Below are 288358 nucleotides of genomic sequence, written 5' to 3'. Positions count from 1 at the left end.
GCTGGAGCAAACATCTCGACGCCGGAGAATGGAACAGCATAGGCAGACAGAGGATCTCCCGAAAGAGTCTAGATGTTTAGAGAATATGACTCGGCAAGTATACAACACGACCCCACGCCGAAACGAGGGGAAGCGCCCTGGTATTTAAAGCCCACAGGGGAACTAATTAGCCTGCCACCACAGGTGCGAGAGGTAATTGATAATCGAACAGGTGTGGCCACTGAGAGTAAAGAACGAGAGGGTGGGGGCTAGAGAGAGTGAGTAGGGAATTCCTAACAGTAGGCTTAAAGAAGACAGAGAAAGTTGGTGAGCAGCGGACAAAACCTCACAGAGAGAGGGAAGGAGGGAAGGAGAGAGAGAGGGGAATACAGATAGAAGAGAGAGAGGGGGGGAGAGAGAGAGAGGGGGAGAGAGTGGTGTGTGAGGGAGAAAGAAAGAGAGTGAGAGAGAGAGAGGAAGAGAGAGAGAGAGAGAGAAAGAGAGAAAGAGAGAGAGAGAGAGAATGGTGCGTGAGGGAGAAAGAGAGAGAGTGAGAGAGAGAAAGGAAGAGAGAGAGAGAGAGAGAAAGAGAGAGAGAGAGAGAGAGAGAGAATGGTGCGTGAGGGAGAAAGAGAGAGAGTGAGAGAGAGAGAGGAAGAGAGAGAGAGAGAGAGGGGCATTACACACATCCAACCACACTACAGCCACACATGACACGCTGCTCAGGACGGGAGTCTAATGCCTCTACCGCCACCCAGCGCAGCACCAACCACATCACACCGTACACTCCACTTTAAAACGGCCGCGTCTCCCAGGTTGACTCTGACGCCACCTAGTGCACTTTTAACCACATCATAATTAATTTCAGTCTCACACGTCTCACACACAATGTACTTTCTCACAAGTGCGCATGCGCGCCCTCTCATACGGCCTACTCACTCATCACTCGTCCTGCATCCGTTCAAACTTTCAGCCAATACCATTGTAAACATTAGCCCACACCGCAACTCACACAGCTCATCCACCATAAACGACCATTCAGTTACACTGCAATATCGCCCCATTCACAACATACAGTATTAAACCCCCCAAGCGAGCCACGACGAGCTATCGTTTGTAGCATGTAGCTAAGCGAGCCACGACGAGCTATTGCTTGTAGCATGTAGCTAAGCGAGCCACGACACGCACGAGTTCTGACGAGAACGCGCTCTGTCCAGCACGAGCATGCACGCGCCCCTCCCTTTTACTAGCAGTTGAGTGACTCAATGGACGAGGCGCTCGCCTCCACGTACCATATCTAATATTAAAAAACCGTCCTCAGTCATATTCTAAGTGCCAATTTACAGATTTAATCCATATATATCACACAACGTTCAATCATAACCATAAGTCCTTTCACTCATACACAAACATCATACACCAACAAATGTTTAACCATAGCTTGCAACATTATTATTATGGTCCCTGACGATTATTATGGTCCCTGACACGCGCGGTATTACTCCACATCCCGTCAACAACCACTGGGCATATTTTACCCTCCGTACTTTAGACAGTGTTTAAGTTTACCCTATCGTTTCCTATAGCTTTTTAATCGACTCATCATTAAGTACTATTTTTTGTTACAGCCTAACGCAGTCTAATTAACACGCCCGCTGTGCACAAGGTTAAACTAGACCCTTCGGTCTGCCGCGCACGTACCATGGTTTAACCCTGAGCACGAATCCAGACCCCGCTTTTATCAAATAGCCACGTATAGACTTGTAACTCCGACTCGCCACCCCCTGGTTCCGAAGGTCCCACTATACTCACCCGCTCAAATTGTATGTTCTGAATGGTAACAGCGCTCCGTTTTCTCTTCCCATATTCCCCGTGCTTTAAGCTCTACTTTAGAACATACAACGCACCCCATTTACAGAGCTGCGCTTACCAGCCAGAACATACAAATCATTCCTTAATAACCGCGCCCCCTAACCCAAGCATCACCTACTAGGGATCCGGTAATCTCTTGGGCAGCGCACCTATCGCCCGCACACAGGGCTATTGTGGTCCCCTGGCCTGGAGAACCTTAGCCTGTCGCGATACGACGCCCATAACCTATCTCGCGAACCAGTCCGGCGGTGTCGACCTCCTTTTCTACTTCATGCTTACATGAGGTTAAATTCTTAGCAACCCCCTCCATGGTTCGAATAGAGCACCCAAATACATCATCACACTCACCTCTTAGTAACTTCTCCAGTCACTTGAAGACGATCGATCGATCAGTTGTTTTCCTCGTTGACCGGCGTGAAGAAAGAGAAGAAAAAAAAATCTTTTGTTGTGGTGACAAAACGAGCGCTCTGATTCTAAAGTCCGGCACCAAATGTAGTAACTTCCTAGCTTTAACTCCTACTCTGCGTTGTGATTTAAACCTTACAAAGCTTCTTAGAAGAACTACTCTTTCCAAATGCAGATAACCAATGTTTAATCTGGTTTCTGCTTACCCTGAGAGAGCACACGGCGCGGCCGTTGAAATGAAGCGAAGTCGGAGCAGTTTGAAAAAGGATCCGTTTTTAATGAAAAAAGGATTTCAATCAGATTACAAATCAAATATTTGAAAGAATGGTGCAATGAATTCTACCGGAAGCAGTCGCTATGCCGAAGGTCAGTAGAATTCAGTCTAAACGTTCAATATCTAAAAAGCTTGTAGCTGCTCGTTGTTCGTTCTTCAAAGATGTTTTTGCTGCGTCCGTCTCTCTGCTGCAGGGTCCTCAAGATCTAGTGGAGAAAAAGGGTGTGTTTGTTGCTTCCTGGGTCTGTGGGTTGTTTTTTTGTCTCTCCTGGCGAGGAGTTTTGGTTATATCCAATTTAGGCTCCGCCTCTAATTTTACGGCAAGCGGGCGTTTCCAAAACTCGCCTCGAGCGTTTCTATTGGAGAACACTTATTCTCAGCTCTCATTGGCTAACTCACTACCGTGACGTTTTGAACTAATTTAGGTCACGGAGTGGCTTCAAATGGTCTTTTCTTTGATCAACTGCTGCTTTGTTTTAGCAGAGACAATCTGGCGTCTCTCAAGGCAGTTTCTTTGTATTCAATCTGTTTGGACCATTTGCCTAGGGCCCTGGGTTGTAAAATCACCCATGTTATTGACTTTCCCAGGAAGATCAAACGAGACACTATCTCTCACTCAATAAGCGTCTGCCTGTTTCAACCCCCCTCCACAGAGATAGAGGAAGTCTGAACCAGCAGCTGCATTACTAAATCAGCGATGTGTCTCGTTTCTTGTATTTTTAGGAGCGGGGGAGAAAAGTGTATGTATTTTACCTCTGTGTTTTCGCCATTCTGGTTTGTTGTACACATATACACATATACAGTTTGGTATTTGACAGAAATCTACCACAACATCTCTTCGAATGATTCAGTTTATTACACTTACTTATGAAAACAATAATTAAATAATTAAACACAAGGCTTAATGATGAAAAATTAATAAATAAATAAATTTCACCACAGTCAGGTGTTCTCAGGTTAGAACCTCACTGTTTTGTTTAGGTCCTAGTCTGGAGTTGTTCTCAAATGTTCAAAATAACATGGCTCACTTTTGCATTATCTTCATCAGATGGGGTCTAGAAAACGAGGACACTGCCAGAGAGTCGTACCTGATGACGATGCAAGATCGCCATGCAGACCTCACCGTTGCAGCATCTGGGCTTATCATCAATCCAGAGCTGCCATGGATGGGTGCATCACCAGATGGCGTGGTGACCTGTGCTTGCCATGAGCCTGGCATGTTAGAGATTAAGTGTCCTTTCAGTGCAAAAGGCCGCACTCTAAATGAATGTGCCAAAGACTCACGGTTCTGCTTGACTGTCACTGAGGAAGGTTTGATGAGCCTAAAGCTAGATCACAGTTACATGTATCAAGTGCAGGCCCAAATGCGTGTAGCAGAGGTAACATACTGTGATTTTGTGGTGTGGACACCTCAAGAACTTTTTATACAGCGTATCCCGTTTGATGGCACATTTTTTGATAATGGGTATTTGAAGGTGGTTGACTTCATTAGAACAGGGATACTACCAGAGCTGTTGGGTAAATGGTTTACTGTGCCACGCCTCTCAGCCACTGCAACCTCTGAGGAGACAGTAATGGGATGTTACTGTGGTAAACCTACTGGTGACACAGACAACCTCCTCTCTTGCACATCTGAGCAATGTAAGCGAAAACACTTCCACAAGTCTTGTCTGAAGCTGAGCAGGGTACCAAAGACTTGGAAATGTTTAGAGTGCAAGAAGCAAACAAACAAGAAATAAGCTACACAGATAATAACATAGGCCCTTCGGGTATCTGCAGGTTTCAACAAGTTAATTGAGTCGATACCACAGAGTCGGGTTCACCCTAGAATGGCTGATATTCCATACATTATTCCATATACAGCCATAGAAGAATCGATGTAACGTGTTATTTAATTCTAATTCATCTAGTTTATTGATTGATTGATTGATTGAACATGTACATTGGTCGATGTACATTGGTCGTGTAGTGTATCTTGTAGACCAGGCCCATTGCAAGTTGCTGTACTTTGTCGTCTACTCTAAGCCATCCTAGGTTGTCAAAATGGGCAGGGGTGAGGTGGGTTCTAGGAGTAAGGTCAAATAAATTCTGAAAGAAACTATTCTGTCTTTTGGTCATGTATTTGTGTAATGTGTACACATTCATCTGACATCACTGAATCATATATATTCAAATACCGTAGATCAGTGGTCACCAACCTTTTTAAGCCCAAGATCACTTTTTTTTTGGTGAAGGCAAGATCTACCTATTAAAGCGTTGAGAGAAAAAGACAGCCAAGATTGTACTTTAAACTAAATTACTTTTATTTGCCTGTATTCTAATTACATGTAATGCTTTGGTCCAACATTAAAACGTCAAAGTAGAAATGTAATGTGTACTTTCTCAGTGCTAAGTGCAGTCAGTGCTAAGTGCAGCATCACTTCACATCAAAACAAAAGTAGAACTGTAATGTGGACTCTCATATTATTAACATTGACAAACATATTTACAATTAGCATTTTATAAAGTAGAACTCTAATGTGTACTTTCTCAGTCAGTGCTAAGTGCAGTCAGTAATATATCCATTTCACATGGTAAGCAACTACTGCCTGTCTATTCTGTGGGCACCACAGATGGGCAAATATTACAAAGAGCACAGCAAACTGTTACCATCTTGTCAATGGAGGTAGGTTGTCCTTGAGCGGCTGTTTGGCAGAGCGACAGTGGGATGGTGGTCTGAAGGATGGTGTATTTGTTCCTGACCAGGCCAATGACTCTTTCCACATGGATCCTAACGGCAGCAAGTCCCCTTGTTGCTTCTAGTTCCAGGGGGTGCAGTTGCTGCTTGCCTCTGGTGAATGCTGGGATTTTCAACTGTGCACAATACAGGCCTACCGTATCTTTGACATTGAAGCCTCTATCTGCAAGAATGACATCTCCTGGTGATATTTTCTCAAGATAACCACAGTTTTCTGTGATGTGCTTGTCGCTTGTGCGTCCACCCCAGCCATTTGACACAAAGGATATAACACCTTGCGGTGTTATTGAAATCAAGAATTTTACAGTGTTGTGATGCTTGTACTGAGAGTATGTTTGTGCACGAGCTCTCAAGTTTTTTGGCTTCTCTATGAATATTTCAAAACAGTCAATGATAGAGGTGCAGTTTTTAAAGTTATCCCTGAAACACATGGGCAGACTGACCTGAATTTGTTCTTTTGATGGCCAAAAGATAAGTGGTGACATTCTAACATACATTACATCTAATGTACTATTAAATATTCTGCCAACACTTGTCTTAGACATACGAAATAAATAGACAAAAAAATATAGAGGTAAATTAAGCCTCATTCTCATCAGTGTTAACAGAAAGCTATGAAAGGGAGTCAGTCTTGGACTAGGTTTCAGAAATCCTGACAGGAAAGTAAAGACAACCATTAATTTAGCATAGCTTGGAAGGCCTGTGAGTTCCAGTACCATGTCATCATTTCCTTTAAAGGCCTCTTCATTCAAAGACAGCTCATCAACGTTGTCTTTTAGACGATGAACCTCTGCCCTAAGTCGTGCACACTCATTTGTCAATGCCTTGACTGTAGCTTGGCAGGCTGCATTCGAGCATGGTCCCACGATGCCTGGGCTATGAATGGCTTGGGAGTAATTGTGCTCATCCTTCATGCATTCTGCCCGTACTTGCATGGTGTTGTCATGCTCAGTGTCATCGCTGGTGCTGGAGGGGGCCACAGTCTCATGGTCATCACTGCTAGGGGCCATTGTCTCAGTCCTTTTCCGTTTCATCTGCTGGGTATGCTCAAACCTACTGTTGGCATAGATGGTTTTCTGCCTTTGTCCAGCTGAAGTGTGTGCAAACAGGCTTGGTACATAATCAGGACTCATGGGGTTCTCACTTTTTCTGCCTAAGCAGACAGAGAGACAAGAATGGTAGACTATTAAATGTGTGCATAGTGCATACCATCAAAATATTGACCATCTTTTTCTCAGAATTTGTTCTCTCTTATTCACATATATACTGCAGTATATTGTACTGTATATTTAATTAAATGCAGAGGTAAGTAAGAGTAGCTTTACAACTGGGTTTAATAACAGTTTCCTTTTTGACAAGTAGCTAGGTATGTGATTAGTGTACATCTAATACATCTAACCACTACACAGTCTGAATCTATCTCAAATTAGCATTATGTGTTTGGATGACACTGCTAACGTTAATTATGTTTAAGTGTTTCAAGTGTTTCCCTGAGCTAAAAGATTAAAATAATAATTAACGTTAGATACGTTGAGGGCAAAGCAAACGTAAATTTACCAGAGACGAAGTGTTGACTGCACAATTTAGAATTAGATGTTGGCTGCCAGTGGTCCCTTCTGATTGAAGCCAACCATTTATTGCGCCGATCTAACTCCTTTGGGATGGAATACAATTGTAGTTCGGGGTTTCTCTGACGACTGTTGTTACAGCCAACTGCACAACATATCCCGGGCATATTGTATGAAGTTGTATGAACTTTAGTTGTGTTTCGCGCAACTTCTCTTCTCTAGTTGTGGCGCGCAGGAGTACCTCTCTCCTCATTCACCTGTCGGACACAATACAGGACACAAAGATGGCCGCGCTAAATCACTGTGACGTCATATGGCCCAGATGAATATCGGCAACCATTATTTTTACATAAAAAAAATTCTAACATAAGGGAAAATGAGCCAAAAATCTAAAACGGTCGATCGGTCTGAGCCTCAGCTTTAGGTGTTCACAGTCAGAACATGCTAGAGCGCTGTGCATTGATGGGTATCGGTCAAGTGTTTATAGAATTGAGCGTTGAGGAAAGAAAGACTAACGTTAGAGAACTATGAAGAGGCAAAAGCCATAAATAAAAAAAGAAAATTTACAAAAAAAAAAAAAAAAAATGGTGCAGTGGTGAATCTCGCCTAGAGCGCCAAATGTGCTAGGTCCGCCCCTGGTTGCATCGCCAAAGAAGCACTTCCTTTCAATACATTTAAGCCGCTAATTTTGCTCTGCAAGAACAACGGAGTGGATAATGAATATCAGTCCATCTTATGACAACCACGTCCGATGTGGAGAGATGATAAGATGATGATTGATGTGGTGATTGATTGACGGGGACACGGACACTTCTAACTAGGGCTGGGTGATATGACGATATTATATAAATATCGGGTACAGTTCATTAACGATAAACTTTTTTAATGTATCGTGGATATCGTGATGTTTTGCCCACGAGGATTGTGTCGCGTCAATCTGGTCCACACCCGTTCAAACTTTTGAACAACGCCGCCCCCACACACACACTACTGCATCAAAGTTACACTGTAAACCCGCATGTTCAAAATAATCAATTAGTTTGAGTAGGGTATACTCAATATTCTATGAAAGTTCTACTAACTTGAATGTCTTGAGTTCGTGTGACGTGTTCTTATGTTTTGAGTAAATAAAACGTGTGATAGGTGTGAGAGGTGTGAGAGATGTGATAGGTGTGATAGGTGTGAGAGGTGTGAGAGGTGTGATAGGTGTGATAGGTGTGATAGGTGTGATAGGTGGGATCGGTGTGAGAAGTGTGAGAGGTGTGATAGGTGTGAGAGGTGTGATAGGTGTGAGAGGTGTGATAGGTGTGAGAGGTGTGATAGGTGTGAGAGGTGTGATAGGTGTGATAGGTGTGATAGGTGGGATCGGTGTGAGAGGTGTGAGAGGTGTGATAGGTGTGATAGGTGTGATAGGTGTGAGAGGTGTGATAGGTGTGAGAGGTGTGATAGGTGTGAGAGGTGTGATCGGTGTGAGAGGTGTGAGAGGTGTGATAGGTGTGAGAGGTGTGAGAGGTGTGATAGGTGTGATAGGTGTGAGAGGTGTGAGAGGTGTGATAGGTGTGAGAGGTGTGAGAGGTGTGATAGGTGTGAGAGGTGTGAGAGGTGTGAGAGGTGTGATAGGTGTGATAGGTGTGATAGGTGTGATAGGTGGGATCGGTGTGAGAAGTGTGAGAGGTGTGATAGGTGTGAGAGGTGTGATAGGTGTGAGAGGTGTGATAGGTGTGAGAGGTGTGATAGGTGGGATCGGTGTGAGAGGTGTGAGAGGTGTGATAGGTGTGATAGGTGTGAGAGGTGTGATAGGTGTGAGAGGTGTGAGAGGTGTGATAGGTGTGATAGGTGTGAGAGGTGTGATAGGTGTGAGAGGTGTGAGAGGTGTGATAGGTGTGAGAGGTGTGATAGGTGTGATAGGTGTGAGAGGTGTGATAGGTGTGAGAGGTGTGAGAGGTGTGATAGGTGTGAGAGGTGTGATAGGTGTGAGAGGTGTGATAGGTGTGAGAGGTGTGAGAGGTGTGATAGGTGTGAGAGGTGTGATAGGTGTGAGAGGTGTGAGAGGTGTGAGAGGTGTGATAGGTGTGATAGGTGTGATAGGTGGGATCGGTGTGAGAGGTGTGATAGGTGTGAGAGGTGTGATAGGTGTGAGAGGTGTGATAGGTGTGAGAGGTGTGATAGGTGTGAAAGGTGTGATAGGTGTGAGAGGTGTGAGAGGTGTGATAGGTGTGAGAGGTGTGAGAGGTGTGAGAGGTGTGATAGGTGTGAGAGATGTGATAGGTGTGAGAGGTGTGAGAGGTGTGATAGGTGTGATAGGTGTGATAGGTGTGAGAGGTGTCATAGGTGTGATAGGTGTGATAGGTGTGAGAGGTGTGATAGGTGGGATCGGTGTGATAGGTGTGAGAGGTGTGAGAGGTGTGATAGGTGTGATAGGTGTGAGAGGTGTGATAGGTGTGAGAGGTGTGAGAGGTGTGATAGGTGTGATAGGTTGGTATCTATGACCTGTGCCTGTATGCTAGCATGACATGGTTGGTATCTATGACCTGTGCCTGTATAGCATGACACTGTTGGTATCTATGACCTGTGCCTGTATAGCATGACACTGTTGGTATCTATGACCTGTGCCTGTATAGCATGACACTGTTGGTATCTATGACCTGTGCCTGTATAGCATGACACTATTGGTATCTATGACCTGTGCCTGTATAGCATGACACTGTTGGTATCTATGACCTGTGCCTGTATAGAATGACACTGTTGGTATCTATGACCTGTGCCTGTATGCTAGCATGACACTGTTGGTATCTATGACCTGTGCCTGTATGCTAGCATGACACTGTTGGCATCTATGACCTGTGCCTGTATGCTAGCATGACACTGTTGGTATCTATGACCTGTGCCTGTATGCTAGCATGACACTGTTGGATCTATGACCTGTGCCTGTATGCTAGCATGACACTGTTGGTATCTATGACCTGTGCCTGTATGCTAGCATGACACTGTTGGTATCTATGACCTGTGCCTGTATGCTAGCATGACACTGTTGGTATCTATGACCTGTGCCTGTATAGCATGACACTGTTGGTATCTATGACCTGTGCCTGTATAGCATGACACGGTTGGTATCTATGACCTGTGCCTGTATGCTAGCATGACACTGTTGGTATCTATGACCTGTGCCTGTATGCTAGCATGACACTGTTGGCATCTATGACCTGTGCCTGTATGCTAGCATGACACTGTTGGTATCTATGACCTGTGCCTGTATGCTAGCATGACACTGTTGGATCTATGACCTGTGCCTGTATGCTAGCATGACACTGTTGGTATCTATGACCTGTGCCTGTATGCTAGCATGACACTGTTGGTATCTATGACCTGTGCCTGTATGCTAGCATGACACTGTTGGTATCTATGACCTGTGCCTGTATAGCATGACACTGTTGGTATCTATGACCTGTGCCTGTATAGCATGACACTGTTGGTATCTATGACCTGTGCCTGTATAGCATGACACTGTTGGTATCTATGACCTGTGCCTGTATGCTAGCATGACACTGTTGGTATCTATGACCTGTGCCTGTATGCTAGCATGACACTGTTGGTATCTATGACCTGTGCCTGTATGCTAGCATGACACTGTTGGTATCTATGACCTGTGCCTGTATGCTAGCATGACACTGTTGGTATCTATGACCTGTGCCTGTATGCTAGCATGACACTGTTGGTATCTATGACCTGTGCCTGTATAGCATGACACTGTTGGTATCTATGACCTGTGCCTGTATAGCATGACACTGTTGGTATCTATGACCTGTGCCTGTATAGCATGACACTGTTGGTATCTATGATCTGTGCCTGTATGCTAGCATGACACTGTTGGTATCTATGACCTGTGCCTGTATGCTAGCATGACACTGTTGGTATCTATGACCTGTGCCTGTATGCTAGCATGACACTGTTGGTATCTATGACCTGTGCCTGTATGCTAGCATGCCACTGTTGGTATCTATGACCTGTGCCTGTATGCTAGCATGACACTGTTGGTATCTATGACCTGTGCCTGAATGCTAGCATGACACTGTTGGTATCTATGACCTGTGCCTGTATAGCATGACACTGTTGGTATCTATGACCTGTGCCTGTATGCTAGCATGACACTGTTGGTATCTATGACCTGTGCCTGTATGCTAGCATGACACTGTTGGTATCTATGACCTGTGCCTGTATGCTAGCATGACACTGTTGGTATCTATGACCTGTGCCTGTATAGCATGACACTGTTGATCTATGACCTGTGCCTGTATAGCATGACACTGTTGGTATCTATGACCTGTGCCTGTATGCTAGCATGACACGGTTGACCAGTATCTATGACCTGTGCCTGTATGCTAGCATGACACGGTTGACCAGTATCTATGACCTGTGCCTGTATGCTAGCATGACACGGTTGACCAGTATCTATGACCTCTGCCTGTATGCTAGCATGACACAGAGAGAGAGAGAGAGAGAGAGAGAGAGAGAGAGAGAGAGAGAGAGAGAGAGAGAGACAGACAGATGTTAATAAAGTTTTCAATCAATCAATCAATCCGGGCCTGTGACGTCACTGTACCCATTCTGCAATCTGTTAATAAAGTTTTCAATCAATCAATCAATCCGGGCCTGTCATGGTCACTGTACCCATGATTTCAATAAAGGAATATCTTATCTTATCTTATAAAAAATATATTTTCCACTAATTTCTATGTTTCAACATTACTGTCTGATGCAGTAACATTAGTGTGATGATGTCTGCATGAAAACATGCAACCTGCATGTTTCCCAGATAGCAAAAGACATTAATTAAATGTTGGATTTTGGTCAGATTTTTGGTTGAGGTTGAAAAAGCTATGTTGATTCAATATTTAATTACAGATACCATTTCAACATTTGAAAAACTGTCGTTGAATCAATTTAGTATAGATTCCCCCTCCCCTCCTCCCCTCCTCCCCCTCCCCTCCCCTTCGAGAGGGTAGTCCTAAGCAACTCGCGAGACCTAGAAGATCTCACAGGACTTGAGGTATTCAAACGTAACTTGGCGTTGGCGCGATGGTGTCTTCACTACTGGCTTGACAAATAGTCTGAGCCAAACTCCTTGGTAAGTGTGACGACCCTCCCCCACACTGTGTAGCCTTCCTCTGCTCTGGCTGGCAGAGCAGAGCTGGGGAAGGCTCGTCAGCTAATTGGTGCACACCTGGGCCGGTGTGTCCCAGCAGGATATCAGAGAGAGGCTGCCTCTGATCTCTGGCGAACTCCCCAGTTGTTTTTGGTTCTTTGTTTGTCTGGTTGCTGTCTGTTGTTTATTTGGTTCTTTGGTCATTTGGCTGTTACTTTTGGTTCATTCGTTTTGGTTGCTTTTCTTTGCTTTTACACCTACACATTCATGCTGCTCATACACTCATCCACACACTGCTGACACACTGATACTCATATATATTGGCTGACTGATAATAAATTCTTTGTTATTTCTTAAATTGTGCCTGTGTCTCCCTATTCTTGTTGCGAGCTTGAGCCAGTTCGTAACAAGTGGGGGCTCGTCAAAAAAGAATACATCCGGTATTATAAAAGAAAAACAATTTGGACCCTAGAATTGTTTGTAAGAATTTTTTTTTCGGCATGTTCATATTTTTCACTCCCTACATTGGGCCCTAGTGGGAGTGATCTAGGGTGGACTGGTTGCCAGTGTGGTGAGTAACCTGGAAACTATTTGTTTGCTGAAATTAATTGAATATGTCTTGGATTGGGGGAGATTCAGGTGCAAATTGGAAATGTTGAATGTTAATTTGGTTATTTTCTTCAAATTGACCTTTAGTTTTGCAGTTTTGTGATGGCTGGCAGTGTGGTGAATCCTCTCCTCTGTGGACATGCAGCGTGTGGTGAGTATGACTTTTTGAGTGCTATTTAATCTGTTTAAAAGTGGTAGTGAGTAGCCCTGGTTAGGTAGGCGCCGAATGCACTAAATTTATTATTTTTCCTTTTTTGTTTTGAACTGGAGTCTGTAAGGTGGAGACTTCGGTCTCTGTCGAGGGTAAAGAAAGAAGACGGTTAGGTTTAGATTAGTGATATTGGTAGGGAACCAGGGTTGCTCAAAAATACAAATATCATTGTATATGGTTAGGGATTGGCACTCGGAAAGTCTTGCTCACCATGTTTTCTGTTTGTTTTCTATATAAGTAGTGATTAGTGCTTTAGATATGGCGTCCATTGTAAAAGACTTTATACACACTCCTTCAATCGAGTTATTGAACCAGTGTACAAGGGAACACCTGCAAAAAATTGCTGAGCACTTTGAGATTGAGGTGACTGATAAACGTTTGAAGGAAGATGTGAGAGTATTGTTGAGAGACACATTGGTGGGGAGGGAGATTTTGATTGATATAGATAAACCTGTCATTTCACCTACAGTGACCCCTGTAGCTTTGACCTTTGAACAGCAAAAGGAGTTGTTAACTCTTAAATTGGAACATGAGGGAAGGAGTATGGAACATGAGGAAAGAATGGAAAGAATTAAAGCGGATTCTTTCCAATCACAATTAGAGATGGAAACCATTAAATTGAAGCAGATAATTGAGGGGAAAATGTCCTCCGGGGTCACTGGTCAGGAGGAAAGTACATTTAATGTGGGATCTAACCGGCAACTGCTTCCCCAGTTCACAGAAAAGGATCCGGACCTGTTTTTTTCTTTGTTTGAGCGGGTGGCAAGTAGGGGTGCACCGATATGAAAATTGGCCACCGATACCGATACCGATTGTTCAACTAACACAATCGGCCGATACCGATACCGATACCGATAATTGTGGCAAAAAATAAGTTTTTTTTTTTTTTTTTTTTTTTTTTTACTTTTTTTTTTTTTTTTTTTTAATTTTTTTAATGAAACTACTGTATATTTGTATGTGTGTTTGTATTTGTAGGCCTCTTTACTTACTTAAAAAAGGAAACATCAAGAAATATGTTTATGGTATCACTGATCCCTCTCCCAGTATCGTCTGGCGGCCTGCAGAGGGATACTATTTTCTCAACCAGAGCTTTCAACCAATGCAATGGAACCATTCTGGCGGCCTGCAGCGGGATACTATTCTCTCAACCAGAGCTTTCAACCAATGCAATGGAACCATTTTGATTGACAGTCGATTCGGCCAATTACGCCACACCGCTAGCACCCACCTCCTGCTTACCACCAAGCGTTTATTCATTTTTCTACTTCGGGGCATGCCGCCATTGATCTGCTTGCGAGAATGCGAGTCAAACTTAGAACCACAACAAGCTAATACGTTAGCTGCCCGGCAGTGCCCGCCGACCAGCGCGCTCCACAGGATGGCCAAACGAGACACAATGATTTTACTGCAACAAATTTTATAATAAAACAAAGCCTTTCTATACATTTGTCTGGTTGAAAACTTTATTAACAGATTGCAGAATGTGTAGTTGGGTACGGAATGAGCAACGGAATGTAACCGAGCTATGCACGGCTTGCTTGCTATCTTCGGGTAAATACTATGCTGATGTAATTGAACGTGTAACTAACTATAATAACGTTAATGCCACAAAACGAATGTTTGTGTCATTTTAACAGCAGATACTTTCTTAAATGCCATCCTCCCGACAGAGCGGTGTTGATGGGGAGCTCTGATGGATTCGCTTGGTTGTGTTATTAACATTGAACAGCTAACCGAAAGCTAGGGTTAACTAATGTTAAAGGTTTAGCCATAACGTTACGTTGGCTAAAGTTGGGGCTATTCTTAATCCAGTAATAATGGCTGCAGACCTGCAAGCAAAGTACAGCAAGTTGGCAAAGGAGTATTCCAACGTAAATCACATTTTCACCAGTAACGTTAGTCTTCTGCCTCCCGGCTATGAACGGACTCGGAGTAATGCCTTGCTGCTATGGGTAATAATAATATGCTGATGTTATTGTCCGTGTAACACTAACTATATAACGTTAATGCCACAAAACGAATGCCTTGTTAATCATAAATAGTAACTTTGATGCAGTAGCTTGTGTGTGTGTGGGGGGGACGGCGGGCGTTGTGCAGGTAGGTCGCGAGTGAATTTTTTTTTTTTGCCTTTTGACGCTACACAAATGGATGGTTAGTTATCGGCGACTGCTATCGGCACATTTGAGCTTATCGGCCGATAGGCCGATAGCAGTCAACAAGGCACTTATCGGCCGATACCGATACCCGACCGATATATCGGTGCACCCCTAGTGGCAAGTGCACGAAAGTGGTCTGATGAGGAGTGCACTTTGTTGTTGCAGTGTGTCCTCACAGGAAAAGCACAAGCGGCCTATGCTTCTTTGACTGTAGCAGACAGTAAGATCTATGCGACAGTTAAAGCTATAGTGTTGCGTGCATATGAGTTGGTCCCCGAAGCATATCGGCAACGTTTTAGAAATTTGGAAAAAAGGGAGCACCAGACTCATGTTGATTTTGTCCGTGATCTGGTAGTACAGTTTACTCGATGGTGTTCTGCGTCAGATGTTGGAACTTTTCAGGAACTGTCAGATTTAGTAGTACTAGAGCAAATAAAAAACCGTGTGCCATATAGTATTGCTACTTACTTAAACGAACGAAAAGTTAAAACTCCGCAAGAAGCAGCAATGTTGGCTGATGAATTTAGTCTAATTCATAAACGTACATTTGCCGAAGCAGGTAGTAGTGTGCAGCAGAATAGATTTTCTCCACGCACAGACAGACGTTTTGGGTCAAACGTGGAATCGGCTTATTCTAGGCCTAAATGGTTCTGGGAAGGAGAGTGACGATAGTACCAATTGTCATTACTGTCGGCGTGAAGGGCATTGGAAGAATGAGTGCCCTAGTCGCAGAGCAGAGGCGGAATTCTCAAATGAAAATGGCCAGGTGAGACCTGTCGCGTTGGCTGCACCTGCTCGTATTGGTAGCAAGGCTGATGCCATTGATGCAGTTAGGTGGCATACAAGACCTGCGACAGTAACAGCTACAATATCAGACATTGAAAGCGGTTATTCTCCTTATATTACGGAGGGTCATGTTTCATTGGTGGGAAGTGATTCCTTTGTACCGGTTAAAATCCTGCGAGATACCGGTGCGTTGGATTCATTTATTGTGGGATCGGCATTGCCTTTTTCACCCAGATCATATACAGGTCGTGATGTACGGGTTTGTGGGATGGGGTTACAAGTGGTGTCTGCTCCCCTTCATAACCTCATGTTCTCCTCAGATCTGGTACAGGGGGTGGTGTCCATGGGAGTTCGGCCCTCGTTGCCTGTTGAAGGAGTGGCAGTGATTTTAGGTAATGACTTGGTTGGTAAGCGTGACGTGCCACCTTCATTAGTAGGTACTTCGGCACAGCTGGTGGGAGAGCCACATATGAATGAGTGTAACCCAGACGTGTTGCCAGCCTGTGCAGTACCACGAGAGAATGTTACTTTTCCTGTGCCCGCTGTCCCGTTGTCTGTTTCCCTCAGCCACAACCAGGAAGTATCCGCCCTCAAGACCTCCCTCAGCCAATCAGAGGGCAAGCTGACTGAGCTGCAAGGACAGCTGGTTAACCTGCAGAAGGATGTGAAAACGGAGATTGATCGTCTCCAGCAGCAGCAAGCTGTTGTTGACCAGGCTCAGGCAGGAGGTGGCAGAGAGGAGCAGCTCAGACAACAGATGACTGAGGGAAAAGGGGAGAATGGAGTGAATATGGGGGGAGATGAAGAGGAAAACATATATAAAAATCCTAATTTTCACCCATGTGTTTAAATATGTCTGTCTGCCCATTCCGGTTACTAACCCTTTTCTCTTAAAAGGCTTCTCTGGCGCACCGGAGTTGCTGAGGCTGGGGCTCCCTCTACTCTTAAAAGGCTTCTCTGGCGCACCGGAGTTGCTGAGGCTGGGGTGGTGTGGCTGGATGGGGAGTTGGCGGGCATGTCTATGCGACCCATGTTCAGCTGTCACTTTTTTGGAGGACATGTAATTTTTATTAGAGTGTAATACGGTGTCTGGGTTGAAAACAGTGACCCTAGGGTCCCTGTCTTATGGGGGGAGGTGTGACGACCCTCCCCCACACTGTGTAGCCTTCCTCTGCTCTGGCTGGCAGAGCAGAGCTGGGGAAGGCTCGTCAGCTAATTGGTGCACACCTGGGCCGGTGTGTCCCAGCAGGATATCAGAGAGAGGCTGCCTCTGATCTCTGGCGAACTCCCCAGTTGTTTTTGGTTCTTTGTTTGTCTGGTTGCTGTCTGTTGTTTATTTGGTTCTTTGGTCATTTGGCTGTTACTTTTGGTTCATTCGTTTTGGTTGCTTTTCTTTGCTTTTACACCTACACATTCATGCTGCACATACACTCATCCACACACTGCTGACACACTGATACTCATATATATTGGCTGACTGATAATAAATTCTTTGTTATTTCTTAAATTGTGCCTGTGTCTCCCTATTCTTGTTGCGAGCTTGAGCCAGTTCGTAACAGTAAGTCATTGACAATATAATGTATTATGCCATTCACATACCATAATCTTGCTGTCATCGTTTGACTACATGCTACTTTGTGAATTATTACCGTGGTGGCAACTAGTAGCCTACAGTGCAGAACGAAGCTTGTTAGCATTGTTAGCATTATTAGCTAGCATGCTAGATAGTATACTAGTTAACTGGTAAGTGAGTTCTTATGGGAATAGTATGATCCCGTTCAGATACCATCACCGGGCTGTTATCGTTTGACTAAATGTTATCTCTGTGCCGTGGCAAATAGTTTGGAGCTTGTTTTAGCAAATAGTATTGCATATTATTACAGTAGCTAGCATGCTACTAACGTTAGCTAGCTAGCATGCTACTAACGTTAGCTAGCTAGCATGCTAGCTAACGTTAGTCCGCCATTTTGTTTCGTGATTAAAATGTACGTTTTTAATAGTTACATAAGCATTGTTGTAACTAGTGACCTGTTCCACCCCAGGTGAAAATCTGCATAAAATGTATACCTAGGTAAATGGAATATTGCTCCTCTTCTACAAGGGCTATTTGCATATTCTTGGTATCTAGGAACATCTATGGACCTCAATGAATGTATTCTCAGTGTCAGAAATATTGTGTCTATTACTAGGCTTGCTTAAATTGTGATGAAACAAAGGAAAATATGAATTATGATTTTTCTTTTCATCTTTGACAGTGAATAAAACCATGATAATAATGACCAAACTTAAAAGACTGCCACTGAGCTCATTCAGTACCCTCTTGAGATCATGTGTACAAAAGATCTAAGGAAATTGATAAAGGGAAGATGATCAAACTGAAGGTTCTGTATATACAGTACTGAATTCTCCCATCCGGACCAATGCAATTTGAAATATTATTATAGAATATAGAATATATGCTTATACATTACCTTATTATAGCCAATTCGCACATTTATATATATATACATATAGTATATTTCAAATGGCCGAGTTCAATTTGGATATAGTATCACCAGGCGTGCATAATAACAGATACTGATATTTACTGTAATCGACTGTACTATTTTATTTCCCCCACAGTGTAACCATTTTGAAACTAATTTCAGATCTAATTCTTCCTACATGGTAACAATAGTGTGGAGAAACTGACTGCGTTTCAATATTTGTCAAAAACGTTACCTTTTGTAGCTTATTATCGCGAATCATAACAATTATTGATATGATTCATTCAGAACGCTGAACTTTGAACCACCATAGTATGTGACAGGAAGTGTAGATCGGAGAAATTTCAACGCAGGCCGATAGCTAGCGATCTCCTCTACAAAATGGCCGCAAGTAAACTACAATTCCGATGGTTCAACATTTCCATTTCCGGTTCCGGGTCAGAATAGACGATCGCAAATAGAAAACTTAAAATTATATAAGTACACTTTTAACCTATTGCTAAACTATTGCCAACCTAACGTTTTACATTCTACATGTATTTGTGACATAGTAGTGATGTTTATACTTGAAAACGGTTGATTTTAAAATAACAAATTATTTTCATCTTCATAAAAATATGCCTATATGATAATAAGGTCAAAAGGGGTCGGTACCGACCCCGTCGAGTGGAACAGGTCAAATACTTTATTATAGTTCAATTGTGTTAAACTTGGGACACAGCCATGGCTCTATATTTTATTTCGTTTTGTATGTGAGGCATTTTAGCTTGAAGTTGTTGTGTTGCATTGTGGGTCTTCAGCACAAAGGAATCCCTTGCTGAGGGTAAGATGGTTTTCTGTCTGCTCAGACTCAGAATACTTAATTAACATGATCTGTGCTTCATAAAAAACAGATATTGTTTATCTGGTTTTGGTTATTTTGCACAGTAAATACTTATTCAGGCCTACCTGCAATTCAGAATTTAATCCAGCAGGGCGGCAGTGAATAGTTATTTTATTAATCGATTATTGTGTCTTTATTCACTCGTTGTGTAATTGACCAGTTTATATTCTGTATAAATTCATATTCTGTATATGTTAATAATGACGCTTTCTGTGTTGTGTTTATGACTACTCCTTAGGTCCTTGAGCTGCTGTCTGTCGACCGGACCACATCTGTCCACTGTCCATCTACCTGCAGTCTGGTCACAACGATACAGTCCCACTATCAGCATACAAGATCGATGGTCTGCTGCTGCTGCTGCTGCTGACTCCCAAGCGATTCATTCAAGTTTCCATAGCACAATGGCAGCTGCCTCCCCACAACCCATGATCCTTCGTGTTGTTGAGACAGACCGGGCTAGAAAATTTAAACTCAGTTCACGACCCGCCTCTGTTGATGCACTGATCAAGATTATAAAAGAACAGTTGGAAATAGACCTTGACTTCAGTTTGCTGTATGAAGATCCAGACTTTGATGGGAAACTTACTTCCCTTGATGACATTACGGAATTGCCACAAAAAGCTGTTGTGCACATTTCACTTTCGCTCGACTCCAGCTCTCTCGCATCTACTGATATACTTTCAGATATGTCATCTCCAGAACGTTGATATACTTTCAGATAGGTCATCTCCAGAACGTCTAAGCAGATGGCCTCCAGGTCCTTTTCCAGTTCCTACATTTGCATTCGATGTTGAGCTGAAACTTAGAGACGGAAACAACGAATTTTAGAAGAATAAGAGACACCTTAAGTTGACAAGAGACCTAAAGCACGACATCTTAGAAAATCTTGCATCTACAATGTATGCTTTCAAGGCTTATCCAAGTGATAAAGAGATAGCAGTGGCTTCTGCGGCTCTTGTCGCCAAACATCCCTGCTTGAAGGAAGCAGGATCTGAGACCGGCTGCAATGGATGGAAGAACAGCATCAAATTCAAGATGGGCAATTTCAGGAACAAGCTGAGACGGGCAGGATGTGAGGAGGTCACTGTAAATGCTGGAAAAAGAGGTAGAAGCAATCCTGATGGCGAACCTTCACATTCCAACATTAAAAGACCCAAGCGAGCAGAAGTAAACTTCCTACCCATCTATCCCCAAGGAGAGGATTCCTTGAGGCTTGAGCAGTTGAGGCAGACAATTGCTGAAGAAGTCAAGAAGACTGAGAAGAACCTGCCCCTCATTAAAAGCTGATGCAGACCACATTTGCCCTGCGCCGACAGACCATAGTGAAGTCCAGCCCACCAGTGAAAGAGCTCATGGACCTCTGGCCTGCTCTCAAAATGGAGTCTGAGGTAATATAGATCAGCTCTCTTTCCTGTGTTAACATTTGGCACATTCTGTGTGTTTTAAAGTGAAACTTGTGATTCTTAAGCCTGGTTTATATACTCTAGCGGCGCATCTGCGTGTGTGTTCTGTGCGCCCCCGCAAGCTAGTCATCAGCGACCGATTCCGCAAAGCATGTAATGACATGGTTGACCAGAAATCCCGCCGTCATGCTCTGAAGCCCAAACCAAACAAAGTAAGAGATCCACCAAGTTGAAGTGACTAATTGATGTTGATATACTATATTGTCCTGCTGTTTTTAAATATAGGTGTATGCAGAGTTCCAGCTGATTGCCAACCAGAACCTGCCCAACACATTCTACGCTGAGCTTGACCGCCATCTTCCTCGACTGATGACGTTATTCAGACAGAAGGCGTCCAAAACTGGGAACACGGCAGATGCTTTGGCTCACATTTAAAAAAAATCCACGATGAACAGGTGAATAGATTATTATACATGTCATAGGTCGAACCTCTGTAACATTGAACAGGTTCAATGATTCAAATGAGCTTTTGAATTTTACAATTAGTCCACCATTGTGTTTGCCATTTTTCTGATTGCATTAAAGATGTGAACATGTTATTTGTGGACATATCTGATTGGACTGTTTAAAATCCGCTTTGTTCAGTAAACATTTCCATATAATACAATTCTTTTTTTCTTCTTAATCTTACATCTTAATAGGAAATCCATGATGTTCACACCAGGCGTACCACTGTTCTCCATGCCCTGCCTGTGTATCTGCATGAGGAAGTCTCTGGATTTTTCAAAACCTGCACAGTGAGTCCGAGTGAAAATAATTTACAGTACAACTGTATATTAAGTGAACAGTTAATCAAAATGCTAAGTATCAGTCTTCCTTCCTTCCAGGTCTCCCTTGTGAAAGAGATATTTGATCTCGACGGGACTAGCCTGGTTAAATAAAAATAACCTTCTCACCAAAAAAAATTTTCTAACAAAAATATAAACAACTTACAAACACAACTCCATATACTTAGCTTTGTGCTGCACTTTGTAGAAACCATGGATTTATTTGTGATTATTATGTCTCTTTCATTCCTTCAGGACACGCCTGATGAGCCAGAGCTTCAGGGTGTTGCAGTGGCCCTCCTTACTGTCATCAGTGACCATGACACAAGTCCAGTTCACTACCAGCCTGTGACAATCTCTGTTGTCATTGAAAGTCACATCATGATCAGCCTCCCCAGATTTGGTGATTCCTTCCTGGTAATGTTTGGACTAATCTATGCACTACACCTCAGCTACCCCAAGGGACTTACCAACACTTTTGAATTAATTCAGAAGATTTTACTAGGTCTAGAAGCTGGTAAACTATTGCCCAGGTTGCAGACTCTCAAGAATGACTTGATGATGCAATCATTTTTTTTTTCTGATTTTTCAATGGATTTTCTCCCCGTCCCAATTAGTCGTTGTGCCAATTCCCCACCCCCCCCCCCTCCCCTACCTGGTGCTGTATGCATGTTCTCCTACGAGTCGGTATAAGGGCGTCCCGAGTCGATCGCACGCTTCCCCCGAGACGTGCGCCGACAGCCAGTGACGTCTTTTCACTTGGCAGCGAGGGCTCTCATTGGTGAAGTGTAACGCGTGGGAGGGCACGCTATCTCCACCAAGTCCTGCCCCGCTTAGCAAGCGCCGAGACCTGACCTGTAGGCGTCGCTGTCCACAACGCCAGATTCCCACCCGCCAGCTTCCCCACCCCCTAATACTGCCAAATTGTATTAGTGTGAACGGCCAGCCAAGCTGGTGACAACGCAGGGAGTTGGATTCGAACACGCGAATCCAGTGTCTCCAGCGTTGGTGACGAACGCAATCTCCGCTACGTCACCTGACCGCTCTTGCATTAAACTTTTGAAGGTATTATTTTGACATGACAAGGAAATTAATACCTCACCCCACATCCTTCTTTCAGATGAGTTATGACACAAGTCCAGTTCACTACCAGCCTGTGACAATCTCTATTGTCATTGAAAGTCATATCATGATCAGCCTCCCCAGATTTGGTGATTCCTTCCTGTAATGTTTGGACTAATCTATGCACTACCCCAAAGCACTTACCAACACCTCAAAAGTGTGTCTATAGAAACTCATCTGAAATGTCTTGTCATGTCAAAATAATACCTTCAAAAGTTGCTGTACTACTTTGCAGATGTTCAGCCAATAGGTCCAAACTACTCAATGTACCTTGTTCTTTATTTTTTATGTAATATGTTTACATTTGAGAGTTTTACAGTTCGAATTTTCTTAACCGTCTATAGCTGGCATTATTGTAATTTCATCCAAGTAAGTTTTAGAGTTGAAAGAGTTTATCAGAATCTCAAAGGCAACATCCAAGTCCCAAACGTTTGTTTCTCGAGGAACAATAGGAGGCAATGGGCATAAATGCCACTCTGCTCTGACTGCTTCCATTGCTTGTAGGCAGTGGTAGAGTTAGTGTTCTCAGTACAGAGTACAAGGCGATATACCAGGAGCCATAAACGCAACACAGAAGCGTTATTATTAACATATACAGAATATGAACTTATACAGAATATGAACTGGTCAATTACACAACTAGAGTGAATAAAGACACAATAATTGATTAATAAAATAACTATTCACCATTAGCTGGACTCAGTTCCGTTTCACTTGAATGAATCGCTTGGGAGTCAGCAGCAGCAGACCATCGATCTTGTATGCTGAGAGTGGGACTGTATCCTTGAGACCTTGTAGGCAGTAGTATACTGCCCTGTCAAGGCCAGTGATGGGAATAACGGCACTATAAGTAACTTCGTTACTAACGGCGTTCGTTTTTTCAGTAACGAGTAATCTAACGGATTACTCTTCCAATCTTAATAACGTCGTTACCGTTACTACAAAAAAATGCGGCGCGTTACTATGAATGAACCTGTTTCTTTCATCAGACATATATCTCTGCGCTGAGAGGCAATAATATGTTCTTCCTTGTTTAGTGGACAGTGCGCGAGCCAAGCATACATGCTGACGATTGGCTGAGGTTGAATACAATGTCATGGTAAGCCAATCAGAGGTGGAGGTGGGCGGGTGTCTAAAGCATCCAGAGTCTGACACACAGCGCGACAAGACAAGCGATTCAGTCAGCGTGAGACCGCGGTCCGTGTAGTGTACGTTTTGAGCTCAAAAACGAATCCAACGAACAACACAAGCGACTCAGTCAACATGAGACCGCGGATCCATGAGCGTTTTGTGTTCACTCTTTGCAGCGCAGGGCACTGAGTGGCTCTACTGCAGTACTGACAGCCTTATCAACAGTGCTGCACTTCCTGGTTTAATAGCACAGGCTTCAGGTGCTCAGAGATATATATCTCTGTATGTCATGCACAGTGGTGCAGTCGCGGTCACACCCGGTTATACGCCGTGTTACCAGATCACTGAGGCAGAAGTACGCGCGATCGCGCACGGATGTGTACTCGCCAGTGATGCCAGTAACGCGTTACTAAGTAACGCGTTATTGTAATCTGATTACTTTCCCCCGAAAATAGTAATCTAACGCGTTAATCTTTAAAAGCCAGTAATCTGATTGCAGTTACTTGTCCAAGTGGCTGTGCATTACTATTTCGTTACTATCTCATCATAAATTCATAATGCAGGCGGAATGCAGTATTTTATTTCGTTTTCGACAGTCAAAAATACATTTTGAGCTGTTTTTCTTTTGGGAGTGACGTGGTGTGGCAGTGAAAGGGTTAAATACAAGAATGTGTCCCGCGGCGTGACTGGTCCCTCTGTCTGAGTGACTCTGCTTTGGTCCAATCACATTCCCCATCCACAGTCTGCGAATCAGAGGCAGAGTAGGGCGGGTCTTCACAGCACGTCATGTGACATATGCGCCAATCGTGTGACAGCAGGGCTCCGTAGTCGGAGAATTCCACCCCAAAACGCTTGGCAAAATTTTAAGTGAAACCGCAAGATGACTTTTGCGGTTTCTGTTCAGAATTCCACCCCAAAACGCTCGTCTAAACGTAGCCTCAGTCACTACTTCACGGCGGAGGAAACAAAATACTGTCTACCGCTAAAAACAGCACATCCAATTGCATTGAAAGCATCTGGAATCACAACACTAGCCGACGCTTCGACTAGGTACAGGAGGGTTGATGGTGGCAGAGCAAAAGCTCTTATTTGCCAGATTTACAGTTAATCAAATCAAATCAAATCAAATTTATTTATAGGGCCCGACAACACACGTTAATGTCCCCATGGGCCGTACAGGACTTCTTTAAACAAGTCAAGAAGACAACATAACAATAAGTCAAGAACAGAACAAGAACACCATAGGGTCCAAACATTTTTTAGATGAATGCAAATAAATGAAAGAATGCAAGCACTCCCAGACATACCCCACGCGAAGGTAAGGAAAAACTCACTAAAACCTAACAATAGGGAAAAAAAAGCTCCACAGGCAATGTGGAGGAGAGAAACCTTAGAAGGGCCGTTCAAGGGGGGATCTCCCTTCTTAGATGTCGGTGATAGTAGTGTTGCAGACGGACAGTTGGTAAGCATGCACTCATGTGTGTGGTGAAACACAGATGAGTGCATGCAATAGCAACTGTACATTTTGAAAAATTAAAGATAGAGCTAATAGCGATAGCAATTGAACATTTTGAAAGATTAAAGATAGAGTTGATAGCGGATCTATTTGAAGCACAGGGGCAGCGCAAGAGGGTCACGTCCTCCCCGTCTTAGTCACGGGACATTCAACACTCCGGTCGTTGCTCAGGGACAGCCGGAGACAGGGGGAAGGGGGGTGGCGCAGAGAGGGTCGCGAACTCCCCGACATCATCGCGGGACATCCGGCACTCCGGTCACCACTACGAGACCTCCGAAGACAGGGGGGCACGCAGAGGGGGTCGCAATCTCCCGGCCTTCGTCACGGGACGTCCAACACTCCGGTCAACACTCCAGGACAGCAGGTCATAGGAAGACAGGGAGACGGGACAGGCGTTAGACAGCTCATGAGATTGTAGTAGGCGGACATAGCAATAGATACAAGTGGTAGGCATATATGTGAATGGAGTAGATATATGAAGTAAGCGTATTATGTGAATAGAATAGAAGTACTTAACCCAGCAATGAAACCGCGTTGACTGTTAATCTGTTAACAGTCTGTTAATCAGTTGACAGGACCACGGACAGACGGCGGTGAATAACTGATCCAATGCCTCGGAGGTGCATGTAGAGCAGTCACTACAAGCTTGGCCAAGACCCCGAGGCATCCATCACCTTGGTCAGCGCCAGGAGACGGGTACTCAGAGAGAAGGGGGAGGGAGGGGGGGGGGAAGAGTTAGAGAGTTCCCATGTTTGTGGTGCTGCAAAGGAGCAGACATGTAGTACCCTGTAGTGTCATGTAGTACCCCGTAGTGCCATGTAGTACCCTATAGTACCCCATAGTGCCATGTAGTACCCCGTAGTATCCTGTAGTACCCTGTAGTGCCATGTAGTACCCTGTGGTGCCTTGTAGTTCCATGTAGTGCCATGTAGAGCTGTGTAAGCCATGTAGTACCCTGTAATGCCATGCAGTACCAAGTAGTACTCTGTGGTACCATGTAGTACCCTGTACCCTAACTAAACTACCCTATAGTAAACTACCCAGTGGTACCATGTAGTACCCTGTACCATAACTAAACTACACAGATTAATCTAAAGGTCAGTCCCCGACCAGGTGAGATCAAGGTAGGTTGAAGGAGAGAGAGAAAAGATGAGTCTTAAGCAGGGGTTTAAAAGCTTCGACATGTTAAAGAGAGACTGATTGTATGTTTATAGAGAGACATTTATAAAAACAATTTAATAGTTACAGTTGATATAATTGAAATAATAGTTCAGCCTGCATTTGTTAGATGTGATACACTGGTTTTGTAAAACCACTGGCTGGCTGCTCTAATGCTGTGAGCATCATAGACTGTTGCTTTACCATACTTGATGGTACAGAAGCTGAAGCACTAGTTTAACAATTTACGTTATGTGCAGAGAAACAAGTTAAAAACAATTTATGCACTTTCAATAAAGCGTTTAAAAAAAACTGTTGGGGGAACGACGACGACTTCGTAACCTAGTTACTTTCAAAGTAACTAAGTTACTCTGATAATCAAGTAATCAGTAAAGTAACTTAGATTACTTTTTAAAGGAGTAATCAGTAATCAGTAATCAGATTACTTTTACAAGTAATCTGTGGCATCACTGGTACTCGCGTGTACGCGCACACAAAAATGCGCTGTATCCATTCGTTGTGACTAGTACCCGGCCACCGTTTTACATAACAAAAAGCGCAGGTAGACTAAGTGTCTGGGTGTTGGCTATCTGAATGCATCTCCCCCTTCATTCTGTGTGACACAGGCAGTGGAGGTGAATACTAATGTGGCTCGGAATTCGTGATGGGGGTCTACCTGCTTATGATATTGAATCAAGCGTCTGTGCTGCGCGCCAGCTTTCCACGCGCACATTCACACAAATAGAGAGCAAGAAGAGCTTGTATGATAGAAAGATTGCACTTGCGTATATGCGCTTGTGTGTGTGTGCGTGCGCGTGTGTGTGTATAAATCAGTTATGTGTGCATGCACGTACCCGCGCGTGCGCGTGCACGTGGCGTGGCGTGTTACCAGTTCCCATATTAGGACTGCACCACTGGTCATGCATGTCTTAAATGTAATGAGATTAGATTAGTTTAGATGATTCGATTAGATTCTTATATCTGTATGTTGTGTATATCATTGATTGATTGATTGAAAAGTTTATTAACAGATTGCAGAATGGGTACAGTACAGTACAGCTCAATACATACAATTGTTAAGGGGATGCAGACCAGAGAAAGACTTTCGTCATAAATGTCATGAATTGAAAATGGGGGACCCTGATGTAAACAAGACGAAACTCTTTCTCTCGTCTGCATCCCCTTAACAATTGTGTGTATTGAGCCGTACTGTATTGTACCCATTCTGAAACCTGTTAATTAAAATGTTCAATCAATCAGTATATATTTGTTATTTATTTTTGGTATAGTGCTTAACAAGCATAATTTAATGTTGCCCAGTTGTGGCCTGTTGAGGGGCAATACATATCAAAAGTTCCAAAACATCTATTCTGTTTGTATTTGTATGATCCACTATATAAACATAGTAATTATAATATCTACATAGCCTACATGGCATTTGATTGGAGGCTAGTCTCACTTTGTCCCACAGCAACATTAAAATAGTTTAGATTTGTGTATGTTGTTTATGTAAAAAAAATCTTGAAAGTAACGCAATAGTGACTTTCTGAAGTAACTAGTTACTTTTATAATTTGTAACTGAGTAAGTAATTTTGTTACTTTTTGGAAGAAGTAACGAGTAACTGTAACTAGTTACTTTTTTAAAGTAACTTGCCCAACACTGGTCAAGGCTAACCGCAGTAACTTGAAAAAAGTTAAAATTTTGTTATGAGTGAAATTGACCTTGTCAATAAATGTTTTATCTTGTGACCAAGTTTCAGATGTTAATGTCGCTCAGTTTTGGAGATATGGGGTTTTAAAAACTGCAGTAACTACAAAATCACACTCAAAACCCAGGCAGACCGCAGTAACTTCCAAACAGTGAAAAATGGCTTTAAAGTGTTTTGACTTGCCATCCAAAATGTGTTATAGGTAAATAGATGATAGTACCCAGATTTAACATGTATTAATGAAGTAATCTTTAGGCATACAAAAATATGACATAATTATTTTAATTAACCCCAAAAAAGCAGATATTGCACTCTGCTGCACGATTTCCTTAAATAATTATACAGGTAATGTACAGGCAAAGTGCAGTAACTTCAAATACAATGTTGTTTTCCCTCCAGCTTTCATAACTTAACCTAGCCATTTTGAAAATGAATTTAATACCTGAATATATTGGAATGATGATGATCCAAATAAAATGGCTAGGTGAAGTTATGAAAGCTGGAGGGAAAACAACATTGCATTTGAAGTTACTGCACTTTGCCTGTACATTACCTGTATAATTATTTAAGGAAATCGTGCAGCAGAGTGCAGTATCTGCTTTTTTGGGGTTAATTAAAATAACTACGTCATATTTTTGTATGCCTAAAGATTACTTCATTAATACATGTTAAATCTGGGTACTATCATCTATCTACCTATAACACATTTTGGATGGCAAGTCAAACAGTTTCACTGTTTGGAAGTTACTGCGGTCTGCCTTGACAGGGCAGTATAGTTAGTGTACTGTATAGTGTTCTTAGTACAGAGTACTGTATTGTTCTAGTTATCATTCTGCAAACATAGCCTGCTCTAAATGACGGATGGTGCCTCTGACATTCTGACTAACTCTTTCAATGAAAACACCATCTTGTTCCATGATACATCATGGAGCAAATACAGCTGCATTTCCATATGTAGGTATGTGCACTATTAACAGTATTGCCAGCTGTATAGCATGTAATGTGGATTGGTATTTTGGTTCCACATTGGCAGGACCCAATATACAGCACAACGTTTGTGAATTTTACATGTGCCAAGCGGATTGACAATTTTCAGATAATCTATACATTTTATTCTGTACTGTACATAGATACACTGTGTTATCCCAACCGTCACAATAGTTGCCGTCAACATGTTTGCTCCTTCTATGACCACACTATACAAATTTGAGTAATTCAGCCAGGATGTAAACGGCTCTGGTCATGTGCACTGCACATATTGAGACCCTTTATTATTTCAATATTTGCTGGAAATACATTGATACATCATTCAGTAACATTTTCAGAGCCTTATAACAAACATGATTACACTATTGTGACCAGTGGGATTAAATGTGTAATATACATTACATTGTATGTACATGTTATAACATGCATGTATTTATTTTCTATATATATTTTCTATATATATATTTTCAATTTTAACATTGCCATAATGTTGGAGAGGGCAACACAATGTTTTTGTAAGATAAATAGATGTATACTCTTTGAATAGAAATAAATATAAAGAGTTTGAAGTTGTAACACAATGTTTTTGTAAGATAAATAGTTTCGATGAAGAACAAAACCTCCTAAATGCATACAAAAAAAGGGGAAAACTTCATATCTGCACTTTGCGAGGCACTAATACCTGGTCGGTATTGTTAACATACGTGTAATATAGTCCAGAAACAGTGTATATGGTGTTTACAGTGTTATTGTACATTGCTAACATACAGATTATATATGTATACTCTTTTTTTTTTTTTTTTTTTTTTTTTTATTATTGCAAAACAGAAATGATTAAAAGTCAGTACTCAACACATAATGCATAATGAAACTAACAGTCAAGGTGGTTAAAATTACATGCAAGTACAGAAACAAGACAAAAAAAAAGTCTATAATAATATTTTACCGTATACAGTGTATATCCAGCGAAATTAACAATTATACAAATGCTTATATAGGACATACCCCTAATACCTATTTTCTAAAACCCTACACACATATGCTCCAGCTCGAACCCCCCCCTCCCGGACCCCTCCTTGGATAGTACCTCCATTATCCCTCACTCCTAACCAGACACTACCATTATAAGCTAGCTTTTATTCTCTCCACCACTTCTACCCACATTGACATTTTGGATTCGTTGAGACCCAGAATTCTTGCTGTAGATATTTCTTGATATATCACATCGAGATATGTAAGAGACCAAACTTTCCGGCACATTTTTTCCGGTTGAAACCAGCGTGATGCGATCAGTTTTTTAGCTACTGTGATACCCGATAAGACCAATCTCTTTAGCTGTGGATTTACTGCAAACTCAAAAACATCATTCAAAAGCAATACAGAGGGGTGTACTGGTATATTCCAAGATACGAGTTTTGATAATTGATGGGTCACATCTTTCCAGAATGCCTTAACTGGTGGGCAGTCCCAATACATGTGCATAAATGTCCCTTCGTCTCCATTTGTACATTGGGAGCATTTTGAGTCTTGTTTCAGGCCCATTCTGTTCAGTCTTATAGGAGTCAAGTATGTCCTGTGAATATAGTTAAGATTGATTTGTTGATAGTCCGGGTTCCTTGATGTAAGACGGACATTTGCCCAGGCTCCTTGTATACTCTTTGAATAGAAAAAAATAAAATAGTTGTTTGAAGTTGATATAATGTGCTTGTGTAGTTATTTTTCTGTTAACTTATTCACATGGATTTTAAAACTGAACCTTAAGTTATAGTAACTGCAAATATTTGAGTTGATTAACTTAAAAATTTGAGTTGATTAACTTAAAAGAAATGAGGCATTAGATTGCCTCAATGTCTTTGAGTTCTGTTAACTTAATCACATGGATTTAAGGTTGAACCTTAAGTCACAGTAACTGAACATATTTGAGTTGCCTCCACTTGAGAACCTTAAGTCACAGTAACTGAACATATTTGAACTGCCTTAACTGAGAACTGTAAGTCACAGTAACTGAACATATTTGAGTTGCCTCCACTTGAGAACCTTAAGTCACAGTAACTGAACATATTTGAACTGCCTTAACTGAGAACTGTAAGTCACAGTAACTGAACATATTTGAGTTGACACCACTTGAGAACCTTAAGTCACAGTAACTGAATATATTTGAATTGCCTTAACTGAGAACTGTAAGTCACAGTAACTGAACATATTTGAGGTGACTCCACTAGAGAACCTTAAGTCACAGTAACTGAACATATTTGAACTGCCTTAACTGAGAACTGTAAGTCACAGTAACTGAACATATTTGAGTTGACACCACTTGAGAACCTTAAGTCACAGTAACTGAACATATTTGAATTGCCTTAACTGAGAACTGTAAGTCACAGTAACTGAACATATTTGAATTGCCTCCACTTGAGAACCTTAAGTCACAGTAACTGAACATATTTGAACTGCCTTAACTGAGAACTGTAAGTCACAGTAACTGAACATATTTGAGTTGCCTCCACTTGAGAACCTTAAGTCACAGTAACTGAACATATTTGAACTGCCTTAACTGAGAACTGTAAGTCACAGTAACTGAACATATTTGAGTTGACTCCACTTGAGAACTGTAAGTCAGAGTAACTGACCATATTTGATTTGACTTAACTGAGAACCTTAAGTCACAGTAACAGACCATATTTGAGTTGCCTTAACTGATAATTGTAAGTCTTAGCCAACTGAAAACATTTGAGTTTATCAACTTAAAAAAATTGAGGCATGGGATTGCCTCAATTTTTTTAAGTTCTGGAAACTTATTCGGGTTTACAGTGTACTACTTATTATTAACAAAGGCATTCGTTTTGTGGCATTAACGTTATATAGTTACACGTTCAATAACATCAGCGTATTTACCCAAACATAGCAACGTCCGATGACGACATAGATAGCAAGCATTACTGTTCATATCTCAGCCCGTGCTGAGTTGTGCGTGCCCATTCTGCGGTCTGTTAATAAAGTTTTCAATCAGACAGATGTATGGAAAGGCTTTTATTATAACATTCGTTGCAGTAAAATCATTATGCCTCGTTTAGTCATGCTGCGGTGCGCTGGTAATCACTCGTCGGCCGCGGGGAGCTGTTGTTGTTGTCGTTGAGCTGAGCTCTCGTCAAAATCAATGGAGGACTTTCAGGAAAGTAAAAAAACGCATAGCGCTTGCCGATTGGTGCTAAGAACAGCAGGGCGGGTGCAAGCGGTGTGACGTAATTGGCAGACTCGACTGTCAATCAAAATTATTCTGTTGCCGGCTGCATGATTGAATGAATGAAAACGTTATTAACGATTGCAGAATGGGTACAATACAGTACAGCTCAATACAACAACAGTGGACTGGAGGATGAAGACCAGAAAAAGACTTTCGGCTTTTTTTTTTTAAACTTTGGCCATTCCGCTGGCTCTTTTTGCGTTTATCGTTTTTTTTTTTTTTTTTCTGGTCAAGTGTGACCGACAGAAACAGGTTGAATGGGGGTACAGATGGGGGGAAGACACAATGAGAAAGTTACGGCTTTGTCCGGGAATCGAACTTGCTACCCCAGATCCGTGACGAGCACGGTTGTCCCCGGCGCCGAAATAGCGCTCGAGGTACGCGGTGAGCTACTGGAGCTCCCCGACTTTCGGCTTTTTTACATAAGGGTCCTCTATTTTCAATTCATCAAAACATTTAGAGACATACAAATATACAGTAGTTTCATTAAAATGCTATTGATTGATTGATTGATTGATTTAAAACTTTATTAACATATTGCAGAATGGGTACAGTACAGCTCAATACATACATGCAGACCAGAGAGAGACTTTCGTCTTGTTTACATCAGGGTCCCCCATTTTCAATTAATCATATTTCATATCTAAATCATATAATATCTCATTGCTAAATATATGCAATATATAATCTAATAATCCAATAATCTAAATCTAATATTATTTTGTCTTTAATGTTAGCTTGCAAAATCAAATACTGTCTTGGTAAGCCTCATAATGAATTGTTTGGGGGAAAAAAGAAAAACATTGTGATGTGTATCGTGTATCGCCGAAAGGTCAGAAAATATCGTGATATCATATTTAGGCCATACTAACATAACATTTAGCCCTACTTCTAACGTTCAGGTTCAGCCATGCATTAGGTGAGTACCCCACTATTAGGACGTGAAATACTGTCTACTTAAATTGACCGGGGATCAAAATATCTATATCTAATAATGAGACAATATGCAAATAAGATAATACTAATAATTGTCTGTTCCCCGTATATGAAATGAAAGTGGCTTGCAACTTTACTGCTGGTAAAATCACTGTTTATTTCTCGTTTTGCATAGTATTACATTCCACTTCTATAAACAAAGTCCTACCGTAAGAGCCTCATACGGGTCAATTAAACCTTTTTGATTAGTCTTTCCTTCGAGCTAAGTTGGGCTGAACATTTCACTGTCAAAAGCGCAAATGTAAATAAGGTTGCGTCGCAACACTGTTTTCAAAATAAAGGTCACATATACAAATACCTCAATTCTTATAAAAAAAAAGTCCCGGATATACATAAACATTAATTGGCATAGATCTCTATAAACGGCCCAACACATTGATCACTTTAGGCACACACTGAAACCAGTAACATCACAAATATGAAGCGGGTAATTACCCATACAAATAATAAACCTTTCATGGGGTTATTTACAATAATAATAATACATTTAATTTCTAAAGCACTTTTCATTGTGAAACAAATGTATGCAGAGTTTCTTGTCCTCCTGATTAATGCAATGGTGTGTGTGTGTTGTGATGATCTCATTCAAGGAGCACTACACAAGCGCGCGCACACACACACACACACACACACAGAGTTTGTTGTTTTTGTTCTATTAGTGATTTACACACTTTCTCAGTTGGTTCATTATAAAAGATACAAACCTGAAAACAAACGCACTTAAATGTTAAATAAAAGGACCACAGTAATGAGGCAGGAGGAACATGCCCCTAGTGAAAAAGCTTAGCGTACAGCCCTGTGCTTACCACTTGTATCTATTGCTATGTCCGCCCATCACAATCACGTGAGCTGTCTTAACGCCTGTCCCGTCTCCCTGTCCAGGAGTGTTGGACGTCCCGTGATGAAGACCGGGAGGATGCGACCCTCTCCTCTCTGCGCCTCTCCGGCTGTCTCAAAGTGCTGAATACCGGGAGGATGCGACCCTCCATGCACCTCTCGCTGTCTCCAGCTGTCTCGGAGTGCTGAAGACCGGGAGGATGCGACCCTCCATGCACCTCTCGCTGTCTCGGAGTGCTGAAGACCGGGAGGATGCGACCCTCCATGCACCTCTTGCTGTCTCGGAGTGCTGAAGACCGGGATGATGCGACCCTCTTTGCGCCGCCCCTTAGCTCAAATAGATCCGCTATCAGCTCTATCTTTAATCTTTCAAAATGTTCAGTTGCTATGTATGTGTGTGTTGGGCCGGCCTTTAGTATTTTAAAATAAAAATAAATTATAAAAACGGCTAACTTTTGACTATTCCATGTTATTGATGTGTTAATGTTTAAACAATGCATTTTCAACGCTCATGCTTTAATGTAAAGTTTGGTAGACGTCTGTCATGACGTTGAAACAGCGTCTAAGCTTAGACGTTCAAAACACGTCTAAGCTTAGACGTTCAAAACACGTCTAGAATAGACGTCTACCAAACTTTCACCTTTCACCCCATTCTAGACTGATTTTAGACGTCTATGTCATGACGTTGAAACAACGTCTAAACATAGACGTTCAAAACACGTCTAAGCTTAGACGTTGAAAACACGTCTAGAATAGACGTCTACCAAACTTTCACTTTTCACCCCATTCTAGACTGATTTTAGACGTCTATGTCATGACGTTGAAACAATGTCTAAACATAGACGTTCAAAACACGTCTAAGCTTAGACGTTCAAAACACGTCTAGAATAGACGTCTACCAAACTTTCACTTTTCACCCCATTCTAGACTGATTTTAGACGTCTATGTCAAGACGTTGAAACAACGTCTAAACATAGAAGTTCAAAACACGTCTAAGCTTAGACGTTCAAAACACGTCTAGAATAGACGTCTACCAAACTTTCACTTTTCACCCCATTCTAGACTGATTTTAGACGTCTATGTCATGACGTTGAAACAACGTCTAAACAGACGTTCAAAACACGTCTAAGCTTAGACGTTCAAAACACGTCTAGAATAGACGTCTACCAAACTTTCACTTTTCACCCCATTCTAGACTGATTTTAGACGTCTATGTCATGACGTTGAAACAACGTCTAAGCTTAGACGTTCAAAACACGTCTAAGCTTAGACGTTGAAAACACGTCTAGAATAGACGTCTACCAAACTTTCACTTTTCACCCCATTCTAGACCGAATTTAGCCTAGACGTCTATGGGCCATTTAGACGTCTTTTAAACGTCTATTCAACGTAAAATTGCTCAGAGGTATAGCCAGTCTAAGATCATTTACTTTTTCTTTTTTTTTACTTTTTAACTTTTTTTACTAATGCCTTTCAGTATTATGATTCAATCTAAAACCTGATTGGAATTTGAATGCACATGCGTCGACTGAGACGGCTGCTACTGCAGATCGCTCTACCTGTTCCTGTACTTTCGCCTAATTTGTGTTATTTTATATTTTTGACTAACTGAGGCTACGTTTAGACGAGCGTTTTGTGAACAGAAACCGCAAAAGTCATCTTGCGGTTTCACTTTTAATTTTACGTTTAGACGAGCGTTTTGGGGTGGAATTCTCCGTGCAGACGACGCTGTAACGACGGCGCCCCGCTGTCACACGATTGGCGCATATGTCACATGACGTGCTGTGAAGACCCGCCCTACTCTGCCTCTGATTCGCAGACTGTGGATGGGGAATGTGATTGGACCAAAGCAGAGTCACTCGCAGACAGTGGGTCCACTCACGCCGCGGGACAGATTCTTGTGTATTTAACCCTTTCACTGCCACACGACAGCCGGTTGTGTGATAGTAAAGGGTTAACCTTCTGTCGTGTGGCAGTGAAAGGGTTAAAAGTACTGCCAATGTAGCCTTCAGGTGATCTCCGTTGATATAGTCAGTAGGGATGTCCGATATTATCGGCCGACCAATATTATCGGCCGATATCGGCAGTAAAATGTGATATCGGAAAATATCGGTATCGGTTTAAAAAAAGAAAAAAACAATAACAATATTTGTTATATATATATCCAGTGAAATTATTAGTTACCTGAAATTATTCAGTTTTTTTGGGGGGGGGAACCCTGCATATATCGGTATCGGTTGATATCGGTTGATATCGGTATCGGAAATTAAGAGTTGGACAATATCGGAATATCGGTATCGGTAAAAAAGCCAATATCGAGCATCCCTAATAGTCAGACATACTTGCTTTGTTTACGTCTCGGCTACTGGCGCATACCTGCTACCTGTGACGTAAGCAGTACGCGCGACCAGAGCCGTGACAACCCTTTCGTCATCGTTTTAACAAATTTATACGGTTTAACAGTTTAGACAAGAGCGCAAAGCTTTTGCGTTTCTAGGAATTCCACCCTGGAAGGTAGTCTCACTTTTTTGTGGTTTCACCCCGTAAAAACGCCGTTTCCGTATAAACGAAAGGCACATCCGAAAAAATATTTTTGCGGATTCACCTGCTAGCGTTTCCGTCTAAACGGGGCCTGAATGTTAATTGTGTGCAATCTATGGTGCTGAATTTCCCTCTGGATCAATAAAGTACTTCTATTCTAATCTATTGTTTTCGTTGAGGAAGGTGTTAAGCTGGTTAAAAACAACCTTTTCCAGATTTTGCTTATGAAGGGCTGTAAGAAAAAAAGCTGCAAGAAAACGGTAAATGTCTGGCATCAATGGTTTCCAAATACTTACTGTCAAATTACAGTAAAATCAAATACATTTACAGATTACAACCTTTATTTAATGGTTAATATTTTGATAAAAGGTAATTTACTGTATTTTTATGGTATTTACACTTAACACATTCCCGCCCAACCACGGATATGTCCGTGGCAAGGTTGTTTTGGCTTTTATTCCATTTTAATAACCTACTCAATGTCACCGAGCAGCACTGCAGATTTACCCCACTCTTCGAATTCTGAAAAGTGCATTACCAGCCAGATCCTCTTAGGGGCGCTGTCTCGATAATGCAGTGTTCCCTGTGGCAGAACAGTGCACTATTTTTTTTTACTTTCAATGGAGTTTACTGTTAGCTGGATTCTCTATATGTATAGCCTGTAGCTTGGAATACCTTTTGCGACGCCGAATTCACTATGCAGTTAAGGAATATATCATAAGCCAATGGACTAAGGCGGTTATTGTTAATCAATAATCAGAAACGACGTCCCCCGCCCCCCCCTTCATGCATTCATGGTGGACCATGAATACCGAAAATATGCATTTTGCGTTTTAGCTCTAGCTTCTGTAGTGCCGAAACACTGTTCGATTGAATGTTATTAGCTTAGCGCCCTGTATCTCGCCTTCCAGGAAATATACTAGACCAAACCCCATATAACGCTTATATTCACAAGGCTATAAAATGAGAAGTATTGATGAAAAAATTATTTCTTTAAGCCATTTTGAAGGGACGGTTTATGGTCTCAATGGACATATAGCAATACTATAAAGTATAGATTTAGCTCTACAAACAGCCTCACATACAATGCAAGTATGTTTTGAAATGCTGGCCCCAAATGGCCCCGAATGTGTTAAAGTAGAAAAACAAAGGTAATCTGTAAAATAAATTAAATAATACAGTGAATTTCCTGTGAAAATACTTTTTTACAGTGTAGGTTAGATATCGGCCTATAGTTATTTAGGATATTGGTCATCTAGATCAGTGGTTCTCAACTGGTCTAGCCTCGGGACCCAACATTTTCCTTAGTCATTAAGTCGCGACCCAAAATTTTGAACCACTATGATTTATGTAAAAATAAACACAAAAAAGTGCAACAAAAGTGCAACTATTGCTAAAAACCCAATGAAATCAAATAATAATAAATAATTATGCTTAGCAGATTTCTTAGCTTAACATAACAGACCTAAGTTTGGGGGAACTAATGGGATAACTGCGGGGTTGCAACAAAAGTGCAACTAGGGCTAAAAACCCAATGAAATTAAATAATAATAATAATAAATAATTATGCTTCTTAGCAGACTTCTTAGCTTAACATAACAGACCTACAGTAAGTTTGGGGAAACTAATGGGATAACTGGGGTTGCAACAAAAGTGCAACTAGGGCTAAAAACCCAATGAAATAAAATAATAATAATAATAAATAATTATGCTTCTTAGCAGACTTCTTAGCTTAACATAACAGACCTACAGTAAGTTTGGGGGAACTAATGGGATAACTGGGGTTGCAACAAAAGTGCAACTAGGGCTAAAAACCTGATGAAATAAAATAATAATAAATAATATGCTTCTTAGCAGATTTCTTAGCTTAACATAACATACCTAAGTTTGGGGGAACTAATGGGATAACTGGGGTTGCAACAAAAGTGCAACTAGGGCTAAAAACACAATGAAATATAATAATAATAATAATAATAATAATAATAATAATAATAATAATAATAATAATAATAATAATAATAATAATAATAATAATAATAATAATAATAATAATAATAATAATAATAATAATAATAATAATAATAATAATAATAATAATAATAATAATAATAATAATAATAATAATAATAATAATAATAATAATAATAATAATAATAATAATAATAATAATAATAATAATAATAATAATAATAATAATAATAATAATAATAATAATAATAATAATAATAATAATAATAATAATAAATAATTATGCTTCTTAGCAGACGTCTTAGCTTAACATAACAGACCTACAGTAAGTTTGGGGGAACTAATGGGATAACTGGGGTTGCAATAAAAGTACAACTAGGGCTAAAAACACAATGAAATAAAATAATAATAATAATAATAATAATAATAATAATAATAATAATAATAATAATAATAATAATAATAATAATAATAATAATAATAATAATAATAATAATAATAATAATAATAATAATAATAATAATAATAATAATAATAATAATAATAATAATAATAATAATAATAATAATAATAATAATAAATAATATATCCTTCTTAGCAGACTTCTTAGCTTAACATCCCAGGGAACTAATGGGATAACTGGGGATGTTGTTTGCTCCTGACAAGAGTCTTAAAGTCTGGGGTGATGGTAGACAAAGCAACTCTGAGGTCATGCTCAATGTCCAATCTGTTCCTCTGATTTGTCTTCAGCTGGACCAGAGCTGAGGAGGCCACTTTCACATAGATAGGTAGTGCAAAAAAAAAGTATTAAAAAAAAATAAGTACGTTTTTTTTTTTTTTTTTTACACACATATCCGCGACCCACTCAAGATGGCCCCGCGACCCACCAGTTGAGAAACACTGATCTAGATCGTACCTATCAACCCTCCCATTTTTCCCGGGATTCTCCCGTATTTCAACCTTCTCTTTTTTTTTATTTATACAAAATGGCTGCAATTCCCCTCGTGACGACAGGTGGCAGCAGTGTAGATTAGAACGTTAGCACAGGAAGTCAGACCGGAAGACGGTTGCGAACTGTCGGGCAAAGTGGGGTTGTTCCCGGAGAGCTGCACTCTCGGCTGTGGTTTCTCAGTGTATAATGTATGGTGCTCTCCCTCAACATGCGAGTAGGGTGAGACAACACCATTCTTTAGTCCAAATAATACCCTACTTTATACTATATTATACAACGGCATGCAAATTTCTCGATTCTGATTGGCTGAAACAGTCATTTTACACGTCTTTATTGGCAACAATCCACGCTGCTGGCCCAGGACCCGCCCACAACCGACCCACATCACATCACTCCGCCGGATCACAAGAAGGTGGCCAATAATCTTTACAAATGGATATGTTGATGCGACTAAACGACTAAATATCAAGCGATTCTGTCACAGCGAATGTCTTAGTCGTTTAAACAATGTTGGATGATGTAATTGATGGGTCTTGAATCATTCTGTAACAAAAGAAAAATCGCGGATTGATTGATGGATTAATTTGCGATTTTTTTTTCAATTTCTTTTTCCTTACGACTGTCAGCGCTCGCTCTAGTCTCCACCCACCGCCACACACCCCCCCCACACACATACACACACACACGCACACACACACACGCACGCACACGCACGCACACACACACACACTGCCTGCAACGCGGGGGATAGTCAGAGAGCTGGGTGCTGCGCTGTTCTAAGTGAGCATGGCCTATTGAGTTGATTGATTGATTGATTGCTAATTTTATTACTGTACGCTTGGTTTCCAACTGGTTAAGTTTAGGCCCTCTACAGTAGGTTTAAAAAAATAAATAAAAGAATAGGGCGAAGAAAACGTTTTTTTCCTATAGGGCAAAGAAGACTTTTTAATTTGTTTTACCTACTTTATATAGAAGCATCTAAGAATGAAGTTCTATGGAAAGTAGGTCTGCATTCCCTTAACAATTGTGTGTATTGAGCCGTACTGTATTGTACCCATTCTGCATCTGGTAATAAAATGTTCAATCAATCATTCCAATAATACACAGTTGGATGTGTTAGTTGGTTGGATGCACTTCAAGCTGCTTCCACATGAGGCAACTTCTCTCAATCATTCCAATAATACACAGTTGGATGTGTTAGTTTGGTTGGATGCACTTCAAGCTGCTTCCACATGGAGGCAACTTGTCTTTTTTGTAGTTGTGGGAACTACTTTTTCTGGCGGATGGTTTTTTCAATAAATCTTCGATTAATGTGTGTTTATTGTATAGAAATAAGGTTGGATGAATCTAGCAGTTGTATAAAAGCTTTACATCACTTGCAGTCGTGATTTGTGACCAATAAACCATGCCTAGGGGGGTCTAACGACCACCCCTAGGCATGGTTTATTGGTCACAAACCACTCCTGCGCGTGATGTAATGCTTAATTATTGTCATTCGTTTAATGTAAAGTCAGTCTTACATTGGCACTGCTTTAATGTTGCACCAAACTCTCACACTTCACTGAAGTTTCTACAGATACTGTCACCAAGACTATAATGCAATCCAAACCCACAACATGTCTCCTTGACCCTATTCCCTCCTCTCTCACAAAATCTTGCATCTCTGCCCTCAGCCCCCCCATTACACACATAATCAACACATCCCTCTCATCTGGTGTTTTCCCCCCATTACTGAAAACAGCAGCTGTCACCCTCACCCCCCTCATCAAGAAACCCAATTTGGATCCCAATACCCTCAGTAACTACAGACCAATTTCCAACCTACCATTTCTATCCAAAATACTTGAAAAGATTATCTCCAACCAGCTCCACACCCACCTAGAGAACTCCCTTTTTGAACCCTTTCAATCAGGCTTCCGAAAACATCACAGCACAGAATCTGCTCTTGTTAAAGTCACCAACGACATCCTGCTAAATTCAGATTCCGGTTTTCTCTCCATACTCATGATTGATTGATTGATTGAAAACTTTATTAACAGATTGCAGAATGGGTACAATACAGTACAGCTCAATACACACAATTGTTAAGGGGATGCAGACCAGAGAAAGACTTTCGTCTTGTTTACATCAGGGTCCCCCATTTTCAATTCATCAGGACATATATGACATACATGACATACAGATAGTCAGTACTGCTACATCTATACATTTATGACATACCAGATTTGCAAATACAGTACTGTTTGTGATACAGAAGGAGTCAAGAAAAGGGAGTATATACATTTGACGTAGAAACTGTACATTGGAGGAGGTTGGGTGGGGGGGGTTGGGTACATTGGGATATTGACAACCATACTGGGTAATTTACATTGGAGGTGGTTGGGGGGGGGGGGCACACTGTATAAACAAGTAAAACTGTACATTGAGGGGGGGGGGAGGAGACACTGTACAAACAAACAAAATTGTACATTGGACTATTGACAAAACCATACTAGGTAAATGACTGTACATTGGAGGGGGTTGGGTTAGGATATTTACAGGGGCCAGTGTTGAATTGCAGTCTCCCGTAGGTGTCCCTTGAGAGAGGTTTTGAAAGTGGGTAGTGATCCACATTCCTTTACAGCTTTGGGTAGGGCGTTCCACATTGATGTGGCATAATTGCGAAACGTGTTTAGTCCCTTATTTGAGCCGAATCTGGGTTTAACATGATTTGTGGAGCTCCCTCTGGTGTTGTGATCGTGGTATTCACTGACCTTTGGGAAGTATTTTGACATGTACATGGGTACCTTGGTCGTGTAGTGTATCTTGTAGACCAGGCCCATTGCAAGTTGCTGTACTCTGTCGTCTACTCTAAGCCATCCTAGGTTGTCAAAGTGGGCAGGGGTGAGGTGGGTTCTAGGAGTAAGGTCAAGCAGTAGTCTGACCAGTTTGTTTTGAGATGTTTGTAATTTTGTTTTTAGCGCCTTTGAGGTGCTTTGGTACCATGAGGTGCAAGCATAGTCGTAGTACCCCTGAATGAGTGCTCCTGCCAGAGTCTTCAGGGTATTCTTGTTTACCAGAGAGGAGATCCGGTACAAGAATCGAGTTCGTTGGTTGACTTTTTTTATTACATTGGATGCCATTTTGTCACAGGAGAGATTAGCCTCTAGGATGGAACCCAGGTAGGTAATTTCATCTTTCCTTGTGACAATATTGTCACCCACTGTAACTGAGAAGCCGTCGGTCTTGCTGAGTTTGTTATTTGAACCGAAGAGAATGGACTCTGTTTTGCCCATGTGTAATGATAGTTTGTTATCAGCGAGCCATATGCAGATTCTGCCTAGTTCCGAGCTGAGGGTTTTTTCAACCTCCTCGACCTCAGCGCTGCTTTTGACACCATTGATCACAACATCCTACTCTCCCGTTTAGAACACACAGTTGGCATCACAGGCTCAGCTCTCCACCTATTTCACTCCTATCTATCAGACAGACAGCAATTCACTACCATGGACAGTCATACCTCAACTTCTTTCCCTGTTACATCTGGTGTCCCCCAAGGCTCAGTCCTTGGCCCCATACTCTTCTCCCTCTATATGTTACCCCTCTGCCACATTTTCAAAACACATGGTCTTCAATACCACTGCTACGTCGATGACACACAGTTATACATTCACTCCCCTCTCGACACCACTGCTGCTACTATTGCCCTCTCCTCCTGCCTCTCTGAAATAAAAATCTGGATGAACCACAACCTTCTCCAACTCAATAGCACTAAAACTGAAATACTTGTAATGGGCACACCTCACCTTCTCCGTAAAAACCCAGACTGCTCCATATCCATCAACAACCACTCTATCCTCCCCTCCCCCACAGTGAAAAACTTGGGTGTTCTTTTTGACCCCAAACTAACATTCGAACCACACGTCAACAACATCACCAAGACATGCTACTTTCACCTCAGGAACATTTCACGCATTAGACCACTACTGTCCCCTTCCGACACTGAAAAGCTGGTTCATGCCCTCATTTTCTCCCGTCTAGATTACTGTAATGCATTACTCATTGGCTCAACATCTAAATCCCTCCATAAACTTCAACTAATTCAGAACACCTCAGCCCGCATCATCACCCGCTGCCCCAAATTCTCCCACATCACACCTGTCCTCTCTTCACTTCACTGGCTCCCTGTCAAGTATAGGATTGACTTTAAGATCTGTCTCCTCACTTACAAAGCCCTCCACTCCCTAGCACCTGATTACATCTACAACCTTCTTCAGAGTGGCGGCTGGCCACTATGGGCGCTCGGGCGCCGCCCCCCCTGGTTAACCCTGGTTAAAAGAAAGAAGAAGAAGAAATATATATATATTTTTTTATAGCCCTATAAATAATATAAACATGTTTAAAATGAATAATATTTACTCATTTTAAGTATGTTTGTGTTTCCAATGCACAATATAACGTTAATATATCAAATATAAATAATCGTTTTCCTGAACAGGAAGTGAATCTGTCTGATAGAGAATACGTTCCGTTACCGTAGCCGCATTTCTCCTAGCCGCATTTCTCTTGGGCTAGACGCAATATTGCTTACAGTGGGCGTGCACGCCGTGCACTGGTTTCATCGCTGTATCCGTTGCAGCCAATCAGTGCGTAACGCGCTGTGCGTTGAAATATGATGTATTATGATGGAAGCCGGGCGCGATTTGAAGCGATCTAAGCAAGCAGCGTCTATAATTTCCGTAGCCGCATTTCTCGGAGACGCTCTCTGGTTGGCCGACGTCAGTTTTTTCCGTAGCCGCATTTCGCGGAGACGCTCTATCTGATTGGCCGACGCCAGTACTTTCTGGTTAGTAGACTAGATAGTTACTCGATACTAGCTGTTGTGTTGTGATGTTGTCTTAGAGCGTGACGGCAAGTTCTTTCGACGGTTAAGCTTAGGCACTCTTTCAAAGTTGGTTAAGGTTAGAGTTTGTCTTAGAGCATGGCAATAGGAACGCCAGGTAGTTTACAGGCTGTTCGATGCGGAAATGGGCAAAGACAGACTCATTCAACAACAACAACAAGCTATTTGGCTAATAGAAGCTATTTGGCTAATAGAAGCTATTTGCCTAATAGCTGGATGCAGTCTGGACAGAGTGGATATACATCAACGGTCTGGGACTGTGGGACAACAGTGGACATAATTATACACTTTATCAAGCCCTCCTCGACCACGTAAACAGTGAGTTAATTCGGTCTCTCTCTCTCTCTCTCTCTCTCTCTCTCTCTCGCTCTCTCTATGCTGTGTTTTTGTTGAACTAAGTCATTAATTTCGTCGCGGGTGGATCATAATCAACCAGACAATGAATGGTAACTTGTTTAAAATGACAAGATATACAAATGTGTTCATTATTGATCAGAGAGAGAGTGGAGTTTCTTTTGGATTGAAAATAAGTGGATTATGGCTTGTTCAATATCGTCTATGTTTGAATGAATGAATGAATGAAAACTTTATTTAACAGATTGCAGAATGGGTACAATACAGTACGGCTCAATACATACAATTGTTAAGGGGATGCAGACCAGAGAAAGACGTTTGTCTTGTTTACATCAGGGTCCCCCGTTTTCGATTCATATCGATAGTTTAATAGCTAGCCTTGGCTCGTTTAACAATATGCAAAATATGTGTACAGCCCTGTACTCATACTGAAGTTATTCTTGGTATATAATACTACACATACTAGGCCTGATTGTGTAACGAATCGATTCCACGTCGCGCTGTGTGTGAGTGAGAGAGAGAGAGAAAGAGAGAGAAGGAGAGATAGAGGGGGATACTAATTAATTCCGCCCCCCCCCCCCGTGAAGAATTCACGAGCCGCCACTGCTTCTTCAACACTACACTCCCTCCCGCTCACTCCGCTCATCCAACTTAGCCCTTCTGAGCACACCACACTACCGCCTTAAATCCACAGAAAACAAATCATTCTCCTCCGCTGCTCCCCGACTCTGGAATCAACTCCCATTACACATCAAAGAAGCCCCATCTAGAAACATTTAAGAGCTACCTCAAAACCCACCTGTTCAAACTTGCATACCCACACTCCTGACCCCCCAACCCCTGCATCACTTACATTTTCACATCTGTACAGACCTATACTTTAGTATTATTATTTATTTTAAAATGTTCTCTGTCTTGTCTCTAAGTTGTCTCCCTCTCTCTGTATTATCCCCACTATGTCGTCATTGTGAAAGTCCATGTACTGTGTTTGTCCCTGTACTGTGTGTGTCTGTATGCTATAATGCCATGTATGTAAAGCGCTTTGAGATTCCTAATGTAAGGCGCTATATAAAATAAATGTATTATTATTATTATTTACCCATAATCCATTGCTGTATTAGACCCATGTGCCAGTATAACTTTTGTAAAGTAATGAAGCGCAAATGTAAAGTTAATCAATACACAATGAAACAATATCTTTATTTATACAACGGCATGCAAATTTCTCTATTCTGATTGGCTGAAACAGTCCATTTACACGTATGTATAGGGCACAATCCATGCTCCTGGTCCCAGGACCTGCCCACAACCGAATCACATCACTCTGCCGTGCGAATTCTTCGGAGAAAACAAGATGGCGGACAATAATCTCTAACAAATGGATATGTTGATTGTCATAGTATTGTTAACTGACTACAAGAGGAGTATACGTTACGACATGTTTACGACAGTTACAGTAAGTGGGAGTGGCGCGAGAGGCAGGGATTGTGGGGGATTGAGGAACCACCTGAGGTAGTAATAAAGCGTCTTGTTTACCAACCAACTGTTCCGTTGTCCGTTAATATCCAAGATATTACATGGTGTCAGAAGTGGTCGAGGATGGCAAAGTTTCAACCACCAGAGAGTTTTTGTTTCGAGAAACCCGCCGAATGGTCAGACTGGAAGAAACGGTTTACACGGTACAGGATAGCTACTAAGTTGGACAAAGAAGAAGGTCCAGTTCAAGTAAGCACGCTGGTGTATGCGCTCGGGAAGGAAGCAGAGAACATTCTCAGCTCTTTTAGCTACGGGGAAGAGGAAGATGACTCGCAGTATGATGTTGTACTGGCGAAATTTGATGCATATTTCATCCCGAGACGCAACGTTATACATGAACGGGCGCGTTTCAACCAGAGAGTGCAGCGTGCGGGAGAGCGCGCAGAGACATTCATCCGCGCACTATATGAGCTGTCGGAACATTGCAACTTCAGAACGGCTCGTGAGGAAAACATAAGAGACAGAATTGTGGTGGGGATTCTAGATAAGGGTCTGTCTCAGAGGCTACAGCTGATCCCTAACCTCACTCTGGAGATGACTGTACAAGAGACGCGTCAATCAGAGGAGGTAAAAGCTCAAGTTAACCAGCAGGGGGAGCAGGCTTACGCCGTGCAAGAAGTAGCACAACGGCATAACAGAGGTGCAACACAGAAGTGGCGGCACCCACAGAGAGAGAGGCGCCAGGAGAGAGAGTGAGAATGACCACAGGAAGTGCTGGCGGTGCGGCAAAATGCCACACAGTCAGCAGGATGACTGCCCAGCAAGGAGGTCTAACTACAATAATTGTGGGAAGAGTGGACACTGGGGAAGGGTGTGCAAAAGCAAGCAGGTGAGAGAAGTGACTGAGGGTGAGGGATCAGAAGATGGACAGTATTATTATCTGGGCTCAGTTAATAGCATGCCTCAAAATGATAATGAATGGACAGTCACATTAGAGATTGGCAGCTCACCTGTAGAATTTAAAATAGATACTGGAGCCGATTGTTGTATCATAAGTGAAACTGTGTACAAAACACTGGAGCCAAAACGGGTCCTACAGAGGCCAAAGAAGGTGCTGAGTGGTCCAGGGGGTGGATTGAACTGTTTAGGGCAGTTTATGACTCAGACCAGCTACAAGGGGAAAACATACACATGCAGGCTCTACGTCATTAGAGGGCAGAGTGTGAATAACCTACTCAGCAGGCCAGTAGCTGTAGCTATGGGGCTAGTAAAGCGAGTGGGCGAGGTCAACACCAGTGAACATGAGTTTGGCCTACTGAAAATACAGCCTGTGAAGATAGCTCTAAAGGACAATACCCAGCCCTATGCAGTATGCACAGCACGCCGGGTCCCCATACCGCTCCTGAGTGCAGTGAAAGAGGGGTTGGAGAGGATGGAAGCCAACGACATCATTGAAGCTGTGACTGACCCAACAGAGTGGTGCGCACCCATGGTGCCAGTCCAGAAAAAGTCTGGAAAAGCACGCATCTGTGTGGACTTAAAGAAGCTTAATAAGGCTGTCAAAGGGGAGAGATTCATCTTGCCGACATCAGAGGGGATGGTAGCTCAGCTCAGCGGCTCCACAGTCTTCTCATCACTTGACGCAGCGTCAGGATTCTGGCAGATCCCACTGGACAAAGACAGCCAGAGGTTGACCACCTTCATCACACCGTACGGAAGGTACTGTTTTAAACGTCTTCCCTTTGGGATAAGCAGTGCACCTGAGATATTTCAGAGGAAGATGGTGGAGACGCTGGAAGGGCTGGACGGCGTTGCCGTCTACATGGACGACATCATCATCCATGGCAGCAACACCAGCGAACATGATGAGCGGCTGCAGAAGGTTCTGGATCGGCTGGAGTCTGCAGGCCTGAAGCTGAACAATGAGAAGTGTGTGCTGAGAAAGGAGGAGCTGCACTTCCTGGGTCAGGTGATCAACAAAGATGGTGTACGACCCGACCCAGCCAAAGTGTCTGCAGTCAGCAAACTGGAACCACCAGAAAACGTGCAGGAACTAAAGAGAGCACTCGGCATGATCAATTACCTGGGGAAATATATTCCAGACCTCGCCACAGTGGGCCAGCCACTATATGCACTGTTAAAAGCAGACTCAGTGTGGATGTGGGGTCCGGCGCAACAAGCAGCCTTTGAGCGAGTTAAAGAACTCCTCACAACGTCACCTACCCTGGTGTCTCCCTCAAACTGAACAGTGACATCTCCTTAGCAAACGACCTCAATACCTTCTATGCGAGGTTTGATTCTGGTAATAACAACACCAGCTCACAAGCCTCGGCAATGGGGGGGGGGGGGTCGGCTGCTGATGGAGGCGCAGTGTTCAGGGTAACAGAGCATGAGGTGAGGCGGACCTTTAAAAAAGTGAATATCAGGAAGGCAGCAGGTCCGGACGGCATCCCCGGCCGCGTCCTAAAAGTCTGTGCCGACCAACTGGCCCCAGTATTCACTGACATATTTAACCTGTCCTTAGAACAGGCTGTCATCCCCACCTGCCTGAAGAAGTCCACTATTATCCCTGTACCCAAAAAATCCAAGCCTGCTTGCCTCAACGACTACCGCCCTGTAGCTCTCACCTCCATAGCCATGAAGTGCTTTGAGAAGCTAGTAAAGGGCTACATCTGCTCCTCCCTCCCCATCAACATGGACCCCCTGCAATTTGCATACCGCCCCAACAGGTCCACGGAGGACGCCATATCCCATGTGCTGCACACAGCAGCATCACACCTGGACAAGAGGCAGGGGAACTATGTGAGAATGCTATTCATCGACTACAGCTCGGCATTCAATACCATAGTCCCCTCCATACTCATAGCCAAGCTCAGGGACCTGGGCTTGGGCTATGACCTCTGCCAGTGGGTCTTGGACTTCCTGACTGGCAGACCCCAGGTGGTGAGAGCAGGCAACTGCACCTCCTCATCCATCACCCTCAACATAGGGGCCCCCCAGGGCTGTGTTCTGAGTCCCCTCCTCTACTCCCTGTACACACACGACTGTGTGGCTCAGCGGAGTAGCAATACAATCGTCAAATTTGCTGACGACACAGTGGTGGTGGGCCTGATCTCTGCCAACGACGAGAGGGCCTACCTGGAAGAGGTCAAGGTCCTGGCGGGATGGTGCCAGGAAAACAGCCTCTCCCTGAACGTCAGCAAAACAAAGGAGATGATTGTGGACTTCAGGAGGTCGGGGGTCAAGGACTACAGCCCCCTCAGCATCGACGGGGCACCGGTTGAGAGAGTCAACAGCTTCAAGTACCTCGGAGCCTACATATCCGAGGACTTGACATGGACCACACACATTAACAGTGTGGTGAAGAAGGCACGACAACGCCTCTACTTCCTCAGGCGCCTAAGGAAGTTCCAAGTCAGCCAGAAGATCCTTAAGAACTTCTACTCATGTACAATAGAGAGCATAGAGAGCAGGGTGGGGGGTCAGACCTCCAACACCATCACCCTGAGCATCGGGTCCCCCCAGGGCTGTGTTCTAAGCCCCCTGCTGTACTCACTCTACACACACGACTGTGTGGCCAAGTTCAGCTCCAACTCCATTGTGAAGTTCGCCGACGACACGGTGGTGGTGGGGCTGATCTCGGACAACGACGAGAAGGCCTACCGGGAGGAGGTTGAGGTACTGGAACGTTGGTGCCAGGACAACAGCCTGCTCCTGAACATTGGTAAAACCAAGGAGCTGATCGTGGATTATAGGAGAGGACAGCGGGAGACACACACACCACTGAGGATTAACGGGGCTACCGTGGACAGGGTGAGCAGCTTCAAGTACCTGGGGGTCCACATCTCAGAGGACCTGACATGGTCAACACACATAGGCACAGTAGTAAAGAAAGCGAAGCAGCGCCTCTACCACCTGAGACAGTTAAGGAAGTTCAGAGTATCGGGGAAGATACTCCAGTCCTTCTACTCAGGAGCTGTAGAGAGCATCTTGACCGGAAACATCACTGCCTGGTATGGGAACAGCACGGCACAGGACAAGAAGGCCCTACAGAGTGTGGTGCGCTCAGCCGAGCGTACCACGGGTATTGCGCTACCTCCCCTGCAGGCTCTATACAACAAGAGGTGCAAATCCAGAGCCTGCAGGATAATGAAAGACCCCCACCACCCCAATAACAGCCTGTTCCAGCTGCTGAGGTCAGGCAGACGCCTGCGAATTCTAGAGACTAAGACGGAGAGGCTTAGGCTAAGCTTCTTCCCCCAGGCCATCAGAGCCTTGAACAATGAACATTGAGAGACACAGAAACTGAACTATCCACACACAAGTACATACACGACACGCACGCTGAGCACGCTCACACACTAGCAGCCACTTTAACACTCATGCCGCACACACGCACACTTATGGCCAGAGGAAAGGCCACTTAAAGTAGTATAACATCAGGAACAGTGTATTGCACTACTAAAGCTAACTAGCATGTCCTATATGCTCTGTAAATACTAATGTACAGATACCGAGATGGCACACCATGTACCTGTTTATTGCACTGTTTTATTGGATTCTATTAATATGTTGTACCACTGTATTTTATTGGATTCTATTATATGTTGTACCACTGTATTGCACATCGTCGCGGGCAAGACCAGCCGCATTTCATTGTATACCTGTATGCCGTGACAATTAAAACTCTTGAATCTTGAATCTTGAATCTTGACCGGCAACATCACCTCCTGGTTTGGGAATAGCACTGCACAAGACCAAAGCAGACTACAAAGAGTGACACGTTCAGCCGAACGCACAATTGGAGGGGGGCTCCCCACCCTCCAGAACATTTACTACAAGCGTTGCAAGGGCAAGGCTAAGAGAATCATTAAAGACTCCAGTCACCCGAACAACTGCCTCTTTGAACTGCTGCGGTCAGGCAAGCGATACCGGAGTCTCAAGGCGAGCACAGAAAGACTCAGAAGTAGCTTCTATCCCCAGGCCATCAGGCTGCTAAACGAACAATGAATGAACACTACACAACAACAACCACCAAACGCACATAGCACACACATCCACACGCACACACTCACTTTAAACAAACACACTGTAGCACCCACTCCACACACTTTATAGCACACACCCACTTTAAACAAACACACTGTAGCACCCACTCCCCACACTTTATATTTATGGATGAAGGATTGCACTACAACTCGTACACCTTACTGTAAATTGTACCTAAAATTGTACCTCATCCCATTTCTGCTTTGCACTAGATAGTACTGTACATTAGTACACTGCATAGTATTGTGTATTGTATATTATATGGTAACTCAGAACATTGTACATATGTCTATACCGAACACTGTGACCTCATTTTCTTCTTCTAAATTCATGCTATATTATGTTATTATGTTATTTGATACTATCTTGTCTAGCACAGTCTCTGGAGCGTAACAGTAAGAAGCATTTTGTATGAAAGTATTCTGTACTTCTGTATGACAACTATTAAAGAACTTGAACTACTATGATGTTAACAGGAGCACAGTGGTCTCAGCAGACGCAAGCAGTTATGGGATAGGCGGTGTCCTGCTGCAGCTCCATGGCGAGGACTGGAGACCGGTAGCATACTGCTCAAGGCGACTGAGCGACGCTGAAACCAGGTACGCTCAGATAGAGAAAGAGTGCCTGGCGAGCGTGTGGGCGTGTGAGAGGTTTCAGATGTATCTCTACGGCCTGCCAGCATTCAAACTGATTACGGATCACAAACCCCTCATCCCACTGATGAACTCCAGGGATCTCGACAATGTGCCATTCCGCTGCCAGCGACTCCTCATGCGGTTGATGAGGTTCAACCCGGAGGCTGAGTATGCGCCGGGGAAAACTCTGGTGGTGGCAGACACACTGTCCAGGAGCCCACAGGCAGACAAGGGGCTCAGTAGGGACACAGACGTGGAGTGTTACGTAGCAGCTGTGATGAGCAACATTCCAGCATCGCTGCAAAAGATAGACAGCATCCGCGCGGAGACGGCGGCGGACGAGCAGCTCCAAGAAGTGATCAGGTACATACAAGAGGGGTGGCCTGAACACCTAGCACATATAAACACCTGTGTTAGGGAGTACTTTCCCGTTAGGAACGAACTGTCTATGCACGATGGGGTAGTGACCAGAGGGAGTAGAATAGTGATACCAGGGAGATTGAGGTCGGATATACTAGAACGCATACATGAGGGCCATCAAGGTCTTAACAAGTGCAGAGACAGGGCCAACACTTCGGTGTGGTGGCCTGGCATAGCCACACAGATCACACACAAAGTTGAGAACTGCATGTACTGTCGTGAGCAGAGGAGAGCACAGAACAGGGAGCCTCTCCTGTCAACACCTCTCCCAGACAGGCCGTGGAAGAGAATTGGCATAGATTTATGTGAACATGAGAGAGAGCGTTACCTAGTCATAGCTGACTACTACTCTAGATACCTGGAGATACTCCACATGCCTACCACGACTAGTCCACATGTGATCTTGAAGCTGAGAGCCACGTTTGCCCGGCACGGAATACCGGAGGAGGTTGTCAGTGACAACGGACCGCAGTTCAGCAGTGATGTCTTCAGAGGCTTTGCCTGTGACATGGACTTTAAGCACACAACCTCTAGTCCCCACAACCCACAAGGAAACGGTTATGCTGAACGTGCAGTCCAAACGGCCAAGGGGATTCTGAGACAAAAGGACCCCCTACTTGCTTTAATGGTTTACCGTTCTTCTCCACACAGCAGTACGGGTGTCAGTCCGGCAGAGCTCCTAATGGGCAGGAAAATCAGGACGACGCTGCCCACTCTGGCCAAGAACCTGCAACCAAGGTGGCCGAACAAACATCACGTCAGCTCGAGATGCTGCGGAGAAGAGCAAACAGGCCTTCTACTATAACAAACGCCATGGCGTGAGAGAGCTCACACCACTGCAGCGAGGAGACCATGTTCTCACCAGACTGGACAATCAAAAGACCTGGTCCACACCTGCAGTAGTGGCAGGTGAGAGCGTTACACAGAGGTCTTATCTCATCGAGACAGAGCAGGGTGCTCTGTACAGGCGTAACCGTCGACATCTCCAAGCGGTGCCCGTAGCGGGGCCTCCAGCGAATGATGACACAAATCCCGGGAATGACACACCTGACATTCAGATGAGCCCAAACCATGGCTCGCCTGGTCCAACAAGGAACACTGATGGACTGATCCAAACCAGGTCTGGTAGACCTGTTAAACCTGTCCAGAGACTTGACCTGTGAGGGGAGAGTTCAATAATAATTTTTTTGAAGGGTGTTGATATAAAATAAAAAATAAAAAAGGGAGATGTCATAGTTATTGATATGTGTTCATACTGTTAAAGAGAAGATATCAAAGTTATTGATATGTGTTGATATTGTTAAAGAAAGATATCTAAGTTATTGATATGTGTTGATATTGTTAAAAGGAAAAAGGGAGATGTCATAGTATTGTTAACTGACTACAAGAGGAGTATACGTTACGACATGTTTACGACAGTTACAGTAAGTGGGAGTGGCGCGAGAGGCAGGGATTGTGGGGGATTGAGGAACCACCTGAGGTAGTAATAAAGCGTCTTGTTTACCAACCAACTGTTCCGTTGTCCGTTAATATCCAAGATATTACATTGATAGCGTCATAACGACTAAATATAAAGCGATTCTGTCACGGCGAATGTCTTAGTCCTTTAAACAATGTTGGATGATGTGATGGGTCATGAGTCATTGTAGAACAAAAGAAAAATCGCGGATTGATTGATTGATTATTTGCAATATTTTTTTTTATTTTTTCTTCCTTCCCCCTGACTGCAGAGCTCACTCTCACACTGTCTGGCACACCCACCCACCCACACACACACACACACACACACACACACACACACACACACACACACACACACACACACACACACACACACACACACACACACACACACACACACTCACACTCCTGTCTGCAACGGCGGAGAGTCAGACTGAGAGAGAGCTGGTTGTTGTGCTGTTTTAAGTGAGCATGGCCTATTGAATTGATTGCTTGGTTGATTGCTAATTTTATTACTGTATGCCTGGTTTCCAACTGGTTAAGTTTAGGCCCTCTAAAGTAGGTTTAAAAAAATAAATAAAAAAATAGGGCGAAGAAAACTTTTTTTTTCCTATAGGGCAAAGAAAACTTTTTAATTTGTTTTACCTACTTTCTATAGAAGCATCTAAGAATGAAGTTCTATAGAAAGTAGGTCTGCATACCCTTAACAATTGTGTGTATTGAGCCGTACTGTATTGTACCCATTCTGCATCTGGTAATAAAATGTTCAATCAATCATTCCAATAACACACAGTTGGATGTGTTAGTTTGTTGGATCCGTTGGATGCACTTCCGAGCTGCTTCCACATGGAGGCAACTTCTCTCAATCATTCCAATAACACACAGTTGGATGTGTTAGTTGGTTGGATGCACTTCCGAGCTGCTTCCACATGGAGGCAACTTCTCTCAATCATTCCAATAACACACAATTGGATGTGTTAGTTGGTTGGATGCACTTCCGAGCTGCTTCCACATGGAGGCAACTTGTCTTTTTTGTTGTTGTGGGAACAACTTTTTCTGGCGGATGGTTTTTTCAATAAATCTTCGATTAATGTGTGTTTATTGTATAGCAATAAGGTTGGATGAATGTGGCAGTTGTATAAAAGCATTACACCACTTGCAGTCGTGATTTGTGAACAATAAACCATGCCTAGGGGGGTCTAACGACCACCCCTAGGCATGGTTTATTGTTCACAAACCACTCCTGCGCGTGATGTAATGCTTAACTACTTGCGATGCATTAGTACAAGGATGGTGACTAATAAGAGGCCAAAAACAATAAGAATTCATATATAAAAAATGTGGGACTGCGTACCACACAAACCGGGATGTTTGATCACACTATGCTTTACCTACTCTTCATTTTCAGCTCAAACACTTAAATTGGGTATGAATATCAAAATCAAAATTAAATGGTAAAAATGTAATTGATAAATGTAAATGTAATTGGGCCTTTAACCCTTTCACAGCCACACTACAGGTTAACCCTTTCACTACCACACTACAGACGGTTAACGGTCTGTAGTAGTGGGGTAGTGAAAGGGTTAACCTTCTGTAGTGTGGCTGTGAAAGTGTTAACCCTTTGTTGTGTGGCAGTGAAAGGGTTAAGTAACAAATAGTAGCTGAAATGACTGCCCATGTTACCTTTCCTCCTTACCATTTTGAGGCAGGTTCACCACTCCAAATGATCAACCACCACCATGCCAAAAGATCAACATGTTATTCACACTGAGTTTACTCCATTGGGTGCCTAACTTTTAATTGTCATTACAGGAAGGGAAGTTGCCCAGCAGGGGCGTTTTTAGGGTTAGAAAACATTGGGGGCTTTTTTTTTTTTTTAAACACAGTAATACGCAATTTTAGAGTAATTAGAGATGAATACTGAAGAACTAGAATCATTAGAGGTTCTCAAAGTGAGGTCCATGTCCATGAGAGGGATCTGGGCAGTCCCCATAGAAAATTCAAAGTTAACAGGACCAAATCATCAGTTTCTTATTTATTTATTTAACCTTTATTTAGCCAGATAAAACATTGATCTGGTCCAAGAGGCCCCAACAGGAGTACAAATATACATATATACACATATATATATATACATATACTGTACATACATACACACATATACACCAATAACAAAATAAAAACAGTTAAGAATCATACACATAAGCAAATAAACAAACAAACAAACATATGCACAGCCTATGTACAAAAGAAATAAACAGTTAATCTCTAGTCTTTACAGTTTTCTTCAATTGCATAAACACTCAAATCAAAAGTATTACACAATTATCAAAACATTACACTCAAGGAGCAAAACATAGGCCCAGATTTGCACCTCTATAAGCACAATGTCAGCCTCACACTTTTTGCAAAACAATACACAGAGCAAAAAAGTATCTTGCCAGATCCAGCTAGGCAAAGAGATAATGTCTAGTATTTTCTGTACTCTATTTAAATTTTTTCAAAATTGTTTTTGTTTTACTGTAATTTTAACCTGTAGGCCTACTGGATACAGTATTTTATGTTTGTCTGATATTTGCTGAGCTTACAGTATTATGCACATAGTAGCATGAAAACTGGGACATGTTTTGTTGTGATTCTCCATGTTGAAATGTTGACTGATTTGGTTATATGGCGAGAAAATTTATATTTTCATCAGTCTGCATCATTGATTTGGGTATATGGAGAGAAAATGTTTTTTTTCCAGCAGTCTGCATCATTGATTTGGGTATATGTAGATAAATAAATAATATTTTCATCAGTCTACAGCATTGGTCTTGTGTAGTGTTTGGTGAATTTATTGTATATTTGCACATTCTCTGCGTACTTCACTTACAGTACTCTAATCACTGAGAAGTAGAATAGCTAAATGTGTTTTAGGTTAAGCACAGCAGTGTGAGTAACTGGTTCAAACAGAATTAAGTCATATAAAACGTGTGTTTCATATAGTAACAAAATGTAGTTTTTTTAAATTAGTGTATGGTTTTGACAAGTGTTTAATTTAGCAAAGGATCTGAGGTGTTCTGATAATTGTGTGTGTGGTTGTGCTAATTGTGTGTTTTGAAACACCGGGCCCCGTTTTAAAAATCATGCTTAAGCAATCGAAAAAAAAAGTCTCATAAAAAAGATATTAGATTTTTGGGTATTTTCCTGCCTTTGGTCCGCTTTGCATTCACATCTCAAATGCAGGGTTCACTTGCAAGAGTGAATGAGCTTTCACACCACCCCAAACCAACCGGACTATCCGAGGAAATGAACCAGGGTTCGATTAAAGCTTATTATAGTTTATCACAGTATCATGAGCATGTCTTTGTCAGTGGACACTGGACATGGGTATGGAGGCTCCAGGTGCTGCTGCGTTAAAGTGCACATCTTCAATACCTATCTGTACTATTTAAAAGCACAGTGCAGGACACACTCAAAGGTTATCGCACCTCAGAGATGGCAGTGGACATGTATGACAGGACAAAGGCCATATGTAATGGCATCTTGTGGCACAAGCTCAGACCTCAGCTCAGGAGATCAGCTGAGACAGAGATTGTTCTATCCAGAGCTTGAGAGCAGGTTCTCATGAGTTGGATAACAACTTATGAGAGGCATACAGGCATGTTATCCAGCCTCAGACCAGTTTCTCTCAGTGGAATTGCTGCAACCCCTCGCCACACATTACAATATCCAACTATTGCCAGAGGAGATCACAGTTGCAAAGTGTTTCCTGGTCAGGACAGGCAGAGATGCAGTCCCTACTATCCAAAGTGTATTTTCCCTCCTGGATGATGATGATAATAATAATAATAATAATAATAATAATAATAATAATAATAATAATAATAATAATAATAATAATAATAATAATAATAATAATAATAATAATAATAATAATAATAATAATAATAATAATAATAATAATAATAATAATAATAATAATAATAATAATAATAATAATAATAATAATAATAATAATAATAATAATAATAATAATAATAATAATAATAATAATAATAATAATAATAATAATAATGCATTTGATTTATAAGGCGCCTTTCAGGACACTAAAAAAAAAGTCCACAAATCGGTGAATGAAAAATTATAGGATCAAATGAAAACTACTTACTAAAAATGTTTAAAAGTACTAAAAACCAACAAAAAATACCAAACACTAACAAACATTCAGCAAAGACAATGGGGATGCTGACAAAAAAAAAAAAAAAAAAAGTAAAAAAAAAAGAAAAAATGTAAACAATTTTTTTTTTTTTTTTTTTTTTTTAGATCCGGGGCTAGGAGAAAAACATCCGGGGCTAAAGCCCCGGAAGCCCAGGGCTAACGACGCCACTGTTGCCCAGTGAGTGTCTGTAGGAAGGTCACTGTAAAGGCCTGCAGACCTCATTCTTCGAGTGCAAGAGGTCGATGGTAGGTCAACTAACACTGCTTTTCACTACTAGGCCCACATGCTTAACTATATCACATGCAGGCCCTGACTGGCCATCAGGATTTATTTTTTTTTTACTTTTTTTTGATGGGGGGGTTCGACTGGCCCATTTAGTCCACTCCGATCGGCCCACTTTGGTAGGGTAGGGCTGAAAAAGTTAGATGTAAAAATGAAAATTGCCACAGAAAGATGCTTAAAAATAGCCTACTAGCTCTTGCAGTGATTTCAGTCATCTCCCAGGCTACATGGTCTGTACGGCGGGCCGGTGTGGGCCAGTGTGAGTCGGTGTGTGGGCCACTAATGTTGGCCGGTATGTGGGCCGGTGTGTGGGCCAGTGTGTGAGTCGGTGTGTGGGCCACTAATGTGGGCCGGTGTGTGGGCCGGTGTGTGGGCCGGTGTGTGGGCTGGTGTGTGGGCCAGTGTGTGGGCCAGTGTGTGGGCCAGTGTGTGGGCCAGAGTGTGGGCTGGTGTGTGGGCTGGTGTGTGGGCCGGTGTGTGGGCCAGTGTGTGGGCCAGTGTGTGGGCCGGTGTGTGGGCCGGTGTGTGGGCCGGCAGTGGCGCCGGCAGGATTAAATTCCATAGTATGCATGCTTGCTCGCACAGAAACAGTCCATCCAGATGATGTAGCCTACACAGCGCTCTACTACAGATACACTACCCAGAGCGCAACGACACACATGTGACAATAGTGTGTGTGCGTGTGTGCGTGCGGGCCGGAGTGACTCTGAACGTCTCAGGCTGAATTTGTGTCCCCTAGCCTATCCGTGACATCGAACGAGAGAAACTCAATGCCATTTGGAGCATACTGGAGCCTAATTCTTCAAATTATCTGACACCGTAGCCTATTCTCTGACAATATAAGCCTTCAGAGATGTTTTTTGTTGTCCTTTTAATGAAGGAATACTCTCCAAATCAGATAACACGGACGATTGCTTCTACTGTGCGAGCTGCCTGCCATTGCTGTTTGAATGAAGATTCGCTTGTGTCGTCAAATGTTGTGCTTAGTGAACAACGTGAGGCTGCCTGGAGATATAGCTCTAAGGTGGAAGAGCTGATCAGCAGATCACACAATAAGAGGGAAGCAGTAATCTAACAACTGGGAGAATTTCAAACAGTAGGCTATCTTTCCTTCTTTCAGATTTTTGATACACTGTTTCTCCATAAAGAAAGCTTCTTCATAATTCGGATGGCATTTTACTAACTTCAGTGTCAACCAAGAATGATATGCAATTCGAAATTGGCCCCCGTAAAAAAAGAAATGGTGGAGCTGAAAAAGCTAGAATTAAAAAACTAAAATTGCTAGTAAAAGACGCAGAACAATATTTGAAAATTACAGACCTGTTTAGTAGAGGAAGGAACAAGTGACTTGCTGCGAAACATGCTGGTGATGTAGAGTAGGACAGTTTAATTGGGGGAGAGACAGAGAGAGTGACAGACAGACAGACAGACAGACAGACAGACAGACAGACAGACAGACAGACAGACAGACAGACAGACAGACAGACAGACAGACAGACAGACAGACAGACAGACAGACAGGCTCTTGGAATGGGTGTCTGAGAGGAAGTGGGGGGTCTTTCGATGGTGATTAAACGGCAAGCAAAATTAAAGGACATTAAATCGAATCTAACTGAAATTGTATAGCACAGACGTTTATGGATCAAAACCTCAATATTATTATGGTGTAGTTAATACTTCACGTATCGTTAATCCCTAGGCTAATGAGGCACTAAGATGTTAGTAAAAAAAAAAAAAAGTATGCCAATGACAGGAAGTAACGGTATATATGTGTGTGTGTGCGTGTGTGTGCGTGTGTGTGTGTGTGTGCACTGTGCACAAGTGCACATCTAGGGGCGGGGTGTAGATTTGGTCTCCCTGATGTTGACTCCTTAGCCACAGCCATGGGTTGTTTAATACTGGGACGAGTGTTTCATAACGGTGGTTGTGTGGGCCAGTTTCGGGGCCGGTGCGTGGGCTGGTGCGTCTGAATGTCCCGGGCTGAATTTGTGTCCCAGTCCGCCCCTGATCACATGTCAAAACTACTTTAATAAAAAAGATTTCCGTTTTTCATTTCTACTCATTCATCCAAAACAAGACAGCAATTCTACTTCTGCATGCACCGGGAGAATTTAGCTCATAGCACAGATTTGGAGTTGATAGAATGGACATTGCTGTTCTTAGGAAATGTTGCACATGGTGGAAATAATGGAAATTAACATTTCTAACATTAACATTTAGTGTATGTTTAAAGTTGACATGGTAGAATTTCACTTTATATTACAGCAGTATCCGTTTTTAACATTACAATTAGTGTCTGACACTATAGACACATGTTAAAAGTCAAAGTAAATTTTTTCATTTTCCAATTTGTGCAAGACATACAGAAAAATTCAATTACGTATATAGTGTATATAGAAAGAGACAATAAACACAAAAGTAACATAGGACACAATATACAACACACAGGACTATGTACAATATAAACAGTACCTACAATTAAATTAATGAATGAATTAAATAAGAGGTAAAAGAGAACTTAGTGTAAATATTCCTTAATTTGTGTCAACGTTATAAAAATCCTATTGTATTCAACAAATTAATTATGATACACCACAATGTGCCCTCTCTATCTATTCGAAATCTATGGCCTTGCGATTCCACGGCTGCGCAGTGCCGACAAGAGCAGGCGTTCCATCTCCTCTACAGAAACACTGACACTTCCATTCATTTAATGCAGAGATGTACACAGCATTCCACTTTCAACCAGGTATCTGATTCATTTAATGTAGCAATTAGTAGTTCACCCAGTCCTTGGGTACATACAGGTTTTGACCAGCAGATGGCAGCGACGAGGCAGCTCAGCAGAGAGCAGCTGTCAACAATATAAATTATACATATATTTATATATATATATACAAAATATATACATACGAGGGGGAGGAGACTACATTGGGAGGGGGCGGGGGCGGGGCGAAATCTCCAGTTTTTTCAAATCCCAATGTTGACAGCTATGATTCTAGATTTGACTTTTTGAGTATAGGCTTCACGACAGCAATCTTAAAAGGGGTAGGAAATATACTTTTTTTTGTGATCAAATTTTTTTATTCAGTTTCTTTTTTTGACATAACATAACACAAATCACATTACATCGACAACAATAATAATAACACTTTGATCGCCAGGATTAAATTCATAATTTACCATCCCTCGCCAGCCCTATTTAACATGGAGAAGTTCCCCTTCTTTGCAGGGCTATAACTTTTTAAATTGTATTGCTAAATTGACATTACTATGGCCCATTCAACGTCCTATATCTATTGTTCAGGGTGTAGCAACGTTATACTTTTTCATTCACATATTCATACTAAAATACGGTCTAAAGTATAAGTATGTTTTCATCGTTTTCTGCAGCTTTCTCCAGAACTTGATTTATAGCCCCAAATGCATTATATTGATGATGAAATACAGTTTGATAGGAATCTGTGCGAGATAAAAAATTTCAACTGGACGTGCTTCTAGGAGTTACTAAGTATGATCTGATGTTGACCGGATGGGCAGGGGGTCGTTTATAATTCCGTGGCCAACGTTATATCATTCATCTAGTGTGGGTGATATGATCATTAGAGCAGTTAGTACCGAACACGTTGAAAAATAACGCTGGATCTTACCGTATCTTCCTCGCGCCGTTGGACGATGAGCGTGGAACTGAAATATTCCTATTATGGGATGTAGAAATATCCGATCCATTTCCAGGTTGTATAATAGTATATACGTCCAAATCATGTTGTTTATCGAGTTATTTGCAACCGATCGATGTCCAGTGTGTCAAGATGGAGTCCCGCTAACGATAGCGAGTTCCCGGACGAAATATGGGTGAGCACCACTTCATCCGCATCACTTCCTGTTTGGGCGATCCGCCGATCGGCCACCAGATGGCGCTCTTGAACCGTTGGAGAGTTGAGAGGGGCTCAACAGTACATATCATGTCTCCGGGGGAGAAATATGATTTCGATCACAGATTTTTGAAATATTGATATCAAAGACGCTGCCCAGCGTCTTCGGCAGAATAAGCATGGCGGGGAAAGACGCTGCCCAGCGTTTTTGGCGATTAAAGTGAGGGGGAGGAGACTACATTGGGAGGGGGCGGGGGTCGGGGCGGGGCGAAATCTCAATTTTTTTCAAATCCCAATGTTGACAGCTATGATTCTAGATTTGACTTTTTGAGTATAGGCTTCACGACAGCAATCTTAAAAGGGGTAGGAAATATCATTTTTTTTGTGATCAAATTTTTTTTTTCAGTTTCTTTTTTTGACATAACATAACACAAATCACATTACATCGACAACAATAATAATAATAATGACAAGACATAATATAAAAATAAAATATTCCAACAGACTTAAAATCAGAGACAAAAATAGATGCATGGACTATAATAAGCCTCCTGTGTCCCCTCCATCTTCAGACCCGGCAGCCACGAGCCACAACCCCGGAGGACCCGGAGTCCGGCGCCCCCGCGAGCCAAAGCACCACGCCTCTTTAATGCCTCGACCCGCAGAGACCCGCACGGCCCCCCCCAGTCCGAGCCCACGATCACCAGACCCAAATCAGAAGGGGATCAGAAAATATACATAGGACACCAGAGAATGAAAAATAATAAATAAAACAAAAACAAAAAACGCCAACATACATGGACACTCGCTCGTTCTGGGATAATCTGGGATTGTACTGAGCTAGAGGTTCGAGTGATAAAGCAAAGAGTCCGGGACTAAGAGGACAACCCTGTCTAGAAGAGCGCGAGACAGAGAAGAGTGGCGAGCAGAGTTTCCCTGAACTTTGATCATGTGAATGAACCCCTCACCTAACCCCATCCTTCTAAGGACTGCCCACAAATATGACCACTCCAATCTGTCAAAGGCCTTCATCGCGTCTAAGGACATGACAGCCGTAGGGGTTGCGACATCCTTGCTGGCATCAATCACGTGCAGTAACCGTCTGATATTATCCGTGACCAGTCGGCCTCTTATAAAGCCAGTCTGATCAGGGTTAACCAGAGATGTCATATGCTTTTGAAGTCGGATGGCTAGCACCTTAGCATATAGCTTGAGATCGGCTCAGAGGAGACTTAAAGAGGAACTCCACTTTTTTTGGAAATTAGCTTATTTAACATCTTCCCTGGAGTTAGACAAGAAGATGCATACCTTTTTTGTCTCTGTGCGTGCATTTTAGCTTTGGGAATAGACGCTCCGTTAGCATAGCTTAGCTTCATCACTGGAAGTGAGGCAGGACAGTAGCCTTACAGTGCCTTACAGTGTATTGCAAGGTCTGACATTGACCAAACTTGATATGCATGACCTTGGTGGGCTCTAGGTCAACTCCTGAAAAGGGGGTCAATGTCAGACCTTGCAATCAAAAGTTAGGGGGCGCACTGAAATTATGGCAAGGGTTATTAGCCCCCTAACTTTTGATTGCAAAGTCTGACATTGACCCCCTTTTCAGGAGTTGACCTAGAGCCCACCAAGGTCATGCGCAGTGGTGAATCTCGCCTAGGGCGCCAAATGTGCTAGGTCCGCCCCTGACTGTACATTAGGAGGGGGTGGGTGGGTGGGAGAGATATATACATACGGCGGGGAGGGAATATATACATGCGGTGGGGAGGAGACTGTCTATTAGGAGGTGGTGGGGGTTTTGGGCATTTACGGTGGCCAGTTTCGAATTGCAGCCTCCCATAGGTGCTCTTTAAGAGCGGTTTTGAATGTGGGCAGGGATTCACATTCCTTTACAGCTTTGGGTAGGGCATTCCACATTGTTGTGGCATAATTGTGAAACGTGTTTAGTCCCTTGTTTGAGCCGAATCTGGGTTTAACATGATTTGTTGAGCTTCCTCTGGTGTAGTGGTTGTGGTATTCACTGACCTTTGGGAAGTATTTTGACATGTACATGGGCACCCCGGTCGTATAGTGTATCTTGTAGACCAGGCCCATTGCAAGTTGCTGTACTCTGTCGTCTACTCCATCCTAGGTTGTCAAAGTGGGCAGGGGTGAGGTGGGTTCTGGGGTTCAGGTCAAGTAGTAGTCTGACCAGTTTGTTTTGTGATGTTTGTAATTTTGTTTTAAGCGCCTTTGAGGTGCTTTGGTACCATGAGGTGCATGCATAGTCATAGTACCCTTGAATGAGTGCTCCTGCCAGAGTCTTCAGGGTATTCTTGTTTACCAGAGAGGAGATCCGGTACAAGAATCTAGTTCGTTGGTTGACTTTTTTTATTACATTGGATGCCATTTTGTCACAGGAAAGATTTGCCTCTAGGATGGAACCCAGGTAGGTAATTTCGTCTTTCCTTGTGACAATATTGTCACCCACTGTAACTGAGAAGCCGTCGGTCTTGCTGAGTTTGTTATTTGAACCGAAGAGAATGGACTCTGTTTTGCCCATGTGTAATTATAGTTTGTTATCAGCGAGCCATATGCAGATTTTGCCTAGTTCCGAGCTGAGGGTTTTTTCAACCTGCAACTTGTTCTTGTCAGAGACCAGCAGGGCTGAGTCGTCCGCAAACAGGAACAAGTTGCAGTCACAGGCTGACGACATGTCATTTGCATAAATTAGGAAGAGTAGCGGTCCTAGTATGCTTCCTTGTGGAACACCACAGCTCACTGTGAGGGGGGGGATAGAGTACCGTTTACCTCTACCATCTGTTCTCTCCCCTCCAGGTAGGATTGCATCCAGCTCACTGATAAGCTATCAAAACCAATTGCTTTTAGCTTGTCCATTAGAATGGAGTGATTGACAGTGTCGAAGGCCTTTTGTAGGTCCAGCATGACCATGCCACAGTATTTGCCCGCGTCCACCTCTTGTTTGATGTGGTCGTTCAAATAGAGGAGGCATGTGTCAGTGGAGTGGGACGTTCTGAAGCCAGATTGGAATTCGTAGATTAGATTTTTTTCCGCCAGGTACTTTTCGACCTGTTCGTAGACTATTTTCTCCATGACTTTCGAGATGGAGGTAAGAATAGAAACAGGGCGGTAGTTGCCTGGGTCTAATTTGCTGCCCTTTTTGTGCAGAGGGGTCACTCTCGCAATTTTGAAGTCCTTGGGGACGTGCCCCTGTTTTATAGAGAGGTTTATTATGTGTGTGATGACTGGGGTGATGGCGGCTGCTGCGTCTCTGAGGAATTTGGAGGGGATGTTGTCATAGCCAGTGGCCTTGTTAGGTTGGAGGGCGCTCAATTTTTTGAGTACCTCATCGGTTGTTACCATTTCAAGTTTGAAGTCGTCTTTGTGGACCCCTAGGTTTTTGTAGTATGCTACTATGTGTTCTACCCCATAATGCCCTGAGTGGGAGGGTAGTTTGTTTACCAGTGTTGTGGCTATGTTTGTGAAGAAGATGTTTAAGTAATTGGCTACATCCAGTTTGTCTGTGATGAGCGTGTTGTCCGTCTTTATGTTTATGTTTGAGAATCTGGTTTTAAGTTTTTTACTGCAGCCTAGTTGATTATTGAGTAATTTCCAAAGTTCGCTGGGTTTGTTTTTGTTTTCCTAAGTTTTGTCGTTGATGAAATTTCTTTTTGCGGTTCTGATCATGGTGTTTACGTCATTTCTTAGTCTGTTTCTTTGAATTTTTAGTTCAACCACGTGGGCTTGGAGTTCACTGTTTGAGCTTTTGGAAAGCTTTGTCTGACTTTTATGACGTTCAGAGCATTTTTTGTCTCTGGTTTTCATAGCGGCCAGTATTTCAGTGTGCATCGATGGCTCAGCGCGATTTTTAACCCTGGTGGTTCTTATGGGTGCCATGTTGTTGAGTATTGCTGTGAATTTGGTTTTGAATCCAAGCCATGTTTCTTCAACCTGTGTACCACTGAGTTCATCTGACCAGTCCAAGCTCCCCAGTTCTAGGTTAAAGGCCTCTCTAGAGTAAGTTTTGAGGTCTCTAGATGTGACTGTTTTGTGACAGCCGGCCTTCTGTTTTAGCTTTTTGCGGGTACAGAAAATCATATAATGATCACTTAACCCGCATGCTATCACCCCTTTATTGGAGATCATTGACTTGTCAGAGGTCAAAATGAGGTCAATGGTGGTTTGTGTCGAATCACATACCCTTGTGGGTTGGGTGATTAGCTGGCTGAAACCGTGCAGATCAGAAAATCTACTGAAGGCCTTGAAGACGGGTGCTGCTTTACGCAGCATATCCGTGTTCCAGTCCCCAATAAGAATTTTTTCTACCCCCTCCACCACAGCTAAACACCCATCAAGTGTGTCATAAAAGCCACTCTGTTCTGGTGGTCTATAGATTGTGCCTACTAGTACTGGTTTCGCCCTGTCTAATAAGATTTCAATCCAAACAGTTTCAATTTCATCATGGTTAAGGTCAGTACGGTTGATGTATTTGGTATCCTTGTGTATATACACACAGACGCCACCTCCATACTGATTTCTATCCCTCCTGACTATTGAGTAGTTTTCAATTTCAATCTCTGGATCCTGTACAGATGAGTCTAATTTTGTTTCTGTGAAACACAATATGTTAGCCTTACCGTTTAAAAACAACTGTTTGATTTCAGCCAGTTTAGGTCTCAGGCTATTTGTATTAAGATGGAATGTGTGAAGTCCATTTTTGCTGGTAATCAGATTGATGTCATCACACTTGAGGTAACTCTGTTCATTTGTGTCCTGTCCTGTGGTGGGGGGAGGGTGGGCGTTGTTGCTGTTTGTGCCGTGAGTGGGGAGGGGGGGGGGGGGGGGGGGGGATCCTTTGTCCTTTGCTGGAGTCTGTATTCCTCTGTGTGAAAGCCCGCGATGTGGGGGGGGGGGGCTGGTTGTTTACAGATGTGTCTGTTAGTACTCCGTTGTGGGGGAGGGGGGGTGCCTTTTGTCCTGGCCCCGGCCCGGGTAGACTAGCTGGCATGGCAGGGATATCCGCAAATTGTTCACTGGCCCGTATCTTCATAGCTAGTAGGTGACTAGGTCTAGAGCCATGAAAGTAGTAGTGTTGTCTTGTTTTGTGCATTTGAAATTCAGACTGTTGTCTTAAAATGGAGTTAATCTCCTTTTTCACCACCTTAATTTGGAGCTCCAGTCGGCTAGAGTAGCTGTGCTGCATAGAAGACATTATTGTTTTATGAAGCTCTTCCAATTTTTTTTTTTTATTGATCTTTTTCCCCCTCCTTTTTCCTCCGATTTTCTCCCATCCCAATGTTAGTCGTTATGCCAATTCCCAATCCCCTTCCTGGTCGCTGCGCACTTACCCCCCACAGTCGGTCTGGGAGAGTGGAGGCTACCACTTCCTCCGACACACGTCCAGCCAGTGGCGGTTGGAATGCCACACGGGCCCTGAGGCGAGATTGACAGCTCGGGCCCCCCCCCCACACCGATATTTATTGTATTATTAAAAAATAATTTTATCAAACATTTTTTATTTATTTTTTCAACATGAAACAAAACATATCACAATACAATAATAATACGTCAAATGTATATACTCTCTTTTCTGGACTCTTTTCGTATCACAAACAGTACTGTATTTGCAAATCTGGTATGTCATGTATAGATGTAGCACTACTGTCTATCTGTATGTCATGTATGTCATTATGTTATGATGAATTGAAAATGGGGGACCCTGATGTAAACAAGACGAAAGTCTTTCTCTGGTCTGCATCCCCTTAACAATTGTATGTATTGAGCTGTACTGTATTGTACCCATTCTGCAATCTGTTAAATAAAGTTTTCATTCATTCACCATGACATTACGTTAGTTAGCATCCAAGCTAGCGTTATAACGTTAGTAGTTAGAAACGGCTAGGCTGCGGGGCGGCTACGTGGCGTAGTGGGCAAGGCGCTCGCCACGAAATCTGGAGACGCTGGGCTTGCCTGTTCGAGCCCAGCGCTCCACATTTGCTTTCAGTTTAGCTGGTCGTCCGTACTAATACACATTGGCCGTATTAGGGGGTGGGAAACTGATGGGTGGGGATCGGGCGTTGTGGACAGCGACTCCTACAGGTCGGTTGGTGCGCCTGCGCAGTAGAATCAGGAAGTGTCGGGGGCAGCGTGAGCCTCCCACGCGTTACTCCTCGCCACTGAGAGATCGAGCTGCGCAGGTGAAAAGATGCGACTGCTGTTACCTCAAGTACCGGAGGGGACTTGTGCTATGTATGACTTAGTCCACATTGCAGCCGGCTTGTGGGAGGCAAGAAACAGCGTTCGTGACAGGGGAGGGTTGAATTGGATGATACGAAATTGGGATGGGAGAAAATATAGAAAATGGGAGAAAAAGTGGATCAAAAAAAAAGAAACGGCTAGGCTGCCTGCTTACCTGCAATAATGTTGTCATCGTCCTGGACAGATAGACTTGTTAAATCATAATATCCACACTTTGTGCTGGTCCTCAGTAAATGTCCCGCCGGCAGCTGGTTTTGGATGAGCTTAGCCTTTAGCTGCTTGGCGTCGTCGGATTTTAATACACCATCGTAGCGGTGGTGATGTTTCAGGTGACTTATTATGTTGGATGTGTTATAGCTTGTTGCCCCTTTCCCTCCTCGTGGAACTTCTGCATTGCATTTATTACAAATAGCAAGCGATCTTTTTCCTCTGAAACTATTCGTAACCGACGCCATCTTTGTTGTTTACGTCCGCGCTGCTTGTGTCGCGTTCACGTTACGTGGGAAGAAGCGGAAGAACCAGAGGCCATCTCGTTGCTACAACTAGGAAGCCTTCACGCATTGACTCGATGAAACGCCCACATCCATACTTCCGCAATTCGTGACGCGAAGTGGGAGATATCGGGGTCTATAAAAAAATCCCATATGTCCTAGTAGGAATTACCACTAGGAGGCTGACGTGAATGGTTTTTCCCAGTCGGAAGCTGGTTCTTCCGCTTCTTCCCACGTAACGTGAACGCGGCACAATGCCGCGTTCACGTTACGTGGGAAGAAGCGGAAGAACCAGAGAACATCTTGTTGCTACAACTAGGAAGCCTTCACGCATTGACTTGATGAAATGCCCACATCCATACTTCCGCAATTCGTGACGCGAAGTGGGAGATATCGGGGTCTATAAAAAAATCCCATATGTCCTAGTAGGAATTACCACTAGGAGGCTGACGTGAATGGTTTTTCCCAGTTGGAAGCTGGTTCTTCCGCTTCTTCCCACGTAACGTGCACGCGGCACAAGAAACTTACGTGGCTACGTCACAGCCAAGAAAGGGAGCGCTGGATTTGTGTAAAACGCCCTGTTCCTAAACCACACGCTATCAGTCGTACCACAGTACTGGCAAAATGGGAGGAGCCTACAGTCAAAACAAACGCACAGTCAGTCTGTCGATCCAGTCCCACACGCGAACGGCAACTCCATTCAGTCCCGGGCCCGGGCCCCCCCCCCCCGCGGGCCCTAAGGCGGCTGCCTCGCCTGCCTCGCCTATATCGCCGCGTGTGCGTCCAGCCAATCAACCGCTTCTTTTCACCTGGCAGCGCGGATTCTCACTGAGAGGGCATAGCGTGTGGAAGGATCACACTATCCCACTTAGATCCTATCCGCGCTTAGCAGGCGCCCCGACCGAACTGTAGGAGTCGCTGTTTACAACGACCCGGACCCACCCCGCCAGCTTCTCCCACCCTCTAATACCGCCAATTGTATTAGTGTGAATGGCCAGCCAAGCTGGTGACAACCCCGGAGCTGTGAGCTGGATTCGAACAGGCGAATCCAGCGTCTCCAGGGTTGGTGACAGCTCTTCCAATTCTACCAACTTGGAGAGACGGCCCTTGCGGAGATTGGAAGCAAATAGAGTGGTGTTACTTCTAATAAACCCCTTAACCGAATTCCATAAAATTCTGGGATCCTGTACCAATCCAGCATTAAACTGCAAGAATTCAATGAGCTTCTCCTTAAATTGTAGGTTGAATTCCTCGTTCTTCAGCAGCGTTGAGTTAAAGCGCCATCTAGGGGCACGGGACGTTATTTTACTGAGTGATGTATTTGTGGTCTGACAGTGCAATGGGCCTCAAGTCCACGTCAAAGCTGTCGAATAGCCTAGAGGAAGAAAAAACATAATCAATTCTGGAAAAAAATTTATGTCTCGTGGAGAAAAAATAGTAGTCTCGCACGGTTGGGTTGAGTAACCACCACATATCAATAACCCCTGTGTCTTTAGACCAGGCACATAGGGCCGCGGTCGCTTGCTTCTGATCGTGGGTTTCAGCATTACTGGATTTATCAATCAATGGATCCCAAATGGCATTGAAATCAGCACCCACTATAAATGAGTACTCAGGTAGTTTCAACATCTCTGTAGTGAGTACAGTATAAAAGTTAGCGTCATACACATTAGGGCCATCAGAGCAATTTTCCTGTTAGAGTATTCCATCTTAGCAATAGTAATTCGACCTTCTGCATCAGACCACACGTCTAATAGTTTAATATTCAACTTTCGCTTAGCTACTATGGCTACTCCACGGGAACTAGTGCTAAAAGAAAAGGAGCTTATGTTTTGATCAAATTTGTTTGCAAGTCTTGCACAGTCAACCATTAAAAGATGCGTTTCACTCAGCAAAGCCACATCCACCTCCTGCCTTTTCAACCATGTTAGTACACTTGTACTAACATGTACACTTGGTACACTAGGATTAGTTAGTTAGGATTAATTAGTACACTTGGAATATTAAGACCCCCTGTATTTCAGATCAAGATGTTTAAATTAGCCATAGTCCAACCAGGTTGCAGTATGACTGAACGTGATTCCCTTGAAGTAGAGCACCACAACATATACATATCCCCACGCTAAGGTCCTGTTGGGCGAGAGCAAACACATAATAGAGCGAGCCACAAGAAATGAAAAACAAAAATCCCTGTAAACCCCCTCCCCTCCCCCCTCCCCCCTTCAAATATCTTGTCCGATGTCGATCAAACATCAGTTGGCACTGTGACCGGGTCACAGCAACCACAACCACATTACGTAACTTAACCATACTAAAAATGTTATGTTGTAACGATTTAGAAATAGGGGAACCCCCCTTCGCTCAACAGAGAGAATAGATCTATATAGAGCTCAGTGCATAGAACATTGTGCAGACGATAAAAGCACCTGAAACACAGTTTGTCCGAGTTAAACTTGAGTAAAGTGAAGTACTCATAACACATGTTGAAATAATACCACTGTGGTAATAAACCTCGAGCATTACCGTGCTGCCATCGCTGAGGTAATGCAGCGTCGGTGGCGGCCATGTGCACTGCCGCACTGCTGTGACAAGAAAGAAGGTTAAAAGCACACAGTCTCAGCAATGTTAGCTAGGAGAGTCTTGACCTGCTACCCGCAGACAGCTCATTGCCAGGGGGTCACCCCCCTTGGTTGAACGGTTCATAAGCCCATACAGTCTGTTTGAGTGAAGCTTGTGATATTCATTTCGCCCGGGCAGAGCTGGACAAAGATAATATACGTAACAATCTAAGCGCAGTTCAATGCATAGTTCGAGTGACAGACGATAAAATAAAAAAAAACGATACTCTAAGAATAAAGGACGTCTGAATTACATTTCAAATAGTCAATATTCATGCTCGTAACTGAGACAATACTGTATAGAGAAGTCAAGTGTTACCGTTCTGAGGACTGAATAATCTGCGGTCAGCTGTGTTTACAACAGTGCTAGCTTGGATAGCTAGCTGGTGTGCTAACAGCTCTCGTGCTGCTATTGTCACGATCGGGGCCTGTGCCTTCCTCTGCCGTCATAAGGACGTGCCCATACATGGGCTTCCTGCTGGAGCGTTCCCGCGCTGCCAGATGAGGATCAGCTGCAAGGGATTCCCTCATCAAGCGGGTCCTATATCACCTGGCAGATCCTGTCATCCGGCGTCGCAGTGACTGCCTATCTAGGTACGACCCTTCAGTCTGAAGACCTACTACAGTAGGCACCCTCTCCTTGTATTCCCTGTTTCTAATCTGCCTTCTCTTGTGCCCAAGGACCACAGTTCCAGCGAGCCGTCTGGAACCCCCTGGAGCTGTCAAACGGAGTTCCTGCTCTCACCCTCGACACAGCCGGTGTCCACACTCCTCTACGGAGTTCCCGCTCTCACCCTCGACACAGCCGGTGTCTACGCTCTCCTCTACGGAGTTCCTGCTCTCGCCCCCTGACACAGCCGGTGTCGACAATCACCCATATTGCACTAGGAGTGCACCTGTCCAAAACCAAGAGACATTCAGACCTGCCTGTCGTACATTTACTGTGTATATTTCTGTCTGCTTGGGAAGAATATTAAAACCCCCTAAACCGCTCCATTCTCTCTCCTCCTGTGTTTTGCTATTGGGCTCCGCAAGAACCCCATCCTCACAGCTATTGTGTGCTGGAAATGTAATAATATAATAAAAATTTAAATAAACCTTTGTACTGTCTTTTACTATCATACACTTTGCTACTAAATCATCTTCCTTGCCTATACTCCAACTATGCTAATATGTCTTTACTACTATGCACTCAAGACTGTAGCACCCAAGTTCAACACTGTTTGACATTGTTACTTAGCTGAAAGAGTGTGTGGCCCCTAAACACATACGGCTATTTTCTGATGACCCCCATAAGCAGCAATGACAGAATGTCAATAAAACTAAAGAGATAATCATGGACTACAAGAGAGAGCATGGAGGTGGACACCTCCCCATCTACATTGGTGAGGCTGAGGTTGAAAGGGTCAGCAGCTTCAAGTTCCTCTGTGTGCACATCACTGAGGACCTCTCCGCCCTCATTCATCAACGTGACGTAGAAAATGTTCTATTTCCATACTTAAGCACAGAATTTAGAATGTGTGCACGCACAAAAAAAACGGGATTCATCACACGTGCGTACACAGGTCCTACGCACACCTGTCATGATAAATATCACCTTGGTCCTACGCCGAGGCTCGTGCACACTTTCACGTATTTGCATACCAGAACCGCCCCGATTAACCATATACGGTAATGAAACACCCCCATGAAATGTGGAAAAGTGGACTAACCCAAGCGAACTCTGAGAGACTTCACTGAGCGAGAGCGAGATTGATCACCGAGGTCCAACCGAACTTGAACGTATAATCTTCGGTGCGCCGGGAGCCAAGGATGTTGACTGACCCAGTCCTGCTACAGAACCAGCACATTGACAGAAATAAATGACAAGAGATGACCCGACATTAAGCACTGTAATGACTGAAATTAAATCAATTTCAGCACGCCAACTCTGCGCTCTACAATGCCTATTGTGTGCGCTCGTCATGAGCCCGTGGTTCTGATCAGAGTCATTATGGCTTCAGTGGATAACCCTGATCTACATTGTGATGTTTTAGATACCCCAGTAATAACATTACAATTGAATTAAATACAATTAGGCCTGAATGAGACTCCGGCCACCGGCACATTATCAGCCAAAATGCGCGTTTATTGATGGAGCAAACTCTGAGAGATTGTTCACAGAGGCGCTGCCGAACAAAGATATAATATGATGTGTATAATATAATGTGTGTAGAGGCATATGATACAATCCATTTTGTTGTTGGTATTAGGTAGCCTATGAATTACATATAATAGCAGCCAGCCTACATTATGCAACAGTAATTTGCGCATATATAACACACAGCCCTGCGAAGCCTGCATACAGTAAACTAACTTGATCATTAATCTAGCTGTTGTATCTTTACGCTTATGAAAACATTAAATAATATGTATAGGCTATATGCCGCCTATATTCTCAAATGGCTTAATGGCTATCCGAGTCCTCGATATCCTCGCGAACGGACCAGTATTTATATGATCATATCATATTCATATTCATATCATAGTTTACTCTATCAGCCTACCAGCATGTAATACGTTCTTTGTTAGAACTCAACTCGTTATTATTTTGCGCATAGATTGCAGAAATACGGGAACGTTTTGATTTAGGCTTTGACATTGTAAAACTAAATAAGTGAAATTCTGTAATATCACCCACACAATATATGCTCTGTGTCCAGAGCATGTATGCTTTTCATTCATAAGACACATTTATTGCAAGGGTTTTGTATACACATATACACTCAACAAATAACCTCTGTCTGTTCTAATTGCAATGCGTTTTTATATCGTGGGTGTTCATATGACTTGTATTCTGCTTACAGCTTCGGGGTTCTACTTATTACGTTTAACAATGGCAAAGCCTTTTAAATATAATCAAAACGTTCCCGTATTTCTGCAATATATGCGCAAAATAATAACGAGTTGAGTTACGCAGAGCACAGTCAGTGCTTATTTCCGCGTTGTGAAAATATTCTACCACCGGCGCCACCTACGCATGGTCCGGCCTGTGCTTAAATATACGCACAAAGTCAAGCACAAGTTCAAATAGATAAATCCCACACTTTGCTTAGGAATGGTCGTACGCACGGCTTAAGCACATATCTGTGCGTAAGTCAAGTTGATACATGAGGGCCCAGTGGATACTAAACACGGACATGGTGATCAGGAAAGCTCACCCACGGGTCTATTTCCTGAGGAGACTAAGGAAGTTTGGCATGAATAATTATTTCAGATTTTGCTGGGAGCATTTAAATCCCCTCGAGCCTATTATATGTTAATTGATGTAGCTGCACAAGTGCTTTATACAGATTCAATAAATAAATACATGCAAATAAAAATGTATTAATTAATCAAGGCATCAGTATGCCATTTACGTTGCCAGACTATCGTGCTGACTTCGACGTGTAATTTACAAATAATAGCAGTCATAAATTACGATATTACATTAAACTACATGTAGAAATGTACCAACTCCAGCATTTTGACCTCCATTGCTTGGCGACCCAGGGGGTGGCGCTGTCTACCGTTCTAGTTTCATAAGCTACCGGTCCACGCGTATATTTTCCGCGTGATTTTTTTCTGTAGCCGCATTTCTCGGAGATGCTCTCTGATTGGCATTGACTGACGCTCTCTGATTGGCCACTGACACGTTTGCCCAATCGCGTGACGAGCTGTGTCTTTGCCCATTTCCACGTCGCGTCTCTACTTTCCGTAGCTCAATTTCTGCAGACCCCTCTCTGATTGGTTGAGCCCATTTCTGCAGACCCCTCTCTGATTGGCAGAGCGAAGCCCCTCTCTGATTGGTTGAATGAATGAATGAATGAATGAATGAATGAATGAATGAATGAATGAATGAATGAATGGATGAATGAATGAATGAAAACTTTATTTAACAGATTGCAGAATGGGTACAATACAGTACGGCTCAATACATACAATTGTTAAGGGGATGCAGACCTGAAAAAGACGTTTGTCTTGTTTCCATCAGGGTCCCCCTTTTTCAATTCATATAGACATTTATGACATACACAACATACATGACATTTATGGCATAGGGACATATAGGTATTTAGTACTGATACATTTGTGACATAAACGGTATTCAAATATACAGTACTCTTACCCCTAGATCCTGACAGAGTATATACATATGATGGGGAGGGGACTGTACATTAGGAGGGGGTGGGTGGGTGGGAGAGAAATATCCATACGGCGGGGAGGGAATATGTACATGCGGTGGGGAGGAGACTGTCTATTAGGAGGTGGTGGGGGTTTTGGGCATTTGCGGTGGCCAGTTTCAAATTGCAGCCTCCCGTAGGTGCTCTTTAAGAGCAGTTTTGAATGTGGGTAGGGATTCACATTCCTTTACAGCTTTGGGTAGGGCGTTCCACATTGATGTGGCATAATTGCGAAACGTGTTTAGTCCCTTGTTTGAGCCGAATCTGGGTTTAACATGATTTGTTGAGCTTCCTCTGGTGTTGTGGTCGTGGTATTCACTGACCTTTGGGAAGTATTTTGACATGTACATGGGTACCTTAGTCGTATAGTGTATCTTGTAGACCAGGCCCATTGCAAGTTGCTGTACTCTGTCGTCTACTCTAAGCCATCCTAGGTTGTCAAAGTGGGCAGGGGTGAGGTGGGTTCTGGGGGTAAGGTCAAGTAGTAGTCTGACCAGTTTGTTTTGTGATGTTTGTAATTTTGTTTTAAGCGCCTTTGAGGTGCTTTGGTACCATGAGGTGCACGCATAGTCGTAGTACCCTTGAATGAGTGCTCCTGCCAGAGTCTTCAGGGTATTCTTGTTTACCAGAGAGGAGATCCGGTACAAGAATCTAGTTTGTTGGTTGACTTTTTTTATTACATTGGATGCCATTTTGTCACAGGAAAGATTTGCCTCTAGGATGGAACTCAGGTAGATAATTTCGTCTTTCCTTGTGACAATATTGTCACCCACTGCAACTGAGAAGCCGTCGGTCTTGCTGAGTTTGTTATTTGAACCGAAGAGAATGGACTCTGTTGTGAAGGGCCAGATTAAACCGAATATATATATTTATTTATATATATATATTTAATTGTATTTGTATATTCTCTAATATTCCCGGATATCCCTTGTATATTCCTTGTACAATATGCATTGAATATCCATTCTAGCCTACTGAACATCCCATAATAGTCTCCATTCTACTATTGGTCGAGACCTTGGTGCCAGGCTGCCATACCCCCCAGACCCAGTTCAAACGTACCGCTCAACATGTACGAACAAGTCCTAGTTCCGCGTAGGAATCTGGCTACCGCACCACTAATGGTACTATTTGTTCATAGTGCGTATATATACTGCGCTACTAAAGTAGGACTTCCTTTTAGTCCAGTTTCTTACCCTCCAATAGAGTGACAGACGTAAAGCCTCCCCGCGACGCCACGTGTGGGAGTAAGGCCAAGTTCGGCCTACCATCGGTATTGAGACATCGTGTATATTAATATTTGAATAGTCATATTTGGCACTATATCGTCGAGTTGGACGTAGTCTATTAAGCTAATAATAGTCTATTCATATGTAGTGCTTCGTGCGGTGAGAATACTTTCGTAGTCAGTACCCCCATCGTTTCGGGTAGAACTGGCTGCTTATCCAGGGTGGCCGACCCCATGTGAGGCTGCACCCGAGGAGCCCCAGAGCCGACGAGCGAGTGGACCTGCATACCGGATTATTCTACCGACGACAGCCCGCCTTCCCAGGCACGGATTATGCTTTGTATACAGTGATTATTCTATGGATAAAGACCAACACTGCCGTGTGTTGGAAACCCCCCCCCCGGAGAGGACGACAGGTGAGGAGACGCTCTACACGACGAGGTCGCTTCACGTCTCTCCATCGTGGACCGGAGGAAGCCGGCCCACAGAGAGTCCAACTGCTTTCATCTGTGGATCGAGGATCGCTGAGGCACCGAGCCGCACAACCGTGGGTTCTCCCAGGATACCCTCGGCCAGACGGATACAGCCAGACTCTACCCCCCCCCCCTTCTCCAGTTGTCTTACAAGCGACCGGAATTCCCCCCTAGTGTATCCAGTTCTATAATCATTAAAGTATCATTGCTATTATTCCTTAAATATTCCAGGTTGTATATTTACCGCCTGCGCCACCAGAGATTGGACGTTCTCTATTGATATACCAACGAATACTCATTTGCCATAAAAGTGCATCCTATTTCAAATCATAAATGTAATTAAGTGATTGCTCTACATACCTTTTGCTATGTATTAATTATTATTAAACGCAGACTTTCGACTTGGTACATTTGTGTTGGATCGTTTCATCTACGTGGGAGTGTTTACCATAATTATTTATGCCTAGTACTGGGTGGCCAGAGTCTAAAGTACAAGAGGTAGTGGTAGTAAGTATCATATCTAACAATACAGTCAGGGAATTGTACCCCTCAGTTACAGACTCTGTTTTGCCCATGTGTAATGATAGTTTGCTATCAGCGAGCCATATGCAGATTTTGCCTAGTTCCGAGCTGAGGGTTTTTCAACCTGCAACTTGTTCTTGTCAGAGACCAGCAGGGCTGAGTCGTCCGCAAACAGGAACAAGTTGTAGTCACAGGCTGACGACATGTCATTTGCATAAATTAGGAAGAGTAGCGGTCCTAGTATGCTTCCTTGTGGAACACCACAGCTCACTGTGAGGGGGGGGGGGATAGAGTACCGTTTACCTCTACCATCTGTTCTCTCCCCTCCAGGTAGGATTGCATCCAGCTCACTGATAAGCTATCAAAACCAATTGCTTTTAGCTTGTCAATCAGAATGGAGTGATTGACAGTGTCGAAGGCCTTTTGTAGGTCCAGCATGACCATGCCACAGTATTTGCCCGCGTCCACCTCTTGTTTGATGTGGTCGTTCAAATAGAGGAGTGGAGTGGGACGTTCTGAAGCCAGATTGGAATTCGTAGATTAGATTTTTTTCCGCCAGGTACTTTTCGACCTGTTCGTAGGCTATTTTCTCCATGACTTTCGAGATGGAGGTAAGAATAGAAACAGGGCGGTAGTTGCCTGGGTCTAATTTGCTGCCCTTTTTGTGCAGAGGGGTCACTCTCGCAATTTTGAAGTCCTTGGGGACGTGTCCCTGTTTTATAGAGAGGTTTATTATGTGTGTGATGACTGGGGTGATGGCGGCTGCTGCGTCTCTGAGGAATTTGGAGGGGATGTTGTCATGGCCAGTGGCCTTGTTAGGTTGGAGGGCGCTAAATTTTTTGAGTACCTCATCTGTTGTTACCATTTCAATTTTGAAGTCGTTGAGCGAAGCCCCTCTCTGATTGGTTTAGCTCGTCACGCTGCAAAAGGCGGACGTAATGTTATCATATCAAGAAGATAAAAAGAAATGTACTACCAGATTTTGCAGTTATTTCGCGGTTTATTCACATAACGTTATTTCACGTGACAAGTTAAACACAGCCCAGCTGTCAGAAACTGTACATTGAGGGGGTTTGAATCACTGTTTAGTGTTTACACTCCCCACTTACTGTAACTGTACCATGACGCACTCCCCACTTACTGTAACTGTACCATGTTCTACATATAACCTCATCTCATGTTGTGATACATAACCTTGATGTGTATCCTGTTTCTTTTTCCTCATTATTATATTCAGAGTTAATTATATTGTTTACACTGTCTTTCTTCTATTATAACCCTGCCCATTTGATGTTCCCAAATCATATTCAGAAAGTATCACAGAGACTTCTATTGACCAAGGAATTTGTTATTATTAGTAAGACACAACATTTCCGTAGCAATCCATTATTCCGAAGTGATATTGACCACCAGACTCTTTCTCTTAAGGCATTAACTGGGTTAATTAATATAAATGTTATATTGTAACTGTCTAGTTACACATTGGTTCCAAAACATGTATGTTCCAGGCTGCAATTAAAACTTTGAATCTGAGAGAGCTCTGGTCAGCGAAGCCGGCGATGCGAGCGATTATTATTGTTTTTTAATGACAAACCAATTACATAATCCAACATAATGTGTAAAGGCACACACAACATATTCCAGTTAACGGTATATTTTTTGAATGATTCGTTATGGCGTAATCAATCCTTCCATGCGTTCGCGACCTCCATGTTTTGGGGGTATTCATCAGAAAACTCGGATCCGCGATTCGGCTCCCATCCGTCGGGCAAGAACTGTGGGTTTTCAGCCTCTCTCTCTGGAGCTTAACGGAGTTTCGATTCCTGGCTAGAGGAGCTCGGCCAATCAGAGAGGGGTCTGCAGAAATGGGCTCAACCAATCAGAGAGGGGTCTGCAGAAATGGAGATACGGAAAGTAGAGACGCTTCCAGGTCAAACAGCCTGCAAACTACCTGGCGTTCTATCGCCATGCTCTAAGACAAACTCTAACCTTAACCAACTTCGAAAGAGTGCCTAAGCTTAACCGTCGAAAGAACTTGCCGTCACGCTCTCTAAGACAAACTCTAACTTTAACCAACTTCGAAGAGTGCCTAAGCTTAATCAGTGTAGAAACAGGCGTCGGCCAATCAGAGAGCGTCTCCGAGAAATGCGGCTACGGAAAAATATCACGCATATTTTCCCTAACGGACTTTCACTTCCGCGTTCGGGTTCCGCGATCTGATTGGCCACTGACGTTTCTCTCAAAGCCAATCGCGGTACCCGCACGCGGAAGTGAAAGTCTGTTAGGGAAAATATACACGCGAGTTTGTAAACAACAGAGTGATCCCCGGAAGTGAATGGGGGGGAGGATTTTTTTGGGTACGAATTCGATATGGAGTCCCGTTATTTCTCTATGGCATTATTATTATTTGCCAGCATTCTGAGTCTTTGTCAAAGCTACACCCTCAGGAACTCTGTCTCTTGGGCTGTCTCTAGTAGTAGCGATGCTGTAGTTGAGGGAGAACTGGACTCTCTGTCGGAAGAGGAGGGCGCACCTGCCCTGTTGGTGGACAACAGTGGGTTATTATGGAAACAGGATCATCTCTCCAAGGTCTTTATTCCGGGCGGTGCGGGAACCCCTGGAGAATCAAAAAACGAAAATGTTGCTCCTCTTCCGTCAGCGTCCCGACTGTTTTCATATCGGGTGGAAGACGTAAAAAAAGCCGCTACTACTCCCCCTCCTCACCAGGAGACTGCTAGAGTCGCCAGATACATCTCTCATTACAGCGACTGGGGATTTCTTGCCACTATCTCAACTCAAGATAAGGTACTGTAAGGCGAAACATGTCCCAGTGATAGCACAGGGCAACCTTTGGCCAGCTCTGATGTAAACAAGACAAACGTCTTTCTCAGGTCTGCATCCCCTTAACAATTGTGTGTATTGAGCCGTACTGTATTGTACCCATTCTGCAATCTGTTAAATAAAGTTTTCATTCATTCATTCAGGCAACATAATGTCCATTTACTATTGAAATACATCTGGTCAAATAATTCTGACTTCATCAACTACGCACTACTAATAACACTATCACTCACTGTACTACTACTAGTACCACTGTACTAATACAGACCCTCATCTGCACCTGTGTTTACACTATTTACTTTCTCATATTTATATATTCAGAGTTAATTATATTGTTTACACTGTTTATTTTTCCCCTCATATTTTTATATTCAGATCTAATATTATTGCTTATATTTATGTCTTTCTACTATTACCCTGCCCATACCTGTACCTCCGCTCCACATGCTACTATGACACCAGCATTTCCCCAATGGGATCAATAAAGGAATATCTTATCTTACTAGTAGTGTAACCAAAGAGACTTAACACAGTGTGATGTCCTGATGAATTGAAAATGGGGGACCCTGATGTAAACAAGACGAAAGTCTTTCTCTGGTCTGCATCCCCTTAACAATTGTGTGTATTGAGATGTACTGTATTGTACCCATTCTGCAATCTGTTAACTCTTTCAATGCCATGCCTGGTTTTCCGTTTTACCGCTTGAATGCCACCATCCGCGCCAATGTTAACGTTAATATCGCCTAATCTATGTTTTAAATTATGGCTATGTGTCTAATCTGCCCATCGCATTATCAAATACTATTTTCCAGTCAGTGCTGTGAAGGCAGATTCTTTTTTTATCGCGTCGTTTCCGTTTCAGAGCAGTTAGAAAAGCCCCCGTTTTGATATAAAAAACAGCTCATTCTGGAGCATTCTATGAAAATCGTCTTTTAGTGGAATATTCCACAACGTTGATATTCGTCGGCCTTTTTATGAATCGTTTTCAAATAAACGCTAGATGATCAATATTATACGTGCACACACGCACATTACGGCCGCGCACTGATAATCGCCCCGTTGATTTCCTCTCGGACTTTTACAATGAAACCGAAAGAAGACATTTCACAAAACAGCTTATAACTTCATCAAACTTACTCCGATTATCCTACCACTGATAACACAGAGTCCTTACCTGACATCAGATGGTATCCAACTGGTATATTCCAATTCCTGATCACCATTCGAAAAAATCGATAAGTGTATGGATCCAACGCGACACAGTAGATCTCTATGATCCGCGGGGATCTGAGGCTCCAGAATGAACTGTGGTAACCCCGGCTGGATCAGTGAACTGGAAAATGTGGAGTACCGGATTTTTTTCCCCATTCATTTTCATTGAGTCCATTCCAAAATCACTTATGTCATCTGGGAGACGACAGGGGGCGCTTTTTTCCACAGTGATCGTCGGCGCCCCTCGGCTATACTCGGGTAGGCTCGGGTGATGCAATAATTTTTCAGATCGCAAAAAAAAAAAAAAAATCCGAGAAATCTCGTGAGTGGCTAGCAACCACCTATAAAAAAAACACGAGAAATCTTGTGAGTGGCACTGAAAGAGTTTTCAATCAATCATGAGTGATGGTGTGTCAGGCTAGTAGGCTGCCCTGTCAGTGATATATCCTTGGTAAAAATAATTTTCTCTACCAACAGATCAAGGGTATCCCTTTTGGGAACATATTCTCAGTCAGTGACGGGCCATTGGACAACAGCACAGGGGCAATCTATTTCTATGTTACTCCGATGGACCACACTGTGTCAGACCTGAAAGTCTTCCCCTATGCTTCTCTCACCTTCTCAGAGGCTGAGGGAGACTTCTGCAGGTTTGCTTCTCCTTCATATACTATAACAGATGACAAGTGGTAATTAATCTAGTCAGATTGCCTCTCAGACCCTCTAAAGTGTCAACTGTAATATTCTTGGTAAAGAATAGACGGACACCGGACTTAACGCAAGTAACACTTTACTGCTTGTTTACATGGTAACGGAACCCTGTCCTGGAAGCGTGTAGTCTTTTACCAACGGAGTTGCAGTTCCGCTTTCGGGTTCCGCGATCTGATTGGCCACTGACGTTTCTCTCTGCGCCAAGTTAGAGAGCAATCAATTAACCGGACACACAAGCAGAAGGCGAAGCATAATTTTTACTTCCGGTCGGGGGGAAAAGTTAGTTTAGGTTCGTGTTAACATTAGATAATGTACAAAATAAACGTATTTCCGGTGCTTTAGACGTCGCTCTTTTATTTTGAAACCCCCCGACCGGAAGTAAAAATGATGCTTCGCCTTCTGCTTGTGTGTCCGGTTAATTGATTGCTGTTTAACTTGTCCGTGTCCAGTCCTTTCGATTAGCCCCACCGTTCATTGTAAACAATGATGCATGTAATTATGTTAACACTTTGATTGCCTAAGGCTAAATTCATGATATACCATCCGTTGCCAGCTCTATTTAACATGGAGAAGTTCCCCTTCTTTGCAGGGCTATAACTTTTTAAATTCTATTGCTAGATTGCCATTATTAGGGCCCATTCAAGGTCCTATATGTATTGTTCATGGTGTAGCAACGTTAAACTTTTTCATTCACATATTCATACTAAAATATGGTCTAAGGTATAAGTATGTTTTCATCTCTTTCTGCAGCTTTCTCCAGAACGTGATTTATAGCCCCAAATGCATTATATTGATGATGAAATAGAGTTTGATAGCAATCGGCGCGATATAAAAAATTCCAACTGGACGTACTTCTGGAAGTTACTACACGTCATTTGATGTTGACCGGATGGGCGAGGGGGCGTTCTATAATTCCGTGGGCAGCGTTATACCATTCATCTAATGTGGGTCATATGTTCATCAGATCAGTTAGTATCGAACACGGTAATATTACACGCTAAAACTCACCCCAGTCTCCTCGGGCCGTTGGGCGATCAGCGTGGGGTAGACGGTTTTCCATTATGGGATGTCGAAATACCCGGTCCATTTCCAGGTTGTATAATAGTATATACGTCCAAATCATGTTGTTTATCGAGTTATTGGCAACGGATCGCTATGTATTGTGTCGAGCTCGAGTCCCGGGACCTATAGCGAGTGCCCGGAAGTAATATGGGTGATCACCACTTCATCCACATGACTTCCTGTTTGGCGCTTCTGCCGATCGGCCACCAGATGGCGCTCTTGAACCGCTAGAGGATTGAGAGGAGCTCAGAACTGTGTGTGAAGGCTGCAGAGGGGAAATATGATTCCGATCACAGATTTTTGAAATATTGATATCAAAGACGAGTTACGGCGTCCTAGGCAACTTGAGCATGGCTAGGAAAGACGCCTAAACACGTTTTCAGCACTTAAAGTGTTAACGTTACTGTGTTGTTGTAGCTATGTTAATAAATTCTGAATGGCATTAACGTTAGTTGGGTATGATAGCATTGAATAGCATCAACGCTAGCTGGATTTGAATGCGTATGCTATGGAAGTCCCCTGCGGCTCCACTTTGTTGAAATGTACATACTAGGGCTATAGGATAACCACCGGTTAATTCGCGATTTTTTATTGGTTTGTCATGACAAACCAATTACATAATCCAACATATGTGTAAGAAACTAACATATTCCAGTTAACGGTATATTTTTTAATGATTCGTTATGGCGAAATCAATACTTCCATTTGTATAAATTACATTAACTCGAGGATAGTAGAGGCAGAACTAGGCGTAACGCGATTGGCGCAGAGAGAAACGTCAGTGGCCAATCAGATCGCAGAACCCGAACGCGGAACTGCAGCAACTCTGTTGGTAAAAGACTACACGTGTCCTGGAACCCCAGTGCGCATGACACAGATTAGGCAATCTACTACACTCCTCCCCTTTTAGCAATAACCCTACCACAAATAAATGCAGCAACAAACAAATATACTCAAATTAACCAATGACATAAAACATGTCAACTCTACTGGCAACAATAAAATGCAGCATTTTCTTTACGATTAGAACAATAATAACCGTTGACATAAGAACATGTCAAATCTACTGGGTTGAGGTAGACTGCTCAACCCAGTACAAATCCAGGGAGTTATACTGGATTATAAATCCAAGCAATGTTCGGTATATTTCTGCCAGGACAGCCCAGTCTCGGTTACATCACTAAAGGTCAAGCCTTTCAGGTGGTCTTCGTTGGCGTACAGGATTGCGTCTCTCAACCTGGACCTCGGGTGGAGGGCCCGGTTGTGCTGGTACGTCAGGCTCTTCCTCTTGACCATGTCTCCAGTCTCTTTATCTGTTTCAACCAGTTACGGCCAAGCAAGGCCGTCTTCTCACTAGGGATGCCCCGATCACGTTTTTTGCCACCGATACCGATCACCGATTATGAGTCTATGAGTCATATTGGCCGATACACTGCCGATACTGATCGTTTTTGGTTTTCGTATTATACTGTAGGTCTAACACAGGCATTCTCAAACTCCGGTCTAAATGATCTAATCTAATCTTAGAAATTAAGTAAAGTGAATAGTACTGGGTGTTTTTTTTTTTATCCACTTTTTCTCCCATTTTCTATATTTTCTCCCATCCCAATTTCATATCATCCAATTCAACCCTCCCCTGTCACGAACGCTATTTCTTGCCTCCCACAAGCCGGCTGCAATGTGGACTAAGTCATACATAGCACAAGTCCCCTCCGGTACTTGAGGTAACAGCAGTCGCATCTTTTCACCTGCGCAGCTCGATCTCTCAGTGGCGAGGAGTAACGCGTGGGAGGCTCACGCTGCCCCCGACACTTCCTGATTCTACTGCGCAGGCGCACCAACCGACCTGTAGGAGTCGCTGTCCACAACGCCCGATCTCCACCCATCAGTTTCCCACCCCTAATACGGCCAATGTGTATTAGTATGAACGACCAGCTAAACTGAAAGCAATGTGGAGCGCTGGGCTCGAACAGGCGAGCCCAGCGTCTCCGCATTCGTGGTGAGCGCCTTGCCCACTACGCCACGTAGCCGCCCGAATAGTACTGGGTGTTAAGCATAACAGTATCTAAGTTAATTTACTTCTGACCATTATAGTCAAAGTATTTTCCTATTAACTGAAACTTATAAGATGTTCTCAGTGTTCAGTTACAGCTATGGAGCACGATAGCTAATTAGCCAACAGCTGCAAAAACTAATGATGTCAGCTGTTATAAGACATTGATATCAGAAGATATCTGTAGCTACTGCTAGCCGGCTAGATAACATTAGACAACGCCTCATGTATTAAACTAAAGTGAATACCGTAATTTTCGCACTATAAGCCGCACCTGAATATAAGCCGCAGCAGCTAAATTGAATGATGTGTACGACAAATAACAAGAATTAACTCATTTACAAGTTGTATTAAGTTTAGAAAATAAGGGAACAGATAAATAACATTTCAATGCAGTCAAAAAAAGCAATATTTCGATTTGTACATTATCGGGTTTGGTCACGTCGAGTCACATATAAGCCGCACCGTTATATAAGCTGCAGGGTTGAAAAATGGGGGGAAAAGGCGCAGCTTATAGTCCGAAAATTACGGTAGTTGACTGTGTCATTTTGTTTAAACAGTAACGTTAGCTAGGTAGCTAACGTTAGCTCACGGAACGATAGCTAGTTAGCCAACGCTACCCAGCACCTGCGAAAACGTATGCCAAACTGATGATATCAGACGTTGATATCAGGAGCTATCAGTAGCTAGATAACATTAGACAACGCCTCATGTATTAAACTAAAGTGAATAGTTGACTGGGTCATTTTGTTTAATGCTTATGTTGAAAGAGGAGCTCTGAGCTGCTCATGCACTCTACTCTTGCCGTAAGGGTTTGTTGACATGACGGGTCTGTGAGGGGGAGGAGGAGGGGCAAGACGTGCAGCAGCAGCAGCTGTGTGGCTGTGAGAGAAGAGCGAGTGAGAACTCCGCTGAGAATTGGATCATGTTTTTCGCGCGTGTCATCGATCGGTTTTCACGATCGGCGAAAATAAATGAATGAATGAATGACCTTTATTTATATAGCACCCTTCACAGCACGAATGCACAGGGTGCTTTACACTACAGCTTTATATAAAAACACAATAAAACAAAATCAGAAATAAATGACAACAAACAAACAGCAGTTAAAAACAGTGAAACCAGATAGAAAAATTCACTAATTAAAACAAAACTATAGAACAGTGAGGACAAGAAAAGGCGCCTATGCATGATCAAAGGCCTGTCTGAACAAATGTGTTTTTAATTGTTTTTTAAAAGAGTTTTCAGAGGGGGCAGTTCGCAGGTCCAAGGGGAGAGCGTTCCAGAGCCTTGGTGCTGTCACCTCGAAGGCTCGATCACCCCTTGTTTTTAGCCTGGACCTAAAGCATTATCAAAATTCACAGATCTCATATGTATACTGAATATCGGCCGATAGCGATCGCTGGCCGATCGATCGGGGCATCCCTACTTCTCACCAATCACTATGAGCAGGGGTAGCATCCTTTTCACTAGCAGGGGTAGCATCCACTCTTTTTTTATTATTATTTTTTTTTTACGTCTCGCTAGCAGCACATTCACCTTCTCCCCCTCACCGAAGTGTCTGACAGGCTTTGAGTGCTTGTCATAGGCCTTCTTCTGCTGCAGTTGATGCTTAACCACAGTGTTCGAGAGGTCTGGCTTCAGTAGCGTCAAAAAACGGGTGAGCCTCTGGTGAATAGGCACAGACTAAATCTCCTGTTTAGTCCAAGCTTTCTTAAAGATTTGCACCGCCCTCTCCGCAGCTTCGTTTGAGGCTGGATGATATGGCGGTGACAGTGTGTGTCTCACCCCATTGTTTCTCAGGAATGTCTCAAACTGTTTTGAAGTGAATGGAGGGCCATTATCTGAGACCAATTCCTTGGGAAGGCCATAAGCCGCAAACAGGTGTCTCAGTAGGTCGATGGTCTTTTCAGCTGTCATCAGTTGAGTAGGAAACACCTCCATCCACTTAGAGTGACAGTCTGTGATCACTAGGAAATGCTGTCTGTTGATCTCAGCATAATCCACATGAATACGCTCCCATGGTGCAGTAGCCCAGGACCACGGATGGAGGGGTGCAGCCACAGGCTTGTTGCGGACTGCTTCACAGGCAGAACACTGACTTACATACTGTTGTATACCCTGGTCGAGCCCAGGCCACCACAGGTAACTCCTAGCAAGAGCTTTCATACGAGTGATTCCTGGATGACCCTCGTGTAGATCTGAGATCAATCTCTTTCTGAACTTGGGAGGCACCACCACTCTAGATCCCCAGAGTAAACATCTTTGATCAGTAGAGACTAGAGAGTTGATCTTTCTTATCTGTGTAGGGATGAAGGTTAGTGTCACTGACATATGCTGGCCAGCCTGGCAGTGTCCGGTCCATCACTTTGGACAGGACCGGGTCCCACCTGGTTTCCTCTGCTATGTCCGAAGCAGAAAGGGGCAGCTCTTCAATGAGTGAGATTTGGAAAGCAGCTGCGTCGTCTTGACCATCTGAGTCGATTTTGCATGGTAGCCTCGATAAAGCATCTGCGTTGGCATGGTCAACAGTATCAAAGCCCACCTTTGCATGCAGAGAGCGGCCAGTGTCGGGACAGCAGATTTAGGGCCCAGAATGGCCAGGAGAGGCTTGTGATCTGTCAGCAACTGGAATTCTCTTCCATACAGATACTTGTGGAACTTCTTCACACCATAGATTATGCTCAATGCCTCTTTTTCAATTTGAGCATAGTTTTGCTCACTGGGTGTGAGAGTTTGTGAGGTGAAGGCGATCGGGTGTTCTTCGCCTGAGGGTAGGACGTGTGAGATGACAGCCCCAACTCCATATGGAGAAGCATCGCACGCCATGTCTCAACTTCTTCTCAGGGTCGTAGTGTGCAAGCCACTTGCTCTGCAGTAGGCGCTGTTTGCATGTCTGCCAATTTCATTTCAGCCTGCAGTAGCTGGTGAAGGGGATGCAGGATTGTTGACAGGTTCGCTAAAAACTTGCCATAGTAATGTAGCAATCCCAAAAATGACCTCAGCTCTGAGACATTAGTGGGCGCTGGTGCACTGACAATGGCCTCCACCTTGCTGTTTGTTGGGTGCTGACCTTTGGCATCGATCTTGTATCCAAGATACTCCACTGAGTCTTGGAGGAACTCACATTTAGACTGTTTCACTCTCACACCACAGTCTCCCAGTTTGCTCATCACCTGGTCCAAAACGGCTGTGTTCTTCCATCGTGGGGGCCGTCGCTAGGATGTCGTCCAGAAAACAAACCACGTGATCTATGCCATGTAAGATCTGGTCCATTGTTCTCTGGAAGATCGCAGGGGCTGTTGAAATTCCATAGGCTAGACGATGGTACTTGTATAGCCCCTTGTAGGTATTGATGACTAGATACTGATACTGACTCTGCGTCTAGCATCAACTGTTGATAACCAACGACAGGTCGAGCTTACTGAAAACCTTACCCCTGGCCAGGTGGCGAACAGGTTCTTTGTTTTTTTTCCAAGTTCACTTTCACGTTCACTTTCCAAAAAATGCCCGTTAATAATATCCCATCCTCGTTGCCACTGTAATATTCTTGGTAAAGAATAGACGGACACCGGACTTAACGTAAGTAACACTTTACTGCTTGTTTACATGGTAACGGAACCCCGTCCGGGAAGGGAACCCCAGTGCGCATGACACAGAATAGGCAATTTACTACATCAGCATTCCAATATTACCCTCTGCAATACCTGTACCCCCCAAAACTGGCCACATGCCTCCTGACAAGATGTCACTCTAGAAAAGACTGATCTTGAGATTTGTAAATTCAGAGATACACGTATCTCATACAGAAAAGGCATATTTTGAGCTAAGATGGAAGGTTTCCCCTCTCTTTTGTGTGTGTGTGCGTGCGTGTGTGTTTGTTTGTGCGCATGCCACGGTAACATGGTGTAATATATTTACAGGCAGATGATATATGACCCTGAGGACCCCAGGTGTGCTAGACTCACATTAACAGGCAAGATGGTGGAGGTGGGAACGGAGGAACTGGAGTTTGCAAAGGAGGCAATGTTCTCAAGGTGACTGGGTTTACACACTGACACTCTTTATCAAACCCAATTCAGATTTTTTTTATCATATAAAACGTGGGGTTCATTCTTCAAATACATTCTTGAAGAGTTTTATTTAAAATAATCTTTTTGGAACTTTATTAACAGAATATTGGTCTGTTTTATCCTAGTGATTACAAACATTTCCAAAGTAAACAAACCTTTACAGCCACAAAATACAGCAAATATGATTAAAACTCCATAGTAGAGAAACCACACACCTGGATTAACGGGGTGCTTGCCACAGATTCGGTGTTGCAGCTACCGTCTTTAAAGAGATAGTTCTGTTTTTTGGAACCCTAGCCTTATTTCCTACTTACCGATGACGACGTTGATCGGTAGAGTCCTTTTGTAGAGCAATCCTTGCTGTTTCTCATACTAGCTCTGGCTTTAGCCATAAACGGAGTCTTATCAATAGCTCAGTCAATCAACTACTAAAGAATGAAAATATCTCTCGGACTCCTTTCACATCATGGGGCTATCCATTTATTTACATTTGGATCACTGATTGGACCTTTTTAAGTGCATAATACAAGTGCATGGCTGTCACTGCTCATGACTCGTGGGGGAAATGAAGTCATTTTGTGCATGTACCATTTCGTAATCAATTAGTCGACCAATCTGTTGTTAATGTCTTCTGATATTTTTGATTTAAAATAGGTCCTTTTGTATAATTGTATTAATTGATTTGCATTTAAAAATAAAAGTCTGGGAAAAACAATATTACAATTTGTCGATTGAATAGAATATTTTATATATGCCCTTATATCTCTAGACATCCCCTGATGAAAAAATGGCCGGTTGGACACCAATGGTTCTTCATGAAGTTGGAGTTGTCCCAGGTCTGGCTACAGGATTGGGTGGGAGGAGTGTCACTCATTCCACTGGAGGACTACTTTAAAGCAACGCCCTTCTAAGAACAAACCACCCTATTCATTTCAACCTATAAATGCACATCAGTCCAACTGTCTACAGAACACTTTTCCTCTTGATTAAAGGTGAGTTACCCTTGAATTTCCTGAAATCTCTGACGTTTCAGTGGAATTGTGTTTCCAGGGAATGGCTTGAACCCCAGTTTATTTCTTGTTAGGTTTGATATTAGCAAACACTGCAACAGGAAATAAACCTGGGTCCATTTAGAATGTTTATGTTGTCAAGTTGAAACCATCTATACCGTAAGTTTAATTGTTTATTAAAACCCTTGGCAACCGACATGCTTAATTTATGTTCTACCTAGAGTTGTTCCGATACCGATACCAGTATCGGAAATGCCGCCGATACTGCCTAAAATGCTGGTATCGGTATCGGCGAGTACCCTCTAATTCTGCGCTCCGATACCATATGACGTAATTTATCAACAACACTGCGGTCTGCTGAGTGAGCATTATAAAACAAACGTGTTTTTAACCGACCGTGAATTAAAGTGTCAATGCCATTTGCCATTTTAACAGCAGATACTTTATTAAAATGCCATCGTCCCGACAGAGCGCTGTTGACGGAGAGCTCTGATGGGTTCGCTTGGTGGTGTTATTAGCATTGAACAGCTAACCGAAAGCTAGCGTTAACTAACGTTAACGTTTTAGCTTTAACGTTACCTTGGCTAAAGTTGGGGCTATTCATAATCCAGCAATAATGGCTGCAGACCTGCAAGCAAAGTACAGCAAGTTGGCAAAGGAGTATTCCAAGTTAAATCACATTTTCACCAGTAACGTTACAGTCTTTCCATCTACCGGTAGCTCATGCTAGCTAACCTAGCTCATGTTAACATCGTCACTGATCGACCACCTCGCGTACACAATTAATGACATGTTGCGGACAGCCATATCGGTGACAATGTTTAGCTTTTAGTGCCAAATGATAAGAGTCTGAGGCGGAGTCTCAAAAGAGAATGTTGAATATTTATTGTGCAAAAATCCCAACAGAGCCTCTGCTACTTAAACGGAGCCTTGTGGAAGCAAGTGCAGCAACAAATAATGTCCGTGTGGAACTAATGTGCCAACAACCTTTCCGTGGGTGAACTCATTGAGATAGTTTTCAATTACTGATACTAATACTAATCTATACAATCACCTGTTGTTGAATAAATACCATTACTTTATAGTTATTACTAAAAACAGTATATGTAAAACAGTAGCTGTATAAAAAAAAAGAAAAAAAAAGTTTTATAATTTATATATATTTTTTTTAATGTATGCACTGGTATCCGATCAGTATCGGTATCGGTATCGGTTGATACCCAAAGCTTAGGTATCGGAATCGGATCGGGAAGGAAAAAATGGTATCGGAACATCTCTAGTTCTACCCTCACTATTTGCCTTGCAAAAATACCAATCGGAGAGATGCCTATTTTACACTCTTCTGTGTCTGGCATGTAAAGTGTTCAATGAAACGTGTTGAGTTTCCATGGTCAGTGTTAATCAGTAGCTCAAAGATATGATGTACTGTATATTTCTGTTGCACGCATGATGAACATGCATTGATGATATCTCCTGCCCTAAAACATGTAACGTTACTGTTTTGACAGAACAAATGTTGCAACACATTGTTGTGTCATACCTGTGGTGGGCCTTCTGTGTCGGCACTGGCAAAAGCTATTGTAAAATCGTATCTAGCTTCAGTTCAGTGTTGACACTACAGGAAGGATGTTATGTTTAGCAAATGCTGATAAAAGATCAAGTCTTGATTAATATGAAACCCTCTCCAATCCACAAGTCGTTCAAATTGCTTTGACATTGGTTGCCAATTTTCACAATTGCTTGTTGATCCACAAAATGCATTGTACAAACACATACGATTAAAGTGTCAGGGCTTCCAGGTTGTGACATGTCTTTGAGAGATGAACGATGTGTCTTGTGGGGATCAAGTGTATAATGGTAGCCTGTACAAGTATCCACACCCCCATGTTAACAGCTAGAAATCTGTTCCAGTTGATGGGGAAAGAGTATATAAAGAGTATATATATTTTTAAAGAGGCAATTCACCCCCCATAAAAACATATTTTCCTCTTACCTAGAGTGTTTTGGAGATAGGTGACTGCCATCACTCCCAATACAATGGAACTGAATGGCGTTGGATAGACCACTGCAACACTTCCGGGATTCTGAAATCAGGGAGGAGATTGCGGGGGGGGGTCAAATGAATGAATGTGGACGAGAGCCGTGATGTAAGTGGTTGCCGATACGGCTGTGGGGGTGCTAGAGACATGATCGAATAGACGTTTATGCGCCTCACTCTCCTGAACACGGCGTGACCCATAACTAATCGATCAGAACTAAATCGGCAGAGAAAAAGCCCATTTTAAAGCACCTATTCGGCATGGACATGCGCAGAGTGCCCATGGAGTCTGGACGACGCGAGATGACGCTCGAATGAATGTGGACTGTTCCATCAGAGGGGGGAGCTTCGATGGTCATGTAAGTGGCTACAGACCGCTGCACTTAAATATAAACATTAGTCTACCTGGAGATTCAATGAGGTAATTGTAGATGTCGCCATAAGACGCGTCTGGCCATTTAGTGGGATAATTTTTTCATTATCCTGTTCGGCTGAAAGGACACTGGCCACCGAAGCTCCCCCCTCTGATAGAACAGTCCACATTCATTCGAGCGTCATCTCGCGTCGTCCAGACTCCATGGGCACTCTGCGCATGTCCATGCCGAATAGGTGCTTTAAAATGGGCTTTTTCTCTGCCGATTTAGTTCTGATCGATTAGTTATGGGTCACGCCGTGTTCAGGAGAGTGAGGCGCATAAACGTCTATTCTCAAGTTCAAGTTCAAGTTCAAGTTCTTTAATAGTTGTCATACAGAAGTACAGAATACTTTCATACAAAATGCTTCTTACTGTTACGCTCCAGAGACTGTGCTAGACAAGATAGTATCAAATAACATAATAACATAATATAGCATGAATTTAGAAGAAGAAAATGAGGTCACAGTGTTCGGTATAGACATATGTACAATGTTCTGAGTTACCATATAATATACAATACACAATACTATGCAGTGTACTAATGTACAGTACTATCTAGTGCAAAGCAGAAATGGGATGAGGTACAATTTTAGGTACAATTTACAGTAAGGTGTACGAGTTGTAGTGCAATCCTTCATCCATAAATATAAAGTGTGGGGAGTGGGTGCTACAGTGTGTTTGTTTAAAGTGGGTGTGTGCTATAAGTGTGTGGAGTGGGTGCTACAGTGTGTTTGTTTAAAGTGAGTGTGTGCGTGTGGATGTGTGTGCTATGTGCGTTTGGTGGTTGTTGTTGTGTAGTGTTCATTCATTGTTCGTTTAGCAGCCTGATGGCCTGGGGATAGAAGCTTCTTCTGAGTCTTTCTGTGCTCGCCTTGAGACTCCTGTATCGCTTGCCTGACCGCAGCAGTTCAAAGAGGCAGTTGTTCGGGTGACTGGAGTCTTTAATGATTCTCTTAGCCTTGCCCTTGCAACGCTTGTAGTAAATGTTCTGGAGGGTGGGGAGCCCCCCTCCAATTGTGCGTTCGGCTGAACGTGTCACTCTTTGTAGTCTGCTTTGGTCTTGTGCAGTGCTATTCCCAACCCAGGAGGTGATGTTGCCGGTCAAGATGCTCTCTATTGTACATGAGTAGAAGTTCTTAAGGATCTTCTGGCTGACTTGGAACTTCCTTAGGCGCCTGAGGAAGTAGAGGCGTTGTCGTGCCTTCTTCACAACACTGTTAATGTGTGTGGTCCATGTCAAGTCCTCGGATATGTAGGCTCCGAGGTACTTAAAGCTGTTGACTCTCTCAACCGGTGCCCCGTCGATGCTGAGGGGGCTGTAGTCCTTGACCCCCGACCTCCTGAAGTCCACAATCATCTCCTTTGTTTTGCTGACGTTCAGGGAGAGGCTGTTTTCCTGGCACCATCCCGCCAGGACCTTGACCTCTTCCAGGTAGGCCCTCTCGTCGTTGGCAGAGATCAGGCCCACCACCACTGTGTCGTCAGCAAATTTGACGATTGTATTGCTACTCCGCTGAGCCACACAGTTGTGTGTGTCCAGGGAGTAGAGGAGGGGACTCAGAACACAGCCCTGGGGGGCCCCTATGTTGAGGGTGATGGATGAGGAGGTGCAGTTGCCTGCTCTCACCACCTGGGGTCTGCCAGTCAGGAAGTCCAAGACCCACTGGCAGAGGTCATAGCCCAAGCCCAGGTCCCTGAGCTTGGCTATGAGTATGGAGGGGACTATGGTATTGAATGCCGAGCTGTAGTCGATGAATAGCATTCTCACATAGTTCCCCTGCCTCTTGTCCAGGTGTGATGCTGCTGTGTGCAGCACATGGGATATGGCGTCCTCCGTGGACCTGTTGGGGCGGTATGCAAATTGCAGGGGGTCCATGTTGATGGGGAGGGAGGAGCAGATGTAGCCCTTTACTAGCTTCTCGAAGCACTTCATGGCTATGGAGGTGAGAGCTACAGGGCGGTAGTCGTTGAGGCAAGCAGGCTTGGATTTTTTGGGTACAGGGATAATAGTGGACTTCTTCAGGCAGGTGGGGATGACAGCCTGTTCTAAGGACAGGTTAAATATGTCAGTGAATACTGGGGCCAGTTGGTCGGCACAGACTTTTAGGACGCGGCCGGGGATGCCGTCTGGACCTGCTGCCTTCCTGATATTCACTTTTTTAAAGGTCCGCCTCACCTCATGCTCTGTTACCCTGAACACTGCGCCTCCATCAGCAGCCGACCCCCCCCCCCCCCATTGCCGAGGCTTGTGAGCTGGTGTTGTTATTACCAGCATCAAACCTCGCATAGAAGGTATTGAGGTCATTTGCTAAGGAGATGTCACTGTTCAGTTTGAGGGAGGCGCCTTTGTAGTCTGTCATCGTTTTGAGCCCCTGCCACATAGCTCTAGAGTCAGCTTGTTCAAACTGGAGTTCAATTTTATCCCTGTAGCGTCGTTTGGCCTCTGACACTGTCCTCCTTACGTTGTATCACGCCACCTTGTGGTCATTCATGTTGCCTGCCTCTAGGCCGTCGTTGTATGCTTTGGTGCGCTCTCTCAGAGCTTCACGGACGGATTTGTCTACCCAGGGTTTTTGATTTGGGTAAACTTTCATTTTGGTAGTGGGGATTGTTTCTTTCACCCTAGTACAAACATAGTCCAGCACTGTCTCCGTGTAGGCATTAATGTTATCTGTGTCGCGGAACACATTCCAGTCTGTGTTGTGAAACACTGACCGGATCGTATCCTCTGACGTCACATCCCATTTCTGCACCTCTCGCGAGACTACGGGAGTACTTTTAATTCTCTGTCTGTACTTTGGTGAAAGAAAAATGGATGCGTGATCTGACTTACCGAAGCCACTATCAGAATGAGCCTTGTAGCCACCTTTAAATTGCGTGTAACAGTGATCTAGGATGTTACCGCCTCTGGTGTTGCAAGTCACATGCTGATAGAAGTCAGGCAATACCTTTCTCAGATTGGCGCTATTGAAATCTCCCAGAACTAAAATGGCGGCGTTAACATTCGCCTCTTGGATTCTATTTACCTCGTCGTGTAGTCTGGAGAGCGCAACCTTGTTGCTGGCTTGCGGTGGAATATACACTCCGACCAGGACGATCGCCGTTAACTCCCTCGGGAGGAAGAAAGGACGACACTTGATGGTTATATATTCCAGTTCTGGGGAGCAGTGGTTGGATAATTCCTTCACGTTAGTTGGGTCACTCCAATTTTTGTTAAACATGAAGGCAATACCTCCTCCACGTTGTTTACCGGACTCTGCTGATCTGTCCTTGTGGTGGATAAAGAAGTGATCAGCCGGTTGAATTGCGTGGTCTGGGACGTCCGGCGTCAACCACGTCTCGGTGAAGCAGAGGACGTTGCAGTCCCTAACGTCTCTTTGATATTGAATCCTTGCTCGGATGTCATCCAGTTTATTGTCAATTGATTGTACATTGGCTAGTAATATACTGGGCAGTGGTGTACGGTGGCGTCTGGATCTCAGCCTGTTACGGATCCCAGCCCTCTTCCCTCGCCGTCTGGTTCCTCTGTTCCTGGGGTCTAGGAACAAAGGATCTTGTCCTGATCTCCGGAGAATTTCTTCAGGCCATTGATGCGGTTCGGAAAGCTGATCCAGTGAGTAATCCAGTTGGTAAGTTTCCCGTAATCCAATGTCTATGAGTGACTGACGGTCATATACATTAAATGCACCAACAGTTGGTACGAACAAAACTCTAAAAACTATAAATATTAACAAAAGTAAACACAGTCTCGACGGAGCGAACAGAGAGGCAGCCGGTCGGAGCAGCGCCATCATCATCATTTACAGCCATTTACATCATTTATTCGATCATGTCTCTAGCACCCCCACAGCCGTATCGGCAACCACTTACATCACAGCTCTTGTCCACATTCATTCATATGCTCCCCCCGCAATCTCCTCCCCGATTTCAATGTAAGTTACACGCGGAAGTGTAGTGGTCTATTTGTAGTGCTAAAATAATTTTTGTTTTTGTGTGACCTGTCCCTTTAAATACGAATGTAAACATTCAGTTTTACAGAAAGAGATTGTCAATAATAATAAAATCTTTGCAGATCTTTGAAATGTGAATTCTGAAAGCACAACGTGTAAACTACAGTATGTTTTTCAAGTATGTATTTCACTGTGTGCATGCATACATCTTATTAAATCAAACAAAAGTGCTGTCTATATCCGTCTCTTTCAGCGTTTTTGGTTTACTTTGGAAGTCATTGTTGGCTGTAATTGTTTGTACCTATTGCTCGCACCACAAATACGCTTTTGTCATCTGACGACCCGTCACCCAACTGTACCATTCTACTCCATTCTAACTCCATTCTAATGGACAAGCTAAAAGCAATTGGTTTTGATAGCTTATCAGTGAGCTGGATGCAATCCTACCTGGAGGGGAGAGAACAGATGGTAGAGGTAAACGGTACTCTATCCCCCCCCCTCACAGTGAGCTGTGGTGTTCCACAAGGAAGCATACTAGGACCGCTACTCTTCCTAATTTATGCAAATGACATGTCGTCAGCCTGTGACTGCAACTTGTTCCTGTTTGCGGACGACTCAGCCCTGCTGGTCTCTGACAAGAACAAATTGCAGGTTGAAAAAACCCTCAGCACGGAACTAGGCAAAATCTGCATATGGCTCGCTGATAACAAACTATCATTACACATGGGCAAAACAGAGTCCATTCTCTTCGGTTCAAATAACAAACTCAGCAAGACCGACGGATTCTCAGTTACAGTGGGTGACAATATTGTCACAAGGAAAGACGAAATTACCTACCTGGGTTCCATCCTAGAGGCAAATCTTTCCTGTGACAAAATGGCATCCAATGTAATAAAAAAAAGTCAACCAACGAACTAGATTCTTGTACCGGATCTCCTCTCTGGTAAACAAGAATACCCTGAAGACTCTGGCAGGAGCACTCATTCAAGGGTACTATGACTATGCGTGCACCTCATGGTACCAAAGCACCTCAAAGGCGCTTAAAACAAAATTACAAACATCACAAAACAAACTGGTCAGACTACTACTTGACCTGAACCCCAGAACCCACCTCACCCCTGCCCACTTTGCCAACCTAGGATGGCTTAGAGTAGACGACAGAGTACAGCAACTTGCAATGGGCCTGGTCTACAAGATACACTATACGACCGGGGTGCCCATGTACATGTCAAAATACTTCCCAAAGGTCAGTGAATACCACAACCACTACACCAGAGGAAGCTCAACAAATCATGTTAAACCCAGATTCGGCTTAAACAAGGGACTAAACACGTTTCGCAATTATGCCACAACAATGTGGAACGCCCTACCCAAAGCTGTAAAGGAATGTGAATCCCTGCCCACATTCAAAACCGCTCTTAAAGAGCACCTACGGGAGGCTGCAATTCGAAACTGGCCACCGTAAATGCCCAAAACCCCCACCACCTCCTAATAGACAGTCTCCTCCCCACCGCATGTATATATTCCCTCCCCGCCGTATGTATATTTCCCTCCCACCCACCCACCCCCTCCTAATGTACAGTCCCCTCCCCATCATATGTATATACTCTGTCAGGATCTAGGGGTAACAGTACTGTATATTTGAATACCGCCTGTAATGTCCATGGTTCACATAGTTGACTTTATGTTCATAATGTTCAGTGAGCTTGGTAATGTTTAGTTCTGACCTATAGAGGGCGCTCTAGGTTTTACTCCTCAAGAGCGAGACACTCGGGTGATCTTGTCAGTGCACTACGGAGAAGCAGCGGGAGTATTGTTATTGTGGTAGTTCTAGCCATAACAGTAGGAATGTGTCTGTAAGCTTGAAGACGTTCATAAAGAATTCTAAAACTTTACACTGGCGACGAGGATGGGATACGTTCTCAGATGGAGGTTTCTCTCCAGATCCTAAGAAGGTTCAGGCGATTCATGATGCTGCTGCCCCGACCAATGCAAGTGAGATACGCAGTCTCCTTGGCATGGCAAACTACAGCGCCCGATTCATAAAGGATTTTGCCACCATAACTCAACCCTTGCGAGACCTGACAAGGAAATCTGCTCATTGTACGTGGACCGAAGAACACCAGAGGTCTCTTAATTAGATGAAACGCAGCCTTACTAGTGACGCTGTGATGACCTACTTTGACCCACACAAACTAACTGAACTGGTTGTTGATGCAAGCCCAGTAGGTCTTGGGGCTGTATTGGCACAAAGGAACAGTCCAAATGAGCCGGCCAGAGTGATAAGCTATGCAAGTAGAGCACTGTCCCCCATTGAACAAAAGTATTCACAGACAGAACGTGAGGCCCTTGCTATTGTCTGGGGCTGTGAACATTTTCACATATACCTCTATGGTGCAGCCTTCACACTTGTCAGTGATCACAAACCATTGGAATGGATTTTCAATAACCCCAAATCCAAACCACCTGCTCGTATAGAGCGTTGGAGCCTGCGTCTGCAACCATACAACTACACAGTCTGTTACAAGGCTGGCAAAGACAACCCGGCGGATTACATGTCGCGCCACCCGGCACAGGTATCACACATCTCTCACGCTATGTCAGACGACGAAAGACAAGCTGAAGAATACATAAACTTTGTCACTGAAAATGCTGTACCCAAGGCGATGACACTGGCGGAAATTCAGGATGCAACCACAACTGATCCCACTCTACGTGAAGTAATTCGACTCATTAAAGATGACTCTTGGAGGTTGCTGTCTGACAAACGGGACTCTATTGATGGAGTTGACAGATCTGCTCTTGTGTCGTTCAAGAAAATAAAAGATGAACTGACAGTGACTGCTAATGGTGACACTGTACTGCGTGGCACAAAGATTGTCGTCCCCCACTCTTTACAAGTCAGAGCAATATCACTTGCACATGAAGGCCACCAGGGGGTGGTCAAAACTAAGAAGCTGATCAGGGAGAAAGTCTGGTTCCCTGGAATTGACAAGCAAGTGGAGGCAATGATAGCTGGCTGCATCCCATGTCAGGCTGTTGTGCCCAACCACACACAGGAACCCCTCTGCATGTCTGAACTGCCATCGTCACCATGGGAAAAGGTTAGTGTTGATTTCTGTGGTCCATTCCCCTCTGGGGATTATCTTTTGGTAGTTGTTGATGAATATTCAAGGTACCCAGAGGTTGAGATTCTTCAGTCCACGTCAGCCAGGGCCACTATCCCTAAACTCGACAAGATATTCTCAACACTGGGAATTCCACTGCAGGTCAAAACGGATAATGGCCCCCCCCCCTTTCAGAGCTCGGAATTTGCAGATTTTGCAACATATTTGGGTTTTAAACACAGAAAGATAACTCCATTGTGGCCTCAGGCGAATGGAGAGGCAGAACGGTTCATGCGCACCTTGGAGAAGAATATACGGGCCAGTGGCGGCTCGCCACTGGTGGCGCTGTGGGCGCCGACCCACCTGTTAAATGAGAGAAGAAGAAAAAAAAAACTTTTGTTTTTTGTTTTATAGCCCTATAAATAATATAAACATGTTTAAAATGAATAATATTTACTCATTTTAAGTATGTTTGTATTTCCAATGCACAATATAACGTTATTATCTAAATTAAAAAAACAGCGTTTTCATGGGCAGGAAGTGACGTTTTTTTTAATTTTTTCGTATTTCTCGCCCGGGCAAGAAGCGATAGCGCTCTGAGTGCGCGTCACAGTTTGATCGCTGTCTCCGTCACAGCCAATCAGTGCATACGGCGTTGTGCGTTGAAATATGACTATTATGTTGGAATCCGAGCGCGATTTGAAGCGGTCTAGAAAGCAGCGTGAACTTCCGTGAGAATTTCCATAGCCGCATTTCGCGGAGACGCTCTCTGATTGGCCGACGCCAGTATTTTTTTCTATGGCAGAATTTCACAGAGACAATCTCTGATTGGCCGAATCCAATTTCTAATGTTCCAATTCTAGCAAGTTCTAGCTTGGTTCCTGGTACTAGGACTGTTGTTTGTCTTAGAGCGTGCCGTGCTGTGACTGCAAGTTCTTTAGACTGTTAAGCTTAGGCACTCTTTCAAAGTTGGTTAAGGTTAGAGTTTGTCTTAGAGCATGGCGATAGAACGCCAGGTAGTTTGCAGTCTGTTCGAGCGGAAATGGACAAAGGAATGTACTTGTTGAGTGTTGTGCTAACGTCGACGAGCTCAGCTGAGCTAACACTTGGCTAACAAGCTATATGGCGGATTATACACGTTTCCTGCCCTGGACGTTTCAACTAAACAGTGAGTCTCTCTCTCTCTCTCTCTAACGTTAGTACTACTAGGCTGGTGCGGGCTAACTGGCTATCGTTCTGGGAGCTAACGTTAGTAGTACTACTAGGCTGGTGCGGGCTAACTGGCTATCGTTCTGTGATTTGTTTACTTGGTAACACGGGTTGCTAAGGAATTTAGGTTCGAGGTTGAAGAAATCTCTCTCTCTCTCTCTCTCTCTCTCTCTCTCTTCTTAACATTAACGGTTGTAAATAGTTTTTTTAGGAGCAGTACTACTGCTGGCCATTCATGAAGCGAGACATTGCTGATTGTTTATTTATCGATGGCTCATTGATTTAACTACTGCAGCTCTCTCGGATTGAAAATACGTGGATTATGGCTTGTTCAATATCGTCTATGTTTGAATGAATGAATGAATGAGAACTTTATTAACAGATTGCAGAATGGGTACAATACAGTACGGCTCAATACACACAATTGTTAAGGGGATGCAGACCAGAGAAAGACGTTTGTCTTGTTTACATCAGGGTCCCAGATTTTCGATTCATATCGATAGTTTAATAGCTAGCCTTGGCTCGTTTAACAATATGCAAAATATGTGTACAGCCCTGTACTCATACTGAAGTTATTCTTGGTATATAATAGGTCTGATTGTGTAACGAATCGATTCCACGTCGCGCTGTGTGTGAGAGAGAGAAGGAGAGAGGGAGAGATCTGCCTGTGTTTGGAGACGGGCGAGTTTTGTTTCTAACTTTTCTATTTATATTGTGTTTCAAGTTGTGAATTAGAGTCTAGACTATACTTTATTTGACTGGTTGTGTGTTGTTGTAGTAACAGCTGAGCGACTCGTTCATAAGAGCCGATTCATTGCCGTGAGCGTGAGTCGAATCGCTCATGTCTTGCCATGAGTCTTGCGTGGTACAGTACTGTACTGTACATGTTCGCAAAATATTTGGTATAGCGCCCCTAGTGGCGAAGTACCCAGCGGCCGCCACTGATACGGGCTACACATGTTGAAGGTCGTCCATGGAAACAGACTCTATATGCATTTCTACGCAACTACCGTGCCACGCCACACTGCTCCACTGGGATGGCTCCAGCTGATGTGCTGTTTGGTAGGCCTCTGAGGATCAAGCTACCCACGCCTGCTGTCCACTATCAGTCTCCGACTGATGCAAAAATACGACGAGCAGATGCAATGGCGAAGGACAGGATGAAACATAATGCGGAAAGGAGGCGCCATGTGGTTCCTTTGGCTCTGAAGGCTGGTGATAGAGTTCTCTGTCGTCAAAAGAAGGAAGGGAAGCTATGCCCTGCTTACAATCCCCACCCATACAAGATCATCGCGATCAAAGGCTCCATGGTGACAGCTAAACGTAACAATCATGTCATCACCAGAAACTCATCCCACTTTAAGAATTTACCTAAGGTGGATGATCACCACTCTCAATCAGCTGACATGCAAGGTGTCATAGACTGGACTGAAATAGATCCTCACTACACTGCAGAACGTTTATGCCCCGACAGCCCCAGGCCACAGCCACCTGGTCACAGGTACCCAGTGAGGGAAAGCAGAAGACCCCCATCATACCTCACTGACTTTGAATAATGTGCATAATGTAATAATGTTCCAAAATACATTGTTGAGTTCAACTAATGTGTAGTTATTGTTAAAGAAAAGAAATGTAAGGAAAGGAGGGTTGTAATGTCCATGGTTCACATAGTTGACTTTATGTTCATAATGTTCAGTGAGCTTGGTAATGTTTAGTTCTGACCTATAGAGGGCGCTCTAGGTTTTACTCCTCAAGAACGAGACACTCGGGTGATCTTGTCAGTGCACTACGGAGAAGCAGCGGGAGTATTGTTATTGTGGTAGTTCTAGCCATAACAGTAGGAATGTGTCTGTAAGCTTGAAGACGTTCATAAAGAATTCTAAAACTTTACACCGCCTATGTCACAAATGTATCAGTACTAAATACCTATATGTCCCTATGCCATAAATGTCGACATCATGTATGTTGTGTATGTCATAAATGTCTATATGAATTGAAAATGGGGGACCCTGATGGAAACAAGACAAACGTCTTTCTCAGGTCTGCATCCCCTTAACAATTGTATGTATTGAGCCGTACTGTATTGTACCCATTCTGCAATCTGTTAAATAAAGTTTTCATTCATTCATTCATTCATTCATTCATTCATACCTACACGTTTATAATTGTCACTGTTGTTGCAGGGTGAATTAATGGGCACAAGGTGGCGCACTTTCTGTTTTAAATACCACATTTAAAGAGGAATCAAAACCTGATGCTCTTTGATCAAACCTCATCTCGTCTGCATGTCGTCTAAGCTCCTTAAAATGTCTAAAACTAAGTGTTCAACTATTGACGGAGCGTGTGCAGGTTTTGTCAACCGTGGTAACTAGGGCCCTGTCCACACGAGAGTTTGGATTTAATATGACCGAAGTTTGAAAAAATAAAACTCCGTCCACACGGTGAACACAGGTGGACAACCGTGTATAACTGCGTACTCACGGCAGAGCTGGAACCCAGCAACCGATACATTTAGTACAATGTAATACAATGCCAAAGCAGTAGGCGGCGATGTTGTTCAGACATGAAGGCCATTTCAACCAATCAGAAAAGACTGAACGCTCACTAAACTTCCTGTTGGGTCGCGATCTGCCATTAATTAACTGAAGAAGAAGAAGTAAACTTCCTGTTTAGAAGCACAGCTGGACTGGATCATTTTGCCAACGGAACATATTATTTTCAGCAAAGAAAGAAACTGCAATAAACAAACGGATACATTCACTGTGTTCTGCCTCTCATTTTGTTGATGAAACAAAACCATCAGCAACACAATTTACCACCAAGAGCGGATAGTTTCGTCTCACAAAATACCGCCGGTGTTGTTAGCTACATGCTAAATTGAATGGCATTCTCCATGTATATAGTTAGCATCGAGGCTATTAACGTAGTAACGTTAACGCTAGTAGAAATGGATGAAAACTTTATTTAACAGATTGCAGAATGGGTACAATACGGCTCAATACACACAATTGTTAAGGGTATGCAGACTGTTGTAGTTTTGGACTGGGCTCCTTATAACAATAACTTGACAGCACGTTGGTAGCCGCAGCTACTTGGGACAGCTCTGCTGTAAACACTGGAAATAACCGTGCGTGTTACACATGAATAAGCAATCTGAGGAGGACGGCAAATTATATTAATTATAGCGCGATATTGCAAGTGACTCCCAGAAATAGTTCTGATGTTTGGACTAATGGACGGAGTCGAGGTCCAGCCAGGGGAGAATTCGGCGACAAGACATCAGTCGATCACAACACTCTTCAACACAGACGATACGTTTCGAACAAAAGTTTGTTACAATCATTTTCATATAACGCTACTTGGGACTGCTGTAAACACTGGTGTAGTTGGCTCTGCTATGATCTCTCTACCCCGCGGTCTGCCGTGAACATGGGAAATAATTGCGACAGCTCTGCTGTAAACACTGGGAATAACCTCGGTTGCTATGCCCACACGCAACTGCAAAACCGCACAACTTCACCCTGGCCACCGGTTTCAAAAGACCGCGGTTGCAGTGTAGCAAATCCCCGGTTGTGTGTGGCCGAACAGTGCAACTGCGCACATACAATCACGGTTACATTAAACCCAGCGTTCGTGGATAATTAACGAAAAGCCAAAACGCTGTGTGCCGCCACGCAGCGGGGTGACTTGAATCGAGCGCACCACACACACTGGCCAATGAAGGGGGTTTTCTGCTCCTTCAAAGACGAGTTTTGGCTAACCTCGTTCCCAGCTTTATCTCGAGAAAGTTTTGGCTCAGGCGGTTGAGATCATAGATATCTATAGATATCTATGGTTGAGATGGTTGTCCTCCCGGCTGCGCGTCAATTACACAACAGGGACCACCGGTTTTGTTTTGAAAGCGACGAATGACATTCAGCTAAAGCAACGAGTATGTAGTAGTAATAATAAATAATAACTGAAGTCGATAATAATAAGCCAGCCAGCGCGTGCTGCTCTGCGTCGAGCAACGACCACGTCTCGCCCTTGTTTTGGTCAAAGCGCCCGGCCGCCGCTGCTGCAGGTTGAAGGCAATAGGGTCCAGCTGCAGCCCCGGGAAATCCTCTCACTGGGCAAGCCTAACTCTAGTCTAAGGCCCCGTCCACACGAACGCTGGGTTTAACGTAACCGTGATTGTATGTGCGCAGTTGCACTGTTCGGCCACACACAACCGGGGATTTGCTACACTGCAACCGCGGTCTTTTGAAACCGGTGGCCAGGGTGGAGTTGTGCGGTTTTGCAGTTGCGTGTGGGCATAGCAACCGAGGTTATTCCCAGTGTTTACAGCAGAGCTGTCGCAATTATTCCCCATGTTCACGGCAGACCGCGGGGTAGAGAGATTAGAGCAGAGCCAACTACACCAGTGTTTACAGCAGAGCTGTCCCAAGTAGCGTTATATGAAAATGATTGTAACAAACTTTTGTTCAAAACATATCGTCTGTGTTGAAGAGTGTTGTGATCGACTGATGTCTGTTGACGCTCAGAGTAAACATGTAGCTGCAGCTAAACTAAACTCATGTGTTGTCAAGTTATTGTTATAAGGAACCCAGTCCAGACTGCATCCCCATAACAATTGTTTGTATTGAGCCGTATTGTATTGTACCCATTCTGCAATGTGTTAAATAACGTTTGCATCCATTCATTATACTAGCGTTAACGTTACATTATTACGTTAGCATTTAAGCTATATACTATACATAGAGAATGCCATTGACATTAGCATGTGTAGCTAACAACACCGGAGATCTTTTTTGTGAGACTAAACTATCCGCTCTTGGTGGTAAATTGTGTTGCTGATGGTTTTGTTTCATCAACAAAATGAGAGGCAGAACACAGTGAATGTATCCGTTTGTTTATTGCAGTTTCTTTCTTTGCTGAAAATATATGTTCCGTTGGCAAAATGATCAATAGGGTCCAGCTGTGCTTCTAAACGGGAAGTTTACTTCTTCTTCTTCAGTAAATTAATGGCAGATCGCGACCCAACGGGAAGTTTAGTGAGCGTTCAGTCTTTTCTGATTGGTTGAAATGGCCTTCATGTCTGAACAACATCGCCGCCTACTGCTTTGGCATTGTATTACATTGTACTAATGTATCGGTTGCTGGGTTCCAGCTCTGCCTGTGAGTACGCAGTTATACACGGTTGTCCACCTGTGTTCACCGTGTGGACGGAGTTTTATTTTTTCAAACTTCGGTCATATTAAATCCAAACTCTCGTGTGGACAGGGCCTAAGCATAACCGACTTCGAAAGAGGGCCTAAGCATAACCAGTTCGAAACAAGGCGGACATTAATAAAATGTTCAATCAATCAATCAATCCAATAACACATGCTCACTTAAAACCAGGGGTGCAGTCGTAATATCAGAAGTGCCTGTACGCTGTTTAAATGACGCCCGTGCATGCACGCTTCCACGCATACATGTTCCCTCGTGTGCGCACAGAACAGATGATTATTATGCAATAGTAGGAAACATGTTTTTATAGGAAATGACTAGTTTTAGTTTAGTTTTTGTAAATATTGCCTTGAAATAGAGAAGCTGAAGGATGTATAGCAGGGCTATTCAACTGGCGGCCCGCGGGCTGATTCTGACCGGCCCGCAAAAGATTACATGATAATTTTTTATTTTTTAAACTTTTTTTCCCATGTCAACGTTCACACGCACAATTGAGCCAAAAGTCACTCAATTAATGACAGATTTCATTGATAAATTGAGGGAAAACTTTCCAAGTCGATTTGATGAATTTGAAATGCCCAGAGAATTGATGCATTTTGTGAGCAACCCATTTGCCAATGTAGCTGCTATTTCCACAAAAGGACAAGAGTTCCTTGCATCACTTCACATTGATGAAGGTCTCCTGTAACTTGAAATAATTGACATGCAAGCATCATCTGCTCTGAAGCAGGCACTTAAGAATGAATCCACCACAACATTTTGGATAAAGTGTATTCATGTCAACACATTCCCCAAAATAAAAACGCTGGCAATATCTGTGCTAACAATGTTTGGCTCAACATACACCTGTGAATCCAGTTTCTCTCACATGAATGCCATTAAAACAAGCAACCGTGCCTCCTTGACAAATGAGCATTTGCATCACTGTTTGCGGGTAGCCCTCACTTCCTATGAACCCTCTTTCTCTGCCTGAGTTAAGAGTGGACAATAAGTGCTAATAAGATGCTGTTGTTGCACAGACATGAAGCACTTTTTCATAAGCTCAGCTGCACTATAAATGTGTTTTTTGTTCAAGTGTTGATGTTAGAATGTTCAGATGCACATCATGCACTTGTTTTTTTTTGTTTTTTTTTATATTGAAATGTTGAAGAGGAGATGTTGCAGTTGTTGCACAGTCATAAATGAAGCACTTTTTGCAGGAGATGTTGCAGATGTGGCACATAAATGAAGCACTTTTTTTGAAAAGTATACTACTTTTGCAATGTAGTTAAATAAAAGTTGTGAAAATGTGGTTGCGTGTTGTGTCAAGTGTACATATATTCATAGCACGGGGAGGCGCCGTGGCAGTCCGGCCCCTGGCCCCTTGGGTTTCTGACAATGTGGCCCCCTGAACAATTTAGTTGAATAGCCCTGATGTATAGCCTTCAATATATAAAGAAATTATATTGTCAACAGATAAACAAACAATGTTTTAAATGTAATTGTAGTTACAATTTCTTTAATTGAATTAACTTAAACTAGAAAAGTAAATACAAACTAGTTTCCTTTTGAAGCACTTAAGAAATGTCTCATCCTTCCAGTCGGAACCATTTGTTTGATTGATTGAATTGATTGATTGAAAAGTTTATTAACAGATTGCAGAATGGGTACAGTACAGTACAGCTCAATACATACAATTGTTAAGGGGATGCAGACCAGAGAAAGACTTTCGTCTTGTTTACATCAGGGTCACATAGTGTGAGCTCCACAGCTCAAGCAACCCCCACCAATTGGTACAGGGCTTGTATTTTGGTTTTGCTCTTCTCGTTCTTTGTTATGCTATTGCTATGCTGTTATGCAAAGACTAGGTGATAGCTGAGTACCGGTACTTGGCGCATGGCGCGACGAGTCGAGTGAAAGTTGTGAACGCATTTTTGTGCACGCGCGTGCACATCCGTGCGCGTACTTCTGCTCAGAAAAGTGCTGGAACGGCAGTGTGATTTTTTAGCCTCTGTTTGCGAAGACGCTCTCTGATTGGCTAGCCCGCGTACAGCGAAGACCCTCTCTGATTGGTTTTGCTCCGAAGGGCTCTGGGATAGAAATGTCCGCCTTGTACATATATATTCTCTGCTTCGAAGTGGTTATGCTTTGGCTCTCTTTCGAAGTGGGTTATGCTTAGAGTTATGGTTAGGAATCGCAGTGGAATCGCAAGGCCATAGATTTAGAATAGATAGAAAGGGCACATTGTGGTGTATCATAATTTGTTGAATACAATAGGATTTTTATAACATTGACACAAATTAAGGAATATTTACACTAAGTTCTCTTTTACCTCTTATTTAATTAATTCATTAATTTAATTGTAGGTACTGTTTATATTGTACATAGTCCTGTGTGTTGTATATTGTGTCCTATGTTACTTTTGTGTTTATTGTCTCTTTCTATATACACCGGGAAGGGGGGCACGTAATTGAATTTTTCTGTATGTCTTGCACAAATTGGAAAATGACAAAGTTGACTTTGACTTTTAACACTATAGTGTCAGACACTAATTGTAATGTTAAAACGGATACTGCTGTAATATAAAGTGAAATTCTACCATGCCTCAATGTATCAACTTTAAAAACATACACTAAATGTTAATGTTAGAAATGTTAATTTCCATTATTTCCACCATGTGCAACATTTCCTAAGAACAGCAATGTCCATTCTATCAACTCCAAATCTGTGCTATGAGCTCAATTCTCAGCAGTGCCAATGTAAGACTGACTTTACACAGTGGCGAATCCTTATGGAAGCCAACGGAAGCCATGCCTCCCTAATATTAAAATATGAATTAATATCAAATATGAAATATGAAAAAAAAAAAGAAAAAAAAATAATATAGTTTACATTCTTTTTCATCTGTGCATCTGTGTTATAATTTTTTATTTTTTTTTAATGTCTCCCTCTTCTCCTTCTCACTCCCTCTAACACACTGTCAGCCTCACTATGCTCACTGCAGCAGGAGAGGAGGCAGATGGTAGGTCTCTTTCTCCAGGCTTCCAGCATTATAGAGTCCAAATCCGATCCTAGCCAATCAGATTCGAGCTGACAGCCACACCCTAAAAGTTTAAAACGGGGCTGAGAGGAAAACACTCAGCATATTTTCCCCTCTGCACTCTGAACATTGTATTAACCCGTAACTGTTCCCACGGACCGAATATTGCCCCGATCCTCGCGAGATTAAATCCACGGGGACCTCTCGGCGTGCCGAAGCTTTTCCTAAATCACTTCCATCATCGAAAACGAGGGGAAAAGGTCGGCTTGCGACCCTGAAAATGTCGCGTGATTTTAAAAACGCTGTATTAAGTGAGCCTATTATGGGATCCACGCGAGCTTTCTATCGTGGAAACATCTGGGCGTCCCGCAACTTTTACTCATTCACATGTAGCCCCTAAAATGCTTAGAAAAGGAAAACAGAAAGCGTGGAATAAACTCGCCGAAACGGAAAAGTGTCCCACGGGCGCGCCGTGATTCCGATCCGCGTGAAAATATTCACGGCCATAGAGGAGACCGTGGGACACCTTTTTGCAACCGAATATGTGTCTCGAATTTGCTCCCACGCGGCGCGCAAAATCGTGCAAGGAAAGATCGGACCAAAAATTAACCAATGCTCCAGCAGTATTAATGACCCTGATGTAAACAAGACAAACGTCTTTCTCTGGTCTGCATCCCCTTATACAATTGTGTGTATTGAGCCGTACTGTATTGTACCCATTCTGCAATCTGTTAAATAAATAAAAATAAAGTTTGACTGGCCGCCGAGCCATACTGTAGTGTACATGGTGACTGCTTGACTAAAAAAAAAAAAAAAAAAGATTAATAAAAATATTTAATAATTTTTTTTTTAATAATTTTTTTTGGCTTCCCCTGTTATTTTACCCACGCGACGCCACTGACTTTACATTAACACTATGATCGCCGTGAACGAGTTTACACGTCATTCCTAGCCATGCTCATTCTGCCGAAGACGCCGTAACTCGTCTTTGATGTCTATTTAAAAAATCTGTCATCGAAATCATATTTCCTTTCCGGAGCCCTGAGACACAGTGCAAAGCTCCACTCAACTCTCTAGTGGTTCAAGAGCGCCATCTGGTGGCCGATCGGCAGATCGCCAGCCGGAAATTAACCTTTGAACCGGTAGTGCTCATCCATATACATTTACATTTACATTTAGTCATTTAGCTGACGCTTTTATCCAAAGCGACTTACAAGTTCTGTGCGACAAGACAGCAAGAAGGGTATAACTCTATCAGCTGAGTAACAATGTTCATCAAAGTGTTGCGTGTTACAGTGTAGGTTAGTTTATTAGGACAAGTGCATGACATTAAGGTTAGTCGGGGTTAGATTTTTATTTTTTATTTTTATTTTTTTTATCATTTCAGATAATGGTTGAAGAAGTGAGTCTTTAGTCGACGGCGAAAGATTGGACGGGATTCGGCTGTCCTAACTGGGATGGGTAGTTCATTCCACCATTGTGGGACAAGGACTGAGAATAGGCGGCTTCTCTTTGATGACCCTCCGGGAGCTTGGATAGGAGTAGATCTGAGGCGGCCAGAAGATGCAGAGCGTAGGGGTCTTGAGGGTGTGTAGTTAGAGACCATTGACCGGAGGTAGGCGGGAGCGGTTCCCTTTGCCGCACGGTATGCTAGGTCGAGGGCCTTGAAGCGGATACGTGCAGCAATGGGGAGCCAGTGCAGGTCCCTAAGAAGTGGGGTGACATGGGCCGACTTCGGTAGGTTTGAGATCAGGCGGGCCGCTGCATTTTGAATGAGTTGAAGAGGCTTGGTGGCAGTGGCCGGGAGGCCAGCTAGCAGTGCGTTGCAGTAGTCGAGGCGGGAGATGACTGTTGATTGGACGAGGAGTTGGGTGGCTTCTTTTGTCAGGAAGGGGCGTATCCTTCTGACGTTGCTCAGGAGGAATCTGCAGGTTCTGGTTGTCGCTGCGATGTGAGCAGAGAAGTTCAACTGGTCGTCGAGGACAACACCAAGGTTCTTGACGGTCGGCGACGCGGTCACAGCTGCATTCTCGACTGTGATGGAGAGGTCGGTCAGGGGGGAGGATTTGGCCGGCAGGTGGAGCAATTCTGTTTTGCTTAGGTTCAGTTTGAGGTGGTTGGTCGTCATCCAGGCGGAGATGTCGGACAGACAGGCCGAGATCCGCTCAGAGACGTGGATATCTGAGGGAGGGAAGGAGAGGAAGAGTTGAGTATCATCGGCATAACAATGATATGAGAAGCCATGAGACGTGATAATGTTACCCAGTGATTTAGTGTAGAGGGAGAAGAGAAGGGGTCCTAGGACCGAGCCCTGGGGGACACCCGTCCGGAGGGGGCGGGTGGCCGACAGAGTCCCTCTCCATGACACTTGGTAGGAGCGGTCATTGAGGTATGATGTCAGCCATGTCAGCGCAGATCCAGCCACTCCCATTCCTGCGAGGGCCGCGAGGAGGATCTGATGGTTGACTGTGTCGAAGGCTGCAGATAGATCTAGGAGAATCAGGACAGAGGAGAGGCCTTTCGCTTTTGCTAAGTGAAGTGCCTCTGTGACCGCAATGAGGGCCGTTTCTGTGGAGTGGTCAGTCCGGAAGCCAGACTGATTGGGGTCTAGGAGGTCATTCTGTAAGAGATAAGCAGTAAGTTGGTTGGATACAGCACGTTCAAGTGTGTGGTCCGGGCACTCGCTATCGTTAGAGAGACTCCGTATTGACACAGTGAACATCGATCGGTGCAAATAACTCGAAAAAACAACATGATTTGGACGTATATACTATTATACAACAGGCGACAGTGGCTCAGGAGGTAGAGCAGTCGTCTGGCAATCCGGAGGTAACCGGTTCGATTCCCGCTCCTCCTGGGCAGCGTGTCGATGTGTCCTTGAGCAAGACACTTAACCCCTAATTGCTCCCGATGAGCAGGTTGGCACCTTGCATGGTTGCCTCCGCCGTCGGTGTGTGAATGGGTAATATGTAAGTAACAAATTGTAAAGCGCTTTGGATAAAGGCGCTATATAAAAAAGCAGCCATTTATACAACCTGGAAATGGATCGGGCATTTCTCCATCCCATAATAGAAAAAATTCTGTTCCACGCTCATCTGCCAGCGGCGCGAGGAAGCCACGGTAAGATTCAGCGTTATATTCTAACGTCTTCTATACTAACTGATCTGATGAACATATGACCCACTCTGGATGAATCATCTAACGCTGCCCACGGAATTATAAACGATCCCCCGCCCATCCGGTCATCATCAGATGATGCGTAGAAACTTCTAGAACCACGTCCAGTTGAAATTTTTTATCTCGCACAGATTCCTACCAAACTGTATTTGATCATCAATATAATGCATTTAGGGCTATAAATCACGTTCTGAAGAAAGCTGCAGAAAACGATAAAAACATACTTATACTTTAGACCATATTTTAGTATGAATATGTGAATGAAAAAGTTTAACGTTGCTACACCCTGAACAATACATATAGGACATTGAATGGGCCATAATAATGGCAATTTAGCAATATAATTTAAAGTTATATTATAGCCCTGCAAAGAAGGGGAACTTCTCCATAGACAAATAGAGCTGGCGAGGGATGGTAAATTATGAATTTAACCCATGGCGATTAAAGTGTTAAACGAATGACAATAATATAGTATAAAGTAGGGTATTATTTGGACTAAAGAATGGTGTTGTCTCACCCTACTCGCATGTTGAGGGAGAGCACCATACATTATACACTGAGAAACCACGGCCGAGAGTGAGCTCTCTGGGAAGCGTGAATACTTTCCCCAAGGTGGTTGTCCTTCCGCGTTCGGTTTGCACGGCCTGATTGGCCACTGGCGCTTATAGCTTTCAGTTCCACAGCCCATTTCCTCGTATTATTTTCATCTCTCTATATTAACACATTCCCTGCCACGCAATTTGAGCATCTTATACCAGTCTCTGCCAGCACTGTAAGCCTATGGAGATGTTCACCTTCTTTGCAGGGCTATAACTTTTTAAATTGTATTGCTAAATTGACATTACTATGGCCCATTCAACATCGATTATCTATCGTTCAGGATGTAGGAACGTTTTACTTTTTCTTTCATATATTCATACGAAAATACCATCTAGAATATAAATATGTTTTTATCGTTTTCTGCAGTAATTCCTAGAACGTGAGATATAGGCATAAACGCATATATAGATTATCAAATGCCGTTTGTTGGCGATACACGCTATATTAAACATTTCAACTGTACATGATCCTAAACGTTATGACTGATCATGCGCGGCTGAACGGGGGGGGGTCGTTTATAATTGCGTGATTGTCAGTAAATGCTTTATGTAGTATGGGTGATATATCGATCAGAGCAGTTTGCATGGATAATAATAAACAAACACGCTGAAAGTAACGTCAGCGTGAGACTGGAGGAAAAAGATCCCACTTATTTGACGGCAATCTCCTAAATCCATTTCCGGTTTGTATGATCATAATACACGGCCAAATCGTATAGATTATTGCGTTATGGCAGCGATCGCTACACATGGACATGTGTATACAGTCCTGCAACAATATGCGAGTGCCGGACGCATTTGTCGGATGCACCGGGATCACAAGAGATCCACTTCCGGTTTGGCAACTCGCCGATCATCCACCAGGTGGCAGTATTGAAGCTTTTCAGAGTTGTGCATGCTCCCACTGCATCATACCAGGCTCCGTGAGGGAATTATGAATAACATGGCGAAAAAATGTAATATGATTTCAATAATGTCGTAAGCCGTGGATTGGCAGAATTCGCATGAACTTGAAACACGTTGTAAGCCGTTTCCGGTGTGGGATGTGTTAACGTAACGCACTATTCATATCAATCGACATCACATCAATATAAATAACGTATTGTTTTCATCTCTCTATATTAACATAACACGCTATTCATATCAATCGACATCACATCAATATAAATAACGTATTGTTTTCATCTCTATATTAACGTAATGCGCTATTAATATCAATCGACATCACATCAATATAAATAACGTATTGTTTTCATCTCTCTATATTAACACTTTAATCGCCGAAGACGCTGGGCAGCGTCTTTCCCCGCCATGCTTATTCTGCCGAAGACGCTGGACAGCGTCTTTGATATCAATATTTAAAAAATCTGTGATCGAAATCATATTTCTCCCCCGGAGACATTATATGTACTGGTGAGCCCCTCTCAACTCTCCAACGGTTCAAGAGCGCCATCTGGTGGCCGATCGCCCAAACAGGAAGTGATGGGGATGAAGTGGTGCTCACCCATATTTCGTCCGGGCACTCGCTATCGTTAGCAGGACTCCATCTTGACACACTGGATGTCGATCGGTTGCAAATAACTCGATAAACAACATGATTTGGACGTATATACTATTATACAACCTGGAAATGGATCGGATATTTCTACATCCCATAATAGGAATATTTCAGTTCCACGCTCATCGTCCAACGGCGCGAGGAAGATACGGTAAGATCCAGCGTTATTTTTCAACGTGTTCTTTACTAACTGCTCTAATGATCATATCACCCACACTAGATGAATGATATAACGTTGCCCACGGAATTATAAACGACCCCCCGCCCATCATCAGATCATACTTAGTAACTCCTAGAAGCACGTCCAGTTGACATTTTTTATCTCGCACAGATTCCTATCAAACTGTATTTCCTCATCAATATAATGCATTTGGGGCTATAAATCAAGTTCTGGAGAAAGCTGCAGAAAACAATAAAAACATACTTATACTTTAGACCAGACCTGGGCATTGTACGGCCCGCGGATGATTCTGACCGGCCCGCGAAAGATTACATGGTAATAAAAATAAAAATAATAAAGAAATAAATAAAAATGTAATATTTTTATTTTTTCATGTCAACGTTCACACGCACAATATACACTTACCTAGGATTTGACTTGATTCAACAACAAAGCAGTCAGGCAAGCCGAAAACGGTCGAAAGTGTGGTTATTTGAAGTTTGGATTTCTTTTTTCACAACTGAGGTAGGTAGATACAAATTTTGGAGACTAAAGTACAGAAAAAGGGTACCGTTGGGTACCGGTATCGATTCACAGGTACCGGTACCGTATCGGTTCAAATGTGAACGGTACCCATCCCTACTGAACACACAACTGCAGGGCAAGGGCATTTTTGCTCATGAAATGCATAGCCATGTGAAAGCCTTCATGACAAAGTTACAATTAATTTCAAGGCAACTAGGCGGCAACAATCTCAAACACATGAAAACCCTGAAAGAAGTCAAACCATCAGCTGATCACCGGCACAGGTACTCATCCATGTTGGGAGCACTGCATGATGAATTTTCAAGGCGTTTTCAAGATTTCAAAAAGGTTGAGGATGAAATGCAGCTGGTTTCCTCTCCCTTTACCTGCAGTGTTGATAGTGCACCCACTGATGTTCAGCTTGAACTCATTGACCTGCAGTCTGATTCACTACTGAAAGAGCACTTTAAGTCAGCATCACTGCTAGAGTTCTACTCTGCTCTCAAGGAGGAGAACTTTACAAACATGGGGAGACATGCTCAGAAGACGTTGGTTCTCTTTGGATCCACCTATATGTGAACAGACATTCTCAGTCATGACGTTTACCAAGTCCAGGTACAGATCCTCTCTCACTGATGAACATCTGGCAGCTGTGCTTCGCATCTCCACCTCAGACATGCAACCTGACTTTGATGGACTTGTTAAAGCTCAAAAGAGACTGGATTTATCACACTGAATGAAAAAAAAAAAAGAGCTGAAGAACACTAAAATGTGGAAATATAACAAGTGAAATGGGACACTTGATCCTTTTTTTTCTTTTTTTTGCACAGGTCTGAAAACATTAAATGTTTAATATAGGCATGTAAAGTAAAAAAGGCTATTGGGACACTTTTCTTTACACAGTTCAGTGACATGTCTTGTTTATTTTGGCTATAAGATGATGTGATGTCTTTAGAAAGCTAAGAAAATCCTTGTTTCAATAGTATATGAAACTCAAAATAATAACTTTATTTGTATAGCACTTTTTCATACATGTCCTTTGTTATTAATGTTTCACATTTTGTTTATCATTTTGGAAATAAATTCTATTTGAATAAATTATATTTTTTAAAGCTAACTTCACCTTTTAATTGCCAAATAATAACATACACTGTTACCAGGGGTCAAAACAATGCCATTTACTGCTTTTTATATAGAAATTAAATGTATATTATGCATAATTGAGTTTGGAATTTTGGCCCGGCCCTCCAACATATTTTCAGTTGCTCATTCGGCCCCCTGGGAAAAATAATTGCCCACCCCTGCTTTAGACCGTATTTTAGTACGAATATGTGAATGAAAAAGTTTAACGTTGCTACACCCTGAACAATAGATAGGACGTTGAATGGGCCATAGTAATGTCAATTTAGCAATACAATTTAAAAAGTTATAGCCCTGCAAAGAAGGGGAACTTCTCCATGTTAAATAGGGCTGGCGAGGGATGGTCAATTATGAATTTAACCCCAGTGATCAAAGTGTTAACGTAATGTGCTATTCATATTGTTACAAAGGATCAGATTAAACCGAATATATATATTTATTTATTGATATATATTGCATAGTATTTGTATATCGTTTGATATCCCTTGTATATTCCTTGTACATATACACGGAATATCCCTTTAGTCCAGCCCATAATATTTCATTCTCCTATTGGACAGTGGTCCACCGGCGCCAGGGACCGGCCCCCGGAGCCAAGTTCAAAGTCACCGACACGACATGTCTGTACTTGCCCCGGCCCTGCCCAGGGATACGGCGACAGAAATGAGAGTGGCACTATTTGTTCACCATGCGTATAAATACGGCGCAGGTGAATGTAGAAGCCCCTTAGCCCCTTACCTCCGTACCCTTCGTCCTTTTAGTATGTTACCGATAAGTTGAAGCCTCACCCACGATACAACGTGCGGTGAAGTATGGCCTGTTTGGCCCCAGAATAGAGCATCGAGACCGCGTGCGAATTAGTAACTGAATTGTCAGAGTTTGGCGCTATACCGTCGAGTGCGACATATTTCTATTGAGTCTTTAATAGTCTATTTGTGTATAGTGTATCGTGCGGTTAGAATTCTATAGTGACCAGCATCTCCAACGCTTTCTCGTGTTAGCTGGAGTTCTTATCCAGGCTGGGCCGACCGCATGGCGCTTTCACCCGAGGAGACCTAGGCGAGAACCGTATGGACATGTACACTGGATTAATCTACCCGACGACTACATAGCCCTTTGCGTCTGGAATATATTTGCTTTGGTCCTATGATTTATGGAGCGGATAATCGCCGACGCCTGCACGTGTTGGATTTACCCCGAGAGGAGTCAAGTCGAGTCGGCGCTCAGAGAGCCTGAGGCCGCCTAGCTTTCTTCACTGTAGAGCTACAGTCTACAAGAGAACCAAGCTGTATTCATCTGTGGATCAAGAGACTACTGCACCGGCTTCTGTACCTGAAGTCTCCCTAGTCATCGTTGACCAGACGTCCTACTACCGACAGATCTTCTACCCCCTTGCTGGCTTACAACCAGTGGGAACCCTTTCCAGTATCTCCCGCTATTACTAGTGTACCATAGATATAATTCCCTAAGATTCAGGTTGTATAATTACCTCCTGCGTAACCAGAGAATGGACATTCGTTATTGATTTGCCTACGCATACTCCTTTGCCTTACAAGTGCATTCAAAGAATAATGTAAAGTATCCTATGTACCTTTTGCTCCATTAAATACTTGATTAATACCTTTGACTGGAACCGATTTCATTGTGGGAAGTGTTCATCATATTCATATATTGTGTACTGTATGGCCAGTAATTAAAGTACATAAAGCGGTAGTGGTTTAATGATACCATACTTATCAATACAGTCAGGGAATTGTACCCCTCAGTTACAATTGGTCCTTCGAGCCGGATAATAACTAGTGTAATATTAATATAGTGGTATTAATATTGAAATGGCCTATGATGAACACTCCACAAAACGGTCCTCCTAAAGTAGATCGCCCGCAGCGTAGACGGCAGCCACCTCAGTACTTAGAGGATTACGTTGCCAGTATACCACCTAGCCTTCTACAGACGGTAAACGCGGAAAAAGTAGAAAGTAAAATTATGTCCGACCCTATCAACCAGGCTACCCCGCCAACAGAGGCCCTAGTGGGTTCTAATGTAACTGACCAAGCTCACGGTAGGGACCAGGAGGGAACTGACACGACTTTACCCCCTGCCAAGACCGAAGAAGTAGTCCCCGGAGAGCTCCAGGAGGAAGACAACCCTCCAGAGATGGAACTCTGCCCGGTACAAGAAGAGGAGAGCGCCCAGGAGATAGAGCTCCAGGACTCCCCGCAGGAGAACGCATCTCCAACGAGTACTGCCAGGAGCGGATCACCTCAACCAGCGTCTTCCCCCAGCGAGGTGGACAAGATGCTGGCACAGGCGTTCCTCGCCAGCCTAGCAGCTTCAACAGAGCGCGATCGACTCCAAGCACAGACGCTTAGTGAGCGCGAACATTCTTCCATGGAAAGAGAACGCCTCCAAGCGCAGCAACGGAGCGACGAAGATCGTATACGTCTAGAGATTAGACGCCTTCAGACGGAAGAGAATATGGTAAGAGACCACGCCGAAGCCCAGCGCGCCGCCGCCGAAGCCCAGCGTGCCGCTGCCGGTGCCCAAAGAGAAGCAGAGCGCGACATCGCTCTCACCAAGCGCGAAGCCGAGCGCGACCGATTACAAGCGCAGCTAATGGAGCAGCTGATCGCCAGGGCAACACCCCCTCCCTCCGCACGGGGTTCCAGGGCCTCGTCAAGACACGGGTCAAGGGCACCCTCCCCTAACCGATTAAGCGACCCTGAGCCCGACCACCAGAGAGAGCCTATACCCCCCTCCGAACTCCTTCCCCGACCGGTCCCAGTGAGACCCAGCTACAAGGAAGGAACGGTATACACCGCGGAGAGGCTAAATAGACGACTACAGGATCTAGAGGACCTGACGGAGGAAGAAGAAGAGGGAGAGGAGGAGAGTCAAGCCCGACAGCAGCACAGTACTCCACAGGACCAGGAGGTCCAGTACAGCCCAGGCTCTACCCCCGCGGCTCTGCGCTACAGACCCCCGACTCAATTCACGGGTGAGATTGACGCACGACCAGTCCCGAGGAATAGCACCTGGATACGCGGGCCATGGTACCCTGCCGGTACCAGCCCACCGAGAGGCGTAAGAGGAGACTCGCCTAGGAGGCCTCTCTTCCAACGCTCACCGATGTGCCAGCCATCTACGGTATCATACATTGGCACACCGACGTTTCCAGACTTCACCCATGAGAACAGAGCACAGTACACGGAGCTACGGATGTGCTTAGAGACAATGATGGCTGATGTAGCTGATGAACGCCACAAGTATGCTATCCTATTGAAGCACCTCAAGGTGCCCCGAGCGCACAATATAGCGCTGGCCTATGCCACCTCTACTACCCCATACACAGCGGCTCTAGCAGCACTCGACCAAAGATATGGACGCATATGGGACTACGTAATACAAGAGATAAGGCATATTGACCGCCTACCCCCAGCAACAGACAATCGCTCACTAGACGACCTGTCTATCAAGGTACAATCCCTGGTAGGGATGCTGGGGGCGCAACGAGAAAAGGGTATGCACGAACTATACGCAAACTCTAATGTCGAGAGGATTTTAGAGAAGCTTCCGCCCGCCCGACAAGAGCGCTTCAGGCGGCAAAGAGACCACCGTGATCCTAACGGTCCCGAGCCATCCCTCCTAGACCTAGCCGACTTCCTGGCGAGAGAAGTCAGCAGCCTGCGATTGGATACGTTCGTGCGGAGCACACCAAGCTCCAGAGAAGGACCTAGGAGAGCAAACGATGGCCGAAGATTGGTGACTGTCATGCACCAATCAGAACCAGTACCGAGCAGCAAGAACCACAGTACCCCCTCGATGAAAGAGAAGTGGAAGATGGTGTGCCCGTACTGCGAGAAAGAACACTGGTTGTCACAATGTGACACATTCAAGAAGATGACCGCCGACGAAGTGGGTCAATGGATAAAGTCCAACCGACGCTGTTACCGATGTGCACGCAGTCACATGGCAGCCGAGTGCCGCTTAAAGAAGAGGTGTAGTCGGTGTGACGGAGCCCACCTAGATGTCCTACACGACAGTAACAGAAGAAAGCCCGCACCCTCAAGCAGCACAAAGGCAAGTGTTATGTACATTGACCCCGCCAGCAGCGGGGGCGCCCGAGTGCTCTTAAAGGTGGTCCGCGTAACACTGAGTTACCAAGACAAGGTCATGGACACTTACGCCGTCCTTGACGACGGGTCAGAGAAGACCCTTCTCCTCGCATCCGCTGCGGCCCAGCTGGGGCTGCGGGGGAGCGAAAACCAGATGACGATTCGGACAATAAGAAGAGATCTAAAGACGATAAAGGGCGAGAATGTCTCCTTCACTATCGCAGCAAGCGGGCAGCCAGAGAGACGGTATAGGATTACTAATGCTTTCACCAGCCAAGAAATAGGCCTGTCGCAGTACACCTACCCCATCGCCAAGCTGATGGATAAATATGTGCACCTGCGTCAACTACCTATCCTGCTCATAGACGGTGCCACCCCGACCCTGCTGATAGGCTCCGACCATGCAGACCTCATAGTCCCGATAGACCGGGTCCACACAGGGCCCAGAGGCTGTCCTGCAGCAGTCGAGACCCGCCTAGGATGGACATTACAAGGCCCCCTCGCTAAGTCTCTTAACCGAACAGCAGCCACTAGCTGCCTCCACTCCAGAGTGACAGAAGAAGACACCACCCTCCTACAGCATGTCGAGAGGCTATGGACACTAGAGACAATGCCCTTTAAGAACGAAAAGAAAGACATTCGTTCCAAGGAAGACATTTACACCATAGCACTTCTCGAGCAAGGGACAAAGAGAGTCAAAGTCAACGGAGTGATGAGATACGCAACTCCACTCTTGAGGCGAGAGGGTATGCCCACCTTCCACGCCCCAAAAGAAGCGACGGAGCGGTATCTATTGAACACAGAGCGGCGCCTAGCCAGAGACCCCGCTCAAGAGACTGTGTACCGCGCTGAGATTAACAAGCTAATCACAGCGGGACACATAAAGAAAATTGACATTAAAGAGGCCGATCAGACGACCGAATCATGGTACGTGCCACACCACAAAGTCCACCACAACGGCAAGGATCGTATTGTGTTCAACTGCAGCTACCAGATCGGATCACAAAATCTGAATAAAGAGCTCTTGCCCGGCCCAACACTCGGCCCCTCCCTACTAGGCGTGTTACTACGTTTCCGCCAGGACAAGGTGGCCATCAGCGGCGACATCAAAGGGATGTTCCTGCAGGTGAGACTAGTGGAGGAGGACAAGCCCCTGCTGCGGTTCCTATGGAGAGAGAGGATCGGGGATGAGCAACCAGCCATCTATCAATGGGAAGTCCTCCCTTTCGGAACCACATGCAGCCCATGCTGTGCTACGTTTGCACTGCAAAAACACGTCGCAGAGGACCCAGCAGCTGATGAAGAGGTCCGAAAAAGTGTAGAAAATAGTTTCTACGTGGACAACTGTCTGCAAAGCGTCTCGACGCCAGAAGAAGCCGAGGCCCTTCTACTCAAGCTCCGCGCCTCCCTGATCAAAGGCGGCTTTGATCTCAGGCAGTGGGCCAGCAGCGACCCGCAAGTACTGCGCAGCCCCTCCCCCGAGGACAAGGCAGCAAGCAGCGAGACCTGGATGGCGACCATCCCAGGAGAAGCCCAAGAAATGACATTAGGACTAGTCTGGCGCTTCAAAACAGACTCGCTCCATTATAAACACACACCCCTGACCAAGGAGCAGGGAAGGTCGACTGCACTACCGACCACCAGACGGAGTGTATACAGAACACTCGCCAGACAATATGACCCGTTGGGATGTATTCTACCTTACACCACCAGGGCAAAGATGATTGTAAGAGCGTTATGGGACAAGGACCAGGGCTGGGACGACCCCATACCCGAACACCTTGCATCCACATGGAGAGAGTGGGAGACGGAACTCAGCTCACTCCCAGGTGTTAACATACGCCGCAGCTACTTCCCACCCACAGTGAGGCCGGAGACGTGCCAGATGGACCTGCACGTCTTCAGCGACGCCTCCGAAGTAGCCTACGGCTCGGTGGCCTACTTGCGTGCCCGAGAGGAGGGAGGAGAAATACATACTGCTTTCATCCTGGCTCGCTCAAGAATAGCCCCACGAAAGCAACAATCTATCCCGCGTCTAGAGCTCTGCGCAGACCAAGCAGGAGCGCACCTCGCCACGTTAATCCAACGTGAACTCACCATTCCGGTGCAAAGAACAATCTTGTGGTCAGACTCCACGACAGTACTCACATGGATCCGGTCTGATTCGTGCAGATACAAGGTCTTCGTGGGGGTCAGAGTCACAGAGATTCAAGATTTAACAGAAGTAGCAAGCTGGAGGTATGTGGACACAAAACACAACCCAGCTGACGTCATCACCCGGGGAATGTCCCTGGATGACCTCACCCGTCACAACCCATACAGTGACAGACCAGAGTTTCTCAAGCTCCCGGAAGAAGAGTGGCCTACACCCACCCCACGGGAGGCGAGTAAAGAGGAGGCCGAAAACAAGAAATCTGTGTTCTGTGGATTGAACACACTCGTCTCCACAGACCCCGACATAGACGATTGCCTCACCCTAGAGAGTGCGCAGCTAAAGACATTTCTGTGGCACCACCCAGAGGTTCAGCCCACTACTGACATTTCAGCAGCTGACTACGAAGAAGCAGAACTTCTTCTACTACAACGAGCCCAGAGAGACTCGTTCCCCGATGAGCTAGACTGTCTACAGGGAGCAAAGCCCGTCCCATCAGACAGCAGACTGCTCCACCTAGCACCCGAGATCGACGCCCATAGTCTCATCAGAGTGGGTGGTCGTCTGCGGAGAGCCCCAGACTTACCGGATGACGTCAAGTACCCGATAGTCTTGAACAGCCGACACAAGGTCACAGAGCTGATCATAAAGAAATACGATGAGGATGTGCACCACGCAGGGGCAGAGAGAGTCTTCGCGGAGATCAGACGTCGTTATTGGATACTGCAAGGGAGAGAAGCAGTGCGGCGCTTCCAGCGAACCTGTCTAGACTGTCGTAAGTGGCGAGCGCAGCCCAGTATACCCCGGATGGCTGACCTACCTCCCTGTCGCCTCCGACTCGGCGACAAGCCTTTTCACTCCACCGGTATGGACTGTTTCGGCCTGCTGTATATAAAGAAAGGAAGAGGAACCGAGAAGCGGTGGGGTATTGTATTCAAATGCATGACCACCCGAGCGATACATATAGAACTCCTTCCAACCATGAGCACAGACTCATTCCTTATGGCCTTCCGAAGATTCACATCGCGGAAAGGCAAACCGTCTATATTGTTGTCTGATCACGGGACAAACTTCAAAGGCGGAGAAAGAGAGCTGAGAGAGAGCTTCCAAGCTATGGGCCCAGAACTTAAGACCCACCTCGCTCCATCCCAGATTGACTTCCAGTTTAATCCCCCAAACGCACCTCACTTCGGTGGAACTTGGGAACGAGAAGTACGTTCAATAAAGACAGCCCTGTACGCCGTGCTTGGGGCCCAGACCGTGGCGGAAGAAGTCCTAATGACAGTCCTCACGGAGATCGAGGGAGTATTAAACTCAAAGCCCCTCGGTTACGTCTCAAGTGATGTAGCAGATGTCGACCCAGTCACCCCCAACACACTCTTGATGGGGCGGCTGGACCCCGCGCTACCACAGACAATGTACAGGCCTGAAGAAGCGAACGGCCGAAGAATGTGGAGGTACAGTCAAGTATTAGCTGACAAGTTTTGGAACAGCTTCCTACTCCACTACCTACCGTCTCTACAGACCCGCCAGAAATGGGTGAAAGAGAGAGACAATTTGACAGAAGGAACAGTCGTCATGATTATCGACCAGTCACTACCCCGAGCTATGTGGCCGGCTGGCCGCGTAAGCAAAGTGATCACCGGTGCCGACGGAAAGGTCCGAGCAGCTGAAGTGCTCGTCCAAGGGCGGACCTACACCCGACCCGTGGCGAGGCTAATAGAACTGCCAAGGCTCCCCGATACTATCGATGACGACCATGACCCCATGACTTTGTGAACTGACTGACCCTCACAGCAGACATTGAGTAGTGGACAGTGCGGTTAATCTGTCTCTGCTTAGCTAATTAGGTGGGACTAATTAGGGGGCGGCTGTTACAAAGGATCAGATTAAATTGAATATATATATTTATTTATTGATATATATTGCATAGTATTTGTATATCGTTTGATATCCCTTGTATATTCCTTGTACATATACACGGAATATCCCTTTAGTCCAGCCCATAATATTTCATTCTCCTATTGGACAGTGGTCCACCGGCGCCAGGGACCGGCCCCCGGAGCCAAGTTCAAAGTCACCGACACGACATGTCTGTACTTGCCCCGGCCCTGCCCAGGGATACGGCGACAGAAATGAGAGTGGCACTATTTGTTCACCGTGCGTATAAATACGGCGCAGGTGAATGTAGAAGCCCCTTAGCCCCTTACCTCCGTACCCTTCGTCATTTTAGTATGTTACCGATAAGTTGAAGCCTCACCCACGATACAACGTGCGGTGAAGTATGGCCTGTTTGGCCCCAGAATAGAGCATCGAGACCGCGTGCGAATTAGTAACTGAATTGTCAGAGTTTGGCGCTATACCGTCGAGTGCGACATATTTCTATTGAGTCTTTAATAGTCTATTTGTGTATAGTGTATCGTGCGGTTAGAATTCTATAGTGACCAGCATCTCCAACGCTTTCTCGTATTAGCTGGAGTTCTTATCCAGGCTGGGCCGACCGCATGGCGCTTTCACCCGAGGAGACCTAGGCGAGAACCGTATGGACATGTACACTGGATTAATCTACCCGACGACTACATAGCCCTTTGCGGCTGGAATATATTTGCTTTGGTCCTATGATTTATGGAGCGGATAATCGCCGACGCCTGCACGTGTTGGATTTACCCCGAGAGGAGTCAAGTCGAGTCGGCGCTCAGAGAGCCTGAGGCCGCCTAGCTTTCTTCACTGTAGAGCTACAGTCTACAAGAGAACCAAGCTGTATTCGTCTGTGGATCAAGAGACTACTGCACCGGCTTCTGTACCTGAAGTCTCCCTAGTCATCGTTGACCAGACGTCCTACTACCGACAGATCTTCTACCCCCTTGCTGGCTTACAACCAGTGGGAACCCTTTCCAGTATCTCCCGCTATTACTAGTGTACCATAGATATAATTCCCTAAGATTCAGGTTGTATAATTACCTCCTGCGTAACCAGAGAATGGACATTCGTTATTGATTTGCCTACGCATACTCCTTTGCCTTACAAGTGCATTCAAAGAATAATGTAAAGTATCCTATGTACCTTTTGCTCCATTAAATACTTGATTAATACCTTTGACTGGAACCGATTTCATTGTGGGAAGTGTTCATCATATTCATATATCGTGTACTGTATGGCCAGTAATTAAAGTACATAAAGCGGTAGTGGTTTAATGATACCATACTTATCAATACAGTCAGGGAATTGTACCCCTCAGTTACACATATCAATCGACATAACATCAATATAAATAACATAGTTTTCATCTCTCTATATTTACGTAATGCGCTATTCATATCAATCAGCATCACATCAATATAAATAGCGAGTTAGGCGATAGTTAGTTTTAGTATATTGTGCATGGCGGTAGCAAGTTAGGCGATAGTAGGGCTGAGAGAAGCATCAGTGGCCAATCAGGCTGCGCAAACCGAAAGCGGAAGGACAACCACCTTGGGGAAAGTATTCACGCCTCCGGGAACAACCCCACTTTGCCCGACAGTTTTGCAGCCATTTTGTATAAATAAAGAAAATATTTTAACGGGAGGACGGCGGGAGAGAAGGTTGAAATACGGGAGAATCCCGGAAAAAAACTGGCATGTTGAAAGCAGGGGCGTTTTTAGGGTTAGAAAACATTGGGGGCTTCAGCCCAGGGGGGTGGAGGGGGGGTTTGAATGAATACTGAAGAACTAGAATCATTAGAGGTTCTCAAAGTGAGGTCCATGTCCATGAGAGGGATCTGGGCAGTCCCCATAGAAAATTCAAAGTTAACAGGACCAAATCATCAGTTTCTTATTTATTTATTTAACCTTTATTTAGCCAGATAAAACATTGATCTGGTCCAAGAGGCCCCAACAGGAGTACAAATATACATATATACACATATATATATATACATATACTGTACATACATACACACATATACACCAATAACAAAATAAAAACAGTTAAGAATCATACACATAAGCAAATAAACAAACAAACAAACATATGCACAGCCTATGTACAAAAGAAATAAACAGTTAATCTCTAGTCTTTACAGTTTTCTTCAATTGCATAAACACTCAAATCAAAAGTATTACACAATTATCAAAACATTACACTCAAGGAGCAAAACATAGGCCCAGATTTGCACCTCTATAAGCACAATGTCAGCCTCACACTTTTTGCAAAACAATACACAGAGCAAAAAAGTATCTTGCCAGATCCAGCTAGGCAAAGAGATAATGTCTAGTATTTTCTGTACTCTATTTAAATTTTTTCAAAATTGTTTTTGTTTTACTGTAATTTTAACCTGTAGGCCTACTGGATACAGTATTTTATGTTTGTCTGATATTTGCTGAGCTTACAGTGTTATGCACATAGTAGCATGAAAACTGGGACATGTTTTGTTGTGATTCTCCATGTTGAAATGTTGACTGATTTGGTTATATGGCGAGAAAATTTATATTTTCATCAGTCTGCATCATTGATTTGGGTATATGGAGAGAAAATGTTTTTTTTCCAGCAGTCTGCATCATTGATTTGGGTATATGTAGATAAATAAATAATATTTTCATCAGTCTACAGCATTGGTCTTGTGTAGTGTTTGGTGAATTTATTGTATATTTGCACATTCTCTGCGTACTTCACTTACAGTACTCTAATCACTGAGAAGTAGAATAGCTAAATGTGTTTTAGGTTAAGCACAGCAGTGTGAGTAACTGGTTCAAACAGAATTAAGTCATATAAAACGTGTGTTTCATATAGTAACAAAATGTAGTTTTTTATAATTAGTGTATGGTTTTGACAAGTGTTTAATTTAGCAAAGGATCTGAGGTGTTCTGATAATTGTGTGTGTGGTTGTGCTAATTGTGTGTTTTGAAACACCGGGCCCCGTTTTAAAAATCATGCTTAAGCAATCGAAAAAAAAAGTCTCATAAAAAAGATATTAGATTTTTGGGTATTTTCCTGCCTTTGGTCCGCTTTGCATTCACATCTCAAATGCAGGGTTCACTTGCAAGAGTGAATGAGCTTTCACACCACCCCAAACCAACCGGACTATCCGAGGAAATGAACCAGGGTTCGATTAAAGCTTATTATAGTTTATCACAGTATCATGAGCATGTCTTTGTCAGTGGACACTGGACATGGGTATGGAGGCTCCAGGTGCTGCTGCGTTAAAGTGCACATCTTCAATACCTATCTGTACTATTTAAAAGCACAGTGCAGGACACACTCAAAGGTTATCGCACCTCAGAGATGGCAGTGGACATGTATGACAGGACAAAGGCCATATGTAATGGCATCTTGTGGCACAAGCTCAGACCTCAGCTCAGGAGATCAGCTGAGACAGAGATTGTTCTATCCAGAGCTTGAGAGCAGGTTCTCATGAGTTGGATAACAACTTATGAGAGGCATACAGGCATGTTATCCAGCCTCAGACCAGTTTCTCTCAGTGGAATTGCTGCAACCCCTCGCCACACATTACAATATCCAACTATTGCCAGAGGAGATCACAGTTGCAAAGTGTTTCCTGGTCAGGACAGGCAGAGATGCAGTCCCTACTATCCAAAGTGTATTTTCCCTCCTGGATGATGATGATAATAATAATAATAATAATAATAATAATAATAATAATAATAATAATAATAATAATAATAATAATAATAATAATAATAATGCATTTGATTTATAAGGCGCCTTTCAGGACACTAAAAAAAAAGTCCACAAATCGGTGAATGAAAAATTATAGGATCAAATGAAAACTACTTACTAAAAATGTTTAAAAGTACTAAAAACCAACAAAAAATACCAAACACTAACAAACATTCAGCAAAGACAATGGGGATGCTGACATAAAAAAAAAAAAAAAAGGTAAAAAAAAAAAATGTAAACAATTTTTTTTTTTTTAGATCCGGGGCTAGGAGAAAAACATCCGGGGCTAAAGCCCCGGAAGCCCAGGGCTAACGACGCCACTGGTTGAAAGGTATGCGCACTGCACCACTGCTTAAAACAGCGCACCTCCGAGCTGCTTCTATAGAAAGTAGGTTCGTGGCTGCCACAGGCTTGCCCAGTGAGAGGATTCACCGGCGCTGCAGCTGGACCCTATTGGGTTGAAGGGATGGTTTCAGCGCTGCTGCTGGTACAGTAGCTAGCTGAACGTTAGCTAACTCAACCTGCTCGCTAGCTAAACGCGCAGTGCCATATTATTATATCGACTTGCTCGCCTCGTCGTGAACTTCAGTAACATTGCTGGCTAACAACAACGTTGTTTTCTCATTTCGTGGCGATGCCGCCGGCCGGTACCAGTTTCAGTGACAAACTGTGCGAGGCGTCGTAGTCTTTGGACGCCAGGGACCACAACACACAACAACCACCACACAGGAGACCATCACCAGCTGCAGACAGTACTGTGTGTTATTATCGAGCATGTAACTCCGGTGTGTATGAAGTACGAGCTTCCCCCCTCTGGTTGTCTTCTATATAATCATCCCATGGATCGACCACGGAAACCGTTCATCACGGAAGAAGACATTAATAAAAGGAAACGAAGAAGTCTCCGGGTTGCTGCCTCCTCGTCGTGACCCACTCTCTGACTGTGCGGCGTGAGAGAGAGAGAGACGGGAGGAGCCACTGAAATCAACCCCCGTCCCGTTACAACCACATACATAATTAATCACATTCACAGCAGCAGTTATCGAGGAAGACATTGGAAGAAAAGCCCTCTATCGACATTCAACACCTCATCCCTCCCTCTCTGGGGCGTTTCTTCACCCCGACTCCCGAGGGGCCGCCCGTCGTCGCTACTACTACTAGCCCCATCCTATGCGTTGCGCCGCGGCCGGGCTCGACATCCTGAAGACTGGGAGGCAGCAGGCAGCGGCACGGCAGCCCCGGGCTCGACATCCTGAAGACGGGGAGGCAGCAGTCAGCGGCACGGCAGCCCCGGGCTCGACATCCTGAGGACGGGGAGGCAGAAGCACGGCAGCCCCGGGCTCGACATCCTGAAGACGGGGAGGCAGCAGCACGGCAGCCCCGGGGAGGAGGAGGTGGAGAGGAACCGCTGCAATGAGATGAGGCTCAGAAATGGAACTGTTGCCACTGCGATTATTTTCTTCACGTCGTTTCTCAGCCTATCTTGGTATACAGCCTGGCAGAATGGCAAAGGTAGGAATCAACATTTATATATCATCATCATCATCATCATCATCATCATCATCATCACCAACACAACACCATGACAGATCCGGGATAATAACACTGTCCCTCCTTATTACATGACTTTTGATTAAGTGACATAATGTACGCGGCAGCCGGCCAAATATTGCATTATTAGGCTATTTTGACAAGGTGGTCTGTCAATATCCATTTGACGCATTTAAAGGCTGGCTTTTGGACTTGTAATACTAGCAGTAGCAACACGGTGGATGAATGAATGAATGAAAACTTTATTTAACAGATTGCAGAATGGGTACAATACAGTACGGCTCAATACATACAATTGTTAAGGGGATGCAGACCTGAGAAAGACGTTTGTCTTGTTTCCATCAGGGTCCCCCATTTTCAATTCATATAGATTGGGCAGTGTTCTCTGTTAGGATCTATGGGTAATAGTACTGTATATTTGCATATTGTATATGTCACAAATGTAACAGTACTATATACCTGTATGTCATGTATGTCCCTATGCCATAAATGTCATGGGGGACCCTGATGTAAACAAGACGAAAGTCTTCTCTGATTGATTGATTGATAATTGATTGAAACGTTTATTAACAGATTGCAGAATGGGTACAGTACAGTACAGCTCAATACATACAATTGTTAAGGGGATGCAGACCAGAGAAAGACTTTCGTCTTGTTTACATCAGGGTCCCCCATTTCAATTCATCATAACATATATGACATACATGACATACAGATAGACAGTACTGCTAGTGCTACATCTATACATTTATGACATATCAGATTTGCAAATACAGTACTGTTTGTGATACAAAAGTGTCCAGAAAAAGAGTGTATATACATTTGACGTAGAAACTGTACATTGGAGGAGGTTGGGTGGGTGGGGTGGGGTTGGGTGGGTGGGTGGGGGCTGTACATTGGAGGTGGGGGGGGGGGGGGGGGGGGGGGTTGGGTAGGGGACACACACATTGTACACTGTACATTGGAATCCTGACAAAGCCATACTTGGTCATTTACTGTACAACTAGGTTAGGACATTTGTAGGGGCCAGTTTCGAATTGCAGTCTCCTGTAGGTGCTCTTTAAGAGCGGTTTTGATTGTGGGTAGGGATTCACATTCCTTTACAGCTTTGGGTAGGGCTTTCCACATTGATGTGGCATAATTGCGAAACGTGTTTAGTCCCTTGTTTGAGCCGAATCTGGGTTTAACATGATTTGTGGAGCTCCCTCTGGTGTTGTGATCGTGGTATTCACTGACCTTTGGGAAGTATTTTGACATGTACATGGGTACCTTGGTCGCGTAGTGTATCTTGTAGACCAGGCCCATTGCAAGTTGCTGTACTCTCAAGTCTGTCGTCTACTCTAAGCCATCCTAGGTTGTCAAAGTGGGCAGGGGTGAGGTGGGTTCTAGGAGTCAGGTCAAGCAGTAGTCTGACTAGCTTGTTTTGAGATGTTTGTAATTTGTTTTTTAGTGCCTTTGAGGTGCTTTGGTACCATGAGGTGCAAGCATAGTTGTAGTACCCTTGAATGAGTGCTCCTGCTAGAGTCTTCAGGGTATTCTTGTTTACCAGAGAGGAGATCCGGTACAAGAATCGAGTTCGTTGGTTGACTTTTTTTTTATTACATTGGATGCCATTTTGTCACAGGAAAGATTAGCCTCTAGGATGGAACCCAGGTAGGTAATTTGATTTCATCTTTCCTTGTGACAATATTGTCACCCACTGTAACCGAGAAGCCGTCGGTCTGCATCCCCTTAACAATTGTATGTATTGAGCTGTACTGTACTGTACCCATTCTGCAATCTGTTAATAAAGTTTTCAATCAATCAATGTATGTTGTGTATATCATAAATGTCACTATGAATTGAACATGGGGGACCCTGATGTAAACAAGACAAATGTCTTTCTCTGGTCTGCATCCCCTTAACAATTGTGTGTATTGAGCCGTACTGTATTGTACCCATTCTGCAATCTGTTTTTCATTAATTCATTCAGTGTAGTAAATATGTGAGCTTAATAACAAGACCCCAAAGGTGTAATGGGACAGGAGCTACTCCATCCATGCTCATACTCAACCTCTATTCGTCTTCTGTTTATGGTGACATGGGCAACGGGTGGTCTTCTTTTAATCCTCCTCACTGTGGTTTCATACGCCATTACACTGCCCAGAGCCACGATTATATGAGATATTCATTGTATATGCCCGGCATTGGCCCCTGATTGCTTTTTCATAAGATTAAGACCGCCAGCGAGCTGTGTTGATCAATACTCTCCGGCATGTATTTTGACAGCCCATCGCTCGGCAATCAATAATTGTATGGTTCGATCGGCCCTCCAATCAATAAGGGGTAATTCAACAGAGTAGTCGAAATGAGTATTCAAGCGCCATCATCTAAAGTCGGCACACATCCCGAACATGATTGCTATTCTAGACACTCGTCACAAGAGTGATTGTGTCACAAAAAAAAGAGAGGCTTGCTTACACAATGGTCTGGCCTATAGTGTTTGCCACTCAGTAGTGGTGGTCGTGGGTGAGTGAATGCTGAGTAGGCTACTGCACAGGGTTAACTTGGTCCACAGTGGGAAGGGAACGGCCTTGGGCTTCAGTGACTTGTTATCAGCAGAGTGTAAATAATTGCAGCCTTTCGATAAATTCTAAGGCAAGCCTTTGTGTGATTAATACCCACTGTTTTATGAGCTCGTGGAATATCTGCGCCTCGAGACGTGGTCCAGTGCCGCCCGCCACTACAGCGTGCCAAGAGTGCTTGTATGAAAGTCAGTGTGATGAGCAAAGGGCAGATTTCTGTCCTGTTGGGTGGTACTGTAAACTACTAATGAGTCGGTCAGTCAACCAGCACAGGTCTGACCCTTTAGCTCAGCTGGTTAGTGCAGCCGCCTGTGGATCCTATGGTCCCAGGCCAGGTTCAAATCCACTCTGTTACAGTATTAACCAGTTGGTTTGGGCCAGAGGTAAACAAACGTAAACAAAAACACAACATTAAGGGTGCGATGAGGAACGGTGCTAGCATGAGTTTTCCTGTGAACCCGCAAACAGGTTTTTTCATTCTGCCATCTGAATAATATTGGTAGAATAGGTAGTATGTTTAGTATATTCTATCATTCTGTCCTATATCTCTTGTTAATACATCAATACTACTTAATGTTAAAATAATCACACTACAGGTGTCTCATAAAGAAGTATATCACGTATCACATCATATATCTTAGTCTGAGCATATCATTTACTAGTGTTGGCAGAAAGCCATCAAAGGGGAGGAATTATGTGGTGGAATATACTTTATATTCCATATTATGAATAGGATGACCAAAGAGTCTGTCTTTAACACATGATGAATGAATGAAAACTTTATTTAACAGATTGCAGAATGGGTACGTACTAGGGATGCTCGATATTGGCTTTTTTACCGATACCGATATTCCGATATTGTCCAACTCTTAATTTCGATACCGATACCGATACCGATATCAACCGATACCGATATATGCAGGGTTTCCCCCCCAAAAAACGGAATAATTTCAGGTAACTAATAATTTCACTGGATGCATTCAAAAGCAGGGGAGGAAATTAGGCCACTTTACTGGCCAAATGCTGGTATTTTTTACGTTTGGCTGGTAAAAAATATCAGATACCCGCCAGTTGGCTGGTAAGCCAAAAAGTTAGTTTCCTCCCCTGCTGGCGAGTATACAATAAAATAAAACATTCTGCAATCACTGCACTGGCAAACGGTGCGCGTCTTCTGAGTGTTCGCTTTAGTTGACAGTGCCACGAGAGCACTCCACAAGACCACCCCCGGACATATGATGTTTAATAAACGTTTGCGCAGTACTGGCCAACCCGCGGACATATAATAATAAAAGTCCCGCGGTACTAGGCTAGCCATCAGGAGCACTCGCAAACAGATAACGTTAAACGCAGCAGAAGATGGAAAACAGACAGACTGACCAACGGGGAACTGCATCCAACCCTAGTACAACCCTCGAGTATAAGTTACTAAGGACACATTTAAATCACAGAGGTGTAATGTTAGTCTACTGGAACTGTATACAGTGGTTAGCTTCTAGTTAGCGTTTTAGCTATAGCTGCTTGCTAGCTAACGTTAGCCCCGTGTGCTCAAAGCAGCCAGCTAGGTGTATCTGTTATGACTATAATGTTTCCAAAAAAGCACCGGACTACGACGTAAGGTTAGACATTTTATTTCATGCTCAAAAGCCCCTGGCTTGCACATCGCAGTCACGAAAGGGGCTAGCTCAACCAGTGCACTGTGCACAACAGCACACCAACCCAACTGACGTTACCACAACACTTGACGGTACTTCACAGCACTGTCGTAAGACCACCGTGCTGTCTTAAAGGCACAGTGTGCCTACCCAGATGCATACACAACATTGACACGGCTTGACATACAAAGAAGTAATTATCACAATTAGCGATTTTTTTTGTCTGGTAAAAAATCTGTTTGGCTGGTAAAAAAAATCAGATACTCGCCAGTTGGCTGGTAAGCCAAAAAGTTAGTTTCCTCCCCTGTTCAAAAGGCTTTCTAAATGTAAGCATTATCTGTGCAAAATATGATAATTAAAAAAGTAAAAATTAACATTACATATCTCTTGTTGTTGAATTAAACCAAAATGCATACTTTTGACAATAAATAAAATAAGAATTGGTTCTTACTTGCTTGCCTGGGTAAATAAAGGTAAAAAAAAAAAAAAAAAAATTATATTTTTTTTTTTTTTTTTTTTTACCGATACCGATATTTTCCGATATCACATTTTACTGCCGATATCGGCCGATAATATCGGTCGGCCGATAATATCGGACATCCCTAGTACGTACAATACAGTACGGCTCAATACACACAATTGTTAAGGGGATGCAGACCAGAGAAAGACGTTTGTCTTGTTTACATCCGGGTCCCCCATTTTCAATTCATAGTGACATTTATGACATACACAACATACATGACATCATGACATTTATGGCATAGGGACATACATGACATACAGGTATATAGTACTGTTACATTTGGGACATATACGATATGCAAATATACAGTACTGTTACCCATAGATCCTGACAGAGTATATGATGGGGAGGAGACTGTACATTAGGAGGGGGTGGGTGGGTGGGAGAGAAATAATATACATACGGTGGGGAGAGAATATATACATACGGTGGGGAGGAGACTGTACATTAGGAGGGGGTGGGTGGGTGGGTGGGAGAGAAATATACATACGGTGGGGAGAGAATATATACAAGCGGTGGGGAGGAGACTTGTATTAGGAGGGGGTGGGGGGGTTTGGACATTTACGGTGGCCAGTTTCAAATTGCAGCCTCCCGTAGGTGCTCTTTAAGAGCGGTTTTGATTGTGGGTAGGGATTCACATTCCTCTACAGCTTTGGGTAGGGCGTTCCACATTGATGTGGCATAATTGCTAAACGTGTTTAGTCCCTTGTTTGAGCCGAATCTGGGTTTAACATGATTTGTTGAGCTTCCTCTGGTGTTGTGGTCGTGGTAATATTCATCACTGACCTTTGGGAAGTATTTTGACATGTACATGGGTACCTTAATCGTATAGTATAGTGTATCTTGTAGTCAGACCAGGCCCATTACAAGTTGCTGTACTCTGTCGCTACTCTAAGCCATCCTAGGTAGTCAAAGTGGGCAGGGGTGAGGTGGGTTCTAGGAGTAAGGTCAAGTAGATTCAGATTCAGAGTTTTTATTTGCCACATGGAATCAATACAATCAGAGTTTCTTCATACACAATCATAAATATCATACCATGGACAAAAGGAGCAGGAAGAAGAATAATCTTATTCTTGCCTGCCCCTTATTCCTAAACTAAACAAGTATTTACTTAATGGTCGGCGTACAACCTAATTTACACAAAATAATAATTTATACCATTATACAAGAAACACACAATCCACAGTTAAACAAGAAAAAATTGAATAATAATAATAATAAAGAATAAAGAATAAAAGAGAAAAAAAAAAAGGAAATATCTCACTATTCAGATCACATTTGACTTTCATACTGACTGGCTAGCCAAACACTGATGAAGGAACAAATCAGTTCCGAAACATGTATGTTTCAGGCTACTATTAAAACTTTTGAATCTGAGAGTGCTGGTCCGGCTTCCTGCTTTCTTCAACTTAATCTTGGGGATTTCAGCACCCAGTGTCAGACATTGTGAGCGCGGTCTAACTCGACTTTTTTTTTTAACTTTCATACTGACTAAATTTTTTTTTTTTTATAATTCTTTTTGAATTGATAAACACTTACATCCCTTAAGCTCGTTATGGAGAGAATTCCACAACTTTACACCAATAACTGAAGGACACATCTGTTTAAGTGTGGTACGTGCAAACTGATGTTTAAAATTGTATTTTTTCCTACTAAACTCACTTTCTAAATGAAAAATATTTTGTAGTTTTTCTGGCAGTGTATTATTTCTTGCCCTAAACATAATTAACATTGTTTGAAACTTAACCATGTCTTCAAGTTTAATTATTCTAGAGTTTATAAATAATGTGTTTGTGTGTTCTCGATAATTCACTTTATGTGTGATTCTTACAGCCCTCTTCTGTAGTATATATAATGGTTTTATATTGGTCCCATAAGTATTCCCCCATACTTCAAATCTTTTTTTTAACGTGTGCTATGTGAGATTTCCATGTTAATTTATCATCCATAATCAAGAAAACGAAATTCATTAACACTCTATATCAACTCCATCTATGGTCTGTACTATATTTTCATCTAGTTTTCGATTGCCAAAAATCATAAATTTAGTTTTTTTCAGATTCAGTGATAGCTTATTTACATCAAACCATTTCTTTAGCTTTGTCATTTCATACACATTATTCAGTCTGACCAGTTTGTTTTGTGATGTTTGTAATCTTGTTTTTAGCGCCTTTGAGGTGCTTTGGTACCATGAGGTGCAAGCATAGTCGGTCGTAGTACCCTTGAATGAGTGCTCCTGCCAGAGTCTTCAGGGTATTCTTGTTTACCAGAGAGGAGATCCGGTACAAGAATCTAGTTCGTTGGTTGACTTTTTTTATTACCTTGGATGACACATTTTTCAACCAGTTGAACAAACTATAAAACACACAGACCTCATTTCACAATAGAGCCACGTCTACACCTGTTATCTGTACACAAACAAGTAAATTAAGGGCACCTAGATCCACACAGGGTAAGTAAATAAGTCAAACACACAGAATTAAATACCTTGTTATAAAAAGGTAGATCTGAAGGTTGTAAGGTAGAATGTTTTTAATGTCTGAGAGCTGTGACTGCAATTAACTAATACAATTCCTCAAGTGGGTTTTGACCAATTGAATCCTGTGTCCGGAAGTCTTGTCCTGGATTGTGATATTGAGTTAATTATCTAAAAGTATAATTATTGAAATCTTCCATAATGGTTATTGTAGGCCAGTTTAATTAACATAAGAAATGTACTTGAGAACTGGCTGGTGGCAATGTTTTTTTTATTTGTATATGATTGTAAATGTTGGTAGTAATTACATCATTCATCTAAACCTCTGCTTTCCTAACCAACCAACCAGCTGGACGAATGTAATGACCAAAATAAATGAATGTGACTACATTTCAGTGTTCAAGGCATTTAATTCATTCTCGAGAATACTGTACTGTAGCTGTACTGTACTGTACTGTAGCTGCTTTTCCATGTCAGGGTCGAATGTCTGCTGGATCCCGGCTGTATATGTACCGCTACGCTTTGTTTGCTTCATATCACAGCCAGGCAAATGAACATAGACTGAAATTAACTTTAGATCTCCCAGGCGACCGCATTTAATTTTACTTACTCTGAAGCATTTTATACTTTTTATTACCGAAACATAAAATCAGGGCCACTTATTTGTCAAACACTTATCCCAAAGTTGTTGAAACGTTCCAGCATCTCAAAATGTAAATGGAGTCTTTCTAGTTCACTGGCTGCCGCCATGATGAATCAATTGACATTGATTCTATTGCCATTTTGAAAAGTTGGTCGATTTAAAAAAACGTTTGGGGGCAGTGTTGAGATGCAAGGCTGTGATATAAGCTAGCAAAGCACAGTGTTGCATATACAGCTGGAAGCCAGCAAGGCGAAGGTCAATTTCACATGTTTCTAACATGATGACGCAGAGACATTGTGCCACCGCTTGTTTGTTCCATGCTGTCCCCCAGGTTGGAACTCCTATCTGCTGGCAACACGATGTAAAATGAAGCACATATGTTATTTTGGGGGTTGTAGAGTGCCTTCAGTGAGTCCCACATAGATAGCCCTGTTTAGCCTTGGAGTTGAAACCAGCCTATCGATTGGTAGCTACTATAAACTCCAGGAGGCAGGCTATTGACTTCACTTCTCTACAACGCATCTTTCTCTGGGCACATCACTGAGCTTTTATAGTGTTGAGTCATTGACCTTCATTCATTCATTCACTCTTTATCTCATGTTGAAAATTACATTGAGGGGCAGCCCTAGTTTTCAGTGTCGTCGAGCAATTACCTTCACATAAGGGCTGACCTTCGATTTTTTCTTTTTGGAATTCGAAGCTTCGGGCCCGATATTCGATTTTAATTCGAAGCTTCGAGATAAAAAAATATATATAAAAAAATATTAATTCCTTAAATTTTATTTAAATTTAAAAAATTTAAAACTTTGTCAGTGCTGTAAGGTTTAAACCTTTTTAAATCTTAGACAAACAAAACACTTTGCTTTCATGAAATATTGTAAGCCGTCATTTGAGGCTTTATAAAAGCAGCACAATGAACAAAATCTGTCAGTGCCGAGTCCGACCTCATCTTAAATAACAAACACCATTGCTTGTTGTAGTTAACAAAGAGGCAGAGTTGATTTTGCACAAAAAAAAAATCATATATATATATATTTTTTCCAATAATCAAATTTTATTTTCATATTCGAATCCCATGCCCATCGAACGAAGCTTCGAAGTATTTAAGACGGCCCTAATTGGCATACATCACATGTAAACCAAAAGTACAAAAACTACAAAAAAATTATAAAAAATTGAATTGAAACACACACACAATAGCCTACACTTTTTTGTTTTGTTTTTTGAAGTGATAAAACACATAATTGGGTATCCCTGTATAGGAAAAGGGTGAAAATGAATGTGAAATGTAAACGGGTCTTGACACACACACACACACACACACACACACACACACACACACACACACACACACACACACACACACACACCAGGGTTTCCGTTAGAAAAAATTGTTGCCGGTCTCCGTGACCTGCAAGATTTCAATCTACCGGACAAATGAGATTAATTCCGGTCATAGTTTATTGAGCTTTAAAACAATTGATATGCAGGCTATATAAAGAATGGCATCCTCAAGGCATGTAGATTTATAATATTATTACTTAAAACTAGGCTACTTTTGCGTATACAGTCATTAATATATTCCAAATAAAATAAGTCCCTCGATACTCCGTGCTGCTGCTGACTTGAAATAAAATAGACCGCGTATGTGGGCAGTCGGTCCGACACTAAACAGCAGTCTGTTATAATCACATTTTTATGAGCTAACTAATTCCGTTATATTGGACATTTGTATTAATTATATCAAGCGAAGAACTGAGAAATTTGGCAGAGAGAGACGGCAACATTATCGTGGGTTTGCGTGATGTATATCTCCACCTCCCAACGACTTGGTGCTGGTCATAATGTCCGGTGAAAACAACTCCCTCCAAGCACAACTCGACCACCTGAACTGTATTAAAACAGGCCAAAATCAAATAGCCCATGCGACGAACGATTCATTACATTCGTTTCATCGTTGCTCCACCAAGCAGCCGGTCCAACAATGAAAGCTGTTGTCAGCGCGAGCCGGCCGCAGTTAGTTTGCAAGAAGCATCCAGCTGCAGACCCGCAGAGCAGCTTTCCAGGTCTGGGGACCGCACTGTGCCAGCAAAGCTGGCGGGTTCTGTGGGTCTGCAGCTGCATGCCTCTCGCAAATCCAGCAGCAAGCTCTCGCCGACACAGCGTCGTCATCACCAGACCGGCTGCTTGGCGAAGCAACGACAACAAATGCAATGATTGTTTCGTTCATCGCATAGGCCATTCAACTCCAGCCCACCTGAATACAACCCAAACAATCAAATTGTGCCCAGAGGGAACCACTTTCACCGGACATTATGACCGGAGAGATTAAATATGTCGGACTTCAACAGATTTTGCCGGTCAAATACCGGTAATTACCGGCTAACGGAAACGCTGACACACACACACATGGCTGGGAGTTATATTGAATATGAAGGTATACCATCATAGATTCATGCAAAAGTATAGATCTTTACTATATTGTAAAAAAGAAAAAAATATATATACAGTACGTATACTGTATCCAAATAAATAAGTTAAAATACAGACGATATACAGTCAAATACTGTTATATCGTCAAAACTGAGAAAAATATGTTATGATATTTTGGGCATACCCAGCCCTACTCACATATTCTATCATGTCAAGGTGGCAGGCGCCCTCTTAAACTGTACTGTAGGATATGTCTCATCTCCAACTAAATTTGTTAGAGACAACCCATGATGTGTAAGACCTGCATGAAGTTGAATGTATCATAATATGATATAATATGTCTATATTCTAGACATGAGGACTAGTCATGTGATCGTTCTAAGACCTGCCTGGTTCCGGACGGATGTCTTTACTCTAGTCTAGGAGTTTCTCTTGATTTATATGGTTCCACTTAGTCTGACGTTTGACAAGAGCAGCGTTTAGCCTATTTAAATGAGATCTGTGTTTTGAAATTTGAGGAAAAACTCATGGGTACAACAAGACTGTGTACTAAATGCACTGGAAATGCACAATGAACTACTATTTCAAGCCCATTCTCGAGCGAATGTTGCATGGCTGAGAGGACAACGTTACAAAACCAAAATAGTCAAAACAGCAGACAGAATATACACCATTGGAATCATGTACTACTACTCGTGATTGTTTTTCAACTCTTTTGATGTAAATGTTCACAGCGCTGAATGAAAACAAAGATGGTGGTGAATGGCACGATAGCGAGATAGCAAACAAGACAGGTAGATATGTGATGAGGACTGTATAGAGGCTGGTATGCTTTGATGGGCTCCCCTCCCCATTGCTCTGTTGTTTTAAGAGCATCTTCTGAAGGGTTTTTCTTGTCTCTCCTAGTGTCTTTTATCCCCCATGCCTTTTCCTCCTTCAGGATGAGTTCACCTCTCCAAGCTCCTCAGTGTGGGTAGTTAAGTAAGGGATAATGTAAGGGATAAGGCGCCGAGGTGTTCTAAACGTCAGTGAAGGTCAATTATTTTGCGACAATGACCGAGTATAGCTATACATTATCCCGCTTATTACATGGCTAACTTACTAATGATATACCTAATTCATTTTACACCATCGACAAGACGAGATCAAATGCAGACGCAGTTTTGTTCTGTCGCTCCGCGCTGTCATCGCCGGCAGCCGGCAGGTGTGTCTTATTGCACTGATGCAGTGTGTGTCAGTGGGCTTGATTGCAAACAGCTGCGAACAGCGGCCATTATTGCTCGGCTGAGGTCTGTTATCGAGTAATAACGGACCTCTGCCGAGCGTTATTGACCAATCACAATCAATTATTTCGGCGAATGTTAAAACGCCATGTAATAATAGTATACAATACACATATTACACACGCAGCCTATCCTGTTAAATTATTAACTTGAAGACAGTTGGGGAGTGTGTGTGTGTGTGCTTTTTATTTATATTGGGTAATCTTCTGGCACATCCATTGGCCACTCCTCCTTGTCTTGTGTTACTGGTCACTTGACCACTGTGAACGAGAGCAATGCCAGTCAGCTGTCCAAACACTGCATTCTGAATGACCCTCCAGAATGTGTGCTTTACTGTCTGTCCACAACATTCCCCTGGTGAGATTGTAGCTCTCTAGCTTCTTATTGGCTGCTAATGTTTTCCACTTAATAATGCAGACCTAGGGGAGCTCCAATAGCTCACCGCGTATCTCGGCGCTATTTCGGCGTCGGGGACAACCGTGCGCGTCACGGATCTGGGGTACACGAGTTGGACTCCCGGACTCGCCGTATTTTCTCAGTGTCTTCCCCCGATCTATACCCCATTCAACCTGTTTCTGTCGGTCATGCTTGACCAGAAAAAGCGATAAACGCTAAAAGAACCAGCTGTCTGGTCAAAGTAAAAAAGAAAAAATAATGCAGACCTGGTCAGCGTCGCCGTCGCCTCACACGGTGATGAACGCGCATGATTTGATATGGAGATGTGAATTTAAACCTTTTTTTCCTGACAAATATCACTGTCTCACGATCGGGTCTGGGTTATGTAACCGACTAAACCAAGTAGTCTAAAAATAGAAGATTATTTTTTCTTTCTACACAAAAATAGAATAACTTTGTTATATTACATCAATGAGCCATGGAAATGTAGTGCTTTCTTCTATTTAGATTTACCAACCAGTTTTTTTTTTTTTTTTTTATTGTTGACTAGTACGTCACCCAGCGATTAAATCATTCCCCATCCCTAGTTAATGCAGGATAAACACGGAACTACTCTGCGGAGGGTGCTTTTGGAGTGTGCTCTTGTTTCAGCGGTTTGACCTTGTTTGCTGCAAGTAACCTAAATAGTAAACTGGCACGCAATTTGTTTTTATGTTTTGATACTTTGACCTCCTTCCAGCCGTTGCACCATTAGACCCCCTTCCTTCCCTTCCCCTCCTCCCTGCCCACTCCTGTCTGAGAGCATGTTTGTCTTCACACAGGACTGCACCATCATCAGATCATTCCCAACACAATGGGCCTAAAATAGCCAAAGAAGGGCGTGATCATGGCTAGGGACCAAATGCGGAGGGAGATAAGGAGGTTGGTAGGGAGGAACCGTCCCCCTCGGACAAAGGGAATAACGAATTGGAACAGGACAGAGACGGTCTGCTTGGATTTCTATTTTCAGTGTTTTGTGTGTTTTGGTGACATCTTCTGATGTCGAGAGAGAGGGACGCCTGTCCGCCTGCCAGGCGGGAGCTAAACGGGCCGGAGGGACCGGTAACAAAGAGGGGGGGACGAGCCATGGGCTCGGGAGTTTCGAAGAGGAAGGAAGGATGAGATGGGATTAAGAGAAGGAAAGGAAGGAACGGAAGGGGAGAGAGATAGTGCTTGGCTGAGACACTGGGCAAAGTGGTTGGGTGTTTGACTGTTTGGACCTAAACCCATACACTACACACTCTCTTTCTACATGTGCACGCACACACATGCACACACACACACACACACACACACACACTTCCCTTTATCCTAGACAGCCCGTATGTTGTGCTCATCATAAACAGAAACAGGCGTCCCCTCCCCAGTCCCGGTCACTCGTTAGTGAGTTACAACAATCATCTCCCTACTTAGGCTTTTTTCCCCCCCTTTTCACTTCCTCCATCCCACACTGCTCTTCATTCAGTCAGTGTGTTTCTGCTGCTCCATGTCAGAATTCCCCAGACTACGGACAGGCCTCCTCTGTGGAGGAGAAAAAAGACCATTGTTCTGCTATGACTATTCTCTGCTGGACAAACCCCTGTTCACCATGAACAGTGAGCTTGCTGTGTGTGTGTTGTGTGTGTTGTGTGTGTGTGTGTGTGTGTGTGTGTGTGTGTGTGTGTTGTCTGTGTGCACACCCTCATCATGCCTCACTGTTGACATTTGTAATTTAATATTCTGTTGTCTATAAGGCAGAGTTTCCATGCACCTGGGAAAATATAGGACTAGTTAATTTCCAGTCATCATGGAGAACATCTTTGGACCACCATGGAAATTCGGAAGGTTGCAGGTCTTTCTCATCAATCAACAGAAATAAGAATTGAGAAGCTTTTATAAGAGAAAAAAAAAATCTTAAATTTGTATAAATCTAAGTCTTGGATGGAATCCAATTTGATCCCGACCCATAATGTACATGAACATCTTTAGCGTCATATGTTTTACTTGTCACGTTACTGTATGCCTGCCACCACATCACCACTAGCACATTTCTGAAACGGAGCTACAAATTGTATTTTGAACCATTTCCACAAACCGTTGTTTGTTCACACTCGCACAGTGTGTTTTTCCGATTCAGCCAGGCTGGCATAACTATGTCCCCTAAAGATATGCTGCAAGTTTGATTCAAGCTGGTACAGGGAAAACGTCAGGGGTCCTTGGGAAATACAGAAGTCTAGCCAGTTTCACAGCTCTACTGTATGTGGTTCATGAGATATGGCCGTTCCAAACTACATCAAAGTCGAGGAATTTATGGCCAAGTTATTAAGTGAACAGAATTCACCCTTAAAATGAACGGGACTCTTGTGAAAATGTAAATGGCTGTATTTCTGGCATCTTCTAACTGATCTGCAAACGTTTGGTGTCATTGTAACCGACAGACATGACTGAACATCTTCCATATTTATAAACAAAGTTGTGCAAGCAACATCTAATGTTCATGTTGTCATGCATGTGTTTTGTGCCATTTCCACAATCTTTGTTTGTTCAATCTTTGTTGGATCAAATAAAAAGTGTAACTATGGCCCCTAAAAGATATGCCACGGGTTTGGTTTGATTTGGTGCAAGAACAAAAAAGCAGCAGGGAAAATTGTGGGAAATCCAATATGCCAGACTTTATGGGTCCTTGAGGGAAAATCATCGTTCATGAGGAAATACGTAAGTGCAGCAAGTTATGTGTTGTTATGAGCGTCAGCAAATCAATACCGACACTCATACATCAACACTCAACCAAACCCCTCTGAGGCAATCTCCACTCTCAGCTGCCTCTAAGAAATCCACTCCTGGATCGAAACCGACTTCCTCCAGCTTAATAGTTCAGTTTCAGTTCTACGGTGTCCGTCATGTGTAGGTTAAAGGTGCTATAGATAAAATGTTTATGTGGAGTAATCATAAAAAATCCACAGTTTTTAGAAAGGTGCTGAATAGAAGTAGCCTATTGCTTCCCCCCCCCCTCCCCCCAAAAAGTATTGATTAATGAATTTATAATTGAAAAAGTTTTGCCGGGTTCAAAATGAATGTTGTTTACATGTTGCATGCATGTATCCTCTCCTACTTCCCATTTCCCCCACATGGAATGCACCTGATTGGATAAATGACATGCTGGTGCTACCGTGCTCTAGTGCGATGACATCTAGTGGCTGAATGTTATCTATAGCTATTTTAATACAGCTGGGTAACAGCTGTCACCTCAGCAGTAAGTGCACTAGCTGCAATAGAGTGCTAGTCATATAAAGATGAAAAGAACATTTCTATGGTATAACGGTAAACGTGCCATTATAATTACATACTTGTATTATAAGTGACATAAGTAAAATATAAAGTCAGTGATGTAAATAGGTACACATCCTGCATCTCAAATCCGAAAGGACTCATGAACTCACCATCAATGCATCCTGGGGATGCATATTTTTCCCCATTTTAATTTAGCATCCAATGCGACTTTCACCGCACATGTTTAATTTCAACACGGCTACTAACTTGGTATTGGTATAAACTCGCATGAATGCAGTATTCATTTATCCTGATGACCCGTGGCGGTGAGGCTTTACCGCCCAGGGGACGTGCTGTGTTGGAAAAAAGAAGAAAAAAACTCCATCCGTTGAAAAGTAGATATATATGGTAGATTGTAGGGGTGTAACGGATTGTTGATCTGTGATCCGTCCAGGTCGCTCTCTACAGTATGGTTCATATTGAACTATGGCATGTGAATCACAGATGTATTGCAGAATTGAACCATCATAGTGAGCTACATCACATCATATTCTCTGCATTGTTTGATTCTGCTGTTTGGGCTCATTACAGATTTAGTTTTGTTTAGCATAGATTAAACGGCGTATCATGTAAGCTGGAATACATTTAACGTTGTGTCTGGATAGAGGTCTGTTACCCCAAAGCATTCACACAACACAACCTCTGCATTTACATACTGACAGGGGCAAAATCATAATCAAAGCCTTAATGTTGTTATTTATAGCGAACTATATACAGCTCTTTCCACAGCTCTTTCATTACATTCAGACACGCCCCCTCATAAGAGCAACTTAGAATGAACAAATAATAATTGATAGTAGAATAGAAAAGTATGTGTTCCTTATGCTTTCAGCTAATACATTGAATTTCATTCATTCTCTTTGCTGATCTAAAAAGTTATCCGATCCGTGACTCAAAACCTACAGTAAATGATTTGTGCTCTTGCAATTTAATCATCCACATTATTTTTCTTTGCAATCAAATGGTTAGACTGTGACATAGGGGTGGGTGGTATGGCTTAAATGTATATCACTGTATTTAGAATTTTTAACGGTATAGTGGTATATAGGGCTCTTCCATTAGTATTCTGTAATCTATATTATGACAAAATTGACATTGAATTTAAGTCTTAGTTTAGGTCATTGAACTGTCAGCTTGTATGATATAATCATTACTCACACATGTGCTCCTAAATAATTTTTCCGGTTCGCACAGATCTATTTTAGTCGCAAATGCGAGTTGAGTCCTGGCTGCGTGTGGCTTTTTCCAAATCCAACAGTGCAAAAATGCGGAAGCATTCGTCACCGCACGCCACTACGGTAAAGCGCCTTTCTTTTCAGGCCCGCTTTGGGAGCTGTCGCGCGGAAATAGGCTGTCTATTGCCATTCTCTTTGACAAACTCTAACCTTAACCAGCTCCTTAACAGCGCCTAAACTTAACCGTTCTAACCTTAACCAACTCCGAAACAATGCCTAACCTTAACCTTAACCTTAACCATGCCTAACCTTAACCATAGAAAGAATATTGCCATTCTCTTTGACAAACTCTAACCTTAACCAGCTCCTTAACAGCGCCTAAACTTAACCGTTCTAACCTTAACCAACTCCGAAACAATGCCTAACCTTAACCTTAACCTTAACCATGCCTAACCTTAACCGGCGAAAGAATACAGCTTAAAAAAAAATCACGTTAAAAAAAATATATTTGACGGGATTCGAACTCACCAGCAACTAGCTGTAGGATCCACAGCAGTGGCGTCGTTAGCCCTGGGCTTCCGGGGCTTTAGCCCCGGATGTTTTTCTCCTAGCCCCGGATCTAAAAAAAAAAAAAATTGTTTACATTTTCTTTTTTTTTTTTTTTATGTCAGCATCCCCATTGTCTTTGCTGAATGTTTGTTAGTGTTTGGTATTTTTTGTTGGTTTTTAGTACTTTTAAACATTTTTAGTAAGTAGTTTTCATTTGATCCTATAATTTTTCATTCACCGATTTGTGGACTTTTTTTTAGTGTCCTGAAAGGCGCCTTATAAATCAAATGCATTATTATTATTATTATTATTATTATTATTATTATTATTATTATTATTATTATTATTATTATTATTATTATTATTATTATTATTATTATTATTATTATTATCATCATCATCCAGGAGGGAAAAGACACTTTGGATAGTAGGGACTGCATCTCTGCCTGTCCTGACCAGGAAACACTTTGCAACTGTGATCTCCTCTGGCAATAGTTGGATATTGTAATGTGTGGCGAGGGGTTGCAGCAATTCCACTGAGAGAAACTGGTCTGAGGCTGGATAACATGCCTGTATGCCTCTCATAAGTTGTTATCCAACTCATGAGAACCTGCTCTCAAGCTCTGGATAGAACAGTCTCTGTCTCAGCTGATCTCCTGAGCTGAGGTCTGAGCTTGTGCCACAAGATGCCATTACATATGGCCTTTGTCCTGTCATACATGTCCACTGCCATCTCTGAGGTGCGATAACCTTTGAGTGTGTCCTGCACTGTGCTTTTAAATAGTACAGATAGGTATTGAAGATGTGCACTTTAACGCAGCAGCACCTGGAGCCTCCATACCCATGTCCAGTGTCCACTGACAAAGACATGCTCATGATACTGTGATAAACTATAATAAGCTTTAATCGAACCCTGGTTCATTTCCTCGGATAGTCCGGTTGGTTTGGGGTGGTGTGAAAGCTCATTCACTCTTGCAAGTGAACCCTGCATTTGAGATGTGAATGCAAAGCGGACCAAAGGCAGGAAAATACCCAAAAATCTTTTTTGCTGGTGAAACTTTTTTTTTTCGATTGCTTAAGCATGATTTTTAAAACGGGCCCGGTGTTTCAAAACACACAATTAGCACAACCACACACACAATTATCAGAACACCTCAGATCCTTTGCTAAATTAAACACTTGTCAAAACCATACACTAATTTAAAAAAACTACATTTTGTTACTATATGAAACACACGTTTTATATGACTTAATTCTGTTTGAACCAGTTACTCACACTGCTGTGCTTAACCTAAAACACATTTAGCTATTCTACTTCTCAGTGATTAGAGTACTGTAAGTGAAGTACGCAGAGAATGTGCAAATATACAATAAATTCACCAAACACTACACAAGACCAATGCTGTAGACTGATGAAAATATTATTTATTTATCTACATATACCCAAATCAATGATGCAGACTGCTGGAAAAAAAACATTTTCTCTCCATATACCCAAATCAATGATGCAGACTGATAAAATTTAAATAGAGTACAGAAAATACTAGACATTATCTCTTTGCCTAGCTGGATCTGGCAAGATACTTTTTTGCTCTGTGTATTGTTTTGCAAAAAGTGTGAGGCTGACATTGTGCTTATAGAGGTGCAAATCTGGGCCTATGTTTTGCTCCTTGAGTGTAATGTTTTGATAATTGTGTAATACTTTTGATTTGAGTGTTTATGCAATTGAAGAAAACTGTAAAGACTAGAGATTAACTGTTTATTTCTTTTGTACATAGGCTGTGCATATGTTTGTTTGTTTGTTTATTTGCTTATGTGTATGATTCTTAACTGTTTTTATTTTGTTATTGGTGTATATGTGTGTATGTATGTACAGTATATGTATATATATATATATGTGTATATATGTATATTTGTACTCCTGTTGGGGCCTCTTGGACCAGATCAATGTTTTATCTGGCTAAATAAAGGTTAAATAAATAAATAAGAAACTGATGATTTGGTCCTGTTAACTTTGAATTTTCTATGGGGACTGCCCAGATCCCTCTCATGGACATAGACCTCACTTTGAGAACCTCTAATGATTCTAGTTCTTCAGTATTCATCTCTAATTACTCTAAAATTGCGTATTACTGTGTTTAAAAAAAAATGGGGGGGGGGGGACCCCCCTCCACCCCCCTGGGCTGAAGCCCCCAATGTTTTCTAACCCTAAAAACGCCCCTGATCCACAGCCATGGCGTCTTGCCAATTGAGCTATTTCTGGATACTGAATTTGGGGCGGTGACTTATATATATTGTTAAGGCGGGATCTCATGCGCATGCGCGAGCACCTCGCGAGCACGCCGGCGCACGCACGCACCTGAGCGAGCACGCCGCCGCTGGGCGCTGCGTGAAGGAAAATGAAAGGCGCATTACCGCACGCCACTACGGTACCTCCGGTGACGAATGCGGAAGCATTTTTGCACAGTTGGATTTGGAAAAAGCAAAAGGCGTCCTGCGTTTAGGCAGAATCACACACACACGCACACGCACACGCACACACACACACACCAGGCATTAAAGCGTTCCGTCTTGAGACGTCTATTTGATTATATGTATATAATATTTTAATTGATATTCATTTATATATATATATATATATATATATATATATATATATATATATAATTTTTTTTATATATAAAGTTTGCCAATAGGGATGTTTCAGTAGTATTGGCACTGGTAGTAGTCGTAATAGTAATCCAGTCTATTTTTTTTTTCTTCTAAAGAAATAAACTAGTTCAACACAGGCAACCAATTGCTTAATTTCTTTGATGGCTCAAATGTATGCTCTAGTGTCTAGTCGATTTTGTGTTTTGAGCACAAAGATCATCATAGATCTAGCCTCTTAATTTTGCTCTCAAAGTGCACCAGATTGATGCATTTAACTTTAAAACGTAAAAAAAAACAAAAAAATAATCCAAGGGGGCATGCCCCCGGACTAGGGATGCACCGAAATTTCGGCCACCGAAAATGGCCAAAAATGGCCTTTCGGCTTTCGTCCGAAAGAGTTTTTTCACCGAAAATATATCACCGAAACAGAAACCTGTAACCTAACGCGTGTTGTTGTGATGATGTCGCGCTGTCGGGAGTCGCGCTGTTTCTATGTAAACTCTGCCCGCAACGCGTCCAATAAATGCGTCTTTAACATGCTTTTATATCCTTATTTACTATATGCCCATCGCGGTTAATCACTGAGTGATCTAATATGCATATTATTCAGAGCGAGAGGGGTGGGGGGATTGTTTTTCTCACATTGACACTGTCTGTCTGTTGCGTGTCTACTGTGCCAAAGTCAAGAGAGCACATTCATCTGGGACTAGAAAGGTGCGCTCAGTAGAGCACAGATGTCCGCTGCGGCAGCCAGAGAAAAGATGGAATTAATGTACTGTATGCATTCAGAAGTGCTGAATAAATGTTTTATGGACCCATAATAGTGATTATTTATTATTTAAGTTAAGTTTTGCCATAATCATATATTTTTCCATAATCATAATGTTCCACAACATTGGTAAAAAAAAATCTATTCTATGAATCATTTTCGTCCTTTCGGTTTTCGGCCAACTATTTTCGGTATCGGTTTCGGCCAAGAATTTCCCATTCGGTGCATCCCTACCCCGGACCCCTCTGGAGGGGCAGAGGTTCACCCACCACCACAGTCTCACTAAATCCTGTGGGAAACACTGAGGATTCAAATTTCTTTTTACGGCTGTGGGTAGGGCGTTCCACATTGTTGTGGCATAATTGCGAAACGTGTTTAGTCCCTTGTTTGTATGATAACAAGCCTTTTAGTTCATGGTTCAAAGTAATGGGAAAAGGGTGCTAGCTCGCCATCAATCAGAAGCTAGCCACAAGACTTGCATTCACGCTCTCCAGCACACAGCCTCCCTGCCTGGCACAACAACCACAACAGTAGGGTCTATAGTCACAGTCAGGACAGTAGGCTCTACAAGTAGGCTCCCTTAAAACGCTAACGCTATAAAAAAAAATACAGTGGAGGTTAAAATAAGAATAGACTTGGCCTGAAAAAAGTTCAGTCAGGAGATATTTTTTTGCTTTAATCCCTGCACACGCACGCACACACACACACACAGAGGAGAGAGGGAGGGAGAATGGCTTATAGCAGAGTTAATGTTAATATATGAGAATATTATGGCTAATGAAGTGAAATATTTATTATCATCAACTATCCAGTTAGTTGTTATAGTGTAATGTTTGGCTACTTAAAAGAATTGAACGTACAGAGGGAGAGAGAGGAGTCTCAGCAGCCCCTCCCATTCCTCACTGTTTGAGCTGGAGTGCATCATAACTATCTCGCAAATATGAAACTAACTTGAGTCAGATAGCCACTGGAAAATGACTCTGTTAGCAATATCTGTGTTGTGGTTGTTGTGGGACTGCTTGTGTCTGTGCGCATCCGGTAACAACTCCCACTCAACATAGTTTTCTGCGCAAGGTCTTACTTTTTAAACCCAAACCACGTCCAGATGATGGATGAAGCACCTTTCTTTCGACAAATTCTACTTCGGTTTGATTCGTTTTCTTTGCTGTGCACACCGAGGAACTTGAAGCTGCTGACCCTCTCAACCTCAGCCTCACCACCCCACTGCTGTCTCATGTAGTCCATGGCCATCTCTTTAGTTTTACTGACGTTGGGCTGTTGTGAGAGGTTGTTGTTCTGGCACTAGTTGGTTATTTTCACTTCCTCTCTGTAGGCCGTCTCATTGTCCGTGATGAGGCCCAGGATGGTCATGTCACCAGCAAACCCGATGAGGCCTAACAAAAATAATGGTTGGTTTCAGGTTGCCGACCGACCCTGCCGATTTAGGTGCGACCCAATATATTTACATATTGGTACATGCATCCATGTTGTTGTGAACATTTTAACCCTTTCACTGCCACACGACAGCCGGTTAACCCTTTCACTGTGACAATACAGAAGGTTAGCCCTTTACTATCACACAACCGACGGCGATGCTCCATCATTAGCATCATTAGCTCCGCATCCGCGGAGCTAATGATGCTAATGATGGAGCATCGCCGTCGGTTGTGTGATAGTAAAGGGCTAACCTTCTGTCGTGTGGCAGTGAAAGGGTTAATTAAATAAAGAAATTCCCTATCCATAGTCGCCGTGGGAAAGAATAAAAAAAAAAAAAAAAAAAAAATTCCCTACCTACCCATGGCCAAACTGACAACCAACCTGAAACCAACTATTATTTTTGTTAGGCCTGATGACATTTGAGCTGTGCTTGGCAGCACGGCCGTGGGTGAACAGGGGGTTCAGGAGGGGCCTGAGCACAGCCGTCTCCAACTCATCCAGAACTGCGCTGCCGGAACTTAAAAGGCATCTCACATCCCTCACTAAACTCCATTGGCTTCCTGGTGGTCATTGCCCCTCCTACCTCAGTGACCCACGCTCTCTCTGTTCCAACCGGTCCCCACTGCTCCATGTACCCCCCCCGCCCCCCCATGTGCCTCCAGACCAGGGGTTCTCAAACTTTTTTATACCACAACCCCATTTAATTTAGGATTTCTTTTGCCGACCCCACACTTAATGTATCGTGGAATTTCAACGTGGAATTAAGGAATATCAAAATAAAGGCACACGTTGTTGAACTTGATCATGCATATTTATTAGAAAATGTTATTACAGCACTGTTATCGATACACATTAATAAAAACGAGGCATATTTAGCCAAAATATGTTGCCAAAACAAATCTTTTTAAAATAAAAAATATTTACTTTCCAATGCGTGACCTGTAGTTTGAGACGATTGGGGATCGAGTGTTTTTACTCTATTGCCTCTCGCCTCTGTAACTCCTTTCCTGAACGCGTCAGAACTGCCCCCTTTACTTTGCTATTTATTTTGTGTGAAACACCTTGTTATTTGCGCCTGCAAATGAGAGGCGCTATATGAACGGATTCTTCTTCTTCTTCTTATTGTATATGGTTTATGTGATATGGGCATTTTAATTAGCGATTTTCAGTGCTTGTCATAGCGCCACCATGAGGTTTGTTCACTTGCCGAGTTGCATAGAAAGTGCACGAGCATGCGCTGAGGTACACGTGGTAGAAGCTGAATAATAAAAGCACAGAGTTACAATAGGATTTAGAGCCGTCGGGGCATGCACCCTCAAAAGAGTGTGTGTGTGAACCTGATACAGTGAAATAAGCCGAGCTGTGCGGCAGCCAAGCCGAGAGGAGGAGGAGGAGGAAGAAGAGGGAGTAAATGGAGCAGGGCCAAGCTGTCAGACTGTTCATTCTGTCATTAGGAGGAGTCATGGCAGACAACAGGGAACCTCTCAGCCTCTCAGCCTCACAGCACAGGAGGGGGAGGAGAGTGGGCGTAGCGCTGGCCTCTTTTTATTCGTATTTATTTTTTATCCCACGCCGTAGTTGCCAGCGCCCTTGGCCAATCGGCGATGGCCATATTTTCCTCAATCAGGGTGTGAAAAGAATGGCCACAGTGGTGCTATTGGGAGGGAAATGGGGAGCATGCCGGCCCGGAGAGGATGAGAGGAAGCAGAGTTTCTTGCGGCTCCTTCGAAAAGGCGCCAAGTGGGCTGCTGGTGCTGCGTATCAGTTGGCCCGGCCTTTGTTTCTATCAAGAGATTATGATGATGGCAGTGAGGATTGGAACATTGTGGTTTCAGAGATTATGTGGCCTGTAGGGATGCACCGATATGAAAATTTGCCACCGATACCGATACAAATTGTTCAACTAACACAATCGGCCGATACCGATATTTGTGGCAAAATATTTTTTTTTAATATTTTTTAAATATACATTTTTTTTGTAATATTTTTTTTTTGTAATATATTTTTTTTTATGAAACTACTGTATATTTGTCTTACAAATTGTGCTCACCGATATGAACATAGGCCTCTTTACTTACTTAAAAAAAGGAAACATCAAGAAATAGCACTATCTCTCTCCCAGTATGTTCTGCTGGGCTGCAGCGAGATACTATTGTCTCAACCAATGACATTTTGATTGACAGTCGATTCTGCCAATTACGTCACACACCGCTTGCACCCGCCTCTGCTGTTACCACCAATCGGCAAGCGTGTTGCATTTTTTACTCCTGCTTTTGTCCGCCATTGATTTTGACGACAGTTTTTCTAGAACAACAACACGGCGCGGCCGACGTTTAGCTTTTAGCTCCGCAGGATGACTTAAATGAGGCATAATGATTTTACTGCAACTAATGTTATAATAAAACAAAGCCTTTCTATACATGTGTCTGATTGAAAACGTTATTAACAGATTGCAGAATGGGTAAAACTCAGGGCTCTGTGAGCAACTGAAGGAACTGAGCTAGTATGAACGCTTGCTACGTTCGGGTAAATAATATGCTGATGTTATGAACGTGTAACACTAACTATATAATGTTAATGCCACAAAACGAATGCCTTGTTAATCATAAGTAGTAACGTTGATGCAGTAGCTTGTGTGTGTGTGTGTGTGTGTGTGTGTGTGGGCCGGGGGCGGCGTTGTGCAGGTAGGTCGCGAGTGAACTTTTTTTGGTCTTGACGCTACACAAATTGATGGATATTTATCGGCTACTGCCATGTTATAATACAACAAAGCCTTTCTATACATGTGTCTGATTGAAAACGTTATTAACAGATTGCAGAATGGGTAAAACTCGGGGCTCTGTGAGCAACGGAAGGAACTGAGCTAGTATGAACGCTTGCTACGTTCGGGTAAATAATATGCTGATGTTATGAACGTGTAACACTAACTATATAATGTTAATGCCACAAAACGAATGCCTTGTTAATCATAAGTAGTAACTTTGATGCAGTAGCTTGTGTGTGGGCCGGGGGCGGCGTTGTGCAGGTAGGTCGCGAGTGAACTTTTTTTTGTCTTGACGCTACACAAATTGATGGATATTTATCGGCTACTGCCATCGGCACATTCGAGCTTATCGGCCGATAGGCCGATTGCAGTCAACAAGGCACTTATCGGCCGATACCGATACCCGACCGATACATCGGTGCACCCCTAGTGGCCTGTAATGTGGATGGTCGTCAGAGAATGGTGGGCCCAGGCATGGGAGAAAGAAATGTAAGCTACGTGATGGTGCTGGAAAGAGGGTGTTTTCTGAAGACGATAGCAGAAAAGAGGATGTGAGAGTGCATGTATGGAGGCACTACAACAGGCACTTTTCTCCAAAGATCAACCCTACTGCTGTGTGTGTGTGTGTGTGTGTGTGTGTGAGAGAGAGATTTCTACATGTTGCTGTGCTTGCCTTTATCCTACACAAGGACAAGTGTTGCAGTGTTTCACATTTAGTGACGGGCCAGCGTTTCTACAAATGGGATTTCCATAACATTTCAGTTGGCATACAACACTATCCTAATCTCCATGGTTGTGCAACCATGGAGAAGATTACACTAGAGAAGAGACTACACTGCATTCATTGTTACCGTATATTACTGTGGTCAAACACGCCCGACCTCTGAAGATATGGTTGCGAACTTTGAACTTGGAAGGAACCTCTTGTGGAGTAAGAGAAGCCAGTGTGTGTGTTCTCACCGCTCCTCTTCTGGTCCTGAAATCCCATGGTTTGGATCATCTGCCCTAGTTACAGATGGTGGCCCACAAATTCTCCGTGTTGCTCAAAGCAGCTGCAGTGCACTGTGGGACCATCATGGTGGCAGGTGCACCATTGCAGGGACATGGTGCACCATTGCAGGGACATTCAGTTCGCAGTCTACACACACACACACACACACACACACACACACACACACGTACGTACCCACAAACACATTATTTTGCATTCCTACCTTATTCACTCTATTTAGGCAGCTGGAATCTATAACCAAAAGCCTACTATAAGCGAAGTGGAAACGGGCTGTGGCGAGGTTTGATCCCGCCAAACAAAGCATTAACGGATGTCTTCATTGATTGGTCATTTGGTATTGGCTGATTCTGTTTGTTTATTAGGCAGTGTACATAAAGCTGATGCAGTGATTCCCCTAGGAGGGAGTTGTAGCAGTGGAGGTGAAGCACGTGCGCATGCAAATGTTTTTTTTTATTTATTGTGTACTTGCAGTTGCAGAACAGAAGGGCTCTCAGGTTTCCACGCTCAGCAAATGATAATCCTGAATCTGTGATCAACATTGCTTGCTGGTTGACATTATGCTTTTACTCACAAGTGTCTGAATTTACCTGGATGTGAAGTGTCCTTAGTGCAAAATAGTGTTGTTACTTGTTTGTAAGAGATAAGACGGAGCATTTGACGGCCATACAGTATATGACGTTGCTGAAAGTTTAGCTTTGCTTTGAAAGCTAAACTTTCAAAATGTACTTATGACAGCAACTTTTCCATGAATGCGTGTCATGTTTACAAGGCTGTTTAAGGCGAGATAGTGGATTGTTTTGTTTTGTTGACTTTAATCATTGGCTCCCATCCCCCAATTTAGTTGTTATGCCAATTCCCTTCCTGGTCTTCCTGGCGCTGCCCTACTGCCGGGCTGGCGAGTGTGTGTAGACTTATCACTTGTCTGCTCCGATACATGTGGAGTCGCCAGCTGCTTGTTTTCACCTGACGGCGAACTCACTGCTGAGGTTCACGGCGTCTCCCCCAGATCACCTCCCTGCCGAACCGACCAGCAGGAGGCTTCCCACCCCAAACACTGTCCATTGTGTTCATAGGGACGACTGACCAAGCCAGAGGTACTGCTCTAACCCGGGTCTCTGCGGTGGTAGGCGAGTGCTCAGACCTCTACATTACTCACCCACCAAAAAAAAAAAAAAAAATAACTCAAATTCAGCAGCGGAGGTCATATTTCTGCTAGGTGTGTTTAGGGGAAACGGACTAGCCACCTGAGACACACCGATTGCTGAGATGACGGAGATGAAAGATTAGGAAGGATGATGCACACAGACTGGATGTGAAAATCATTCTGCCTAATGGCACTATTGGCAAAATGCCTGATTGTCTAAAACGAAGAAGGCACTTTAAGAAGGAAGGAAAGGAAGATCTTTTAGGAAGGTTGTAGCTAAGGGGCTACACAACCCTGACTGTATTGAGATATGTTAGATTAAACCACTACTAAAGAATATTAATTTAGCCAGACAGTACAGTTACTCAAAATGGCAGACACTCCATTAACTGCGCGGGGACAGGGATACAAGTTGAACAAGCATCAGTTTAATGTTAATAGTAAACATACATAGTATATATCACGGTTCTCCTTTAATAATAGAATGTCAGTGCAACAAAGTCAACGGTAACGAATAGTTCCTATACTTCGGATACTCGACCGGTGGAGCTCTGAATGGAGTGAGACGAAGCGAGGCGATACAGGGAAAAGCAAGATGGTGGCTGGAGACGGTTGGTTCTCTCTAGAGCTCCTGCTCCAGAGAAACTGTAGACTGGTCGGATAATCCTGTCGTCGCTGGGAGAAGGGGTCTCGTACGGAACCGGTCCTTGTATTCCTAGCGCCCGATGGCAGGGTTAATAGCTATTAATCCAAAAACCCGTTGGCATAGATGGTAGCTAGTTAGCTCCGTTTGTACGTGAAGCTAACCCGCAGGCGGTCTCCAATGAGTAGTTATATCCAAACGTCGCTGGGTTTAACTATAGGTCTCTCCACGTTACTTCGCTTACACAAGTCACTATACTGTGCCAATAATGGCTCGACAATATTATAGTGGTATCTAATTAGCCATGTGGCTCTCTATAACGATACACTGCTATCGGTCTGTGTACAACTGCACCAGACGTCTTCTCTCTCGCTCTGTTAGTTTTTCTGTAATGCTGCTGCTGCACGTCGTCTACCCAACATACTCTATATTAGTTCCCTGTGGACTCCGCCTGTTCACCTGTACAGAATCAATGCGCTCGCTCCCTTGAACGGGCATGCCTGAACATGTTCTGAAAACATGTCTAGGGGGGTGCGCGCCCTGGCGCCTACGGCGTTAAGAATGGGACATACAATAAGCGAGAATGGGACATACAATAAGCGAATGATGAATACTGTTAGGCAAACAGATGACGTAAAGATATATATCTTATATATATAAACAATATATAAGTTATACAAAATAATAAACGCAGACTTTCAGTGTTAATCTGGACCTTCAGAACAGCCGCCCCCTAATTAGTCCGAACCAAATTAGTAAATAAAATGTGGGGCACAGATTAATATTAAGGGTCAAGTCAACTTCTCCATAATGGGCTGTGGGGGGTTGGAATAATCTATGAAGTCGGTGGGTTATCGTCGTCGTCATGGGGGTCAGGGAACGCAGGAAGCTCTATCAACTTAGCTACTGGTCTGGTATAAGTCCGCCCTTGGACGATGACTTCTGCCGCTCTGACCTTCCCATCTGAACCATTAATCACTCTGCTCACACGGCCGGCTGGCCACGTAGCTCGGGGTAGTGACTGGTCTATTATCATCACGACGGTACCCACGGTCAGGTTGTCCCTGTCTTTCACCCATTTCTGACGGGCTGGAAGGGAGGGTAAGTAGCGTAGGAGGAAGCGGTCCCAAGACTGGTCGGCCAGTACTTGGCTGTGTCTCCACATTCTCCGTCCGTTCATCCCGTCCTGTCTGTACACCGTCTGAGAAAGGGCAGGGTCCGGCCGCCCCATCAAGAGGTAGTTTGGGGTGATGGGTTCGATGTCAGCTACGTCGCTTGGAACGTAGCCGAGGGGCTTGGAGTTCAGAACTCCCTCTTCTCGAGCCCTCAGGTAGGCCACTGATCCGTACGCTGAGGCGTGCAGGTCTGTCTGACACTTCTCCAGTCGCACGGTAGGGGGGGAGTAACTCCGCGGGATGGCCACCTCACGGAGTAAGACAAGTTCATCCTCCCACTCTCTCCATGTGGTGGCTAGGTGCTCGGGTATGGGGTCTTCCCAGCCCTGCTCCTTGGCCCACAGTTCTCTCACCAGCATCTTCGCCCGGGTGGTGTAGGGGAGAATACACCCCATGGGGTCGTACTGGCTGGCGAGTGTTCGGTACACACTCCGCCGAGTGGTCAGTCTAGTCGTGGACGTCTCCTGATCCGTCCTCAGAGGTGTGTGTCGGTAGTGAAGCGAGTCCGTCTTGAAGCGCCAGACGAGGCCCAGAGTCATCTCTTGCGCTTCGCCTGGGGTGTGCGCCATCCAGGTCTCGCTGCTAGCGGCTTTAGTCTCTGGAGGGAGGTGCTGGAGAACTTGAGGGTCGCTACTGGCCCACTGTCGGAGGTCGAATCCACCTTTGGCTAACGAAGCTCGTAGCTTCATTAGGATGCTCTCTGCTTCTTCTGGCGTGGATACGCTCTGTAGGTAGTTGTGCGTCGCTCCCTTAGGCACATGCAGAGTGGGCATCCCGTCCCGCCTCAAGAGTGGGGTTGCGTATCTTAGCACTCCGTCGACCTCGACTCTCGTAGTCTTCTGCTCTAGTAGAGCGATGGCATACTTGTCCTCTTTGGACCGAACCATCTTGCGTTCGTTCTTGAATGGCAGCGCGTCTAGTGTCCATAGCCTCTCAACGTGCTGTAGGAGAGTGTTGTCTGTGTCGCTCACCTTGGTGTAAAGGCAGTGTGTGGACGTTGGTCGGCTGGAAGGCCCGAAGAGGGGGCCCTGGAGCGTCCACCCTAGTCGGGTCTTAACCGCGGCTGGGCATCCTCTGGGTCCGATGTGGACCGCCTCGGTTGGGACAATGAGGTCCGCGTGGTCGGAGCCAATGAGTAGGGTCGGTGTAGCTCCGCTGATGAGCGGTATGGGCAGTTGGCGTAGGTGGTCGTACTTTTCCCTCAGCTGTGGGATGGGGTAATCGTAGCGTGACAAACCTATGTCGTAGCTTGTGAACGCCTTACTGATGGCGTACCGCTTCTCAGGCTGGTCGATCACTGCAATGGTGAACGAGACGTTTTCACCTTTGATTGTCTTAAGTCTTGACGAATGGTACGGAGGGTCATGGTCTCCTCTGGGCCCTGCAGGTCCAACTGGGTCGCGGCGGAGGCGAGGAGGAGTGTCTTCTCCGACCCGTCGTCGAGGACGGCGTAGGTGTCGAGTACCTTGTCCCTGTGACTGAGGAGTACTCGTACTACCTTGAGGAGCACTCTGGAGCTCCCACTATTCGCGGGGTCGATGTGGAGCACTTCTGTTCTCGAGTTGCTTTGTGGAGCTGAGTTTAGCTTGTTGCTCTCGTGCAGTGCTGCGAAGTGAGCGCTGTCACACTTGTTTGCCTTAATCCACTGATCTACTTCGGCGGTGGTCAGTTTCTTGTATGCGTCGCACTGTGACAGCCAGTGTCCGCTGTTGCAGTAATAACATGCGATCTTCCATTCCTCTTTGGCGGGGGGGTTGTGACTCTTCTGTTGTGACACCGACTCGGCCTGGTACATCACTGTGATGGGCCTACTTTGGTCTTCTGGTGGGCGCTTGTTGCTCTTGTGCAGTGCTTCGAGGTGAGCGCCGTCACACTTGCCACACTTCTTCTTAAGGCGGCATTCTGCTGCCATATGGCTGCGCGCGCAGCGGAAGCAGCGGCGGTTAGCTTTAATCCACTGACTTACTTCGGCGGTGGTCAGTTTCTTGAATGCGTCGCACTGTGACAGCCAGTGTTCGCTGTCGCAGTATTGACATGCAATCTTCCATTTCTCCTTGGCGGGGGGGTTGTGACTCGTCTGCCGTGACACCGACTCGGCCTGGTGCATCACTGTGATGGGCCTGCTTTGGTCTTTAAACCTCCTCGGTCCCTCTTTAATGTTCGAGCCACCCCATGCGAAGGTGTCAATTCTTAGGCTGCTAACCTCCCTGGCTACGAAGTCAGCGAGATCCAGCAGTGACTGTTCTGGGCCATTCGGGTCACGGTAGTTTCGTTGCCGCCGAAAGCGTTCTAGGCGGAATGGCGGGAGCTTCTCCAATATGCGCTCCACGTTGGAGTTGGCGTACAACTCGTACATCCCCTTCTCTCGTTGGGACCCGAGCATCCCTACCAGGGACTGTACTTTGACGGATAGGTCGTCCAGGGCTCGGTTGTCTCTAGCCGGGGGGAGACGTTCGATCTCACGTATCTCCTGAATGACATAATCCCACGTACGTCCGTAACGTGCGTCGAGGGCAACCAGGGCGTCAGAATAGGGAGTTTGTGAATTGGAGTATGCCAGCGCTATGTTGTGCGCTCTAGTTACCTTGAGGTGCTTAAGGAGAATGGCATACTTGTATGACTCGTCCTGTACTCCCGACATAATTGTCTCTAGGCACATACGCAGCTCGGTATACTGCGCTCGGTCTTCTCTTGTGAAGTCTGGGAATGTGGGTGTCCCAATGTAGTGTGCCATGGATGGCTGCGACACTGACGCACGTGGGGGGAGAGGCATCCGTGGCGAGTCTCCCTGTACGTTGGGTCGTTGGTTCGTGCTGGGCGGGAACCAGGGGCTGGGTTCCCAGGCACTATTCCTCTGTGCCGTCTGGTGCTCGAACTCCCCACTGGGACGTGTTGGGGGTTCATAACGCAGCGTGTCGGGACTGAAACCGGGGCTGCGCTGAGCCTCCTGGTCTGAGATGGGGTAGTGCGGGTGGGCTTTCTGTCCTCCCTCGTCCTCCGTCAGTCTTTGTAGTCGCTCGGCTAGCTGCTCTGCAATGTAAGCAGGTTCTTCCCGTAGGCGGGGTCCCGTGTAGCTTTGTCGGGGAGGGGAAGGTGCCCTCGACCCTTGTCGTGATGATCTCCGGGAGCTCCGGGTGGAAGAGTGGGGAGTCACCCTCTGGAGCGCTTGCTCCATCATTTGTGCTTGTAGGCGGTCTCGTTCTGCCTCGCGCTGCGCATTTGCGCGGTCTCGCTCTGCCTCGCGCTGCGCATTGGCTGCGTCGCGTTGCGCATTGGCACGGTCTCGCTCCATGTTTTCTTCAGCCTGGAGGCGCCTCTCTTCCAGTCTGATGGTCATCGTGGCGTCAGCCTGGAGGCGACTCTCTTCCAGTCTGAGATGTTCGCGCTCACTCTCTCGTTGCGCCTGGAGGCGGTCACGCTCACCCTGGAGGCGGTCACGCTCACTCTGGAGGCGGTCACGCTCACTCTCTTGTTGCGCCTGGAGGCGTCTCTCTTCCACTCTGAAATGTTCACTCTCACTTTCTCGTTGCGCCTGGAGGTGGTCACGCTCACCCTGGAGGCGATCCCTTTCCGCCGAAGCGGTTATCGTGGCGATCAGGACTTGCGCTAGCCTCTGGTCGGCCTCGCTTGGGGATGACGCTGATGATGGTGATTTGGAGTTGGCAGGGCTTGGCGGTGACCTGGTCTTCTCCCGCGCTCCGAGGTCCACCTCGGGGGCGCGGTGCTCTTTACTTTGGTGCGCTCCGAGGTCCATCTCGGGGGCGCGTTCTTTACCTTCGTGCGCTCCGCGGTCCACCTCGGGGGCGCGGCGTTCTATGGGTATAGTCAAGTCATGCCCCGCTTGTCCCCCCCGTAAGCTAAGTCAGTTTCACTTAAACTAGCTTGGGTCTCTACTTCTGGGGTTGACGGGTCGATAAGGTTTCGCATACTTGAGCTACCAATGTTATCCTTGCTTAACGTACTCGTAGATAAGCTAGGGGGTAACTCTACAGCGTAGCCCTCCAAGTGGGGAGGGGGCTGACACTGGCGCCTAGGGCGCTCTAATGGGGGAGAGCCGATTGGAGAGTGTCCGCCGCTGGCCATATTATCACTAATATTATTATTATTACTGATACCATCCGGCTCGAAGGACCAATTGTAGCTAAGGGGCTACACAACCCTGACTGTATTGAGATATGTTAGATTAAACCACTACTAAAGAATATTAATTTAGCCAGACAGTACAGTTACTCAAAATGGCGGACACTCCATTAACTGCGCGGGGACAGGGATACAAGTTGAACAAGCATCAGTTTAATGTTAATAGTAAACAAACATAGTATATATCACGGTTCTCCTTTAATAATAGAATGTCAGTGCAACAAAGTCAACAGTAACGAATAGTTCCTATACTACGGATACTCGACCGGTGGAGCTCTGAATGGAGTGAGACGAAGCGAGGCGATACAGGGAAAAGCAAGATGGTGGCTGGAGATGGTTGGTTCTCTCTAGAGCTCCTGCTCCAGAGAAACTGTAGACTGGTCGGATAATCCTGTCGTCGCTGGGAGAAGGGGTCTCGTACGGAACCGGTCCTTGTATTCCTAGCGCCCGATGGCAGGGTTAATAGCTATTAATCCAAAAACCCGTTGGCATAGATGGTAGCTAGTTAGCTCCGTTTGTACGTGAAGCTAACCCGCAGGCGGTCTCCAATGAGTAGTTATATCCAAACGTCGCTGGGTTTAACTATAAGTCTCTCCACGTTACTTCGCTTACACAAGTCACTATACTGTGCCAATAATGGCTCGACAATATTATAGTGGTATCTAATTAGCCATGTGGCTCTCTATAACGATACACTGCTATCGGTCTGTGTACAACTGCACCAGACGTCTTCTCTCTTGCTCTGTTAGTTTTCCTGTAATGCTGCTGCTGCACGTCGTCTACCCAACATACTCTATATTAGTTCCCTGTGGACTCCGCCTGTTCACCTGTACAGAATCAATGCGCTCGCTCCCTTGAACGGGCATGCCTGAACATGTTCTGAAAACATGTCTAGGGGGGCGCGCGCCCTGGCGCCTACGGCGTTAAGAATGGGACATACAATAAGCGAATGATGAATACTGTTAGGCAAACAGATGACGTAAAGATATATATCTTATATATATAAACAATATATAAGTTATACAAAATAATAAACGCAGACTTTCAGTGTTAATCTGGACCTTCAGAACAAAGGTCATATGATATTTTTCTTATTTTTGACGGCATAATGATTAGTGGTTGACCGATATGGGCTCTTCAATGGCCGGTCCTGATATTTAGAGAGCAGGGTGGCTGATATATAATGCAGATATGTTTAATCCTTTGCATCTGATCAAATACAACAATTGAATAATAATGACAAACGAGACACAAAATTGAACATTTATTTAACACCGATTTTTTATTGTCCATCTGCATTGTTCATGTCATCCATTTGTTGATCTGCACTCTGCTGTGCACTTATTTTAAATTGTGCACCGTCATCACACAGCCTGCTCATATCATCTACCAAGTGACTAACGTTAGTGGTGACAACAATGTGACGGAGTGTAGATTTGTCTTGTGAATCCACTACTGTCTCATTAAACACTGTGCCAAGTTATCCTGATGTATTGAAGCACAGACAAACGCAGAGGGAGAGAGAAAAGCAAGCACTCACGTGCAAGATGTCTCTGTAGAAATGTTTTGTTCATTGTTCACTGATTTATCTGACGAGCACTAATAAGGATTTTCTTTTCAATACATATTACACTGTGATTGTGAATCATGTTTTGGTGTCATGTTTTGTATCAAGATTGGCATGGTGTGCTGTTGATTCAGATGTGTCTGTCCAAATATTCATCACACATTTATAATACTGCTACAGCATGCAATTTCTATAAGATAATAATTTGCCTAGGCTATATTAAAGGTAATAAATTTTTTATTTGTGTGGATCTATACTGGTAATGTGGTATACCTCCATACCCTAGCTGTTTTCGCTCTGATATTTTCACTTTTTAGAATAGATACGTTGACATGATGTCAGGAACAGCCTTCCTCTGACAGTAGCCTGGGAGACAGAGAAAGGTCACCATTAGCCTCAGGAACAGCCTTCCTCTGACAGTAGCCTGGGAAACAGAGAAAAGTCACCATTAGCCTCAGGGACAGCCTTCCTCTGACAGTAGCCTGGGAGTCAGAGAAAAGTCTCTAGCATTGATCATGATCGCCGTTATTTTTCCTACTCTTATTAGCAGTGAGCACTAGAAGGTAAAAATGTGCCAAAATGTAATGTCACTAACTTGGACAGCCACATAAATACTACAACTCCATTTCACAACACACACACACACACACACACACACACACACACACACTCGCACACACACTTTTAAACGCATTTAACATTTAGTTTTTAGTTTTTTTCAGATTATATATTAGATTAGATTTAGATTATATATTGTAACTATTTATTGTAGGGCAAATATAACTGAGAGGGCATACATACCCTCATCTTGCACCTTGTTGCCCATATGCACATGTCCAGAGTTAATTATATTGATTTGTTATATTGTTTAGTGTTTACACTGCTTTTTACTACCTGTACCTCCCCTCCTCCCTCCCCCATGCTGCTATGATGCCTGAATTTCCCCAAGGGGATCAATACAGGAATATCTTATCTTATCTTACACACACACTGCACAAGTCAAGTCAAGAGTTTTATTTGTCACGGCATACAAGCATACAGTGAAATGCGGGTGGTCATGCCCGCAGCGATTGTGCAATAATACAAGTAATAAGAATAAGACATTTGTGCAATAAGACATAACAGGTATAATGTACATAAAGTTTACAAAAAGCATGGTAAAGACATGCTAAGGTCCTGCGATAGTGCAATACAATGTTAGCTACGGATGAGGCACTGGGTCTCATGTACACTACTATACAATACTATACAATCTACAGTTATACTATATATCATGGCCCTCATCAGCACTCGTGAACAGTCAGCCAGGAGGAGGATGCATCCGAGAGGAACAGGGAGGGTCACCGGGACAAGGTCGGTGTAATGGAGTAGTGGAGGTTTTGATGAGAGCATAAATTGGGTGTTTAAAATGGAAACGTGTTTGTGTACAAAGCCGGGTCTTTATAAAAGTCCGTAGACGCCGGAGAATTCTCTTGGCGCTAAAACAAGGTTATATTTTCCTTCCAGTGACTTGTAAAAAAGAAGAGAAATACTCATGTCTCTCTAGTGGTGATATTTCACCACTGACGATAAAACTGATGGTAAAATAAATGTCACTACCGGTAGTTAAAGAGACATGTGTGCGACCGTTCTCCCTCCTTTATAAATGGATATGTTCCTAAAGTCAGCACCTCGCCTAGTGTGCACACACTTTATCTCATACTCTTTTTACATTTGACTTGAAATGGAACTTAGAAGATTGTAGTTTTGAGATGCTTTTTAAAGGCCCAATCTCACTTTTCTCATGTGACCATATAGCCTAAATCTAGGCTCTGTGCACATAGTGTTGAATACAGTTGACTTGGATAACCTTTTAATCACCATGGCTATATTATTAACAAGAATGTTTATTTTGTATTGGAGAGAAGTGTGTGTGTGGGGGGGGGATGTAACACTTTTGACGTGTTACCGTGGTAACTAATAGCTTTCATTCAAATCTTCTCAAATGTGTTGTGCACATTTGTGATCCCTAGAGGTTGCACCCTATTGATTTTGGTGACCCCATGACCTTTCCTCTAGCACCACTATCGATCCAAACTTTCAATTTCTGATTGTTACTGCGATAACTCCAATAGCTTTCATTCTAATCTTTTATAATTTGCAGTAGTGCAGATTCGTGACCCCTAGATGATGAAGTCTATTGATTTTGGTGACCCCATGACATTTCTTCTAGCGCCACCATCAGGCCAAACCTTCAATTTTCTAATTTGTTTATCTCCTGATCTGTTATCAGAGAGATGCGTCTACTAATTCGCAACAACTTTGCAAATTTTCCCTCCTTAGCCTGTTCACCTGATCCCCACCATTGCTGTGTGGAATATGGGGAGTAACATCTTTAAATGTGTCGATTAGATCATTGATAGGTGAAACCATATGACCACAAAATCACATTTCAGAAAAACGCATACGGACTGTATTGATCTGCATGGTAAACAGGAAATTATTTGCTACTTGCGAATACACACTGTTCCATTCCACCTAAATGTATAAATTAGAGGTGGGCATAGATACATTTTTTTAATCTAGATTAATCTATCTGCAATCCTGGATTTAATCTAGATTAATCTAGATTAAAATGGCTAAAAAAAAAAAAAAAAAAAAACTGCCGAAGGCATTCAAAATATGTGTGTTCTACCCAAATAATGACCAGAAGTAAGTCCTTACTTTTTCTTTCCTCCTTATGTTTCTCAGGCCAGGTTTATTACACCATGAGCCCATCTCCCGTTTCCAAAATGCATTACAGACAGTTTGAAAAAGCTGTTTTGCTATGATAATTGGTAATGAAATATCAAAATAATGTTCAATAAGATGTACTTGTGTTTAATAAGTTGTTTTATTCAGAAGTTAACACAAATAAATAATATTACCAGTACAGTACAGTATCTAGCACTCTCAGGAGCAAAACAGAAAGAATAATTTCAAACTTGAACTATGTGACATGGCTTGAATCAACTGCTCCAGTGGAGTTGCTCAGTGGCCAATGGTGTCAACTGTGGTTGTACTGGGCAGCTCCCAGGTGTGAATGGAACTGTGTGAATGTGAAGCAGGGCGTTCCTGAAAAAGAGCATCTGTGCTCAGCGAACCTACCCTGGGTAAATAATTTATTATTATTTTTTTTAAGATTAATGCGTTAATTATATTATTGCGCGATACTAGTATAGCGTTAACGCAGCACGTTAACGCCGTTAACGGCCCAGCTCTAGTATAAATACTGTATGTTTGCCTTACAATGGCAAGGAGGCCTGTGTTTTAAGTTCTGAGTCATCTTGCCACATAAAAACTATTCTCATGAAACTAAAAACATGAACTACTCCACGGCTCAGATTAGGGGCATGGTCGAAAGGTGGATTGAGAATTTCCGGCCGTTTGGGGAAATGCCCACTGTCGCCAACGGCACACTAATTTGGAATGAGGACCGCATAGACTCAAGCACACATAATTACTTGGAATAAGCAGATAAGTTCGTGTTTTAGTCGACACAGTCATCATTTGACATGGTCCGGCAGTGAGGACCTCGTAGACTCCAGTACTACATTTTGTGCTTATTTCATGTAATTGTATGTGGTTGAGTCGATATGGCCCTCATTCCAAATTAAATCCTTGTTCTAATTGAAAATCTTAACTTTAAGTGTGTTGGTGTGTGAGAGAGCATGTGTGCCCACATTCATAAGGGAGAGGCCTTGATCTGTCTGTGTGAAGCCCCATATGCCGCCTTTCCACTACCATGCCGTCCCGTGGCGAAATCCATGCTCCCACTTTGTTTCCACTGCCAACTGACCCGTGCAGAACAGCGTCTACCTGTGCTAATTTAGGCACTGCTCTAGTGTACTGTAGGTGTGTGGCAACACTTTATAGTCATCCTCATATTGTAGAAAGGTTTAGTGAAACATAATATTACGAATTTGATCAATCTAGTAATCCACCAAATCTCATTAGTTACATCAATAATGTGCTGTCGGAACAGTTTCATGTTTGTAGGTTAAGTATCTAAAGTTTGCTTTTGGCCATTTTAGCACTCATCTTATCACCAAGGAAATGCTTTGAAACTCATATTAAAAGAACTTGGTCAATCTAATCTAGTGATCTTTGCAGGAAAACCATTGGGCATAACAAAAAATTGTTTGTTTCCTGTTGGTTGTCAGTTAAGGCCATGGGTAGGTAGGGAATTTATTTTATTTAATTTTTTATTTTATTCTTTCCCACGGCGACTATGGATAGGGAATTTCTTTATTTAATTAAAAACATGGATGCATGTACTCTGCCAGCATGTATCCATAATACTAAAGGTTTGACTAAGATTTGTATGAAACTTTATTGTAAAAAAAATAAAGTAAAAAATCTTGAATATTTTTTTAAAACTCATAAAATAAATTGGGTCGCACCTAAATCGGCAGGGTCGGTCGGCAACCGGAAACAAACCATTTTTTCTTTTAGGCCCTACTTTTCTCAGCAAATCTCAACAAGATTGTATAACACAGCATTGTATTTATAGGTGAAGTAATGTTATTTCCAACATCTGAGTGAGTTGAAATATATAGAAAATATTTCCGTCTTCCCTCTTCCTCTCAGACTCGATCACTTCCCTTTTTTTGCATTTTATGAAATAGCTACGGTTAATCCAAAACCAAATGCCCACGAAAAAGCCTCAACTTCCTCCGCCGTGTTGTGTCGTCATGTCTCTCGGGAAATGTGAAATGTACTCCAGCGAGCCGAATAACTCCTCCCAAAGAGGGCTCCTCTATTGGCTCAGCCCCTCCTACCTACACAGGTGTGTTGTCTACTGGGAAAACCATGCAGGCAACACGGCAAGGTGCAGGACGGCAAGCCAACTAGGCCTGTAATGTGCCCACTGGATTGTGGAAAAGCGCCAATAGTCTACTTACCCCTCCCTGTTCCTCCCCCATATCTCATGAATTAATCAACCGAACAGAGCCTCTTGGCAGGGTGTCAGGAGAGGGGAAGCTTAGGCGCATGGGGGGGAACATGAGTCAGCGAGTTAAAGGTGGATTTCAAGACGAGGGAACTGGGTTGGCCTCTCCTGAGCCTCTCTACCCCTTTTCTACCGAGGCATTTTGAGGGCTGGTTTTGAGCCAGTGCCTAATCTGGCACCAGTCTTCAGTACCCTGAAGACTCTAGCAGGAGCACTCATTCAAGGGTACTACGACTATGCTTGCACCTCATGGTACCAAAGCACCTCAAAGGCGCTAAAAACAAAATTACAAACATCTCAAAACAAACTGGTCAGACTACTGCTTGACCTTACTCCTAGAACCCACCTCACCCCTGCCCACTTTGACAACCTAGGATGGCTTAGAGTAGACGACAGAGTACAGCAACTTGCAATGGGCCTGGTCTACAAGATACACTACACGACCAAGGTACCCATGTACATGACAAAATACTTCCCAAAGGTCAGTGAATACCACGATCACAACACCAGAGGGAGCTCCACAAATCATGTAAAACCCAGATTCGGCTCAAACAAGGGACTAAACACGTTTTGCAATTATGCCACATGATACATCAATGTGGAACGCCCTACCCAAAGCTGTAAAGGAATGTGAATCACTACCCACTTTCAAAAACACTCTCAAAAAACACCTAAGGGAGACTGCAACTCGAAACTTGCCCCTGTAAATGTCCGAACACAACCCCCTCCAATGTACAGTAAATTACCAAGTATGGTCTTGTCAATAATCCAATGTACAGTTTTGTTTGTACAGTTGTACAGTGTCCCCTACCCAACCCCCCCCCCCCCCCCCCCCCACTCCTACCCAACCCCCCCACCCACCCAACCACCTCCAATGTACAGTCCCCCCCCACCCCCACCTACCCAATCCAATGTACAGTTTCTACGTCAAATGTATATACTCTTTTTTTTTCTGGACTCTTTTTGTATCACAAACAGTACTGTAATTGCAAATCTGGTATGTCATAAATGTATAGATGTAGCAGTACTGTCTATCTGTATGTCATGTATGTCATATATGTTACGATGAATTGAAAATGGGGGACCCTGATGTAAACAAGACGAAAGTCTTTCTCTGGTCTGCATCCCCTTAACAATTGTATGTATTGAGCTGTACTGTACCCATTCTGCAATCTGTTAATAAAGTTTTCAATCAATCAATCAATCACTTTAGACGGCCAAAGCACCGGCTCTCGGCCAGGAAAACGGGTGCCAAGCTAGCCCCAACTCCTTGCTGGTCTAGAACAAAGAACCGCTATGTCAGGGGCTGCCCCCCTTTTCCCCTCCACACACACACACACACACACACACACACACACACACACACACACACACACACACAAACACAAACACAAACAAACAAACGTTTCCGTTAGCCGGTAATTACCGGTATTTGACCGGCAAAATCTGTTGAAGTCCGACATATTTAATCTCTCCGGTCTTAATGTCCGGTGAAAATAATTCCCTGAGTCTAAGCACAATTTGATTATTTGAATTGTATTAAAATAGGCTAAAATTAAATAGCCTATGCGATGAACGAAACGATCATTACATTTGTTTCCTCGTTGCTTCTAATAATGACAACGACGTTGTCAGCGAGAGCTTAGTGCTGGGTGTGCGAACTTTTGTGAAGCTGCAGAGCCGGAGCAGCAGCAGCACAATGCAGTATTCCAGCAGTACTCCAATTCAGCCATTTTCAGCCAATGTTGGGTGGGGGGCACTGTTGTGCGGTTCCCAGAAAAGAGCCAATAACAGCTGAATCAGCTGCTCTGCAGCGCCATACTCTTTGCAAATAAGTCGTTGCGAGGTGGAGAGAGTCGTCACGCAAACCACGATAATGTTGCCGTCTCTCTGCTTTCTCAGTTCTTCGCTTGATATAATTAATACAAATGTCCAATATAACGGAATTCGTTAGCTCGTAAAAATGTGATTATAACAGACTGCTGTTTAGTGTCGGACCGACTGCCCACATACGCGGTCTATTTTATTTCAAGTCAGCAGCAGCACGGAGTATCGAGGGACTTATTTTATTTGGAATATATTAATGACTATACGCAAAAGTAGCCTAGTTTTAAGTAATAATATTATAAATCTACATGCCTTGAGGATGACATTCTTTATATAGCCTGCCTATCAATTGTTTTAAAGCTCAATAAACTATGACCGGAATTAATCTCATTTGTCCGGTAGATTGAAATCTTGCAGGTCACGGAGACCGGCAACAATTTTTTCTAACGGAAACCCTGACACACACACACACACACACACACACACACACACACACACACACACACCCCACCACCCCCCCCCCCCTATCCAGAGCTGTGAATGGCTGGACCTCCTGATGTATGCATTGTGGGGAGGTGTGAACCGCATGCTGTGGGCATGGCGTGGCTCTCTAGCCCATGGAGAACCCGCACTGCTTGGTATATCAGTACACATGTCCTGCAGGTCAGGGAGTTGGCCTCTGGTGGTACGCTTGGCTGGCTGTACCACTCTCTCCGTGTGGCCCTTTTGGTCCTGTGAGGTGCCGTTTCTGTACCAGGAGCCTCGAGATTCCCTGACAGGATGCTTGCTATGGTGCATGATGTATAAAAGCTTTTTAGTATGTCGGGGAGCTGAACTTCCCCAGATGTCTGAGGATGTAGACTAGAGGCACACCGTGAGAATACTATGAATTGGACCTAGATCTCAAACCCTGCCCTTTTTTCTTGATCCTCCAATCACAACTGTTGCTTCTTGTCCGCGGGAAACAACGGTGATTGATTGGTGGATGAAGAAAAGAGGGCAGGGTTTGAGATAGGTCCATCAAACTGCATGGTAATGGAAAGTGTGATATACTGTAGTATCAAACTGAACTGTAATGACATTCTCAGATATTATGTTGGATATCATTCTTTGAGAAGGAAAAAAAATACAGACTTTTACACGGACTATTAAATAGTAAATATATCAATACTGTACACATTGCCTTGGAAGCATATAAATAGAATAAATAGAGGTTGCGTGCAGAAAAGGGGGTGTGGAGTGAAGAGGATGATGTCACTGCTACAAGCCCCCCTCCTGGCCAGGGACAGTGGCGGAGAAATGGATAATGAGATTGTGGAGATGATGCTACATGATACAGGTAGAGACCTAATTGGTTTGATGGGTTTAGTGCATCCATCCAGTTATCCAATTAACTCACACCGGCAGACATAATAGTCACGGTTATTAACCCTCAGCCTCTCGTACACAGATGCAGTCTGATTAGGGACACAATGAGAAGTGGTTGTGTTTATTATTTATTTTCCTGACAAGGAACCAGACAGAACTGTGTATATGTGAACAGCAAGTCAACGATGGTTAAACGGCATTAAAAAGCTGCGTCAGGACTGGCCTTTAACTGAAATGTCGAGAGACGAGCGCAAACAGCGCTGAACACACCAGCACAGTGATCTGGGCATAAACACACAGCTCCAGTTTATTCCCAGGGGAGATACGTGAGGCCTGTCACTTGTCCTGTGTGTATTAACTCCCCAGAGTGACAGATGAATACAGCTGGTAGTAGTCGGCCTACATCTTCCAGGACAATATGGTTCTGTGAGGTTTCATAGTAACAGGACAATATGGTTCTGTGAGGTTTCATAGTAACAGGACAATATGGTTATTTGATGTTTCATATTAACAGGACAATATGGTTCTTTCGGGTTTCATAGTAACAGGACAATATGGTTATTTGATGTTTCATAGTAACAGGACAATATGGTTTTTTCAGGTTTCATAGTAACAGGACAATATGGTTCTTTCAGGTTTCATAGTAACAGGACAATATGGTTCTGTGAGGTTTCATATTAACAGGGCAATATGGTTCTGTGAGGTTTCATAGTAACAGCAGGGCAATATGGTTCTGTCAGATTGCATAATAATGGGACAATATGGTTCTTTCAGGTTTCATAATAACGGGACGATATGGTTCTTTCAGGTTTTATAGTAACGGGACAATATGGTTCTTTGATGTTTCATAGTAACAGGACAATATGGTTCTTTCAGGTTTCATAGTAACAGGACAATATGGTTCTTTCAGGTTTCATAGTAACAGGACAATATGGTTCTGTGAGGTTTCATAGTAACAGGACAATATGGTTCTGTGAGGTTTCATAGTAACAGGACAATATGGTTTTTTCAGGTTTCATAGTAACAGGACAATATGGTAACAGGGCAATATGGTTCTTTGAGGTTTTATAGTAACAGGACAATATGGTTCTTTCAGGTTTCATAGTAACAGGACAATATGGTAACAGGGCACTATGGTTCTTTGAGGTTTCATAGTAACAGGGCAATATGGTAACAGGGCAATATGGTTCTTTGAGGTTTTATAGTAACAGGACAATATGGTTCTTTGATGTTTCATAGTAACAGGACAATATGGTTATTTGATGTTTCATAGTAACAGGACAATATGGTTCTGGGAGGTTTCATAGTAACAGGACAATATGGTTCTTTGATGTTTCATAGTAACAGGACAATATGGTTCTTTGATGTTTCATAGTAACAGGGCAATATGGTTCTGTGAGGTTTCATAATAACAGGACAATATGGTTCTGTGAGGTTTCATAGTAACAGGACAATATGGCTCTTTCAGGTTTCATAGTAACAGGACAATATGCTTCTTTGATGTTTCATAGTAACAGGACAATATGGTTCTTTCAGGTTTCATAGTAACAGGACAATATGGTTCTTTGATGTTTCATAGTAACAGGACAATATGGTTCTTTGATGTTTCATAGTAACAGGACAATATGGTTCTTTGATGTTTCATAGTAACAGGACAATATGGTTCTGTGAGGTTTCATAGTAACAGGACAATATGGTTCTTTGATGTTTCATAGTAACAGGACAATATGGTTCTTTGATGTTTCATATTAACAGGACAATATGGTTCTGTGAGGTTTCATAATAACGGGACAATATGGTTATTTGATGTTTCATAGTAACAGGACAATATGGTTCTTTCAGGTTTCATAGTAACAGGACAATATGGTTCTTTCAGGTTTCACAGTAACAGGGCAATGTGGTTATTTGATGTTTCATAGTAACAGCAGGACAATATGGTTCTTTGATTTTTCATAGTAACATGACAATATGGTTCTGTGAGGTTTCATAGTAACATGACAATATGGTTCTGTGAGGTTTCATAGTAACAGGACAATATGGTTATTTGATGTTTCATAGTAACAGGACAATATGGTTCTGGGAGGTTTCATAGTAACAGGACAATGTGGTTCTTTGATGTTTCATAGTAACAGGACAATAAGGTTTTTTCAGGTTTCATAGTAACAGGACAATATGGTTCTTTCAGGTTTCATAGTAACAGGACAATATGGTTATGTGAGGTTTCATAGTAACAGGACAATATGGTTATTTGATGTTTCATAGTAACATGACAATATGGTTCTGTGAGGTTTCATAGTAACAGGACAATATGGTTCTTTGATGTTTCATAGTAACAGGACAATATGGTTCTGGGAGGTTTCATAGTAACATGGCAATATGGTTCTTTCAGGTTTCATAGTAACAGGACAATAGGGTTCTTTCAGGTTTCATAATAACAGGACAATATGGTTCTGTGAGGTTTCATAGTAACAGGGCAATATGGTTCTGTGAGGTTTCATAGTAACAGGACAATATGGTTCTTTCAGGTTTCATAGTAACAGGGCAATATGGTTCTTTGAGGTTTCATAGTAACAGGACAATATGGTTCTGTGATGTTTCATAGTAACAGGACAATATGGTTCTTTCAGGTTTCATAGTAACAGGACAATATGGTTCTTTCAGGTTTCATAGTAACAGGACAATATGGTTCTTTCAGGTTTCATAGTAACAGGACAATATGGTTCTTTGATGTTTCATAGTAACAGGACAATATCGTTCTTTCAGGTTTCATAGTAACAGGACAATATGGTTCTTTCAGGTTTCATAGTAACAGGACAATATGGTTCTTTCAGGTTTCATAGTAACAGGACAATATGGTTCTTTGATGTTTCATAGTAACAGGACAATATCGTTCTTTCAGGTTTCATAGTAACAGGGCAATATGGTTATTTGATGTTTCATAGTAACAGGACAATATGGTTCTTTGATGTTTCATAGTAACAGGACAATATGGTTCTGGGAGGTTTCATAGTAACAGCAGGGCAATATGGTTCTGTCAGGTTTCATAATAACGGGACAATATGGTTCTTTCAGGTTTCATCGTAACAGGACAATATGGTTCTGGGAGGTTTCATAGTAACAGGGCAATATGGTTCTTTCAGGTTTCATAGTAACAGGAGAATAGGGTTCTTTCAGGTTTCATAATAACAGGACAATATGGTTCTGTGAGGTTTCATAGTAACAGGGCAATATGGTTCTGTGAGGTTTCATAGTAACAGGACAATATGGTTCTTTCAGGTTTCATAGTAACAGGACAATATGGTTCTTTCAGGTTTCATAGTAATAGGACAATATGGTTCTTTCAGGTTTCATAGTAACAGGACAATATGGTTCTTTGATGTTTCATAGTAACAGGACAATATCGTTCTTTCAGGTTTCATAGTAACAGGGCAATATGGTTATTTGATGTTTCATAGTAACAGGACAATATGGTTCTTTGATGTTTCATAGTAACAGGACAATATGGTTCTGGGAGGTTTCATAGTAACAGCAGGGCAATATGGTTCTGTCAGGTTTCATAATAACGGGACAATATGGTTCTTTCAGGTTTCATAGTAACAGGACAATATGGTTCTGTGAGGTTTCATAGTAACAGGACAATATGGTTATTTGATGTTTCATAGTAACAGGACAATATGGTTCTGTGAGGTTTCATAGTAACAGGACAATATCGTTCTTTGATGTTTCATAGTAACAGGACAATATGGTTCTGGGAGGTTTCATAGTAACATGGCAATATGGTTCTTTCAGGTTTCATAGTAACAGGACAATAGGGTTCTTTCAGGTTTCATAATAACAGGACAATATGGTTCTGTGAGGTTTCATAGTAACAGGGCAATATGGTTCTGTGAGGTTTCATAGTAACAGGACAATATGGTTATTTCAGGTTTCATAGTAACAGGGCAATATGGTTCTTTGAGGTTTCATAGTAACAGGACAATATGGTTCTGTGATGTTTCATAGTAACAGGACAATATGGTTCTTTCAGGTTTCATAGTAACAGGACAATATGGTTCTTTCAGGTTTCATAGTAACAGGACAATATGGTTCTTTCAGGTTTCATAGTAACAGGACAATATGGTTCTTTGATGTTTCATAGTAACAGGACAATATCGTTCTTTCAGGTTTCATAGTAACAGGACAATATGGTTCTTTCAGGTTTCATAGTAACAGGACAATATGGTTCTTTCAGGTTTCATAGTAACAGGACAATATGGTTCTTTGATGTTTCATAGTAACAGGACAATATCGTTCTTTCAGGTTTCATAGTAACAGGGCAATATGGTTATTTGATGTTTCATAGTAACAGGACAATATGGTTCTTTGATGTTTCATAGTAACAGGACAATATGGTTCTGGGAGGTTTCATAGTAACAGCAGGGCAATATGGTTCTGTCAGGTTTCATAATAACGGGACAATATGGTTCTGTCAGGTTTCATAATAACGGGACAATATGGTTATTTCAGGTTTCATCGTAACAGGACAATATGGTTCTGGGAGGTTTCATAGTAACGGGGCAATATGGTTCTTTCAGGTTTCATAGTAACAGGAGAATAGGGTTCTTTCAGGTTTCATAATAACAGGACAATATGGTTCTGTGAGGTTTCATAGTAACAGGGCAATATGGTTCTGTGAGGTTTCATAGTAACAGGACAATATGGTTCTTTCAGGTTTCATAGTAACAGGGCAATATGGTTCTTTGAGGTTTCATAGTAACAGGACAATATGGTTCTGTGATGTTTCATAGTAACAGGACAATATGGTTCTTTCAGGTTTCATAGTAACAGGACAATATGGTTCTTTCAGGTTTCATAGTAATAGGACAATATGGTTCTTTCAGGTTTCATAGTAACAGGACAATATGGTTCTTTGATGTTTCATAGTAACAGGACAATATCGTTCTTTCAGGTTTCATAGTAACAGGGCGATATGGTTATTTGTATTTTTGAGCTCTTCCAGACATTTAAAGGAAAATCAATCTATTGTTTTTAATACAAATAGACCTCCTGTTCACTGTAAAGTGCCACGTTTTTATATATTGAGCTTTAAACTTTAAGCTAAATTTTTTGGAACTCAAAACTCACAACCTCCCTCTCCCAAACCGTTCCTACAACAATTTGTTGATGTTGCATGATCATGTATAGGCCTACATTTATTATGTATTATATTGTTTATGTTTAAATATTTAAACATCAAACTCCTCTGACCTCATCTGGTCTTTCCAAAGACGCGCGCACACACACACACAGAAAGGGAGAATGCTATGCTGTAACGTCTACACACGGAGCTACTGCTGTTGTTCTTGGGCGGATATGAGACTCGCCACAGGATTTTCAAAATAAGAGTATCGATATGAATCGATTTTATTACATCGCATCGATCCGATTCGATTGTTGATAATTACATCGATGTATCGATCTGGATCGATGTATCGTCCCACCCCTAATAGTAACAGGACAATATGGTTCTGTGATGTTTCATAGTAACAGGACAATATGGTTCTTTCAGGTTTCATAGTAACAGGACAATATGGTTCTTTCAGGTTTCATAGTAATAGGACAATATGGTTCTTTCAGGTTTCATAGTAACAGGACAATATGGTTCTTTGATGTTTCATAGTAACAGGACAATATCGTTCTTTCAGGTTTCATAGTAACAGGGCAATATGGTTATTTGATGTTTCATAGTAACAGGACAATATGGTTCTTTGATGTTTCATAGTAACAGGACAATATGGTTCTGGGAGGTTTCATAGTAACAGCAGGGCAATATGGTTCTGTCAGGTTTCATAATAACGGGACAATATGGTTCTGTCAGGTTTCATAATAACGGGACAATATGGTTCTTTCAGGTTTCATCGTAACAGGACAATATGGTTCTGGGAGGTTTCATAGTAACAGGGCAATATGGTTCTTTCAGGTTTCATAGTAACAGGATAATAGGGTTCTTTCAGGTTTCATAATAACAGGACAATATGGTTCTGTGAGGTTTCATAGTAACAGGGCAATATGGTTCTGTGAGGTTTCATAGTAACAGGACAATATGGTTCTTTCAGGTTTCATAGTAACAGGGCAATATGGTTCTTTGAGGTTTCATAGTAACAGGACAATATGGTTCTGTGATGTTTCATAGTAACAGGACAATATGGTTCTTTCAGGTTTCATAGTAACAGGACAATATGGTTCTTTCAGGTTTCATAGTAATAGGACAATATGGTTCTTTCAGGTTTCATAGTAACAGGACAATATGGTTCTTTGATGTTTCATAGTAACAGGACAATATCGTTCTTTCAGGTTTCATAGTAACAGGACAATATGGCTCTGTGTACAAGGTTTACACAACAGCCCCCACCCCTTGTTTTATTGTATGTGTACCTGTACTACCTGCTGTCAGTTGTTTATCTCTCTCTGTGAGCTTGATTAGCTAGCGTTAGCTCACGTTAGCTCCGCGGCTAACCCTGAACTAAATCAATGACTAGGTTCTAAAGCATTTCGAGTAGTTTTCACTGCACATAGAAGTAGCCAAACAGCGGGAGCATTTCGGGAGTATATAACCAAAACCCAGGCAATTTCGAGCCCTTGGCTTGCCTTAAGGAATCAAATAGTCTGCCATTAGCTACATGCTAACATGCTAACGTTATAACGGTCGGGAAAAACTGACAGCGATAAGGGAATTGAAAGTCACAGGCACGCGATTCCAGGTGCCTGTGACTTTCTATGAAGAAATGAGCTATGAAGAAACTTAACTTTTCTTCATAGCTAAAGTCAGCCAGTCTATCAGAGTGAGTGCTCAGCCTTGGATAATTTAGGAGTGAAATGCGAATGCAAGGCTTGAAATCACTACTCGCAAGCCCGCCCCCAAATATTATTTACCAATCGCAACGGAACTGGAAATGGTAACAACAGATGAGGTACTCAAAAAACTGAGCGCCCTCCAACCTAACAAGGCCACTGGCCATGACAACATCCCCTCCAAATTCCTCAGAGACTCAGCAGCCGCCATCACCCCAGTCATCACACACATAATAAACCTCTCCATAAAACAGGGACATGGCCCCAAGGACTTCAAAATTGCGAGAGTGACCCCTCTGCACAAAAAAGGCAGTAAATTAGACCCAGGCAACTACCGCCCTGTTTCTATCCTTACCTCCATCTCGAAAGTCATGGAAAAAATTGTATACGAACAGGTCGAAAAATACCTTGCGGAAAAAAATCTAATCTACGAATTCCAATCTGAATGAATGAATGAATGAATGAATGAATGAATGAATGAATGAATGAATGAATGAAAACTTTATTTAACAGATTGCAGAATGGGTACAATACAGTACGGCTCAATACATACAATTGTTAAGGGGATGCAGACCTGAGAAAGACGTTTGTCTTGTTTCCATCAGGGTCCCCCATTTTCAATTCATATAGACATATATGACATACATGACATACAGATAGTCAGTACTGCTACATCTATACATTTATGACATACCAGATTTGCAAATACAGTACTGTTTGTGATACAGAAGGAGTCAAGAAAAGGGAGTATATACATTTGACGTAGAAACTGTACATTGGAGGTTGGGTGGGGGGGGTTGGGTACATTGGGATATTGACAACCATACTGGGTAATTTACATTGGAGGTGGTTGGGGGGGGGGGGGGGCGGGGGGCACACTGTATAAACAAGTAACACTGTACATTGAGGGGGGGGGGGAGGAGACACTGTACAAACAAACACAATTGTACATTGAACTATTGACAAAACCATACTAGGTAAATGACTGTACATTGGAGGGGGTTGGAATGATTGGGTTAGGATATTTACAGGGGCCAGTGTTGAATTGCAGTCTCCCGTAGGTGTCCCTTGAGAGAGGTTTTGAAAGTGGGTAGTGATCCACATTCCTTTACAGCTTTGGGTAGGGCGTTCCACATTGATGTGGCATAATTGCGAAACGTGTTTAGTCCCTTATTTGAGCCGAATCTGGGTTTGACATGATTTGTGGAGCTCCCTCTGGTGTTGTGATCGTGGTATTCACTGACCTTTGGGAAGTATTTTGACATGTACATGGGTACCTTGGTCGTGTAGTGTATCTTGTAGACCAGGCCCATTGCAAGTTGTTGTACTCTGTCGTCTACTCTAAGCCATCCTAGGTTGTCGAAGTGGGCAGGGGTGAGGTGGGTTCTAGGAGTAAGGTCAAGCAGTAGTCTGACCAGTTTGTTTTGAGATGTTTGTAATTTTGTTTTTAGCGCCTTTGAGGTGCTTTGGTACCATGAGGTGCAAGCATAGTCGTAGTACCCCTGAATGAGTGCTCCTGCCAGAGTCTTCAGGGTGTTCTTGTTTACCAGAGAGGAGATCCGGTACAAGAATCGAGTTCGTTGGTTGACTTTTTTTATTACATTGGATGCCATTTTGTCACAGGAGAGATTAGCCTCTAGGATGGACCCCAGGTAGGTAATTTCATCTTTCCTTGTGACAATATTGTCACCCACTGTAACTGAGAAGCCGTCGGTCTTGCTGAGTTTGTTATTTGAACCGAAGAGAATGGACTCTGTTTTGCCCCTGTGTAATGATAGTTTGTTATCAGCGAGCCATATGCAGATTCTGCCTAGTTCCGAGCTGAGGGTTTTTTCAACCTGTAACTTGTTCTTGTCAGAGACCAGCAGGGCTGAGTCGTCCGCAAACAGGAACAAGTTGCAGTCACAAGCTGACGACATGTCATTTGCATAAATTAGGAACAGTAGCGGTCCTAGTATGCTTCCTTGTGGAACACCACAGCTCACTGTGAGGGGGGGGGATAGGGTACCGTTTACCTCCACCATCTGTTCCCTCCCCTCAAGGTAGGATTGCATCCAGCTCACTGATAGACTATCAAAACCAATTGCTTTTAGCTTGTCAATCAGAATGGAGTGATTGACCGTGTCAAAGGCCTTTTGTAGGTCCAGCATGACCATGCCGCAGTATTTGCCTGCGTCCACCTCTTGTTTGATGTGGTCATTCAAATAGAGAAGGCATGTGTCAGTGGAGTGGGATGTTCTGAAGCCAGATTGGAATTCGTAGATTAGATTTTTTTCCGCTAGGTACTTTTCGATCTGGCTTCAGAACATCCCACTCCACTGACACATGCCTTCTCTATTTAAACGACCACATCAAACAAGAGGTGGACGCGGGCAAATACTGCGGCATGGTCATGCTGGACCTACAAAAGGCCTTCGACACTGTCAATCACACCATTCTGATTGACAAGCTAAAAGCAATTGGTTTTGAATATCTATCAGTGAGCTGGATGCAATCCTACCTGGAGGGGAGAGAGCAGATGGTGGAGGTAAACGGTACCCTATCCCCCCCCCCTCACAGTAAGCTGTGGTGTTCCACAAGGAAGCATACTAGGTCCGCTACTGTTCCTAATTTATGCAAATGACATGTCGTCAGCTTGTGACTGCAACTTGTTCCTGTTTGCGGACGACTCAGCCCTGCTGGTCTCTGACAAGAACAAGTTACAGGTTGAAAAAACCCTCAGCTCAGAACTAGGCAAAATCTGCATATGGCTCGCTGATAACAAACTATCATTACACATGGGCAAAACAGAGTCCATTCTCTTCGGTTCAAATAACAAACTCAGCAAGACCGACGGCTTCTCAGTTACAGTGGGTGACAATATTGTCACAAGGAAAGAAGATATTACCTACCTGGGTTCCATCCTAGAGGCAAATCTTTCCTGTGACAAAATGGCATCCAATGTAATAAAAAAAGTCAACCAACGAACTCTATTCTTGTACCGGATCTCCTCACTGGTAAACAAGAATACCCTGAAGACTCTAGCAGGAGCACTCATTCAAGGGTACTACGACTATGCTTGCACCTCATGGTACCAAAGCACATCAAAGGCGCTAAAAACAAAATTACAAACATCTCAAAACAAACTGGTCAGACTACTGCTTGACCTTACTCCTAGAACCCACCTCACCCCTGCCCACTTTGACAACCTAGGATTAGTGTTGTCACGATACTGGAATTTCGACTTCGATACGATACCTTGAAAAGTATCGATACTTCGATACCATTTCGATACCAAAAAAAAAATATATATATATATATATTTTTTTTTATTTTTTTATTTATTTTTTTTAACAAATTTCGCTTTTGTTGCTGGTTGATTCTCCTCAGCTTCGAGTCTGGTACTATAAGAGAAGATAAATATAACACTTTTAAAACCCTTTGTTTATCTTTAGATCACACATTTAAAAATAACTGTTCATCTCACTTCAATCATTTTTATTGCAAATGCAGAACATGGTATTTTCTCAAGCAGACAGATGTAAACACTGTAATCTGTGTTGCATGTACCTCACAAACTGAACAGTTAGTAACAGTTTTTATTTAAAGATAACGAGAGCAAGCGAGAGAGAGAGAGAGGTATCGGTAGATAGAGAGAGAGAGAGAGAGGTAGCGGTAGATAGAGAGAGAGAGCGAGAGAGAGAGAGAGAGAGAGGTAGCGGTAGATGGAGAGAGACAGAGAGAGAGAGAGAGAGGCTATGCTCGGAGCATTTTAGTAATGTTACATTTTCAACAAGATTGCTGCTATTTAAACACTTGGTGGAAACGGGGTAACGTTAACCTTATGTCGACTGTAGTATTGTATGACCTCGACATAACGTTTACACGTTAACGTTACTCCGTTTCCATGCAGTATTTATAACGGTGGCCAGCTAAGCTAAGGGGGCTAACTGCTAGCAGTAGCTGGTAGCTGTAACGTTACAATGAAGCAGCTGTTGATATTATGCGCCATCAGTAGACAACGTATCATGTATTAAACTAGAGTTAATGGTTTAATGCTTCAGTCACAGTGACGTTGAAAGAGCAGCTGTCACGAACCTCTTTCATTTCTTTATGGAGATCGGCGCTGGCACTGCTATAACACCGCTTGCAAATAGCATTGGGGCATTTGTAGCTTGTCCTTCGTTGTTTACTTGAAACCCGAAGTACCTCCAAACAGCACTTCTGCTGCTTTCTTTATCCACAAGCACAAGTTGCGGAGGCTCTGCATTTACCATCTTCAGCTAAAATGTTTGTTTACTAACTGAAGAAGACGGCTCTCTGTGACTCTGTGAGGGGGAGGGCTGGACTCGGAGGAGCCGGGGGGCAAGCACGCTGAGCGCTCTGAACAGCGCGTCAACAACTTGCGGTAGAACACTCGCCAGCTGGTACCGATACTGCAGAAAGTATCGGTACTTCGGGAAATGAGTATCGAAGCCTTTTTAAATATTCAGTATCGATATGTATCGATACTTCGATATTTTTGACAACACTACCTAGGATGGCTTAGAGTAGACGACAGAGTACAGCAACTTGCAATGGGCCTGGTCTACAAGATACACTACACGACCAAGGTACCCATGTACATGTCAAAATACTTCCCAAAGGTCAGTGAATACCACGATCACAACACCAGAGGGAGCTCCACAAATCATGTTAAACCCAGATTCGGCTCAAACAAGGGACTAAACACGTTTCGCAATTATGCCACATCAATGTGGAACGCCCTACCCAAAGCTGTAAAGGAATGTGAATCACTACCCACTTTCAAAAACACTCAAAAAACACCTAAGGGAGACTACAACTCGAAACTGGCCCCTGTAAATGTCCGAACACAACCCCCTCCAATGTACAGTAATTTACCAAGTATGGTCTTGTCAATAATCCAATGTACAGTTTTGTTTGTACAGTTGTACAGTGTCCCCCACCCACCCCTCCTACCCAACCCCCCGCCCCCCACTCCTACCCAACCCCCCCCCCCCCCCCCCACCCACCCAACCACCTCCAATGTACAGTCCCCCCCCCACCCCCACCTACCCAATCCAATGTACAGTTTCTACGTCAAATGTATATACTCTTTTTTTCTGGACTCTTTTTGTATCACAAACAGTACTGTAATTGCAAATCTGGCATGTCATAAATGTATAGATGTAGTAGTACTGTCTATCTGTATGTCATGTATGTCATATATGTTACGATGAATTGAAAATGGGGGACCCTGATGTAAACAAGACGAAAGTCTTTCTCTGGTCTGCATCCCCTTAACAATTGTATGTATTGAGCTGTACTGTACTGTACCCATTCTGCAATCTGTTAATAAAGTTTTCAATCAATCAACGGCCAATTAAAGGGGCAATTCGCGATAATCTCATCGCAGTGTACAGTGCTGATGGTTCTGTGAGGTTTCATATTAACAGGACAATATCGTTCTTTTATGTTTCATAGTAACAGGGCAATATGGTTATTTGATGTTTCATAGTAACAGGACAATATGGTTCTTTGATGTTTCATAGTAACAGGACAATATGGTTCTGGGAGGTTTCATAGTAACAGCAGGGCAATATGGTTCTGTCAGGTTTCATAATAACGGGACAATATGGTTCTGTCAGGTTTCATAATAACGGGACAATATGGTTCTTTCAGGTTTCATAGTAACAGGACAAGGGTTACAGAGGCAGACTTGAAGACCACGGTTTGCGTTTGGCTTGTTAGCAGCGGCTCTTTTTTCCCTTGTCAATCTCCATCTGAACAACTGATTTGATGTAGTGACTAGTGAGACTTAAAATATCTTTTTCTTAAAACAAATGGAAAAACTCAATGGGGTGAGACAATACAAGTGAGCTTGTGTCAATGGGTCTCATTCCCGAAAATTTTTCAAAGATATATTCTGGAAGACTTATCTTGGAACCACTGAGACATAATCTATGACAAGTACACTCTGAGTCCTGAACGTGCTGGAGATATGTCTTAAGTGGCTGAAACGGTCGCAGAAATTATATGATCTGATATCTGCTTGGAGAATGGCATTATGTCGTAAACTCCAAAGCGCGTTCCCGTTCAGCTCATTTGCATACAAACCACGCCCCCGACAGTCCTTATAAAGCAACTGTTGACGCAGCTGTGTGAAATGGAATGGCGGAAGTGCTTTGAGAGCCGCGTGATTACGAAACCTAGCGTCAGTCAGTGCCAATCAGAGAGCGTCTCCGAGAAATGCGGCTAGGTTTCATAATCACGCTTGTGCCCATCAAAACTAGATTAGATTAATGAATTGGCATCATATACAGCTCGCGGTACACACCTGCCGCAGCGCGCGCACACACACACGCGCGCGCAGTACTGTATATGAATGAATGAATGACATATAATATATATAGCCTACGGGCCGGCGGGCGTAATGAATGAAGCAGTATGGCTTATTATTCCATAAGCCTATAGGCTACTGTTCATTCGTAGGCGCACACAAGACTTGTTATGGAATATTAATGCTAGGCCTGCCGCGATAAGCAATAAATCGATTAATTGCTGCGATAATTTAAATGAATGCAATGATTTTGACGGACGCGATTAATTGCTATTTGCGCGTTTGTTTTAATGAGGCGGAACCAGTGCCCCTTGTCAGTCACTGTCCGTGTTGGGAGGCGGGCCGCTGGCTTTACTACAGCACAGCACAGGAGCTCCGTGGGGCAACACCACATAGCTTAACTACATTTCTCAATAGTGTTGCTCCTTTTAACCAAGTAGCGTTATTTGTAGTGTAACGTTAGAATAACACAGAATAACGTTAATACAATTACATGCATCATTGTTTACAATGAACGGGTGGGGCTAGTCAAAGGACTGGAGACGGGGACAAGTTAAACATGAATTAATTTATTATAACAGGTCGTTTTCGAGTCGTGCTGCAGTGCCTACGCACCACAGCTATTCTATTATATACGGCTTTGACGCTTCCTCCTCATCGTTGATTGCCTGTAGTAGCTGCATCTAACGTTAGTAGCTAACGTTAAAACTAAAAAACACAACCGGACGAGACAAGTTGTCGGCTAGGATAATCACAACAATACTTCCGGTCCGGTCGGTGGGCTTCAAAATAAAAGTCTTAAACACCGGAAAAGACGGAGCGGTGGGCTTCAAAATAAAAGTTTTGGGAAATACATTTCTCAAAAAAATTCTCTAACCGGTCGCAATAATATCGCTTATCGCGATATTTTCGGGGGCAATTAATCGCCCAGCAAAATGTGTTATCGTGGCAGGCCTAATTAATGCAGTCTATTTCCACCGATTAGCTTTAGTTCTTATTTATTTATCCACTGTCATTTCAGTGTTGGTGTATAGGCTATAGTGTATTTCAATATAAGTTTAATTGATATATTCGAAGGAATGCAGGTTTATAGCTATATCAACCCCCTCCAATGTACAGTAAATGACCAAGTATGGTTTTGTCAATATTCCAATGTACAGTTTTGCTTGTACAGTGTAAGTCTACCACCCCTCCAACCTCCTCCAACAGTTTCTACGTCAAATGTACTCTCTTTTCTGGACTCTTTTTGTATCACAAACAGTACTGTATTTGCAAATCTGGTATGTCATAAATGTATAGATGTAGCAGTACTGTCTATCTGTGTCGTGTGTGTCATATGATGAATTGAAAATGGGGGACCCTGATGTAAACGAGATGAAATTCTTTCTCTGGTCTGCATCGCCTTATGTAATTGAGCTGTACTGTACTGTACCCATTCTGCAATCTGTTAATAAAGTTTTCAATCAATACCAATCAATGGGATACATTGCATGTTGACCTGCATTCTTTCAAATGTATATAATTAATAATTAAAACAGATGTGTAACAAATAAGAAATGCAAATTCCACAGAAGGCATTAAATTATTATTATTTTCAATCATTTCACAATAATTGCATAATTGTGTTTGAATATCTGAGTAATTAAAGTAATTATACATTTGTCCAAAATAGCTGGTTCAGATATGGTTAATCCAGCTGCCCTGTGATCAGATGAATCCATATTATTTATTTTTCCGACATCAAATGCGTAATTTCTTATCGTACAAATATTGTCATATTTATTTTAATTATGATCAAGTAATTAATTCCAAGGAGGCCTGTAGCGTTAACATGAAGGAATCACTATGAGAACACAGTCTGTCAAGTTGTAATAAAGTTTTAAATTAGTCAATCAATCATGAGATTTGATCGTGGGCTGAGAGCATATTTAAGAGTGCTCCTCAGCACTCTTGGATCTGCTCTCAAATAAGATCTCAGGAAAATTTGAGGACTCCCACTCCCAGCCCTAATATGTCTTAAATAGGCCGAAATCTGGCTAAGACGAAATATTTTGTCGTAACTACGTTCGAGAATGAGACCCAATGATTTTTCTCAAAACTGTCAAATGTTATCTTCAAACGGAAGAGTGACTCATTTCAAGAGAATCGTCACTCATTCCATGGAATGTCTTTTGGATTGCTTTTGGTTAGGGTTAGCTGAGTTGTTCCACTTCTGAAGATAAGATAAGGTAGACTTTTGTAACATATATCTTCTTAGATGAATAAACTGTCCCCCGACGAAAGTTCGGTCCCAAGAAGAACACTGAAGCTAGATAACACAATTACTATTCAGGCTTTCATGCGGTTCACACAATGCCTTGGAAATATTTAGTTTTCATCTTACGATGACATCAGATAAGAGCAGTTTAGTTTTGACGAGTAGCCAGGTTGGGCAACACATTGCGTTGAGAAAGAGGAACCGGGCCATACGAGGTGAGGTGTACACTGAGGTCAGAGGATTCTAAAGAAGTAGTTGAAGAGGAGAATGGAATTCCAAAAAAGGGCATAACATCTACCAGATCAGAACGTCTGACACGCACACGCATACACAGCTGGTTTCGCGTCAGAACATCAACCCACCAGATGAACCACAGCTCCTCCCTGCCTAACGCCTAAACCCCCACCAGTGTGTGGCCTCTCGAAGCCAACACCCAACGGCCACCCTCTGCACAGATAAGAGCCACAGGTATTTTGAAGATGAACCAGTAAAGTGTCATTTCATGTTATTTTTGAGAAGTGAGTTTCACAATGATGGGGGGGGAGAGAAAGGATGCGACTTTTGCATCACTGGCCAGCAGCACCTCTCCTCACCTGCTGGTGACACGCATGCAGACCATCTCATTATAATATCTCTCATGCTGATGTCTTTTCTGTGTGTGTGTGTTATATAGAGAAGCTGGTAGCGTACCAGCGGGAGTTCCACGCCCTGAAAGAGCGCCTCCGTGTGGCAGAACACAGGACACTACAGCGCTCCTCCGAGCTCAACAACATCCTAGAGCAGTTCAGACGCGCCATCGCAGAGACCAACGGCAGCAAAGACGCCCTCACCAACTTCTCCGGTAACACGCACAAACACATACGCACAATGGTAAATCCACCCTAAAACAGAATCTACAATGTGGAACGTGCTATACCGGCCTTGGACAGTCAATATCTATAAACATAGACGACTGTCTAAGCTGGATATTAGAGACTTGAATCTGTGATTGTCATCACGTGACACTTTTCAGAGTTTGTCCACTGACGATGAATTTGTGATTGAATTTCTGTAGCTATTATATCCCAATTAGTTCTATTCCATCCTGATGTTGACTCGGGTAACAACAGAGTGTCAGAACTCTCGGACGGTCCGGCAGCCTCCGCAGTTTCTGCTGCCAGTTTCTTCACACGGTTATATTTTTCCACTGTTTAGCCTCGTCGCCTCCACCCTTCCTTTTTGACATTTTAACACCTTAAGCCCGATCGGCCCGGTACCGGGTTGATATTTATTTCACGTCATAAATATATCAATACAGTCCGTATTAATTAATGTTGCGTTTCTTTTTCAAATGTAGCCAAGAGTAAAGACCCTAACCCTATCGAAACAGCAGTCAAAGTGTATAGTTTCAGCACTATGTTTGTTTACTAATGATTTTAAGTGTTATTAGCTAAATATGAACTTATGAATATCTCCGCACATTGCATTGGAAACCAGATGATTTAGACGTGAGGAAATGACGCCGTCATGAAATCGTTGTAGTCATAAGAAAGAGGAGAGCCAGGGCTTTCGATGGACATCGAAATTTCATAAAGCTACACTACCCAGCTCACACCAGCCGCTGTCGAAGCTGCAGGCGGCTGATGTGATGGAATTTTTTTTTAAGTGATTATATCTCATGGGCGAACAAACCTGAACATTATTGCCATAAAATACAACGTATAGTTTCTTTACCTGAACGTCTACAACTGTTGCAATCTGGTGAAAAATGGCGGAGCTATGGACATTATACAAAAGTAACTGTACTTACAGTAGATTGCATTCAAGTTTGTTGCTGCCCTGTAACGGGTGGTACTAAATCCAGATTTAACTCTGCCATTGGAAGGAGAAGATTTGGCCCGATCCATAGATGTACGACATGGCCATAATACGGTCATTTATAGGCCTGATATTCTATATTCATATTTAAAATTGCATGTGTCCGGATGGCAAAATTCAGTACTGTATCTACAAAACCCCCTGTAAATAATCTGCCCTTTATTCATTTGCTTAGATTCTTAGTGCACTTGATCTTAAGAAGGTGCTGAATGAGCTCAGTGGCATGTTTTCACATCTCGTCAATGTTAGCATGGTGTTACTCACCGTCAAAGATGAAAAAAAGACAAGGAATTCGTCATGGAATTCATATTTCACCCACGGAGCCTTGTCATATGCTGCGGGAGCCATCACAACTCTGCAACGCTTCAATACCGCCACCTGGTGGCTGATCGGCGAGTTGCAACCGGAAGTCGATCTCTTGGGTTCCCGGTGCGTCTCACTATTCCGTCCGGGCACTCGTTTATCGTCCCTGGACTCAAGACACACACCGTGGATATCGATCCGTTGCCATAACTCAATAATCCACATGATTTGGGCGTATATTAGTATTATACAAACCGGAACTGGATCGCATCGATCCACATCACATAACTGGGATCTGTTGGCTCCACTCTCATCGCCCATCGCTACGAGGAAGCTGCCGTGAGTTTCAGCGTTTTTCTTTATCATTTTCGATACAAACTGCTCTGATCTATATATCACCCATACTACATAAATCATTTAACGTCGGTCACGGAATTATAAACGACCCCCCCCCCTCCTCCGTTCACCCGCGGATGATCAGTCATAACGCTTAGGACCATGTACAGTTGACATTTTTAATATAACGTTGATCGGTATCAAACGGCATTTGATCATCTAATATATGCATTTATGTCTATATCTCACGTTCTAGGAAATACTGCAGAAAACGATAAAAACATATTTATACTCTAGACGGTTTTTTCGTATGAATGTGTGAATGAAAAAGTAAAACGTTCCTACATGAATGATAGCTAATCGATGTTGAATGGGCCATAGTAATGTCAATTTAGCAATACAATTTAAAAAGTTATAGCCCTGCAAAGAAGGTGAACATCTCCATAGACTTATAGTACTGGCAGAGAATGGTTTAGGATGATCAAAGTGGTGGCAGAGAATGGGTTAATATGCACGCAAATTCACATGTTTATGGGGAGCAGCTATCTTGGTGACATCATCACTAGAGCTTAGTCTCTGTGGTGTTCAGCTTGAGACTTGTTCATATTCACAAATCAAAACCGAGCTTTACAGTATTGTATTGTAGGAATAAGTAACATGAATTCTATTTTATGGTGGATTTAAGACTCCTACACTCTGAGCTTTTCTTCATGTTCACCATAGTATTCTGTGCTTAATGGAGGCACAGTAGTAATGTTATCTCTGGGATCTGGAGCATCCTGATTCCTTTTCATCTATGGATGGAGGTCCTTTCACCCTTACTGCTGCCTCCGGGCTATAATATGGCCCTGCTCTGGTTCTTCTGTAGGTTAGAATGAACACACCAACCTCGTCCTATGAACTTACATTACATACATTACATTTAGTCATTTAGCTGACACTTTTATCCAAAGCGACTTACAAGTTCTGTACCACAAGTCACAACTCTATCAGCTGAGTAACAATGTTCATCAAGTGTTGAGTGCTACAGTGTAAGTTAGTTTATTAGGACAAGTGCATGACAGTAAGGTTGGTTAGGGTTAGAATGATTTTTAAATGTTTTATTATTATTTATTTTATTTTATTTATTTATTATTATTTATTTCTCTTAGACTTAAAGTGTGATTTACTTGCCAAGCAGGTATTTCCTTATGCCAATTCCAGACTACACGATTATAGTCCTGATTTAGCGTTTGCCGTCAAAAAGCCCCAGCCCCCAGGCAACTCTGTGTTTGCTCTGCCTGTGTACGTCGGCACTCGATTGCTATGTGTGAAATGTTCCAAGATATGACCCGATGTGTCGACAGATATCCAATAACGAGTAACTTCACAACGACTTCAAGTTCCCCGATTACAAGACAAGAGAGTTGCGTTGTGTGAATAGCACAGCGTGCTGGTGGTTTTTAAAGCCGTGTAGTGTGTAGGCTGCTTTAGATCCACATGTATTGTAAGTAGAGGTGCACTGATCTATCGGCCCACTGGGTCTTCGGGCCGGGGGCTTGTTTGACCGGTGACCAGCCAAGCAGTCTCAGTTAGGGATGTCATCTGATGGTACTGTATGATAATTAAAACTAAAACGTTATGGTTATCACGGTATAACTCGCACGTGATTTAGACCTAACTAAATAATCCATTATATATAATTCAATTAATTTGTGATTATCTGCATAGGTTTAAGTACACGTATAATGAAATATTAAGCATTTATAGACATGTTTATGCAGCTTAAAGCATAGACAATCATATACAATCCCATACAATAAAAGCGGTAATGATTTGCTACTGTAGGAGTGAGTAGGCTAATCCAGCCGTACTCAGCATTATGGAAGCCTATTACTAGCAGTTTGTATTTGAAGCCTACTTAACCTACAGTTCAAATTAATTGCTTTGGAATACATATAAATGTAAGCAAAGAAGTGCTGTGGGTTTATTATTACTGCCTCATGCAACCTTACAGATTATAATAAGAGTTATATATACATTTATTTTTTAATATAAATCATTAAATAGTTATTATTAATAGTTATTATTCAAGAGAAAATAGCTCTAGTATCGGTTCAGTATCGTTATCGGAACTGAAAAAAGGTGGATCTATGAGGAACCAGCCTAACTGTTCTCCGTCTGCTTTCAGATGAGACTCAGAAGCTGCTGAAGGAGCTCGCTAACAGGAAGCCCCTCCAGGTGCCAAACATCTACCATCACCTGCCTCACCTGATCAACAATGAAGGCAGCCTGCACCCTGCTGTACAGGTTGGACTGGGCCGTACTGGAGGTGAGAACTACACACGCACACGCATGCTAGAGCTGGGCGATAAATCCATCAAATCTTTTGGTTTAAAAATGTATCGGTGGTAATTACAGTATGGTAAGGAACCACTACCCCTTCCCTAGCCTCCCGTAGCTCATAGTAAATCATAAATCAGGTTTTTATAAAATGTTCCGACCATATCGCCAAGGGGTGGAGAAAAAGATGTCTACAGAAATATATCGCAATATTTTGCCTGCCGATATTATAGCGATAGTGACACCAAGTATCAATAAAATCAATAAAAATAAAAGGTTTGACAATCCCATTTTACTGCAATAAAGATGGTTGGAATAAGGTGAACAGACGTATCTGAACATAACTGAAAACGTTATCTTGGAGTTATTTTCACCTGACTCGCAGGAGACCACAGCCGTGCCAGTATGTTAATCAACAACAACACAAGGTCATACGGTCGTTTGCTGAAGATACTGTCCTGTTTATTGCCCGCACACCAATCTATTTAGCTTAGCTCATCAAGGTGATGCAGTGAAACGAGAGTGGGAGAGTTGCTTATCAAAACTAGGCCGCGTTGCGTTTGGAGAGCAATGGAACAGGAAATATTTTAGAATTAATAGAGATTGCTGTAAGAGAACAGCGAGAGGAAGCAGGTAACAAAGCTGAAGGAGGCCGGTGAATCAGGCAGGTGCTCAAAAAGTGGACACATGTTCAAAATGTTCTTCGACTTTATCCTGGATTCCATCGTACGATCGTTTCAAAGAATAGAATGAAATGTATTTCATACTTTTGGTAAAGGTACAAATGAGTTTTAGCTTTTGACGTGTCTCAAAGAATTTATATAAACCTCTGATTTTGATTTGTCTTTCCCGCCTTCCCACACCACCTTTATCGTCGTGGGAAGTGGGAACCCAAACGGCAGCCTGTTGCCGCCTGCGCTGTTGTTTGCATGTCTCTGTGTTCGCTGTGTTCAAGCATGTAGGGTCAGATTACATGGCTGCCATCAGGACCTTTTGAGCTGCCATGGGAGATGTCATAGCATCACTGATGAGGGGGCCAGCTGTTCTGTTGTAGCGCCCACAGTCCAACCCGGGACTCTGGACGCATCATACGGTGCTATGAGGGGCGAATGGAAGAAAGTTAGATCATTGTAAACAACACGGCTAAATAAAAAGAGTGAAGAAACGCGGCACAGTGGTTAGCACTGCTGCCTCACAGCAAGAAGGTCCTGCGTTCGAACCCCAGCAGGGGGCCTTTCTGTGTGGAGTTTGCATGTTCTCCTTTTCTCTGGGTACTCCGGTTTCCTCCCACACCATAAAGACATGCATGGTAGGCAGGGACTACAGATGAAAACCAGCTCATTAGCTAATTCTGGCACGTTTACTGAAGATGTTGATTAATGTGCACTGTCCCTGGGTAAAAAATAAATAAATAACTTCACTAACTTAAAGGGGACCTGCATTGCTATTCCTAGCACTATTTGGGCAACTTTACACAATTCCTGTGAGTCTATGGAAGACATCTGTAAGGCTCTCTCTCTCTATCTCCCTCTCTATCTCTCTCCCTCGCAGAGTGCATGCAGTCTAGGTGTCGGGTTTCACTATCTGCCTCGCAGTTTGAGGAAGTGGTTTCCACTCGCTCTGCTATCGCTGTGTGGGCTGTCCGCTTACCCAGCGCCCACTCAAATCAGAACGACCTAATTAAATCGAGCAGGAAATGGTCTGAGCTGAATGAGAGCAATCCGCCAATATGGTATTTAGACACAAAAACACATTGATACTAACTCCTATTACTATAATACAATGCTAGAGACTGAAAAATGACATTTATAATGCATGTCACCTTTAAAGATTTCAAGTATTTTGATGAAAATTGGGATTTTGAACAGTCACTGTTTATAATTAATTTACACTTCACTTCTTTGTCTGTCAGCCGTGCCCACACAGCAATCCAGCAGCACACATGCCCTGATGACATTAATTTACATCTCTGGCAAGCAAGAGATTTGAAGAGGTCTTTATGCATGATTGCATGTGGGGGAAACACACATTTGCAGATTTGTCGATTAAATCAACTGCTTGATTGGTTGACAAAATTGATTGACTATTAGTATTTCTTTAGTCGAGGACAAACAAACTAGAAACTGTTGATTCAAATGAATGCTACAGACTTAAGGAGCAGAAGAACCAGCTCACTTGTTGGCTGTAGTGCTTTTCTACAATGCATGTCAGTACTAGTTGCTCTAGCTAGCTGAACACCAACAGACAGCTGCTTGCATTGTATTGGTATTTGGCTGTATACAGTGAGTCTTCAGTTAGCTACACTGTATCTGTTGTGAGTCTTCAGTTAGCTACAAGTACACACTGTATCTGTGTGTGAGTCTTCAGTTAGCTACACACTGTATTTATTGTGCAAGTCTTCAGTTAGCTACACAATGTATTTCTTGTGAGTTCAGTTAGCTACACACTGTATTTGTTGTGCAGGTCTTCAGTTAGCTACACACTGTATTTATTGTGTGAGTCTTCAGTTAACTACACACTGTATTTGTTGTGTGTCTTCAGTTAGCTACACACTGTATTTGTTGTGTGAGTCTTCAGTTAACTACTTAACTGACACCGACGGGCACATTTTTCAGAAAACGCCTGAAAATTGCATACCCAAAGTAATCTGCAATTTATTATACTTTATACTTATAGCCAGTGTTGGGACTAACGCGTTACAAAGTAACGCGTTACAGAAACGAAGTTACTTTTTGCCGCAACTAGTACTCTAACGCATTACTTTTGAAATTCAGTAACGCTACTTACGTTACTGAATGGTTTGTTAGTTCGTTACTGCGTTCTTTTTATGTAGATTCATAGCGAGCGTCCTTATTTCGCCTGCGTTTGTTTTGTTTACTGTAGACTGAAAGGCGCTATATAAAACGAAGTATTATTATTATTATTATTTCTTTCCGTAGCCTCATTCTGTTTTCGCACTTCTGATTGGCCACTGACGTTCTGAAAGAAATAGGCGCTCTCTACAGTAAACAACAAGAGGACGCTCGCTATGAATCTACATAATAAGAACGCAGTAATAATAACGAACTAACAAACCATTTAGCAACTACTTTAGAGATAATTAATATACAACATGGAAACGAGATAAAGAACATGTTTGAAGGGCTGCTGGAGTCAACTGGACTAACGTTACATCTCGACCACCGCAGACTGGTGACGGTGAGTGCAATGTGTTCACTGAAACTCAAGATCAACGGATTTGGACTGTACGAAACCTGCCAGGGAATCTCATAATACTAATCAAACAATATAAATATAGTCCTTTCATGCACAATTGATATCCTAACTATTCTAACGTTGCAATGCTTTGATAACAACGCTGCAAGATGGTTATGAATGAATTAATGAATGGATGAATGAATGAATGAATGAATGAAAACTTTATTTAACAGATTGCAGAATGGGTACAATACAGTACGGCTCAATACATACAATTGTTAAGGGGATGCAGACCTGAGAAAGACGTTTGTCTTGTTTCCATCAGGGTCCCCCATTTTCAATTCATATAGACATTTATGACATACACAACATACATGACATTTATGGCATAGGGACATATAGGTATTTAGTACTGATACATTTGTGACATAAGCGGTATTCAAATATACAGTACTGTTACCCCTAGATCCTGACAGAGTATATACATATGATGGGGAGGGGACTGTACATTAGGAGGGGGTGGGTGGGTGGGAGAGAAATATACATACAGCGGGGAGGGAATATATAATGAAACGCTCTAGACCACATTGCTTAGCAGAGTTCGGTGATGTGAATGGAAACTGTCAAGTTGATCAACCGATTTTGAGTATATGGGGCATGGGACTTGAGCAATTTATTTTTTTTATTTTTTTTTTAAATAACTAAATAGTTACTTTTCACAGTAACTCATTACTTTTGGGTGTAAGTAACTAGTACAGTAACGAAGTTACTTTGAAATGAAGTAACTAGTAAAGTAACTGAGTTACTATTTTTCAGTAACTAGCACAACACTGCTTATAGCACATGCATGAGTCTGGTCTCTTTTGAAAGGGAACATTCTGAATTTTCATCCACAACAGGAAGAATCCAGGGTTCGATTCCCGCTTGGGGACCAGGTTTCCATGATGCCAGTTACCCAGGTGGGGTATCTCCCAGGCCCTTCTGTGTGGAGTTTGCATGTTCTCCCCGTGCTCGCAAGGGTTTCCCCCCCGATAAGATAAACCCAATGGAAAAACATGCACAACAATAGATCGCTAACGCTGTGGCGTCCTTGACGAAGACGGACAGGAGCACTTGGATTGGTCCCCTGGCGCGGCTCACGTTGACGCCTGTCTGCTCCCGGCTGCCCTTGGGGGGGGAAGGACGACGGGATGGGTTAATCGCAGATACGAATCGCATGCATGCATCGCATGCGTGCCGATTGATGACCTCTGAGCAGGTCCTAAATTATTATTATTATTTATTATAATCACTGAGTGCTTTTAAAATTTTGAAGTTAAGTTAAGTAAAGTTTTTACGTTTGTATTTACTTCCATTTGAATTATCTTGCAAACAGAGGCCTCTTACAGGTTCCAGCTGATAGGTATGACCTGGAATCTACAATGGGGGCATAGCCTAAAGCCTTATCTAGTACAGGTCCAAAGTTGATAACAATACTACAGAAAATGAGTGTTTTACACAACTTTTTATAATGGTATGTCTATGCGTTTTTCCAAATGGCCACTTGGAGTCTCCAAATACAAGATACAAGATTAATATTTGTGATTGGTACAGAGTGTATTGAAGCTCTACAGTACATACAACTGGAACATAGATACTTTTACACCCCCCCCCCCTTCCCAGCAATAAAAAAAAATTGCCACTTATAACTCTTGACCGCTTCAACGTACAGTCAAAATCTCGGGCTCTAATGAAAGGTTACACATAGTTACACATTATTATAATAACATTTTTTTTTAAATATAATAATAAAAAAGTATATTATTTTATGCGAGCACCTAATACCTTGAGTAGGGTATCAATCGAACGGTGACAATCTTAGCTTTCAAGCAATGTATTGGTTCATTGGCATAAAAACATTGGATCGCCTTAAAACGAGGCCAAAGTGAGTGTAAAACGGGTCCTGGTGACAGTTGGTCTACACACTGTATTTGTTGTGTGAGTTTTCAGTTAACTACACACTGTATTGGTTGTGTGAGTTTTCAGTTAACTACACACTGCTTGTTTGTTGTGTGAGTATGTACAGGATTACAGATCAGATGCTGGAAATGTTGATATGCTTACTGGGCAGGACACCAGGACCTTTGACCGTTAAATGACTTCATTGCGAGTTGATGGTAAATGACTTCATTGTGAGTCGATGGTGGTGAATGATTCACAGTGGCTCATGTTTGATCTAAGTCGACTCATTTCATCGTCTTTGCATTTTAGCCGTCAAATCACTTCACTACTTTTCAATTCACTATTGAACTATTTTTTATAATTCGTATTTTCATCATCACCCTCATTTTGTTCCTTCCAGCCTCCATATGGCAGGGTCCCCCCCTCCACCATATCTACTTCTCTGTAAGAGGATTATCTGCCTTACTCTGTTGTGTGAGTGAGTGAGTGAGCGAGAGAGAGAGAGAGAGAGAGAGAGAGGGAGGGCGGGCGAGGCAGGCGAGGCAGAGTTAAGAGGGAGGGAGGGCGGGCGAGGCAGAGTTAAGAGGGCGGCTCAGAGGTGGTTTCAATGAGGGGTGATTTGAGGGGCACGATAACCGAAAGGGCGTCTCCTCCTCACTCCCGATGACAACGGCTGTGGGGAGAAGAACGGAGGCGCAAGACAAATTAGGGGAGGAGAGATGGAGACAACAGGAGCTTGTGTCTCTGGCCTGCTGCCTCCCTTGTCTCATCAGGGCCCCAGTGATCCACGAGGGGCAAGGTAAAGCAGCAGGGCCTGTCTTCCTTTTTATCTTCTCCTCTCTTACCAGTCTCTCTACCAGGGATAGATTACCTGGAGAGCCAGACTGGGCAGTTGGCTTCCTCTTTGAGATCCAGCGATAGGGTCTCTTTCCCTTGATATCCTGTGTCACCTCCTCGCTGTCTGCCGCTTTGTTGCCACTACAGGGTGATTATCCAGGTCAGGTCCGTCTTGTCTCGTCGTCAGGGCAGCGCTGCTCTTTTGATGGTTGTTGATGATTGTCTTGGACTGTTGAGTTGACTGTACCAGCCAGAGACTAAACATAAACAGGCAGATGGTGTTCTAGATGGAGTTGATAAGCCATTACCAACATGAACCTTCTGACCCCACCCCGCCCAAACATGCACACACACACGCGCACACGCACGCACGCACACACACACACACACACACACACACACACACACACACAGAGCTCTCTGTGTCTGTCTCTCTCTCTCTTGGTCTGTCTCTAAATGTTTTTTTCACCCCCTCTGCTTTATTACAAATTTGGTCTTGAACTTAATTCGACATGGCATTAATAGGCTTAAAAGTCTTAAATTGAACTTGAAGATATCTGCAGAAACCCTGTCTCTTTCTATATTTTTTCTCTCTCTCTCTCTCTCTCTCTCTCTCTCTCTCTCTCTCTCTCTCTCTCTCTCTCTCTCTCTCTCTCTCTCTCTCTCTCTCCTCTAAACTTGGTTCACTCCCTCCGTTTCCCTGTGAGTCGTATATCTGACGTAGGGGTATTTATAGCGGTGCAAATTAGGACATCATCCCACCTACTTGAGATTGGGTTGAGGCCGGGTTAGGAAAAAGAACAGAGGGGTGGAGACACAGAGTGCAGCAGCAGCAGCAGAGGAACTCTGCAGAGGAACTCTTAACGCAGTGAGGCTTCCTGCCTTAAAGGGCCAGTTCACATAAAACACACAAAAAAATACATATTCTTGGGGTGCCGCTGTCTATCCATCCAGACAGTTTTGGTGGGATTTGCCCGAGGTATCGGATATCAGCCCGCGATGTCTACCATTAACCCAACACAGTGGAGCTCAGTTGGCCTTCTTTTGTTATCTGCTCAAAGCGCCCTGAGAAATGACATTTGAAAATATGTCGTGTGAACAACAGTTTCATTGAGAACTATTTTCTATAGAAGTATGCACACACGCCAACTGTCTATCTCCGTGCAGAAGAGTACTGGCACGCTTCCCTCTGCTGTGATTTACTGCAAAGATATACAGTCTCCATAGTCAACCAGGGCGCGGGCCCAAATAGAACAAATTTGGTGCCATTTGGCCAGATGGTGCTATAACGGCAAGCTTTACGTTTAGCAGGTAGGGCTGTGTGATATGGATAAAATCTTCTTTCACAACATGGGAAAGAGCCAATCTCGAAAAGATTCATGAGATCAGTGGCAGCTTGGAATCCAAGGCCGGTACGGCCTTAGAATACAGTGATGTTAATGGTGGTTGATCCACTGGCTAATCGGTAGGTTTCAGAGGGTTGAACGTCTGGTCAAGTTCCCCAAGGTCAGGACTGAGGAGGAGCTATAATTCACATTTTCAGATCATTGGTGATGCATGAGGCAGTCTAACTAAAATAGAACCTATGGTTCTATTTTTCAGTTTGAAATCTAAATTATATTTGAAATAGGCCTAACAGCAGGCTACAGTTTAAATTAGGGCTGTCAGTTTATCGCGTTAATTAGATTAATTAATTACACAGCAAATTATCACGTTATGAAAATTAACTCAAAATTTATAAAAAAAGATTAATATTTATTTTTATCTCATTCATTCCATAAGAACGTAGAATAAACATTTACAGACAATCTTTTTTTTTAATGGATCATTTGCATGTTCTTGGTATCTGATTCTAGGGACATCTATGGATCTCAGGGAATGTATGCAGTGTCAGAAATACTGTGTCTGTTACTAGGCTTGAGTAAAAGTGTTTATCTATTCAAAAAAAATTATAAAAAAGAAATATTTACTCAGTATGAAAATCAAATGTGATCTGAATAGTGAGATCTTTTATTTTTTTTCTCTTTTTCTTTTATTCTTTATTCTTTATTATTATTAAGATTATTTAAATTTTTCCTTGTTTAACTGTGAATTGTGAGTTTCTTGTATAATGGTATAACTTATTATTTGTATAAATTAGGTTGTACGCCGACCATTAAGAAAATACTTCTTTAGTTTAGGAATAAGGGGCAGGTAACTATAAGATTTATTCTTCTTCCTGCTCCTTTTGTCCATGGAATCTTATTTATGATTGTGTAATGAAGAAACCCTGATTGTATGATTCCATGTGGCAAATAAAAACTCTGAATCTGAATCTGAAAAAAAGGCTTGAGTAAATTGTAATGAACCAAATGAGAATATCAATTCAATTTATTTTCTTTGACTGTGAATAACACCATGCTAAAATTGACCAGACCTGAAAAATTCAAGCAAATTAATGATGATTAAACAGAAGGTTTTGTAGATACAGTACTGAATTCTGCCATCCAGACACATGCTATTTTAAATATGATTATAGAATATAGAATATCGGGCCTAAAATGGTTATGCGATTAAAATGCGATTTAATTAGATAAAAAAAATGTGTCGCCTGACAGCACTAGTTTAAATAAATTTTTATTAAATGTAAATAACTCTGATTAATACTGGGTGGAGTCGTCTTATATTCGGGCCAATATGGCAACTTGATTTCTATATGCAGTTTCCTGCCAAAATTGTGTTTTAATCACTTTAGAACCCTGACTACGGCCTTTCGTGTCATTCTTTTCATATTTTCAGTGTGTTTAATGCCATGTAATGATTGCACGTGTTGTGGAATATTTTAAAGGAGCCAAGACAGTGAACTGTAGAAATTCAGATGAGTCAAATTATATCAAAAGAACATCGTTTTATTTCTGTGGCCACAGAAAAGTATCCTCAGTTTACAATCGGAGACTAGTGTAACACGAGCGTCTGACCAGAAAGTGAGAAAGAGCTCTGGTCAGACGTACAATTTAAATACCAGATGGGAATGACAAATGAAAACAAAGATGAAAAGTTTAAACAAAGTCAAGTCAAGTCAAGTCAAGAGTTTTAATTGTCACGGCATACAGGTATAAAATGAAATGCGGGTGGTCTTGCCCGCAACGATGTGCAATACAGTGGTACATATAATAGAATCAAAAGAAGAAACAACATTGTGCAGTAACAGGTAGCAGGTAACATGGAGTGACATCTCGGTATCTGTACATAGTTATTTACAAAAGATGGGTTTAGGGGTTTTGTCGTGTCTCACACAGGACTGATATGAAGACTAACAAGAAAAGAACAAGAAATGCGATTTTTCTTGGACGTTTCATATCTAAGTCGAGCTGCCCTGAGCCTTGGCCGTTGTTTTAAGAACACTGTTACAGTAAGACTGTCGCCCTAGTGTCTGATACTAGTTCAACTATATACATATTTTTTTGTATTATCTTTTTCTGTATTTAAACAGAGCTATGAACTAATAGGCCCAGTAAGCTGTACAAATGATGTAATAGGATGATGAAACGTATAATAATGACCATAAAACACACGTTATCTTTGACGTAATGGGCCTGGCTGGTGGAGCTGCTGGTCTCAGACAGTCTACTCATCAACACTGGATCAGATCACGTATCACATCGTCAGATCTAATCTTACACTGATTATTCAGCTTAGGCCTCCTACACACACACGCGCACACACACACACACACACGGTCATTCTGTTGACTTCCATTCGCTTCCACTAACTTTAACTAGAGTAGTTAACTTAACTCCTGCCTATAACTCTAACCATAAAGGAATAACATACAATTTTAAGTCTCTCTCTCTCTCTCTCTCTCTCTCTCTCTCTCTCTCTCTCTCTCTCTCTCTCTCTCTCTCTCTCTCTCTCTCTCTCTCTCTCTTTCTCTCCTCTCTCTCTCAGGGGTCAGGGGGTGTTGTTTCCATCGTGGTATGGGCTTGAGGAGCCCGTTGGGACATGTGATTGCGATAATGAGCTACATAAATGAACTTCACTTGACTTGTCTCTCTCTCTCTCCCTCTCCCCCTCCCCCCTCTCTCTCCCTCTCCCCCCTCTCTCTCCCTCTCCCCCCTCTCTCCCCTCTCTCTTCCTCCCCCCCCTCTCTCTCTCTACCCACCCCCAAATCCGTTTGAATGGATAACAAATCTGCCCTTTTCACTCGTCTGTCACAGAGACTGAGAGGAGAGGAAGTGTAGAATGAAGGCAGTGAAGTGATAGAACAAGCCGAAGGAGGAGGCTGTTCAGGACTCAGAGTCTCCGTCCTTCGCTGATCCAAACCTCTTATCTCCCGCCCTCCTACCTTATTCTGTCAGTCTGTCTCTTCTCTCTGCTCCCACACTCTCCTTTCATCCTCGACCTACTTTCCTGTGTGTGTGTGTGTGTGTGTGTGTGTGTGTGTGTGTGTGCGTGTGTGTGTGTGTGTGTACAGCGCAGGGCTCACAGTGCAGATACAAAGCGAAATGGGGACAGATTCTCCATGCTGCATGGATCACTTTGGAGGATTTCTCTCTCTCTCTCTCTCTCTCTCTGGTTCACTCCGCTAGTCTCTCGCTCAGAATTCTATTCTATTACACACCGAGCTCTCTCTCTCTTTCCCTCTGGTTCACCCCGCTAGTCTCTCGCTGCTCAGCCGCTCAGTGTTGTTGTTGTTGTGCCTTTGTTTTTTGCGGGCTGGCCCCCGTCACCTCCTATCTGCTCATTAAATATGCTCCCCTGCGCTCCCTATTAGCCCTGTTTTAACCCTGCACACACACACACACACACACACACACACACACACACACACACACACACACACACACAACAGAAACCTTGTATTATCATACTCTGATGAACAGATTAGTACATATAGCAAAATTAGGAGACATGCTCTTGTTGCTGTTGATACACACACACACACAAAGACACACCCTCTGCACCAACATCCCAGGGCCATTGATTTGAATTGCGGTTCCACCTAGGTGCCTCCCCCCCCCCCCCCCCCCCCCCCTCGGTTTTCTCTGCCAGAGGACATAAACGATCTGTTACAAAACAACATGCTAAATAGTTTCCTGGAAGACAAACATGGGGCTGGATTGCAGTTAGAGAGCAAGGGAAGTCGGAAGAGAGAAGGCCTGTAACAAACAGCAGAGAGGACAGGAGAGGAGAGGAGGCCTGTAACAAACAGCAGAGAGGACAGGAGAGGAGAGGAGGCCTGTAACAAACAGCAGAGAGGACAGGAGAGATTGATTGATTGATTGATTGAAAAATTTATTAACAGATTGCAGAATGGGTACAGTACAGTACATCTCAATACATACAATTGTTAAGGGGATGCAGACCAGAGAAAGACTTTCGTCTTGTTTCCACCAGGGTCCCCCATTTTCAATTCATCATAACATATATGACATACATGACATACAGATAGACAGTACTGCTACATCTATACATTTATGACATATCAGATTTGCAAATACAGTACTGTTTGTGATACAAAAGTGTCCAGAAAAGGAGTGTATATACATTTGGCGTAGAAACTGTACATTGGAGGAGGTTGGTGGGGTGGGGTTGGGTGGGTTGGGTGAGGGCTGTACATTGGAGGTGGGGGGGGGGGGGGGGGGGGGGGTTGGGTAGGGGACACACACACATTTTACACTGTACATTGGAATGTTGACAAAGCCTTACTTGGTCATTTACTGTACAACTAGGTTAGGACATTTGTAGGGGCCAGTTTCGAATTGCAGTCTCACGTAGGTGTTTTTTGAGAGTGTTTTTGAAGGTGGGTAGTGATTCACATTCCTTTACAGCTTTAGGCAGGGCGTTCCACATTGATGTGGCATAATTGCGAAACGTGTTTAGTCCCTTGTTTGAGCCGAATCTGGGTTTTACATGATTTGTGGAGCTCCCTCTGGTGTTGTGATCGTGGTATTCACTGACCTTTGGGAAGTATTTTGACATGTACATGGGTACCTTGGTCGCGTAGTGTATCTTGTAGACCAGGCCCATTGCAAGTTGCTGTACTCTGTCGTCTACTCTAAGCCATCCTAGGTTGTCAAAGTGGGCAGGGGTGAGGTGGGTTCTAGGAGTCAGGTCAAGTAGTAGTCTGACTAGCTTGTTTTGAGATGTTTGTAATTTGTTTTTTAGTGCCTTTGAGGTGCTTTGGTACCATGAGGTGCAAGCATAGTCGTAGTACCCTTGAATGAGTGCTCCTGCTAGAGTCTTCAGGGTATTCTTGTTTACCAGAGAGGAGATCCGGTACAAGAATCGCGTTCGTTGGTTGACTTTTTTTATTACATTGGATGCCATTTTGTCACAGGAAAGATTAGCCTCTAGGATGGAACCCAGGTAGGTAATTTCATCTTTCCTTGTGACAATATTGTCACCCACTGTAACCGAGAAGTCGTCAGTCTTGCTGAGTTTGTTATTTGAACCGAAGAGAATGGACTCTGTTTTGCCCATGTGTAATGATAGTTTGTTGTCGGCGAGCCATATGCAGATTTTGCCTAGTTCCGAGCTGAGGGCTTTTTCAACCTGTAACTTGTTCTTGTCAGAGACCAGCAGGGCTGAGTCGTCCGCAAACAGGAACAAGTTGCAGTCACAAGCTGACGACATGTCATTTGCATAAATTAGGAATAGTAGCGGTCCTAGTATGCTTCCTTGTGGAACACCACAGCTCACTGTGAGGGGGGGGGATAGGGTACCGTTTACTTCCACCATCTGTTCCCTCCCCTCCAGGTAGGATTGTATCCAGCTCACTGATAAACTATCAAAACCAATTGCTTTTAGCTTGTCAATCAGAATGGTGTGATTGACAGTGTCGAAGGCCTTTTGTAGGTCCAGCATGACCATGCCGCAGTATTTGCCCGCGTCCACCTCTTGTTTGATGTGGTCGTTCAAGTAGAGAAGGCATGTGTCAGTGGAGTGGGATGTTCTGAAGCCAGATTGGAATTCGTAGATTAGATTTTTTTCCGCGAGGTATTTTTCGATCTGTTCGTATACTATTTTTTCCATGACTTTCGAGATGGATGTAAGGATAGAAACAGGGCGGTAGTTACCCGGGTCTAATTTGCTGCCCTTTTTGTGCAGGGGTGTTACTCTCGCAATTTTGAAGTCCTTGGGGACGTGTCCCTGTTTTATGGAGAGGTTTATTATGTGTGTGATGACTGGGGTGATGGCTGCTGCTGAGTCTCTGAGGAATTTGGAGGGGATGTTGTCATGGCCAGTGGCCTTGTTTGGTTGGAGGGCGCTCAGTTTTTTGAGTACCTCATCTGTAGTTACTATTTCCAGTTTGAAGTCTGTAGGAGGAGGCCTGTAACAAACAGCAGAGAGGACAGGAGAGGAGGCCTGTAACAAACAGCAGAGAGAACAGAGGAGAGGAGGCCTGTAACAAACAGCAGAGAGGACGGGAGAGGAGGAGGCCTGTAACAAACAGCAGAGAGGACAGAGGAGAGGAGGAGGCCTGTAACAAACAGCAGAGAGGACAGAGGAGAGGAGGAGGCCTGTAACAAACAGCAGAGAGGACGGGAGAGGAGGAGGCCTGTAACAAACAGCAGAGAGGACAGAGGAGAGGAGGAGGCCTGTAACAAACAGCAGAGAGGACAGAGGAGAGGAGGAGGCCTGTAACAAACAGCAGAGAGGACAGGAGGAGAGGAGGAGGCCTGTAACAAACAGCAGAGAGGACAGAGGAGAGGAGGAGGCCTGTAACAAACAGCAGAGAGGACGGGAGAGGAGGCCTGTAACAAACAGCAGAGAGGACAGAGGAGAGGAGGAGGCCTGTAACAAACAGCAGAGAGGACGGGAGAGGAGGCCTGTAACAAACAGCAGAGAGGACAGAGAGGAGGAGGCCTGTAACAAACAGCAGAGAGGAGAGGAGAGGAGGCCTGTAACAAACAGCAGAGAGGACAGAGGAGAGGAGGCCTGTAACAAACAGCAGAGAGGACAGAGAGGAGAGGAGGCCTGTAACAAACAGCAGAGAGGAGAGGAGAGGAGGAGGCCTGTAACAAACAGCAGAGAGGACAGAGGAGAGGAGGCCTGTAACAAACAGCAGAGAGGAGAGGAGAGGAGGCCTGTAACAAACAGCAGAGAGGAGAGGAGGAGAGGAGGAGGCCTGTAACAAACAGCAGAGAGGAGAGGAGAGGAGGAGGCCTGTAACAAACAGCAGAGAGGACAGAGGAGAGGAGGCCTGTAACAAACAGCAGAGAGGAGAGGAGAGGAGGCCTGTAACAAACAGCAGAGAGGACAGAGGAGAGGAGGCCTGTAACAAACAGCAGAGAGGAGAGGAGAGGAGGCCTGTAACAAACAGCAGAGAGGACAGAGGAGAGGAGGCCTGTAACAAACAGCAGAGAGGAGAGGAGAGGAGGCCTGTAACAAACAGCAGAGAGGAGAGGAGGAGAGGAGGAGGCCTGTAACAAACAGCAGAGAGGAGAGGAGAGGAGGCCTGTAACAAACAGCAGAGAGGACAGAGGAGAGGAGGCCTGTAACAAACAGCAGAGAGGACAGGAGAGGAGGAGGCCTGTAACAAACAGCAGAGAGGACAGGAGAGGAGGAGGCCTGTAACAAACAGCAGAGAGGACAGAGGAGAGGAGGCCTGTAACAAACAGCAGAGAGGACAGAGGAGAGGAGGCCTGTAACAAACAGCAGAGAGGACAGAGGAGAGGAGGAGGCCTGTAACAAACAGCAGAGAGAACAGAGGAGAGGAGGCCTGTAACAAACAGCAGAGAGGACAGAGAGGAGGAGGCCTGTAACAAACAGCAGAGAGGACAGAGGAGAGGAGGAGGCCTGTAACAAACAGCAGAGAGGACAGAGGAGAGGAGGCCTGTAACAAACAGCAGAGAGGAGAGGAGAGGAGGAGGCCTGTAACAAACAGCAGAGAGGACAGAGGAGAGGAGGCCTGTAACAAACAGCAGAGAGGACAGAGGAGAGGAGGCCTGTAACAAACAGCAGAGAGGACAGGAGAGGAGGAGGCCTGTAACAAACAGCAGAGAGGACAGAGGAGAGGAGGCCTGTAACAAACAGCAGAGAGGACAGAGGAGAGGAGGAGGCCTGTAACAAACAGCAGAGAGGACAGAGGAGAGGAGGCCTGTAACAAACAGCAGAGAGGACAGGAGAGGAGGAGGCCTGTAACAAACAGCAGAGAGGACAGAGGAGAGGAGGCCTGTAACAAACAGCAGAGAGGAGAGGAGAGGAGGAGGCCTGTAACAAACAGCAGAGAGGACAGAGGAGAGGAGGAGGCCTGTAACAAACAGCAGAGAGGACAGAGGAGAGGAGGCCTGTAACAAACAGCAGAGAGGAGAGGAGAGGAGGAGGCCTGTAACAAACAGCAGAGAGGACAGAGGAGAGGAGGAGGCCTGTAACAAACAGCAGAGAGGACAGAGGAGAGGAGGCCTGTAACAAACAGCAGAGAGGACAGAGGAGAGGAGGAGGCCTGTAACAAACAGCAGAGAGGACCAAGGAGAGGAGGCCTGTAACAAACAGCAGAGAGGACAGAGGAGAGGAGGAGGCCTGTAACAAACAGCAGAGAGGACAGGAGAGGAGGAGGCCTGTAACAAACAGCAGAGAGGACAGGAGAGGAGGCCTGTAACAAACAGCAGAGAGGACAGAGGAGAGGAGGAGGCCTGTAACAAACAGCAGAGAGGACAGGAGAGGAGGAGGCCTGTAACAAACAGCAGAGAGGACAGGAGAGAGGAGGCCTGTAACAAACAGCAGAGAGGAGAGGAGGAGAGGAGGCCTGTAACAAACAGCAGAGAGGACAGAGGAGAGGAGGCCTGTAACAAACAGCAGAGAGGACAGGAGAGAGGAGGCCTGTAACAAACAGCAGAGAGGACAGGAGAGAGGAGGCCTGTAACAAACAGCAGAGAGGACAGAGGAGAGGAGGCCTGTAACAAACAGCAGAGAGGAGAGGAGGAGAGGAGGAGGCCTGTAACAAACAGCAGAGAGGAGAGGAGGAGAGGAGGAGGCCTGTAACAAACAGCAGAGAGGAGAGGAGAGGAGGCCTGTAACAAACAGCAGAGAGGACAGAGGAGAGGAGGCCTGTAACAAACAGCAGAGAGGACAGAGAGGAGAGGAGGCCTGTAACAAACAGCAGAGAGGAGAGGAGAGGAGGAGGCCTGTAACAAACAGCAGAGAGGACAGAGGAGAGGAGGAGGCCTGTAACAAACAGCAGAGAGGACAGGAGAGGAGGCCTGTAACAAACAGCAGAGAGGACAGAGGAGAGGAGGCCTGTAACAAACAGCAGAGAGGACAGAGGAGAGGAGGAGGCCTGTAACAAACAGCAGAGAGGACAGAGGAGAGGAGGAGGCCTGTAACAAACAGCAGAGAGGACAGAGGAGAGGAGGCCTGTAACAAACAGCAGAGAGGAGAGGAGGAGGCCTGTAACAAACAGCAGAGAGGACAGAGAGGAGGCCTGTAACAAACAGCAGAGAGGACAGAGAGGAGAGGAGGCCTGTAACAAACAGCAGAGAGGACAGGAGAGAGGAGGAGGCCTGTAACAAACAGCAGAGAGGACAGAGGAGAGGAGGAGGCCTGTAACAAACAGCAGAGAGGAGAGGAGAGGAGGCCTGTAACAAACAGCAGAGAGGACAGAGGAGAGGATGCCTGTAACAAACAGCAGAGAGGACAGAGGAGAGGAGGCCTGTAACAAACAGCAGAGAGGAGAGGAGGAGAGGAGGAGGCCTGTAACAAACAGCAGAGAGGACAGAGAGGAGAGGAGGAGGCCTGTAACAAACAGCAGAGAGGACAGAGGAGAGGAGGCCTGTAACAAACAGCAGAGAGGACAGGAGAGGAGAGGAGGCCTGTAACAAACAGCAGAGAGGACAGGAGAGGAGGAGGCCTGTAACAAACAGCAGAGAGGACAGAGGAGAGGAGGCCTGTAACAAACAGCAGAGAGGAGAGGAGGAGAGGAGGCCTGTAACAAACAGCAGAGAGGACAGAGGAGAGGAGGCCTGTAACAAACAGCAGAGAGGACAGAGAGGAGAGGAGGCCTGTAACAAACAGCAGAGAGGACGGAGAGGAGAGGAGGCCTGTAACAAACAGCAGAGAGGAGAGAGAGGAGAGGAGGCCTGTAACAAACAGCAGAGAGGAGAGGAGAGGAGGCCTGTAACAAACAGCAGAGAGGACAGAGGAGAGGAGGCCTGTAACAAACAGCAGAGAGGACAGAGAGGAGAGGAGGCCTGTAACAAACAGCAGAGAGGAGAGGAGAGGAGGAGGCCTGTAACAAACAGCAGAGAGGACAGAGGAGAGGAGGAGGCCTGTAACAAACAGCAGAGAGGACAGGAGAGGAGGCCTGTAACAAACAGCAGAGAGGACAGAGGAGAGGAGGCCTGTAACAAACAGCAGAGAGGACAGAGGAGAGGAGGAGGCCTGTAACAAACAGCAGAGAGGACAGAGGAGAGGAGGAGGCCTGTAACAAACAGCAGAGAGGACAGAGGAGAGGAGGCCTGTAACAAACAGCAGAGAGGAGAGGAGGAGGCCTGTAACAAACAGCAGAGAGGACAGAGAGGAGGCCTGTAACAAACAGCAGAGAGGACAGAGAGGAGAGGAGGCCTGTAACAAACAGCAGAGAGGACAGGAGAGAGGAGGAGGCCTGTAACAAACAGCAGAGAGGACAGAGGAGAGGAGGAGGCCTGTAACAAACAGCAGAGAGGAGAGGAGAGGAGGCCTGTAACAAACAGCAGAGAGGACAGAGGAGAGGATGCCTGTAACAAACAGCAGAGAGGACAGAGGAGAGGAGGCCTGTAACAAACAGCAGAGAGGAGAGGAGTAGAGGAGGAGGCCTGTAACAAACAGCAGAGAGGACAGAGAGGAGAGGAGGAGGCCTGTAACAAACAGCAGAGAGGACAGAGGAGAGGAGGCCTGTAACAAACAGCAGAGAGGACAGGAGAGGAGAGGAGGCCTGTAACAAACAGCAGAGAGGACAGGAGAGGAGGAGGCCTGTAACAAACAGCAGAGAGGACAGAGGAGAGGAGGCCTGTAACAAACAGCAGAGAGGAGAGGAGGAGAGGAGGCCTGTAACAAACAGCAGAGAGGACAGAGGAGAGGAGGCCTGTAACAAACAGCAGAGAGGACAGAGAGGAGAGGAGGCCTGTAACAAACAGCAGAGAGGACGGAGAGGAGAGGAGGCCTGTAACAAACAGCAGAGAGGAGAGAGAGGAGAGGAGGCCTGTAACAAACAGCAGAGAGGACAGAGGAGAGGAGAGGAGGCCTGTAACAAACAGCAGAGAGGACAGAGGAGAGGAGGAGGCCTGTAACAAACAGCAGAGAGGACAGGAGAGGAGGCCTGTAACAAACAGCAGAGAGGACAGAGAGGAGGCCTGTAACAAACAGCAGAGAGGACAGGAGAGGAGGAGGCCTGTAACAAACAGCAGAGAGGACAGGAGAGGAGAGGAGGCCTGTAACAAACAGCAGAGAGGACAGAGGAGAGGAGGCCTGTAACAAACAGCAGAGAGGACAGGAGAGGAGGCCTGTAACAAACAACAGAGAGGACAGAGGAGAGGAGGCCTGTAACAAACAGCAGAGAGGACAGGAGAGGAGGAGGCCTGTAACAAACAGCAGAGAGGACAGAGGAGAGGAGGCCTGTAACAAACAGCAGAGAGGACAGAGGAGAGGAGGAGGCCTGTAACAAACAGCAGAGAGGACAGAGGAGAGGAGGAGGCCTGTAACAAACAGCAGAGAGGACAGAGGAGAGGAGGAGGCCTGTAACAAACAGCAGAGAGGACAGGAGGAGGAGGCCTGTAACAAACAGCAGAGAGGAGAGGAGAGGAGGAGGCCTGTAACAAACAGCAGAGAGGACAGAGAGGAGGAGGCCTGTAACAAACAGCAGAGAGGAGAGGAGAGGAGGCCTGTAACAAACAGCAGAGAGGACAGAGGAGAGGAGGCCTGTAACAAACAGCAGAGAGGACAGGAGAGGAGGAGGCCTGTAACAAACAGCAGAGAGGACAGAGGAGAGGAGGCCTGTAACAAACAGCAGAGAGGACAGGAGAGGAGGAGGCCTGTAACAAACAGCAGAGAGGACAGAGGAGAGGAGGCCTGTAACAAACAGCAGAGAGGAGAGGAGAGGAGGAGGCCTGTAACAAACAGCAGAGAGGACGGAGAGGAGAGGAGGAGGCCTGTAACAAACAGCAGAGAGGACAGAGGAGAGGAGGCCTGTAACAAACAGCAGAGAGGACAGAGGAGAGGAGGCCTGTAACAAACAGCAGAGAGGACAGGAGAGGAGGCCTGTAACAAACAGCAGAGAGGACAGAGGAGAGGAGGCCTGTAACAAACAGCAGAGAGGACAGGAGAGGAGGCCTGTAACAAACAGCAGAGAGAACAGGAGAGGAGGAGGCCTGTAACAAACAGCAGAGAGGACAGAGGAGAGGAGGCCTGTAACAAACAGCAGAGAGGACAGGAGAGGAGGAGGCCTGTAACAAACAGCAGAGAGGACAGAGAGGAGAGGAGGAGGCCTGTAACAAACAGCAGAGAGGACAGAGGAGAGGAGGAGGCCTGTAACAAACAGCAGAGAGGACAGAGGAGAGGAGGAGGCCTGTAACAAACAGCAGAGAGGACAGAGAGGAGAGGAGGAGGCCTGTAACAAACAGCAGAGAGGACAGAGGAGAGGAGGCCTGTAACAAACAGCAGAGAGGACAGGAGAGGAGGAGGCCTGTAACAAACAGCAGAGAGGACAGGAGAGAGGAGGCCTGTAACAAACAGCAGAGAGGACAGAGGAGAGGAGGCCTGTAACAAACAGCAGAGAGAACAGAGGAGAGGAGGCCTGTAACAAACAGCAGAGAGGACAGAGGAGAGGAGGCCTGTAACAAACAGCAGAGAGGACAGGAGAGAGGAGGCCTGTAACAAACAGCAGAGAGGACAGAGGAGAGGAGGCCTGTAACAAACAGCAGAGAGGACAGAGAGGAGAGGAGGCCTGTAAAACAGCAGAGACATTCAAATTAACTAGTAACGCTGTCTTCCCAACATGTTTTTTTTACCCCCTGACCGGAGAGAAAACGCTGAGATTCCGTGTCTGATAACGGCCTCCTGGAACTCACTTAAACTTACAACCTCACACTCTCTCACAATGTCCTTCTATTTTACACACACACACACACACACGCACACACACACACACACACACACACACACACACACACACACACACACACACACACACACACACACACACACACACACACACACACACACACACACACACACACAACCTCACAATCTTTCTATTTTACGCACACACACATACTCAAACACACACTCTCTTTCTCTCTCTCTCTCTTCTCTTTTCCCAGTGAAAGTGATCCTTGTCTTCCAGTGGGTCAGATGGGAGTGATATGTCTGGAGCAGCAGTGTTTTCAATCTCCCCATTCAAGACAATACACTCTAGTACAGACCCAGTTCCTTTACAATAGGACTGATAGGGCCGATAACAATGGCAGCTCTCTCTCCCTCCCCCATCCTCTCCCTCCCCCTCCCCTCTTCCCCTCTCCTCTCCTCGTTATTTGTCCCCTCCACGTTGACCTCATAACACTGGTTCCTGACAGGGAGCGAGCGAGCGAACTGGAGACGAAATCGCGCGCGACACTGTCCTGATATGAGGCGGCGCGTGTCCGAGTGTGTCTGTGTGTGTGTTACCTGGAAGCACACGTGGGGGGGGCAAAGCAGCCTGCGATTCTTGACCAATAAAAAGTGTTTAGGGGCGGGACTCGGCCGCGTAATCGCTCAACTAGAGACACAGCGAGCGAATATCTGAGGGGTGGACGACATCGCTGCTCAGTTCGCTGTCGCTCGCGGCAGGTCAGGATAGTCTGATTGAAACGAATACATTTTAATCATTTTCGCAATCACGCTCGCTCGCGTCGCTGCCTGTCAGGAAGGGGTGTAATGAACTTCACATGTGCCCTCATTGACCAGCTCAGAGACATCATCATCGTCCATGTCGGTTCTCACTGGGGGGGGGGGGGATTTTCCTCCCAGCTGTTAGCTCTTGTTTGTTCTCTACATGATGTTTGTTGACGTTGGTTGTTGGAGAGGCTCTTGTGCAGAAGGTCCCGATGTTACGCAGTAATGAACATGTTGTGTCTCACAATGAGCCGTACCCCTGTTGTACTAGATCTAATCATTCCACCCTTGTGGTGTAGTCGGTATAAGTGGCGTCAGCAAGCTCTTCTGGTTAGAGTATATTACATTTACATATATATTATATACACATCATCATACATAAAACATACACCTGTGTCTTTTCTCCTATTCTTATTAAAGGGGAACTATTTTACTATGTCTTTCACTATTTGGGCACTTTTACACAATTCCTGTGAGTTTATGGAACACCTCTGTAATTTTTTTTTTTTTTTTAATTCATTGTTTTGTATTTCTAATCAAGTCCTCAAAAACAGCATTTTTCTACCTCAAGATCTTAAGCCGTTTTGAGCCTGGGCTCCAACCACAATGGTAATGGTTCTGCTTCGCCTGAACATTAACATGCAGCGGTGTCTTTCTGACATCACAAATCATCACATTTTCAGATGACTCAGTTCAGTGAGGGTGAATATTGTCAGAGGAGAATTGGAAGAATGCGCCAATATGAGAATTAGAGACATAGATCATATTAATATAAGTCCACATAGCTAGGAAACAATGCTAAACACTGAAAAAGGCCATTTATAAGATAGTTCCCCTTTAAGATCAGTTAAGACCTCATTTGAGGGGGAATGTTGACGACTACAGCACCACACAGTGATGAATATCATACTATATGAAATATATATCTATGTTTCATCTAACGCTAATATGAAATAGAGAAAAAAAGGTGACATGTCTAATCTACAAGTTGGTGTACAGGTGTCCACTGAAATTCACAGAGAAACAGATACCAGTTTTCAATACTTAAATTCTCCAATTCCACAGCCGATCGCTACCAGTGTTATTGTGTCCGAGATAACTTGATTGACACAAAGCTCTTTATTTAGTACCTACAGTGCACCATTCAAGAAATATCGGAAGTAAAACTGTTATGGTATCACTATTGAATGCAAGGCACCAGTATCAGGATTGGTATAAGATAAAATAAGTCCTTTATTGATCCCCTTGGGGAAATTCAGTATTGTTATCAGTATTGTTAACACTTTGAGTGCCAACGATGAGAATTCTCGTTATTTCATGCCAACCGTTCAGTGCCAACGACGAGAAATCTCGTTATTAATCGTAATTTTTTTTATTAGCGATTTCATTTTTCATCAATCTAGCCTCACGTTACCACTGACGTTACCTCCCCCTATCGTCTCCCGGATGGTAATGCACCCTTTGGATTGGACTGAATGAAAACGCATGGGGAAAAGAAAACCGGAATCCACATTTTACTTGTCAGGCATGTAATCCGAGCCAATTGCAGTCTTTGTGGTCCCTCAGAACAGCGTGGAATATGTGTTTCAAGCACCCAGCGTTGGATCAATAAACGCGATCGATATTTGGAATGGCGATCAGGAATTGGAATAATCTTTTTGGAGAACATCTGATCTGAGGTAAGGAATCTATTTTACCAGTCTTGGGATAATCAGAGCTTTTTTCACGGATATATCAACGTGTCCCGTATGTATGTGTGTGTGTGCTGATCAGGAAATAAGATAATCTATTTTTCAGCCCGCTTCTCTAGCGTGCATAAGTACACATACTATCGATAATCTAGCGTTTATTTGAAAACGATTCATAAATAGGCCGAAAAATGACACAGTTTTTTGTGTATTCCAGTAAAGGGCGATTCCTGCAGAATCACTTTTTCAGGAAATTTCCAAAAACGAGCGTTTTTCAAAATGGTATAAAACGAAAATGTACCGATGAAAAAACAATCCGTTTTGACAATGTTGACTGCAAGCAAGTCATTGATAAGCGACGGGCGTTTTAGACACATAGCCATACTTTAAGATATAGTTTATGCGTTCGCAAATGTGCTCGCCCTCTCATTGAATAGAGCGTTGGCACTCAAGCGCTAAATTGTGCGCCCCCTGCTGGCACTCAAAGTGGTAATGCAAATGTACAAATGATACCCAGCTGTATGTGTGATCATGTTACTATAGTCTCTTCTATAGTTACTATAGTGGCTGGTTTCTCTGTTTCACTCCCACACACCTCTTCTTCTGTCCATTTCTCTCTCTCTTCTACTCATCTCTCTCTCGCTCGCTCGCTCTTCTGCCCATTTCTCTCTCTCTTTCTCTCCTACCCATTTCTCTCTATCTCTCTTCTACCTATTTCTCTCTATCGCTCTCTCTCTCTTCTCTTCTACTCATTTCTCTCTCTATTGCTCTCTCCCTCTATTCTTCTACCAATTTCTCTCTCTCCTTGTTCACTTTCACGGGAACTGCCTGAAAAAGAAACGTCACGAGTAAAAAGAAAAAGATCAGATACAAAAAATACCCCAAAAATTCATTCATGATCATTGTTTTTACTTACTGTATACATGAAACAAAGTCATAATAACTATTCCCACGAGGCGGCGATCGGAGACGAGCTGATAAATCAAGTCCCCCTCTGCTCTGCCCCCACCCCTAGTCTCCATGGTGATGGGGATCCCCACGGTGAAGAGGAAGGTGAAGTCGTACCTGTCTGAGACGCTGCACTCGCTCATTGACAAGCTGTCTGCGGAGGAGAAACTCGACTGTGTCATTATCGTCTACGTAGGAGAGGTGAGCTGGAAGTCACAGAGCGCGGCTCATTCCCATGTCTGTTGAATGCTGGATGCTAAAAGGTGTGTGTGTGTTTGTCTTTTTCTTTTTTACCCTCTTCAGACTGACGTAGACCATGTTAACAGCGTGGTGGCCGACCTGGAGAAAGAGTGAGTGTTACAAAGGGTCAGATTAAACCGAATATATGTATTTATTGATTGATATATATTGCATAGGATTTGTATATCGTCTGACATCCCTTGTGTATTCTTTGTACATATATCCCTTTAACCTAGTACAGACCATAATATTTCGTTCTCCTATTGGAAGCGATCCCCTAGGCGCCAACGGCCATACCCCCAATGCCGAGTTCAAAGCCACCGTCAAGACATGTCTGTACATGCCCGGCTTTGCCCAGGAATACGAGACAGAAATAAGGTTGGCACTAGATTATTCACCATACGTATAAATACGGCGCAGGTGAATACAGAAGCACTTAGTCTTAGTTCGAGTTACCAAGTGAAGCCTCACCTACGATACAACGTGCGGTGAAGTAGGGCCCGTTTGGCCCCAAATAGAGCATTGAGACCAGGATACAGCAGTAGTCTTGTCTTATCCTAATACGTTCGTTCAACGTATCGTTCGCTCCTTACTAGTAAAGCCTTCATCACGAGTCAACGACCAAGTGAAGTGAGCAACCGTGCATCTAAATAGAGCACTTATAACCGCGTGCGAATAGGATAGTAAAGTGTCAGAGCTTAGTGGAATAACGTCAAGTTCTACCTAGTTAATGTGAAGTACCGCGCACCGGAGAATCTACACCGGTGAATGCAGAGCCCCTTTCCGGCTGGATTATTATTATATTGCTTTGGACCAGGCTGTTGGAGCGGAGAAGAATCGTCTACACCCCACTACTGTGTGGGATTTACCCGTGACGTGAGGAACATCACTCGAGCCCGTCTCTTGGAGAGGCTGGCCGGCTTTCACCTATGCTGCACGCATACTGGATTACAGCTGCTGCTTTTCGTCTGCCGATCAGGGAGTAATATACCGCCTCCCATAGCAGGAGCTTATTGAGTCCCCGTTGATCCAGACTTTGCATTCGAACATTTCCTCCCCCTGCTGGCTTACAACCGGTGGGAACCCTAATAGTATCTCCCGCTGCCTACCAGTGTACCATAGATATAATTCCTAAGATTCAGGTTGTATTATTATCTCCTGCGTAATATGTGAATGGACATACGTTATTGATTTGCCTACGCACATTCCTTTGCCTTATAAGCGCATCCAAAGTAAAGTATATTATGTACTATTATTGCTGCTAATAAATATTCGTAAACCCAGTTTTGTGTGGAACCGTATCATTGTGGAGGTGTTCTCATCATATACCTGTGTACTGTATGGCCAGTAGTAATGTACATAAGACAGTAGTGGTTTAATGATACCATACTTATTAATACAGTCAGGGAATTGTACCCCTCAGTTACAGTGAGTGACACCATCACTTCCTGACTCTCATGCCTATTGCCTACGCACGCACACACACGCACGCACGCACGCACACTCTCTTAGCTGTCCATCGTGCTCGATGATGCCGCTTGCTCCAGGGATGGGGGGGAGGTTTAGCGACGCTGCCGCTGGTGCCACTTCTCGTGGGCGTTGAGTCCGATCCTTGAGCCGCACACACACACACACACACACACACACACACACACACACACACACACACACACACACACACACACACACACACACACACACAGAGAGAGAGACAGAAACAGCAAACTGCTTGTTGTGAGTGTGTCCCAATCTGTCCCAATCTGAGACCCACCACTGACGAACACAACTGACACCACTGACAAAAACGCAAACAAGGGGATTGGAGAGGTTTTCTCATTCAAATGATTGATTGATTGAGTAAGCAGTGCACGTGTGATAAAAGGCTAGACTGTACGTGCCAATTAAACCTAAATATTTAATGCATTTGGATGCTGTCAGTTTTCTTTTTAATTATTAATTTATTATTATTAATATATATTTTTAAACCACTTTTAATGTTTGTAAACATTGACTGAAAAATCGATTGTCATTTTGACTTATAAGTTAAGAAACAGAACAGAATAGGGCTGACCCGAATGCTTCGAAGCTTCAGTCGCTGCCATGGTAACCGATGTCAAAATCACTATTCAACATCAGAAACATCTTCTAGAAATAATGATAATAATCCAACGTTCACTTTGAGAATCGGTTTTTCTCAGACGACGACATCGTATGAACTTTCTGAAAACCCGTCGACCCCACAGCTCTCATTTATCCACAGCATTGAAACCTTAGTGTGAGAAGAATGAATCTTTGATTATTCGATTACTACTGAAGCTTTGAAGCGCAAAAACAAATCAGGACGGCCCTCAGAACTAAATGTTACTTTGACAACGCTGGTGTCGTCGTTCCTCGGTTGATGACGTCCGTTTCCCCTCCCTAGGTTTTCTACGGAGTTGAGCTCTGGCCTCTTGGAGGTGATCTCCCCCCCGGCCGCCTACTATCCAGACCTCACCAACCTCAAAGAGACCTTCGGAGACTCCAGAGAGAGGGTCAGGTGAGACGTGTTACTCGGCCATAGCAACAGCACCTCGGAACAGGCTCCAACAGGGGGGGGGGCGCAAGGGGTTGAGAGACAACTGTAGTAAGAGAAAAGACAGGCGAGGGAGAAGAGCTGTGAGGGGGATTACAGAAAAGAGGAAGGATGGGTCAGGAGGGAGGGATGGGGAGGGAGAGTGTTATTAGTCAGCCAGGCCGGGTGCTCAGTATTCCACAGGCATTTCTCAATGTCAGCTCAGGGTCATCTGCAGCACTTCCTCTCTCTCTCTTTCTCTCGCTCTCTCGCTCTTGCTTGTTCTCTCTCTCTCTCTCTCTCTCTCTCTCTCTCTCTCTCTCTCTCTCTCGCTTGCTCTCTCGCTCTCGCTCTCTCGGTATTGAGATTGTCTCTGTATCTCATCCTCTTCTGAGGCAACCCTGTATTTATAGTTGTCTGAAAGCGGTCCTCATTAGACATCCGTTCGTGGTGCAGTTTGAGTTTTGTACTTGGTTAAAGTACTAGGGCCTGGAGGCCTGTGCGTTATGTTTGTGTGTGTGTGTGTGTATGTGTGTGTGTTGTTGAACAAGAGTTGCTGTTTTATTTCTAAGTTTGGACCTCTCTGAATATGTATGAGAATCCACCCACATGATGTGGGTGCCTGTTCGTTCTTGCCTGTTCGTTCTTGCCTCTGTGTGTGTGCATGCGCATGGGTGCTTCCCTGTGTGAATGCTAAATGGGGTTCATTACATACTGATTAAATCCTCACAGCTGAAACGGCAGTAATCTCCCAAACCACCTGGCTATTGATGTGTGTGTGTGTTTGAGTACAGTATGTGTGTGCAATTGACATCTCAAACCCTGCCCTCTTTTCTTGATCATCCAATCACAACTGTTGCTTCCCTTTTATCCAAGGAAAGCAACAGTTGCGATTGGAGGAAAGATGGCAGGGTTTGAGATGGGTCAATTCCTACACCACCTATTCATATCTGTCAGGGTGACAAACAGGTCTTATAACCACTAACAGCATGCCAGCTTTGTCTGCTTTCTCATAGTCTGCATCACAGGATTACATAGTCATGTATTTCACTCAGATTTCTCCTCCCCATCCACTATCTGCAACATTATTTTGTAAGGACACCGTTGCTGTGGCATTGTGATTGGTTTAAAGAAATACAAACAAGTCAGAGCTTTTTTCCCCTATACCGGCATGATAATAGGTTCAACCAGACCTCTATTCGGCGCTGACACAGCGCTAACGTAGTGTGGAGAGAGGTATGGGTACAGTGCTAACGTGTGGAGAGAGGTATGGACCCAGCGCTAACGTAGTGTGGAGAGAGATATAGACACAGCGCTAACGTAGTGTGGAGAGAGGTATGGACACAGCGCTAACGTAGTGTGGAGAGAGATATAGACACAGTGCTAACGTAGTGTGGAGAGAGGTATGGACACAGTGCTAACGTAGTGTGGAGAGAGGTCTGGGCACAGCGCTAACGTAGTGTGGAGAGAGGTCTGGACACAGCGCTAACGTAGTGTGGAGAGAGGTATGGACACAGCGCTAACGTAGTGTGGAGAGAGGTATGGACACAGCGCTAACGTAGTGTGGAGAGAGGTCTGGACACAGTGCTAACGTAGTGTGGAGAGATGTCTGGACACAGCGCTAACGTAGTGTGGAAAGAGGTCTGGGCACAGCGCTAACGTAGTGTGGAGAGAGGTCTGGGCACAGCGCTAACGTAGTGTGGAGAGAGGTATGGACACAGCTCTAACGTAGTGTGGAGAGAGGTCTGGACACAGCTCTAACGTAGTGTGGAGAGAGCTATGGACACAGCTCTAACGTAGTGTGGAGAGAGCTATGGACACAGCGCTAACGTAGTGTGGAGAGAGGTATGGACACAGCTCTAACGTAGTGTGGAGAGAGGTCTGGACACAGCACTAACGTAGTGTGGAGAGAGGTATGGACACAGCTCTAACGTAGTGTGGAGAGAGCTATGGACACAGCGCTAACGTAGTGTGGAGAGAGGTCTGGACACAGCGCTAACGTGTGGAGAGAGGTCTGGACACGGCTCTAACGTAGTGTGGAGAGAGGTCTGGACACAGCTCTAACGTAGTGTGGAGAGAGCTATGGACACAGCTCTAATGTAGTGTGGAGAGGTCTGGACACAGTGCTAACATAGTGTGGCGCATGGGCAATAGAGTGCGTTAGTAAATTCCAAGGAGTGGACCCAGGAACAGTCTCTGATGAAGACGGATTTTACTACCTGAATTCACTGAATTGAGAGTGAATTGATCCCTAAACATCTAGCGAAACCCCATTCAACAGACACTGTTCCTGGGGCCACTTCCCGGCATTTAGTAATGCTCTCAATAGGCATCAAATATGACTAGACCTGATAAATGTCACTGGCGCCCAGGTTTCATATGTGGGTAGACAGGTTGAAATGTCACTGGTGCCCAGGTTTCATATGTGGGTAGACAGCTTGAAATGTCACTGGTGCCCAGGTTTCATATGTGGGTAGACGGGTTGAAATGTCACTGGTGCCCAGGTTTCATATATGGGTATGGGTTGGTGAATTCAGGAAGTACATTCTGGCATGACAAGGTTGTACCATCCAACCTATTGATATTGTTGTAGGCCTAAAAACAAAACTATATCTCTCTACGTTCCTAGTAGATAGTTGGGTCCGGAAACCAGCTGCACCTTTAACATACAGTAGCCCTGCACTAGTATGATCAACTTCTCCATATTTGCAGGGCAGGAAGGCTGTGCATGGCTGTAATCGATTGTTTCTCATCGCATGACATGCAGTGTGCCTCGCTGCGGTGTTCCAAAAAGTTTAGATATTTTAATCCCACGGTGCCACCAGTTGACTCCAGAAAAAGAGGTCACTTTAGACCACATGCATCTTCTGGTCTTTAGGTGTATCTTCTGGTCTTTAGGTGTATCTTCTGGCCTTTAGGTGTATCTTCTGGCCTTTAGGTGTACCTTCTGGTCTTTAGGTGTATCTTCTGGTCTTTAGGTGTACATTCTGGTCTTTAGGTGTACCTTCTGACCTTTAGGTGTACCTTCTGGTCTTTAGGTGTATCTTCTGGTCTTTAGGTGTATCTTCTGGTCTTTAGGTGTACCTTCTGGTCTTTAGGTGTACCTTCTGGTCTTTAGGTGTACATTCTGGTCTTTAGGTGTACCTTCTGGTCTTTAGGTGTACATTCTGGTCTTTAGGTGTACCTTCTGGTCTTTAGGTGTATCTTCTGGTCTTTAGGTGTACCTTCTGGTCTTTAGGTGTATCTTCTGGTCTTTAGGTGTACCTTCTGGTCTTTAGGTGTATCTTCTGGTCTTTAGGTGTACCTTCTGGTCTTTAGGTGTATCTTCTGGTCTTTACGTGTACCTTCTGGTCTTTAGGTGTATCTTCTGGTCTTTAGGTGTATCTTCTGGTCTTTAGGTGTATCTTCTGGTCTTTAGGTGTATCTTCTGGTCTTTAGGTGTACCTTCTCATAGATATCTATAGAACACTAGATAGCTTAAGGCGGAGTCACCAGCGTCACTGAACCGCCGCCATCTTGTGAGGGTCAGCCTTGAGTGAGAGTGAGTGAGCTGCACAGACAAAAATACTCATAACTCGCTGAAATATTGACGGATTTACAAACGGGTTGGTTTGCTATAAACATCAAAGATGTAGTTATGATACTGCACACTTATAAAAAAAAAACTTTAAAGATGTTTTTTTTTTACAAACCGCTTGAATCATAGCCACGTTAATAATGCTTGTAATAAACCAAACCGTTTGTAAATCCGTCAATATTTCAGCGAGTTATGAGTATTTTTGTCTGTGCAGCTCACTCACTCTCACTCAAGGCTGACCCTCACAAGATGGCGGCGGTTCAGTGACGTCGCTCTCCATTGGCCGGCAGCGCGGGCAAGCTATCTAGTGTTCTATATATATCTATGTACCTTCTGGCCTTTAGGTGTACCTTCTGGTCTTTAGGTGTACCTTCTGGTCTTTAGGTGTATCTTCTGGTCTTTAGGTGTACCTTCTGGCCTTTAGGTGTATCTTCTGGTCTTTAGGTGTATCTTCTGGTCTTTAGGTGTACCTTCTGGTCTTTAGGTGTACCTTCTGGTCTTTAGGTGTATCTTCTGGTCTTTAGGTGTATCTTCTGGTCTTTAGGTGTATCTTCTGGCCTTTAGGTGTATCTTCTGGTCTTTAGGTGTATCTTCTGGTCTTTAGGTGTATCTTCTGGTCTTTAGGTGTACCTTCTTGTCTTTAGGTGTACCTTCTGGTCTTTAGGTGTATCTTCTGGTCTTTAGGTGTACCTTCTGGTCTTTCAGTGTATCTTCTGGTCTTTAGGTGTCTCTGGTCTTTAGGTGTATCTTCTGGCCTTTAGGTGTATCTTCTGGTATTTAGGTGTATCTTCTGGTCTTTAGGTGTACCTTCTGGTCTTTAGGTGTATCTTCTGGCCTTTAGGTGTATCTTCTGGTCTTTAGGTGTACCTTCTGGTCTTTAGGTGTACCTTCTGGTCTTTAGGTGTACCTTCTGGTCTTTAGGTGTATCTTCTGATCTTCTTCTGGTCTTTAGGTGTACCTTCTGGTCTTTAGGTGTATCTTCTGGTCTTCTTCTGGTCTTTAGGTGTACCTTCTGGTCTTTAGGTGTATCTTCTGATCTTCTTCTGGTCTTTAGGTGTACCGGTGTGAATATAATTTGAGGGCACACAAAAACATGTCGGGTGTATGAGGCCTTAGATTCTCCAGACACATGTTTACTAAATCTGCTTTGTTTAGATGGAGGACCAAGCAGAACCTGGACTATTCCTTCCTCATGATGTACGCTGTCAGCAAAGGAGTGTATTATGTCCAGGTATGTCCCTAGAAGACACACACACACACACACACACACACACACACACACACACACACACACACACACACACACACACACACACACACACACACACACACACACACACACACACACACACACACACACACACACACAAGTACACACATCCTGGCAATGCCCACAATAAATCTATGTTCCCATAGCAACCTGTTGGAATGCAGGGCTTGGACAAAAGTTCCTCACTCGCACATGCTTCAGCATCGGAGGCTTGTTACCAGGGAAACGCTGGTGTTCTTTCAGTTCAGAGCATGTCGTGCCCAACTAAAACATGCTCAATACTTTAAAGGGGATCATTGGAAATTGTGCACGACTGTGTTTTTACACAGTCTTTCATCAGAGCCGGGGACCTCTGACTTATTTTTCAGTGCAGAAGCAATTTCCCTCACCCTCTGCCTAATCCTCTTAGAATTACACAGTGCTGATCTGCCTTTTCGTCCCCAAACGACGCTCCCGATTTGTCTCCCATTTGTGTGGACTTACTTGATTACTCACAGCACTCAGGAGCTGTAGAGAGCATCTTGACCGGAAACATCACTGCCTGGTATGGAAACAGCACGGCACAAGACAAGAAGGCCCTACAGAGAGTGGTGCGCTCAGCCGAGCGTACCACGGGTATTGCACTACCTCCCCTGCAGGTTCTATACAACAAGAGGTGCAAATCTAGAGCCTGCAGGATAATGAAAGACCCTCACCACCCCAATAACAGCCTGTTCCAGCTGCTGAGGTCAGGCAGACGCCTGCGAACCCCAGCTACTAGGACAGAGCGGCTTAGGCTCAGCTTCTTCCCCCAGGCCATCAGAGCCCTGAACAATGAACATTGAGTGCCACAGAACACTGAACTATCCACACACAAGCACACATGAACACACACACGACACGCACGCTGTGCACGCTCACACACTAGCAGCCACTTAACACTTTAACATGAGCGGGCACACACTCATGCCGCACACTTATGGCCAAAAGGAAAGGCCACTTTAATAACAGGAACAGTGTATTGCACTACCAAAGCTACCTAGCATGTCCTATATGCCCTGTAAATAACTATGTACAGATACCGAGATGTCACACCATGTTACCTGTTACCTGTTTATTGCACAATGTTTTTTTTTTTATTGGATTCTATTATATGTTGTACCACTGTATTGCACATCGTTGCGGGCAAGACCACCCGCATTTCATTGTATACTTGTATGCCGTGACAATTAAAACTCTTGACTTGACTTGACTTGACTTGACTTGACTTGACAGCAGTTTGTACTTGAAATCACCCCACTCACTGTAAGGAACACCAGCCATTCATGGTCCATCGATACCATCTCCTCCTTCCCTCTCATGCTATGTGTTGTTTCTCTCTCATTCATTCCTTGTTCTGTGTTGATTCTAATGCACAGGCTATTGTCTTCTGTTCTCCGCTCACACCTTGAGGAGAGAGGTACTCTATCTGAAACAACTACTACTGTAGTTCAGAGAATTAGGCCATGTCCAGACGAAACCGATTTCGGTCGTATCAGTCAAAGTATTTGATCGTATGTACTAGGGATGTCCCGATCACGTTTTTTTGCTCCCGATCTGATCCCGATCATGTGATTTTGAGTATCTACCGATACCGATATTTCCCGATCCGATCAAAAAAATATTATTATTATTATTTTCTTTTTTACTTTTTTAATTTTATTCAACAAACATGACCATGTTCACGTCTTAAACTCATACTGAGGCCTTAGTTTTGGTTTTAAATTGCATATCATCATTCATTTATTTATTGTCACACAGAGCAGAAGAATTTTGCCAAAACAAACCAATAGTAATCAGCTGCAGAATGGCAGACCAGCCACACTCTCAGACCCAAACGCATTTCCTTTGATTTAATTATACATCAAATGATTTATGTCAAGGATTGCAATGCCTCGCTTGAATGAAGTTAACTTTTCACCTGGATAACGTCAACATTCAAGGTGAATGTAATGTGAGAAATTGGGATTAAAAAATAATAATAATAATAATATTAATTTGGGTCTGGTCTGCCGGTCTGCAGCTGGATACTATTGGTTTGTTTTGGCAAAATTCTTCTGCTCTGTGTGACAATAAATAAATTAATGATGATATGCAAAACTAAGGCCTCAGTATGAGTTTAAGACGTGAACATGGTCATGTTTGTTGAATAAAAAAAATTAAAAAGTAAAAAAAAAAATCCAGATTTTTTTTAATTTTCTTTTGCCGATCCCGATCTTCGGAAAATCACGTGATCGGCCCCGATCACGTGATCGGATCGGGACATCCCTAGTATGTACCTTTCATCCACACGGAACTGCGTTCTGGCAGCCTGAAGACGCTACTTTCTGAGACCAGCTCCCAGAGTGCGCAATTCTGAAGACGCCCCCTTGTGTCACCATCTTTACAAGCGATACGCATCTTCTCCTGAACCGATGACGCGATAGCCCACCTCTCCCTTAACCCGCATGTGAAAACGCACTTATTTCTTGAAACAATTTCGTTTTTACGGAAACCTTTTTTAAAATGAAAACGAAAAAGATCAAAAACGTTTTCGTCTGGACAAGGCCTTATAGATGTTCAGCATAGCCTAGCTCAGTTCAGAGTAAATAGTTTGTGTGCTTGTGCCTATTTTTGTGTTCATAGTGTGAGTAATCTTCCCCCTCCGCCCTCTCTCTCTCTCTCGCTCGCTCTTGCTCTCGCTCTCGCTCTCTCTCTCTCTCTCAATCAACAATTCCCCCCAAACTCTCACCTCCTCCTGTTTGTTCACACATCTCTTCATCCCGAACTCTGCCCTCCTCTCGCTTGCTAACGCCTCTCCTTCTCTCCGTCCCCGCGTGTGCCAGTTGGAGGATGACATCGTGGCCAAGCCCAACTACTTTGCCACCATGAAGAACTTTGCCCTGCAGCTGTCCTCGGAGGACTGGATGATTCTGGAGTTCTCACAGCTAGGCTTCATCGGTATGTCAACAACAACGACACACCCTCCGGCTCACAAGCTAAACACTCAGAGGGAGTCGCCTCCTGTTGAGGAAAACATTGTAGAAACCCCGTTATGGCTGTACGTCTGTTATGTGTTTTTCTTTCTGCAGCTGAATACCGATGTTATCTCCCAATATGTTGAAGTGTCTATCCAATCTGCTTCCCTGAAAACATTGCATAATCTACTCTGGTTACCCTGATTGACCCATCGATCAGTCTGTCTTTTTTTCAATAGTTGTAAAGGATATCGGCTAGCTAGTCCACAAACGAGCAATGAAACTAGTTTGCTACAATTTAGTTAATTTTAGTGGTTCAAAAACATCCACAGCAGCAGGGATATTTATGTACCACCTGCTGGCACAGGTTAGCAGGCTCGCCACGGTCTGTGATACCTACCGGTGTTACTCTGTGTTCAGGCTCCACCGAGTACGTTACTTGCCCACAGCCCCCACCAGTGTATGCTTTTCTTTAAATTTAAATAAAATCCATTTAGTTCATTTTCGCATACGAGTGCCCACATTCAAATAAAAAAGGCTAATTTGTAAAATACTAAATGTTATCAAGCGTGTAAATCAGACAACATTATAAACTGAACGTGCAGACAGCAGCTATTTTTAGGTTTCACGGGTAGTTTTAACTTCACATGAAGGAGAGAAAGAAGGCTCTAGAAACGACACAACACTTAACACAACGATAGCGGAGGATTCTGAAATATATTGGATTAAGCCCCACAGCAGCGAAAGCTCGACTGGAGAGGAGCTCAAGGGACCAGATAAGACCAGCAAAAGTATCTTTGCGCGATGCTCTAATATAAGGCAGCGGCTACATTGGTCCGTCCGTCAATGAACAGATAGAAAAGTGACGGAAGGTATTACTGTCTGTTGGTTTATTTCTTTATTAGAACCTAACGTCAACTCTGTCTGTCCAACAAATGGATACTAATTATTGAAAATGTATTAAAAACGGATGTAGACGAACAGACACAGCGGATCAATGTAGCCGTATAACATTAAAGATGAAAGTAAGCGCTCTACAGATATTGAGCGTAATTTTGTAAAATGGCTGGTGTCACCGGTAATACCAGTGTTGTCAGGAGTTTATTAGTCATGGGAAAACCCTACAGGTTAGCTAATGTTAATCTCCCATAGCAACCGATTATACTGGTCCCATGATTTTTTTTTACATTTGAAAGCTTTATGTATTATGATTCTAATAACATCTCCTTTCAATGAACAGAAGGCCAGGCCCCTCAACATACTGTGAGAGTTGGCTGTGCTCAGAGAGGCTGCACTAAAACAGTTATATAACAAATCAAATGATACATCTGAAGCTGAAAGAGTTATACTCCAGACAGATATTCCACAATAATATTGACTGAATTAACATCATTGTACTGTCTGGTTCTTTAATAACAACAGGCATTGACTAGATGTTTTATTTATTTAAGGTCATTGAACAGAATGTTTTATTTATTTTGGGAGCATGTTAGGAAGGAGTAAACGAGCTGTGAGATGGGCGACAGACACCAGAATGAATGGAGAATGAGAGGGAGAGAGTGTGCTCTGCTGTTACAAAATAGACCTGTGAGAGATGGGTAGTTTTATGTGGACTTGGGCGACAGACACCAGATTGAACAGAGAAAGAGAGAGAGTGTGCTCTGCCATTACAAATAGACCTATGAGAGATGGGTCGTTTTATGTGAACTTGGGCGACAGATATCAGAATGAATGGGGAACGAGAGGGTGCTCTGCCGTTACAAAATTGACTGGCTAACCAGATCCGGCCATAACCTTTTATGGCTTCAGGGTAGTTTCACTTCCACGTCAGCGAATACAAGCTTAAATACGTTGTCTGGCTACATTGGGCTATATTTGGACGAACTGGAGAAATGTGTTATCACAGTGTGAGGGAATGAGTGAATGTGGTGCTGCTGCGTCACCATGGGAAAGGAATATTACACAGGCGTGTCTAGAGATGGTGGATAAGATCCCCGCCTCTAGAACCACATGTACCCCTGCTGGCCTGGGATCCAATCCCACCAGGCCCTTCTCCCCTTCGTCTCTCTCGCTCTCGCTCTCTCTCAGCCTAATGATGAAAGACAACTTAGGGAAGTGGGCTGGTGACTCTTTATTATAAATAGAATGTAAACATGAATGGGTGTGAAGGGGAGATCAACTAGTTTGGCTGCTTTCAGGAACATGAAGCGTTTTATTCACATGAGAGCAAAATGGCAGCTGTCAACTGCTGTCGAGACAGGGCAGAAGGTAATGTACTTCCAGGAAACATTCAAGAACTGTTCTTTGATAGAGAGGGGGGTTATAATCTGAGGAGAGAACTCAATTTAAAAGTTCTTAGTGTACGCACTACCATGAGAAGACACTGCATTTCAATATGTGGAGTGAAACTGTGGAACAGTCTGAATGTGGTGCTAAAGCAATGTCCAAATATGAGACAATTCAAACTAGGGCTGTACCGAATGCTTCGAAGCTTCGATCATAATGTTGACATTCTAATTCTAAATCAACATTCGAATAATTAAAAAAATATATATGTTTAATCTTAATCTTTTTTGTATATGTCTATTCAATCTATTTAAACCAATGGGGTTTTTCTTCACAGTTGCAGATAAAGTTTAGGCTATGCTAATATTATAATATTATACTATAAGACGTCACCATCACTTTCCGTGCCTTATTGGATTATTTATGTTGATGAAACTGATGAGTTATATTCATTAAAGAAAGTTGATTTAATAAAAAAAAATACTAATTTAATCAGATTAATCACTTTATTCAAAAGAAATTTACAGACATTTGAATGTTAAAAAATGACATTTGGTACAGCCCTAATTCAAACTGAATTATAAGGAAATTAGGTACAGGGATGAGGAAGGGATTTGACATTCACAGGTGTTTACATTTTTATTTTATTTCTTTCATGTTTTATATATATAGTTTTTGTTTTGCATATATATATATATATTTGTGTTGTAAGGTTTTAAATTAGTACACTTATTTGAGTAGTGGAAAAGGGGTAGGATTAAATAAGTATACTCTTCCTACTCCTTTTTGAACATGTAAATTGAGTTATGTTTCGCTTTTGTTTATTTATTTATTTTTTCCCATTTAATTTCTTGAAATCAATTTGTTTTGATTTCATATTGTTTGTATTTATTTATGTTTGAAATAAAGATTTCAAATCAAATCAAGGGTCAAAATTGTTTCCTTGCAACAGAACCATTTTTGAATCTTTAAAATGAGATTTTGGGATGAAGGTTGGGTGGAAATGTACTGTTTTTTTTTTTTTTTTTATATATCTTTTCCCCCCTCCATTTTCCTCCGATTTTCTCCCATCCCAATGTTAGTCGTTATGCCAATTCCCAATCCCCTTCCTGGTCGCTGCGCACTTACCCCCCACAGTCGGTCTGGGAGAGTGGAGGCTATCACGTGCTTCCTCCGACACACCAGCCAATCAACCGCTTCTTTTCACCTGGCAGCGCGGATTCTCATTGAGAGGGCGTAGCGTGTGGAAGGATCATACTATCCCACTCAAGTCCTATCCGCGCTTAGCAGGCGCCCCGACCGTACTGTAGGAGTCGCTGTTTACAACGACCCGGACCCACCCCGCCAGCTTCTCCCACCCTCTAATACTGCCAATTGTATTAGTGTGAACGGCCAGCCAAGCTGGTGACAACCCCGGAGCTGTGAGCTGGACTCGAACAGGCGAATCTAGCCGCTCCGGGGTTTGGTGACGAACGCAATCTCCGTTACGCCACCTGACCGCCCGGAAATGTACTGTTTTGAATTAAATGGCACCATGGCAGTTGTATTACCAAAAAAGAGTCTCTGTAATTTACACTGGAAATGCCAAACATGGTCAAATTTGGTGATGCCGTCAAAAACAGTGTCATGATATGATATTTTTACCACCTCGCCCGGTCCCTAATTCTTTATTTTAATTGGTTGTGTCCCGTCTTACGTACAGTATTGTGTTGTTCCAGATGTTGAGTTCTTTCTGTGGTGTAATGATCTCCTCTGCAATTAATGGGCGACTAATGAACCTCACCTGAGTGGTCGTTAACGAAACCTCTACTCCCTTTTGTCCCGTAGGCAAGATGTTCCAAGCTCCGGACCTAAACCTGATTGTCGAGTTCATCTTCATGTTCTACAAGGAGAAGCCCATTGATTGGCTGCTGGACCATATTCTCTGGGTCAAAGTTTGCAACCCTGAGAAGGATGCGGTATGTGTACCGTATACAGTATGTGTATGTGTGTGTGTGTGTGGGAGGGGGAGGTTTTCAAAAATAAGATTTTAGACTTTATTCACAAAGTACAAAAAAGTATTTACAGGAATTGATCCGGTGACCACGTGTAGATACGTTTCACGCATGACAGACACACACGGGATAATGACAACTCACATACACTACACAGGGAAAACACCATGACAGACGCACATGGGATAATGACAACTCGCATACACTACACAGGGAAAACACCATGACAGACGCACATGGGATAATGACAACTCACATACACTACACAGGGAAAACACCATGACAGACACACACGGGATAATGACAACTCACATACACTACACAGGGAAAACACCATGACAGACGCACACGGGATAATGACAACTCGCATACACTACACAGGGAAAACACCATGACTACAAACTGCACTGATCATATTACACAGTATAGTTGTGGTTAATTTCATCATTCACCTTTTCTTTTAATACCTTTTTGCAGAAACACTGTGAGAGGCAGAAGTCCAGTCTTCGTGTGCGGTTCAGACCCTCTCTGTTTCAACACGTGGGACTCCATTCCTCTCTGGCTGGGAAGATTCAGAAACTCACTGTGAGTCACACTTCAAGCTGTTGACACTTCTACTGCCACCACCACCACCAACAACAACAACAACAACAACAACAACAACAACATACAACCACACCTATACTGGTACTGGTCTAGCTCATACCAGGCTGAGTATGTGGGAGAAAGATGCACATGTTAATATTAACATCCCTAATATATACATATATATAGATTGTTGTGGAATATTTTAAAGGAGCCAAACAGTGAAACTGTAGAAAGAGTCAAATTGTATCAAAAGAACAGCGTTTTATTTCTGTGGCCACAGAAAAGTATCATCAGTTTACAATCAGAGACGGGTGTAACACGAGCGTCTGACCAGAAAGTGAGAAAGAGCTCTGGTCAGACTTGGGTTTAGGAGTTTTGTCATGTCTGACACAAGACTGGAGACAAGGACATGTCATATCTAAGTCGAGCTAAGTCTAACACTTTCTGCGCCAATCACGTAATATTACGTGTTTGCTCACCAGCGGTTGAGCACCAAACACGTAATATTACGTTTTTAGATCCTTTGATCTTTTTCCTCTGATCCCCGTTCTAAATCATCATCCGGGTCATTCTAGCCGTCCCTGGGTCGTTTGTATACGTTGGAATTGCAATGCCGATCGAATATCACCAGGTGGCAGTATCGTCTGTGTCTGAACTGGAATTGCATTGGCGTGGATACACGTCTTCCTTTTTTTATTTTTATTTTTATTTATTTTTCTGCTTGAACAGAGATTCACGTTGATCACCTCGAAATTCCGTTGCCTAAGGTACATATGTACATGTTATATACCTTTGATTTGGGGGTTCAGGGAATCAACCAGAACGATTCGGGCTTATTGCACACAGACCCGGCGGCATGGGCGGGCATTAGGGGTCCGGGCCGCCCACTGAGTCGGCTGTGCCCGCCCTGGTGATAAAAAATAATAATAATAATTAAATACTAAAAATATAGATATCTAATGGAGACAATTTATTGTGGATTATATTTCATAAATCTTAGCTCATTGGCCATGGTCTAGTCCAGGGGTGGGCAATTATTTTTTCCGGGGGGCCGAATGAGCAACTGAAAATATGTTGGAGGGCCGGGCCAAAATTCCAAACTCAATTATGCATAATATACATTTTATTTCTATATAAAAAGCAGTAAATGGCATTGTTTTGACCCCTGGTAAGAGTGTATGTTATTATTTGGCAATTAAAAGGTGAGGTTAGCTTTCAAAAATATAATTTATTCAAATAGAATTTATTTCCAAAATGATAAACAAAATGTGAAACATTAATAACAAAGGGCATGTATGAAAAAGTGCTATACAAATAAAGTTATTATTTTGAGTTTCATATACTATTGAAACAAGGATTTTCTTAGCTTTCTAAAGACATCACATCATCTTATAGCCAAAATAAACAAGACATGTCACTGAACTGTGTAAAGAAAAGTGTCCCAGTATTAAACATTTAATGTTTTCAGAACTGTGCAAAAAAAAGAAAAAAAATATCAAGTGTCCCATTTCACTTGTTATATTTCCACATTTTAGTGTTCTTCAGCTCTTTTTTTCATTCAGTGTGATAAATCCAGTCTCTGTTGAGCTTTAACAAGTCCATCAAAGTCAGGTTGCATGTCTGAGGTGGAGATGCGAAGCACAGCTGCCAAATGTTCATCAGTGAGAGAGGATCTGTACCTGGACTTGGTAAACGTCATGACTGAGAATGTCTGTTCACATATAGGTGGATCCAAAGAGAACCAACATCTTCTGAGCATGTCTCCTCATGTTTGGAAAGTTCTCCTCCTTGAGAGCAGAGTAGAACACTTAAAGTGCTCTTTCAGTAGTGAATCAGACTGCAGGTCAATGAGTTCAAGCTGAACAACTATCAACACTGCAGGTAAAGGGAGAGGAAACCAGCTGCATTTCATCCTCAACCTTTTTGAAATCTTGAAAACGCCTTGAAAATTCATCATGCAGTGCTCCCAACATGGATGAGTACCTGTGCCGGTGATCAGCTGATGGTTTGACTTCTTTCAGGGTTTTCATGTGTTTGAGATTGTTGCTGCCTAGTTGCCTTGAAATTAATTGCAACTTTGTCATGAAGGCTTTCACATGGCTATGCATTTCATGAGCAAAAATGCCCTTGCCCTGCAGTTGTGTGTTCAGTAGGGATGGGTACCGTTCACATTTGAACCGATACGGTACCGGTACCTGTGAATCGATACCTTTTTTCTGTATTTTAGTCTCTAAAAATGTAATTACCTACCTCAGTTGTGAAAAAAGAAATCCAAACTTCAAATAACCACACTTTCGACCGTTTTCGGCTTGCCCCGACTGCTTTGTTGTTGAATCAAGTCAAATCCTAGGTAAGCGTATATTGTGCGTGTGAACGTTGACATGAAAAGAAAAAAGTAAAAAAAAAAAAAAAATTAAGATTTTTTTTTTATTTTTTTTTATTATCATGTAATCTTTCGCGGGCCGGTCAGAATCATCCCGCGGGCCGTACAATGCCCAGGTCTGGTCTAGTCTATATTGTTGAATCAGATGGTACTCTGTCATACAATACCTGAAGTTTAGTCAACAGAATCCCTGTCAGCAGTGGATAATCAAACACTTCTGTTTGTGACCTCGTATATATTACAACTATTTTGTTCTGACCAGGTGGGAGTGAGCTCATATCCCCCTTTCAATGTAGATGGCTGATGCTGATGACCACTTCCTGTCTCTGGGTGTTTTACTTCCTCTTCCTCCTTTTGTATAGGACAAGGACTTCCTGAAGCCACTGCTCCATAAGATCCACGTCAACCCGCCTGCTGAGGTGTCCACCTCCATGAAGGTAGCAGTATGGAAAAGAATCGGACTGACCATATTCACACGGGAAAGGCACCCAACCTGAGCGTGACATAAGAGCGACCGTTGTGTGAATATGGTCAATTATTCACCTCTCGAGGTTTGACGTGTTATTATAGAGCTAGGTTCATACTTTGTTTTATAGAGAGTCCCAGTTGAGAAACTATTTAAAGTTTTTACAAGGGAGCCTTGTTAATAAGAATAGGTTCACACATCTTCATGCACTGCATGTAGCACAAGTACATGGAAATATACGTTACCAACGTTTCAGTCAACAGACCTTCTTCAGGGCATTTTACATAATAACATTGTACTCATTTGACAGTATTAGCAGGACTCTACGCGCACACAAATAAATTTAGGAGCACACACAAAGAGAGAGAGAGCCTTCACACCCCCCTTCCCTCACTATTGGATGCCTCTGAGCGTTCCCAGGGATAGCTTAGTTAGCGTTAGCAGGTTAGCTTAGTTAGCGTTAGCAGCTAACAGTGGATATACGGTTTTTACCGCGAAGTGGAAGAAACGGGAATGACGAGGATGCAAAGCATGTTAGACCATTGGACCCATTGCTCGCGAAAGGAGAAACTCGCTCGAGTTTTCATTACACATAGTTACACATAGGAGTTGTTACAGAGCTGTTGAACGCAGGGTTGAATAGCTATATGTCATAGCTTGAAGGTCCGCGCTGCTCTGTGTCTATTATGAAATGACAATTGCGCATTGACACGCCCCGACGCAAAGCTATTACTCGCACACTGTGCTCTTAAATAATTTTTTCAGTTTGCACAAATCAATTTTTAGGAGCAAATGCGAGTGAAATGGTGGCACTGTAGAGCCCTGACTAGTGCAGTGCCGGTTGGGGGCGTGTCCTTTGCTTGGCTCCCAGTATTCCTGCAGAGTGAGTTGAGCTCTCTGGCAGTTTCTCTGTTCCTACATGACATGTCTTCTGTAGTCCAGACTTTCTATACCTCGTCTTTAGTCCAGCCTTTCTCTCCGTTAACACTTTGAGTGCCACGCCCGAGAATATTCGGGTTTACGCCCCGACCGTTGAGTGCCACGCCCGAGTATTCTCGGTTATTTTTATTTTTTTATTTTTATTAGCGATCTGAAATCATATTGCATCACGCGAGCCTACCGTTGGAGATCCAGGGACCGCCGCCGCTCAGATCTGAAAAAAGCGCCCCCTATCGTCTCCCAGATGGTAAATCACCCTTTTGGAATGGACTCAATGAAAGTGAATGGGAGAACGGATTTCTGACTCCACATTTTACTTCTCACTGATGCAGCCGGGGTCTACCAGAGTTCATTCTGGAGCCTCTGAGCCGCGCGGATCATGAGTTCCTACTGTATCACGTTGGATCTATACACTTATCGATTTTTTCAAATGGTGATCAGGAATTTGAATATACCATTTGGATACCATCTGATGTCAGGTAAGGAATCTATGTTATCAGTGTTAGGATAATCAGACTCGTTTTCACAGAGATATAAGCGTTTATGTGATATTGCTGTTTCACTGTAAAAGCGATCAGGAAATGAGAGCAGCTATTATCAGCGCGCAGCACGAACGTGCGTGCGCACACATATACTATCGATCATCTAGCGTTTATTTGAAAACGATTCATAAATAGGCCGACAAATAACAACGTTCTGGAATATTCCAGTAAAAGGCGATTATCATAGAATGGGTTGTTTTTCCCCGGAAAACGGGTGATTTTCAAAATGCTATCAAACGGAAATGAAGCGATAAAAAACCAATCTGCCTTGCCAATGTTGACTGGAAAATGATTCTTTGATAAGCGACGGGCAGATTAGACACATAGCCATAATTTAAAACATAGATTAGGCGATATTAACGTTAACATTGGCGGCGATGGTGGCATTCAAGGGACTAATACGGAATTAACCTCTGGCGCTCAAAGTGTTAATAACTGTCACAATAGTTAACTTTTGGCATATATATCTATTAGGGATGGAATGATTTGTGTAAAAATTCTGTTGGATCGACCACCATGGTTCAGTTTACTTTGGTACTGTGTGGTACCCCTTGCTGTAGTCTAATACATCACTCCTGGGTTTACTTTGGTACTGTGTGGAACCCCTCGCTGTAGTCTAATACAGTGTACATCACTCCTGGGTTTACTTTGGTACTCTAGAACCCCTCGCTGTAGTCTAATACAGTGGTTCTCAACTGGTCTAGCCTCGGGACCCAACATTTTCCTTAGTCATTAAGTCGCGACCCAAATTTTTTAACCACTATGATTTATAAAAAATAATTGCAGTAATACGCAATCTTTCATGCACTGTTAAAAACATGAAATAAACACAAAAAAGTGCAACAAAAGTGCAACTAGGGCTAAAAACCCAATGAAATAATAATAATAATAAATAATTATGCTTCTTAGCAGACTTCTTAGCTTAACATAACAGACCTAAGTTTGGGGTAACTAATGGGATAACTGGGGTTGCAACAAAAGTGCAACTAGGGCTAAAAACCCAATGAAATAAAATAATAATAAATAATATGCTTCTTAGCAGATTTTATTAGCTTAACATAACAGACCTAAGTTCGGGGGAACTAATGGGATAACTGGGGTTGCAACAAAAGTGCAACTAGGGCTAAAAACCCAAATGAAATTAAATAATAATAATAAATAATTATGCTTCTTACCAGACTTCTTAGCTTAACATAACAGACCTACAGTAAGTTTGGGGGAACTAATAGGATAACTGGGGTTGCAACAAAAGTGCAACTAGGGCTAAAAACATAATGAAATAAAATAATAATAATAATAATAATAATAATAATAATAATAATAATAATAATAATAATAATAATAATAATAATAATAATAATAATAATAATAATAATAATAATAATAAATAATATATCCTTCTTAGCAGACTTCTTAGCTTAACATCCCAGGGAACTAATGGGATAACTGGGGATGTTGTTTGCTCCTGACAAGAGTCTCAAAGTCTGGGGTGATGGTAGACAAAGCAACTCTGAGGTCATGCTCAATGTCCAATCTGTTCCTCTGCTTTTTCTTCAGCTGGACCAGAGCTGAGAAGCCACTTTCACAAAGATAGGTAGTAAAAAAAAATATATCAAAAACCAAAAAATAAATAAAAAATCGTACATTTTTTTATTTTAATTTTTTTTTACACACACATCCGCGACCCACTCAAAATGGCCCCGCGACCCACTTTTGGGTCGCCACCCACCAGTTGAGAAACACTGGTCTAATACATCACTCCTGGGTTTACTACTGTGTGGAACCCTTCACTGTAGCCTAAACAGGGGTTCCCAAAGTCGGGGTCGCGACCCCCAGTTGGGTCGCGAGCCGCCGCGGGGGGCTGTACGATTTTTTATTTATTTTTTGGTTTTTGATATATTTTTTTTTACTACCTATCTACCTACCTACATAAACACACAATTTTTTACTACCTATCTACCTACCTACATAAACGCACAATATTTAGATAACCTAGGTGGGGAACAACCAGGAGATCACTGTAACTCACACAAGTTGGAGAACTATCTCTCTCTCTCTCTCTCTCTCTCTCTCTCTCTCTCTCTTGCTCTCACACACACACAAGGGAGCCACATGTGATTGGTGGAGGCGGGATCCTTACAAAAAAACTGCTAGTCATTGACTCATGCTAGCCTGTAATAATCCCCCCCAGAAAAATCTACTTTGCATTTGATATATTGCAAATATATGCCATCACACACACTGGCATTTAAAGGGTTAGAATTATAAAATGAATATGTGGTGTTATGATCAGGGCTGAAGTTGAATAAGATTGTATTTTTTATCAATTACAAAAAAACTGAAAATCCATAAAAATCTGTGTTGTTGCTAATCATACATATGCTAGCCTGTTTTTTAACAATAATTTGTGATGCCATCACAAACACTGGCATTTAAAGGGTACAAATAAAATAATTCCTGCACCAGAATGCATGAAATGAAGTCTTTGTAACAAAAAAATTCCTGGTGGGGGACCCCCAGACCCCCTGCTTAAAAAGTTACCTGACTGGGGCTATATTTTGCACTATATTTCCTGGCCTGAATGATTTCCCCAGTCCGGCCCTGGTTAAAAGCCTCCAATGCTTATTAGTGTGTGTGCGTTTGAACGTTTGCATGTTTCAACCATACATTTCCATTTTTTTACCTCCCTATAATAGTGGGGGTCGCGGCTCTCTGACACCGTTATTTGGGGGTCGTGGCCTGAAAAGTTTGGGAACCCCTGGTCTAATACATCACTCCTGGGTTTACTTTGGTACTGTGTGGAACCCCTCATTGTAGTCTAATACATCACTCCTGGGTTTACTTTGGTACTGTGTGGAACCCCTCGCTGTAGTCTAATACATCACTCCTGGGTTTACTTTGGTACTGTAGAACCCTTTGCTGTAGTCTCTCCTGGGTTTACTTTGGTACTGTAGAACCCTTCGCTGTAGTCTAATACAGTGTACATCACTCCTGGGTTTACTTTGGTACTGTAGAACCCTTCGCTGTAGTCTCTCCTGGGTTTACTTTGGTACTGTAGAACCCTTCGCTGTAGTCTAATACAGTGTACATCACTCCTGGGTTTACTTTGGTACTGTAGAACCCTTCGCTGTAGTCTCTCCTGGGTTTACTTTGGTACTGTAGAACCCTTCGCTGTAGTCTAATACAGTGTACATCACTCCTGGGTTTACTTTGGTACTGTAGAACCCTTCGCTGTAGGCTAATACATCATGACTGGGATTTGTATAGAATGCTTTTATAACTGGCCTTTGACTATTTCCATTTATTGTCATATATATTAATAACACTAAGAATAAGGAATACTAAGTTCAATTAACATTAATAATTAATCCCTGCTGCATTTAAATTATAAGCAGAGTGGGACCTTTTAGTTTGTCCAGGCGAGGTGGTGAGTGAGGCTGTGTCAGTCAGTTTATCTGGGAAATGACTATTGTTGGTAAGTGGACAAGACAAACAATATCACATGTCCTCCAGAATCGCTTAAGTTTACTGTTTGGGCGCATACAGATTTAGTTTTTTCTTCCATAGACATGTATTAAACAAGTTTAACGTCAGTTCGCCCTGGTCCGTTACAAGCACAAGGAGACAACCTCTGCATTTAGATTCCGACAGGGCTAATCCATAATCAAATCATTAATGTTGTTATTTATAGCAAACTATATGCAGCCCAATGCAGTCGCATTTGTTATTTCAGTGCATAACGTCGAGGCAACGGCGTTAATATTTCCTCTCATAGTCACTTCAGCAACGGGTCATTTTTAGTGATGCACGATATATCGGCCGCCGATATAATATCGGCCGATATGGCAGTTTTTTTACACATCGGTATCGGTCCGATATCAAGATATAAAAGAAAGATTTTTTTTTTTTTTTTTTTTTTATCATCCTTTTTTTTTTATATATATATATATATATATATATATATATATATATATATATATATATATATATATATATACATGCTTTGGCCTTAAATATTTTCAAAATATCAGTCATTTCTGAAAATAAGTTACAAAAGTAAAAAAAAAAAAAGTTTTGGAAAATAGTTCTTTATTTGATTATCATAATTATCATATCATGTTTTCTATACAGAGATATCGACATCTGTAAATATCGGTATCGGCCAGAACAGCAATATTAATATCGGGTATCGGCCACAATTTTCACATCGGTGCATCACTAGTCATTTTCAAACTTGGAACAGACATGAGGCAGTTATCCAACACGTCCACTATAGGCTCCAGAGGGATGGACTCCAGAGCAAAGTCACCAGACTGCCCACAACTAAAAAAGAAAAGTCTTCAGGGCGGTCAGGTGGCGTAGCGGAGATTGCGTTCGTCACCAACCCCGGAGACGCTAGGATTCGCCTGTTCGAATCCAGCTCACAGCTCCGGGGTTGTCACCAGCTTGGCTGGCCGTTCACACTAATACAATTGGCAGTATTAGAGGGTGGGAGAAGCTGGCGGGGTGGGTCCGGGTCGTAAACAGTGACTCCTACAGTTCGGTCGGGGCGCCTGCTAAGCTCTATTATTATAACTGAACTGTAACAAACCCCAGAACTGAGCTATGAACCCGAACCAGGATTTTTGTGAACCATTCACCTCTAATGTCTATTGATGTTTATTATTGTTCACTATTAAAAAAAAATAATAATAATAATAATAATAATAATAAAAAAAACAGATGCACTCTGACTTCTGATGTATCTGTTTGCATCTGAAAATGGGTACACCTCTACTTATTATTACTGCTGTTTTTTCATTTTACACAGATGTGTTCCCTTCTCCTGTGTTTATCACTGGTAATACTGTACCAATCTTTGTAGTCACAATCCCATTCAATTATTATAGATTATTACAGCTAGGTTTGACTCAACTTTGATCAAATAAATAAATAAAATGTTTTGACTTGAATGTTTTAGTTTTACATTTTGATACACTGTCTCAAAATGTCAAGTTTTTTCAAATGTTGTATTCTGTATTGATACTATCTGGGCTGATGAGCAGGATGTGTGTTGTGTTGTACAGGTGTACCAGGGCCACACACTGGAGAAGACCTACCTGGGAGAAGACTTCTTCTGGGCCATCACACCCACCGCTACAGACTATGTGCTCTTTAAGTTCGACAGACCTGTTAGCATAGACAGGTAAGGAGGGACAATGTGTGGGTGTATGTTGGTTTATGTGTCAATGTACAGCAAGTATGTTTGTGTGTGTGTGTGTGTGTGTGTGTGTTAGTGTCTACGTGTTTGTTTATGTCAGTGTACAGTATGTGTGTGTGTTAGAGCGTGTACATGTGTTGTTTGTCAGTGTACAGTTTGTGTGTGTGTTAGAATGTGTATGTATGTACAGTGTGTGTGTCCATTCGTATATCATTCATGTATACGTTTGAGTAAATAGAGTGGGAGGTCTTGCCAAATGCTTACAAACTATTAACACACACACACTCACTTTCTCTCTTTGCTCATCCCTTCTCTCTCTTTCTGTGATTCAGGGCCAGCCTTAGCATGTCTGTCTCTCTAGAGATCAGTGTGTGCTAATGAGAGCTCTCTCTCTCTCTCTCTCTCTCTCTCTCTCTCTCGCTCGCTCGCTCTCTCGCTCTCTCTGTGTGTTTCAGGGCCAGTTGTGCTAATGAGAGTTCTAAAATAAGCCTTCTCAGACAAGCATCTTACTCTGCAGAGAGAGAGAATAGATCAAAGAAGCCGATAGCACAGTGAAAGGAAAGTTAAATAACAATAATAAAAGGTAATAAATGGGGCAGAACAGAGAATGTTAAGGTTTTTCGACTTAGAAAAACATATAGAACGATAGCTGGGTCGTCTGCTTTTGTAAATAAACCCCAGGGGATAGAGAGAGGGGAGATAATTCTAGTCAGTTAAGTCAGTCATTCATACTCCTATCTGTTATCTGCTCTAGTCTCAAGTGTTTGTGTGTCCGGGCTTCAATGGCACCGACTGTTTCTCAAGGTCTCATCAGCAGTCGTCAATATAGACCTTTTCTTTTCTTCTCTTTCCTTCTTTACTTAATTCACTCACTCACACTATTGATTGTAGAAGTCCATGTGTCTCGTATGTCCTCGTGTTATTTGTGGTTGGCGTGATGAGAGTCTTGTTACGCAACACAATAGGCTCTGTTAATGTCACTGCGCCAGTCTCGGGAATCTCAACTTGTATTTGCGTTAGGGCTGTCACTTTAACAAAAAATCGAATTCGATATTCATTGCAGAATTGTAGACAAATTCGAATTTCAGTGTAAAAAAAAACCTCTCGAGTCTAAGCTATTTTCAACGTTTTGGCAACTTCTTTTTACCATAGTAACTATGTTTGGTATCATTCTTTTCAGCACAGTCTCACCTATATGACCTGACCGTTTGTTTACTGTACATCCATACTGTATACTGCATACTGTACACAAACACAAAAACGATTTTAGAAGATGTGTTTTTCTACTATGAGACTGAGCGAATGTAAACATGCTCCATGAAGCATTAGAATTTAAAAACAATGAAAATGCGCCCTCAGGTTGCCTATGTACAAACAATTACCGTACTTTTCGCACTATAAGCCGCACCTGAATATAAGCCGCAGCAGCTAAATTGAATGATGTGTACATATATAAGCCGTACTGGACTATAAGCCGCAGGTGTTTTAATGTTTAATTACCATAATGTAAGGGTTCGTGCACAGATGGGATTGTCGGGAAAGAGATGGCTGTTTGAGGAAGCTCCCATTTATTAACATTTTTGTTTAAACGGTAACGGTAGCTAGCTACTAACGATAGCTACTTAGCCAACACTAGGTAGCTACTAACGTTAGCTCACGGAACGATAGAGCCAACACTAGGTAGCAATCGTCCCGGGAGCTGTACCTGGCTGGTTGCTGGCTAACTAACGTGGCTACTCCTCCCCGGGAGCTAACGTCTCTGCCTGGCTGGTTGCTGGCTAACTAACGTGGCTACTCGTCCCGGGAGCAAACGGCGCTGCCTGGCTGGTTGCTGGCTAACTAACGTGGCTAATCGTCCCGGGAGAAAACGGCGCTGCCTGGCTGGTTGCTGGCTAACTAACGTGGCTACTCGTCCCGGGAGCTAACGTCTCTGCCTGGCTGGTTGCTGGCTAACTACCGTGGCTATTCGTCCCGGGAGCAAACTGTGCTGCCTGGCTGGTTGCTGGCTAACTAACGTGGCTACTTGTCCCGGGAGCTAACGTCTCTGCCTGGCTGGTTGCTGGCTAACTAACGTGGCTACTCGTCCCGGGAGCAAACGGCGCTGCCTGGCTGGTTGCTGGCTAACTAACGTGGCTACTCGTCCCGGGAGCTAACGTTTCTGCCTGGCTGGTTGCTGGCTAACTACCGTGGCTATTCGTCCTGGGAGCAAACGGCGCTGCCTGGCTGGTTGCTGGCTAACTAACGTGGCTACTCGTCCCGGGAGCTAACGTCTCTGCCTGGTTGGTTGCTGGCTAACTAACGTGGCTACTCGTCCCGGGAGCAAACGGCGCTGCCTGGCTGGTTGCTGGCTAACTACCGTGGCTATTCGTCCTGGGAGCAAACGGCGCTGCCTGGCTGGTTGCTGGCTAACTAGCGTAGCTACTCGTCCCAGGAGCAAATGTCTCTGCCTGGCTGGTTGCTGGCTAACTAATGTGGCTATTCGTCCCGGGAGCTAACGTCTCTGGCTGGCTGGTTGCTGGCCAACTAACGTGGCTACTCGTCCCGGGAGCTAACGTCTCTGCCTGGCTGGTTGCTGGCTAACTAACGTGGCTATTCGTCCCGGGAGCAAACGGCGCTGCCTGGCTGGCTAACTAACGTAGCTACTCGTCCCGGGAGCAAACTGCGCTGCCTGGCTGGTTGCTGGCTAACTAACGTGGCTACTCGTCCCAGGAGCAAACGTCTCTGCCTGGCTGGTTGCTGGCTAACTACCGTGGCTATTCGTCCTGGGAGCAAACGGCGCTGCCTGGCTGGTTGCTGGCTAACTAGCGTAGCTACTCGTCCCAGGAGCAAATGTCTCTGCCTGGCTGGTTGCTGGCTAACTAATGTGGCTATTCGTCCCGGGAGCTAACGTCTCTGGCTGGCTGGTTGCTGGCCAACTAACGTGGCTACTCGTCCCGGGAGCAAACGGCGCTGCCTGGCTGGCTAACTAACGTAGCTACTCGTCCCGGGAGCAAACTGCGCTGCCTGGCTGGTTGCTGGCTAACTAACGTGGCTACTCGTCCCGGGAGCTAACGTCTCTGTCTGGCTGGTTGCTGGCTAACTACCGTGGCTATTCGTCCCGGGAGCAAACGGCGCTGCCTGGCTGGTTGCTGGCTAACTAACGTAGCTACTCGTCCCAGGAGCAAACGGCGCTGCCTGGCTGGTTGCTGGCAAACTAACGTGGCTAATCGTCCCGGGAGCTAACGTCTGGCTGGTTGCTGGCTAACTAACGCGGCTACTCATCCCGGGAGCAAACGTCTGGCTGGTTGCTGGCTATGCACTCGACTGTGAGGGGGAGGAGGGCTCGACTGTGAGGCGGAGGAGGAGGGGCAAGGCGTGCACTGCTGCAGCAGATTTACGAGTCTGATCTGACGGTCACAGAGCTGAGGGAGCGAGCCCAGTTAGCTGTAAAAAATCCATAGATTAGCCGCACTGTTATATAAGCCGCAGGGTCGAAAAATGGGGGAAAAAGCCGCGGCTTATAGTCCGAAAAGTACGGTATATTTTCTTACCTCGCCTCATAATCCTCTGAAATGGCACAAAACTCCAAATGCACCCCAAAAGACAGACAACTAGCATGATAAAAAATGGCGAAGATAATAATACAAATGGAGTACAATTGGGCGGCTGAGTGGCGCAGTGGGCAAGGCGCTCACCACTAACGCAGGATATGCTGGTATCGAGCCCAGCTCTCGGCGTTGCTACCGGCTTGGCCGGCCGGCATACTAACACAATTGGCAGTGTTAGAGGGTGGGAAAGCCGGTGGGTGGGGATTGGACGTTGTGGACAGCGACTCCTACAGGTCGGTTGGGTGACGCCGGTACGGCGGAAACAGGAAGTATCGGGTGCAGCGTGAGCCTCCCACGTGTTACTCCTCGCCACAGAGTTCGAGCTGTTGCGGTGAAAAGATGCGACAGGCTGCCTCCTCGTGTACCGGAGGGCACACGTGATGCAAGGCTTCTATCCTCACTACAGCCGACCAGTGGGAGGCATAGTCTAGCAACGTTCAAGACAGGGGAGGGAAGAATTGGAAATACGAAATTGGGATTGGAGAAAAATAGAAAAATAAGGAGAAAGTGGATCAAAAAAACAAATGGAGTACAATTTACGCATGCGTAAAACCTTATTTAGCATCGAATTGAAATGATCCCGTTTCAATCATTTCTTGGTCTATCAACACCAAATCAAAACTAGCTACTATGTAGTTTCAGGCCTGCTCTTTCGATGAGAGTTCAGGAAATTATCCGCAAGACCTAGTCAAACAAATGACGTCACTTAGTCGCGCCGGCGTGCTGGTCGACTCCTGAGAGATATTAAAATTGCAAGACTAAAAATAACCATGACCAGTAATGATTTGGAATACGTGTTTTACCGGTATCCTCCACAAAAGGTTATTGAAGTTATTATTATTATTATAATAATTTTATTTTGTATTTACATTTTTTCGAATTTCTCCGTTCACGTTCGAATCTCGTGTTTTTATGTAAATTCTAAATGAAATTCGAAAATAATGTGACAGCCCTAGTTTGCGGTGACCGGTCAGACGTCGTGGTGGCCCCGCATAAACACATCTATGTACGGGAATTAAGGATGGGCAAAGAATACAACTATCTGAGAATTCCCCCTGATACTAAAAGCAGATATAAAGAGCCATGTGTAACATGTCGGAAATCAAAGTGAAGCGATGTCATTTTCTGCATGTTTGGCACATTGAACAATGTCAGAGCTATATAATTGGGGGGAAAGGTGTTTTCTTTCAAACAAGTCTTGTAACCTCAAACTAATAGGTTAAGAGACTATATACAGTTCAGTAAAAGAAATGGGTCGGATCTGTAGTCGATTTTGGCCAATACTTAACACATTGGGTGCCGGCCATTAGCCTTATCCTTGTAGCTAACGCGCCAGGTTTCCATAGCATATTTTCACTGTACGTCACTATGTTTGGAGAGCTACTGTATATCTATATTCTATATTATAGCTATGGAGACAACACTATGGTCATTTGACAGTGACTTTCTTCCATCGAACATGCAAAAAGGAGATCATTTTCTCATATATACATTTGCGCGTTATCCTGTGGTGAATATTGTATAGTTTAGGAGTGATCCGGGATCATTCCTGAAAAGTTTAGTTATAGGGCGCTACGTGAATTCTGCTATGAGCGTTGGCGTTTCTTGCCTGGACACGCTACTATCTATATAATAGGTATTATGTTTCATCATGAATGCATGAAGGGGGGGGGGGGGGGGTAGTTTTTTATGCTTTGATGGCCAGTAACGGCATTTGTTTTGAACACCACACACGCTGATCAGCTGGATCGATATGAAAACATTGTACGATCAAGCTGGAATTAACGTCAGATAGTCCTTACCTGTGATCGGGGGTATTCCAAAAAGAATATTCCAATTGTCTGATCGCGATTTCCAGTATTGGTGTCCATCGTGTCCTCGACATAATCCGGCACACACATGCATGGAGGGTCATTGGACGCGTTTCAATGTGATCGGGTGAACCGCTAGACTCGCCTGACCCAAAATATGGCGCCCGGAGGGATTTAAGTGTAACACCCGGTGTGAAGGAGGGTTTCAAAGGGTGGGCGATACTGCCATCTAGCAGGATGCGGCCGGTATTGCACTCTGGCGATCTCAGAATGATTCCCTATGCCGGCATAGGGCCTATGGTAACCCGGAGGTCCGTGTGCCTGAAATGGATAACAATATCTAATAAAAGAAATAACGACAAACTCGAGATATCTTGCTTTATATCACAGCCGGGCAGATCTCCCGGGTGACAGGACGTCATGAAATTGTATTGTATTTACTCAGAAGCATATTAGATATATTTATATAAAACATCAAAACATTTAAATGGAGATGTCTATTTACTGGGGGCTGACATCTTGATTAGAACGTAAAATGTGTTATTTTCACTCTCCAACTCACATTTGACTCATCATGGCAGTGCCCGCTAAACAGACATCTCATTCTCCATTGACATTTTGAGAAGTTGGACCATTTCAACAACTTTGGGGTAATAAGTGTTTGACAAATAAGTGGCCCAGATTTTATGTTTAGGTTCATATCAAATGCTTCTGAGTAAGTACAATTAAATCACATGACATACCGTCGCCCGGGAGATCTAAAGTTAATTTCCGTCTAAGTTAATTTGCCCGGCTGTGATATGAAGCGAGCAAAGCAGCAAGTATTGGTGTATCCTTAATGGGATGCACTGTAATCCTCATACATTATATACAGTATATGGCTGTTGGTGTCCGTTCATTGTTTGAGAATGCATGTTCATGCCATATCCTGGGGACGTGCACATGAATGAAGGTGTGATTTGATTGGCAGGTTCCTGTTCCGCAGTGGAAATCAAGAGCACCCTGGGGACCGGATAGAGAACACTACTGTGGAGGTTCTGCCCTTCTCCGTGAGTACACACACACACACACACACACACACACACACACACACACACACACACACACACACACACACACACACACACACACACACACACACTACTGTGGAGGTTCTGCCCTTCTCCGTGAGTACATGCACACGCACACACACACACACACACACTACTGTGGAGGTTCTGCCCTTCTCCGTGAGCACACACACACACACACACACACACACACACACACACACACACACACACACACACACACACTACTGTGGAGGTTCTGCCCTTCTCCGTGAGTACATGCACACGCACACACACACACACACACACTACTGTGGAGGTTCTGCCCTTCTCCGTGAGTCACACACACACACACACACACTACTGTGGAGGTTCTGCCCTTCTCCGTGAGTACACACACACACTACTGTGGAGGTTCCCCCCATCTCCGTGAGTCCCATTTGAATACTTTATTTGGTTCCACAAATTATATTACATAAACGGGGAATCAAATATATCAGGGCCAAGCAGCACTGAACACCTAAGGGTACACACATAGCACCTCCTTCTCCACACGGCTAAGCTGCCAATAATAGCTGAGGCAATTTGTTTGGCTTTTTTCTTTGACATTGCAGCAATTCTCAGACCACTCATGGTGCATTTATATACATGGCCAAGACTTCAGAATATGAGTATACTAAATCTACACTTGTACCCAAAGCTGGTTATCACATCGAGCAATGGTTGGTATTTGATATACTTGTCCTGGAAAGCCTGGTCCATGTACAGGTCAAAGGCATAGCCTACTTCTAAGATTAGCACCTCCACACACACATCTCACCCATTTGCAATGCACAAAATTGTTATTTTGTACTGGATATTGATCTGTCACTCATAATATGTGTCTCGCACATCGATATGGCTATTGGCAGGATCAGGAGCATGACCGGTTGTAATTGGTTCCACTGCCCGAGGCGGGACCTTCTGATACACACATGTGTGTAACATGTGTTTAGCATAGACTCCGCTGTTAGCAGCTGTCTGTGTGACTTGCATTATAATTCATCAGTGTGTTTTCCATTTCATATATGTACCTTCTCTGTGTTTGTGTCTGTTAGGGAACTGGACTTCAGACCAAAGAGAAGTACAAGCGAACTGAAGACCGGTTTTATAGAATCGGTGAGTGGACCAGCCAGTCTGATATTACAGCTGTACACGCACACACGCATACACACATACACGCATACACACATACACACACACAGAGCTCGTATACACACTCGGGACAGCATGGTCAAATTACACGCTCTCACTGGTCCTTCCTGAGAATGATATGCAATGTGTACAAACACCTTGTCAAAAATGTTCCCGATCACAACCATTCAGTCAGGCTGCCTCCTTTCACGTTTACAACCGTTGCTCCACCTTCCTTCTGAATCCACTACTCTCTCTAACATACATTTATAGTAAGTTTCTATCTTTCTTTTTGGATGTTACCGTCTTAGCTAGTTTCCCCACTTCTTATTCGTTTCCCACGTCGGTTCTTTAGCCACGGTGGTTCCAGTCTTTATATGTGCTAATCCTTCATCCGCACGGGCGCAAGGTAATAGTGGAAATGCACGTGATCTGTGCTCAAGGGCCAATCACATGGCTTGTGGTGCTGCTTTGCCCGATGTGCGGTTACATTTTGGGAGACGTGCATGTAGGCTTTAGCATGTAGGTTCCTCGGCCCGCAGCCCATACCGGAAACGCTTTGACGTCTGGAGTGTCAATTTGGCATCAGTGTGCTGCTGTACATACACAGTAGTGTTGTCATGCTACCAACATTTTGACTTTGATACCGATACCACCCTAAGTATCACAATACCGGTTCTAAAACTATACCATGGCAAAAAACTAAAATACCAGGAAAAGTAAAGGAATGTAATATTACAGAGAGATTGACTACACTGAGCAGCTCCAGGATTGGAACTGTGTGTACCAGCTTGGTTGACATTAGCAGCTAACGTTAGTTTAGGTCACCGAACTGTCAGCTTGTAGGATATAATCTTTACTCGCATGATGTGCTGCTAAATAATTTTTTCGATTAGCTATTTTAGCTGCAAATGAGAGTGTAACGCTCGTCTGGCTTTAGACAGAATCATATGGAAAACTGCTTTGGTGTGTGCTCAGCTGACACTGTTGACACGCCCACTACGCAAAGTGTTCCCTCTCTCACACACACACACACACAAAAATCATCTTGCACATCACTACATTAACAACGGCAGTTACGACGGGTGTTTTTTTTTTTTTTTCTTTTTTTTTAAAACAACATTGGCGTTCAGCGGAAGTGACTCACACACACACACACACACTCACACTGCTCCGGTCATGTATCCACTCAACTCATAGAAGATACGGCATCAGGCTATTATTCTAAAAGTATTGACGCTAATTAAATGGAGTATTGGACCGCTTTTTAATGGTTTGGTATCGCGATACTTTTCTAGTATGGGTGTATCGTGCAGCCCCAGTACACAGTGTGTTGTCTTGCAGGTCAGTTTGAGAAGGGCGTGGCGGAAGGGGTGGTGGACCCCGGCTTCAACCCTGTACTGGCACTACGCCTCTCTGTCCTCAAGGACTCTGCCGTGTGGGCCATCCTCAGTGAAGTAAGCCAATCACAACCCCTGCGCCTGTCCTCTCCTGTCCAATCGCATGCTCTTGTGTTCTCTTCCTGGCTCTGTACAGTAATGCGTGCGCTGCTCCTCTCTCTCTCTCTCTCTCTCTCTCTCTCTCTCTCTCTCTCTCTCTCTCTCTCTCTCTCTCTCTCCCTGCAGATCCATATAAAGAGGATAGCGGGCTAACTGACTGTGGGGGGGCCACATCAATCACGGCCCCTGGATCTCCTAGACTGCTAAAGCAGGCCCTCTGGCGCCTAGCAACCAGCAGTGACATCATCAGAGCCCACCAGAACAGCTCTTATGAGCGTGTCTGATGAATGCTTGCTATCTCTTTCTCTCTCTCTCTCTCTCTCTCTCTCTCTCTCTCTCTCTCTCTCTCTGTGCTGTCTATCCCATTCATACTTCATACTTACTTCTCTTCTGTCTATTAGCTCCTGTCTCTATTAGCTCTCTCTCTCTCTCTCGTGCTCTCAATTCATTAGTGTGAATACTACTGTACAAGGAGCAGCAGCAGAGTGTTGTGAAGATAACTGTTCTTCGCTCAGACTCTTGAAGGGACTGTTTGTGCTACTCAGCAGCTTTGGACACAATCAAAAGACGTATGTGGATGGAGATGAATCATGTTAGCTGAGGAGAGCCACTGGGCTACCAGTGGTGTACATGCTGCCTGATCTCCTCTCTGTTGCTCTATGCCGCCACCTCTGGTGAAGCTGGGACATTGCACTGTATCTGGCGGCCACAGCGAAGCCCTGTGTTGATGAGGAAAGTTGTCGGGCCAGTTGCTTTTTCTACAGGGCCAATATTGATAAATAAACACTGCTCCTCACTCGTAGGGCATTGTCAAAACTAGCCCATGAAGGATACCCATGTTGCCCGTAAACACAGTTCCAGGATTAACCTAGTGTTCCCAAATCCCAACCAGACAATAGGTGGTAATGTGAAATTGACCCAATCCATGAAGAATATTCTACTGTAGATGGAAGGAAACCATATCTATCTTACTTCCTGTCTGACAGGGTGTTAAGTGTATGACCTCAGAGTCCATGTATGGTAAACCAATCAGACATTGCCTTGGCGTTGTTCACCTGAAGGGATATATTGATATATTATTCTACTATGACGATCTATGAAGGTGACTTAATTTATTTGAAATAAATCTTTTAATTTGTACAAGAGGTAAAAAAAATAAGATATATTTTTTATTCTATGGAAAGATGTTTATGCTACAGTCTACAGTAGACTACAGTCTATGTTTTGTTTGTGCTTTTTTATTTTAATTTTAAAAAGGTTTTGTGTCCAAAACAAATTTTCTCAGCAGGTCGGTGGTGTTTTGTCTTCTGATTTTGAGGTAGCTCAGTTTTAACTGCTGTACTAGTTACGTAATGGCTTCCTGCCAAACATGGAAACCAAAGCGATCATTTAGAAAATGCTAGCGCTAAGCCGCTAAGAGTTTTTTTTTTTTTTTTTAAACAAACCCACAGATACCGCTCGTTGAAGGAATGCTGGATCTGTCTTTCTCAAAATTGTAGAAAATGTGCCTTACACACCCCAGGGTCTATTGCCTCAGCAGCATTAGTCCAGTCAGTTCCCTCCCTCGCTGGCCCTCACCCCCATCAACCGGGTGTAGCGCTAATCGGCGACCATACAGATTATAAACGTTTAGCGCGTTCCGTTTGGGGGATGTAGTAATTCAGCAAGGACATCACAATACACTTAAGAGGTGTTTCGATTTCTGTCAAGAAACGGGACCGTTTCTGTGTATCAAATAACCAACTGAAGTGCCGTGGTTTGCACTGACCTCTCCCTTGTTTTTATCATGTGTTCCATATTTTCCATCTCGGTCGAAGGTTGTTGTTTTTTTTGTTTTTTTAATCATGAGCTGAATTATTTGGTCCAGTCAGAGTTCCTGTTGTGATTTGAGAGGACATTTTGACTACTGTCTTTTTTTTCTCCTGCCCTTTTTTTTTTTTTTTTTTTACATGTGCCATTTCATTGCAGAGAGCTGGTGTTTGTAGGTTGACAGATTTCGACCATGCGGTCAAATAAATAGTACCCTCTCTGATTGTAAATATATAGAAAAGCAATTAGCATTGTCCATATATCACACACGCTCATTGATGCCTCACTTCATGGTTAAATCAAACTGTTTTACATAAAACATGTTTGTCATACAGTTTTTTATTAAAGGTCATTGTCACGTGAGTGGTTTGAACAGGGGCAGCGGGGGAAGTGTCTTCTTGCTAAGAGGAAGGAGTTGGTGTGAAACTGGCATGTTGTTTCATAAGCGAGTTGATTTTCTTCCAAGAGTTGTGCCTGTCCATAGATGTTTCAATATTAGCTCTAGTTTTTAAATGAAAAGCATCTATTGGTTCTAGCAGGCCCCTCCAGCCCCTGACCAAACCACCCCACGGACTCATCCTGCTGCATCTCAACAGGCTCCCTTCTCTCTCCTTGGCCAGTTTTTCGTTTCTGTACAGGAAGAGGAGAGGAATCCATTTTAGGATGTAGCAGGTTCTTTGGAATGAGAAACAAAACATTTTGGTACAACTTAATAGATTGGCTTCTAGTTATTTTCATACTCTCATACATGTCTCCAGATACTGTATGCAGCCAGAAACTGTGCATGGTTGTAACGGGCTCCTCGAGACCCTCTACTGTAGGCGTGGATTAAAGATACATGTGGCAAAAGAGACGAAAATAAGCCAAACTCTGCCCTTGCCTGTTAAACCCTTCACCCCCATCAATTCATGTGCCTTCATCAAGTACGTGTGTGTCTGCCTCTGATGATTTTGTCATGGATTTTCATGGACATCTTTGAAATAAATGGAACTTGTTGATACAAACCATGTCCATTCCTTGGTTTTTGTTCATGGTATCACTTGAGTCACTGCTGGGGTATTCCTCATTCACCACATTCATCAGCTTTACACGTATCAATTTAAAACTACAAGAGGGTAAGAAAGACATGTTTATTTGATGACTGGTACGCTTGTAGTGCCATCTAGTGGTAGTATTGATATATAAAATGTCAAAAAGCCGAGCTACTCGTTTCTTATCCTCTTGTGTTTATTTATTATATAATATGATAGTAAGTCATTCACAGATTACTATCAAGTGTATAGCTATCAAATTACACACAAATGTCCGCATGCGGAGAAGAACACATTCTCATTGATCACCAGACGTGGACAAAAACTACAAGTCCCGGCATGCATTGCACTCATTTGAAGTACTTCCGTAATCCCATCATGCATTTTATTTAAAAGAAATGGCTGCTTGCTTGTACAGTTACCCTAGCACTGTTGACTAGCTGCACACTTCTTGTATTTAGTTACTACAGTATACGTTCATGTCTCTAGAAGTAAACCTGCAACACGTGTAAACTCGTCACAATGCCGAAATACTACGAAGATAAAGAGGAAGATTCCAGCGCCTGTGCGGGTGTCCGAGAGGACTTCAAGGCATGTCTCCTCCAGAACGACTGCGTCCTAAAGGTATGATCCCACTTCAGCAGTGACAGACTGACAGGGGACACGGTCTTTGTTTGTACAATAGATTTAGTCTGTCGCGCTGTAAACGCCGTCTGTTGTCTTCTAGATTGTAATTATATCACATCATGTCACACAGCAATCTTGTAAATATAATCAATCAAACGAGGAACGTTAGCAACACCACCAAAGGTCAACACAGGATTGATTGATTGATTGAACACTTTATTAACAGATTGCAGAATGGGTACAGTACACAGTACAGCTCAATACACATAATTGTTAAGGGGATGCAGACCAGAGAAAGTCTTTCGTCTTGTTTACATCAGGGTCCCCCATTTTCAATTCATAGTGACATACACGACATACAGATAGACAGTACTGCTACATCTATATATTTATGAGTCTATGACATACCAGATTTGCAAATACAGTACTGTTTGTGATACAAAAAGAGTCCAGAAAAGAGAGTATATACATTTGACGTAGACAGACATGTCATTCCTAAATTCCCTCACGGGTAATCGAAGGACAGACAACGTAACGTTACATCCCTTTTCATGTTTTCTTGTGCTTTATTAAAAGGTTTGTTTACATTAGTAATGTTAAATGTCTAGATAGAATATACCTGGCTTCCTTGATTCTACTACACCTGTCCAGAACACTACAAATATCAGCATCTTTCATTCAATGATACATTTGACAACATTGTTATTTTTTTTTAAATTATAATACTTATATAATTATTTACAATGTATTAACATTCTAAATCCAAATGTATTAAATTGGAGGGATAATGGCACAAGTAGCAGGACTAGCCCTACACATAGTGTTAGCCTGCATCAGTCAAATACATATAATATACACATGTTTCAAGTTTCATTAATAGTTGTCATACAGAAGTACAGAATACTTTCATACAAAATGCTTCTTACTGTTACGCTCCAGAGACTGTGCTAGACAAGATAGTATCAAATAACATAGTATAGCATGTAATTTAGAAGTAGAAAATGAGGTCACAGTGTTCAGTATAGACGTATGTACAATGTTCGATGCAGAATAGACGTAACTGAGTTACCATATAATATACAATACTATGCAGTGTACTAATGTACAGTACTATATAGTGCAAAGCAGAAATGGGATGAGGTACAATTTAGGTACAATTTACAGTAAGGTGTACGAGTTGTAGTGCAATCCTTCATCAATAAATATAAAGTGTGGGGAGTGGGTGCTACAGTGTGTTTGTTTAAAGTGAGTGTGTGCTATAAAGTGTGTGGAGTGGGTGCTACAGTGTTTGTTTAAAGTGAGTGTGTGCGTGTGGATGTGTGTGCTATGTGCGTTTGATGGTTGTTGTGTAGTGTTCATTGTTCGTTTAGCAGCCTGATGGCCTAGGGATAGAAGCTTCTTCTGAGTCTTTCTGTGCTCGCCTTGAGACTCCGGTATCGCTTGCCTGACCGCAGCAGTTCAAAGAGGCAGTTGTTCGGGTGACTGGAGTCCTTAATGATTCTCTTAGCCTTGCCCCTGCAACGCTTGTTGTAAATGTTCTGGAGGGTGGGGAGCCCCCCTCCAATTGTGCGTTCGGCTGAACGTGTCACTCTTTGTAGTCTGCTTCGGTCTTGTGCAGTGCTATTCCCAAACCAGGAGGTGATGTTGCCAGTCAGGATGCTCTCTATTGTACATGAGTAGAAGTTCTTAAGGATCTTCTGACTGACTTGGAACTTCCTTAGGCGCCTGAGGAAGTAGAGGCGTTGTCGTGCCTTCTTCACAACACTGTCAATGTGTGTGGTCCATGTCAAGTCCTCGGATATGTGGGCTCCGAGGTACTTAAAGCTAGGGATGCCCCGATCGATCGGCCACCGATCGTTATCGGCCGATAATCAGTATAAATATGCGATCGGGGAATTCCGATAATTAGTCATATTCGCCGATCGCGGAAACTGATCAAGTGGATATCTCACTCGCTTGTCTCAGACGCACAGGACCTGCAAACTGCTCCTCCTCCCTAGCCCCGCCCGTACCCGTGTAGAGTTTGTAAACACAGAGGAGGCGGACCTCCTCTGCTGAGTCTAGATAGTGCATTCGACCTGAGCTAACGTTAGCTACCTAGCTATCGTTACTGTTTAAACAAAATTACCCAGTCAACTATTCACTTTTAGTAGGCATTGTCTAACGGTATTTAGCCGGCTAGCTACTGATAGCTCCGGATATCAACAAATGCCCCAGGAAGTCTAGTAGCCCATGTTGATATCTCCGTTAGCTTGCGTTAGCTTGCGTTAGCTTGCGTTAGCTGACGTTAGTTCACGGTTCAAAACGAAATGTCCGATTGAACTAAATAGTTGTCTTAACGTCATCTAGCCGGCTAGCAGTAGCTACAGATAGCTCCTGATATCAATGTCTTATAACATTGATTGAATGCGTATTCGAGCTGAGGGCTTGCTGAATGTGAAATGACCAAAGCATAACGTTACCAAGGCAATAGGGTCCCGCTGCAGCGCCGGAGAATCCTTTTTGGAGCTAGGGCTACTAGAGTACACACAGACAGTGGAGCTGTTTGCAGATAGCGAGCATTTTGACTTGTTGCGTGGTGGCGATGTCTCGCAGATAATACAAGTACAAGTCTAATTATATAATATATATATTTTATTAAAAAAAAAAAAAATTTATATAAAATAATTTTTAATTTCTTTTTAATCAAAAACGATCGGTATCGGATCGGTATCGGCCGATATGGCTCACGACGATCGGTGATCGGTATCGGTGGCAAAAAACGGGGTATCCCTACTTAAAGCTGTTGACTCTCAACCGGTGCCCCGTCGATGCTGAGTGGGCTGTAGTCCTTGACCCCCGACCTCCTGAAGTCCACAATCATCTCCTTTGTTTTGCTGACGTTCAGGGAGAGGCTGTTTTCCTGGCACCATCCCGCCAGGACCTTGACCTCTTCCAGGTAGGCCCTCTCGTCGTTGGCAGAGATCAGGCCCACCACCACTGTGTCGTCAGCAAATTTGATGATTGTATTGCTACTCCGCTGAGCCACACAGTCGTGTGTGTACAGGGAGTAGAGGAGGGGACTCAGAACACAGCCCTGGGGGGCCCCTATGTTGAGGGTGATGGATGAGGAGGTGCAGTTGCCTGCTCTCACCACCTGGGGTCTGCCCGTCAGGAAGTCCAAGACCCACTGGCAGAGGTCATAGTTCAAGTTATGCAAATTAAAACTGCAGCAACCAATGGGAAACATCTCTTTAAAAACATTCAAAGTAGCCTAGAGGGAACAATGGGCTATGTCAAGAAGGCCAAATGGTTGTAACACTGTAGAATAATATAATAACTACATCTTCATAGTTTTTACTGGAATCTGAGATGAAGGTTTCAGCACCATGGAGAGTGCTTTGTATGTATAAGCCTTTAGTGTTTGGAATTTATATTTCTTGCTGGACCTTGCTGCTTCTAGTAGAGCCTTCTGATCAGGAGCATGTTTATGAATGTCTTGGCATGGCAAAGAGAACTTTGCTTTGACTTGAATCTCTCTTTCCACAAGCTCCACCCTGCATGTTTCTTTTCCCATCCGTGCACTGGTCATGACTCATGAGGCAGAGTGGCTTCTCTTTTTTTTGTGATAACATTTTCCATTTTTCAATTTTACATGTAACACAATACAGTAACAACATCACAGGACAGTACTTAAACAATAATAATTACAATAACGACAAGACAATTAGAAATAATAATAAATACAGAATATAAAAACCACATTATCACAGACGCCACAAAAGACATTTCCTCACCACTCCCACCCCAGGACCCCTCAGGACCAACATCCCAGAGTGGCTTCTCGGAGCGTGTGTGCCAGCAACACAGCTCTTGCCAGCAGTGTGTATCTGTACGCTGGTGGTGTGTAGACTAGATTATACAACGGCATGCAAATTTCTCGATTCTGATTGGCTGAAACAGTCCATTTACACGTATGTATAGGTCACAATCCACGCTCCTGGTCCCAGGACCCGCCCACAACCGAATCACATCACTCCGCCGTGCGGATTCTTCGGAGAAAACAAGATGGCGGACAATAATCTTTAACAAATGGATATGTTGATAGCGTCATAACGACTAAATATAAAGCGATTCTGTCACGGCGAATGTCTTAGTTCTTTAAACAATGTTGGATGATGTAATTGATGAGTCATGAGTCATTGTAGAACAAAAGAGAAATCGTGGATTGATTGATTATTTGCAATTTTATTTTAAATTTATTCTTCCTTCCCCCTGACTGCAGAGCTCACTCTCACACTGTCTGGCACACCCACACACACACACTCACATATACACACACACACACACACTCCTGTCTGCAACGGCGGAGGAGAGTCAGACTGAGAGAGAGCTGGGTGTTGTGATGTTTTAAGTGAGCATGGCCTATTGAATTGGTTGATTGCTAATTTTATTACTCTACGCCTGGTTTCCAACTGGTTAAGTTTAGGCCCTCTAAAGTAGGTTTAAAAAAATAAATAAAAAAATAGGGCGAAAACTTTTTTTTCCCTATAGGGCAAAGAACCTTTTAATTTGTTTGACCTACTTTCTATAGAAGCATCTAAGAATGAAGTTAAGGTCTGCATCCCCTTAACAATTGTGTGTATTGAGCCGTACTGTATTGTACCCATTCTGCATCTGGTAATAAACTGTTCAATCAATCATTCCAATAACACACAGTTGGATGTGTTAGTTTGTTGGATCCGTTGGATGCACTTCCAAGCTGCTTCCACATGGAGGCAACTTCTCTCAATCATTCCAATAACACACAGTTGGATGCACTTCCGAGCTGCTTCCACATGGAGGCAACTTCTCTCAATCATTCCAATAACACACAGTTGGATGTGTTAGTTGGTTGGATGCACTTCCGAGCTGCTTCCACATGGAGGCAACTTCTCTCAAGCATTCCAATAACACACAGTTGGATGTGTTAGTTGGTTGGATGCACTTCCGAGCTGCTTCCACATGGAGGCAACTTGTCTTTTTTGTTGTTGTGGGAACTACTTTTTCTGGCGGATGGTTTTTTCAATAAATCTTCGATTAATGTGTGTTTATTGTATAGCAATAAGGTTGGATGAATGTGGCAGTTGTATAAAAGCATTACACCACTTGCAGTCGTGATTTGTGAACAATAAACCATGCTTAGGGGGGTCTAACGACCACCCCTAGGCATGGTTTATTGTTCACAAACCACTCCTGCGCGTGATGTAATGCTTAACTACTTGCGATGCATTAGTGCAAGGATGGTGACTAATAAGAGGCCAAAAACAATAAGAATTCATATATAAAAAATGTGGGACTGCGTACCACACAAACCGGGATGTTTGATCACACTATGCTTTACCTACTCTTCATTTTCAGCTCAAACACTTAAATTGGGTATGAATATCAAAATCAAAATTAAATGGTAAAATTGTAATTGATAAATGTAGATGGAGCTTTAACCCTTTCACAGCCACACTACAGGTTAACCCTTTCACTACCACACTACAGACGGTTAACGGTCTGTAGTAGTGGGGTAGTGAAAGGGTTAACCTTCTGTAGTGTGGCTGTGAAAGTGTTAACCCTTTCACTGCCACACAACAAAGGGTTAAGTAACATAGTAGCTGAAATGACTGCCCATGTTACCTTTCCTCCTTACCATTTTGAGGCAGGTTCACCACTCCAAATGATCAACCACCACCATGCCAAAGATCAACATGTTATTCACACTGAGTTTACTCCATTGGGTGCCTAACTTTTAATTGTCATTACAGGAAGGGAAGTTGCCCAGTGAGTGTCTGAAGGAAGGTCACTGTAAAGGCCTGCAGACCTCATTCTTCGAGTGCAAGAGGTCGATGGTAGGTCAACTAACACTGCTTTTCACTACTAGGCCCACATGACCTCAGAGGTCAAAGGAAAAGAAGAGACTGCAACAACTTGAGGACAGTGCTGCTCTGCTTCGGTACAACACACAGGGTACATCCCAATGACACAGTTACAACACACAGGATACATCCCAACACACAGGGTACATCCCAACGACACAGGGTACATCCCAATGACACGGTTACAACACACAGGGTACAGCCCAACGACACAGGATACATCCCAATGACACGGTTACAACACACAGGGTACAGCCCAACGACACAGGATACATCCCAATGACACGGTTACAACACACAGGGTACATCCCAACGACACAGGATACATCCCAATGACACGGTTACAACACACAGGGTACATCCCAACGACACAGGATACATCCCAATGACACGGTTACAACACACAGGGTACATCCCAACGACACAGGATACATCCCAATGACACGGTTACAACACACAGGGTACATCCCAACGACACAGGATACATCCCAATGACACGGTTACAACACACAGGGTACATCCCAACGACACAGGGTACATCCCAACGACACGGTTACAACACACAGGGTACATCCCAATGACACGGTTACAACACACAGGATACATCCCAATGACACGGTTACAACACACAGGGTACATCCCAATGACACGGTTACAACACACAGGGTACATCCCAATGACACGGTTACAACACACAGGGTACATCCCAATGACACAGTTACAACACACAGGATACATCCCAATGACACACAGGATACATCCCAAATTGACTGGATCTGCTTTTATTTTTCAAAGATAATAAATCTGTAAACACACATCAAATGCCAAAACAAACACGTACCTTTGTGACCACGTGACTCAGAATTGTCTTTTATTGAAATCTGTACAGCAGTAGTTTGTTTATACTATAGAAGTATAATATTTAGACTAGGTACCCTAAATGAACGGAAGTGAATGAGGAGCCCGACACCTGGGAGGGAATGGTGGTGTTGACAGCGGACAACAGGGACTGCAGTGGTCGCTAACTTACTGTAGATGACTTTAGATAGAGTTAAGACTGCTGAACATTCTACTAAAGTGAAGAGATTAAGAGAGGACCCTTTGGATTGGAATCCACTGCACAGTGCACTCTATACTGTTTCAGCCCGGGCATTGGATTCTTTCAGCTCTCGAGTTGTCATGAGTACCAGTATACTGTAAAATGTCCACGTTACTTCAGTAGTAAGGTGCACCATCCGCGTTCACATTATGTGAATGTAATGACAGTGGCAGGATGTAATCCGTCTCCGTCTGTAATTCCAATCATTTAGCATTTTTAGAAAGATCAGTCGACTACTGTCGGCCTATTTGAAGAGCATAAACTAACCAGTATATGATGTGTTCCTCTTGTCTGCAGCTGGACACGAGATCAAGGTTCCGGGGAAGGAAAGGATACTGATGGACCTATACGCGGGACTCTGGAAGCCTGGACGCTGCCATGTAGCCGACTGAATATTGGATTGGCAAATTGTAAATAGGAGCTTCACTAATTTAATTCAAAGGATGCAGTTCACAGGCCACACTGTGTGCCACAGTACATCACAGTATGAAGGGACCTTTTATTTCACCCCATAATTACGTGTCAGATTTTGGTGGTAAATGATCTCCGAATACCAAGTCATGATCCCATTTGCCAGTGTACTTGCGTGAAGGGACTACGGGCTTCTCGGGAGTACTCGGGTTGGCACTTTGCCGGGTAATGAGCATTTTCTAGCTCATTTATGACACTTTATGATGATCATGCTCCTTAAAGGATTGCAAGAACTAGCATTCAGTCAAGAACACTCGTCATAAATATTAAACCATTTACAACGGCAAATGGTTATACAGTTGTGGTGGTATATGCTCTGCTCTTAAGATCCTCCCAGTACATAATGCAAGCATGCAACAGATTTGGCTGGAAAGACATAATAACCCCCATCCCCCCACGGGTTCATTCAGAATAGAAGAGACTAATGCTCTGGTGCAATACTGTCAATTCTGCAAGACATAAGCCAGAGAGCATGTAATTGAATGATACAGTATGCTCTCGGGTCTATATGCTAGGCTGGTTTAATTGAGTAGATTAATGCAGGTGGAGGCAGAACTTTGATTTGGTAGGCATCTCTGACCTAGCCGTTTGACACACATGACTGCGTGTGGCCTGAACCAACGCAATGCTTTCTTTTAAGCGACATCTGTGTGACTGACAATGTCATACTGTATTTCAGTAAAACAATGATTTTTTCCCTTCTTTTTTTATATACTTATGTACTTGGTTAAAAAATTTAATACATTTTACATGCAGCCTGGCCCTAATGTTCAAGTATTGTCAGTACGCTAATACAAACATCACAGATGCAACTTATTATTAGTTCACTCTAAGACTACGTTCACACTGCAAGCCTTGGTGCTCAATTCTGATGTATTGCTCAGATGTGAGCAATTTCTTTTGCATGGCTGTTCACATTCTTTTTTAATGTGGCCCAATATCCGATTCCAGTGTGAACTGGTCACACTCTGAACTGACCAGCATTAGCAAATTAACAATAAGAGATGGCCTTTAAAAATAATGTGACAAATGTCAATCTAGAGTTGCATGAAAGTCACACTGTTCAGACTGAGGTCACATTGCAAAAAATCTGACCTGTACCTGATTTAGAACCACATATGAAAGTGGCCCAAATCAGAATTGAAAAGATCAGATTCCATGTGATTTGTGCTGTTCACACCGTCAGGACAGAATCAGATCTTGAGTCACATTATCATGTGAGCAAAAAAAAGAAAATCCGATTTCTTTCGCCTGCAGTGTGAACGTAGCCTATGATTAAGAAGAAGTACATTGGCAGAAATAAGGAAGAACTAATTATAAAAAGAAACATAATAGACATTTGTTATTTCAAAGCATCCATCATCATTTGTTTGAACTTCTCCATGTCCACCTTCTTCATGATGAAGGCCTTGTGAGTCTTCTTCAGTAAGCCCAGGGTATCCACGATCATCATGCCTCTGGTGTGCGTGCCCGTCAACTCCACGCTAACGGGATAATGGTCGCTCTCCGTGATAAAGGTGTCGTCGACGGCCGCCGCCATCGCGTACGAGTCGCATGAAACGAAGCCGGTGCCGGCGACAAACTCCTTCTGGGAGCGCTCGCTGAAGGACGCCTTGATGCTGTGCTGGAAGATCCGTGACATGAAGCGGGCCTTCTCTGTGTCCTGGGCCAGCCAGGCGTCACAGAACTCCTGCCATGTAAAAACCAGTCGACAGGTGGGCAATGTGGGAAAAAGACAAGAGGTTGTGTGTCCGTAACATTTCTATCTTCATGTTTAATAACCTTTTTAATATACATTAAACATTTTGGAAGATATGCTACTGCCCCAGTATGTGTACATGTGCACATGGATGGATGTTCTGGGGTGCACGCACGTGTATATGAGAGTGAGTTTTTGAAGTTTCTGCTCTGACTGACCTAAAGGGTGAATGAGGTAATTCATCACGCAGAACTTTGTTTTAATGGAAAATGGTGTCAAAAAGAAGGGAATCTCTTAACATCTACACCTTTCTTCCACTGACGTAAGTGTTTGCCAGCAATGAGGTAGCAGGATGAGTCACCCATCTAATTCAGACCCCCCCCCCCACACACACACACATGCAAGAAAGCACAAGGATTAATAAGGTAAGTCTGTCTATCAAATCTGCATCTTGAGTGACAGTGGCAGCATGTTATCATTTATCTATTCTGAGTGTGATGTCTGGTGAACGTCAATTAGAAAGCCTTACCCAGGAGAGCTTGCTGTAACAGGTGAACTCCCAGCAAGCGAGGTAGGTGGGACATTTGTAGTCATTCATAACAATGTATGCAGCTTCTGGGTCGGCTGCGAAATTGAACTCTGCACAAACCGTGGTGTTTCCCCGTGCTATGGAACATAGAACACACACACACGCACTGAATACAGCTCATCTTGTCTCACCCCATCACAGTGGTGTACTGATGCCACCACCCTTACATTGATACAACATGAAGGAGAAGTGAACAGGAGCAGATGTTGATAATGTGGGTCCGAGAGACGGGTCTCCTCACACTCCGTGTTGCCTCCCATGATGTAAAGGCCTCGTAGTTTACTGGGTAGGGAGGGGTCGAGCCTCACAGCCAGGGCCAGGTTAGTGAGAGGTGCTGTGGCAACCAGAGACACCTAGGATAGACACACCACAACACAAGTCAAGTTTATTTGTGTAAACCACTAACGAGTCGGTCGCAGTCAACCAGCACCCGCTAACGGGTCTGACCCTGTGGATCCTATTGTCCCAGGTTCAAATCCACTCGGTTACATTAGTGTACAGCAGTGGGATCTCACTGCCCTGTGAATCTGTATCCAGGTTCAGGTAGCAGCTGGGGTGGGATCTCAGTGCCTTAACCCTGAGAATGTGTGTGGATGGACGAAAGAACGTGCGAGGATGCACTTCTCGGGGGGAGGACAACTGTAAACTACTAACGAGTTGGTCTCAGTCATCCACCACCTGCTAACGGGGCTGACCCTCTAGCTCAGCTGGTTCGTGCGGCCACCTGTGGATCCTATGGTTGACAGACTAAAATTAAATATAGCAGAAACAAAATGTCTTATACTCGGCTCTAAATATGCTTTAAGGTCGGATCATAGACTGAGTCTCTCATTACAAGACGCTGGTATTGAACAAGTGAAGGAGGTCAAATTGTTGGGTGTAACTATTGACGAGGCGCTATTATGGTCTACTCAGATTAATAACATGGTTACCAGGATGAGTAGAAACATCTCCATAATTATGCTTGCCTCCTAACGAATACAACAATTAAAATGGTAGTACAATCTTTAGTCTTGTCCCATCTTGACTACTGCCCAGCAATTTGGTCTAGCGCGTCACAGCAAGAGCTTAGTAAACTCCAGCTCACTCAAAATAGAGCTGCCCGACTCACTCTTCACTGCTCTATAAGGAATAGTGTGGAGGGAATGCATGCTAGACTGTTGTGGATGAGGGTGGACGAGAAACTAGCATGCAGTTTGATTCGGTTTTTAAAGAACATTTCGCTGCTGTCGGGACAAAACCTCATAACTCCATTTTTTGAATTTTTTTTTTATTATATAAATCAACTCCGTAGATCATCCTCCATATGTGTGTGTGGGTTTTACAAAGTTTAAACAATGGAAAAGCATTAAACCGATCATCTGTCTAAACCTCCTAACTCTATTCACCCTCAAATCTGTGTTAGTTTTTTTCATCTGCTGAAAAGTTGGGTTTTTGGAGTTATGAGGTTTTGTCCCGACAGCAGCGATTTGTACCTTAGGTAAACCTTAGGTAAATGCTTTTAAAGGTATGCTACGATTAGCCCTTCACGAAACATGTAACTGTTTTACCTGATGCTATTGTTGATGTGATTATGCTCCTTGCCACTGCACAAATGACCTTCTGTATTTATATTTGAATTATATGTTTTTTGTTTAATGCCCTGTTTTATGTTGAAACTTGTTGTGTGCCGTGTTGGTCAGGACTCCCTGGAAGAAGAGATCTTGTATCTCAATGGGACATTCCTGGATAAATAAAGGATAAAAAGAATAATAGAATGTGATATTGTGGGAACATAATACACTGTACTAAAAACAGATAAGAATATCTACCCATTCAGGAGACTGTATACATCACCCCTCACATCCCTCACCTCTCCAGGGTTCTCATTGACGATCCGGATCATGGCAGATACCGCCCCCTCTGTCTGGACCATGTCTAGACCAGGGGTGTCGGGGTCTGGAGCGTCTCCCAGCCCGTCCACACCGTGGAAGTGTCCCGCACGGAGGCTGTGGCCTAGGATTGGCATGGTAGCACCTTTAAACACTGGAATCTGTATGGAGTGATCAGGGTAGACAGAATCACTGAGTCAGGGAAAATCACTGGTGCATGTTCTCAAATCAAAATCAGTTATGTTTCTATTAGGGCAGGGTATCACTGATGACCCAATTAAATTTGATACCAGTTTTCACATTGTTAAGTTGCAAATAAGACAACCGTTATCTTTCATTCATGTTTATTACACGCTCTACACAGCGTAGTGGCCACAGCCTTCCTCCAGTCCCAAACAAGACACCCCCAACAACAGAGCCCATTCACTTTTAACAGATTACCGTAAAGGCTGCAGTAGTAGTGAACTTAACAATCTCACTCTCTTTTTTAAACAAATAATACACTGCAAGGATATTTCAAGAAAACAAAAAAAAATAAACTCAGTCATCATAACCAGTTATTCAGTCATCTAGCTTCCACTGTCCATCCTTCAGTGCTTTAAGCAGCACAAGGGAAGATGCTCCCTTTTTGGTCAGACAGTTTGCCAGCTGGTCCTTCGTAGTAGACCACAGAATCCGTTGGATCCTCTTGTTCTGGATAAGTTCTTTGATTCCACTTATTTCCAGTCTCAGTCGTTTCTCAGTCACTGACTTGGTGGATTTGATAGCCTCCACAAGGGAGAAGTTGTCTGTAACACACATCACAGGTAGGGTGCGCTGTTTGACCATACCTGTGGTAAGTTCAGAGTAGAGGGAGGACAAAAATATGGCATTATCAATACCATCAGCCAGGGCTAGTGTCTCTCCTGCCAGCGTGCTCCGAACCACTCTTCTGATCCTTTTTGATTTCCAGCAGATTGGAGAGAATCGTCCTTTCTCACCCATCAGAACGATGAGATGCCCTCCTTGTGTTCCCCCATCTGGGAGGTTTCCCATGGATGAGTCGCTGAAAACAACAAGCTTCAAAGAGTCCTCCTTTCCTAAGTTGTGAAACTTCAGGGTGACATGTTCTGATTTCAGTTTTCGTACTACCTTATTTGCGTCATGCATAGTTTGCACAGTAGCATGTTTTAGATTGGTTGCAAGGACACATGTATCGAACATGATATCTGGCCTACTCTGTCTAGCCACCCACAAGAGTTGTCCTATTTTTGACCTTAGGTTGTCAGTCTCACACTCTGTGAGAAGAGCATCACGGTGCAACGCTCTTGATGGGTCTATGAGAATGGACTGAAGGTTCTTTATGTAGATCTCCTGTTGCACAAGCACTTCGCCACCTACTGTAGAGAGTTTCATCCCCACGTAGCGAAAGTTGTCTTGTTCCTCACGTCCCACCTGGAAAACTGTTTTGAGGTGGGGGATGGTCGTCGTGGCAAATGCGTGTGAGCCACCCCAGATGAAATCATCCACATGACAGGCAAGAACACCAGTCACAATACAGTTTTCATCAAGCCAGTAGAATACAGCAGGATCAACTTGTGACATAGTGGCCCCTGTTTTGATCATCGTTGCTTTTACTCTGTTGTACCAGTAGAGAGAGGCATCAGCGAGTCCATAGACACACTTCTTCAGCTTCCACAGTGTCCCGTCACTTTTAGCCTCAGGAGGAGGGCGGATGTGTATATCCCGAGACAGCTCCATTCCTTGAAGAAAAGCTGACTTTATGTCAATGTCCATTTTTTTCTGACAGAACTGACATGAGTAATCTAAGGGACTCTGATGAGCATGTAGGCGAGTCCTTCTGTAGATCTTGAGTGTTAAATTCTTCAAAACCCCTAGCCACTAGCCGTGCTTTGGGTATGATACCATCAGGGGTTTCTTTAAGCGTACACACCCATCTCGTTGACACCTGTCTTTGACCCACATTTTTCACCTCCTCAAACACCTCATTTTTCCTCCAGTTACTGATTTCATCTTGTTTAGCCTTATCAAATGATACACCCTCTGTTACTAATACATCATTTTCCTGCATATCAGAGCATAGTTCTACACCATCTAGTTCTACACCATCTAGTTCTACACCATCTAGTGGCTTAACCTGAAGATTGTCTATTTTAGCAAGATCAACTGACCCCATAGTACCGGTGATGTCAAAAGGTTCTAAGTACTGTAGGTTGTACCAGTTGCTGTGTTTTCCTGTAGCCTTTCCTGCTCGTCCCATCACTTTAGCTGTGTGAGGAACCCCCGTTACATTATCCACAAAGCTGATTGTCTGACCGTTTTTTACCTTTATACCGGTTTTTACTTTTATGCCGGTCTGGTGATAATCGTCTTGATTGATCCCATGAGGGTTATCTATATCCTGGTTTGCTACACCCGCTGCCTCTACGTCATTATTCATGTCACCATTTATATCACCATCAGTAACGGGCATGTCCCCACTGTTACTATTCATATCATTGTCAGTAACAGGCACATTACTATCACTAACAGATACATCGATATTGCCCACAGTATTACTTTCCCCAGGGTGCACTTTTCGCAGCCTAGATTGATGAACCCTGACATATGTCCCACCATGACGTACAAAAATCACCACCCCATCTTGCCCTATCACAACCCCAGGGCCTTTCCATTCAACACAGTCTGTCCTTTTGTAGAACACTTTGTCTCCTGTTTCATACTTCTCATCTGTTGGACGAAGCTGCTTTCGAAGAGCTCGTCTGATTCTCTCTGAGCATTCTGCCTCCGTGAAAGCTTTCCTTGCTGCATGTAATGCTGTTATGTGCTTTCCCACCCATGCGCTCATTGTAGTTCCCTCCAAAGCAGGTGGCTGGTCAACAAACACAGAGGGAAGGTTCGGGTTCTGTCCAAACACCAGCTGATGTGGACTGTAGCCATGCACGTTCTGCATTGTGTTCTTTGCCATGAGTGCCCAATCAAGAGCCGTTTTCCAGTCAAGTCCTTTGTCAAGTTTTACCTTCAGTAGTATCTCTGTAAGGGATTGGTTGTGGCGTTCCAGCAAACCATTGCTCCATGGACTGTAGCCAACAGTCGTCTTGATCTCAATGTTGAAGTTCTCCGCCATGTCTCTTATTTCCTCATTATTGAACTCTCCACCGTTGTCACTGAAGAGACGCTCAGGTGGACCATGGACACTGATCCAGGAATGTACAAAGTTGTTCACTATCACACTTGGCTTCTTTGAGGTCACGATGCTACCTGCACTAAAGCGAGTGAAGTGATCGATAATGTGTAGGTACCACACATTTGGTTCTAGCTCATGTAGATCAACTGCCACAGTCTCGTTGTACCTGGAGGCCATGGGCAGACCAACAGCAGGCTTGGGCTTAGCCTTGCTGTACTTGAGACATATCTCACATTTTCCTACTATTTCCCCTAGAATAGCAATGCATTCATCATCCGTGTTTCCAGCATTTGTCAGCAGCTTCTTTAGTCTATCAACTGATGCATGTCCAAATTGCTTATGAAGTTTAAGTAAAGCTTTGTGTTTTTCCACATTGGTCATATTATCTGTGATGGCCAGGACCACATTCTCATATGCTTCACTTGGGGACTCTTTATCCAGTATGTTCAGACAGTAGTGTCCAGATGAAGTCAACTCCAGAGCTACTGGTTTCTGAAACATTATAGCTGTATCGTTATAGGTAATCTGTTAAAAGGTGAATGGGCTCTGTTGTTGGGGGTGTCTTGTTTGGGACTGGAGGAAGGCTGTGGCCACTACGCTGTGTAGAGCGTGTAATAAACATGAATGAAAGATAACGGTTGTCTTATTTGCAACTTAACACACATGACAGCAGACTAATTTGCCTAATCTTCGTGGGTCTTTACAAACGGAGAGAACACTGGGCTGAAGGAACTTAAAGTTCTCTGAAATGTAGTTCCTGGCAATTAAAGTTCCAGGTAGTTTCGGCACAAACGCTGCTTCATATTAAGTAGGACGAAGAAGCAACTCTGCAATCAGATAGGTTGACTGGTTATTATTAGGGATGCACCGAAAGTTTTCGGCCGAAAATGGCAAAAAATGGCCTTTCGGCTTTCGGCCGAAAGAGTTTTTTCACCAAAAATATATCACCGAAACAGAAACCTGTAACCTAACGCGTGTTGTTGTGATGATGTCGCGCTGTCGGGAGTCGCGCTGTTTCTATGTAAACTCTGTGCGCAACGCGTCCAATAAATGCGTCTTTAACATGCTTTTATATCCTTATTTACTATATGCCCGTCGCGGTTAATCACTGAGTGATCTAATATGCATATTATTCAGAGCGAGAGGGGGGGGGGGGGATTGTGTTTCTCACATTGACGCTGTCTGTCTGTCGCGTGTCTACTGTGCCAAAGTCAAGAGAGCACATTCATCTGGGACTAGAAAGGTGCGCTCAGTAGAGCACAGATGTCCGCTGCGGCAGCCAGAGAAAATATGGAATTAATGTACTGTATGCATTCAGAAGTGCTGAATAAAGGTTTTATGGACCCATAATAGTGATTATTTATTATTTAAGTTAAGTTTAGCCATAATCATATATTTTTCCATAATCATAATGTTCCACAACATTGGTAAAAAAAATTCTATTCTATGAATCATTTTCGGCTTTCGGTTTTCGGCCAACTCTTTTCTATTTTCGGTATCGGATTCGGCCAATAATTTCCCATTCGGTGCATCCCTAGTTATTATGAACAGATTAATAAACGATTAACAATTAAACAATTAATAAAAAGTATAAATGCAAAGAAAAAAAGTATAATAATAAAGCACTGCAAGAAGATATGCAAATCCATTATCATGTTTATAATCTTTGGTATAGATGCATATGTCTTGTGAGATAATTCATATTTGAAGTCTAAAGCCCTCCAATTATTAATCAAGTTAAATAAATAAAAATTATTATGGACTGATCAGAGTTCACCAAAGGTAGAGAACCAGAGGCCTAGATATCAGTTTCCTGTGTCAGTGTGATAGGATGACAGCATTTGGCTGAAAGGAATCGTGAGTAAGAACGCTGCACCTCCAGTTTATTGCAGGCTTGCAGCACGCGCAGGGTGTTCTTGCACACGTTCTCCACCGTGGTGTTTCCATGGACACAGGTGACACCCAGGACCTCCACGTTGGGGGCGACCAGGGCCAACATGATGGCCTGAGCATCATCCACCCCGCAGTCAACATCCACCAGCAGCTTCTTGCTCATACTGGACCCTGGAGAACACACAGGTTATCTAAAGAAGACACCATCATACTGGACCCTGGAGAACACACAGGTTATCTAAAGAAGACACCATCATACTGGACCCTGGAGAACACACAGGTTATCTAAAGAAGACACCATCATACTGGACCCTGGAGAACACACAGGTTATCTAAAGAAGACACCATCATACTGGACCCTGGAGAACACAGGTTCTGTTTCATTATGGCTTACGCTCAGCATCATTCTGCACTGTACTTCACTTCGTGCACGAGCACTGAATAAAAAATTCCACCATGTACCTTTACATCCCAACATTCGTCTGGCCACACCCCCATCCGCTTACCTTCATAAGCAGGTGTGTGGTCACCTACTCGCCTCCTTCTTCACTTTCACCACAAGGAAGTGCCTTCGGTAGATCCCACACTTGACGAGGTTGTTAGCTGAAGAAAGTTGAGACGTGTTTACATTGTTGCTTGTTTTTTTCTTCTCTCATATATATTCGAAAGAAAAAAGCTAAGTCATAATGTCTACTTCGGAGGGTCGCGGTCGCAACGCCACTCTTCACCAGCGGTTCTCCATTGCCGCCTCCGTCGTGTGTCTTGGAGCGGGGCTGAGGCCTCTCTCGTGGTCGGCAGCCACGCCCGGTAGGCGTCCGATGGGTAGTTTGCCTCTCCAAGGAGCTGGTGCACCAGTGCCGTCTCCTGTGCGATGGCCTGGTTCCGGCTCTGGTTCCTCTGCTTCCGGGGAATCGTCCGCTGTTGGGCGGCCGGTTCCCTTGGTTGCGGGGGATTTGAGACGCAAACTTTTCGCGTCAGCTCGCTCCCGTCGCAAGATGGTGGCTTGCAGACGCGAACGGCCTGGTTTTGGTGAGTTGCTGGAGCCAGATGAGGATGCGTCGGTTTCTACATGCCCGATGGAGACAGAGGACTACATGATAGAGGCGGACAGGTTCTTGTTTGAAGGCCCGGTGGAGACATCTTCCCTGCCTGTCCAGGTAACACTGGAGGGGGGTGAGATGTCTCCTTGGGGTTCCCCGTCCGAAGATGTTGGGTTAGAACCTCCGACTCGTCGGCGGGATGCCCTGCTATCAGCCACATCAGAATGTGGCTCCTTGACCAGTAGTCTGCTGTATGTGAGGGACGCGGGCTCGGAGGAGGAAAGTATGCAGGGGGAACTGCGTGCTTTGTTTCCCGAGCTCATGGCGGCGGCGGCAGTTGCAAAAGGCGTGCCGCAGCCGCAAACGGCGTGCCGCTGCCGCAGCCACTGCCTGTTCCTGTCCCTGATGATCTCATAGGTCATCTATGGCAACGTCGCCCGGTGAGAGGGGTGGACGTTGTCTACCCATTTTTCCCCTCAATGGCGGCCTATGTCTGTCAGGGTCAGGTGGTCTCCCACATCATAGGCCTTACTCCTGCCTACGTGCAAGTCACGCGGTGGCGGGTTTGGTCAACGGTATGAAGGAGGGCGTGCCACGGCTTGATAGGCCGATGGCGGCACTCCTTTGTCCGGAGGTGGTGTGGGAGCCGTTACGGAAGACGGTTCCCCAAGGGAAATCGGCGAGGCGGTTGGCATATTGGAGCGACCAGTCATTTATCACCGGAACACAATCTCTAGCTGCCACGTCTAACATTGCGCAGCTGGCGAGATTCATGTCCGGGATATTGACGGGCGGCATGAAGCTGACTGATGTACAACATGATCAGCTCGCCCAGTCGGCAGGAGCCATCCTGCATCTGACTCAGCCGCAGGCTATAGCCGCTGGGAAAGTGCGCGCCCTGGCCACTCTGACCCAGCGCCACCTTTGGCTGGAGCAGGCTCGTGTGCCGGAGAAGAAGAGAACTCCACTTCTGACGGCACCCCTCTCCAATGCTGGACTATTCGGGACGGCACTGCAGCTGATGACCTCGACCTGCAGAGAGATGCAGGAGGAGCGCTCCGTGCTCCAGCCTAATTTCCCCCCTCCCGATGTCGCCGGTGGAGTCAGACGGCTGCCACGTCGTCGAGGTTCCTCTGCCGTGGCCGCCGCTGCCACCACCGCCACTGCTGGACCTTCGGTGAAGAAGGCCAGGAGGAGAGAGGGCGCCTCCGCTACTGCAGCCGGCCCATCTACGCCCGGAGGCGACGGTAGGGATCGTCGAGACCAGCCGCCGATCGTTTACCGTCCATCCGGGGCTCCCCGAGGTGGCAAATCCCGAGCGGCTCATGGCAGGCGTCGCTAAGACCCAGTGACTTTTTCCCCCTGTGGTCTCCCCCTGTTCCCTTCCCGACCCCGCTATGATTTTGTTCAAAAATAAAGAGTCCCCTCTAAAGGGGGACTGTATTTTTTGTTAACAAACTGTGTTTATTCACCAAACATATGATGGGGTTGCAACGTGTGAATCTTCGCTAGTATGGGTTGATAGGAGGGTTACATTCATGTTAGAGCTTAAGCAAGGCCTGCAGCCTACACTCGGTTGAAAAAGGGGTTTTTCTGCCTCGACCTGAATCTCCACATAAAGGTAGAGGCTAGTTGTGTGCTCTGTTGCTTACACAGTGATATTGAGCTACAACACTATTGTGTTGGGTTTGCAGTAATGCTCGTATGAAAACGTACCACGGCTCAGCCGTTCTCTCTCTCTATCAGTTTTTCTGTGTTACAAGATGGATGCGGGTGTAGGATTCACACACACACGCGACTTGGTCTTGCTATAAACCCTGTTCACAGATTGTCTGTGGTTAGCGTGCATTGTATTAGGTTGCGCTATTCATTAGCATTGCTACTACAGGTATCATATGGCTATTGTTGTTGTTGTATGCAAGGGTTGGGCTTGTGAGGGGGTACCGGATAAACCCCTCCTTCCCTCTTCTGATTGGTCAGGGGGTTTATTAGCCTCTCTTGTTAGTTCAGTCAGGGCCAAGCTGTTAAGCGGCTTGGCAGGGAGGGGGGGGGGAAGGGTTTCCCAGACTCTGCACCCATCACAGGCGTTGAGTCTTGGGTTTCCCCCCGTCATAGCACACGTCACTACGCACGTTGCTATTGGACGATGGCTTCCGTGAGTTAGACCTGTATGTAGGGTCTGTTATTGTCAAATGTCGGGATAGAGCGTAGGAATTAAGGTTCCACTACGCTCGATATACGCGTAACTTGAGTCGGTTGGTCACATGACTCAATGTTACCGTGGCTTTTCAATCTATGGCTCACGTGGGAAGTCTCTCTGGGGAGTTCCATCTATCCTCTGTGGTAGGGATGACGGGATATAAAAATGTAAACAGTTTTTATCCTCGGCTGCGTCAAGTGGGATTCATGTCAGTCGGTGTTTTTCTTTTTTAATAAAAAAGTGTGGAGAATATGAAGCACCACACCCTTCTTGTCGTTCTCCCAGGCGCCTTGAGGGATCGATGTGGGGTCTGGTTAGACTGTCCATTGATATGTTTTTGTGTCCCGACGCATACATAGTGCTGGCTCGGGGTGTTTCTGATAAGAATCATGCGGGTGGCTAGTACGCCTTGGTTACTTGTTATTAAAACAGCGTTTTTATAAAGCAACTGGGATGGGGGTTTTTCCTCTTCCGAGAGCCTGTTACTGGGTCTCGACGGATTCTCGTTCATATCTGGGGGATGTTAACGGAATAGATCAGAACATAGGTAGAGGGGTCTCACGCCCTTGGGGTGGGCCACCGAGCACGGTTCAAACCGGCCCGTCTGGGTGGCGCCCTCTTTTCATGTTTTAGATCAACACGCATATCTGCCCCTTCTCCTGGAGTAGGCATGTCGGCGTGATTAGGGCACGGGACTGGTTCTGGTCACGCTGGTCCAGGTCAGTTAACCCGTTTGTCCGCCGGGGATGCAGATCTGCTGTTCTGGTACCCTGAGGGACTTGGGCTTTTTTCAGGGGGAAAAATGCCAGGTCGGCCCGGGTGTCACAGGGTTAGGCGTTATGGAGACCCTTTGTTGGGTACTCTTTTGTACCTGGCACTATTGTAAGGGGCTGGTTCTCCTTCTTTCGCTCCTCTCTCACGCATGGCGAAGAGGGGGCTGTTGGGGTGGTCTTCTGGACCCCCTCTGGTAATCCTGTGTGCTTCCCGGGCCGCCGGGCCCGGTCCGAAGTAAAGTTTCGTTGATACCGTAGGCCTGGCATAACCCTTTTTTGGAAACTGAAACACTTGTACTGCGGTATAGCTGGTGTATACCCGCAGGTGTGTTTTGGAGTTTTTATATAGGAACAACCACCGTCTGTGTACCGAGAGGGTGGTTGATTCCCTGGTGTGTTGGAGCAGAGTCAACTCCCGGGTTACCCGGTTGAGTGTGCCCCTGCACGTTCATGACGTCTGCCAATCGTGTCAGCCTTCTCTGCCTCGACCCCTCTGGGTGGGTTTTTTTTAATGGAGGCTTTGTCATGGTGCTCAACAACGCCAGCATACGCCCCTTCCGCCGGGGGGGCTGTTTTCAGTTGACTCCTTTGGCGCCTGTCTCGTCCGCAGTGCTCCAGGCTCAGGTTACAGCCTGCTGCCTGGTTTCCCCGGTGCGCTGCCTGCTTCCGTTGGTTGGACTTTTTGAGTGCTTACGGCCATGCTGACTGCCTGTTCTGCAGGGTCAGTGTGCCAGGCGGTGTACTATTGGGGGGAAAGGGCCCACTCTTGGAGGGGCCCTATACGAATACGCTGGCGATGTGGGGGGCGGTGTCACTAAGTGACCGCCTGGTGGGGTCTTGATGCCTGGCGTCATTGACCTCTCCGGGCCCCCCTTTTTCCAGGGGATCCAGTCCCTTCAGTGGGTCTGGGTCTTCCTTCGCGCTCCGCTGCTACAGCCTTGCCACGGGGTTGGGTTTGCTCTTGACCCCGTGATTTTGGGGGCAGTAACGAGGGTTGTTCCTTCCGTTCGTTCCCTGGTGGCATGCGGGTTGTACGTGTGCGTAGTCGTGGGGTCAAGCCACGGTCTGCTCACCCTGTGCGTTGAGTTGCTTGAGTTACTCTTCGCGCGGTCGGATCCGTCTCCCTCCCGTAAGCCTCCAATAGGGAGGGTATCCTCCATTAGGGAGGGTCGGGGGGCTCGGTCCTCCCCGGTCTGATGGTTGTGGGGGGCCTCAGCGGGGTACATTTGTCGAGCTATGGCTCCCGCTCAGCTCCTCTTGTGCAGAATGATGCTGAGCGTAAGCCATAATGAAACAGAATGTAAGGTTATGTATATAACCAAGTTCTGTGAATTATGGTGACGCTCAGCATCAGGACGCCGCTGCGGCCCTTGATCTCGCCTTGTGGTGAAAGTTTGGGAAGGAGGCGAGTAGGTGACCACACACCTGCTTATGAAGGTAAGCGGATGGGGGTGTGGCCAGACGAATGTTGGGATGTAAAGGTACATGGTGGAATTTTTTATTCAGTGCTCGTGCACGAAGTGAAGTACAGTGCAGAATGATGCTGAGCGTCACCATAATTCACAGAACTTGGTTATATACATAACCTTACGTTATCTAAAGAAGACACCATCATACTGGACCCTGGAGAACACAGGTTATCTAAAGAAGACACCATCATACTGGATCCTGAAGAACACAGGTTATCTAAAGAAGACACCATCATACTGGACCCTGGAGAACACGGGTTATCTAAAGAAGACACCATCATACTGGACCCTGGAGAACACAGGTTATCTAAAGAAGACACCATCATACTGGACCCTGGAGAACACAGGTTATCTAAAGAAGACACCATCATACTGGACCCTGGAGAACACAGGTTATCTAAAGAAGACACCATCATACTGGACCCTGGAGAACACACAGGTTATCTAAAGAAGACACCATCATACTGGACCCTGGAGAACACACAGGGTATCTAAAGAAGACACCATCATACTGGACCCTGGAGAACACACAGGTTATCTAAGGAAGACACCATCATACTGGACCCTGGAGAACGTAAGGTTATGTATATAACCCAGTTCTGTGAGTTATGGTGCGCTCAGCACCTGATGTACTGTACTTCACTTCGTGCACGAGCACTGAATAAAAAATTCCACCATGTACCTTTACATCCCAACATTCATCTGGCCACACCCCCATCCGCTTACCTTCATAAGCAGGAGTGTGGTCACCTACTCGCCTCCTTCCCAAACTTTCACCACAAGGCGAGATCAAGGGCCGCAGCGGCGTCCAGGTGCTGAGCGCACCATAACTCACAGAACTGGGTTATATACATAACCTTACGTTCTGTAGCGTTATGGCTTCGCTCAGCACCTGATGCACAACAGGGGCTGAGCGGGAGCCATAGCCCGACAAATGTACCCCCGCTGAGGCCCCCCACAACCATCAGACCGGGGAGGACCGAGCCCCCCCGACCCTCCCTAATGGAGGATACCCCCCCTATTGGAGGTTCACGGGAGGGCGACAAATCCGACCGCGCGAAGAGGCACTCAAGCAACTCAACGCACAGGGTGAGCAGACCGTGGCTTGACCCCACGACTACACACACGCACAACCCGCATGCCACCCGGGAACGAACGGAAGGAACAACCTCGTTACTGCCCCCGAAATAATGGGGTCAAGAGCAAACCCTACCCCGTGGCAAGGCCGTAGCAGCGGAGCGCGAAGGAAGACCCAGACCCAATGAAGGGACTGGATCCCCTGGAAAAAGGGGGCCCGGAGAGGTCAATGACGCCAGGCATCAAGACCCCACCAGGTGGTCACTTAGTGACACCGCCCCCCACATCGCCAGCGTATTCGGATAAGGCCCCTCCAAGAGCGGGCCCTTTCCCCCCAATAGCACACCGCCTGGTACACTGACCCTGCAGAACAGGCAGTCAGCATGGCCGTAAGCACTCAAAAGGTTAACCAACGGAAGCAGGCAGCGCACCGGGGAAACCAGGCAACAGGCTGTAACCTGAGCCTGGAGCACTGCGGACGAGACAGGCACCAAAGGAGTCAGCTGAAAACAGCCCCCCCGGCGGAAGGGGCGTATGCTGCCGTTGTTGATCACCATGACAAAGCCTCCATTAACAAACCCCCACCCAGAGGCGTCTCTACAATTCGTAGCCGCATTTCTGCAGACCCCTCTCTGATTGGTTGAGGCCATTTCTGCAGACCCCTCTCTGATTGGCCTAGCGTGCGCATGCGCATAAGCCGCGACACGCTCCTCTAGCCAGGAGTCGAAACTCCGTTAAGCTCCAGAGAGAGGCTGAAAACCCACAGTTGTTGCCCGACGGATGGGAGCCGAATCCCGGATTCGAGTTTTCTGATGAATAGCCCCAAAACATGGAGGTCGCGAACGCAATTTATACGCATGGAAGTATTGATTACCCCATAACGAATCATTAAAAAAATATACCGTTAACTGGAATATGTTGTGTGTGCCTTTACACATACTGTATGTTGGATAGGATTATGTAATTGGTTTGTCATTAAAAACCAATAATAATCGCTTGCCGGCTTCGCTGACCAGAGCTCTCTCAGATTCAAAGTTTTAATTGCAGCCAGAAACATACATGTTTCGGAACCAATTTGTAACTAGACAGTTACAATATAACATTTATATTAATTAACCCAGTTAATGCCTTAAGAGAAAGAGTCTGGTGGTCAATTGCTACGAAATGTTGTGTCTTACTAATAATAACTAATTCCTTGGTCAATAGAAGTCTCTGTGATACTTTCTGAATATGATTTGGGAACATCAAATGGGCAGGCCGCGAAATAACAACGTTACAATGTACAGTTTCTGACAGCTGGCTGTGTTGTGAAATGTGCATAACGTTATGAATAAACCGCGAAGTCACGCGAAATAACGTTATACGCGAATCTGGTAGTACATTTCCAATCAGAGAGGGGCTTCGCTCAACCAATCAGAGAGGGGTCTGCAGAAATGGAGCTCAACCAATCAGAGAGGGGTCTGCAGAAATGCGGCTACGAATTGTAGAGACGCCACCCAGAGGGGTCGAGGCAGAGAAGGCTGACATGATTGGCAGACGTCATGAACGTGCAGGGGCACACTCAACCGGGTAACCCGGGAGTTGACTCTACTCCAACATACCAGGGAATCAACTACCCTCTCTGTACAGACGGTGGTTGTTCCTATAACCCCTCAAGAAAAAACTCCAAAACACACCTGCGGGCATACACTGGCTATACCGCAGTACAAGTGTTTCAGTTTTCAAAAAAGGGTTATCCCAGGACTACGGTATCAACGAAACTTCACTTCGGACCGGGCCCGGCGGCACGGGAAGCACAGGGTTACCAGAGGAGGTCCAAGACCACCCCAACAGCCCCCTCTTCGCCACGCGTGAGAGAGGAGCGAAAAGAATGGAGAACCAGCCCTAAGCACACCGCGCTTGGTATTCCCAGGCGGTCTCCCAACCAAGTACTAACCAGGACCGAACCTGCTTAGCTTCCGAGATCGGACGAGATCGGGCGTGTACAGGTTGGTATGGCCGTAAGCCATTACGATAGTGCAGAGTACAACATGTACCCAACAAAGGGTCTCCATAACGCCTAACCCTGTGACACCCGGACCGACCCGGCATTTTTCCCCCCGAAAAAAGCACAAGTCCCTCAGGGTACCAGAACAGCAGATCTGCATCCCCGGCGGACAACGGGTTAACTGACCTGGACCAGCGTGACCAGACCAGTCCCGTGTCCTAACCACGCCGACATGCCCACTCCAGGAGAGGGGGTAGGTATGCGTGTCGATCTAAAACATGAAAAGAGGGCGCCACCCAGACGGTCCCATTTGGACCGTGCTCAGTGGCCCACCCCAAGGGCGTGAGACCCCTCTACCTATGTTCAGATCTATTCCGTTAACATCCCCCAGATATGAGCGAGAATTCATCGAGACAACCTAGTAAACTGGCGCTCGGAAGAGACAAAACTCCATCCCAGTTGCCCTATAAAAACGCTGTTTTAACAAGCAACCAAGGCGCACTTAGCCCCTGCGTGATTCTTTAACAGAAGCACACTGAGCCAGCACTATGTATGCGTCAAGACCCAAACACACCAATGGATAGTCTAGCAAGACACCAAACATTGTTCCTCCAAGTCGCCTGGGAGAACGACACGGAGCCGTCGTGCTTCATGTACCTTCCTCTTTTTATTCAAAAAAGAAAGAAACACAGACTGACATGAATCCCACGTGACGCAGCTGAGGGTAAAAATTGTTTACATTTTTACATCCCACCACCCTCGCCATAGGGAGGAGACGGAAATCCCCAGAGAGACTTCCCACGCGAGCTGTATAGATTGAAAAGAATATATTGCAACATTGAGCTATGTAATATTTGGGTTAGGGCTCTCCGAGGAGGAGGCACTGAACCAATACACACTCAATAATCGAATTGAATCGAATACACACACAATAGAGCAGAACTCCTTTTTGAAGTTCTACTCACCTTGACAATCTGAGGAGGAGGCTCTGAACTCTGAGGAGGCTCCCTCACAGGGAAGGAGAGTCCGAACTCACAGAAGGCCAGAGGAGGAGCTTCGTGAGGAGGAGCTCTGACAACTCCCTGAAACAGATCCATAACATGGACCTGAACAACTCACGGAAGTCTTACCAACAGAGACGCGCACAGTGACGTACTTTATGGCGGGGGGATTTCTGCGGTGCACACGCCCAATCTTCCAGGGCGTGGGACCAGGAAACTCCCCCCCCCCCCCCCCCCCCTCTTACCCTGTAACGTGCCGAACAGCAACGTGACAGGAACCTTGAAGGACAGGAGGTTTTAACCCCAGGTTTTAACCCACGATAAGTGACCAAACAATCTTTTCTTTAGGAAAATATAGTTTCTCAAGCGGTTAGCACAACCCCAGCAATTAAGCTGAGGGTTACATCGTATCCCCACAAACACAGTGACACAATATATTGTAAACAACATGTCTGAGAGGAGGGTGGGGAAGCCCCAGGGAAACCGGGGGGACCACCCCTCCTTCCTTACCCTTGATGCGACCAAGTTGAACAGGTAACCCTGTTAATATGTGAACACACTGTTCATTGTCATTACAGGCTGAGAAAGGAATTCATTCCTCAATCATATGTCACTAAGCATAGCTTTATAGGTTAATTAACCCCCTTAGTTGAGTCCATGTTATATGAACACACATGTTCTCATCACAACTAACCAGATCATTTTTACACATGTAAAACAACAACCCGATTTCTATGGAGAAAGAAGCTATACCAGTGACAAGACAATTCACACACAACAGGCATCGTATCCTTAATGTATTGCAGCAACACACGTTTTGGAAAACATCGTTATAACAAAACATTTAGAAGGGAAGGAAAGAAAAAGTGTTTAAGGTCCGGTCGGGACCTTCCTACCCTGAACGCAGGCCAAGCGAACTGCAATCTGGCTAACGGGACACCGAAGATGAACACACATCTCTTGTGTCGGCGACGAGGGCAGCGTCGCTGCGCCACCCAGCCGCTACGTTTCTCCATGTTGACGCAGTCCTCGCTGGCAGGGCTCCCGGTAGGTTCGACTAACATCCTCTGTCAAAGATGACGTCGTAGTCAGAGTGTTTAAGGCATGTTATAGTCACAGAAAAAACGTTCAACAGTGTAGCATTAAGCTAACAGCCGTTCGGCTGATAGCAACAAGCTAACGTTTACTAGCCTGGTAAACACAGCGAGCGAACGCTGCAGCTAACAGCTGCGCAGCTAACAGCTGACTGGCTAACACAGTAGGCCACAACTAGCACGCCAGCTAAGCAGCTATCAGAAAGATGGGGCCTGCACGGGACAGAGAAGCATCCGCTCGAGAATCCTGGGATCACCAGGTCCTGGTCGGGGCCCACTAGATTGACCATCATGGGCGTCAGACCAAGATCCTCCGACCGCCGTTTAAGCCGAGCAGAGGACCCCAGCCTGAAGTCGGCGTTTCGTAAATCGTCAGCTAACCCCCACAGCATCAACAACAACCAGAGCTTGCAAGCAAAACAGTACGTACCCAACCTGGAAACAACCGCTTCTCACAACAGTCGGTGCTTCCTACAGTCCAGCTGTGTTGCCGGAGGGCAACCCCATCCAGCCGCAGCAAGGAGGACTGTAGCTGGGGAGCATGTCAGCGGCGTGAGCTCCTAATACGAAAAAGCCGTTGAAGGTCGGAATGACCTCCAGTAACGAAGACAATATCGCCGTATTTTCTCGAAAAATAGTGAGAGAGAAAATAAAGATATGATGTCAACGTATCTCTTTTGTTTTCCAACTTTCTTCTACTAACAACCTCGTCAAGTGGGGATCTACCGAAGGCACTTCCTTGTGGTGAAAGTGAAGAAGGAGGCGAGTAGGTGACCACACTCCTGCTTATGAAGGTAAGCGGATGGGGGTGTGGCCAGATGAATGTTGGGATGTAAAGGTACATGGTGGAATTTTTTATTCAGTGCTCGTGCACGAAGTGAAGTACAGTGCATCAGGTGCTGAGCGAAGCCATAACGCTACAGAACACAGGTTATCTAAAGAATATTCGCCTGTATATTACTTCTTCTGCACTTTAATGTTACATTTGCACTCTGGTTGGATGCCAAACCTCTTTTCGTTGTATGTGCTGTATGATGATGACAATACATTTATAATCTAATCTCAGTGGAATATCTCAACACTTGTGACTGACTAGTGACTTCACTACATGGCAGCTACTTGTTGCCCAAATCGACTTTATTGTATTATGTTGTCTTCTAGTGTCACTTCTATCCACCTTCTATAACCATTATCTGAAATAATAATATAAAAAAATTAAAAATAAAATAAAAACTCTAACCCTAACTAACCTTACTGTCATGCACTTGTCCTAATAAACTAACCTACACTGTAACACGCAACACTTTGATGAACATTGTTACTCAGCTGATAGAGTTGTACCCTTCCTGATGACTTGTCGTACAGAACTTGTAAGTCGCTTTGGATAAAAGCGTCAGCTAAATGACTAAATGTAAATGTAAAGAAGACACCATCATACTGGACCCTGGAGAACACACAGGTTATCTAAAGAAGACACCATCATACTGGACCCTGGAGAACACACAGGTTATCTAAAGAAGACACCATCATACTGGATCCTGGAGAACACAGGTTATCTAAAGAAGACACCATCATACTGGACCCTGGAGAACACACACTAAGGAAGGTCTAAAGAAGAGACCAGGGCACGTGACTAAGGTAAGAAGAATGCTCAAAGCCATATTGGCTTTCCATTAACCTGTTGGATTACCTTTTCATGCTGGTGGTCAATGAATAAGCTGAATGCATTTGTACACATATTACTTCTCACCTTAAATGTTAGACACAGTGCTTGAGATTAACACCAGCCACCAGGTAAATGCTGGTACATTTTCATAGTAAAATTAATAAACAGCTTGCATACTGCAAAGTCCCACTTATTTATTAAGTATTAATAAGTCCCACTTATCAATAGTGACATTTTGAGATATGTGGTGCATACATGTATCCTTGAGCGATTGTTATACAACATGAGCAGGCAATGGCTTGAACTGTCCCAGTGACTTTGGCATAAGTATTCTTCCGTTCTTTTTTATGTGTATAGCTCATGTATGTTGGTGACTACATGTTGATGTTACACTCTTCCAGTCATTTAAATGATGTGGCTAGGACCTGATCTGTGACCAGTTTTAAGTACAATAGTATGTATAGGGGAGAATGGGGGACGTTGTCACACTTTTTACTCTAGTGTGAATTGCTCATTATCAAAACATCTTTCAATAGTCATTCCTACATTAAATGTAAGCTTAAGATGTTGGCTTGAAATGTGTATCCCTCTCATTTTCCAACGTATTGTAACAAATAGTTAATCACTTATCAAAGACACTCTGACACATTGTGACAACCAACCCCATCGTGGGGATGGTTGTCACACACTATGGGGGTTGGTTGTCACCATGTGTTTTAATGGGTAAAAAAATCTTAAAAAGAAGACAAGAAGGCAGAACTAAATTAGAAAGTTTAATTGCATTGACAAGTTAACAAATACATAACTTAATGCATCTTAACATGAACATAACCATCCTATATAAAAAATAAAAATAAAAATAAGAACACTCATTCACTTGTTACAGTGATGGCAAATGTAGGGTCTGGGCACTCCATGTGACAACCAACCCCAAAGAAAATGTGACGACCAACCCCAATTGGAATGTCTTGATAGCATCAAGGCTAACAGCCATCTAACAACTAGTTAGCTAGCTAATAACAATCTAAACTATAGCTATCCCTTCACACTTTTTAAGGTTAATAATTGTTTCATTATAAACCAATCGTGTAAAAGCCTAGAAGAAAAATACTGAGGAGCGGAATATTTACAAATGGACATGAAAAACACAAAAAGCCCTCTCACCTCAAATTCAGCTGTTTCACTCCAAAGATGACAATGTAGGTGAACTCTGACCCCAATTCTGGACATTTAAATACCAAAGTATGGGAGACAGGACCCTCTGGTGGTGAAATATAATGAATGTGACAACCTACCCATGTGACAACGTCCCCCGTTCTCCCCTACAACTATGCATGCTTCTATGTATGTTTATCCAGTGCAATAGCGTGTGCAATATTGAAATTTTGGGCAATGTGCTAATCTACAATTAACGTGCAATCTGTTCCAGCACTTTACAATTCAAGTGCAATAAAATGAGCCCATTAGCACTTTGGCACAAGGACCAGTCACTTTAACACACTTGATCTGAAACATTAACCTGCAAAGGGACTACAGATGGAAATGTACATCTGGCATATGAAAATCAATATGTATGATCCATATTTTAAATGTTATATATATACATTATATATATATATATATATATATATATATATATATATATATATATATATATATATATATATATATATATATATATATATATATAACGGTAGTCATATCGTCACCTTAAACTTCGATGCCCCAAGGGAGTTTCGAACCCATGGTCTGCCGCACCACGGGTCGACAGCACAGACCGCTATACCAAGAGGTGAATTCACTGCTTTGCAACGTGTCTGTGTCTTTTAAGGTGAGAGTGAGTTTAACCCATAGCACCGCTACTCAACCCAGTCACTTCACAACATCTGAAGTCCATCGTGACTGCGCCTCACAGTACCATCCGTTACATATATATATATATATATATATATATATATATATATATATATATATATATATATATATATATATATATATATATATATATATATATATATATATTATCCTATTATCTATTAGCCTATAAGGTGCAATATTATCCTCTATTTGTCCTACAAGGTGCAATATTATCCTCTATTTGTCCTATAAAGTGCAATATGATCCTCTATTTGTCCTATACGGTGCAATATGATCCTCTATTTGTCCTATACGGTGCAATATTATCCTCTATTTGTCATATAAAGTGCAATATTATCCTCTATTTGTCCTATAAGGTGCAATATTATCCTCTATTTGTCCTACAAGGTGCAATATGGTCCTCTATTTGTCCTATACAGTGCAATATAATAATAATAATAATAATAATAATAATTAATTAATTTAATTTATATAGCGCTTCTCAATGACCCGAAGTCGGTCATTATCCTCTATTATCCTATAAGGTGCAATATTATCCTATATTTGTCCTATAAAGTGCAATATTATCCTCTATTTGTCCTACAAGGTGCAATATTATCCGATTTGTCCTATACAGTGCAATATTATCCTCTATTATCCTATAAAGTGCAATATTATCCTCTATTTGTCCTACAAGGTGCAATATGATCCTCTATTTGTCCTACAAGGTGCAATATGATCCTCTATTTGTCCTATAAAGTGCAGTATTATCCTCCATTTGTCCTATAAAGTGCAATATTATCAGCCAGAGACCAAAAATAAAGAGAAAGATAACAGAGGACAAGACATGTCCATAGTGGCTGGTAGTTTGTCAACTCTGCTAGTAGTTTGTCAACTCTGCTAGCCTCTTAAGCAGATTAAATTATGTTCTATTCCAAAAACGACTTTGACTATTGTCTGATGAAATTCTGAATCCACAACTAGTCCCTGTGGCCAGCTGACTAAAAAAAGTAATTTCATAATAAAACGAAAGAAGTACAACATCATATTATATTTTCACAGAGGTGGCAGTTCTTACCTGTGCCTGAGGCTGAGTGTGAGGAGAGTGAAATGTACTGTGTGCAGACTGGTCTTATTTGGGAGTGAAGCAACTTACTGCCACATGACACCAGGAACCTTTGTGCAGGAAAGAGTCAAAGAGTGCAGCGAGAGAGGAGTTGAGTTGTGGCAATAAAAGGAAGAAGAGTTAATCATTTATTACTTATCTATTACTGAGTGAAAAAAATAAACTTTGAATGACAGGATTCTTCACAGGTTTGTAGATGGATTAGGCTACATGTGATGGGATAACAGTATTTGATAACAGTATTTGATAACAGATTTGATTATAAAAATGAAAACGAATCTATTGTAAAGCAATATTAGCAACCAAACCTACTTTGGGGGTGAACGTGACTTGTTAGATCGATTACCCTACTCAAAAACAAAGTTATCGTTAATAGTGTAGTGACTACATTATTGGTTACGTGTTCTCCTATGAATGCGTTGTGTAGTGGGAGGGAACGAATGATCTGGCGCCGTGGCCAGAGGGGACAGGTATTGCGGTTGCACTCGCTGTTATTCAGTTGATTCATGTGCTCTTGTGTTCTTGTTTCTGACGTGACTTTGTATAATAAACAAGCATTACGTTACCTCCGTTCATTCCTCTTTCCTCAACACCGGCACTACAATAGCCTATTTATATAGGGAGATTACCTGACACAAATATATGATTTAGCATATTTTTAAATAATGTTGACAGCCTAATGGTTATACACTATTCAAATGGCATTCTGTACATTTGAATATTTTACCTGCGTATACATTACACAGAACACATACTGTATTTGCACGGTCTATGGACAAACAGAACGGGGCGTGGGGCAATATTATGCTTTTGGCTTGTTTTCCCCATAGATATATATAAACACTATATGCATATGTTTTCCTCTCACTCACCCCCGTGCACAATAGGTAAAGATGACAGATGTCACTGCATGGCCAAGACGTCTTGAGCATAACGTCACCGCCATAAGCTCACAGCGATGTACCACGTGACACAACACAGCGCAGGCAGACCGCTCTCCACATCCGTCGCGGCCATGTTCTTAAAGGTACAGTTCAGCAAATATTCAGTTTATTTTATGCTCATCCTTTTTTCTTTTTTTTTTACTTAAATTTTTATTTGCAATTTTTTAAACATCAAAGACAATACAGTTACTGACAAAATTATACAAAAATAATATCAAAAAACAAGTAAAAGGGGGACAAAAATAAATAAAAAGGAGTGATATGGGTTCATCGGTCCATTGTTTATTTACATTTCAATTTATTTTCTTGTTTCTTTTTCATTCTTCTGTGATGTCGTTTCCTTTCTTCCTATATTCCTCCCACTTTTCCCATTTTGACTCCAATTTCTCCTCTTGTAGCCTCAGCATATGTGTGATTCTCTCCATTTCTGGTATCCCCTCTATTATCTCTATCCATTGTTCCTTCGTCTGTGCTTCTACCCTGTACCACAGTTTAGTCAAAGCTTTCTTGGCTGCTACTAATAGTATCTTAATCAGATATTTGTCTTCTCCCTGAATTTCTTTCTGTGTTAAGTTCCCTAGGTATAGTACTTGACCTGTCTGGGGTATTTCATATCCTACTATTTCATTTATTATCCCTCCTATCTCCTCCCAGTAGTTTCGTATTGCAGCAGTAGTGTAGAGCTAGTCATGACAAACTTAAATACCATTACCCACTTTGCATTGAAAAGCCTTTATTCAATATTTATTTTAGTTTGCAGTTCACACAGGCGTGTGGCAGCTATTTCCCAGGTGCACCCCCAACCCTGATCAAGCTCCTGTACAACTGATCAGATCAAAAGTCATAAACATACTCAATAACAATGAATAGAACTATGACATCAGCATTTGGCAACATCTTCAGTATATCAGCATAAATAACTCTAAGCAAAATAACATTTCTCAAATAAAATCCACTGTCTCTGTAAATACTGTACAATAGGATACATTGGCCTACGGTTGGTAAACTTAACAGAAGCCTGTGAGATGTTGATGATGGTACAAAAAGACAATGCATTTCACTTCCATGTAGATGCGTGTATGCAGTGTGCAGGTACCTTCAAGTGCAATAATGAGTTTTCATTGTGTACATGTAATTTAAAGTAGTACTTCCCTGTACCATTTTCACCTTGAATCAATTTTGACAATACAATAATGC

The 288358-nt window shown here is 43.7% G+C and overlaps 4 protein-coding genes across 4 annotated transcripts; 3 read left to right on the top strand and 1 right to left on the bottom strand.

The window, feature by feature from the left end:
- Window positions 1-80294: 80294 nt before the first annotated feature.
- Window positions 80295-90784, top strand: creg2 (cellular repressor of E1A-stimulated genes 2; the record flags this gene model as incomplete). Its single annotated transcript, XM_084314389.1, has 4 exons — window positions 80295-80729; window positions 82455-82624; window positions 89724-89837; window positions 90643-90784. 4 exons carry the CDS (start codon window positions 80295-80297, stop codon window positions 90782-90784), a joined length of 861 nt encoding a protein of 286 aa, XP_084170515.1.
- A 38598-nt stretch (window positions 90785-129382) lies between these two features.
- mgat4a (alpha-1,3-mannosyl-glycoprotein 4-beta-N-acetylglucosaminyltransferase A) lies at window positions 129383-252952 on the top strand. Its single transcript, XM_084315020.1, has 16 exons — window positions 129383-130425; window positions 189054-189221; window positions 193047-193187; window positions 216704-216837; window positions 216940-216986; window positions 219299-219412; window positions 224160-224235; window positions 227118-227232; window positions 231363-231493; window positions 232007-232114; window positions 234863-234937; window positions 241514-241632; window positions 248016-248094; window positions 249192-249252; window positions 250612-250724; window positions 250893-252952. The coding sequence occupies exons 1-16, from the start codon at window positions 130332-130334 to the stop codon at window positions 250917-250919; spliced, it is 1602 nt and encodes a 533-aa protein (XP_084171146.1). The 5' UTR covers window positions 129383-130331; the 3' UTR covers window positions 250920-252952.
- A 1061-nt stretch (window positions 252953-254013) lies between these two features.
- On the top strand, window positions 254014-262918 carry coa5 (cytochrome C oxidase assembly factor 5). Its single transcript, XM_084314582.1, has 3 exons — window positions 254014-254230; window positions 260008-260091; window positions 261515-262918. The coding sequence occupies exons 1-3, from the start codon at window positions 254129-254131 to the stop codon at window positions 261554-261556; spliced, it is 228 nt and encodes a 75-aa protein (XP_084170708.1). The 5' UTR covers window positions 254014-254128; the 3' UTR covers window positions 261557-262918.
- Window positions 262919-263009: 91 nt separating this feature from the next.
- Window positions 263010-287206, bottom strand: LOC311228651 (inosine-uridine preferring nucleoside hydrolase). Its single transcript, XM_084314581.1, has 7 exons — window positions 287090-287206; window positions 286170-286267; window positions 270911-271098; window positions 265829-266008; window positions 264218-264329; window positions 263917-264053; window positions 263010-263378 (listed from the first exon to the last, which is right to left on the bottom strand). Exons 1-7 carry the CDS (start codon window positions 287161-287163, stop codon window positions 263031-263033), a joined length of 1137 nt encoding a protein of 378 aa, XP_084170707.1. The 5' UTR covers window positions 287164-287206; the 3' UTR covers window positions 263010-263030.
- Window positions 287207-288358: the final 1152 nt, after the last annotated feature.

The sequence above is a fragment of the Notolepis coatsorum genome (assembly GCF_963971535.1).
Source record: "Notolepis coatsorum genome assembly, chromosome: 5".
NCBI lineage: Eukaryota > Metazoa > Chordata > Actinopteri > Aulopiformes > Paralepididae > Notolepis > Notolepis coatsorum.
This window is presented reverse-complemented; position numbering and strand designations above follow the sequence as displayed.

Bases quoted from the DNA above. Each gene is read 5' to 3' on its own strand.
- LOC311228651 (XM_084314581.1), bottom strand. From the start codon at position 287,163: ATGGCGGTGACGTTATGCTCAAGACGTCTTGGCCATGCAGTGACATCT. The intron at 286,268-287,089 runs GTGAGTGAGAGG...TCCTGCACAAAG, and splicing joins TTTACCTATTGTGCACGGGG to GTTCCTGGTGTCATGTGGCA. The intron at 264,054-264,217 runs GTGAGGAGACCC...TATGTTCCATAG, and splicing joins CATGGGAGGCAACACGGAGT to CACGGGGAAACACCACGGTT.
- coa5 (XM_084314582.1), top strand. From the start codon at position 254,129: ATGCCGAAATACTACGAAGATAAAGAGGAAGATTCCAGCGCCTGTGCG. The intron at 254,231-260,007 runs GTATGATCCCAC...TTGTCATTACAG, and splicing joins AGAACGACTGCGTCCTAAAG to GAAGGGAAGTTGCCCAGTGA. The intron at 260,092-261,514 runs GTAGGTCAACTA...TCTTGTCTGCAG, and splicing joins TCGAGTGCAAGAGGTCGATG to CTGGACACGAGATCAAGGTT.
- mgat4a (XM_084315020.1), top strand. From the start codon at position 130,332: ATGAGGCTCAGAAATGGAACTGTTGCCACTGCGATTATTTTCTTCACG. The intron at 248,095-249,191 runs GTGAGTACACAC...TGTGTCTGTTAG, and splicing joins TGGAGGTTCTGCCCTTCTCC to GGAACTGGACTTCAGACCAA. The intron at 250,725-250,892 runs GTAAGCCAATCA...CTCTCCCTGCAG, and splicing joins TGTGGGCCATCCTCAGTGAA to ATCCATATAAAGAGGATAGC.